General features: G+C 36.3%; 2 protein-coding genes, 1 long non-coding RNA gene and 1 pseudogene across 20 annotated transcripts; 2 read left to right on the top strand and 2 right to left on the bottom strand.

The window, feature by feature from the left end:
• Positions 1 to 88,665: 88,665 nt before the first annotated feature.
• CCDC59 (coiled-coil domain containing 59) lies at positions 88,666 to 97,547 on the bottom strand. 3 transcript variants are annotated; one of them, XM_077845662.1, is made up of 4 exons: positions 97,250 to 97,547; positions 94,818 to 95,114; positions 91,393 to 91,492; positions 88,666 to 89,141 (listed from the first exon to the last, which is right to left on the bottom strand). In XM_077845662.1, the coding sequence occupies exons 1-4, from the start codon at positions 97,401 to 97,403 to the stop codon at positions 89,060 to 89,062; spliced, it is 633 nt and encodes a 210-aa protein (XP_077701788.1). In that variant the 5' UTR covers positions 97,404 to 97,547; the 3' UTR covers positions 88,666 to 89,059. The 3 variants fall into 3 exon arrangements, with proteins under 3 accessions (XP_077701788.1, XP_077701789.1, XP_077701787.1); XM_077845663.1 differs by having other exon boundaries at positions 91,393 to 91,473; positions 94,802 to 95,114; XM_077845661.1 differs by having other exon boundaries at positions 94,802 to 95,114.
• On the top strand, positions 97,507 to 227,657 carry METTL25 (methyltransferase like 25). Of its 16 annotated transcripts, XR_013350597.1 has the most exons (18): positions 98,475 to 98,664; positions 104,643 to 104,888; positions 105,252 to 105,350; positions 110,652 to 110,798; positions 120,858 to 121,022; positions 121,702 to 121,808; positions 130,220 to 130,816; positions 131,654 to 131,801; positions 161,923 to 162,017; positions 164,660 to 164,689; positions 168,647 to 168,720; positions 190,156 to 190,249; positions 202,988 to 203,062; positions 203,618 to 203,689; positions 205,331 to 205,439; positions 220,667 to 220,773; positions 221,901 to 221,979; positions 224,046 to 227,657. XR_013350597.1 is itself a non-coding variant. In XM_077845660.1 (13 exons), exons 1-12 carry the CDS (start codon positions 97,587 to 97,589, stop codon positions 205,421 to 205,423), a joined length of 1,815 nt encoding a protein of 604 aa, XP_077701786.1. In that variant the 5' UTR covers positions 97,507 to 97,586; the 3' UTR covers positions 205,424 to 205,439; positions 209,560 to 211,917. The 16 variants fall into 16 exon arrangements, 2 of the variants coding, with proteins under 2 accessions (XP_077701786.1, XP_077701784.1); XR_013350595.1 differs by lacking the exons at positions 98,475 to 98,664; positions 110,652 to 110,798 and adding an exon at positions 97,717 to 97,851; XR_013350594.1 differs by lacking the exon at positions 110,652 to 110,798 and having other exon boundaries at positions 98,473 to 98,664.
• LOC144282699 (large ribosomal subunit protein eL6 pseudogene) lies at positions 194,711 to 195,532 on the bottom strand (annotated as a pseudogene).
• Positions 227,658 to 241,708: 14,051 nt separating the features above from the next.
• Positions 241,709 to 243,478, top strand: LOC144281605 (uncharacterized). The gene is made up of 2 exons (XR_013350043.1): positions 241,709 to 242,038; positions 242,663 to 243,478. It is a non-coding gene; the product is annotated as an uncharacterized LOC144281605 (long non-coding RNA).
• Positions 243,479 to 243,793: the final 315 nt, after the last annotated feature.

Below are 243,793 nucleotides of genomic sequence, written 5' to 3' on the forward strand. Positions count from 1 at the left end.
AGGTTTCCATGATTTCACATTGTACTCTCTGATCACTTTTTTTTTTACAACTCTCTCGCTCGTGTCCCTGCAGTTTTCCTGGCCTTCTCATTGTTCCTCAAATGCACCCAGCAAGCTCCTGCCTTAGGCATTTACACTTGCTCTTGCCTCAGCCTAGAACCTTCTTCCTTGGAATGCTACAGAACTTGCTCTGTCACATTCTTAAGTTCTCATCTCAAATGTTACTTACCATGTTGGCTCTCTCTGGCTATACTATAAAAATGGTTCTTCATGCTTTTATTCTCTATATACTAAACATGTTTTATTTTTATTCATAACATTAATCACTGCTGGATGTATTATACAATTATCTGTCTACTTGATTATTATCTTTCTTCCTCCCTGAGAACATGGCTCCCCATAAGCAAGGATTTTGTTTTTTAGTTACTTCGTATCCTCTGTATCTAGAACTGTGCTTGGCACAGAAAAGGTAAATGATAAATATGAGTAGATGAACGATGCCTTTTGGCCATATTTTTCATGATAATTTTCATTTCTGTTAGATATCTTTATGAACAATATATCTGACAACTCATTTCAAAAGTATCAGGGTAGAAAGAAATTTGTTACTATTACAATAATTGCCCCCTTTTATTTCATACTAGTTCCCATTACTTTTTCCATAAACACTCCAATCTATAAAAAATACATTATAAGAGTATATTTATTAAACTTGAATAAATAGGAATTTTTCATCTGACTGAATATTATTACTCACAAAAATGGCAAAGGTGAGAGTAATGGCATTTGAGCCAGTTCTCTGAGCCCCGAGTTCCCAAAGGGAAATGTGAACAGGGCCACATAATGCCTACCCATCTAGTGGGTTACACTACAGAAGAGAAACCCTGACCTTAGGGACCTCTCGTCTCCTATGATGGACAATAAGTCAGACTGGCTTGTCCAGAGGGAAACATTATACCAGACAATAAACACAGCTCCAGAAGATACCATCTCCCATCTTTTTTTTTTTTTTTTAATCTCCCATCTTGTAAAGCTGTTCACTATATACACATCCCCAAAAAGCTAGTGTAGAAAAATAGCAGTAATACATTTGCTCACGAGATACACAGAAATGGGAGACACCTAAGGAGAATTGTGTCTCCACAGGCACAATTTAACATTTCCAAACACATGTAGCAACAAAATTTCTGAGGCACCTTGAGAGTTCTTTACTGAAGCTTTTTTTCCCAACATTCCTCCACAATACCGGTTGCCTTTCTCCTATATAGTAATTAGACTATAAATTGCCTACTCTGGGAAACTCCCATGATGCCCTGAGGTTGAAACAGGTGGCCCTGGCTTCCACAGAATTCTGAACACCCCCTAACTACCACATCACATGTCGCTCTGTATTTTAATGGTCCTATTAATTGTCTTTTACCCTCTAAGCCATAGCTCTCTTGAGGGCAGAAGCTGTGATTTATTAATGTGCTCCTAGAAACTTAAGACAGGATTTGACCCATTGTTAATTCTCACTAAATATTTTATCTTAAGAATGTGGGATAGTTAAGAGATATTTATATCACAATTCTTAACTCCTTATTAAAGTTAGAAATTAGGCAAAATATTTCCTGACATGCATCTTCATGAAGGAGTGACATTTCAGTTAACTCAGAAAAAAGCAGGTAAAAATTCCAATTGAAAAGAATTAAAGGAACTTGATAAAAAGTTGATGTAACTAAAATTAAGCCATCAGGTTAGCATAAGGAAATATATTTTAATATATTTTAATATATTTTAATAGTCTGTCGCAATGTTCCATTAGTTATCCAGGAACCCTAGATAAGCAGATCCTAGTACAAGGAAACTACACCTTTTAACACTAGACAAAATCTGACTATTATCAAATTAAAGAAAGCTCTGTTCTAGAACATTCTTACATTTTCTGGGACAGTCTTACATTTTCTGAGAAATAGAAGGTGAAAAAAAAATTTTTGTCTTATATGTTCTGATATATTTAGTTAAATCTAGGCAAATAGTTCTTCTTTTTTTCTGGTTCCTTTCCTGAAATAGGAATCTCATGAGAGTTTCTTCTAGAAATACTATGTAATTAATTGTGTTATATTAAAGACAAGTACACTGCATCCTGAACTATTGAAAATAAAACTTCTACAGTAAAAGTAAACTCAAAACTTACATTAAAATTTTAATTTACCATTGAAACAAAGTAACCTGATGAATCTAATAGCTCATTATTTCAATTAAGGGTTTTTTTCCCAAAAAAGTAGAAAATTTTGTTTTCCTTTAAGGATTTATATTGTACTGGGAAATATCTACTATTAAATCAGTTAAAATGAAAATCTCCAATTAAAACAATGCATCTAAAAAAATAAAATTAAAACAATGCATCTTTTAGAAATCATAGCTGCCAGAAATTTCAGAATCCTACTGGGTCTTGAAATTATTCATTCCTCTCCTTACTCTCTAGGCATCTTGAATTTCTATACTTTTAAATAATTTCTCTGACAATACCATACAGCACTAAGGGTGAAATGGCAACAAAATAGCTGTGAAGTGGTATTTTGAATGACAATGCAAAAGCTCAACATTAGTTGGGATTCAGCCAAATGATCATAGGATAGAAAAGTGACATTCTTTCCTTATTAATTAGGGAGTTCTAATATTGCACAGTATTTTAGGAATTTGAATAATTATTTTTATGAAAAATGTCAATGCAGATGCTAGTTTCCAAAGTTTTCCCACCAGTATTGTTTCAATGGTGAGATCATTCTAAAATCCCACAGTGCGAAATAAATTACGTTAAAATAGTCAACAATATATTTTAGCCCACTTATTTGTATTCTGAACAACAAAAGGAAATGTGAAGGTTATTTAATTATGACAATTAAAAGTGAATAGTGGCTCAGTGGTTGAGTGTCTGCCTTTGGCTCAGGTTGTGATCCCAGGGTCCCCAGATGGAATCTTGCATCAGGCTCCCCATGGGGAGAAGCTGCCTATAAATCTGCCTCTCTGTGTATGTGTCTCATGAATAAATAAATAAAATCTTATTTTAAAAAGTGAATATTGGGCAGCCCCAGTGGCTCAGCAGTTTAGCACCACCTTCAGCCCAGGGTCTGATCCTGGAGACGTAGGATCGAGTCCCACGTCAGGCTCCCTGCATGGAGCCTGCTTCTCCCCCTGCCTGTGTCCCTGCCTCTCTCTCTCTCTCTCTCTGTGTGTCTCTCATGAATAAATAAATAAAATCTTTTTTTTAAGTGAATATTGAGAAAAATATTTTAGACATTTGTGCAACTCTCATTTATCTGGTTAAATACACTTGCTACTACATAATTTTAGTTTAATAAACTTCATCTGTACCTAAAATCTTTGTAATTGGTTCCTTTCATAATCTTCTGAGATTATAGATATCATATGTAATTAAAATCATCAACAATAATAACTAGTAGAAACAACTAAATTGAACCCAGTATACTACCTTTCCATATAATTAGCATCACTTAGACACACTAAGAGTTTCTTACCAAGGTAATAGCTATCAGTCTAATAAAGAAGCCATTAGTATATGAATAAAGGATACAGTTAATTCTACTAATTTGTTAAATTTCATTTGTTCTTAAATATAAATGAGATTTTACTTTTTTTTAAAGATTTTATTTATTTATTCATGAAAGACACACATGAAGAGAGAGGCAGAGACATAGGCAGTGGGAGAAGCAGGCTCCTCGTGAGGAGCCAGATGTGGGACTGGATCCCACGACCCCGGGATCATGCCCTGAGCCAAAGGCAGACTCTACCGCTGAGCCACCCAGGCATCCCATAAATGAGATTTTAAATAGATATTCACAGTGCTTTGATATGAAAAAAAATTATTAATACTTAAATCAGTAACTATTGCATATAGATGTGATTTAAAATCTGATGGCTGAGCAAAATACACAATGTACCAGGGCACCTGGGTCGCTCAGTGGTTGATCATCTGCATTTGGCTCACTCAGGTCATGATCCCAGGCTCCTGGGATGGAGTCCTTCATCGGGCTCCCTGCATGGAGCCTGCTTCTCTCTCTGCCTGTGTCTCTGCCTCTCTCTCTGTGTCTCTCATGAATAAATAAATAAAATCTTAAAAAAAATACACAATATACAAGCAGCACTAAAGCTAACCTTTTTACATTTTGAGCAGAATACATTATTCTAGGTTTCTGCTTCACAATAGCTTATGTAAAATTATTAATGAAAATAGTCATTGGGTAACAGTCAATGACACTCTGTGCCAGACTCCGTCCCAAGCATTTTATGAACATAACCATATTTGAGCTTCACAAAAAATACTACAGGTAATTATTATCATTCCCACTTCACATGGTGATGAAACTGGATCTCTCAGAAAGAGCCATGACTAGGAATACACAGGAAGTGGGATTCTGAGCAGTGATTCTGATCCAGGTCTGACTGGGCACTGAGCCACATACTACAAGCCATTGGCTAGTCTCCTCTCCAATTTTTCTTCGGTTGGCATTTTAACTGTATGCCAATCAAGTCCTAATGTGGCCACTATGTTCATAGCTTGCCATTCATAGCAGCTTTGGGTGACCTTGGGTACATCAGTTATATGGCATAACTGCTGAGACAGCCCTGCAAGAGTAACATGAAGAGGCAGGATGTTGACACTCCCTCCCATTTAGAGTCATCAGATTTAGCACATAAGAATACAGGATTTCAGATAGAATTTGAACTTCAAATATCACTTGGAACATACTTCTACTAAAAATTATCTGTTGTTTATCTCAAATTCAAATTTAGCGAGATATCTTGCATTATACCCAGCTACCTACCTACTCCCATTCACCCTACAAATAGTACTCAATAGTAATGGTAGCTCAGATTCCAAATGAAGCTTTTGAAAATACATTCGCATTAATTTTTTAAAACCATAACTGAAGATACCATGGTTGGGGAACCCAAAGCCTATGGAGAAAAATAGTGTTAAAAGACAAAAGACCATGTGTAAATTTATAAGACAAATTCATTTTACTTGTACTGAAACAAAAAAGAAATACTAAACAATGTTTAGAATATATCAATGGGATGTTAAATATCTTCCCAATGTAATAATGAATACCGAGAAGTTGCTTTCATTCATTTATTTTGAGACTTAATGGGAGAAGAAGAATGCTATTATAGTAGTATTTATAAAAGACTTGTATAGTGACGCCTGGATGGCTCGGCAGTTGAGCGTCTGCCTTTGGCTCAGGGCCTGATCCCGGGGTTCTGGGATCGAGTCCCACATCGGGCTTCCTGCATGGAGCCTGCTTCTCCCTCTGCCTAGGTCTCTCTCTCTCTCTCTCTCTGTTTCTCCCATGAATTAAAAAAAAAAAAAGACTTGTATAGATTCCAAAAGTCTATTTTTGTGTTTGTGGCTTTAGCAGTCTTCGAAATATTAACGTTCTTAAAATCAATATATAATGGTTCAAGTTATTCAGAAAACATGTCCCTGTATTCTACTTTTCCATCCATACTGCTTTATTTTTGAGAATCATGAAATTTGAGCTAAGTACCTTTTCTGAAATTCTCTTTATCTTCTTTATAAAGTTGCAACAAAATAGTCGATCTCTTCTGTAGGTTTGTCCTTAGAATGTGACTACACATATGCTCAAGGTACAAACTTTTTGTACTAAGTCTTTTTTCAATTACTTCAAAGAAAGGCCTAGCTTCACTTCATCACAGTCTCCAAAACCACATCTGGCTTCTTTTGTAAAGCTGCAACACACTGACAGTTTAATCCAAAATACTCTGTGCCTATATTTTTTCTGGAAGCTGAATTTCCCCCTCCATTACCAGCATTCTACACACTACAAAAATGAAAAGGAGATTAAAATCAAATTCTATACATACCTCCTTACACAATTTTAGCTTAATTACCATCCTCCTCCTCCTTGAAATTCTTCTCTCTTTGGTCCTATATTTAGTCGACTTTGGCTAGAGTATGATTTATAAAAACAAAAACAAAAAAAGCCCTGCAAAACTGTATTTACTTCAGAAAATAATATCTATAACTGATTCTAGAAATATGTCTCTTTCTGCACTTTGCCTATCATAACTCTGTTCCAATGTATACTTTTAATTAATACATGCCACACGTGTTTTCTCATTTGGGGACCCAGGTCAAAGGAGCAGCTGCTTCTTTTTTTTTAAAGATTTTATTTTTATTTATTCATGAGAGACACAGAGGGAGGCAGAGACACAGGCAGAGGGAGAAGCAGGCTCCCTGTGGGGAGGCTGATGCTGAACTCCATCCCAGGACCTGGGATCACGACCTGGGTCGAAGGCAGATGCTCAACCATGAGACAGACAGGTGCCTCTCTGAGGCCTAGCCTTCTCTTGGAAGAGGGCTCAAGAACATGACTGGCCTGGCGGAAACTTGCTATGCTTCTCATCTGCTGTCTGGACAGGGCATGCATGTCTGCTCACATTCCATTTGCCAGTGTAAATCATACGACTGAGCCCAAAATCAATAGAGTGTGCAAGAATCCTTCACTAAGAGTTTATGTGGCAACAGGCAGGGGTAAATAGTTCTCTTGCAAGACAGAGTGGATAGTGAGGCACAATGATCCAATCCACTACAATTTCTGAGACACCATATTCTTCTGATTTTGCTCCAATTTCCTTGGTTCTTCCTTCTTAGTCTCCTTTTTTGTCAATTCCTCATACTCTTCCTTTTTAAAATTGAGGAATTCCGAAGATTATCTGAGCAAACTTTTCTTTTTCTCTCTTCCTACTTTATCTCTACAATACAATGGCATTGAAATATTAACTGTAATGAAATGATACCCAAATGTGCATTTCTTCCCTGATCAACTGCTCTCTTAACAGCTACAAAACAGAATTCTTGATTCCCGTACATCATAGCTCTTATGTTTCCACATCTCACTAAATAGTTCCAGTTGTCCGAGACAAACACGTAGGATTTATCTTGATGATATATTTCTCTCATTTGTTACATCTAATCCATCAGCAATTTCTAACAGTTTTAATATACGTTTGAAATTGTTTACTTCTCTTCATTTCTACCACTGCTACTTCATTTCATTCCCAAGGAACCAGAATCATGGTAGGGTTGGGAACTACTTTAAAAAAATAGACACAGAGGGATCCCTGGGTGGCTCAGCAGTTTAGCACCTGCCTTCAGCCCAGGGCGTGATCCTGGAGTCCTGGGATCGAGTCCCACGTCGGGCTCCCTGCATGGAGCCTGCTTCTCCCTCTGCCTGTGTCTCTGCCTCTCTCTCTCTCTCTGTGTCTCTCATGAATAAATAAATAAAATCTTTTTAAAAAATAGACACAACCCCATTTCTCAAAGAGCTATCAATTTAACAACAGGGACTAACACATGCATTTTTAAAACTGTAAGATCACATCATACATGCTAAATTTAAGAGAGCATTTTAGAGCCAAGGGTCACACATAAGAAATAAATTAGTTCTGGTTTTGGTAGTAAGAGAAATTAACGATGAGAAAAATACCTCTTACTTTTTCTTACAAAATTAGTAGAATTTTATCACACACTTAGATTATGGGTGTGGATGTGTTGGTGGAGAAGATTTAGGGGAGAGTGATGTCAATATAAAGAATGGGAGAGAAAAGAAAAAAAAAAGCTGGATGACCAAGTACAAAGCTGATGAGCAATGCTGATAACATGAACTTAAATATTGAATGCAGAGATCAAGAAAAAGATATTCTATAAGTAGGAGTTCACGTTTTTTGCATAACTCAGTTTTAATGGTGGGAGGAGAGAGATGACTTTACACCAAGAGACAGACCCTTGAAGATATTTATAAATCTTGCTGGCTTCCTCTGCAACTAAATTCCATAGTGCGTTTCAGTGCCTTGTCTTTATTATTAGTAAATCTACACCACCAAAAAAGATGGGAAAATGAGAGCCAGAATAGAATAATCCAAAAGAAATGGACCTATTGCTATTCTAGAATTATTTGTTTCCTATGCTCATTTTTAGAAATGAACAAAAATTTCAGAAAATGAAAGCATATCACTTAAATATAAATATTTACAGATGTAAACATTCCCTTAGTCTCTTAAACTCTTAGTTTCATATCATGTTGAAGATGAATGAAAGCATTATTGATCTAGGATCTGAATATAAAAGCTATAAATTCAGAATTCAGATTGTAACCACCCATCAGCCTAAAGCAAAAGGCTGTTGGAGGAATCTGAAAATAAAATTTAAGGTAGAGAGGCATCCAAGACTTGACTTATTCATGCTTTTATATTTTTAGTGTCAGTACTAAAACTAAAATTGTCACTATTTTATGCTGGATTTATCTTGAATGTATTTTACACATCAAGAATGAAGTGACAGATCTGATAAGCTATTTCAAGACTTTAATCTATAAAATGCCCTGTAGTTTCCACATATGTCCATAGAAAGACAATAGTATGTTCCGATAACCATATATAACACATTATTCCCCATTGTCTTCCACCAACCCACTAAACAGATGCACTCTTGGCCTCAAGGGGCAAATGTGAGGTGACATGCTCATGTCTTCCTCGAAATCCCTGTTTGCTGATGCATCCTGTGCACTTGGAAGTAGGAGGACAAGTGGGCCAACTGGAAGAAAGAAAACTGTGCCGAGATAAAAGTAAATACAAATAAATCCCATAGCAGTTCCCCTGATCAAATCCCATTTTCTTTCCTAGATCTCCATTGCATTTCCGAAACTTTGCTTCAATGCTACCCATTCTGATGTCAGAGGCTGTATGTTTTTATTTGGGCTTTTGAATAAATGTGTGTAGAGTCCTTACCATAAGTCAAGCACTGTGCTAAGTGACTTACGTGCATTACCTCATTTAATTCAATTCTGCCAAACACCTCGTGAGGTTGGTACTATTATTATCCCCATTTTGCTGATAAAGAAGTTGACATTTAAAGAGCTGAGTGATCTGCAGAAGACGATAAAGCCAGACTACAGGTGCTCTAGTCAAGACTGTTTCTTCCAGAATGATTTCTAAAGCAAAAGGGTCATTGAAGCATATACGGACACATTTCTTTTCTTCCAAAAGCTAAACATCTTCCCCCATTAAAGTTCAAGTTTTGGGTTTGTTTTTTTGTTGTTGTTTTGTTTTGTTTTGTTTTTTGAGGAAACAGAAAAGGGTAAAAAGGAAGCATGAGAATTATATTGCTTCTTAATTGAAGCATAAGGCAATTAATTGACGCATTATCTTGTTATGGAAATAAGTCACAATCCTCTAAAATAAATGAGTTATCTTTGTATTTTAGAAAGACAATTGATTCACAATGCAATTTTACAAATATCATCTAGTCATTCCATACTTTATTCTTTTGTTTACATATTTAGGCCCTACCCCATCCCCTAAAGGAATTGAGTTACCCATACTGTTAATTATGAAATCAAACTAGGCCCTACCTCATATAACCAAGGATTATAAGGCTGAAAAACACCTGGAATGCTACCTACCACACATAAATTATTTCAACCCTCCTTTGTAATTATCCTACGTAAGTTGAAGCATCAGAAATGAGTAGAAACTCACCATGTACAGAGGCAGACCATTCCATCAGCTAGGAATTCATTTACATAGCTTTATCTCATATATTGAACCAAAATCTGTCTTGCTTTACCTTCTATTTGTTGATCCTAATTTTATCTCTTGGGGCTATTTTTTTTAACAGCTATATTTTAGAATACTTTAATTGTCACAGAAAGAAATCTTATACCCGGGGATCTCTGGGTGGCTCAGCGGTTTGGTGCCTGCCTTCCGTCCAGGGCACGATCTTGGAGACCGGGATCGAGTCCCACATCCCTGAAATGGAGCCTGCTTCTCTGTCTGCCTCTCTCTCTCTCTCCTCTATGTCTTTCATAAATAAATAAATAAAATCTTTAAAATTAAAAGATAAAAAAGGGAAAAAAATAAATCCTATACCCTTCAGCAATTACTCGTCATCTCCCTAAAGTGATCTCTTGAGCCCAGGCAACAAATAATCTACTTTCTGTCTCTACAGATTACCTATTCTGGACATTTCATAAGTATGGAATTGTATAATCTGTGGAGCTTTTTGACTGGCTTCTTTTCCTTAGCATAATGTTTTCAAGATTCATCCATATAACAGCATGCATCAATACATCATTCCTTTTTATAACTGAGTAATATTCCATTGTATGAATATTATTGCATTTCTGAAACATTTTATATACCCATTAATGAGTTAATTAATAGTTGTCATTTCTACCTTTTAGCCATTTTAATAATATTCCTATAAACATTTGTATTCACAATTTTTTGTGGGCATATGCTTTTATTTCTCTTGGGTATACAGTTGACCCTTGAACAATGCAGGGGTTTAGGGCACTGACCCCTGATGTAGTAAAAAATCTGCATATAATTTTCGATCCCTCTAAAACTCAACTACAATGTAACCTATTATTAACCAGAAGCCTTACAGATAACACAAAGTCAATTAACACGTTTTGTATGTTACATGTATTATATACTATATTATTACAATAAAGTAAGTTAGAGAGAAGAAAAATATTTACAACACTTATTGTATTTAGCCAAAACAATCCATATATAAGTAGACCCACATGGTTCAGATACATATTGTTCAAGGATCAGTTGTATTCCTAGGAGTGAAATTTCTGTGTCATATAATAACCTACATTCAACATTTTGGCAAACTGTCATACTGTTTTCCAAAAGGTTGTACCATTTTACATTCCCACCAGTAGTCGGTATAAAGGTTCCAAATTCTCTACATCTTCATCAACACTTATTATTATCCATCTTTCTTATGGTAGTCATTCTTGTGGTGTAAAGTAGCATCTCGTGGTTTTGTTTTGCATTTCCTTGATGGCTGATGATGTTGCCTTCTTTTCACGTGCTTTTGGACATTTGTATGTATTCTTCAGAGAAATGTCTATTCAAGTCTTTGCCTGTTTTTTTTTTTTGTTACTTATCTTTTAATTATTAAGTTACAAGAGTTCTATATATATTCTACAAAGAAGTCTTTTATCACATACATGATTTGCACATATTTTCTCCAGTTCTGTGAGTTCTTTTTACTTTCTTGCTGGTACCATTTGCAGCACAATAGTTTTCAATTTGCTTAAGTCCAATTTATCTATTTCCCATAATGGCCCTTCTAATATTTGAAAACAGTTCTACTGTCTACATTAAATCTACTTTGCACTAGGTCCAGTTTTCTTTATCAAATAGTCTAAAGTCTAGTCTTTTCAATACACTTATCACTTTACATAATGAACATAGCCATCTTTAAGTATGAACTGAGTAATTCAGTTATGATCTAAAAAGTTCAGGGAACTTAAGAATTTTATTTCCTTGGTATTAATTTTTATACTTTAAACACTAGTTCTTATTAGATCACATTGAATTTAAAGATTAGTGAAATTTTTAAGGTTTTTTCTGCTTTCTATATTTGTGTACAAAGGTAAGGTCCCATGACCAACACTAGTTTGAATATAAGGCATAATTGTATATTTTGTGTGTATGCACGTAAAAATTCACCATAATATTTTTATAAATTATGAAATGATTCATCATTTAAATTATCTTTAAAGGAATGAAATAGGGTGCCTGAGTGGCTTAGTCAGTTAAGCAGCAGACTTGATTGCAGCTCAGGTCCTGATCTCAGGGCCGTGAGATTGAGCCCTGCAATGGGCGTGGAGCCTGCTTAGGATTGTCTCTCTCTCCCTCTCCCTCTGCCTCTGCCCCACCCCATCCCTGCTTTCTCTCATGCTCCCTAAAAAATAATAAAACTAAATAAAATAAAAACTCAAGGAATGAAATACATTGTTCATTGAAACATTTAGAATAAAAATGTATCTATATATATCACTTAACCAATTTTATTCATACATCACACATACATACTCAGCTACACACACTCATACACACAACTGGTACAATATATGCTGATAAATAAAATAAGATAAAATAAAATAAAATCATGTTAAATCTTACTTTTAGTTTGTTTCTAAACACAGTTCTTTGAGATACATCATACATTAAAAATTACATAAAATATATACTTTAAGGTATTTTCATAAAACAGACACCTAATGTAATCAGGTGAAGAACTAGGACACTGACAACATCATGGAAAGCCCAGAATTATGCCTTCTTCTATCAGACCATTCTCCCTGCTGCTTGGAGATACCCAATTCTATGACTTTTATAAAAATTAACCCTTACTTTTAACAATGCGGTTAGTTTTTCTTATTTTTGAACTCTAACCAATTGAAATATTGTACTATTAAATGACTTACTACTCTTGCTTACCTTGTTTGTCAGATTTATTCGTTTATTTTTACACCTAACTTTACATTTGATTAAATTGTCATAATACTTCCCATTGTATGAGGTACCACAATTTTTTTTCCATTTTCCTATTGTGTTAGTCTCAAGTGGGAGTTATTTTTTTAAGGCCTGATGCTATAAAAATTCTTATAACTATCTCCTGGTACACACATACAGGAGATTCTCTAGGGAATATATTAGAAGAGGAAAAACTATTTTGCATATCTTCAACTTTACTAGATATTATCATACCATTCCTCAAAAATATTTATTAGGAAAACTTACACTTCTTATTCTTGCTACACCCCTTCTTTAAATTTCCCATCCTTCTCTGTTGAGTAAGTAATGATATATCTAGCTATGACTTTAACATGTAAATAAGATAGACCAGCGTTCTATTTGTCCATTGACCACTTGGATGTCCTGTTGTGTGAAAGTCTATACAAGTCATTTGTCTGTTTTTTTTTTTTCTATTGAAACATCTGTTTTTTTTCCTCATTAATCTGTAAGAATCTCTAAATATTTATTATGGATAGGATATTTTATTGCTTACATATGCTGCAACTTTACTCTGTGATTCTTTATTCTTATAATTTTAAAAGAAATTCTCAGTTTTAATGTAGTCAAATTAACCAGTCTTCCTTTATGGCTATAAGTTTTCATGTCTTATTTCCTGTCTTAATGAGGAACTCTTTCTATATATAAATATATAAATATATAAATATATTCTTTTATTGCATATTCTAAAATCTTAACTTTGAACCACCTACGTGTGACTTTTGTGCCTAGGATGGGAGAAGCCAGATGGAACTTCTGTTCATTATTTGACAAATATTCAATTACCCTCCTATCATAAATTGAGAAGTCCATTACTTTCTTACCTAACAGTGCCACCTCAGTTTTATCCCTGGATCTGTTCCTGGACTACATTTAATTCCATTGTTCTACTTGTCTAAACCTGCTCCAATACAGTGCACTAATTATTTTATAGCTTTATATATTGGAAATTAATATCTGTTGCAGCAAGTTTTCCAATAATCATGTATTTTTTTCTTAAAGGATACCTTGGCTGTTCATTTTTCATTAAAATTTCAAAATCAGCTCCTCAAATTCAACAAGAAAAACAGCCACTACAACAAATCTATAGTGGCCTTAATGGCAATTGCATCAAATCTACAGATCAATTTGGAGACAATTGACATCTTTACAATACTAAGTATCCTAATTCATTATTGCAATATATCTGTGTACATATTTAATGACCTTTCAAAAAAGTCATAATTTTATCCATATAGATCCTGCACACTTGTGTTAATTTGTTCCTAAATATTTGACATTTTCTGTTGCTATTGTGAATGTTATAGTCTAAAATTACATTTTCTGTTTGTAGTTGATATGGCATTATATATCAATTTATTGTTGGATATTGATATTATATCAAGATTCTTTGATGAATTTTTGGTAATTTGTATAATTTATGTGTACAATGTTAAAATAAATAGTATTCAGGTTCCAGATGCAAGAAAAAGCTTTCAATATCTTGTGAAAAACTAGTATACTGTTGAAAAAAATTCAATGGGCCTTATAAAATGAACTGTCCTCTGGAAGAGTTTGCAGAAGATAAGAATTACTTGTTTGATTACCTGATAAAAGTCACTAGTAAAGCCATCTGGGTCTGAGGTTTTCTTTGTGAAAATTCTTGGATACTCCATTAATTTCATGTTTATAGAACTACTCGTATTGTCTATTTTACTTTGACTCACTTTGGGAAAGTTTTATTTTCCTAGGACTTTGGACATTCTTTTCCATGTTTTCAAATTTATTGGCATAAACTAATTATAATACCATCTATCTGTTTATTGTCTGCAGCACCTATAGTTATGTCCTTTTGCATTCTTTGTATGGATTATTTAGGTCTCCTCTCCCTTGTTCATGATCACCTTTGCCAGGTTTGTCAATTTTATTGATCTTTTGCCTCCAAAACAGCTGACTTTTGGCTTGGTTGATATTTTCTCTCATATATTTGTTTTTAAATCATTAATCTCTGCTCTTATATTCTTTCTTATATACTTTTGTGGTTTATTTTGCTGTTTTCTAACTTTTAGAGACACGTGGTTGACATTAATTTTCAGCCTTATTTTCTAAGTACTTAAGGCTCTAAATTTCTAATTATTGTGTTAGCCTATATCCTCGTCAATTTCCTAGTTAGTATTATCATTATTAAAAATAGTATTTCCTATTTAGTATTATCATTATTAAAAAAATACCCTGTTGAAAAGAAACAGTTTCAAAATGGAGTCACTTATGTTAAACCTCACCAAGATTTAATAACTAATCTAATTGCAGTTTCAGCCTCTCCCAGGAATGGAATTTTAAGCCAAGAAGTCTAGAATTTCTTGATTAGCCCTAGTAAAGTACTCTGCATAATAAGACACCTGCCTTCACCTAAGGAAAGGTAACCTGGCCTGAAGTAATCCTTTCTTTTCTTTTGCTAATAACCTTGTTCTGCCCCATTTCTGCCTATAAAATCCTTCCATTCTGTACAGCCCTTTGGAGCTCCTTTCTGCTTGCTGGATGGGATGCTACTTGATTCATGAATAGTTGAATAAAGCCAATTAGATCTTTACATTTACTCAGCTGAATTTTATTTCTTAAATACCTCTAATTTCTGTTATGATTTCTTCTTTGAACCATGAATTATATAAAACTGGGTTTCCTAATTCCCCATTTTATGGAGATTTTCATGGAAACTTTTCTTCTTATTACTTCTTAAACTTAAATGTATTTCAATGGGAGAATACGTCGCATATCATCTCAGTCCTTTTACATTTTTTGAAAGTGTATTTATGGAACACAGTCAATATTTTTAACTTTTCCCTATATAATTTGAAAAGTATATAAATTCTTCAGTTGAGGAGGCTACTAGGTCAAGTATGCTAATTATATTGTGCACATACTAATTTTTTGGTCTGTTTGTTCTATCAATTATTGAGAGATGCCTGCTTAAATCTACCACCACCATGTACAGAGATCGATGTATTTATTTTGGTAGTTCTAAAAATTCATCCTTTATGTCTTTTGAGGCTATGTAACTATGTACCCCTATGTTTAAATTTTCCATCTTCCTTGACAATTGATTTTTTTATCTCTGTGAAGTATCTGCTCTATCTCTAACAATTCTTTTAGATACTAAAGTTAATTTTATCTGATGGTAATGAAGCTGCACATGTTTCCTCTCTGTTAGTATTTGTATGGCAAACTATTCATGCTTGGAGGATTATTTTGTTCTTGCTATTGTTGTTCTTAGTCCCCAAGTGATGAGAATTTTTACTACAACTGAATTCAAAATCTCACATATGGCAACAATTTCTAAAGTTGGTTTTGTTTCTTTTTTTCTCCTGTTCTGCCAAGTTGCAGAGAAACTTTTCTTTTGAGATCTTGGGGATGAAAGTGGGCAGGGACAGGTTTAGCTTCTAGTTCATACTTATCCTGAGGTTATAGTCCTTTGGGGTCTCAGAATTCCTACCCGTCCCCCGCTTTTTATGGTATCTCATGCTCTGACTCCACACAGTTTCTCAGAAGGTCATCAGATCTGAAACTCAAAATAGCCTAGTTCTAACAAAACACCCCCAGGTCAAAAGCAGCTATCATACTTAACCTATTTTTCAAAGTTCTTAGAATTTAAATTTTCCCTTCAACATATTTGCTATCCCCCTCAAAGCTTTATTATCATTCTTTTTTTAACTTAACTGTTAAGATTGTGTATTATAAGAGCCAAGCATGCAAATCCTTAAGCATGATACCTGACAACATATCTCAACTTTGCTGTTTACTAGCAGTGAGATTTGGGCAAATCACTTCCCCTCTTGGAGCCTCAATTTACTGCTCTGTAAAATGTAGATACATAGTGCTACTGAGATGATTAAATGGGATTGTGGGTTTAAGACATGTAGCACAGCACCTGACACTCAAGATTCAGGAGTTCAAATGTTTAAGTTACATGGTACGGAAAAACCTGCCTCAGCTGTCAAAGTAGGGAAGTTTGCACACATGTTGCAAAGTAAATTTATTTAGTGGTTCAAGAACATTCTCAGTGATTGGGGTCTTTCTATCGTCTTTCCCTGCTCTTCTGAGGCATGTTGGCTTTCTTCCCTCCATGGTCTCCAGATGGCATTAGCATCTTCAACAATTTTGCCTTCATGGTAAGATCCAGAAGGCCTTAAGAAACAAATCTCTATCTTCTGTCTCCCAGGAACTTTCCTGGCCAACTTTCCTTCTAAGTCAAAATGCCCATTTCCAAATCAATCACTGGCAAATGGTATAGGGCATAATGGTTGTCTTACTTAAACCAGTCATGATTCTGGGGTTGGGACTGATGTTTTTCCACTTGGGCACATGGCTGCTATAAAAAGAGTTAATGGCTGAAGAAAATTGGAGTTTTGTTAGAAGGGAAAGGAGGAAATTGGCTGTGAATAGAGATAAAATCTTCTAAAGTTTCTATTACTATTCTTCATCATCATCATTATTATTCAATATATTAATTTATAAAATGTATACCACAGGGGACAGCCAAAACTAGACCCTGAAATAGACTGTTAGAAATTTTCTTATATGTCTACACTAATTCATTAATCTGGACCCTTTGGGTAGAGTTACAAGATTGATTACTTTTCTAATTAATAAGTCCAGCATCTTGAATCTAATGAACAACAAAATCCCTATCCTGTTCACAAGATGAAAGAGCTTATTTAGTGACTTACTAAAAGCCTGGAAACACTGTCCCTAATGATATTTAGGAAGTGAAGTGTTTTACCAGTCTAATATCTCTGTCAAAAGGAATTTACTTAGACTGACATGATTCATTCAAATTCCATTTTGGCTCCTGATAACCACCTCTTCCTTTTCTCCTATTCACAAACCACTATTTAAATAATTCACTCTGGTTTTTCTTTTTTGGTCAGAAGTTGACATCTAGCACAAACGTCTCAAGGTTACAATTATAGGTCCTGTTTTCTTCATCTCTTTGAATATTGCTATCACTTTCTTCGGCCTCCTATATCTTCTTCATGATTCCTCACAGATTAAAAATATTATCAATTATAGAGATAAGCATCAATATTGGTGGCAGTAATTAGAGTGCAGATAACATTTTGGAGTAATTTGCTATGTGCTAGGCTTGTGCTAGGATCTTTAAATATATTAAGTCCCCTAAGCTCCACAGAAACTCTGTAGATTTGATACCAAGGCATACAGAAGACAAGTTACTTGCTCCAGGTAAAAGCATCCTGAATCTGAAGTCCATACTCCAGGCTACTGTGCAATAATGTAATATAGCAGGTAGTCCCTCCAGTTACACCCAAGCCTCAGAGAGAATAATTCAAAATACGGTCATTTTAATCTGAATTTTCATGACTATCATACCAGGTTTCTACCATATTAAGTTTCATTACTTTTATTGCCTTTTTTACCTGCCTACCACCTCAATCTTACTTGGATTGGTAACCATTCATTTAATACCTTATTAGAAGAATTGCTTCTATTGATGCTACAATTTCATGTTTGAGATTCCCTTAGAGCTCTAAATTATACCACTGTTTCCTGAACCTACACTAGTATATTAGACCTTACTTCTGGAAAAACAATTCAGGGGCACCAGTCGGTTGAACATCTGACTCTTGATTTCAGCTTAGGTCACAATCATGGGGTCCTGGGATTGAGTCCCAAGTCAGGTTCTCCACTGAATGGGAAGTCTGCTTCAGATTCTCTCTCTCCCTCTGCTCCTCCCCACACTCACTCACTCAGTCTCTCTCTCTAAAATAAATAAATGAGTCTTTGAAAAGAAATTCATAAAACCTCCACATCAAGAAATAAATGACAAATGTCCACAAAAGATATCTGAAGACTTGTAAAACTATATTATTAGTAATCAAAATGTTGTAGTAAATAAAGTGAACATTTTCAACCTTAGTTTTAGAACATGTCTATATGCAAAACAGGACATATTTAATTACTTCTCCCTACATTTGCTGGCTGTAAGGGGAAAAATGTTTAATAAAGACAAGTAAAATTTTCTGTTAAATTCACACACATTTAGTAGAGTTAGAATAATTTTATAGGGTTACAAATTTTGCTCTAGACAATTAATTGAAACTATCTCATCACTTTTTAATTTTTTTTTTCTAAAATATAAAGCATCTTCCATATATAATGCATTGCATCCCTGTAGTCATTTCTCAGTACAGCTGTGGTTTTCATCGTAAATTGGGGGCAGTGAGCTATAACGTATGTCCAAATCACCATTTGCATGGCTATAACTCTGTCTGTAGCTTTTTCTAAATCCAGGACATTTTTATATTCCTACCTGGATGTCAGTACACAGTTGTACTTCCTCCAGACTTTCTCATTTTACATAACTGCTTCTTGGTTCATCATAATAAAATGTACTATATCAATATCCAAATATAGGAATGTTAGCAAATCCAGAGTGAGTCTCAGTTTCAGAGGCAGTAATATAAGATACATTTAAGAGGGGATGAATAACATACTACACAGAACTCTCAAGTTTTCTATCTTTCCAATTATTCTTTACCTTCCCCCTCTTTCATTGAATGTCCTTAGTTTTCTGACCCTGACTGTTTAGATGAGATTGTCTGGTTCTTAAAATTGGGTTGGCTATATAGACATCTTTGAAAAATGAGTTAGCTATGCACCATCTCACTTAAAAAAAAAAGTCCGTATGTACACACACACCCACACATACACCCTAAAAGGAACAAATCACCTACATATGTTTATATCACTCATTCACAGTACAAGTACTACTTTCTCACCTGCTAATGAGGAATTTTGATTAGATGACTCCTAGTTTGGCAAGCTATGAAAAGAAAAAAGAAACAACTTCTCATTACATAAAGTTCCTACACTAGGATTGTATGAAGCATTGTAATCACTTTACTTTTATCAAGAACATTGAGAAAATTGATGAAGAAAGTATTTACATCTGTAGAAATAATAAGTGATGTCGCTGATAATTAAGTCATAAGATTTTGTTTTCCTTTCCTCACTTTCCCCCCAATAGAAAGCACAATGGGGACGCCTGGGTGGCTCAGAGGTTGAGTATCTGCCTTCAGCTCAGGCTGTGATCCTGGAATTCAAGGATCCAGTCCCACATCGGGCTCCCTGCAAAGACCTGCTTCTCCCTCTGCCTATGTCTCTGCCTCCTTATGTCTCTCATGAATAAATAAATAAACTTTAAAAAAAAAAAAAAAGAAAAACCATAATGACCCCATCACGGGGGAGTCATTTTGGTCTGAGATGATGGCTTTATTTCTAAGCCAATTTGAAAAAGGAATGAATATTAATTATGGAGAAAATGTTTTTCTCTTTCATGCATCAATCTTAACACTTACTCTATTTGCATTTATTTTGAAATAGACAACTACCACAAATTCAGCATGGAAGTCAATGTCGCATAAACAATCCAAGATGTGGCTTACAAGTTTAACCACTCTGATTTCCTTGGTTTGAAGTAGAATCTTTTCCTACAATTTACCTTTTTATTCTATAATGACCTGAATTAAGACAGTTTATGAACAGCTACAGTCTTTTACATACATAGCTACCAATTTTTTTTTCAAATGCCACCTCACTTTTCTTGATAGTAGAATATCTTGCAGGGTTTGATGCATATCCCCATCTCTTGATGGTATATTTGTAGGTAAAAGAGAAGGAACTGGAGTGACTAGAGCCCGACAGTACCATGGGAATCTCAAAAATGAGCATTCAAAAACAAGTTGGATGTAGGAAAAGGAGTTAGAGAGGGAATGGTATCGCAGACAAACTCCTAGAGCTGTGAGTACAATAGTGACCAAAATCTAAATCAGTCCTTGATTTCATGGAGCTTACAGTCAACTTGGGTAAAATACATTAGTCAAATAGTCATACAGCAAACATGATTCCTTAAATTTTTGTAACTGGGGAGCTTGCCTGGCCTGAGTCCACTTCCCTGAAGAAGTGATACTTGAGATTTGAGGGATGAATGTTGAGTTCAGTCGGCAAGGGAACCGGAATCTTCCCTATTTTGAAGCAGCAGAAAGAGCTTGTAGCTGTAGGAAACACAGCTCATTTGAGCAAATGAAGAAAGTCCATTGTTACTAGAATAGATGAGAGAGAGAGAGAGAGAGAGAGAGAGAGAGTGATGGAGGTAGAGTTTGAGGACAAAAAAGATAGGGTGAGATCACAAAGAGTCTTACAGATGAGGATAAAGATTTTGATCCTGAACCTGAAAGCAATTATGAAGAGATAAAAGGCTTTATTCAAAGCGATGACATTAACAGATTTATATTTTCATCTTCATTTAGAAGATTGTTCTGGCTGCAGTTTGGAGCTCTATTCTGTTACTTCTTGTCTCTATGCCCTTTTTGGAGCCCAGAATTGTTGCAGAGTATAAAAGCAAATTATTCTTTCATAGCACTGAATACATCAGAGTACATGGTGACTTGTTTCACATCTATATCGAATTTCATTTCCCAATCTCATATCCAAAGCTGTTTAAATTACCATGGGGGTAATGTTGGCCAGGAAAAGGCAAAACTGAAAACCAGAAAATAAATGTAAGCATTTATTTGGGGTTTTAGGGATTAAAATCCAGGAGACAAAGTATAGACCAAAATCAAAAGTGTGCTCCAAATCACAGGCAATAGGCAAGAGTTTTTGAAGACAAAAACTACATGCTTATACAAATGTTTTGAATTAATTATGACTGGAGCTATTGAGTTTAGGTTGACTAATATATGACTGGTTGTTTAGCTAACAGGATTTTGTTATTTCTACTTCAGTCCAAGGTACAAGGATGTTTTCTAGGATGTGGTGGGTTGAGGTTGGCAAAAGTCAAAAGTTCAAATTGCATTTGGATGCATGAGCTACATTTCTTTGATGGCCTCCTGACTTCATTCTAAAATTACTCTGCTAGCCATGCTTATAATCCTTTTTGAATCTTTTTTCACAAGACGTTTTGTCTGCATCACATACATCTCAACTGGCAAGGTTCTCTTGTGGTGTTTGCCTCTGAAATTTACCAAATGAAATCTGCATTTTTTTCTAAAAATTAATAATAATAATAATGTAAACCCATGTCTTAAAAGTTGGAGTGCTTGATGTGAAGTTTGAATACTTTGCTCCACAGGAAGAAGCCTTGGTTTTGAATTCTCTCGGCTGTGGGTCTCAGCACTGGGGTGAGGGGGGCCTTAGGGCAAGATTATGTCCCAGCCTCTCCCACTTGCTTTTCTTCTCATTTCCCTAGTGTGAAGTCATCACTCAGCCAGGCTCTAAGCTTTTTTTAAGAAGAACTGTTCCATATGTAACTGTAGACTCAGTGTGTCTGTGGGAGGATGTAAGTCCAGGTTATCCCCGTGTGACATCTTGAACCAGATTCTGTTGAGCTATTAGAAACTTGTTCCTTCACCTAGCTGATCCATTTCTTTTCTGCCCGTTCCTGGTCCTGGCTAATGCCAAGCCAATCCTTCTGCCATTTTGGTTCTGTTGGCTTGGAATGTCTCATTCTTAAAATTTTCACGTGGAATAATTCTGGTGTTTTTCTAACACAATTTCAAGATTCTCTGTAATATTCTGCAAGTTTCACATGTGTTTAGCATAGTCAGAAAGTCCGGCCTTTAATTTCTGTATTTGTTCATTTCTTCTCAAAAGCTAGGATAAAAGATCTTCTCTGGAGCTGCTTCCATTGAAAGCAGTCACCTCCTGAGTCAGCTTCCATTGAGGGAACTGATGCCTTGCTCACCAACTGTGGGATCTAAGTAGCAATCCCGGGCCTGAGGATGAAAGCAGTCTCTTCTACAATTTTCTTCTTTCGTTTTATAAATATTTTTGCCATGTGGCTATCCTGATGACCAGCTCTTGAATGAACCAAGGTTACCTTGGACTGTGATATCCTCTACAAACAGGGTTGACATCAGCCTGCCTCTCCCCTGCTTGCCCTCCTTTCTGCCAGGTGTAAGACATGTGGAGAGGGGGGTTTTTTGTGGTTGTAAGTGATCATATTTTACGCCCCTTTCCCTGTCATACAGCCTTCCATGTTTTATTATAAGAAATACTGGCTGTGAAAAAAATTATATGCAGAAGTTCCAGTCAATAATCAGATATGTATAATTTAAAATAGTATTGCTATGACATTTGCACATATCTCTGAGATGTGTCTTAAGGCATGAGAATAAGAAATAACTAAATATTATCCCATGTGCGGTAACACACTTAAGATTTTCTTCTGAGATAAACATGATTGTCTGCTTAAGGCACCAATTCAAAGCCATATATTATACTTTTAATATGAGCATTATCCAGTTTTCAACTCCTCCGAGCTATCTTATTTCATTAATCCATTATCATTTTTTCAGAAATCTTGATAAAGGAAAAGCTAAAATTGTATAATTTATGTGACTAGGAAATTAATCAATAAGCTAAGGAAATATGTCACCAAAACACAGTTAATTCTAGAGAACCTTTTTTTTTTTTTTTTTTTTTTTTTTTTTTTACTAGTTTTCTTATAAACAGAAGACATTTAAGGTAAATGAAAGTACCAATCCCTGCCTGGATGAGTGTTGCCAGTCTGTCATATATCTACAACCCCTGATGCCATTTATTATTTCTCCTCTCAATTTTTAGAAGTTCTAAAAATGAAAAAATACTTTCTAAGATTAGTAGGATTAATATGTTGAAGGAGCAACGCCATTTTTAAGTGTTGTTTTCTACTGCTCTCATTTGGTAAAACTAGCTCCGTGCTTCCACCCAGTGGGATTATTTCACAAAAAGGATTAAAGAAAGAAGAGGAGAAAGAGAAGGAAGGGGAAAGAAAAGAATAACAGGAGGAGGAAGAAGGAGAAGAAAAGCAAAAGCATTTTTTCCTTTCAAATTTCATGGCTGGAAAACATGGGTGTATGACTTTACTCTTGAATCCCATACCATTTTTCCAAGGATGTCCACTGTTGAGTTACACTCAAAAGTGTCTCATCTCTGTTTAACAAAATGTGATCTTGCTACGGCATGAAGCACCATAATAAAAATATATAATTAACAATAATAGTCCAATAATGTGTTTGATAATATTTCATTCTAATTCAGTAATCTAGAAAAACATACATTTGGAGCTCCAACTTAATACTGCTTAGAAATATGTCTACAATGAAGCCCATTTATTTCCTTCATATTTTAAAGTTCCTTTCAGAAGCCTTACTTTAAATGAGTACAGAAGTATTTTACGTAGGAAGATACATAAAGAAAACTAATTTGTATCATTTTTCCCATTAGAATCAATTTAAATGAATTTACAGAATTGGTAAATTTTTAAATACCACTAATTCATTCATTCAACAAATAGTCATAGAGCTTCTACCAGGTATTGGGAACCGGGGATGTGAAGACGATGAAAAAGAATGTCCTGCCCTCACAGTTTCCTTTCTTGTAAGGAGACAGTATGCACACAAACAAACATAGAATATAATCTCAGAGAGTGATAAACAGTTGAAGAAAATCACAGCATGGGAAGGAAATAGAAGTTAGCCATGAAAGCTCTGAGAAAGTGGTATCTGAACAAAGAAAAAAATGATATAGAGGAATAGAACGATATTGAAGAACATCCAGAATGAGAGAATATAAAGGGAAGGGATTAAAAGGGGGGAAAAGATTCAAACAACATTACAATAGTAAGTTTGCTTTTGTCAAATAATCATATAAGACCCCAAAGTTATAAAACATTTTGAAGGCAGCCAGCCACTGGCATATTATAAAACGTAGTTGACCCAGTTCAACCAAAGACTTTGAGAACTATCTATATTCCCCTGATAAAAGCAAATAGCAAAAGTTTTATTTCAATTACTTTGAGGTAGTCATGAATTTTCAAAGCCATGTTCCTGCATATGCAAATTAAATTTTTTGTTTCTCTATAACCCATCTTCTTCTCCATTTGGAATCAACATTTTACCAAAGGAAAAATAATAATAATTCCGTTTCAAGTGAGTGAAGACACTTCAGATCTTCTTCAGTGACAAATTCAAGAAGGCTTACACAACACACAGTAGGAGAGTGGACCTTAGGTGGGAAATCAGGACCTGATTTATTTTCTCATCTATTAAAGTCCAAAATCCTGGTGGGTGTACTGATACGTTCTTTTCACTATCCTGGCAACTGCTGAGGGAGTCAGCCTTCCCAGTGAGTCAACAACCACATAAGCCACAGCTGTTCTCTGCTCTGGACTGCTATTATTACCTCAAGATGCTCTAGGTCTTCATCTTCCTGAGCCACAAAAGAAAACAATGGCTGCTTCCCATATGGCAGGAGGGCCTGTGTAGACGAAAGATGCATCTCCAAATCTCCTTCTAGAGACGGGTTTGGGGCCCAGCTGTGGGGAGTGTGGTTAGCAGACCACCTCCCACTGCCAGCCACCTCTTGGTCTGCTTCACCAGCAGCGAGCTGTCTTGCCTGAGCTCATGCACATTGCTGAGTGGCTCATGCCAATGACAGAACAAGGTCAGGGCCTATAGGTCAGCCATGTCAGCCAAGCCAGGAAACTGGCGATTCTTGTTCCAAAGTTTCCCTCAAGGCTGGCCAAGGCTGTATCACAGCTAGACTCTCTTGTCCTGTCCTATCTCTTTCCCCTTTCTCTTCCAAGGTATTAAACCCCTAAAAAAAATCTTGTACCCCAAATTCTGCCTCAGCATTTGCTTCTGGATAACCTCACTTATAAAAGGCTTATCTTAATTTAATGAGCCTACTGCACCCCCTTCTGCCTAGGCATCTGATACGGTGGTGCCCGTTCTGTTTTCCCACATGGTGGATATCAGAGGGATGTGCCATTCTGTCCCACCCAGGTAACCAGGTAGGAGATGAATCACAAGTCCCTTCTAAGCTCCCATCTCCAAACCCAAGGGGGTGGGGGTGGGAGGGCTCAAGTTTTTATCTCCCAACTTGGAACTAACCCCAGAATGAAATGTAAAGGGTCCTTCTCAGTAGTCCAAGCCATTGTCCTACATTGCTGTCTTCTCCACCTCTTTTCTCACCTCTGCATTGCAGCTATAAAAACTGATACAGCAAATGTTCCCCCACACATAAAGTCTGATATTTGAATCATGACTTTTTGTCTAACTTTACAAGTAAAAATTCATGTTTTTCTGGGTTCCAGGGAAAACTTACACTCCTTCCCCCCAAAGATGATGGAAGTATAATGTTTAGCAGCCCGGGCTAAAGAGAAGGGGGAAGGTCACAGAGTAAAAGTAAATTAAATACATAGGTGCATACAAACATACATACATACAGAAAACTCATACGTTTCAAATGAGATCTGATCCCCATCTCTTTGGGATAAGCACATGACCTAGACATGATCAATCTAAGCCCTTCCTTGGGTTTTTAATAACTGGAGCAGAAGATGGGATAATGAGTTTTTACTACCTACTGGCTAAGTTGCAAGATACCCTGGAAATTGCAAGGTACATCCTGTACAAAGAAAGCTCATCTGCATGCCAAAATATAGAGAAGACCAAGATGATAGATTTAGGAGATCAAACAAAACCATCCTGATGGCTTTCAGGCCCCTGACTCAGTACCTCTGGATCCTGGAACTGTCCTCATTCTTGCTTTCCTGAAGCTGATGTTTTGCTCTGCCTTGGACTCTGAAAACTCTACCAGAATCCTTCCAATATTGTTTTTCCATAAGCTGGTATAACTTGGGGTTCATTATATGCAAATAATATGCTTTACAAAACTACACTGGAACACTTAACTGCCTATTGAGGACCTCTGGCCTATGAATTGTAACCACAATTACCCAAGGGTGGTTGTTCCTACTCTATCAACATACATGTGTGAGCACAAACCACACACACCAAGGCTTCTGGGCCAAGGAATTATCTGAACAGCAACTTCATCAACTTAATATACACATGTATTCCCAATTCAGAACACCATTTTAGCATGTTTATCCTGGGCCATTTGTAACAGTATCATTTGTATATAAGACCTGAGCAAGATCTGATTGTCCAAGTGTTTGAGTATTATATCTACTTCCTTAAGGGAGTCCAAATTTTCCTGAAAAAAAATAATTAGTATTATAGCAATGAAAACCTTCAGTTATTCCAAAGATCTTTGGTTCTTACTGGCTCTAATGTCCAATCCTTGACATTGCCCATCCCTTTGCATATATCTCCTGAAAAAGATTGCATAATTTTAGTGATTCCTGATGGTATAATATATTCTCCAGAGTCTGCATTTCAAATTTCTTTTTTTTTTTTTCAAATTTCACTTTAAAAATGTTCTCAGCTGCTTCTGATGGAGATTGATGGACCTAAATGGTCATGGCTGTCTTGGAGGCCCAGGGGAACCCTAACTATTGTCTCATGAAATTCTTAAAGGAGCTCAGCCCAACAGAATGCAACTATTCGCTCCATGTGGGTAATGAAACCTCAAGAACCACATTTAATGTGGGATGCCTTTACTAGGAGGGTGGGGATATATTACAAAATAACAAATGCAATCAATTGCCACAGCTTAAAATAACTCTATAAAATTACATAGTTAAGTGGTGATAAAAATAGTAAATGGTGTACTTTGTGTATCTCAACTCCAAGATCATAAATAAGCCTAGAAATCTAACCTAAAACCTAAATATCTAAGTCAGATAGCTAGCCTCAAAGAAAAAATATCTGGCTGTGCTAGAACTGTTAATCAGTAAAAATAGCCTTAGCCCTATTTTTGAATAAGAAATTCATCATCACTCAACCTACGTTGAACTTCATCTTCCTCACCTGGTAGCAGCACAAACTGGTCTGGTTGACCATCTGATTTACTAATATTCACATTCACTCCTATTTGTATCCCTAAACATATTGCATTATTGGTTTCCTTCTATATGTGCATTTTTGCGTATATCTTTCTTACACAAGGGTCCATGGACCTCTAGTTGGGCCACAGCCTTACCTGGAACCATACTCTCCACAATGTCTCTCTTTACCCTTATTTGCCATCTGGTAATTCAACAGGCTCTAAGTGTGATCTATGCCCGGAGAAAAGACTACTCTCAAAAACTCCAAGCATTTCCCACTCTTCATGCCAACATACATGGCACAACCACAGGGGAATGATCAGTGACCCTAATCATCTTTGTGCCAGTCTTGTCATCATAGACTCTCAACAAACTGGATTGTTTAATATGTGGCTTGAAAGTCATCATCATATTCAAAACATTCTCCATTTTCTCTGATAGATCTGAATACAAAGGCTCACTAAGTAGATAATTAAGATTACAGGACATGGTCATTTTCTATTTCTGAAAGGCTCTCATAAATAACCCCAAATTAAGGTTTGCTTATAACATCACAATGCTCATAATTTCTGCCCAGTACTAGGCACATAAATGATGGCTATTAAAAATGGTAATTATAACCATAGCAATTTTAATTTGAAATGCTCTGTAAATATTTACTAACTGCTTACAATATGACGTCATGCTAGGATATAGACAATCAATAGTGAGGAAATAATTTGGGTGCCTACTATCATGGAATTTAGACACTGGCAAGAATGATCAATAAATTACTAAGAATAAATAAACATGATTTTTCTGACATAATAAAGAGAATAGAAAGTACAGGATGCTATAGGAGTGTGTAATGGGAATGCATGTTGGAGTAGGCGGGGTGGGAAAGTACCCTGCAAAAAGTGGTGCTTAAACTGAATCCTAAAAATTGGACAATCATCAAAGGAGTTGGCGTAAAGGGGAGAGATGAGAAAAAATTTGAGCTCCAAGCAGAGGAATCAGAATAATAAAAAGGCTGGAGGGGAAAAACAAAATGACAAACATGAAGAAATTAAAGAAGTTCATTCTAGTTGCACAAAAAGCCACATGAGAAAAAGAGAACTGGATTCGGGTGTCTGGGTGGCTCAGTTGGTTAGCATCTGCCTTTGGCTCAGGTAATGACCTCGGGGTCCTGGGATTGAGTCCCACATTGGGTTCCCTGCTAAGCAGGGAGCCTACTTCTCTCCTGTCCCTCCACTTGTTTGTTCTCTCTCCCTCTCTCAAATAAATAAATAATATCTTTAAAAAAAGAGACGGAGAGAACTGGATGGACAGGTAAGGGGCGGACAATAAGAATTTGTGAAAGACCTGCTCAGAGAATTAGAATTTATCCCAAGAGCAATGGAAAATTACTAACGGGTTTTTATGCAAAAGTACAATAAGATTTGTGATTTAGAAGGAAAATAAGAACACAGGAGATTCCTCATCACTGCCGTAACAAACTCTACTGCTTTTTTTTTTTTAATTTTTTATTTATTAATGATAGTCACAGAGAGAGAGAGAGGCAGAGACACAGGCAGAGGGAGAAGCAGGCTCCTTGCAGGGAGCCCGACGGGGGATTCAATCCTGGGCCTCCAGGATCGCGCCCTGGGCCAAAGGCAGGCGCCAAACCGCTGCGCCACCCAGGGATCCCTCTACTGCTTTTCAAATTCACATTCTATTGCCCATGAATGTAGATCCATTTCTTGCAATATGGTGAACTAGAAATTCTAAAAGCCTTCAAACTACAAAACTCCTAAGTACACATTAGGTAAATATAAGAATTTTTTTTTTAATACAGCATGGGTTTAGAAGTAACAACATTCCAAGGAAATTTGGGGGGGAAAAAAGTGAAGACTAATTCAAAAGAGATGAGCGAACCAAACTCCAGAACTGGAAACACCAAGTCGCTGGTATACATGGGTGGAGTGTAATAATGCTGCTTTTACCAAGAGCCTTATGGATTTCCTGCTTTGAGCCCTAGACCCTCCTCCATTAAAGGAGAATCCTAAAAGGGGGCATCCCCACATGAAATGATAAGCAATAAAAATGCACCCAGCTCCTACCAGAGAAAAATGTAAAGATAGGATATTGTTGTGCTCTGGCTCTACAACAGAGAGGAAAACAAATCTTTGCCAATAATTTATAACCACAGGCCTGACCTCAGTCAAAATTGGTGTTTTGATTGCCACTGGTTCCTGGGTCTAAATCTCCAAAGCTTAAAAATTAATATAAAATGTTGCCTGGAGGCTGGATAATCTTTAAGATTCTTGGTAGAACTAAATATAAAATCATTCCTAAAGGATACACCTTAAATTCCATTAACAGAAGATTGCCTACTGAGGATAAACAATCCAAAATTAGAAAGCACAGAAGGAAATCACCACTGAAGGCAAGAATCAGCAGATACTATAAACAGCAGGTAAGACATCTACGACTTCAGACAACATAACAATCTCATATAAAATACTAAATATATTTAAATGCTTAAATATGCAAATAAGGGATTAGAAGCCCTGAACTAAAAAAAAAAATCAGAAAAATCCAGGCAAATTTGGAAAATAATTAAATAGAATTCCTAGAAACTATTAATGTAACAGAGAGTAAAAATAGAAAATTAAATGAAGCTAAAAACATGATTAGTAAATTGCTAGTGCTGAGAAAATTACCAAGAAAGCAATAATCATAAACAAGAACAATGATTAATAGAGGGAACATAAAAATCAAGGTGAAACAAAAAATATTTGATCATAATGACATGGAAACATGCTGGGAATTATTAAAGAGAAAAACATTCTAGGTAAGTTATATTGTTTGGGAAGAAAGCAGAAATTCTGATTTGTTTAAACTTTGTTAAATATATATGCTAAAATTTTAAGGTTAACACTTACAGGAAAATATACAATCTTCCTTAAGTGAGAACACGTAATTTCCAAATGAATAGAGGGATTAAAAACAAAATAAATTTTAGCAACCTAATAGAATACATAAGAAGGAAAATGTGAGCATAGAAAAATACAGCACAGGGCAGCCCCGGGTGGCTCAGTGGTTTAGTGCCACTTTCAGCCCAGGGCCTGATCCTAGAGACCCCGGATCGAGTCCACGTCGGGCTCCCTGCATGGAGCCTGCTTCTCCCTCTGCCTATGTCTCTGCCTTTCTCTGTCTCTGTCATGAATAAATAAATAAAATCTTTAAAAAAAAAAAAAGAAAAAGAAAAATATAGCACAAAATCAAATGAGAGAAATAAAAATTAACAATAATTACAATAAACATAAATGTAATCTTTAAATACCTAAAACATATGGACCCCAAACAATTGCAGGCAAATGGATAGAAAAAAGACTGCAAATACTATCAAATGCTAATACCAAATGTTGATCAAAAGAAAGCTGGCATTAGACAAAGTAGGATTTATGGACCAAAATATATATATAAGTACTGTTACGCAAAATGAGTGAACGAATGATAAAAGGTAAGATTCATCAGGAAGACCTTAGAATTATGAACTAAACATGTATGTACCTAACGACATAACTAGATCATTCTGTCACAACAAATTTAAAAACTAGGTGCTATTATTATGCACATTCTACAAACGGAGAAACTTGGACACAAAGAAGTAAGTAATTTGCCCAGAATCACACAGGATAAAGCTGAGATACACTCATTTATACCATAGTCACTCAAGATTTAAAAGGTCATAAAAGTATAATTGAAATAAAGAGCTGAAAACAGCTGCTCGTTGTTTTGTTCATTGCATCCAGGGCACCTCAGAGTATATACTGTATAGAATACGTGTATAAATCTTTCATCCAGTATCTGAAAAATAGTAGATAATCAATAAATGCTAGTTCCTTCCATTTCAGAATGGGGTGGTAGGAATGAATATAGGAGTCAGGCAAGCAGGTTTGAATACCTGCTTCTGCTACTTCTTGGTTATGTGACCAAAGTCAATTTTCTTAATTCTTCTGAGACGTGATCATCCTATCAGTTACCAGTCCTACGGTAATACTCACCTTATTGCTGTGTGCATTGAGAACGGTGCATGAATACTGACACATAGTAGGTGCTCAACGTCATTTATGCTTTCCTTCCATTAGACGACTGCTTGTATATGGTCTTGATCCTGGTGTTTTATATTTGACAGGGTTCTCCAGAGAAACAGAACCAGTAGCGGCTGAGAAGGGCCACCATCTGCCCTATGTATGCTGGAGATGCAAGAAGGCCAGCGTCGCGGTGTAAAGGCTGAGATCCAGAGAGCAGATGATGGATCCCAGTTCTGAGGCTGAGAATTAGGAGCATCAAGGACAGAAGACTGGTGTTCCAGCTCAGCAGTCAGACAGAGAAAGACTGAATTCATCCTTCCTCTGTCTTCTTACTCAATTCAGGCCTTCAGTAGGTTGGATGATACTCACTCACCTTGGGAAGGGTCATCTGCTCTGTTCAGTTCACCAGTTCAAACACTAATCTCTCCTCGAAACACCCTCATAGGAATCCTCAGAAATAACATTTAAACAGCTGTCTGGCTATTCTGTGGCCCAGTCACGTTGACACATAAAATTAACTATCATGAGTTTATTACAGACATCAGATCCAGATAAACAAAAGTATTGTTCTTAATTTTTTTTAAAGTACAAATTGTAGGGATGCCTGGGTGGCTCAGCGGTTGAATGCCTGCCTTCAGCCCAGGGCGTGATCCTGGAGTCCCGGGATCGAGTCCCACGTCGGGCTCCCTGCATGGAGCCTGCTTCTCCCTCTGCCTGTGTCTCTGCCTCTCTGTCTCTCTCTGTGTCTCTCATGAATAAATAAATAAAATATATATTTTTAAGAAGTACAGTATCAAAAATACTCCCTTGTGTGCTGCAGTCAGAACTAGGGAGTTGTTTCTGTGTGTATATATTTTAATTAGGTATCTTAGGCAGACAGTGAATGTAAAAGTCGGGCTATCCACACTACACAGTCTACAAAAGCTAGCTTCTTGAACAAGAAGGAAAAAATTGTGCATTTGTTTTTCAATCTGGATTCCTCCAGTTTGGACCTTCCATAGTAAAACCACAAATTTTATTCTGAAAGAATAGACTGCCCTTGTAATGAAAGAGTAGAGGTCCTCAGGCACTGAGCCTTTTGACTTCTGTACCTTTAGTCATATACCCAAAGCCTAAACCCAAATCCAGGACAGATTATAAACACCCAGGAAAAACATAATTTAATCTATTTTATAAAATTTCTGTGCACTAGTGTTCATTACCTTCAGCACCCTGCCATCGTATGTAGTAGGATCATTGCTTCAATATATTAGTGAATGAATCTAAAACAGAGGCTAAAAATAGACCTCTACGCTCACACCATTTGAAATTCAAATCACTAATATAACATTATATATTAACTATACTTTAAATAAATGAGTGAATGAATAAAATGTAAATGAATAAAAACTCATGTTTCAATATGAAACAAAAATCTTCGAACCCCTCATGTCAGTTGATTAAGCAACCTGTGTTAACATTTCTCTTGGATGTAGATAATTCTATTTTTCCTGGACTGATCACAGATTCCAATTTTCCCTCTTTAAATATACTTCCACCAACGTATAAGAGAATGTAATTTACTTATGGAACACCTAGCTCAACGGTACTTGAAAAACTCTCTCCTAGCACCCAATAACAAGTCATTTTGCTGTTCACAACTTGCATAGGTTGCTATGCAACCATAATGAGAGAAAGGGAAAATTCAAGGCACAGAATATAGGCACATGAATTAAGGTGTTAGAACAAAATTAGTTGAATGTGTATATGTATGTGTAGGCAAATACTGTATAAATTATCAGACAATAATGAGCTGAAAGAATAAAGCAGTTTTTCTGTGAGAGGGGGGAAAAAAGGAGCCAGAAGAAGCAGATTTTCTAGTTAGAAGCTTGCAAAGTTCTTTCAGTTAATTAGGCCTATCATTTAATTTGATCACTCAAACTGCAGCATAGGCATAAGGCGCAAAGAAGAGAACAGTGGGTGGACAGTTAGCAACTAAATTGGGCAGGCAGCACAAACCAGCATAACTCTCTTTTTTTCTTCTTCTATTCTGGGTAGGAAGACGATAAGAATATATAGAAGGAGAGCTCTGTACTAAATCATGTGTGACAGTCATTGTAACAAGATGGAATACATGGTATTCAGAAACTCACACTTTTGTAGGAATGCAAGCAAAAAATAAAAGGAACACTAGAAATACATGTAAACACAGCCTATGTGATCTATAAAGGCAAAAGCACAAACCAGAGGTGTTCAAATAGAACCTTTTCTCTCCTACTGATATCGTCTCAACTCCCAGTGGCGTTTCACCTGAAAAACCCCAAAGCTTTATGCGCTTAAAAAGATGTTTTTAAGGCTTTCACTCTTGGGAAATAGTAGCATGAATGAGATTGTTTCTCTAAAATCTGCTTGGGTAGTTGCACTGCCTTATATTAATACCCTTCAGCTAAAGACCACCAGAGACAGGCCTGTGGTTGAGTCAGTTAGGTTCATTACTCACGGAAGCCAAAGAAAGAGAGGATGTGTGGGAACTGGGGGGGCCATCTTAGTAACAGGGTGCTACGAAGAATCTCCTAAGGGATTTGGGCTTTGGTTGGGTGCTCTTGAGGACAGTCTAAGAAAGCAAGGGTTTACTCTAGATGCTATAAGAAAGCAGGGACAATTCTGGGGTTGGGTATCTCAGGAAGTCTTGTCAATGTAAATGCTAGGCCTGCGTGAGGCTAAAGCTGTGAAGTGATGGTGAAGTAGCAGTTTCTCAGGCCAGCCAGGAGAGGGAGACGTGTTCTATTTTTGGATGGCACAGTGACCTTGTTTCCCCCTGTGCTTAAAATGTTAGGATATGGCCCTGTTTTGTCTCACTCTGTCTTGGTCTCATCACGGCCTTGTCTTGTGTTGGTGTTTGATGAGATTGTTTATGCCCAACAGGACAACCACTAGGGGTAAGTACCAGGCCAGTTTCAAATAACCGTGAAGCTTAGGGCTCTATCAGACAGTTCCCCATGGTCAGAAGCTGCTTTTTTCTTCCTCATGTCTGCTTATTTGGAGAATAATAAACCTTTCTTTCAGGGCGTGATCCTGGGGACCCAGGATCAAGTCCCACATTGGGCTCCCCGCATGGAGCCTGCTTCTTCCTCTGCCTGTGTCTCTGCCTCTGTCACTGTGTCTCTCATGAATAAATAAATAAAATCTTTAAAAAAAATGTACACAACAAACGAGGCTTGAGATCCTCCATACCATGCTGAATTTACTACTGGAGTCCAAAGGTTTACTGCCACATACTGTATGATCTTTCGTTCCCATTGTCATGGACCTGTTTTCTCTGGAAATCAACAGTCTTATGTCAGTTCAGTAGCTAGGCTGCCCACAAATATAAATGACAAATACACCTGTACTGATGAAATTACTACAACCGTTGACATTTATGGAGTCCTTCTTATTTACCAAAGAGCTTTATATCATCTTGTCAGTTATTCCGCACATACAGGAGATTGTAGACGATCTAAAGAGATCAGATGGCTTTCTGAAAAGCATAGACTAGTAGAGCCAAAACATGAAGTCATCTTCTGAACTGAGGATCGAGTATTAAATTGTTCACCCTTAAATTGGTACAAACTAACGTTTAACAGCGCAGTGTCTGAGAGAGCAGCTCTGAGACCGGGTCACCTCCATTTATGCCCTACTCCGCCATTTACTGCCTTTGTGACTTTGAGAAAGTCATTTTACCTCTCTGTAACGTGGTTTTCACATCTAGAAAGTAGTATGTTTCATAGTAGCTAGCTCACAGGTTTGTTGCACAAACAACTCAGTAAATAAAAAGGGGTTAGAACACTGCAGATCCCTCATTACCACTTATTAATGGGCTGAATTGGGCATCTCTCTCAAATTCCGATGCTGAAGCCTTTAACTCCCAATCCCTCAGAATATGACTGTACTAAAGATAGGACCACTAAAGAGTTAGGTACATTAAGTTAAAATGGAGCTCTTTATTTCTCTCTTAGCTGATACTCTGAAGTGAACAGCCTAGGTCAAAAGGTTGCCCTGCTCCATGTAGTCATTCAAAAATCTGGTCCAGTCTGAATGGGGTCCTTATACGAGGGGGAAATCTGGACACACAGAGAAACACCAGGAATGCATATGCTCAGAGAAAAGATCATGTGAGGACACAGCAAGAAGGTGGCCATCTACAAGCCAATGAGAGAGTCCTCAGGAGAAACCAGACCGGCTGACACCCTAAAATTGGACTTCCATCCACTAGGATTTGAGAAAATAGTTTTCTGTTGTTTAAACCACTCACTCTGTGATATTTTGTTATGTCAGCCCTAGCAAACTAATGCCGATACACTTATAGATGTTAGCCATTGCTAAGGGGCTGAACAATCCCAAAGATTGCAGCTGCCATTTCTTAAAATCTGTACATAAAGATATTGATGAGAACATGAAATAAGTCTTTCATTTTTTAAAATAGTTGACATCTCTTAGAGTTTTTAACTGTTGTTTTTTTTTAAAGCTTCTCATACAGATCTTTCTTTCTGTCCTCACTGTACCATCTTATATACCACTGTATATAAAAGTATACATTACTTCATACCTTCTAATTAGTATGTGATAAAATCCACATAGACAGAATATAGGGAGATCAGTCAAAAAGGACCAGGAAGATGATAAGGCCATAAATAAATCTGTAACTAAGCTGGAAATGAGAGACAAGCCATGACCAGTCACCAGGAAAAGATTCCTTGTGTTTTGCTTTCTTTTGGAAATGAGCAAGACCTAGCAAAGAGATTCTCGTTAGTGTCAAGAGAGCCTGTGCTAGAACACAAGCTCTGACTACACACAGCCACATACCTTAAGACTCCCAGGAAAGACCAAGACTCTTATGTCCACTCTGGACACAGAAGTTTACTCCATACAGATTACTGGGAATGCACAACCAGTTCTGACAACAAAAGTGTTCTTTTAATATTGGGATGTCTGAGAACAGGTACTTCCAAGGAAGCCTCTCAACCATGCAATGTCAATGCTAGGTCACCTAAACCAAGGCCAGCTTCCCCACATGCCTGCAAATCTCTCTTTATCCCTTACTTTTCTTTCCTATTCTATGTCCCTTCTTCCCTGAAGCTGTGGACACTGCTTCTATTCCCACTGTACATCCTGGCATCTCACTCCAATATTATTTAGAAAACAAAAATGAACTTGGGGCCAGAGTGGCCAACTTTGAGAACTGAGTCCTCTATCTAGCAACTGTGTGTAATGGCCTAAGCTAGTTATCCCTCTATCTCTCAGCTTATCCCTCTGTAAAATGAGGAAGTGTTGGCCAGGAAACAAATTAAAAAGAGAAATATATTGTAATGGAAAAATATAAGAATAATAAATACTGTATAGAAAACATACATTAGATATATTGTAAATAAAATATATGATATATAGTATAAAATATAGATTTAGAATGAAACTAGACCACTCTCTTTCACCACACACAAAGATAAACTCAAAATGGATGAAAGATCTAAATGTGAGACAAGATTCCATCAAAATCCTAGAGGAGAACACAGGCAACACCCTTTTTGAACTCGGCCACAGTAACTTCTTGCAAGATACATCCATGAAGGCAAGAGAAACAAAAGCAAAAATGAGCTATTGGGACTTCATCAAGATAAGAAGCTTTTGCACAGCAAAGGATACAGTCAACAAAACTTAAAGACAACCTACAGAATGGGAGAAGATATTTGCAAATGACCTATCAGATAAAGGGCTAGTTTCCAAGATCTATAAAGAACTTATTAAACTCAACACCAAAGAAACAAACAATCCAATCATGAAATGGGCAAAAGACATGAAGAGAAATCTCACAGAGGAAGACATAGACATGGCCAACATGCACATGAGAAAATGCTCCGCATCACTTGCCATCAGGGAAATACAAATCAAAACCACAATGAGATACCACCTCACACCAGTGAGAATGGGGAACATTAACAAGGCAGGAAACCACAAATGTTGGAGAGGATGCGGAGAAAAGAGAACCCTCTTACACTGTTGGTGGGAATGTGAACTGGTGCAGCCACTCTGGAAAACTGTGTGGAGGTTCCTCAAAGAGTTAAAAATAGACCTGCCCTACGACCCAGCAATTGCACTGTTGGGGATTTACCCCAAGGATACAGATGCAATGAAACGCCAGGACACCTGCACCCTGATGTTTCTAGCAGCAATGTCCACAATAGCCAAACTGTGGAAGGAGCCTCAGTGTCCATCGAAAGATGAGTGGATAAAGAAGATGTGGTCTATGTATACGATGGAATATTCCTCAGCCATTAGAAATGACAAATACCCACCATTTGCTTCAACGTGGATGGAACTGGAGGGTATTACGCTGAGTGAAATAAGTCAATCAGAAAAGGACAAACATTGTATGGTCTCATTCATTTGGGGAATATAAATAATAGTGAAAGGGAATAGAAGGGAAGGGAGAAGAAATGGGTAGGAAATATCAGAAAGACAGAACATGAAGACTCCTAACTCTGGGGAACGAACTAGGGGTGGTGGAAGGGGAGGGGTGAATGGGTGACGGGCACTGAGGGGGGCACTTGATGGGATGAGCACTGGGTGTTATTCTGTATGTTGGCAAATTGAACACCAATAAAAAATAAATTATTAAAAAAAGAAAACTATACATTGTATATGTTGCATTTAAAAAGGCAAGAGAAAAAAATAAATAAAAAAGCATCAAGCCAATAATTTTATTTTATATTTTCATCAGAATCTATTTAAATCATCAGAGATAGAAAAAATAGGGGTGCCTGGATGGCTCAGTTGGTTAAGCATCTGCCTTCAGCTCAAGTCATGATCCCAGGGTCTTGGGATCAAGTCCCACCTTGGACTCCTTGCTCAGCGGGGAACCCCCTTCTCCCTCTACCCATCCCCCCCTCCTCATGCTTGCTCTCTCTCTCTCTCAAATGAATAAATGAAATATTACCAAAGAAAAAAAAAGAAAAAGAAAACAGAGCACACAGACCATGGAATGCTTTGGATTCTTTAAATCACAAAAGTAAGGGTAACAAAGAACTAGATTGGTAAGGAAACCCATCAAGTTGAGTCAAATATCTCTTACAAAATTGCAATGTACATATGGCTGGCAAGACACCAACCCACCCTACTTATGGTAATAGCAGTAGAATAAGAGAAAGCACAAGTAAATAGAGCAAGCATTAGTTAGAGGTAAAGCTACCTACTAATGTATGAAAGAACTGGGGCGGAGTGTGAGATTGTCGCACGAGACTGATGGTATTATGGGGAAGAATGTGTGTAAATGAGCTAACTTGAACTCATGAGTTTCTGAAAACATCTGGATTTATTCCTTCTTTCACTGAATCCAGTCAAATTACTATGTATTATTTAGCCCACGCTGCTGTAATAAAGAGAATCAACAATAATTGAGTAGCCTACAGAAGACAAAAAAAAATGTATCTCTTATCTGATACCCTGAAGTGAGCAGTCTAGGTCAAAAGCTTGCTCCCCGCAGTCACTCAAAAATCCAGGTTCCTTCCTTCCTGTTCCTCCACTGTCCCACAGGGCCTTATGTTTAAGGCAGGTCAAAGTCAGGTCACTGCCATTTGAATCAAAGTCAGGTCAGTGCCATGTGAAGGCTGCCTTTGGCTAACAAGCAGAAGACGGTCCGGTGGCACACACCCAGACCAACTGCGGGGGTGCCATCCAGCACTGCTAGTCATAGTATCTTCAGAGAAAGTTTAGTCACATGACCACCCCTAATTTGGAAGCAGACTTAGCTGAGGGATGGGGGGATAGGGGTTATGGGATGAGGGGGGCATCTTAGAGATGGAGAACGGAGTTGGCCTCAATACCAAGATGACAAAATGATGCAAAAATAACTAAAAGGAAACAAAAATTGGAATTAAAGATGTGATCTCTGTAACTGTGATTTTTAACAAATTCCATCAGTACTTGCTTTCTCACTGAGTAAAAGAGGGTATAATATAAAAATGTCCACTAATAGCTACCTCATACAAAAATCCCCAGAATTCCCTAAGAATGATAGAGAGCAATTTCATTTCTTTAGGGGAAAATGTATAATAAAGTGTAAATCGTCACCACATGTTGTCTGGGATATGTAATTGAAACAAATTTTGTGATTATCTTTTCTAACCATGTAAAATGTGATTTAAAAATCTGTTTTTACACAGTTCCAAAGCACTTAAATCATGTTATCATTTTACATATGGCAATAGCAGGAATTCAAAACAAAACTTCTCATTTGATAAATTCAGCTCAAGATTATATATTTTTGTGGTTACCTAGGTAATAGTTACCATAGCTCTGGAATGCATAATCAGTTTAACATTATATTCATAATTGGTACTACATAATAGAGTCACTATTTTACAGTCATAAGTCATAATATCTTTGTATTATTTATCTATCAATACAAACACACTTTTTTATTCCTTCCCTGACAATATTTCAAGTGCCAATTTAAAATCTATTCTTCCTTGGGACGCCTGGGTGGCTCAGCAATTGGGCATCTGCCTTCAGCTCAGGTCATGATCCCAGGGTCCTGGGATCCAGTCCCGTCTTGGGCTCCCTGCATGGAGCCTGCTCCTCCCTCTGCCTGTGTCTCTGCCCGCCCTCCCCCCCTCATGAATAAATAAATAAAATTTTTAATAAAATAAAATAAAATCTATTCTTCCTTGCATATTCCCCTCAAGATTAAGAATTTTATAAAATTTCATAATTATGTATATGCATTTATATTGGTCTTAAAGATTCAGTATATGACTGAATTTCTATAAAAAAGAAATGTCACAGGACACCTAGGTGGCTCAGTCATTTGAATGTCTGCCTTTGGCTCATGTCATGATCTCAGGGTCCTGGGATTGAGCCCCACATGGGCTGCTTCTCCCTCTCACTCTCCCTTTATGATCTCTCTCTCTCTCTCTCTCTCAAATAAATAAAATCTTAAAAAAAAAAGAAAGAAATGTCAAGACATTTATATATATAAATGACATTTATATATAATACATTTATATATATAAATTTTATATATTCTTGAAGAATATATAAAATATTCTTCAGAATATATACAGAATATATACAGAACATATAAGTCCCCCAAAAAGATTTTTAATATGACATTCATTTCTACTAATTAGGTCAACTATCATAATTATTCAATCACTCTCTATGTAGGAAAACCAAAAAAATTGACCTTAATTTAAATGCATAATTCTAGGTCTCTAATTATTGAGTTGTAATTCATCCTGAAGTACTTAAAAGTTTTGGTTGGGGTGGGCATAAATGATTGCCTCTTTTAAACCATTTGATCATTTTAAATCGAGAAGTAGCATAAGAGCCTAATGTCAGACTTGCAAATTCCATGTCTGAAACTAGCTATATGATTTTGAGCAAATTACCTGAAGCTCAGAGCCTCCATTTTCTCATCTATAAAGGACTTTTAGAGGATCCTCCTCAGTATTAAAGGAGGTATGTGGAAACAATCTAATAATAATAGTATGTATGAGCCCACAGCAATTACTGTAACTTAACTACCAATTAATGTTTCCTCTACTGGTTTAATTACAGATGCAGAAATGTAAATTGGGTGCTGCTCCAAACAAAAAAAAATTCGTATCATTTATATCGATATATTTAGCCCCTGGCGTTGTGAAAATTAATAAAGTGAAACTTCATTAAAATGGAGTTGAGAAGTTGGACAGGGGGAGCTCTCACACCCTAGCACTCTTCCTCAACTGCAAATTCAACAGGAAGAGACAGCCCTGGCATGTGGGTACTATTTGACCATCCCAAGGGGAGGTAGAAAGGCTAACCCCCACCCCTACCAGGAAATAGCCCAGCCACTAAGAGACAGTCACAACTCAGCCAGTGAGAGGCCACTGTACTCTCAGCTCCCAGTTTACTCCAGTGGACTTTTGTCTAGGACAGTCTTTCCAACTTGCACTTCCTTCTATGAAAGAGTGTTCCTCTCCTTTGTTCAGTAGACCTGCCTATGCTCTTTGCCATATCTTGCTTGTCCCTAGTTGCAATTCTGTGCCATTCAAATAAACCCATTTTTTGGCTGGTAAAATAACTGGCAATTCTATCGTTCAGGTCAACAGAATCCAAGGTAGAAACTTTTGCATTAGCAAAATTCATCCAACTCTTTATTTTACCAAAGCATAGTGTTTTGAAAGGGTTTATTAACTATCCATATTCTAAAACTATAACAATAGAACTTGACTGGCTTGGTGAACATACTCAACTATATTCCAGATCTCTCACCTGTAAGAGAAGAGAGAAAAAATGCAGTCCAAGGAATATGATGTATTGTGCCTTTTAGAAAATCACTTCTTCTATGGATAAAATGTAAACACACACACACACACACACACACACACACCTTTGCATGGCTTCTTTTTTCTCAAGCTTCAAAGCCCTTTCCTTAACCTTGCTTTCAAACAAGTCTTTTCACTATTTCACTGTGAAACTGCTTCTATCAGAGTCAACACTGATTTCCCCTTACCATTTCCAAAAGTCAGCATCCAGTCCTCCTCTTACTTGGCTCCTCAGCCACATTTGACATAGTTGATCATCACCACCCTCTCTCCCTCATTTTCCCCAAATACGTCTTTCCAAGATACTGCATCTCCTGCTGTTCTTCATACTAGTCTGTTCCTTCTCTGTCTCCTTTCCTACCTAATTGTCTTCATCTCTCTTTTTGAATTGTGGAGTGCCTTGGGGCTTAATCAAGGGTGCACATCTCTATGTACACTCGCTGCAGCAGGTGATCTCTTCCAAACTCACTGGTGCAAATTTCACCCAAAGTCTAATGCCCAAATTTTATCTCCACTCTACGTCTCCTCTGAGCTTCATGTTGCTCTTCTTAAACTAACTGTTTACATATCAACTAGGAATCGAATACGTAGTTTAATTTATCCCAAACAACTATCTCCCCACTAGGATCACGAACCTGTTCTTCCCCTGTCCTTCCCTGCCATTCACACATTTCCTCAAGCCTACAAATCATCCTTGACTTCTCTGTTTCTCATCTCCCACATTCAACTCACTACAAAGCCATAGTTTGAACATATACCTGAATCCTACCTCTTCTCACCATACCACCACTAATACCCTAGAGCTAATCACAATTTTCCAATGTGACTTTTATAAAAATGTAAATCAGGTCATGGTACTCTCCTCTTCAAAGCCTTCCATGACACTCAGAATATCTGTTAACCATGGTCTTATGTTCCTATTATGCTCACAATCTACCCTCCCAATCTCATCCCCTACCTCTTTCTGTGAACTCTCTTCACTTCAGCCACACTGGCTTGTCTGTCAGGACTTTGTCACTTGGTATCCCACCTCCTGAAATATTCTTATTCTAGATCATCTAATAGATTGAGGCTAACTTCCAAGTCTCCACTCAACTATAATCTTATCAATGGCCTTCCTCACTGTCCTACGTAAAATAAACTTCCCACATCACTTTCTATTCGCACCTATTTGTATCTATAAAAATTGTGGATGAAGAGATACTCTTTTCAGAAATCCCTTCTATTTCCCAAAAGTGAGGACTGGGGTTAACTAACGGCCCCCCAGATATTAACTCTATCAGGACCTGCCTCATCTTCAAGTACAGGTACATTCTACTCCAGAGGACTTCAGCCAATGGCTGAGCAATGGTCAATACAAGGGCAAGGACATTTCTAATGAGAATTCCTTGCTCTGGATTGCCTCACTGGACTGTTAGAGACATTGTCAGGTGTAGCATTATAGTTGACCTCTGTCCAGTCCCTCTTCTTCCTTTTTCCCTTCACTGGTCTTAGTCCTCAGCAAACATTTTCACTCCTACACCTATATCACTGCCTACTTTCTGAAGGACCTAAGAGACACAGCAAAATACATCACATATTCGTTTGTTGTATCTCTCCCTCATTAGAATGTAAATTCTATTAAGGCAGTGAGTTTGTCTTTCCTACTGTTGTACTCCCAGTACCCAAAAAAGAATCTAGGATAAAGTAGGTACTTGACAACTATTTATGACCCAAGAATAAATGAATTACCTGATGCATAAAAAACTTTATAGCACCATTAATAAAATATAACTAAAAGAGGAAAATACCAACCCACAATTTTGCCATCCTAATAAATCAAGGCTTTAAATTGTGTTTCTTTTTCTTTAGCTATACCCTTACAAAATTATTTAGCTATAGTTTCAGTCACAGCCTCACAAATATAATTTTTGTTTCATTGGTCAATTTTAATTTAACATAAATTGTTTCTAGGTTACCATAGAGTGTTCAGATTGTGCATTTCTATTGGTGTTTTTGCTTTATTAGATATATAAAAAATTTACTAAATTGTTAAGATTTTTTTTAATCAAATTTTTCAGTTTTAGAAGTAACAGCACAGCAAATTTCCCTTAAATGTCTGATTTGGTTTTAGCAGGGAACAGAGCTAGATTAGGTGCCATTTCAGGAATATTAGGTTGGGAATAGGGAATATATATGTATATTTTATTCTATGAGCCCAGTTTGTTGCACTTTGCCAAAAACAATGAGAAAGATAATAGAAAATACTTTTTTTTATTTGAAATAGGTTTGGTAGAAAGGATACGAATTAAAGGGAGAGTGAATTAAGATTTTTGCATGACCTCTAAAATTGTCTTTGATCTTTGCATGACCTCTAGATTTATTTTATTTTATTTTATTTAGATTTATTTTCTAAATGGACATGCAGACTTAGAATTCTGTCCTCAAGCTCTGTGCATACATGATACAAATACTAATAAAACATAAATAGATGATGTAAGTTTCATATGGATGCAATCCAACATGCCTGGTCACTGGAGTACATGTTACTTAATTTTAATAGCAAGAAATTTTCTCTTAGTTTAATAATCTAATAATGATCTCAGAAAATTGACAAGATAAAAAATTTATATTTTATCACATTTTGTTAATACACTGAGTGAAATATGACTTCAAAAAGTATAATCTGGGGATGCCTGGGTGGTTCAGTGGTTGAGCCTTTGCCTTTGGCTCAGGGCATGATCCCAAATTCCTGGGATTGAGTCCCGCATCAGGTTCCCTGCGTGGAGACTGCTTCTCCTCCCTCTGCCTGTGTCTCTGCCTCTCTTTCTGTGTCTCTCATAAATAAATAAATAAAATCTTTTTTTTTAAAAAAAAAGGTATAATCTGATGATACTTCCTAGTCCATACTATATACAAGTATAAGTTTCTTGACATATAAAGTGATAGGGTAAGAGGACTGAGAGGATCCTTGAATCTGCCATAAACTATAAGATCAGATCAGTCACTGGAATTATTAAACATTGTTTCACAAAACTTCACTTGGCCTTGTGTTCTAATTAATTCCTTGCCCTATTTGTAGCAAAGTTTCATAAGGACTTTAGGCTTAACCTGAAGTACAATTGAAATTATTACATTAAAAACAATCCCATTATGAAAGCAATACATGTACTTCATTGTATTTAGCTGGGTTTGATTAAGCCTTGGTAGCAAATTCTAAAATTTGGGGGGCTTAACCCACTCGAGTTTTTCTTGCTCTTATATTAGTGTGGTTCTCTCCCATAAAATTTATTCAGAACTCAGTGCCCTTCCATTTTATGGCTTTATCATTCTCATCAGTCTCTGCAGGCAGCTAAAACAAGGGAAAGGAAATCATGGAAGAGGCCAACCTATACTATAAAAGCCTCAGATGAGAATGCTACATATTATTTCCATTCACTTTAACCACACTTTAACCACAAGGGAGAGATATATAGTCTAAACATGTTCATGACCACATCTTATTATATAGAAAGAATGAAGAAGTTTCGGACAAAAGTTAGAGTCTTTTAAATATTTATATAAAATTAAAACATTATAAAAATGCGCTTTCAAAAGTAAAAATTCCCCTTAAAACATTCTTCAGAGATAACTATTGTAAAGAGCTTGTTACATATTCGCATTTAATGTATTCATATACTTAGATATATTTAAATAAGTCCATAGCGTGCCTAACATTTTTCAATTTTAGAATAAAATTTAAAAATTCTTAATACGGCTAACAAGATGCTAAATAGACTACTTGACTTCCTCTCCCCACCTCTCACTGCATGCCAGCCACATAATCCTTTTCTTCCGTTGTTAAAACATCCCCATTTACATTTTCAGTTTTTTCTGTTTGGAAACTTCTTATTTTTTTTTCAGGACTAGTGGCTAGTTTCACTCATGCAGCTGCAGTCAGGTGGGAGCTTGTCTAAGATGGCTTTCTCCATGTGGTCTCTCCATGTGGCCTCTAATCATTCACTCTCTAGCCTGGACTTCATCACACACCATGTTTGCTGAGATCCATGAAAAAGGAGTAGAAGCTGCAATATCTCTTAAGGTTTAGTGTAAAAATCTCAGAATGTCACTTTCACTGCATTCTATTGGTCTAGCCAAGCCATAGTTCAGGGCATATTCAAGAAGACAAAAAACAGACCCCATTACTTGGAGTCTACCCATGTATGGTGAAGGAAGGAATTACTGACCACCACGTCTGGAAACCATATACCCCAGTCAGTGTATGGAAATGCTGGCATAAAAAGTATGAAACAATTTTAGTAAAACACTGTAAAATTCTTTAGAAATAGATTCTAACAATACTGTTTTGGAGTCTGCCATAATTTGGTCAGCCTCCCTCTTTGTAGTCTGATCATCTAAAATTATATATGTTGATTTTAAGGAATTTAAGTGGTTAAATATGGATTATTCTATTTTACAATGACATTCAGAAAAAAATGGTAAAAAATTAATTGAAAGTTTTTCCCTTAGTCAGAAATGCATTCATTATATCTGGGACTTTTGACATAAATACATTTTAGAGATATTTTAAGTCCTTTAAGTTTGGATTTTATGATTGAAAAAGAAAGATCACATCGTGCAGCCATCAATTCTTTATAGTGCTGATGTGATTATCACTTTCTTGTGATCCAATTATGCTAATAAACTCCCAAAACAGAGTTTAACATATGTGAACTGTTACCTTAATTAAAGAATAAAAATTTATAGAAAATAAATACACATAATAATTATATCACTCCTTTAACTCTTCAGATTGAGTGATGCAGCACATCTTCTTCTTGTGATAAAGCAATGTCACTTTGTGACCTTAGCAAAGTCACTTACATTTTCTAGATCTTAATTTATTTTTAACATAAAGTTAATAATACCGATTTCAAAGTTACAAGCATGTATGAAATAATACCTGAAAAGTGCTTAGTAAAATGCCATATATAAATCCAACACCCACTAAATAGTTTCTCATTCTATTACTGTTGTTACCACATATATTATGAGACACATGTTATCTTTGACAGTTCTTTTCATAGGTACCCACCTTAGTCAGGTTTCCTCCCCACCACTCCATTGCTACTGTTTATGTCAAGGTCACCAATGACTTCTGTGAAACCAAAGCCCATGCACACCTTTCTGATCTTACATTCCCTATTTTCTGTCCTCTCACCACACTTAGAACACTCTCTGTCTCCTTTATGATCCTTTCTCCTCTACTGAACCTCTACATTGTTAAGGTGCTTCAAGGCTCAGTTTCAAGTCACCTTGTCAATATTCTCACAAAGTAACATTTCTAGCTAATTTTGTGCACTCCATGGCTTTAAGCACCAAGTAAATACTAATGGCTCCAAAATCCTTGTCTTTAACCCTACACATCATCTTCTACCTCCTATCTCTGCATGCGAATTAAACAAATATTTCAAAGTTAACAGAGAAAAATCAGAACTGCTGGCCTACCTTCCTAATCCCATCTCAACTATATCCTGTGCAAATCTTCTCTGTTTCATATCCTAGTACTACGACTTCTTAAAATGTAAAGCAGATCTTGTTTCATCCTTCCTTAACCTACCAATGGATTCCCAGTATACTTTTTTTTAAAAATTCAAATTCTTTTCCCTGGTTTACAAAGGATACTCCATGGTCTTTTTTTCTCTACTTTGACATTACAAAAATGTCAAATCTCTCCTTATCCAGGAGAGATATATTCCATGATATATCCCAAAGGATGCCTGAAACTACAGATAGCACTGAACCCAATACATATTTTTCTTTTATATCCATTCCTATGATAAAGTTTAATTTATAAATTAGGTACAGTAGGAGATTAACAGCAATAACTAATAATGAAGTAAGATAATTATAACAACATACTATAATAAAAGTTTCATGAATGTGGTCTCTCTACCCATATATTATTGTACTGTACTCACCCTTCTTGTGATGACGTGAGGTGATAAAATGCCCACGTGATGAGATGAAGTGCGTTCAATGATGTAGATATTGCAATGTAACATTAGGCTATTACTGACTTCTGATGATATGTCAGAGGGAGGATCATTCGCTTCCAGGCTGCAGCTGACCATGGGTAACTGAAACTACAAAAAGTGAAACCGAGAATAAGGGGAGACTACTGTATAATCCCCAAACATCTCAAAGAACAGACGCTAGTATTCAAAAGAATATGCTAAATGCATCAACAAACATATGAGTCCTCTCTACAACTGAAAAATAAAACTTGAAGAGCTAGTGCAAAACATTTCATGGAGGGTGGGGGGGAGGAATGATGAGTCATCACTTTCCTTAAAACTTTCCAAACCTTTTTAAATTGCTTCTAAATAAATTTTTCAGTTAAGTAATATTTATGAAGCTACTACTTAAATGCCACCCGGAAACAAAGAACAAAACATAAGCATGATCTCTAATATCCAGTAGTTTCCAATTTCAGTGAGGAGACAACCATACACATGAAAAGTTACATACCAGGCAGCAAATACTAAATGCTAGAAGAATGATACAATTATGAATAAAGAGAAATAGTGTAAGATTCGAATGCATTTACTTCACTGGATAACTACCATGAATAGTGATTTTTTTTTCTTTTTTTGCTTCACTGTTGAAGTGCAGCCAGTGAAGATTTTTTGAAGATTTTGATGCCCAACTGAATATATAATCTGGTAAAAAAAAAAAATCTGAGAAACTCTAAAAAACTATTTCAGACCATTCAAGAAAAATAAAGACAAAAATGTAAATGTTGCTCACTAAGAAAAAAATAATTAAACTGAAGTCATTTTCAGAAGGATTAGTGGTTGGGACAGAGGGGGAAAAAGCCTGTGCTGTTTTGGACAGAAATTGGCACACTTGGTGGATCTGCCTAGTATACATATTTTGGGAATTATATGAAAGCTAAGTGTATATTTTATAGTTGTAATTTTAAAATAAAGATTTCATTGCATATTTCTAAATGCAGAGATTTCTGCCACATGTATGTTTCCAAGAAAATTTATTTTTCTCTACAAGAGTTCTCTCTACAATCATGACTTTTGTGGCAAACCTAAATAATGCAACTCAAAGATGGTGAGGATTTAAAACCATGGATAACTTTGCCAGATTAATTTATTCCTTGTTAGGAAGGTCTCAGATAATATATGGTCATCACATACCTAGAGAATTAAAAGGATGCTATTACTGGGGAAGAGCTCACCAAAAAATGAAAAGTGTGAAGATAAATGTTACCTACTTTACTTTTTTTTGCAAATAGCCAGCCTGGACATCACCAACAGCAAAGTTCTTTAATTATTCTTAAAAGAAGGCAGAGAGGGTCAATTTAAGCAGAGCCTATCAGCAAAAGACAACAGTCCTCAATCCTCCCTGAAAACAACTCAGCCTGATGTAGTCTTGAAGTCATCCTGTGTGGCCATATCACCATGGTAACCTCCAGCTCAGGCTAGATGATGTCTGCAGAGCAGTAAGAGCATTCCTTTAAAGAGAGGAATGCATCTAGGTCACACACACACACACACACACACACACAATGCAATGGAATAAGACAGTCATTTATGGGGAAGTGCAAGCTGCATGCTCTGGGCATGCAACATATGGACAATGAAACCTTTCTGAGTCTTTTTATTGCAGGAGACCTGCAAACATTTCACTCTAGCTACTGAAACTGGGAGCATCTCTGAAATGAAAGAAGGAAATAACCAGAAAATAAAATGTGAATAACAGGGGGAAACTTCTCCTGATTCCATAATCCAGAAAAAGTATATTCCCCACCTAAAACTGAGGTGGAAGAAATTTCATTCCTCCATCTCTGGAGGTACAAAACACCTTTTTCAGAAGCCATACATATCTATGTAAGACATTAGTGAAACACATTTGCATAGAAGGAAAACTATACTATAACCCATGCCTCCTCTCTATGGGACAAAAAAGCACTGACAAAAGTAGTTAGAAGTAATTATAACAGCAAATGCTTTCATAATGCTTATTATTTGATAGACACCTGGTATATATTCACGTGTGTAATTCTTTCATCAATCTTGTAGTATAAGTGCTATTGTTTTCTTTTTTTTATATATATATAGATGAAGAGCTAAAACACAACTAAGTAATTTTTCCAAGGCCACACAACTAATCAATGATGATCCAGAATGCAAATGGGGTCTGTGGCTGCAGAGTCCTGTCCTTAACCACTATGATAAGAGTGTATTACCAGCACAGAATTCCTTTATCTTTAGGTACAATTGATAAAATGCCTGGAGTCTGCTTGTGTTATTTATCTATTGCAGCATAACAAATGGCTGAAAACAATAAACATTTATTATCTCAAAGTTCCTGTGAGTCAGGAATTCGGGAGTAGCTGGGCTGGAATGGTTCTGGCTCAGGGTTTCTTATGAGATTGCAATTAAAATGTTGGCGAGGCTAGAGCCCCTGAAAGGCTTGACTGGGGCTAAAAAATCTGCTTCCAGAATGGCTCCTTCTCAGAGCTGTTGGCAGGAGGCCTCTGGTCCTTAAAGCTTAAAGGCTGGACTTCTGTGTGGAGCAGTCTGTGTAGCTAACAAAATGGCAGCTGGCTTCGGAGAGCTTCTTCCAGAAGAGAGCAAAGCCCTACCAGGATGTCACATCCCATCACTCCGCTCATTTTCTCCCTGTCATAAGGACCCTGTATCTCTATGAATGCCATCAGGATGAGCAGGGGATCGTGGAGAGCCATCTGGGAGGCTGGTGATCACATAGCTGTAATTTGAATTTCTTTGATTAATGCAAAGCTGGGCTGGGACTACAGGCAAGGAAAGGGAGGCCTCCAGGGAGCAGGACTCAAGGAGGCGCCCGTTCCAGGTGCTGACCCAGCAAGCGCATGATGCAGAGAGGATCTCTTTATATTTTGCTCCCCAGGCATCTTGCTTGCTTCACCCTAGAGGGTCAGCCGTGGAGCAAAGAACAAATGCTTTTCCAAGCTTGAATTTACAACTTTTCTTATTATTTATTTTACTGTTGGTTCGCACCCTTGAGAAGGCCTCCCAGGTGAAATGGAAACTGGCCCTCAAACTGGGAGGACAGGGAGAGACTGGAGAGAGAGAGGCCGAGCACTGGGGATTGGCAGGTGGCAGTTCCAAGCCAGGGAACTTACCTACACCCCTGGTCTCTGTCGGCTGCAGGGCGAGGGGTCTCCACACCCCACAGCCAGAATCTGAAATGTTTCCATAAAGGCATTAACTGGGTGTAGCCACAGATTCGGTCCAGGTGGTCTCCACAGCTGCTCTGTCCAGGCTGTGTCCTAGGATATAGCTCCACCTATGGGGATGGCAGCCGGAACCCACTTTTCAAGGTGTTGGAGGAGCCTCAGGTTGCCCAGGTCCCACCCCCGGGGTCAACTGGAGGTCACGCCCTCTCCATGACCTCCTCCAACAATTACAAGATCAAAGTCAACACACGTTGACCGAGTGGAGTGCTTATTTTATAATATCCCTTGTCTTTAAAGTTTAAAAATACTAAGCCTACATTCTTGTCATCATTTTTAGGGGTGCTTTTGGCCTCTAACAAGGAATTTCTAATATCATGGTTCTGAATCTTGTCTTAGAAGACTAGAATGGAAATGCTTTTTTAAAAGTGCTCTTAACCTGGAGTCCCACGAGTCTGCTCCATGAATACTCTACTATCATAAGATTTGAGTCATATATATGCCAACGTTTCCTGGGTAGGAGTTCATAATCTTAACCTAAAAAGGTCAAAACTACTTCTTCCTCATGAATTAAAGCAACATTTTTTTCAGACTTTGAGATTTGCTCTCATTTGTCCTATACAACTCAGATTTTTTTTTTTTTTTTAAGATTTTGTTTATTTGATAGACTGTGAGAGAGCAAGCACAAGCAAGGGGAGCTGCAGAGAAAGAGGGAGAAGCAGACTCCTGGCTGAGCAGGGAGCTCAATGTGGGGCTTGACCCCAGGACCCTGGGATCATGACCTGAGGGGAAGGCGGACCCTTAACTGAGTCACCCAGGTGCACCTCAGTTATCATTTTTAAATGCAAGAATAAGATTTTTATCACTAACTGATGTTTGAAAATAAGAATGAGAACTGAATTTCATTTCTTGAATTCAATTTTGTTTCATCGGACTTTATGAAAAGAGATTTACAGAACACACGGTTGAAGTACACTTAAAATTCATATTTTTGTGTAAACAATAGTATCAAATAAGCCCCAAAGGAATTAGTTTCTCTACTCTAACATATCAACTTCTTTTTTAACTTATTTTCTCCTACTCCTAGTCTAGCTGCACACAATAGATCATAGTAGAGATGCATTTGCTTTGTTATTCACTAAACAAGAAGGGTATGTGCATTTCTTCTGTGCATTATGCACTAAATACCTTTCTATGCACTATGTACTTCACCTTGCCTTGCAATTTGTGTATCATTTCACATTTTGTTTTTCAAAGCTTTTTACTTCAGAAAATTCCAATCATACGCAAATATGGAGAGACTTGTAGATTAAATCCCGTGTACCATTACCTAGTTTTGACAATTATCAATCACTTAATTCCTAGAGAGAAATTATTTTGCAGATGTGTTTCATCTCTTCATACCTCACTAAATTATGAGATTAGATCTTTAATTTACAATCTCCATTTTTAAAGCACTACACAACTGCATGAAAGATGTTCACTGTGTTCTGATCCTTGGGAAGGATACTTTCCATGCAGTATAGCTGACACAGATACAAGAAGGAACCAAACATCTTTGAGTTACCCAAGAGGCTAGCCTGTATTAAAAGTTCCAGACTGAAAAAAAAAATTAAAAAAAAAATAAAAATAAAAAAATAAAAGTTCCAGACTGTTATATATTTTTAATTGGATGCAAAATCATATAAGAGGTTGAAAATCATCCTAAATTGATTTAAAAATAGCAAAGCCTCAAGAGTAATCAATTAATGGTTACTTGTTTATCTCTTTCACCTGTTTCAATCATTGCAAGAATGTATTTCTTAAAAAAGTTACAAGTTTGAAAAATGATAAATGTGAAGAAAAAAAAAAGAAAAAAACCGAAATGTGTTTTGTTATCTGAGACCCGGTGAGGAGCTATTGACCGCTGAGTTCAATTAAGTTTCAGAGAAGAAAGTCAGAATTAGCAAATCCTTAACAAGCCACTCTGGCAGGAAGTTAATTTTTGATTAAATGACATGATTATAGAGTGAGGTAGTTTAATTCAGAGGGAGATCCTAAAGGCATCCAAATATATTACTTATTTCTAAAAGTTGAAGAATTTAAAATAGCACAATATGACATTTAAATTTAAACAGCATGTAAATAACAACTCAAAATTGGTAGCAACTAATGATCTCTGGTTAAATATTCAATATTAGTGTGGATTTGGCAAATAATCCATACTAATGTAGCTTATAAACTTTTGTTTCACTTAGGACAAAAGTTTTCCATTGCTGATTTGACTATATACCTACATAAAAGAGGTAACAATGAAGTTCACACTCCAGAGATAATTTTTTTTTAAGATTTTATTTATTTATTCATGAGAGACAGAGACAGAGACACAGGCAGAGGGAGAAGCAGGCTCCATGCAGGGAGCCCGATGTGGGACTCGATCCCGGGACCCCAGGATCACGCCCTGGGCCGAAGGCAGACGCCCAACCTCTGAGCCACCCAGGCGCCCCTCCAGAGAAAATTAATAGCAGTAATGAAAAGGAAACTGGACTTAGATATCAAAGGATTTAGATTCAACCTTCAACTCTTTCTCTAAATGCTTATGTCTTTGGGCCTCAACACCTTTTTTGTAAAGGGTATTGGGCTAAACTAAGTTAAACGGATGACCAAAATTTAAGATCGATATATGTAGTATGAAAGGATGATTAATCTTAAATGATAGTTCTCTTTAAGCTTCTATATTCAAAACAGAATTCATAGAAAAACCTCTCATGACAAAGGTGCTACCCGTCTGCACAGAACTGATATTGAGACAGAGGGGGAAAGAAGTATGTTACCATATGATAATGTTACTGTGTGACTTCACTCAGTCTTTAAACCAAAGAATAAAAGTAAAAATAAATGCTCAGCATAACATAAGCTGATCTAACACACCTGACAAATCATTAAATCTGTATTAACATACAGATTAATGTGCAATATACATTTTTAATATATACTTTTTTTGTGAATTCAGTTAATATTCTCCATTTGGGAGATAACACTTAATGAGTCCAGTTATTCAACTTTTGAGAAACAATTGTGATTGGCCTGGATTATTTGACACATTCAGAGACAATACTTATTTTATTATAGATTCTGGGTAGGAAATAGAAAATACTTTAGATCTATGGTTCTTAGATTGTAATCTCTAGTTCAGCAATCTGAGAACTTCTTCTACATCAATATTCTTGGATCCTGCCTCCATGCCTAATAAATCAGAAATTCCAAGAATGGAGCCAGGTAATCAGTGTTCTTACAAGTCCATCAGGGCATTCTGAGGCACCCTAAAGTTTGAGAACCACTGGTCTAGATATTATATGTAACAATAAATACAGATTGGGAGTTTACAGAATCATTAAGAAGGCTGCAGGAGGGGATGCCTGGGTGGCTCTTGGGTTGGGCATCTGCCTTTGGCTCAGGTCGTGATCCTGGAGTCCCAGGATGGAGTCCCGCATCAGGCTCCCTGCATGGAGCCTGCTTCTCCCTCTGCCTGTGCCTCTGCCTCTCTCTCTCTCTCTCTCTCTCTCTCTCTCTCTCTGTGTGTGTGTCTCTCATGAATAAATAAAATCTTTAAAAATAAAAAGAAGGCTGCAGGAGCAAGTTCTGCACTGGGCCTCCAGAAATAAAGAACAGGATAGAACTGACCCACTGGGGAATTACCACTGCTGCATCCACTACTGGAGCAACTGATTTAGGAGCATAGACTAACTGCAGGGGGCATCTGGATGCTAAAATTAAGAAGCCATCATTACTGCCTCCGCATGTGTGCCTGAATACCAGAAGCTGGAGGGTGGAGCCTGAGAAGCCGCAATAGAATGATCTCACGTCTCCAGGAATTTATTTCTTACAGAAAAACAGTCAAAGGGGACACAAGGATGGCTTCTGCCTCTCAAATCTTACACCAGTGCATATGATCAATAGATTCCACGATACAAGCAGAAACAAAGCTACATGGGTATAGACTTAGTGCTACCATTGGCGTGAAAGAGGCAATAGAGTTAAATCACTGTTTGGACATGGTGCATCCTGTCTTAAAGTATGTAACTGGAATTATGTAACTATCATTATCTGGCTTTATCACTATACTGAAGCATAATTTAAGAAATACTAAGAAATCAAGGCTTAGAAGCAATTCAGACATTTAAAAGGAATGGCTACTAATTTGTTACGTGTCATTATCCACAGATATGAACTTATACACTTGCATAAATTCATTGGCTAAATTGAGCAAGTGAAATCATACACAGCCATACCCTGGGAAATACACCTACACAATTTATATAGAGTTGATAGATACAAAGACACAGAGCAATAGCTTATATATATATATATATATAATATTGTACTTTACTTTTTACATATTATAATTGAGGTATTGAGGTAGGTAATGTATAATATATTCATTTTCATATGAAGAAACTGAATATCAAAATCGTAAAATTCTGCATGGCCATGTAGCTGAATAATAAGTAAAAGAATGTATGGGGGAATCCCTGGGTGGCTCAGTGGTTTGGCACCTGCCTTTGGCCCAGGGCATTATCCTGGAGACCTGGGATCTAGTCCCACGTCGGGCTCCCTGCATGGAGCCTGCTTCTCCTTTTGCCTGTGTCTCTGCCTCTCTCTCTCTCTCTCATGAATAAATAAATAAAATCTTTAAATATAAATAAATAAATAAATAAATAAATAAATAAATAAATAAATAAAAGACCAAATCTGAAAATATTGAAAATCTAATACAATTCCAAGTATATTTATGTATTAGTCAAGACAGTTTGGGCTATGCTGAGATAACAAAGAAACTCAATATCTCAGTGACTTAAAACAATAAATGTTTATTTCTTGCTTCGTTGAGGGACACTCACAACCCTAATCTGGAGAGTCTTCATTCAGGAACTTAAGCTGAGAAAGTATCCATTAACTATAACGTTGCTGATCACCAAGGCAGAGGGAAAGCACACCCTAGAGAGTCTTTTACTGGTGTTTAAAGGACACACTTCACTACTGCTCACATCTCATTGACCAGAATAAATCACATGGTATTGCCCAACTACAACAGAGCTAGGAAGTACAATCCTATGTCATGCTTGCAAAGTAGGTTGATAGAAATATGTGGTGAGCAACATAATGACCGCAATGTCAAAGCCAAATGAATAAATAAAGCTTTTACCAAAAACTTGGAACGGAAGGTCAGAGACAGCCAATTAAGACAGATGGAACAATGTTGATATATAAACTTGGTATCAGTGAGTAACCATTTTTCCATCCCGGTCATGGAGAAGCAGAAGTCAGTCTCAAAAAAAAAAAAAAAAAAAAAAAAAAAAGCAAGCCTGATGTTCATAGTAATACAGAGAAAAGTGGCAGATTATAGCTGGGAGAGCTGGGAGTCCCTTTGGCTTTTTTTGATCTTGCCTCTAGTCATTAGAGAACCCTAGTTGCCCTTTCCCATTAGATTAAGTCAATATCTATCATTAAATTTCTGGCTTTTCCTAAATTCACTCATGTTAATTTCTATTATTTGGCTTAATATTTCTCTATCAAATGAAATACAATATAGGGTCTAACACAACATATAGAAGTAGTTTCTCACATTAGTGGGCCTTACTTTTTTTTTTCCCCTGCATGTAACATGCTGATTACAGAAAAAATTATTTTAAACTTGGAATTACTATCACAGTATTAGAAAAAGTTAGATAATGTTATTAGAGACTTTGGATCCTTCTCTCAAAGTTAAAAAAAATGGAATTTCATTAATTTACACTGGCATCAATAAAAATAAATGGTCAGTTTTTAAAAGATTTCTGTCAAAACAGAAACAAAAACCTATCAGATCCTTTTTCAAGAGCTGAGAAAATGCCAAATAAGCAACTTTTGTCTAAAATTTAAATTATTAAAATAAAATTTATATCAGCTAGAGAACAAATTATTAGAATGTATAGTCATATTGAGACAGAGAAATAGAAGATAAAACTTAAAAGAGAGAGACAAACCAAGAAACAGACTCTTAACTATAGAGAATAAACTGACGGTTACCAGAAGAGAGGGGGTGGGGGGAATGGGTTGGATAGGTGATGGGGATTAAGGAGGGCACTTGTGATGAGCACCAGGTGTTGTGTGGATGTATTGAACCACTGTATCGTACACCTGAAACTAATATCACACTGTATGTTAACTGGAATTTAAATCAAAACTTAAAAAAGAAAAGGTTTCTAAAGTCCATAGCATGATACATCCAGTAATACTTCATACCAACTATCGGTGTCCTTAATTGTAACTATAATGTTTCCATACATTCTCCAGTTGCAGAGTAACAATTCTGGGAGACAAGTTTTATTATTATTATTATTAATTTTATAAGCAAGGAAATCATTTGGTTCACATTGTGAAAAAAAAATTAGACAATCATGGATAGAAGCTGTCAGATAGTCCAAACTGTCAGTTTGGCTTAAAACATTTCTGAAAAGATGAAGTAATTTGACCAGAACTGCCAAAAATATGCCAACTGCTTTAGTGCATGCTTGAATAAACACGAAACAATATTTGGATATACTGATTAAAGATAAGATTTTGTTATATATTTATTAGATTCCATTCAAAATGTTTTCTCTTAGTAGGAGAGCCAATAATGCTTTTAAATATCAAACAAATACTGAAGTCTGTTTCTTAGAAAACAAAATATAAATAAGAGTATGATATTAATTACATAAAGGTTAAGTTTAATTATGGGAAGTAAAACACATACTGCCTACCATAAGATGGTGACTTAATAATTATACCTTTTGGGACACCTGGGTGGCTCAGCGGTTGAGTGTCTGCCTTCGGCTCAGCTCATGATCCCTGAGTCCTGGGATCGAGTCCCGTGTCGGGCTTCCTGCATGGAGCCTGCTTATCCCTCTGCCTGTGTCTCTGTCTCTCTCTGTGTCTGTCATGTATAAATAAATAAAATCTTTAAAAAAAATAATTATACTTTCTTGCATAATTCCCCAATTTTCAGCAGCAAAATACTTGTGTACACACAGGATTTTAAAATATTTTTCTTTTCTATTTACATAAGATACTAAAATTGTGATTTTTTAATCACTTGAAATCTCTAGTTTCAAGTAGATTCAAAAATACTAACTAACCATAAACATTAGGAGACAGTGATCCAGTGATGAGTGGTTCTCTGCAGCGTGATGGTATTGATTTGTTTAAAAAATAATTGAATGTCTACTGAGTGCCAGACTTTATTTTAAGTGCTTGGGGTTCAGCTGGGAACATAACAGAAAAGGTCTCTACTTCAGTAAATGTTACTAACTAGTTAGAAAAATATTCTAAAACAAAAGAAAAATATGTGAGATAAGTGCCATGGAGAACATTTAAATTGGGTAAAATGACAAATGTAATACCTCTACATCCATTTTCAGGACTTAGATTCAGTATTCCAACCACCTCTTAACTTCCCCTCATAACTTCGGCTTTGCAGGATCTGTAAATACTTTCAGCATGTGTACACAGCAATAACTGTTTTTCTACAAAAAAAAATCATAGCTTCAAAATCCATTTATTAATATTCACCTGTTTTTTCCTCAAACTGAAGGAATAAGAAGCAAATTTAAAAATCTGTTTTACAAATTAGAAAAAAACAAGTCTCAGGGACCTTAAAAAGCTGGCCCAGGTCTATGTGCTACAGCTGGGACTTGAACCTGGGTGTGATGAAGAATTTTATTAAAATTCTTTGATATGTCAAGTACATGATGGATATTATAAATGAATGTGGCATGGCTCTGACTTAAAAATGTTTCTTCCAGGATATTCTCAATTGCTGGATAGAAGCAACCATGCATCATCGAAAATTAACCACACACTCGCAAAAAAAATCTAACCCTTGGAAAACATGAGCCTGGAAATAAGTCAAAGGCTTGGTCTCAGTCGTTCTTCTTCTAGTAGATGATTATTTACCTCTAGATCATCAGAGACTGCATGCAACAAAATTTACGTTATCCATTTTAAATGTTAACCTTCCCTTTCATAATTTTCAAATATTATCAAGGGTGAACAGAAGAACCAGAGAGTGAGCTCAAGACAGAACATTAGCAGAGGTTTTCTTGTTTTCCCCACGCATGACTACATACATTGGAAGGCTGAGGCATGGGATCCCCACGGCCCCAGGTGATCATAAGGTTGTACTTGGCATCCTATGCAGTACAAAGGAAGTGGCTCTTTTTACCAGTTGAAATGTGATTTGACACAGGTAGCTTCTGGGGATCGTTGCCGTGCTAGATGGCTTTTGGAGAATCAGACTTAGAAAGCTAATTGAGAGGCAATCCAGTAGATTTCCCCAGGGGGACCTTAGATATATTTTCTTTTTTTTTTTTAATAATAAATTTATTTTTTATTGGTGTTCAATTTGCCAACATATAGAATAACACCCAGTGCTCATCCCGTCAAGTGCCCCCCTCAGTCCCCGTCACCCAGTCACCCCCACCCTCTGCCCTCCTCCCCTTCCACCATCCCTAGTTGGTTTCCCAGAGTTAGGAGTCTTTACATTCTGTCTCCCTTTCTGATATTTCCCACACATTACTTCTCCCTTCCCTTATATCCCCTTTCACTATTATTTATATTCCCCAAATGAATGAGAACATATAATGTTTGTCCTTCTCCGATTGACTCATTTCACTCAGCATAATACCCTCCAGTTCCATCCACGTTGAAGCAAATGGTGGGTATTTGTCATTTCAGAAAGAGTTGCTAAATACCTGGAGGGATCATCTTTTAAAGGAGATTCAAAATGGAAGTGTTCGTGTTGGTGCTAAAAGGCCTATTCCTGCCTAGTGCCCACAGCGGGACAGAACAATTAGTAAATGTAGGAATTGCTTTCACTTGTGCCTCCAATAATACAGGCAAGGTTTGCAAATCAAGTTCTTCCTTGCTTCAACGGATTCATGCTTGTTAATAATACTAAAGTACGTTTAAGTATATTTTATTGTTTTGCGCTCTACACCTCAGGGAAATCTTACGAGTGTATCACTAGTCAAACATTACCAATTGCATAAAATAACATTTAACCATTAGAATGAAAATATCACAAAGGGAATCATTCACTAATTTTTGAATTCTTTATCTTTACTCTCCTCCCAAAATTATCTAATGGACATGGCCAAACACGTTGGAGAATATGCTTCTTACACAGAATTTTTTTTTGACCCGAGTTGTTAGAGGAGGTCATCTAGAGAATGTGACCACCAGTTGACTTCAAGCTGGACCTAGACAATCAGGTGCTCCTCACCTCCTCCCCTGTCTTTGGAATGTACATGCTACTCAACCGTCCCCATAGCCCAAGCCATTCAAGGATGCAACTTTGAGAGAGCAATGCATTATTGAGGCCATCCTTTTTTTTTTTTTTAAGATTTTATTTATTTATTCATGAGAGACACAGAGAGAGACAGAGAGAGAAGCAGGCTCCATGCAGGGAGCCAGACGTGGGACTCGATCCCAGGACTCCAGGATCACACCCTGGGCCAAAGACAACACTAAACCGCTGACCCACGGGGCTGCCCCCATTGAGGCCATCTTGACCTGATTAAGCCTAGTTAAGGCCTCTATATACACTTTTAAGGTTTTGGGGGTCTTGTGCAGAGACCTACCTGTCTTGAGGCCACCCAAGACAAGCTTCGTAGGTCAGTTCCCTTGCTTATTAAGACTGTCATTTGCCACTCTGGAGTGGCCTTCTCCTCTCTCTGCTCTTTCCTTGCCTTTCCTGTAAGGGGGCTAGTTTCAGATTTCACCTGGGACATTCTTGACATTTTGAACCAAAACCCGTCAAGCAAAGTGCAAGTAAATTACAAGGACAAGACCTCAAGAATTCCTGGGACAGTCACATTTGCAACATTTCCCTCCCAGGCTCCCATCCAATCCTGGCACAGGCTCTTGTGGAGTCCATTGTGCCCAGAGGATGTGGCCATGTCTGTGCCATGAAGCTGGAATGCAGATAGCCCAAGCCCAAGCCCCCTGTTTAAGCACCTGCTCCCAAACTCAGGTTTGATATTTGCCCAAATTCCAACATTGGTTACAGTGCTTGGGACAAAAGGAGCACTCAATGAATACTTGTCTAATTAATTAATTAGTTAATGACAAAGATAAGTGGCAGAACCAAAAAAGTAAGCATAATAGTGAAAAATTTTAAAAGCAAGCAAAACAAAAAGCATCAAGAAAAAAAAAATGAGAACTTTCTATTTAATCTATATGCCTTTGATAAATCATATAATATGCAATATGTTAAAACTGACAAAATCTTAAAACGACCAGAGAATCTACGAGTTCATTAATTCCACTCCCTTGTTCTCAGAAAGGTACATTTCTAAGCTTTCCAACGAAATTGTTCTCTCATCTTCTCTAGAAAGTCTCTAGGGACAAATGACTACACATCTTCCTGAGCAGATTAACATAAAAATTTTATGAGGATAAACCTAATGGTGTTAGATATAAAAGAGATGATTAATCACTGTGTCATTTTTGAAACTGAATTTTTCTTACTTTTGCAATAAATCATTCATAAGGGCTGTTTCTATTTAATTTTTGTTTTTCTCTCAATAAGAGAATTATAAATATAAAAATTAAAATCTATTTTCTTTGTAGGAATTTTGAAAAACTGGAAATCTTGAGGAGAATAAAAACCACTTGTGTTTCTGTCAACCAGCATGCCAGAATTAAACTTTCTTTCATGTTTTGATATATTTTCTCCTGAACTTTTTCAATTCACGAATTTAAGTAAAATTAGATTTATTTACTCAGTGTATGTATGTAGCTATATATCTATACACAAACAAAAATAAATAGGTTGCCATCATTCTTTCTTTCTTTTATTTATTTATTTATTTATTTATTTATTTATTTATTTATTTATTCATGAGAGACAGAGAGAGAGAGAGGCAGAGACACAGGCAGGGGGAGAAGCAGGCTCCATGCAGGGAGCCTGATGTGGGACTCGAACCCAGGTCTTCAGGGTCACACCCTTTAGTGCTGAAGGCAGCACTAAACCGCTGAGCCACCCGGGCTGCCCCATCCTTTCTTAATTAAACATTACATCGTGAACATTTTTCAAGATTTTAAACAGTAACTAAACTATGATTTTTAATAGCACTGTAACAATGTAGTGTACTGTAGTTGGGTGAATGGTGATTCCCCTACTCAAAAGATAGGTCCTCCTGGAACTTGTGAATAGGACCTTAAAAGATGAAAGTCTTTTTGAAGATGCAATTAAGAATTTTGAAATTAGGGATGCTTGGGTGGCTCAGCGGCTGAACATCTGCGTTTGGCTCAGGTTGTGATCCCAGAGACACAGAAGTCCTCCCTGTGAGGAGCCTGTCTCTTCCTCTTCTGTGTCTCTGCCTCTCTCTGTGTGTGTTTCATGAATAAATAAATAAAATCTTTAAAAATTTTTTGAGATGAGATCATCCTGAATTGGGGTGGGCCCTAAGTCCGATGACAAGGATATTTTTAAGAGAATAGAAGGAAAGAAGACAGAGAGGTAATGTGAAGATTGTGGCATAGTGATGCACCAGTGATTGCCAGCAGCCACTACAAGTTAGGAAGTATGGACGGGATTCTCCCTCAGAATCTCAAGAACGCTGCCAAAACCTTGATTTCAGGCTCTTGGTCTCCAGAACTGTGAGAGAATAAATTTCTATTGTTTTGAACCACCCAGTTGGTGGTGATTTGTTAGGACCACTGCAGGAAACTAGCACACTTGTGTACAGACCATGATTTATGTCACCATTCTTAGACACAGAGGAATTTTTCCCATTTTTTTCTTTTGCTTTCGTGAATAATACTAGAATTCTTGACATTCATTCATTCATTCATTCAATGAATATTTATTAAACACCTACTATATGCCAGATACTCTTGCAGATAATTGGAGGTGCAAGACATCAGGGCACAAGACCAAGATTTCAGTCTTGTTGAGTTTCCAGTGAACAATACCCATGACAAATATGTAAATTATAGGGTATGTTGGAAGATGTTATGTATGATGAAATAAAGAAAAAAGAATAAAATAAGGGAGTTTAGGATGAAGGGTGGGATTTGCAATTTAAAGAGGTTGGTTAGGTAAGGTCTTAACTGAGTAGTTGGCTGCTGAAGATGGATGAGAAGGGCAGTGAGGGAGCTATCCACGTGGTTATCCTGGAAAGAGCTTCCAGGCAAAGGAAAGAGTCAATGTAAAGTGCCAATTTCTAACTATAATTTTAGGATATTTTTCTAGAATGGAATTATCAAGTCAAAGTGCATATATATTTTTAAACCTCTTGATAAATATCAGCTACCCGAAAGATTGCATCAGATTAGACACTCACTGGAAATATGTATCAGTAATGACTTCCCCAAATTAAAACATTATATGTTATCGTTTTTAACTGTCATATTATAAAGAAAAAAAAAACTGTTGTTGAAATTTGCATTTTGTGATGAGAACATATATTTTTGTATATCTAGTAATCATTTGTATTTTTAAGAAATTCCTATGTTTTGAAATGTATGCTCTTTTTAATATTGAGCTGTGATCTATAATCTTTAACATATGGTACACTTTTTCCCATTTGGAGCTTGCCTTTTAAGTTTGATTGTGTTTATTTTGACATGCATAAATATTTTTAAGTTAATGTAGTAAAATATACCCATTTTTTTCTTTATGATTCACTTTGAGGTAATGCTCAATTATTTACTATCTCCAAGAAAAGATGGATAATCAAGTATATTTTTTCTACTTGTTTTATAAGCCTATTTTCAACTGAGTATATTTTGCCAAGGTAGTTATATAACTTTTCATGAATGATGACTAGAAACTTAACAGTAGCTAAATTTGTGTTTCTTGAAAAATTGAAAATTCAAATGCTTATCTTGGGTAAAATATTTTGAAAATAGAAGTGTAGAAAATTCAGCAATGATAATAGTTAAAATATATCATTCTAGATATTTATTTCAAAATTTAACTCTGTGCTACGAAGTGTGTATGTCTGAGATATATTAGCTTTATTTTTAAAATATTTTATTTATTTATTCATGAGAGACACAGAGAGAGGCAGAGACAGAGGGAGAAGCAGGCTTCATGCAGGGAGCCTGATGCAGGACTTAATACCAGGACCCCAGGATCACGACCTGAGCCAAAGGCAGATGCTCAACCACTGAGCCACCCAGGCGTCCTGATACATTAGCTTTAAAATAAAACTATTCTAACACAGTATTGTACTTTTAAATATTTAATTTCATTTATACTCTATCGTCTTATGTAAATATATACACACACACACACAGCTCATAATATATATCGACAACAAACAGAACAAAATGTAGAACAAAATGAAATGGATACATCAAACTCAGGATAATAGAGTTACCCTGATAGAGCATTAAATTTAACACTAAGTAAGGTTCCTGGCTTAAAAAAATATTTGATACAACAAAATGAGGTCTACCTCTGCTATCACATAACAAGTGGCCCACAGGGCTTTTGTAACCTTTGCTTGATTGAATTACTGCTACTGAGAGGTTCAGTGAAGCATTTTCTGCTTCATGGCAGTCTCCATCATTCTGATATTTATAAATATCAAAGAGCAGCAGGCTAGAGACAAAAACTTCCACTGGAATAACCCAGTGTTTTCCAAATATCCAATATAAATTAGCCTATTTATAAGTTCCTACTAAAATGTCAACCCCTTTTCAGGGTATCATGTTTGCGGTATTTTGTAATTTCTTACTTAGACTTTAAAAAAAAAAAAAGTACTGCCAGAATGTTTAGAAGTGTTATTTATGCAAGACTTCAATCTGTTTTATGCATATTCAAGCATTAGAAAACTGTGTTCATATGATCAAAAATAAGTGACAAAATAATAAGCATTTATTAACTAATCTTTAGTCATTTTCTCTGGATTTTTTCTGTTTGATTTTCAAAAGTTAAGTCGAGATCCCATTTATTATATTCCATATATTATTTTAATTTTATGTTACCTTCATTGTATACATGAACTTGTGTCAAATATTCATCTCACTCAAAAGGAAATTTAGGTTCTCTAAATTATGTGACTTATGGAGAGGCTATAAATATTTAAGCAAGTTTTGATTATGTAGGTGTAAATTTTGATCAATAAAGATATTTGATGGAATAAATATTTTGAATTCTTAAATGTATTCCAGAAATCAGTGAAAGGACGTATTTCTAAATGATTTTTAATTCCTCACGAGTAAAACAGTGCCTTGTACTCCCTCTGCTGGCTTTCGAGGGCAGTTTAACTTAAAAAGACATTCCTGTATTTGCATAATAATCTAGCATAAAACAGAAGCACTTAGAAACACTTTAAATGTTACATAACGACCTCAACTATGATAAAAATTCGAGTAAAAATAAGCATATCTATCTTCTTTCAGACTTAAAAAGTATACTTCAATGTCAAGAACATTGAAGGAGTGATAATATAAAATCGCAGTAATCAAAACAGTTTGAGGCAAACACAAGACAAAAAGAGCAGAACAGCCAAAAAACAGGTACATTAGGAGTTTACTAGATGTAAAGTAAAATGACATAAGCAGTGGTGACAATATATGTTGATATAATTGGTCGTACTTTTTTAAAAATAACTTTTAAGCCCACATGAACGTTGGAATAGTAAATTAGGAAATTTCATATCTCCAGATGAGGATGATCTTCCTAAAAGATGAGGTTTAAGAGTCACAAGAAAGGGATACCTGGATGGCTCAGTGGATTAGGCATTCAACTCTTAATTTTAGCTCAGTTCACAATTTCAGGATCATGAGATCAAACCCCATGTTGGGCTCCACACTAGTCATGGAGCTTGCTTAAGGTTCTCTTTCTCTCCCTCTCTCTTTCTATCCCTCTCTTTCTCTCTCTCTGAAAACAACAACAACAAAATACCATAAACAAAGTTAAAGGCAAGTGACTGGGGGCAAATATCTGCAACAAATGTGATAGGTAAAGGTATAAATTTCCTATTATTAAGAGGCTTTTATAAGGTGGTAAGAAAAAAGAAAAGGAACCTAAGAAAAATAAACAAAGTCTTACTAAGGAAATTAGAAGACATCCACGTACTCAACACGCATAGGAAAAGCTGCTCATCCTCCCTGGTAGTCAAGGAAAAGGAAAAAGAAATATGCAATGAGAGTTACAAACCATTAGAGGATAGTTATCTTAAGCCCTGTTCAAACTGGCAAAAAATTAAAAATACAGTTCAAGTTGGGGCATCTATATGGTATGGTCGACTGAGCGCCAGCTCTTGATTTTGGCTCAGGTCATGATCTCAGGATTGTGGGATGAGCCCCATGTGGAGTTCCAAGCTAGGAGGCATGGAGCCTGCTTGGGATTCTCTCTCCTTCTCCCTCTCTAAACAAAGCAGAACAAAAAACAGTGCAAGCTGCTGCAGTCTTTTAAAAAATGATTTGGCAGTATCTTTAAATTAAATATACACACACATGCACACACGAACACACTTTTGACACAATAATCCCACCTGCGGGAATTTATCCAATACAAATAAAAGTGCCAACATCCAAGGCCATGTATCTAGTGACATTCAATGTAACAAATTTCTAATGACAAAAACTAGGGAACATCCAAATATCAATGAAAGATAAAATATATGGATAACTTTTGCTACGGTCATTCTAACATACAATTATTTAAAGGAAAGCTTATATATAGAGAGACATAATTATATATAGAGAGAGAGATCAAAAATACATATTGAGGGGCGCCTGGGTGGCTCAGTGGTTAAGCATCTGACTTCAGCTCAGGGTGTGATCCTGGGATCCTGGGAAGGAGTCCCCCATCAGGCTCCCTGCAGGGGGCCTGCTTCTCCCTCTGCCTATGTCTCTGCCTCTCTTGGTGTCTCTCATGAATAAATAAAAAATCTTTAAAAAAAAAATACGTATTGATCATATTTAAGGTGAATCATGATGAATCATTACAAAAAACAATAACAGTATGTCATTTATTTATGAATATTCATGTATGTATGAGCATAATAGGCATTGCAGAAGGAAAAGAACTAGGCCTTTTATAGTAGTTACCAAGGGATAAGAATGAAGGGGGGTGGAGGTAAATTTTACCTTTCTACATCTGAATTTCATACTAGTTAAAACAAGTATCAATATGTCTCTAATTTGCTGTTTTAATTAAGAAAATAAATTTTCAAGTGTTAATATGAAGTAGTCACATTTATCTCTCAGGACTAAGGTACATACACCCTGTACAGATTGAAGTCATAGGGTCAAAAAGGTCTTCCTTTTTTTATTTTCCCCTAAAAGATAAAAGAAACTTTAACCACCCAGCAGTGTATGGCCATGAAATCTGGATGGAAGGAGGTGAGAAGTAGCAAAGGAATTTCCAGTATAGAGTAGGGGAACAACACCGCAAGCACACATATTTGGGAAAACTTCCCAAAGAACCCCTAACCTGTGCTGAGAACTACAGCTTTACTGATAAGGTAGGGAACACCTTCTCTTTGCTTGCTTTTTAGAGTTTCACCAGGGGCTGGATGGGATCACAGGCATCAGCATCACTGATTCCCAAAATTATTCTGGAAAAGTAGTGCAGTATTTTCTTCCTCAACTTTGGCTGCACAATAGAATCAAAACTGGGAACAAACAAAAGGATATCGTATTCAAGCTGATTGGATCAAAAATCTTGGAATTGGGGATTGCTTGTACTGTGCTAGTATTTTTTTAAAAAAAGCTCTCCAGGTGATTCTGAAGCAGAGTGAGAGCTGAGGACCGTTAGAGTACAGACCTTAACACTGTGCTAATGTAGTACCTGGAATCTGCGGCTTGCCTCAGGCAGGCAACCTAAAGGAGAGGAGAAGATGTATATGGTGTCAGACAGAAGAAAATTAAAAACCTGGAAGTCTAGACACCCTGCTGTATGTTTTCTGTGCTTTTTTTTCTCTTTAAAAACAGCTTTGTTGAGTTATAATCTGAGGCCATTATGAATGATGCTCACAGGTTCATAGTCTTTGTATGAATCTGGGTTTGTTTGTTTTTTTAAAGTGAATCGCTTGGAATAGATTCACCAAATTGTACAGTAGGTGTATGTTTAACTTTTTTTTAAACTGCCAAATTAAAAAACAAAAAACCTGAAAAATTTCTCCAAAATATACCATTTTACATTTTCAACAGTAATGTATGAGGGTGCTGGGAAACAGTTGTTATGTGTCTTTCATGTTTCTGCACATTTGTCAGTAGAATTAACTGCTCTTTTGTTTCAGACTATTTTTTAAAAGCTTTTGGGTTTTTTTTTTTTTTGGTTTGGTTTTTGTTTTGTTTTGTTTTGTTTTGTTTGTTTGTTTGTTTTTGTATAGAGAACTGCTTTGGAAAAGCCAAGAGAATGTTAACTCACTAGCACAATAAAAATAATATCTCCCTCTGGGGCAAAGGTCAGCAGATTTTCTTGCGGCCTTATATAAAAGATGTATATTTCCTGAGCTTAGGGCTCTTCAGGTGTGATTAAAAAAACAAAACAAAACAAAACAAAGAGCACCTGGGTAGTTCAGGTAGTTCAGCGTTTGACTCTTGGTTTTGGCTCAGGTCATGATCTCACAGGGCTCTGTGCTCAATGGGGAGGCTGCCTGAAGATTCCCTCTGCCCCTCCCGTCCCCCGCGAGTTCTCTCTAAAATAAATAAATTAATCTAAAAAAAAATCAACAACAACAATGAAAACCATGGCACGCATAGCATCACCTGACTCCCATTGCATCACTCCATGGGAGTTAGGACTCAGGGAACTGGTGCAGGAAAATAATACTGTGGCTACTGCTATTGCAATAAACTGTCCTTTGTCTCAGAGTCAGGAGTCTTGTATCTTCTACTAGGATCCCCAAAATGTGGAGGCCTAGCTTGTTAGCTTGCAAGTGGGGCAAAATCTCAGAACTTTCAGTTTTTGACAGGAGGTTCCAGTTTCTCCACATCCTCATCAATCTCGGCATTGTACATATGGGATATTAGCCATTCTAGTAGGTATGATTGAATTTGAGTTCCCTAATGACCAGATACTGAGCATCTTTTTCTGTGCCTGTTGCCATCCATATATCTTCTTTGGTGGTGTGTCTATTTCAATCCTTGGCCCCATTCTTAATTGTTTTTTTTTATTATTATTATTTTATGATGGATTTGTGACATAGCCTTTTCCCTTCTTATTAATTATATCTAGCCTTTGAGAGAGTAGATTGAGTTGTCAGAGTTCTTTGTGTATTCTAGATACAAGCTCCTTATCAGACATATAATCCCCAAATACTTTCTCCTGTCTATGGCTTGTGTTTTCATTTTCTTAATGATGCCTTTGCAAGAGCAAATTTTTTATCTTGATGAAGTTGAATTTATCAATGTTTTCTTTTATGGATCATAAACTTGGCCTGAACCAAGGTCACAAAAATCCCCCTATGTTTTGCTCCAGAAATATTATAGTTTTAGTTTTTACAATTAGATCTGTGAGTTATTTCAAGTTTTATATGGATCAAGGTCCTTCTTTCTTTGCATGTAGACATCTTATCGGTCCAGCACAATTTATTGAAAAAAAAAACAGTACTTTCTCCATTGAATTATCTTGTCACCTATGGCAGGGGAAGATCATTTATGCATGGGTCACTCTAGACTTTATGCTGTTCCATTCCTCTTTATGTCTATTCTTATGCTAAGAGCAGTGTTTTGATTACTGTGACTTTGTAGCAAGCTTTGAAATTAGGTAGTTAACTTTTCCATTTTTTTCTTCTTTTTCAATATTTTGCCTATTCTAGGTCCTTTACAGACTATTCTGTTTTAACAGTAGTGCAATAGGCCAATTTAGGGTGGCAAGTTGGAGTTGGGTTAGGAGTGATGTTCAAAGGGGTTAAATAAAAAGAGATGTTATAGGGACACCTGGGTGGCTCAGCGGTTGGGCATCTGCCTTTGGCTCAGGAACTGATCCTACAATCCCAGGATCAAGTCCCACATCAGGCTCCCCACAGGGAGGCTGCTTCTCCCTCTGCCTGGGTCTCTGCCTCTCTCTCTCATGAATAAATCTTAAAAACAAAAAAAGATGTTATAGAATGTGTTGGACATTAAGACAGAGAACATGTATACATGCATCTGGTTTACACGGGGGTAGGTTATTTTCTACTTGCTGCATCAATGAATGAGAGTCTAGTTTTATAGTCTGACCATTTGGTGATGTCTCCTCATTCTGATATTTTTGGTTGCTCTAATAAATTAACTACTTCCATTCATCAGTCATCATCAACTTTCTTCTTTCCATTCATGCTTTCGTGAAGGCTTTGCTACACACTGCATGCAAAAAAATGAGTCAGTCTCGGAGACTCATTGAAAGGATTGCACTAAGTAATATTTCTAGAAATAAACTCATCATAGTTACAGACTTTGGAGTTTAAGTGAACATTGCTCAGACAATTTCCAGGCTGCCCAGAGGACTGAATTATGATTTTCAAGAATCATTTAGTCCAAAAACAGAGATTTTAAGAAAACATATTCAGAAGAACAGGAATTGATTACATAAATTCAAATACATTGAGGCATATTTAATTGTGGCTATCTCTCTTGCCATGCTGTTAGTATTATTTCTAGAGGTCTATTTTCTGATGGATTTGTGAGAAAGCCTTTCCCTTTCTTATTAATTTATAGCTAACCTTCAAGCTAGTAGATTATGCTTTTGTAAATTGAAGTCAAACATTTAAAATATATCTGATTCTCACTGACCTCTCAGAGCTCAGAAATTCATGGTAATGCATTTATTTCATAGGTTCAATAAGATTCCACCATTCTTTTTACCAAGACATATCTGACAAATTGATGGTGGAATCAAGGTCATAAAGAGGTACTACACTTCATAATAAGCCTCAGAAGCTCACCATTAAAGCATAAGTATGGAACCAATATTCAGAACACTCTCATATCAAACTGGACTGGTGCTTATCATATGAATTACAAGGTTCCAGTCCCACACTAGTAAGAAAAATCATTTCCTAGTCAGAAATCTTAGATTATGTGGGTAACTTCAAAGAGGAAACAATTGACCAAAATGTATAGACATTGTAAGAAATCTTATATAAAGAGACTTTTAAGAGTTTTTATTTAAATTCCAGTTAGTTAACCTACAGTATAATACTGGTTTCAAGTGTACAACATAGTGATTCAACACTTCCATGCATTATCACAGCAAGTGCACTCCTTAATCCCTACCACCTATTTCACCCATTCTCCCATCCATCTCCTCTTTGGTAACCATCAGTTTGTCTCTATAATTAAGAGCCTATTTCTTGGTTTACCACAGTCTCTTTTTTTTTCCCCTTTTCCTTATTTGTTTTGTTTCTTAAATTCCACATATGAGTGGAATCATATGGTATTTGTCTTTCCCCGACTGATTTATTTTGCTTAACAAAATACTCTATAGCTCCATCCATATCATTGTAAATGGAAAGATTTCATTTTTATGGCTGAGTAATATTCTATTATATATATACACATATATTATATATGTATGTATATATATATATACACATATATTATATATGTATGTATATATATATATATATATATATACACACAGACTTTGGAGTTTAAGTGAACATTGCTCAATTATATATATAATTGTCTTCCATAAAAAGATATGGAAAAAAAAGATATGTCACATCTTTTTTTTCCATATATTTTTTAGAATTGAAATGCAAGAGCAAATAAATAGGATTTTATCTTTTTTATCTTTTTTTCCATATATTTTTTAGAGTTTTTTAGAATTGAAATACAAGAGCAAATAAATAGGATTTTAAAGTTCAATCCTATATATTCCTTATGAAATTTCCAAACAAAGTTAATTTTCTGGCATTAATTTGCCTAACTCTGTATGCTCTATGAGGTTTGTTTTAAGTAACACTTCTCAGTGAATCTATGTAATAATCAGGTCAAAGAACAATGAAACCAGCCATTTTAGGATTAGGAATAATCTTTGAAGATTATTTGTGATTATAAAAGAAGGACTCTTAAGAAAAATTATCCAAGGTTTGGAATAACAGATATAACAAGTCAATCTAAGGAACATTTCATTATCTAGGGGAATCAGTAATGCTATTGTTTGTTTAAATCATTATCTACTACCATAGTGCCTCAGTGGCTCAGTCAGTTAAATGTCCAACTCTTGATTTTGGCTTAGATCATGATCTCAGGGTCCTAGGTTCGAGCTCTGAGTCAGGCTCCACACTCAGTGGGGAATCTGCTTGAAATTCTCTCCCTCTCTCTCTCTCTCCCCCTCCCCATGCGAGTGCTCTCTTTCTCTCTCTCAAAATAAATAAAATCTTTTAAAAAAATCATTATCTACTATTGATAGAAGTCCCAGACTATGTGATTTTTTTCTGTTAACATATGTATTATGTATCTGGCATTTTCTTTCAGTAAAAATATAATCTCCCAAATTATGGTTTTATGTTCTATAGAATATTAACTAGTTTTATATCTAAGTGGCAAACTTATTCAGTATTGTGTTTCCAATAACAATACTACTACTATTCCTTCTAACCAACTTAGACTTCCTGCTACTTATCCCATTAATGAGTTGAATACATTTTAATGAGTGTTCATTCAATATTTTATGACAATCATATTCTTAACCTTTAGAAAAACACTCTAACAAGTCCATGGCACAAAATTGTTAAGGGTCCTTGCTCTAGCCAATTAATGAAGTCAGAGAAGTCTCTCTCTGAAATTGATAACAGAAATTCATTCATTCATACTTTAAACATGTCAGCCAAAAATATTTTTTAAACATATACATGTGCAAGCCTCTTTTCTAGGCATGATAATATAATGGTAATTATGGGAGGCTATTTCCCTGCCATGTAAGGGTATTTAAATTCACTCAAAGAGACACACAATAAACAAAATCATATCCATATAAATTAATAAGTTTTTAAAAATAAACCAAAGGATGAGGACAGAAGATACATATTTGGAGAGAATGATTATAATTTTATGAAAATCAGAGTAGGTGATCTTTAATAAAGATTAAGAAAAATTGAAAGCAAACTATATGACTGGTAAAGGAAGATCTAAAGCATTGGTTCTCAAACTTTTTAATCTCAGAATCCCCTTATTTTGAGTTCTTAAGACCTATTTAGGGAAGAGCTGTTTTATATACTTATACACATATATCTCACTATTTACTGTATTATGTAAAACCACACAATTTCAAAATATGTATTTACCTTAAAATTAATAAATAAGATAGTAGGTTTATATGTTAATATAAGTAATGTTATTTGTGAAAAATAACTATATTTTCTAAAATAAAAGCTTGCAGTGAGAAAAAAGGCATTGCTTCATATTTTTTGCAAAACTCTTTAATATTAGGTTTAATAGAAGACAGTTGGAATCCCATATATGCTTCTGCATTCAATTCCTTACAGTATGTTGTGTGATTAAAGCTTATGAAGAAGTTTCTGCTTCACACAGATACACAGATGGGGAAAGAGGGATTGATTATTTCAATAGCCTTTCAGGTAATTTATTTAATTTTTAATCATAGTTGTGTTTTGCAACCCATTCACAAAATTACACACCTATCAGGCTGGCAGCTTCCTCAATAATATATTTTACAGTGTTTTGTTGAGAGAAATATTCTCAAATATTTCTCTTTGTGGTATGGTAAAACAAGGACTGAGCAGATTCTGATATTTCTATCTTTGGGCCTGTAGACTTCTACCTTTACAGTACGCCAGCAAAGTTCAGGCATTTCCAGTTTATAAAGTAGGTACTATTAATGACTCCAGGCTTCAATTAGCCCGTTTATCAGGTTATTGATTCCTTTTCCCCATACTTAAGCCATTTTATTAAATTCTATATTCTAGGTGAATGCATCCATGACAAGAAGTTCAATCCAATTGCACCTTATAGTTTTATCCTCCTTAAAATCCATTTCCATACATATTCTCTAGTTTTTTTTCAATACAACTTAGGGAGGTCCTGAAATCCTTTGGGTGTGTGGGCTGTCTCCTTTTAAAGCAATTCTTGTACTTTTCATCCATGCTAGGTCTGGAAGTAATGACAATTGTGTTATGAAGAGAATCCATATGTGATATAAGTGGAACCACTGAAAAGCTTTCATAATAAATAGATTTGTTCTTAATTTTCTAGATGTCTTCATATTTGAGGTAATTGATGGTGGAAGTGAGGAGAACATCAAAGTTCTCAGCTTCATCCATGCTGTTTAAATATCCCTTTCTTGTGATTTAAGACTCTATCCCTTCCCCATCAACACTTTCCTATCTCTATAAGAGACCCTGAAGTCTCTTTTGAATTAGAGTTAATGCTCCAAAATCCTCACAATTGGATCTTGAACTTGGTTCTCACCCATTTCTTCATTCTGGCCACAGAAAATGAGGGATTCCTTCAAGACTTCTCTTTGAACTTTCTGGCCATCCATGCCAGATATTTTTAATTCTCAACTGCTGGTTTTTCACATCTACATTCTCCAGGGCCATCAGGAAAAGCCAAGTTTTTTCCATAGCAACTGAGTTTTATGATCGCTTGATATGCCAATGTTATAGCCTGTCCATATAGCTCATTCCATGGCAGTATCAGTGTCCATTTGAGTAATCATAATTTCACTGCATGTCATGGATTAGCTGTGTCCCATCTCTCTCCAGCACTCTTCAAATATGTGAGCAATCCATCTCCCAAATGTGAAATTCTGCTTCTTGGTGCCACTTTGGAACCAACTATTGTATCAGTGAAAGTCCTGGCAGGAATGAAATGACACAAACTTAAGAAGAGGTTCATGAAGAAACTAATTTACATGGGCAAAGTATAGGGAACCATAAGGGATCATGTAGGGCAAAGTATAGGGAAACCATAAGGGATCATGTAGGACTGTGTATGGTAACGTTTCCAAGTTCTGAGCTCCTCTCCCCTTAAGACTTAATTCACTACATGACCCAAAATAACAAATTTGGGAGTCATCCAAGATTATCCCTTGTCTACTACAACCCACTTTTAATTAATTAAATACCAAGTCTTACTAAATATATATCCAAATTCTTTTTTCTTTTTTTTTAAGATTTTATTTATTTATTCATGAGAGACAGAGAGAGAGGCAAAGACACAGGCAGAGGAAGAAGCAGGCTCCATGCAGGAGCCCGATGCGGGACTCAATTCCAGGACCCCAGGATCACACCCTGAGCCAAAGGCAGGTGCTAAACTGCTGAGCCACCCAGGGATCCCCAAATTCTTTTTTCTTTACTACGTTCCCCCTACCCAGTGTGGCATCATGGTTTAATTCTTACTGAATCAAGAAATTTGAGTATAGCATAGATTATGTATATATAGGAGTAGTAGGAGAGGGACCTAGAGAAATAAGGAGGAACTAGGTTATGGAAGATCTTCCATAGCATAATGAGTTCATTTTCCTTTAATTTATAGCAAAAGAAAAAAATAGGGATAGCAGAGCCCTTTATATTTCCATACTATTTGCACTGTTGCAATTGAATGCTCAACTTGAGACAATACATTAATACAACATCAGCACAAAGATGTGAATTTTAATAGGTTAGCACATCCAATTACAGCACCACAAGAAGAATTAGGAAAAAAGCAGCTATAAACATCCAGCTGCAGAGTTTAAGCGGTCTCATGCTGTGACTTTAGAAAATGCAAATTACATGTTCTCATCTTAGAAACTAAAATGTTAAGTTATATTAAAGGCTAATTTATATTAATGACCTAGAAATTATTAACTTTGACACAATTCAGGAAATGTATAGACTTTATTTTGATCAATATTACTGAGTAAATGTTAAACTACATTACACAAGGTGGACAGGCCAATATAGGTAAAGGTCTCCCTATTTCAGCTACCGTACCATTTATTAACTATAAAGTGTCAGGGTGTAACATAACCATAGTTCTTCCACCTATGCTATATTGCCTATAAGCTTTGTATTAACTATAATGTAATACAAACTTTACATCAACCATAAAATGTGAGGGTAAAGCATAGCCATTGGTCTCCTATCTGTGTTGTAGTGATATTTATTAACATAATATGTGGCTTGCTATATTACTTGCAAGTTAACGTAAGTGAAACTAATCAATCTTAGTTTTTAATCACTTGACAATGTAACTTTATAATAATTTATTTTTAAGATATATGATAAAGAACAGCCTTTTATGAGACAAAGTGATATCCTAATAAAATATGCATACAATGTCCCATTCTTGAATTCCTTCATCCTATTTTTCTTCTCTCAGTAGCAGTTCTCTGGCTCATTACTTTAACCCCAAAATGTAAGACCTACTCTTTGAAGAAGAATCTGCTGCATGTATATAGACTCAACTCTCATGATACTTTAGTTGTTAGGGGAAATAAGCCCACCTTGGGATCTGGAGCCTCTATGAAGCATTATAGAATAGGACCTTTGTGAAACAAGAGCAAGCTAGGTGAGAAAAAACCCAAACAAACACAAACAACACTTGCCTTTCCTTTCTAAACTCCATAAGGGATTCTTTAGGCCAGACAGCCTTTGACAGTTGTGTAGCTTTGGTTCAAAGAGGAGGTACCTATTAAAAAGAAAGAATAAATGTCTTGTGTTCCAAGAAAAAGATCTATTAAATGTCAGGAGGCTGGCTGTACTTTTCTGTTATTCTGAAATTAATTAGTGCATCGTAAATGGTTCTTCATGGGTACAATGGAAAAAAATCAGACTTCAGAAATACATAGTCTAGGTCACTGCTTTCCCTATGACCACTCCCATCAAAATCACACTATAAATTAACTTAAATTCCCTGATTTAGGTTTCCATTCTTTCCCACTCCCAATCTCTCTCTCTCTCTCTCTCTCTGCTTCTCTCTCTCTCTCTCTCTCTGCTTCTCTCTTTCTCTATCTCTGTCTCTATCGCTTTTTTGTTGTTGTTAAGGTTTAAGGAACTTAAAATTCTAAAAGATTGTTTTAAAATTTAAGTTAATTATTTAAACAAAAAATATAATGTATTTTCTAAAAACATATTTTCTTTCAGGAAGTCTGGATAAAATAGAATCTCCTAGAAAACTGAAAGTCTCTAGAAGCATACTGAAATATATCAGAATATTAATGGAAAGGAATGTGGTTCTTACTTTGCTTCATGTTTTTTTGGAGTCTAAAGCCAATTCTATGATGTGATTTTTTCCCCTATCTCCCATTTGTGTGAACTACCATTTCAAATTAATTGGGAAATTGAAATTTTCTTTCCGTTAAAAATGGTGGGAATTATTATAGCTTTATGGTAATAAGATTAAGAATACTCATCGTTCAATAAAGCTATGTAAGAAGGGGTTGGAGAAAATAATCATATTTTCTTTCTTTTTCAGAACTGAAGGATGTACAATATTTTTCTACATTTTCTTTCCACTATACCTGATTATTTATTGTGATCCAAGGGAATTTTTTTAAAAGCTCAAAAAGAAATACTTTATATTATCCACTTAATATGTATTTACAATTATAGTTAATATGTCAAAATTTCCCAAGTAACTTAGTTAACATGAAATGTATAAATTTCTATATGGATATTTTGTATAAAACAGAAATCTTTAAAGAAAATTTATCCAAAAAGTGTTTAGGGATGCCTCGGTGACTCAGTGGTTGAGCGTCTCCCCTTGGTTCAGGTTGTGATCCCAGGGTCAAGTCCCACATCGAGCTCCCTGCAGGGATACTGCTTCTCCCTCTGCCTATTTCTCTGCCTCTTTCTCTGTGTCTCTCATGAATAAATAAAGTCTTTAAAAAAAAGTGTTTAAAAATTTAAATACACAGTGGTACCTGGATGGCTCAGTCAGTTAAGTGTCCAACTCTTGGTTTCCACTCAGGTCCTGACTTCAGGGTGAGATCAAGCCCTGCCTTGGGCTCTGGGTCCAGCATGGAGTTTGCTTAAATTTCTCTCTCTCTGCCTTTCCCACTGGTGCTCATCCACAAACTCTCTCTCTCTCTTGCTCTCTCTCTCAAATAAATAAATAAATAAATCTTTAAAAAATATTTAAGTACACAAATTTCATTACATTATTTTTATTTTAGGATAGGCATAATCTAAAGTCTAACTCAATAAATAGATTATGAAGGTTCAATATTATAATAAAACATATTCAGCTATAAACCCTTAGAATGCTGATTTATCAGACCATTTAATGATGTAAAATATGTTTGTAATATAGTAAGGGAAATATAAAACACTATATTAGGAAGATGTATACCAATGCATTAATAGTCCGTAATAGTCCATAATTTTTCTTTGTTAAAAATCTGCATTTTCATCTGAACTAATATTTATAAAAATAAAATATTCATTTCTCTATATATTTTTTAATGTACTGCTATTTGGCTTATTCCTTAGCAGAATACTAAATACTGTAGAGATAGCTGAGGAAACACTTCTGTGTGTACATTTGACTGGAAGATAAGAAAAGACAAAAAATACAGCTATTCTTTAAGTAGAATTTCTTTGGAAACACAACTAGTTGATTATTTTTAATGTATTTTATTCTTCATTTTTGTAATTATAAAATGAGTCACTGGTTTAAAGAAACTTTTGTTAAGTAAGTAATGAATATTCTTATTTGGAAGCAAGATGCTTGAACTAACTAGGGTACTAATTTTGAAAATTTGCTACACAAAGAACAAATTTTGAGGAATTTAATTTGGGTAAATACTATTCTATGTATGAGCTGTATGAAGCCTGCTTGTACCTCAATTAATTTACCAGTTATGATTAAGAAGTTATATCACAAAAATGATAATTTTCTTAATTGAAAATGGCAACGATAATATTATTTATCAGGGGGACGTTAAGGGGATTACAGGAAATAATGTGTAAAGAAGTCTTAGTATAATTTTGGCCAATATTAATATTAGTATTTTTATCATCATCATATTATATTTAGCCACTCATAGGGTTGGATGGAATCAGAGTTCATTGGGATTAAATGAGATAAGATTAGTAAGTTTCTTAGCATGGTACCAGGTAATTCTAATAATAAGGATCTTAATCTACTTATTTTTTTAAAGATTTTATTTATTTATTCATGAGAGATACAGAGAGAGAGGCAGAGACACAGGCAGAGGCAGAAGCAGGCTCCATGCAGGGAGCCCGATCCCTGAACTCCAAGATCACTCCCTGAGCTGAAAGCAGAGCTTAACTGCTAAGCCACGCAGGTGTCCCAGGATCTTAATTTACTTCTTACATATGTGTCCGATGAATAGTATCTTAATATCTCTATTTCTCTAACATTCATACCTTTCATGACCTCAAATTATTAGTTTGCTATTAATTGGCCTCAAAATACCAACCTATATTTCACATGAAAATATCTAATAATTATAAGAAGGAAAATAGTATGTTTAACATTTAGCAAAGTAGTGCTAAAAATCTAAAATATCTGAGTTCTCAGCTTATATGAATATAAAAATATGTTTAGAGATCTACATTTGAATATGGACTTAAGGTGCAATTACATTTTTACCTTGTAAGTGGCATTAGCATTAGCCTGCTTAAGTCTCTGCTATTAGGTTATTTTTATTCATTCATTTATTTTTTAAAGACTTCATTTATTTATTCATGAGAGACACAGAGAGAGGCAGAGACATAGGCAGAGGGAGAAGCAGGCTCCATGCAGGGAGCCCGGTGTGAGATTCGATCCCGAGACTCTGCTCTGGGCTGAAGGCAGTCTCTCAACCACTGAGCCACTCAGGCATCTCTGCAATTAGGTTTAGAAGAAGATAAAGTTTAATTCATATCCTATGCTTACAATCTCATTTTTTAAGTAACAAAAGTGTAAAAAGTCTTCATGGATAAAGAAATAAGGGTGGATAATTCAAATTGGCAGGTTTTATCTGTAAGGGACCCAGCACTCAAGTGTCACTTCAGGATTTTTTATGGTTTCTTTTTTTTTTTTTTTAAGATTTTATTTATTTATCATGAGAGACATGGAGAGAGAGGCAGAGACACAGGCAGAGGGAGACGCAGGCTCCATGCAGGAAGCCTGATGAGGGACTCGATCACAGGGCCCCAGGATCCTAAGCAGAAGGCAGATGCTCACCACTGAACCACCTAGGTACCCCTTTTTTATGGTCTCTTAATGGCTGTAATTGCCATTATTAATCGAATGGGTTAATACCTGTGTTACAAAAACAATCATGCATGACATTCAATTTGACAAGCTAAAAATTATTATTAAATATTACCAAGACAGAAATTAATGTGATTCATATCTAAAATATTACAGTCAGATAATTGCAATTATGGGTAATTGCAAGTGCTTTATATTGACAACATACGTACTTTTTTCCTAATGCCATTTTGATCTTTAAGAAGTGAAATGTTTATTTATTCACTAAAGTTATCCTATTATGTGTCTATTATTTCAGGTCACTGATCTTTTTACCTACAGTTTTAAAAGGCAAGTCTCGGAGAGCTTTGGTTTTTTTTGTTTGTTTGTTTGTTTTATCATACAGGCAAAAATGTGACCTGAATTGATATGAGGCTATTTATATTCTTGAATCATCTCTTAGTTTGAATATTCAAATTTACTGCAGCAATTTTAATATTTTAATATGCTGCTTGAGACCCTGCTGTGACTGTTATGTAAATATATGTTGTTTGTGCTGAATTACATATTTAAAATTCAAAACATTCTGAATCTGAAACTTTTGGACTCTTGGAAAATAAATTATGAACCTATATTATCGTGCTCATTTTACAGATAGATAAACTGGAGCACAGAGATGGTAAGCCATTTTGCAGTCACACAGCTCATAAATAAGAGAAATATGACTAATCTCCATATAAACATTAAATTGGTCTTAAATGCTTTCCCCATCCCTCCATTCTTTTCCACTGGTTCCCAAATATCAGAAATGGAATGTTTGATGGACACTTGTGCATAGGAGTGTCATTTTTAAAAACATCATTTTGTATCCTATGGAGATCATATTGGTCAACCCAGATGAGTCCTTTAAGACCCGGCTGTTAATTTATTTCAAAGTGTGTGTGTGTGTCATGGTTACTGCAAGGGTTGCCAAATGCTGTGCCAGCATGTACTGTCAAAAAAAAAAAAAAAAAAAAGAAGACCACTGTGAATGACTATATAATAATCAGTCTGAAATGTGGAATTACATAGAAAGCAAAGTTTTCAAAGGGCTTAAATACATCTGTCTTGATGAAATTTCACAGATGGAATTTCTAGAGTTATCCGCATAGCAGCTTGGGGTGAATGTTAGGAAATTCAGTTTTTGTTTAAGCTCAGAAATCAAATTGTCATGTGACCTTGAATAAATAATTTAGTATTCTATTTCATAGGTTCTCATTTCTAAATTATATTTGGAGTTCTGTTTTGATGAAACGTAGATGAAATAAATGTACCTGACTGAGCCATTTTTAGAAAGCCCTAAAAGTAGTATTTATTACTATCCCAGTGTCTAATCCTGAAGCAATATGTGAAGCCAAGCTCCGAATTTGTCATCTGCTGTGTGTCCCAAGGTAGAACCTTTAAACTACTTCTTATATTCTTTAATAATTTTTTTGAAAGTGGCAAAACAGTAATAGTTTATGATCACAATTCTAAACATAGACTCCATTCTTAGTCAACTTATAAATGTGTAAGTTAATAATTCAAGCCTATTTGTCCCTTTCACACTCTACATTAATGTTTCCCAGTTTTAGTTATTCCTGGGACAGCAAAATACTGCAAGCTCTTAAACTATTTCAATTAATAGCAAAGAATAATTCTTTCCTTTCACACCAGATTAGTTGTTTCTAATTTCTAGAATAGTGCGTATTCCATTATTGCCAAAACCCCTATATAGACCAAAGAGTTGTCATCATGACTCATGTGGATGGCTCATTTATTAGGCCGCTAATGCAAAAAACATTCCTATAAAATCAAAGAATGTGGGTAAGCTTTTAGAGTTGATGACAAATATATATACCCTGTGAAGAATATATAAATGTGGAAAATTATAAATTGTAGTAATTCATGATGCAGAATACATCTCAAAAAATTTTTAAAGGGCTAAACATGGGTTGTTGTAAATTGTAACCTTTCTTAACTAATTAAAAATTAGATTTTTAGGGGGCACCTGGCTGTCCCAGTTGGTAGAGCATTCAACTCTTGATCTCAGGGTTGTAGGTTCAAGCCCCAGGTGGGCTATAGAGCTTACTTTAAAAACTAAGATTTTTAAAATAATTTGTCAATAAAGCATACAAAAAAAGTAAATTTGCTTGGAAATGGGGGTAAGAACGTAATGGATGAATTTAGCGGTTTTTCAGTTTTTACTAAGGGAAACCGCTATTGTGAATATTTACAATTTAAGATGATACATTCGATACTATGCCAAATTATATATAGATCGGAAGAAAAGAAATCCAAATTACTCCTTTCAATATGCAAGCACGAAATGCAAGTCACACAAATATGCTAATGTTTTTTAAATGAATTCAGATTTTAATCTACATTTAAAACACAAAAAGTAACCTTCCAAACCTCCTGCCATGGTAATTAACTCAAGAAGAATTTCCAAAAGACTTTTTCCTAAGGATGTCAAGAGGAAGAGAATGGTATTAAGGATCCACTTGACTTTATCCACTGTGGTGAACAGATACATTGAGGTCTACTCAGATGTAAATTGAACAAACACTTATTAACCCAAGCCAGTTCCTTCTACCAGTTTCTCTATTTCTGTTGTAGATTTTCTATGTAGTATATATAGCATATTATAAAATATACTATATATAAAATATATTATAAATATATATATTTATATATAAATAATAGCCGACCAAGTACAGGGGGCTCTCATAAAAAAATCTGGGGAAGGAGAAATGGACTAGGTCTTTTATAACCATGAGACAGTGAACTGTCTCTGTTGCATCTTAGAAAAACAAGATCTCTCAGTGATGTCCATCGGATGGCTATATCTGGGTTAAGTAAGCACTAGGATACTTGGAGTGTTTGTATGACGCCCATTTTAGGATTATACCATCTAAGCACCTCTGCTTTGTATGTGATTTCACCAGTTTAGGATTATGGTGTTTGGCTCTCTCTGCTTTGTATGTTGTGTGCCCAAGACACCAAAGTTCATCAGTCTCTTCTTATGGTTATTCTTCCGTTCCAGGAGAGAAGGTTCAACCATAAAGAATTTGGCTCACTCTGCACAGACTCATCCTTTGAGTGTGTCTGTGCATCAGAGGTTCAGTGACGGAAGTGGCCTATTGAGATAACAATATTCTGAACCCTGTATGACTGCACTGCATTAATATTAAACACAACTGATGAAGTTTTGGAACACAGGTGAGGTCTGGAGCCGACGACCAAGAAAGAATTCTCGAGATGTCTTTGGTGCAAAACGGTGATTTTATTAGAGCACAGGGACAAGACCTGTGGGCAGGAAGAGCTGCTGCCTCAGGCCTGTGAGGGGTGGCTAATTACATATCTAGGGGTTGGGGGAGGTAAGTAAAAGGGAAATTGCAAAAGGAATTTTCTATGCTAAGGAGGACCTACAAGATACTGGAGGTCTTGCCATGGTCAAGTTAAAGATTGCTTTTTCCTCTAGCAAGGCGTTAACATTAAGACAGTTGGAAGCTTCCTGAAGAAGTCACACATATCCCCCCCCCCCCCCCCCGTGGGGGTTGTTTGTGGCTTTTCAGCTGTCCTTTGTCCTCAGCTAGCCCTGCTCCCTCATCACAACCACAAGTAGAAGTTGAACCAACCAATGATGACCTTTTTTTGACCAATGGAACACTGCTTTGCCATCTCAAATGGATCTTGTACACTTTGCAAGGTTGACAATAAAATAGGCTAAATTACTCAGCATAATCAGTTAACAGGCAACATCTAATAAGTTCCAGTTTGCACAAATGCAATATGAGGAAGAAGATACTAAAAAAAAAAAACCAACCAAACAAACAAAAAACCCCTTAAGAAACTTGCACTGATGACACTTTGTGTTATTTCTGTCATTTTTACATTATTTTTCATCTCTCGAACATTACTGAAAGTGACACACACTGGAAAGTTAGTCCCCACTCAGACCCCATGACCTGTGTGGATTTTGACCAGGTAAGCTGGCCTCTACAGAGGACCACAGGAATGGTATCACAAACCTCACGTGGTTCTGGCCATCGGGGACCACAGCAATCACCTGTGCCTGTGCATAATAACTGAGAATTACAAGGATGATTCCCTGGTAGCTTGGAGACTTTCTGAGTGTAAAAAGAGACATTCCCATAGACCCAGCCATTTTTGTAATTTAAAGCTTTGGAAATGCACAGGCTAACTGTAACCATGTATTTCGAATATACCAAGAACTGAATATGGTTAAATTCAGCTATGCTGACAGAAAACGATCTGTTCGGGTTATTTGGGTTAAATCACTAAAGAATACCAGAACAAGAAGTACAAAAAGTGAAAGATTAAAAAAAAAATCATTGTGCTATGTCTTATTTTGTCAGGCATGGGCTTGCTTCACATCCGTCGTTACCTTTGGTTCAGACTGTTTTTGAAACTGTCTGTTTCTAGAGACTTTTTTGACTTAGCCTCAGTTTAAGGAATCATGTGAGTGGAAATCCACCGATGTGGGTTGGTCATTTGTGCAGTGACATGTGAATCCATAGAAAGAACAGAGTTGGTGTTCCAGAAATGTTGTATAGCATTTTTATGATGATATGTGTTATGGGTTGAATCGTGTCCCCCATAAAAGATACATTGGATTCTTATTCCCAGGACCTCAGAATGTGGCCTTGAAAGAGGGTCTTTATAGAGCTGATCAAGGTAAAATGAGATAACTGGGAGGAATCCTACTAGAACATAATCAGCATCCTTATAAAAAAGGGAACTTTGGACATAGAGACAGGCACGCAGAGAGAACAGCATGTGAAGACTGGAGTTACGCTGCCATAAGCCAAGGAACCAGTAGAGCTAGAAGATATACCTGGACCAGACCCTTCCCAGAGAGCATGGCCCTTCAACACCCTGATTTCAGACTTCTGGCTTCCATCTCCCTGATGGCCATTTCTGTCTTTCAGGTGGATCTAGCTGCTGGGAGATGACGGCAGCCTGCTTAAACTGAGAAAATGATCTGTCTGGAAGTTTAGTGAGGGGGAGACCTCAACATAGAGGCATCTCCTACAGCTCAGACGGTTAAGAGATGCTCATTTAGCATGTCGCACTGCGAGGGCATTGCCACCAGCTTTTGGTCTGTATGCACTTCTACCTCCTTAACCACCGTTGCCTTGTGAGTGTTGAATAGCTTCCGCTAAGTCATCAATATCTTTCTTACCATTAGTCAACGTATCTGAAGTTATAAATCCTTCAGGTTTCACAGCATTTCTAAATCACAACTGTAAAATCATACCGACTATCATTTTATCTTCCTCTGCCTCGGTCAGAGCTATTGCTTCCGCTACCTGGGAAGATCTAATGTATGTAATGGAGCTGCTTTAATGGCTGTATTTTCAGTAGACACAATAAGAGTGGATGCCTTTGTAATTTTTAAGATAAAATCCATCTTGGGATACCTGGGTGGCTCAGTGGTTGAGCGCCCGCCTTTGGCTCAGGGTATAATTTCGGGGTCCTGGGATCGAGTCCTGTGTCGGGCTCCCTGCATGGAGCCTGCTTCTCCCTCTGCCTGTGTCTCTGCCTCTCTCTCTTGTGTCTCATGAATAAATAAATATAATCTTTAAAAATAGAAAATAAAATAAAATCCACCTATAAACTATATCAAATCAAGTGTCAGGTGGGAGAGGATGAATGGAGTAAAAAGATACAGATATCCAGTTATAAAATAATTCATGAGGATGTAGAAAACTGTATTGCATAGAAGTCCTCTGCCTTGAAGAGCAGCAAACACTGATATAGTCAGTTTAGCATATTTTTTCTATCATTAAATCCTAAATGAGGTTGCTTTCTAGTGTTGCTGCAGCCTCTGAGGAGGTTCCTGAGGCTCACACATAGTTTAAATATAGTTCAAGGTCAAGCTGTAGTGGCCTGCCTGCACCTGCCACCTGCACTTGCCAATTCCTTTAATACCAGCACCGCCAGGGTGACTCACGGAGCCTCATCTTGGCTGGCATCAGCTGAGGCCATGCATGAGGCCAGTTTCTGGGTGAGCGCGCTCCCACATTCTGAGCGTTTGCTGAAGGTTGGGTGTCTACCATTCCCACTCCCCACCCTGCTTCTTTGTTGAGGCCGGTACAACCTCTACTTGAGGCTCAATAGTCCACTCTGCCTCTGTAGAAATATCCGATTTTCTATAGATGAAGCTACCCTGAACTTCAGTTCAAAATCCCATGTGCCGTAAGGCTTAAAGTATCTCGCCCAAAATGGCAGCAATTAAAAGCCTACTGCATATTTTTAAAAATCAGATTAACAGGGCAGCCAGAGTGGCTCAGTGGTTTGGCGCTGACTTTGGCCCAGGGCGTGATCCTGGAGACGCAGGATCGAGTCCCATGTCAGGCTCCCTGCATGGAGCCTACTTCTCCCTCTGCCTCTCTCTCTCTCATGAATAAATAAAATCTTAAAAAAAAAAAAATCAGATTAACGGTCCAGTATAAGCCTCTGCAAACTGCCAAGATCAAAATCCCCTGCGTCTGTATTAAAGTTTGAGGGTTAAAACTACAAGCTCCGGCCACCCAAAGCTGCTGCACTTCTTGTTTTATTTCTTGATGTATGGACCCAGGCAGCACAAATTGGTTTTAGATGTCACATTCCCCCAAACACAGGCCTCTCCTCTGCTCTGCCTCCATGTCCTCTCCCTCCTACCCTTCATCCATACTGCCTGTTCTTTACAATTTCGGTGTAAGAATAGTAATCAAGATTATATGCACTGTGCAGGCAGGCCAGGTGTTCTCCCCAAATTACCATTTAGCTAAGTCACTACTTTGCTGGGCAGAAAAATTAAGAAGAGCAAGGAGACCATGAGTTCTAGGCTGAGGGTGCAGGGAAGAAAACATCAGCAATGGATAGGAAGAGTTAGCTCCCATTCGTAATAAAATACACAGAACTATTTTTAAGACTTTTAAATAAACTTTTACATATACCCCAGGCTTTCTTCCCTTCGTCTTTTCCTCATGCTGTCTTCACTTCTCACCCTTAAAACCTTTTCCCACAAACAGTCTCATTCATGAAATTATCTCTAATTTCAACCACATGAAATCTCTCAGCATTTGTCCGATGCTCCGGAAAATGTTCTGAGGGCCATCCACAACAGAATCATGAGCTGTGAAAACATGTTAATGAGCCCACAGATACGATCCAAACCTTGGAAGTAGGACCCTTGAATGTGCCTTGTAAGAAGTTCTGGTGAAGTCTGAACCTCTTTTTTTGTACCTAATCATCACAGATTACTTTTGTCCTATGATGTTATTTATTTGGTATTTACCATTAAGTTGGAGGAAGGAATTCTTTCTTTAAGACTAATTCCTTGGGCAGCCCTGATGGCGCAGCGGTTCGGCACCGCCTGCAGCCCAGGGCGTGATCCTGGGGACCCTGGATCGAGTCCCACGTCAGGCTCTCTGTATGATGCCTGCTTCTCCCTCTGCCTGTGTCTGTGCCTCTCTCTCTCATGAATAAATAAAATTAAAAAAAAAAAAAGACTAATTCCTTAAGTGGACCTTGGACTGCTCATAGCAGCTGCTCAACAGCATTTTGAAAATGAACTCTATTTTTTGCTCATCTCTCAAAAGTACTAGATGTCTTCCCTGGTACTATCCTGGTAAAGTGTCTCCCTTGTCTTACCTTGATAGCGTCTAGAGGTAAAACACTAGTGAAATCATCATACAGCAGTTGAAAAATTTTAGTTGCACAATGTATTCTCTCTACTGATATAGCCATATTTAGGCTCTTGGGGTTGGCTTGTTTTAAAGGCAAATTTCTAAGCACTGTTTTTCTACATAATAAAGAATTCCTCTTCTTTAGTAAGTGGTTTCCTCAGCATCTCCTAATGCATTTTTTTAAAGATTTTATTTATTTACTCATGAGAGACACAGAGAGAGGAAGAGACATAGACAGAGGAGAAGCAGCCTCCATGCAGAGAGCCGGATGCGGAACTTGATTCCCGGACTCCAGGTTCATGTCCTGGGCTGAAGGCAGGCGCTCAACCGCTAAGCCACCCAGGGATCCCCTTCCTAAACGCACTTTTAAATGCCAATGATAGAGCACCAGCGCTCCCTAAAACCTTAATGCAGTACCAGGCTGCATGTTTCCATTTATAAAATCTTATTACACAATTTTTTACAAATACTATCATAGGGTCCTTTTGTTTCTAGGGATGATACACAAGCCCTCCTCATTTTGCAGTGATTGTAAGGGGGTCAGAGAAGCAGTACACCAGTCTTTTTCCTCAGCTCACAGAAAGTATCAATGGAGACAACACTGTTGTCCAGTCACAGCATCCTTCCTTAATAGGGTACCACAGAATCTGAAAAGCTTAATTATTGCTGTGACACTGCTCAGTTTCCATCATTACTCAAGATTTGACACTAACAAGCTATCTGCTTCCATTTAAGAAAAAGTTTATAAATATACCAGATGGAATTCTTACACCAAACTCTATAAAGACCATGTGATGGGACGTCTGGGTGGCTCAGCAGTTGAGCCTCTGCCTTTGGCTCAGGGTGTGATCCTGGTCCTGGGATCAAGTCCCACATCAGGCTACCTGTGAGGCGCCTGCTTCTCCCTCTGCCTGTGTCTCTCATGAATGGATAAATAAAATCTTAAAAAAAAAAGAAAAGAAAAGAAAAGAAAATATAAAGACCATATGGTAATATGCTAATGGTAGAAGATGGCTTCAGCACCCATGTAGCCTGCTCTTAGGGATTAATAAATTTAAACATTTCACTGAAATGATTCATTGAAAGTTGTGCTCCCTTATTTTCAAAACATTTTATTTCATCTGAATTTCACTTGATACAAAAATATTACATGCTTAAATATGTTCAAATAGAAAGTTCTTTGGACCACTGTCCTTCAAAGGCAAATCAATAAGAAACAAATTATACTATGTAGGGCACACATAGAAAATTTTCTTTCACAAGAATAAAAGTATTTGAACATTTTATACTTAGTATAGCTTTACAATCCATTTTATGTTAACAAATTTAGTTAACTGTTAGGAGGTACAGTACCTATACAAAAGAGCTCAATAGAGAGCAGATATTTTAACCCTTAAGAACATGTCTGATTTAATTATTCTCTTGTATTTTTTTAAGAAGATACTCCATTTGTAAATTCAGGTTTGGTTGGCCCTTTTTAGTCTTTTTGCTCAATATTTTGAATACTTCCATTTTCTTCTTTTTATAGAGCCTTTGAGCTTCTTCTCTCTCTCGTTTTCTCTTCTCGAATTCCTAAAATTATTAACATATGTAATTTCCATTAGTAACAGACAGCAGATATGTTTCAATAATTGTGTTGAAATAATTATCACACAAATGCTTTAGGATTGTCTTATATTTTGCAAAATGGGAGGAGTTGTCACTGAAGTAGTGTACCCTCTTTGTCTTTATACTATAATGCATCCTATAACCTAAAATAATGTAAAGTTATTAAATTTTTAATTCTTTGGATAAAACTAAAATTAGAGCAGAGAAAAGGAAGCATATTTAAGATTTCATCGTTTAATTAGATCTGCTAGAACTAGAAGAGACTTTAGAGATTACCTACTCCATATAATACAAAAACCTTCACTTCCAGAATAACTGGTATTCTTTTTAATTTGCTGTCTAACTGCTTTAATTCGGCAAACATTTACTGACTATACACTGGCCAAACACTGCTAGGCATTATGACTTTGATTAAGAATTATCATGTTCATTTGATTTGCTAAGATAAAGACTCAAATTCATTTAAGCATAAGAAAAATAATTCAAATTTATACATAAACCTGAAAAGTACTACTTGAAATGCAGAACATTCCTACAAAATTAAATATAAAAGTTAAATGAAAGTTCATAAATAATGCAATACATATACGGTTTCTCAATCTCCCTGGTAACATATACAGCTCCCAAATGACACAGCGTGTTTTGCATGGTAGCATAATCATCAAAGGGCTTTCACATCAGAGCATATTCCATTCTTATAAAACTTTCATGCTAGGCTATTATCATCATCTTACAGATGAGGAGCTGATGCTCAATGATACTGAAAGTGACTTGTCCCAAAACCCAAATACCTGGCAGAGCCAAGTCTTGTATCTAGATCTAGATCTTATGAATTCAGTCTGTATTAGCACTCGAACTTACGTTCTCCAATGGTATAATACTTCATTTATTTTAATAAGTATAAAAGAGCTGGAACTATTTGTGAATTTAGGTAGATATAGTCTAGTTTACCTCTACGGAGTTTCTCTAAACAAAGTAAAAAAAATTTAAATGGTCTTACCATTTACTATGGGTGCTTATGTGATTTCTTGTGGATTGGGTATTAGCTTTTATACTGACATTTGATATCTGTAAGTCCTAAAAAACTGTCAATTATAAAGAAAATTTTAAAGCATACTATATATGCTTTACTGTATGATGGCGCTTGCCTTATCTGACATACTATTTACAAGGGTGGCTAGAAAAGAGTATAATGTAACAAAACCTATGAAACAAATATCCAGTATTTCCATAGAGATTGTTTCTGCTTATGCTAATCCACCAGTCTCAGAATAATCATGAGAATTTAGTTGTTAAACTTCCAGATTTTTTAATTATATAAATTCTAAAGCTAAGATATAAAATAAATTATGTCAGTGCCATCTTTAAAGTAGTTTTTGATTGATGTGTTCTCTTTTAAGGTAATAAATATAGCTTCAATACAAAAAATAAAAACAAGTTAAATTTTATCGAAGCTGTAGATACTTTTATTATACTCACTTGAATAGGACTTATATTTTGGATTTCTGAATGATAATAAAAAGTGGTAATTTTTTGCTAAGTTAATCTAGGAAGCTGGGGATCCCTGGGTGGCTCAGTGGTTTAGCGCCTGCCTTCGGCCCAGGGCCTGATCTTGGAGTCCCAGGATCGAGTCCCACGTCGGGCTCCCTGCATGGAGCCTGCTTCTCCCTCTGCCTGTGTCTCTGCCTCTCTCTCTCTCTCTGTGTGTCTATCATGAATAAATAAATAAAATCTTTAAAGAAAAAAAAAAATCTAGGAAGCTTTTTAATAGGCATGATCAACTCTTTTTGAGAAAAGTATTTTTTAATGCCTCCTGGTTTTTACTTGCTTCGATGTAAAATTATGATAATCATCTATTCTTTTCCCAGATCAGTAGGTCTCAAATTTTATTATACATAAAAATTTCTTGAGGCACTTTTAAAAAGTGCAAGTCCTCAGACCATATACATACTCTTGAAAAACGCTGTTCCAGATGCTCATAACCTATGAGCAATGTCTTTAAAATCCTATTCTTGATCTGCTAGTATCTCTTCTCAAGGGTAATATAAATGATCAAGGAATTTGTTGGAATTCTCTAGCTCTGCTAAAACTACTCATTTATTCAGCAAGTACTTGTAGAGAACATATTATATGCACATACTAAGAAGCACAACTTTACATAATCTTCATTTAGAATAAATTAAAAAAAGAATCTACATATTTTGAAAGGTCTTACCTGTCTCTTAGCAGCACGCTCAGCTTGTACTTGCTCATATGCTTCCCGTGCTTTTTGATTTGACGTTTTCTTTTTATTTTTCTTTGAAACGGTAAAGGAACTTTTTAAGATAAAGATATGTAAGTCAAACAATTAAGTGACGTAACCGAAGTTATGATGCACTCACATCAAATATAATACTTCCACAGTAAAATCTCACTGATGCAAATTGATAGAGCAGGGGAGAGAGGCTGGCAGAAAGAGGTCATCAACCTTATTAGTAAAATGTCCATATAACACATCAAAGTGGAAAATGGGGACTCTTGAAGAAATATTTGAACCAAGGACAATACAGAAAGCTCTGAAAGATCCTTTTAAGATCCTGAAATGTTAACAGGAAACTAGCACAAGAATGACACAAATGATAGACTGAAAAGGCATTAAATTTAAGGACACTATAAAAGTTATGGGTGACACGAACTTTAATCCCAAAGTGCCCTGACCATCTCTACTTTATCTATTCAGTCACAAATGACCACACCTTGAAGGCAGCCCGCAGTTAGGACTGTTCCATCCTGTTGAAGTACTCACCTCTCTGGTGTCCCTCTCTAACCTAATTCAACTACTCAGGCTCAGATTCCATCCATTTCCTCAAACTATCTGATTCAGCAATTAATCTTCCTTTATCAGCTTCAACTTTTTACTACATCAACTGAGAACCACAATAAAACATATTTCAGCAGCTCCTTTCTTTTCTTTTCTTTTTAAGATTTTATTTATTTACTCATGAGAGACACAGAGAGAGAGAGAGAGAGAGAGAGAGGCAGAGACACAGGCATTGGGAGGAGCAGGTTCCATGCAGGGAGCCCGATGTGGGACTCGATCCCAGTCTCCAGGATCAGGCCCTGGGCTGAAGGCGGCGCTAAACCGCTGAGCCACCCGGGCTGCCCAGCAGCTCCTTTCTTTTTCTTTTTCTTTTTCTTTTTTTTTAAATTTTTATTTATTTATGATAGTCACACAGAGAGAGAGAGAGAGAGAGAGGCAGAGGGAGAAGCAGGCTCCATGCACCGGGAGCCCGACGTGGGATTCGATCCCGGGTCTCCAGGATCGCGCCCTGGGCCAAAGGCAGGCGCCAAACCGCTGCGCCACCCAGGGATCCCCCAGCAGCTCCTTTCTTAAACAAGTGCTTAAATTACTCATCACCAGACTCTCTGTACTCTTCTAACCAGGGACTAATCTTTTCCTTGTCCTTTCACAGTCAAGTACCTTGAAAGCATAGTGCGTAGGCTACAGTCATCACCTCACACTCTTTATTCACATTCACTCCTTAACTCTTTGCCATCTCACGTTTGCTCTCTCCAATAAAACAGTCCATGCCAAGATAGTGATGACCTTCTCGCCAAATACAATGATTGAATCAATGGATACTATTCAGTCTCACTTAACTGACCATTCACTACCTTTGCAAATATACTCCCTTAGTTCTAGTAACATTTTTCTCTCCTGATCATTTTTTCCTTCCTTGCTCCAGGCCTTTCCCCAAGTGTTTCTCTTCTCGGTCTCCATTCTTTTTTTTTTTTTTTTTTTTTTCGGTCTCCATTCTTCAGTCATATCCATGACCATGGATTCAGACACCAAATGGATGTACACTCAAAAAACTCAGAAAGGCTTATACATTAAAATCTTTCCAAAGTCACCAATGATTACTTAGGCCATAAATCCAAAGACTTGGTCTTAGTCGTGTTTTGTGTGGACTAAGTATTTGATAGATGACCAGCCTCTACTTTGCACAACTTTCCTCTGCTGACTTCACTCTCTGTATTCCCCTTTCTCCAATTACGACAGTCTTATTAACTTTTTCCTGCTTTGACCCCAAAATAAGTAAACTTTAAGAATATGATGGTCATGGGGCAGCCTGGGTAGCTCAGTGGTTTAGCGCCGCCTTCAGCCCAGGGCCTGATCCTGGAGACCTGGGATTGAGTCCCACGTCAGGCTTCCTGCATGGAGCCTGCTTCTCCCTCTGCCTGTGTCTCTGCCTTTCTGTCACTCTCTCTCTGTGTCTCTCGTGAATGAATGAATGAATGAATGAATAAATCCTTTAAGAAAATTAAAAAAAAAAAGAATATCATGGTCACTTATATATCATATCTTATGGTTTAACCCTCCTCACCTCAATTATTGCCAGGAATGACTGAAATCTACATTTCTAGATTTGTCAGAGCTTTACATCCATTATTAAATAATATGATGCACAAGCCGACCAAAAAAATTTGAATTTTTAGTGTCTTTGTCTCTATCTCCACCACACTTTCTCCTAGGGTATTATTTCCTATTACTTTTACCACAAATAGTTAACAACTTTAAAGAATAGTATTTTAGTGAACTAAAAAGTTACAGTCTCAAGTAACACCTGGATTCCCTGCTGGTTTAGGTTTCAACATACATTTTTAACCTGAGATGTGTGTAGAGAAAGCTTTGTAAGGTAGCTCTTAAAAAACCAAAGTGTTAAAAAGAAGACAAAACAAAACAAAACAAAATAAACAAACAAACAAAAAAAAACCCAAAGCGTTATACAGCTATGCCATTTGTTTTTTAATGGTCACCAAGTCTATGTCCTCTGGAAAAAGAATCAAGAATAGTAGTAACAGTTAACATCCATGTAGCACTTCCCAGGTACTATACACCTTTTATGGAAATGAACTCACTCTTCACAACATCATGAAATGGGTCAGAGACACCATAGAGACCATGTGAATAATCCATTCGAGAGTTCTAACAACATGACAGCTCTGGATTATGTACTTTCATTATTTCCATTTCAGAGGGCATCAGGCACCAATATGTTAAGTCCAGCTCCAGAGTCTGGTATTAACCACTACACTTTAATAGCTCTCAGGAGACAGTTGTTTATTTTAAACATGGATTAGTAACAGGAGCCAAACCTGGTCCCCAAAAGCTAAATATACTCAAAACACTAAAATCCAAAACCTAGATCTTTTAATTCCAATTTCATTACTTCTCCCATTAACCTATAAACTAGCTTAATGCATTTCAGCTAAAAAAGAAAGCTTTCCTGAAAATATTTTCACATAATCCACTCTGACTTCTATGATGCCTTAAAATAAGAAAGATTGCAATTCCTTAAACTGTCCTATAATCTCTTTGATAAAATACTACTTACATCTAAAATTAAGGATTTGAGGGGTGCCTACATGGCTCAGTCGGCTAAGCTTCTGACTCTTGGTTTCAGCTCACGTAATGATCGATCTCATGGTCCTGAGACTGAGCCCTACGTTGGGCTCTGCACTCAGCTGGGAGTCTGCCTGAGATTCTCTTCTCCTCCCTTTTGCTCTCACTTTCTCTAAAATCAATTAATCAATCTTTAATTATTTTTAAAAAACAAAGGACTTGAAAGAAAATTAATACATACTTTACTCTTATGCTACCTTGTTCTGCAGACTGAGGCTGCTCAAAACTACAATGTTCTTCTGACGAGGCTTTTTCGATGTCACATTGCTCCTGTGGCAAAGGTTGATCAGTTTGTTCTTCTGACAGAGGCTGTTCAACTTTTCTAACTTGCTTCCGGAGTCTTTCCTCTTCAGCTAAATAAAGGTGTTTCAGATGATCCGGGTATCGATCTGTGAACTGGGATTCCTGAGGGGTTTGACCCTTCTTTTCCCTCCATTGCAATTTCTTATAATGTTGCTGAATCTTCAGTTTTCTTCGGAATGCAAAGCCTTGCCCTGTTAAAGAGTATGAGCCATAAATTACTTTCTCAGAAAGGGAGTTGTATGAAAAATCTAACTGTTAATTTAAAATGGAAAACTTCTCACATTATCACATTCAGAAACTAGAATTACACGGATTTGCCTAAAAGGTCATTCTAAGAAAACGAGTTTCGCGGGGGTGGGGTGGGGGGTGGGGGGTGGTGAACAGTACGTTGGTCCTTTGCAAAAAGACTTGGTTAACATCAGTCATGCATGCTCGGCGGGAATCCCAAAGAACAGAAAACGACTCGCGCCGCAGGACTCCGACTTACCGTACCCAGAATCCAAACAAATTCTTTCTCTCAAACACTCATTCCAGATCTTCAACACTTAAGAAGAAAACCCACATCCGTTATTTGACCTTAGAGAAACACCGGCGGTAAGACTGACTTTCTAAAGTAATTCTGCACAAGAGTGAGAAGACAGTGTGCGATTTCTAGCAGCGATGAGAAAGCTGAACTTAAACTTAAGACTTACACATTTTAAATGGAATTTGAGGAAACTTGTTGACAGCAAGACAAATAAAAGCACAAACGAAAGCGAAATAAAGGAAGGTCAGTGAGAAGGCTGGAAAGCTCTGGGATATTTGTAATCAGCAAAGAACAGGGGCAGTGCGTTTCCAGCCATGCCTCTCTTGCTTTTTTAAAAAAAGATTTTATCTATTCATGAGAGAGAGAGAGAGACAGAGACAGAGAGAGGCACAGACACAGGCAGAGGGAGTAGCAGGCTCCATGCAGGGAGCCCGACGTGGGACTAGATCCCAAGACTCCAGGATCACGCCCTGAAGGTGGCGCTAAACCGCTGAATCACCCGGGGATCCCGCATATAAGCGTTTTTAAGTGTCCACAAGAAGGGTAAAATCGTATGTGTAAGCTGCTTCTCCTCTTTAGATAAATCTTTAGAGCTCCTCACTGTTCCTGACGGTTGGAAGGAACCGGCTTTTTCTAAAGAGGACAATCCCAGAGGACTCTCGGAGGAGGGCAGTTTTGCAACTTTGTTCCCAAAATATAGAGAGGCTTACTTGAAAGAGCGCTGGCCTTTGGTACAGAAAGCCTTGAATGAACATGTATACACATTTTATATACTTCTTTGAGATTTTGCTTTTATACCTTTTTTTTTTTAATTTTTATTTATTTATGATAGTCACACGGAGGGAGAGAGAGAGAGAGAGAGAGAGAGAGAGAGAGAGAGAGAGAGAGGCGCAGAGACACAGGCAGAGGGAGAAGCAGGCTCCATGCCAGGAGCCCGACGTGGGATTCGATCCCGGGTCTCCAGGATCGCGCCCCGGGCCAAAGGCAGGCGCCAAACCGCTGCGCCACCCAGGGATCCCCGCTTTTATACCTTTTTTTAAAAAAATAAGTTTATATGCTGGTGGATTTTTTTTTTAAAGGTAGTAGCGTAACTAGTTAATTTGGTTCCTTTGTTTTTTGTTTTTTTTTAAAGAGAACTCTTTGAGTGTGTGCGCCTACAGGCATGTGTGAGCAGAGGCGGGGGCAGACGGAGAGGGAGTCCCGCGTGGACGCGGCCGAACACAGAGCCCGACGTGACCTCTGCTCTCACGGCCCCTGAAATCACGACTGGGCTGAAATCAAGAGTCGGATGCTTAACTGACCGAGGTGCCCCTGGTTCTTTTTTTAAAAAATATTTTATTTATTTATTCATGACACACACACACACACACACACACACACACACAGAAGCAGAGACACGGGCAGAGGGAGAAGCAGGCTCCAGGCAGGGAGCCCGACGCGGGACTCGATCCGGGACCCCGGGTCACGCCGCCACCCCCCCCCCCCGCCCCCGGCTGCCCAGCCCGTCCTTCCGACCCTCCACCCTAACACTTGCAGGCAGGGACCCGCAGGCGCTGTGGGTGCGGCCGCACAGGGAAACCGCAGAGGAAGACGATTCTGATCGAGGAGGGGGGCAAGTCGGGGACGACGCTTGAAGACCCAGAGTTAGCAGCCCGGGCTCATCCTCCCGTTCGCAGCTCCGGGAGGCCCACGGCTCTAGGGGGTTCGCCATGGCTTCCTCTGCGCCAACCGAGGCCGGCTCTCGTTCCTGAATCCTCGGGTGCGGCGGGGAGCGAGCGGGCCGCGGGCCTGGGGACCTACCCTCGCGAACGCTCCCCTGAAACGCCTGCGGATGGTTCGACCGCCACGTCCTCTGCTTCGCATCCTTACTCCTGAACCCGGCCGAAGACGCTCTTGCGCTACGCGTCCCAAGACCGCCCGGCGGCCAGCCCGCGGCCGGCCCCACCGGCGCCATGGCGCACCACCCGCGTCGCCGGAACACGACGGACGCTGTTGAAATACGTCACGAGACGAAAGCAATCAACCCCCCACCCCGCGTCCAGATCGACGTTCCGCTGATCTGGTCTGTGTCACTTGCGACCGAGGCCTCGCCGTGCGGCCACGTTTGCGCCACCTACAGCCCGGGAGGGTGAGCGTCATGGCGGCTTCTTTCTCGCTCCCGGTGACCCAAGACTTGTTCGCGCTGCGTGCCAAGTTGCAGGAGCTGCTGCAGTTCCTGCGGGAAGCCTTGTCCATTTCCAACGCACACACGGTGGACTTTTATACGGAGTCCGTGTGGGAGCAGCTGATCGATTTACCCCCTGAGGCCGTGCTGGGGGTCCTGAGGAAGTCAGCGGCGGAGGCCGAGGCCGAGGCCCGGGTCTCAGAAGCGCGCCTCCTGTCGGAAGCCGAGAGTCCCTCAGGTAAGCGGCAGGTGGGCGGGGCGGGCAGGGAGCGGAGACTCGGGGCGGCCCACAGAAGCGTCTCCCTAGCGGAAGAAGAGCGGAAACAGGTGTGCGGCGGGGCGGGCGGAGGCGGCCGGACGCGGGCGGGGACGGCGGAAGTGCGGCGGAAGTGCGGTTGGGGGCACGGCGGGGTGGGCGCGGGACCTTCTTCCGGGTTCTCTCTCCGGTCCGTGGGTCCCCAGGTTCCGTAAAGAGAACCGGAAGTCGCGCGGAGATCCGAGCCGACCGACAGGGATTCCCTTACCGGAGGAAAACACGCGAAGCCGCGCTTCTGGGTTCCGCGCGGAAAGCGCGGGAGACGGGTGCGCGCGGAAGGCACTGCAGGATGGATTTCTACATGACGATAACGTCTATCTTGGATAAATAAAATTATTTTTAAAAATAAACAAATAAGGATAACGGCCAAGGGACAAAAAAGCAGGAACCGTTAGGCGTGATCGTGGGGGAGGCTGCGTCCTTTCCGGGGGGTCAGGAGCCAGGGGTCCGGGCGCCGCCGCGGCCGGGGGCACGCGGGCGGGCGGGGCGGGGCGGGCTGGGGGCGCCGCCAGCCGTCGGGAGCGCAGCGGGGGTTGGGGTGCGGCCCCTGAGGCCGCGGAGGGGCTTCATGTCACTTAGCTCCGAGGAGGTCGTCCACCGGGCGTTGGAGAGCGGCTGGGCGAGGAGGACTGCGGGGGCCGCGTCGTGCGGCTGCGGGGAACGGCGCGGGGGTCGCCGCGGGGCCTGGCGTCCGCGCCCCGGGGCTGTGGCCTCGAGCAGCTCAGGGCCCCGGAGGTGAGTTCGTTCTGAGGGAGCGGGCAGGGGGCACGTGCTGGCCTCTGGGCCCGGGCCGCAGGACGCAGGACGCAGGCCGCAGGAGGCGGGCCGGGGGTTCCCCGGGGCGCTGCGGGGCCCGGCACTGAGCGCTCCGCGGGACGCCGGGCAGCCCTCGCGTGCCCCGCTGCGTCCGTGGAGTGACCTCCTGACCGAGTCGCGGCGGCTCCCCCGAAGAGCAGAGCGAGGGGAGGGGAACCTGAAGCCCGGGGCTGCCCCGCGCCGGTGGCCGCCCGCGCTCCCGTCGTGGCCCCGCGGCTCGGAGCCTGCGCTTGGGGGGGCCCGGCCACCGAGAGGCGCCCCGGGGCCGCCGCGGCGAGTCCGCCAGGAGGCCTTGGGGAGCCGGTTACCGAGACCGGACGCCGTTCGCGCAGAGCCGCCGTCCACGCGGCCCGCACGCGTGCCTCGTTTTGTTTTTTTGTTTTTAATCGTTTCCCCTTTAAACACGTGAGGACCGCCGTGTTCGCCGCCGCCGACCCTCCGCGGGCGCCCCGACGCGGCCTCGGCGGCAGGACTGGCGAGCGGTGAGCGCGCGGGAGAGGGGCTGCTACTGCCTTTTGGGAAAACCTTACAACCGACTTTTTTTTTTCATTTATTTAACAGTGGAATCCTGACTGCACTGTTGTTCGCTTTTGAAAAGTTTCTGGCCCTGCAAACTTTCATACACACTATTCAGCCGCACAAATGCTCAGCTGTCTTTGGTATTAAAAAGAATGAATTTTCATAAGTCGTGCTTGTAAGGAATGTTAATTCTTGTTCACGAGAAGATTAAAGATCAACATTTTCTCTATCACTGTATGAGATCTGTTAGTGTCAAAGAAGAGCAGTTTTTGTTCTTTGACTACTCGCACCTCACTAAAGCTTACATCACGTGGTTGCTGTCTACAGTATAATTTAGCGGTTAAATTTTTAGACTTGTTCAGATGTGGTTCAAATTCCATTTTTTTATCACTTATTAGCTCTGTAACCGTGGGGAAATTTTGTTCATTCAGCAAACATTAACTAAGTGTCTGCTGTGCGGTGGCACTTTTCTAGGAGCTAGGGAAACAGCAGCAAATCAAACAGTAACCCCTGCCTTCATCTTGCATTCTAGAAGGAAGAGAGAGTTTTTTTGATACCGCAGAGAAAGACGAAGTGTAGAAAGGGAGGAATAGATACGGGAAGTGCAGGAGGAAAGTATGCTTGCAGCTTTAAATAGGCTGTTCCAGCAAAAAATTATGTAGGTAACTCTAGAAAAGAAACCTGGATAAGAAGAAAACTGAGTCCTGAAGCTCTCCGGAAGGGAAGCATCACAGGCAGTGCGAGAAGTACAAAGGGCCTGGGGTGGAAACATGCATGGTAATGTTTGGGGAGGATTGAGGAGACTTGAATGGATTTCCACCAGGGACTCACAATAAGTATTTTCTGCTGATTATGTATGAGGAGACAAAAAGAAACAATTCCCAGAGCTGCAGTGAGTTAATGGGCAGTGTGTGAAAGTACACTAGCAGATGTTTGACCTAATCATTTGGTGTTTTATGAGACCAAGTTGTTTCTGAAGATCTTCCTGTAGCTATTTTAGTAGATTTCATTCGCCAGGTAATGTTATGGCCTGGTCAGCCTCCCACAAATTTCTTCTCCACCATCCATCTAAAAAGAACTAGGAAAGAAAAAAAAAAAAAACAAACCTTAATTCTCTAAAATAAAAAGGAAAGATGTGGAAAATAATTATGTTTTATGGGTATAAATGACAGGTGTTATGGATTGCATTGGATTCCCCCCAAAAATTCGAGTGCCAGAATCCTAACCCTCCACTGCGACTGTATTTGGATGTAGGGCCTTTAAGGAGGCAATTAGGATTAAATGACATCAGTAGGGGTGGCACCCTAATCCAGCAGGAAAGGAAGAAACCTCGGGAGGGCGCACACAGGGAGAAACTATATGAGAACACGCTGAGAAGGCAGCCATCTGCAAGCCAAGGATAGAAGTTTCATCAGGAACCTCCATCCTCCAACTTCCAGAACTGTGAAAAAAGAAACTTCTGTGGTTTAAGCCACTCAGTCTGATACTTGGTTATAATAGCCAGAGCAGAGTACTGCAGTGGGCTTTGCACACAGGACTGCGGGGTTCAGATCCTGGCTCAACTTCTGGTTAGTTTTGTTAACTTGGACTTCAACTCTCTGTGCTTTGATTCCTTATCTGTAATAGGGATAATTATGATCCCATTTGATGGGGTACAAGGAAAGTAACATGAGTTGACACAATAATGCCTAACGGATAGCAGCACTTTAACCCATTCGTCTGTTTGGCTCATGTTTATTGACTACCTTCTGCCTACCAGGCTCTGTTCTAGGACCTACAGTTATGATACTGGATGCAACAAAATTCCGGCCACATAGAGTTTAAGTGAGAGTAGATCCGTAGTGACCGTATGTCTATGTGATACATATGTACATGTACATATATATTTATATACACATATCTATGTAAATAAGTGAGATCAAGTGGCAGTAAATACAGTGAGGAAAAAGCAAAGCAAGGAAGGGGATGTGAAGATGATGGACAGTGTAGTAGAGAGAAATGCTCTTTTAGATTGGGTAATCAGGGAAGTCTTCTCTCGCAAGACAAAATTAGAAACTTGGAGAAAGTGAGGGGAGCCAGTCGTGCAGCTAAGTGAGGGAAGAGTGTTTTAGGCCAAGTGAAGACCAGATATCCAAGCTGGAGTGTGCAATGTGTTGTTGGAAGCACAGGAGAATGGTCTAGGTGAGACTGGTAAGAGCTAAGGTTTGAGAGGTGGTTTGGGGCAACTTTATATAGGACTTTGCAGGCCATATGATGGCTTGGCCTTTACTCTGAGTGAAACGGAATGCTTTTCAAGGATTTGATGGCAGATGTGATACGTGATTTATGTTTTAAAGGGATGACTCTGGCTTCTGTGTGGAAAAGAGACTATCAGAAAGAGAGGGTGGAAGCAGGAAGGCAGGACATGAGGCCAATAAAACAACTTCAGGTAATGGCCACCTGAAGAGGTCAGATAGTTTCTCTAGCAGATAACAATGATAAACAGTGGCCAGATTATCAAAAAACAAAACAAAACCTACTGGAAGGTTCTGGAAGATGACCACAGGTAGGTGAGAAGAGTTTACTATAGAAGGTTTCTTCTGATTGGATAAGAACTGGGAGTTAAGAGCTTTCTTGCTTTCTTTTGTGCTCCAAGACCCCCTAGATCTGGTGGCGGAGAGCTGCATCCTTACTAGATCCAGGTGGTAATGACAAAGGTCAGAGATAAAGCCGATGGACATTTAAGGGGTATATTTTGGAAGCAGAACAGCCACAGAAAGGGCTGAGATCTAAAATAGAAGCTCTAAAAATAAATGAATGAAATGAAGTAAAATAAAATAAATCTCTACCCTGGATGACTTCTAAGTTTAGAGGTCACATGCATGGTCACATGCAGAGTCCAGCAAAATTGCTGGCAAAACCAGGGGATAGTGAACCTCTGAGAGAGAATTTCTGGGGAGATTTACAAATTTACTGCACCTTTGACAGAGCATGTTCCCCAGGGTGCACACAGCTTGGGTGGCAAACATCAAGAGCCTGACTGAATTCATGTATTTAGGGAAAGAATTCAGGGCTAGTATAGCAAATGGAAATTTAGGCTGGGGAATCCTGGAAACAAAGATAACCACAGAGTGGGTGAGCCCTGCAATCTGACTATAAAATGTACCCAAATTTGTGGGACTGCTGAACTGCACAGGTTCACGGATGCCCTCAGGGGCAGGCTAGTAAATTAGTAATTGAGCAGAGACATCAGTGCTTCACCCTGATGGGGGACAGATGTCACAGTTGAGTCCAGACTAATTAATTTCAACTACAACAAAACCCTTAGGTGTAAACAAAATGGAATCCTCTACAACAAATTATCCGCAATTCTGCTTTTTTAACTGAAAACTACTAGATGTGCAAAAAAAAAAAAAACAAAAAACAAAAAAACCAGGAAAGTGTGAGTCATACTTAGGAAACTGATTCCAAGTGAGCCCTGATGTTGGATTTAAGTAACTGTGTTCACAGAATTAAAGAATTGTGTGACCTACGGTGGGGAGAATGAGTTAATAGGAGCCGATCCTATTGGGCTCAGATGTTGGATTTCAGCAGCTGTTATAAATATATTCAAAGAACTAGATGAAAATATACTCAATAATCTCCAAGAATTAAAGGAAAAGATAGCATTAATGAATAATTAATTATATGACTTATCTCATAATTCTCTTAACTGGAAAAGTACATGCATATTGACACAATTATATCAAGGTTTTATATTATCTGTTGCTGCCTAACAATCTCACACAGTTCCTATGGGCCAGGAATTCCAGGAGCAGATTAACTGAGTGGGTCTCGTTTGGGGTTTCATGTGACCACAGTCAAGATGTTGGCTGGGCTGCAATTGCTAAAGGCTTGTTTGAAGCTGGTGGATTTGCCTTCATGATGTCTCACTCACGGGTGGCTAGTTACCCGTTGGCACGAGGCCTCAGTTCTTGCCACGTGCGTGGAAACTTTTGTGTTTGCACAATGGCCTTGTTTTTGTCTGTACTCAGACATGATTATGAAGTAGTTGTGGTCACGGACCTTGTCTGATATTGGTGTACTGTGCCACTTTTATATTCCGTAGGAAGACTGACCTGCATGTCCGTGCCAGGACAGTTATGAGCGGACATCTGTCTGTCACAACTGACTTTTTTTTTCTTTTCTAGAAGTAAAATTTTACCTATTTCGCAGAGTTGTAGTCAAGATTAAAGATGATGTACTATCTCACTAATGGTAGCACTGAGTGTAATAAACTGGCTAGTAAATGTCGTGGTGATGATATCTGTAGTGATGATGCGGTAATTAGTCTTTCCTTGAAAGAAATAAATTGTCAGGAACTTCTGAAAATGTGTATGCCCTCTGTAACAACCTGTGTTCTCTACCAAATTAACAAATGTCATACTGTTGTCATTGTCCAATGGCTTGTCTGTAGTTGCAACTACATCATTAACCATATACAAACCAAAGTACAGTATTTGCTTTTTTCATTGTATTCTCAGAACCTTGTACATTTTCTGGCATACGGAGGAGTAAAGTAAATGATTCTTAGAGAACAAATGAAGTGAAGCATAATGAGTGTCGCTGAAGGTACCCCTTAAAATGTGCTACTGAACTAGACAGCTAGTATTTCTGGTGTGGTTTCTGTCTATACTGTGTTTATTATTTTTATGTATATGTGATTTGGTCCAATTATTTTAATTTGAGGAGGCAGAAACCAGTAATTATTTTTTTCCCCTATGTGAAAAGGGTGTACTTCTTTTAGTACATTGCAAATTACAATAAGATACCCTGAGAATTTGAAGATAAAATCGAGACAGGCATCACTTCAGGTTAAAATTCCTGAGAGTCATTACATATGTGAGATTAACCATCTACAGGAAAACACTACCAGAAATAGTTTCTAAATGCTTTGCTGATATAGGACAAAAGGTCTCCTGTATCTCATCTCAGAGGTAAGATTTTGTTATACCCCCTTCAAGGGAACAAGGCTGTGTCCTTAGGAAGTAATAATTATGTATATAAATCTGTAACATTCTCAAATGAATCATCTCTTGGTCTTCAGAAATTTATTCGTTTTCATAAAGTCTAGAAAATTCTTCCAAAAAAACAAGCGGGAAATGATATTCCGAGTTAGGGTAGCCAAAATGTTTTATGAAGTAGAAATAGATCTAGACTACAGAGACAACCAGTTATCCAGTTTGATTAAAATTTTAAGAATATCTGTCTTAAAAAAAAAAAAAGAATATCTGTTTTTAAATGTAATTTTAAAATTAGGAGACTGTCCTAGCAAATGAATAGTATGGGTTATTATTATAAGTATATTTCTCAATGCATATTAATAAATTTGTATTTCAATTTCTTATAACTTCGTTTAGAACCTGTTGTGGAAAACCTCCTCAGCTCTCAGAAAATCCAGTTTCTATACCTGCAAAGCTGTCCTTGGTGACTGCCAAAGCCCAGGGCTGCTCTAAGACCCTGCGTGAGCCTCCAGGGCCTCTCTTGACTCTCTTCTTCCAGCTTCTTGAGGCCATATGCTACTTCTCCTGTTTCTTATTAATGTCACTCAGATGATCCTTACCAGGATTGGCTGCTGAGTAAATGTTTAGAATTGATTCCTTTTGGTGAGCATCTGTGTAATTAATTTACTATCACTTTAATTGAACAATGCAGAAAATGTATGCCTGTGATAGATTATTGTTTTGTTGAGCTTTCTCTTAAATTATTTTTATTGCATCTTAATAGATTACATTTCTTCTTGGCCATCCTAAGTAATTTCTATTGGTGGTGGTGATGGTGGTGATTGTGGTGTATTGACATTATGCTAACATTTAATTCAAAACACATGAAACCAGAAAATGTGTTTGAAATATAAAATGAAAACAACAGAGAAATAATTAGCGTCGTCTGTTTTACTCTGTTGTATTCAACTTTTATTCATTCACTTTCCTTGTGTATTTTCCTGAACTCTATTTTCCCTTTTTCAGTTTTTCTGGATCTTTTTAGGAGACTTCAAGTGTGGAAATGATATGACACCATAAGATAGTGGCAAATGTCAGCTCTGTTCCCGGGTTGCTACTGTAATTGTAAGTAAGGGAGAGTAACAAAGCAGCAAATCTGGGAGCCCAGAATAATTTGTTATCATACTTTGTTTATTTGATGTATGGAAAGTCCTTTCAGATTGTTCCTTTTAGGTGAGACCATTTAGAACTTGAATTTATGTTCTGGTTTTTAATGTATTCTCCCCAAGTTTTGATTCCCCACTCCTCTATCTTTCCATTATTAAGATGCTCAGTAAAACAAAGTTCATGAAGATCCCGCTCATCTCTGGCATTTTCCCCCCTCATTCTACTTAAATTATGCTTATCTTTAGCCAGTCAGAATAAATTTGAGTGCCATCTGTGTGTTTAGATATTCATTTTATGTTGTTGTTTATTTAAATTTTGTCAAATCATTAACTTTTCACCGGAAGCTTGCAGTTACGGTGACCTATCTTTATGGCTTACCATGATTTGGATTCTTTTCCCGGTTTACAAAACCACCCTGCTTGCCTGCATGGCTTCATAACCGCCAGTCTGCATTTGTTTTTGTTTTTTGACCTCATCACCTCAGTGGTTACTCTTCTTCCTGTTACTCAGGCTCATAATCTGCCGACTCTTCTTCCTCAATTTTTCTTGCATCTGCTCATTCCCATTCCCATAGCAAATAGTTCAGTTCCCTCCTTTTTAAATCTTGCAGCAGAATTTTAGCAATAACTTTGAGCTGTTTTTCTTGCCTTCAGACTCTGTATTTCAGTTACTTTGCCATTCAGTTATCTTCCTGGTCCTGTCATTCCTCTGCTCAAAAGCCATCAATAGGTCTGCATTTCCTACAAAATAAAGTCCATCACCTTCTGGCCTTATCCATTCTTTCCTCTCCACCTGGATCCTCAGCTGTTGATGTAAGCAAATAGGAGGCAGCACATTAGGAAAATTATGGGTCTTGTAGTCATTACAGTTAGTTTTGAATCCTGGCTCTGATACTTTACTGCTGTATTATCTTGTGCAAGTTGCTGCAGGTTTTGAGCCTTAATTTTCTCATTTGAGAAATGGGAATCATAATTCCTGCCCTGTAAGGGCTGTGTAAAAGTAAATGAGATAAGTGTTAAAACCTACCATGTGAGTAGGCATGTAATGAATACTAGTAATCTCTATATTCTACTCCCCTCAGATAGGGGCAAGCTGGGCCCAGAGTCAGGAGACCTGGATAGTCATTTGCCAAGTCTGATGAGCCATATATCTTGCACAGACATTTAACTGTAGGCCTTAGTTTCCTCATCTAAGAAGTAACCACCTAGAGAGTTTCTCAGTGTCAGAGGTAGAAAATAGCTGCCCCCAGGTTCATGTGGCTTGTCAACATGTGTTACACGACCAATAAGTTAACTTTTTTTTCTAGGCAGCATTTCAAAATGGACAGATTTAATATATGCACATGCACATAAACACACACCCACAAATCTGGAATTGTAGTTTCTCTTGTAAAAAAAAAATCAGAAGATCTGGCTGTTTTGTTGCATACCACTGTGTGGCAAATAGCTCCGTGTATTCCCTCAAGTGTATCCTCACTAGCCAGCATTGCCATCTGAATTTCCCTGGCCCTCCGAAGTACCAGCGATGATGGCTCTTGGTCTGTGGCCTCCAGTCAGTTTCCTTTTACCCCCTGAAAATGAATTCAGGAGTTTGTTTCACATTCTCAAAGGAGAGCAGCAGCCAAAGATAGTTATGGGTCACGTGGCTAAACATTACCTAAGGTTGCTTCTAGTTCTCAAATCCTATAGAATGAAATGATTTAAAATTTTTATCTCCAGACCTTATCAGTCCGTGCTTTTAAACCCATGATCATGTGAAGGGCCTGGGCCAACCTGAATCTTGAGATGAAAGAGTGTATGACTGGTCATAATTGAGTCAGCCAGGTTAATAAATTTTTGAACTTCCCACATGATCTGATTCCAGATCAACTTTAATTTTGAAAACGGCTGAAATTGGGATGTCTGGGTGGCTCAGTGGTTGAGCATCTGCTTTTGGCTCAGGTCATGACCACAGGGTTCTGGGATCGAGTCCCACATCAGGCTCCCCTCAGGGAGCCAGCGTCTCCCTCTACCTGTGTCTCTGCCTCTCTCTCTCTGTGTCTCTTGTGAATAAATAAATTTTAAAAATCTTAAAAAAAAGAAGAAAGAAAATATCTGAAATAATTTGATGTGCATTCTCACTTTTAAGATAGGTCTTCAACCAAAGTTGAAGGGAGGGAGTAGAAGATAGTGGTATAGTATTATCAAGCACTTCTCTTGGCGTTCCTCTCTACCCAAATACCTCGTACTTCTGCTACCTTATTCCCTTAATGTGCCATGTATTTTTCCCCTCCCTCATTTTGTTCGTGCAATCCTCTTTGCCCTACCCCAAATATTTAGTAACTGTCTACTTATTTTGTATCTTCTCCCAAAGCCCAAATCAAATAATATTAAATTAATAAAACTAGCTATTTGTATATTATTTTATTTCTACCTTTATTAGAGTACTTAGCACACTGTATTAGAATGATTTGACATTCCTAGTATGTGAGTTCTGGTCTCTAGCATATGGTGAGCACCACGTAGTAGGTTCTCATTGTATGTTTTTTAAATTTCATATAGCTGAGTAAGGGTACATATGGCTCATCATGGGCATTCCAGTAGGCAGAGCAGTAGAAGCAAAAGGCTAAAGATGAAAACTATAAAACATATTTGGAGGCAGGAACAGAAAGCTGAGCATTCATACATTTTTAAGTAGCTGAAAGCAAAGTCAGAAAAACATATTGCAGCCAGTTGCTGGAAACTAGTCTTAAACCATTTGGAATCATTCTTCCATGGGACACTGCCTCCTTTCTGATAGTCTAGAGTTGAAGTATGAACCTGGGGCCAGATGATGGCAATGGAAATGCAAAAGTAGTGATAGTTTTAAAAGAGTTTGTATGGAGAAAATTGGTAGTTCTTGGTGACTGATATTTACATAGGGTTTAGGAAAATGGAAGAATCAAAGATAATTCCAAGATTTTGATTTTGGAAATGACTTGAAGAATAATGATGAATGTACCATTGACAAAATTAGGAAAATTGGGAGAGGGAGCTCTTTGGGAAAATGATGCATTTAGTTTTAGATATATTGTATTTAAGGTCTCCCAAATAGAGACATTTAAGATTTCACATTCCTTGTTCCTCATTTCCCTACCACCTTACATGTTTAGAATTAGTTTACATATTTTGAGTAGTATAAATGATCACTTCTCTAGGCTATAAGGACCAGATGTTGATTGAAATGAAATTAACCCTACTGATAGTGGAGAGGTGAGAGGAAGAGGTAGCAATCCTTGAGCATCACTTCTATCACCTCTACAAGTTCAGTATTCTTCAAAATTTGTGTGGTTATTAGAGTTAAGAATAGGTCAGTAGTCTGTCTCTAAGCCTTACAACTTTTGAGAGCATGATTATTTTTATATCCTAATTTATTTTTGCAAAGATTACTTAACATTTTCTTAGCATAAGACAGTGCTAGGTGTTATGGTTGAATACAAAAGTGAACTGGGCATAATCTCTGTCTTTAAAAAAGTCACATTCCAATAAGAGAGAAAAGACACCAGTAATTGTACAAAACAAAATGGGAAGATGAAGGTTTTCCTTTCTAAACAGAATTTTAATCTAGTTTCTTACCATCTGATAGAGTCTGAGAATTATTATACTTTCTAGACTAAATGATCTATGAAAATCCTATGTCCTAAGTATTGCCCAAGAAAATGGCTTATCTGTGTGTTATAATAATAATACATAGTTATTATATGTGAAAATTTGCAATTAATATATATGTATTTTTTATTATTTAATTTCCAGGTATGTGACAGTGTTTTTATCCAAAACTAGTTGATTTCATTTTTCAAATAAGTTTTTCATTATTCTTTATATTTGAAATGTAAAATATCCAGCTGTGTATGTTTCAGTTGTATTGCTTTCATGGGTTTTTATAGTTCTCCATAATAAAATTCTAGTGTTCCCTCCTGGCAAGTTAAGCTGTTCCTCATTTACTGTTCTATTCTTCTGTATGCATTTCTTAAGAATGTTTATGCCATTTTAGTGGGGTAATGTGCCATGACAACTGTTTTTTTATTTAAAAAGTGACAATATTTTCAGTTTATTCAGAATTTTACTACAGCTGGCTCTTTGTCAACTGTTATTTCCCAAAGATTATTATTCTTAATTGACTGCTCTTTGCATCTGTGGAATGTGAAGGCATTATCTAAACACAGTGAATCTGTCGTTTTGTCAAAAACCCCTACATTTATAAATCTTTAATACTACTTAATATTTTTAGTATTTTCTACCAAAGACAGATATAGAAGTATAATTCCATTATTAAATTATCGGGAAATAATTCTTTTTTGTAGGAGGAGGGTCATCTTTAATCAAACTTAAACTATATAAATTAATACTTTTTTTTTTTTTTTTTTTTTTTTTTAGGAAAGGGTGAGAGAAGGGGGAGGGGCAGAAGGAGAGAGAGAGAGAGAATTTTAAACAGGCTCCATGCCCAGCACAGAGCCCGATGTAGAGCTTGATCTTAAAACTCTGAGATCATGACCTGAGTGGAGATAAGATTCGGACATTTAGCCAACTGAGCCACCCAGGTGCCCCAGATTACTTCTACTTTTGTTTGTTGTTTTCAATCTTCTTTGCCATCCCCCCCACTCCCCCCCATCCTGTTCACTTAGTATGTGAATGTGGCTTAAGTTCACTTATCTTTTTGTCAAAAAATAAAATGTGTGGTTCATTCTTTTCCTGGATCAGATGGTTGTATCGTCACTTGAGATGTTTTTGGGGTTGTGCAAACAAGCAACGATTTTACCTTTTTCATTAGAGATTTAAATTTAGATTATGCAAATTTATTTAAAACCATTTAATATTATTAACATTTACTTTGTCACATGGAACAGAGTGACCTATATGTTTTGGTACTTAAATTATTTGTTTTGCTTAGATGGGCATTATTTAGAAAAGCCAGCCCAGTAACTTTGACCATCAACACTGTGGATCTGCTTAATAATAAAAATACTGAAGAGCAAAGGGATGTTATCTTTTCAAAGTTAGATTAACTTCAAAAATATAAAATTTATATTAAGGATTAGTAGCTTTCTGCTGATGGGATAGAAACAATAATCCTACGTTGTTTTGGTAGCCAGTACTTAGTTTTCATGTTTTGAACATTTAAAATCTCTAGATTCCTCTAGCCAGAAGAAAAATACTTGGTTGAATTGCATGTTATAATATTAATACTGGGCAATATAAAGGGTGAAAATATAGTAAAATACAGTGACTTTTAATCTTTCAGGTCACAAATCCCATTAAAAGGCTGTATTAAATGAGTACTATAGAACTCTTTCCTCAAAAAAAATATGGTATCTTTGTTCATAAATAGATACAAAACTGCATACATCTTTTGATGATTCATAGGCTTCTTGAACTCGTAGACCTCAAGGTAAGAATCACTGGTTGAAAGTTTTATTAGTATTACAAAGCTCTTTGAATTCTTGATCTAGACCACCACTTGTGCTCATTCTTCATTTTTTTCTTGTGACTTTTTGTTACTTATTATGAACTATTTATATATTTGCAAACATTCACTTAACTAATCTTTTTTAGTTTGTAGAGTCTGTCTTTATTTCTTTTTTAAAAAGTTTGTTTTTGGGACACCTGGGTGGCTTAATGGTTAAGTGTCGGCCTTTGGCTCAGGTCATGATCCCAGAGTCCTGGGATCAAGTTCTGCATCAGGCTCCCTGCAGGGAGCCTAGTTCTCCCTCTGCCTGTCCTGCCTCTCTCTCTCTCTGTGTCTCTCATGAATAAATAAATAAAAGATTTTTAGAATTTTTTAAAGATTTTAAAAAATATTTTATTTAAATTCCAGTTAACATGCAGTGTAACATTTTTTTCAGGTATACAATATAGTGATTCAACACTTCCATATATCACCTGATGCTCATCACAACCTTAATCTCCATCATCTATTTCCCCGTCCCCCCCACTTCCCTTCTCCTCTGGTAACCATCAGTTTGTTTTCTATAGTCTGTTTTTTGGTTTGCCTCTCTCTCTTCTTCCCTTTTGCTCATTTGTTTTATTTCTTAAATTCTACATGTGAATGAAATCATAATGTAATTGTCTTTTTCTGACTGACTTATTCTGCTTAGTATGATATTCCGTAGCTTTGTCTATGTTACTCCAGTGGCAAGATTTCATTTTTTGATGGCTGAATAATATTCCATTGTATGGGGGCACCTGAGTGGCTCAGTGGTTGAGTGTCTGCCTTTGGCTCAGGTGGTGATCTCAGGGTCCTGGGATCAAGTTGTGCATCAGGCTCCCTGCAGGGAACCTACTTCTCCCTCTGTCTATGTCTCTGCCTCTGTCTCTGTTGTCTCTCATGAGTAAATAAATAAAATATTACAAAAAGTACTCCATTGTCTGTATATACCACATCTTTGTGCGTTTGTTGGTGGATAGACACTTGGGCTATTTCCATGATTTGGCTATTATAGATAATATCAAGTGCTGAAAACAGTCCCTCCTCTTATTAGGGGAAACTCCATTTCAGGTGCAGCAGTAGATTATCCGACCAGTATCTCTAGGCAACACCAAAGATCGTTACAGAATCTCTGTTCTTCCCTCTTGATTTCTGAAACCAAAATGGCAAATTTAAAGGTTAGGTTGGCATTTTATTTACTTCTACTATTTGCAGCCACCTTGAATAATGACTCATAAAGAATAAAAATGATTTGGTTTTATTAATTATATACACTGTTACAAAAATTAAGAACAAGAGTAGGAAGTACTGTTGGAAGTATGGTAGGAACTATATAGACAAAAGTGTATATTAAATACAAATTCATTTCTTTTGCATGTTCCTTCTACCTGGCAAATGATTATAACTAGATTTCAGTTAAGAGTAGAATAGACATGGTACCCTGAGTGGCTCAGTGGTTGAGCATCTGTCTTTAGCTCAGGGTGTCATCCTGGGTCCTGGGATCAAGTCCCACATTGGGCTCCGTGCGAGGAACCTGCTTCTCCTTCTGCCTGTGTCTCTGCCTCTCTCTCTCTGTGTTCTCTCATGAATAAATAAGTAAAATCTTAAAAAGAAAAAAAGAGTAGAATAGACACATCTATTTTGTATTAATGTTGAAATGTAAGTAATGGATTTTAACAATAGCATATGAAATTAAGTTGAAATTAATGAAATGCATAATGGAAAAACAATACAATTTTAAGAGAGAGGTGTGACTTAATTTTACTCTTTCAAAATGCCCTGTTAGAAATTAATTATGCTTACAATTACAGTTTACCTGGGACAAAAATTCTTTGTGTGTCCTACCTCAAATAATAAGTAAACTGAAAAGTCTCCTTTATTTTTGAAATCTTGGAGATCTAGGTCCAAGTCAATGTATAGAAAAAGATAATATTTGTCTTCCCAGTAGTGTTAGTTACTAAGATACTGGCTGGCATTGTTGAGGCACCATGGGATGATAGAGCCAATAGTAGTGTTTAGAAATGACAGTCAGAATAGGAAAGGAGAGCTCTGTGGTAGGAACAAGAGAAGAACAGATGGACTTCAAAGTGCTTACTGGTTGATTTTTAAGGTATCCTTTACAATTATAACATCAATTTTTTAAGTTTTGCAATCTGGAATTAATTTTGTATTTTGGTAATACCACATTTAATTTATTAAATTTTAAATGTATTCTTCAGAAAATATTTACAAATATTTAATTTACTCTTTTTTATTATTTATTTATTTATTTATTTATTTATTTATTTATTTATTTATTTATGATAAGAGAGAGGCAGAGACACAGGCAGAGGGAGAAGCAGGCCCCATGCCGAGAGCCTGACGCGGGACTCGATCCTGGGACTCCAGGATGGCGCCCTGGGCCAAAGGCAGGCACCAAACTGCTGAGCCACCTAGGGATCCCCTTAATTTACTCTTTCTTTAATGCCTTTTTTTTTTTTTTTTTAATGGAGTTTGAAGTTGGATTTCTAGTAATCTATATCTTGGTTTTGGTTATTTTCTGAAGACAGAGGCTTTTGATAATAGAAAATTAAAACATAGTAAAACTTGAAACTCGACGTCAGGTCTTTGAGGCATAGTCAAGTTTCTAACATATCTATTACATTTCACATTAAATGTAAATTAAATACTGTGAGAAATTACTGTGGTATTAGAATTCTCTCCTATACTTTAAAGCTGATGGTACAATAGTGGTTGCTACTGCTAACCACTGAGCTCCCAACACTGAGTAATTCTTGCTGTTATCCTGCCTAGAATGTCAAACCGAGGATTGGCTTTTCGACTCCTATGTCATGTCTCAAGTTATAGCTTACCTGTCCCTAGTTGTGCCTTCATTCTAATATTGGAGGTCTTACACCCAAGTCTTATACTAGGCCCCGAACTTCCTTTCACCCAGCAGGTTCTCCGTTTAGGAACTGGGTATATGTATTGATCTTTCTCTTGGATTCTTCCATAGTAGCCTATATAGTCTTCTGGGCCTAAATATTTGAGTGTTTTCAACCTTCTTATTCCAACAAAGACCTGAGTATACACAGTTACTAGTTTGGACTCATGGTTTGGGGGTTGTCTACTATGTTCTAGGCTCTGTGTTAAGATGATATGTATGTATGTGTGTATGCATGTACTTGTGCACATCTGTGTGTACTTACATTAAATACTTGTGTACATATTCACGTATATATGTTTGTATTTTTAACGACATTATAAAATATATATTTTCCTCCCATTTTATAGATAAATCAAGCCTTAAAGCAGATAAATAAATTACTTATGGTCATAAAGGGATAGACAGTCTGAGAACCAGAATTCAAACCTAGTTCTTGCTCATTCATTTACTCATTTTCTCATCGAGTACCTTCTAAGTACCAGGCATTATTCTAGGTTCTGAGAAGTCAGTAATGAATAAAAATCTTTGTAATTTTGGATCTTATTTGCTATGTTAGATGGTGATAAGAGTTGTGAAAAAAATTAGTAAAAGATCAGAGAAGGGGCAGCCTGGGTGGCTCAGCGGTTTAGCACCGCCTTCGGCCCAGGATGTGATCCTGGGAACCCAGGATCAAGTCCCACGTCGGGCTCCCCTGCATGGAGCCTGCTTCTCCCACTGCCTGTGTCTCTCTGCTTCTCTCTCTCTCTGTCTTCCATGAATAAATAAATAAAATCTTTAAAAAAAAATTAAAAATATTTTACAAAAAGGTCAGGGAGGGTAAAGGTTGAATGGGGTTGCAATTTTAAGCAGTATTGTCAGAGAAACTTTCATCAAAATGGTGACATTGAGCCACAAACCTAGAAGCTTGAGTGAGCCATGAAAACACCTGAGAGAAGATGGTCTTGGACAGTTAAAAACAAGCCCAGAGACCTGAGTAAGCACATCCCATGTGGGCTGTCAGCAGAATTCTAAGTGGGAATTTCTGTGCTCCCTAGAATCCACATGGAACATTTGTTGTCTGTATGCTTTGTAAATGTTGACACATGTCCCATAAATTAATCTCAAATTAGCTTTATTCAGGTTCAGTTATTACCTTGCTACAATGTAGTAATAAGCACCTTGGAAATGTTTATTTTTTTATTTTATTTTTTTATTTTTAAAGATTTTATTTACTTACTCATGAAAGACACAGTGAGGCAGAGACGTAGACAGAGGGAGAAGCAGACAGGGAGCCCGATGCAGGCTTTGATGCCGGGACTCCGGGATCACGCCTTGAGCCAAGGGCAGATGCTCAACCACTGAGCCACCTGGGCATCCCGGAATTGTTTATTTTTTAATCAGTCTTACTTTTTATTTACCAAATCAGTTTCTAAATTGCTGTTTCTTTGTATGATAGTTTTATTTTCCTTCAACTTTTCGTAGTTTATGAAAATGGTCTGTTATAGTTAAAGTATGTATAGTTCAATTTTCCTATTTTTATATTTATTTTTATTTTTGTAAGTAACTAAATGTAAAAAGTGCTTTTGAGATGGCTACATGCACTTGATATATATAATATGAAGTTAATATTGGTACAGTAAGAACATGCATGTCAATTCTTTGTTAATTTTACCTTATTCTTTCTAAGAGCATGGTTTACATGTTGAAATGGCATATTTCATTTCATATGCAACCTGAAATTACTCTGAGGTAGCATAGGCAAAAAGTTTCCTAGCATGTAATTGAATGATAGAAGTTTTTTTTTAAAGCAGCAGTATATATATTATTTTCTTCACTTACTTACATAATTGATAGGATTATGGAGATATATAAACATTCATAAAATTTAATGCATCCCATCTATAATTTTCATAATTCAGGAAGACAGACTTCAACTTTTGATTGGAGTCTGCTAAACAAATATAAAAGATTAAAGCCTAAGTCAATCGTTGTGGAAGTCACAGCCTTAAAATGTTTAATTAAATTTTCATTGAAAATAAGTAAGTTTCTGTTTTAGAAAACATGTTCTTTTTTTCAAGGTTTTATTTATTCATGAGAGACACACAGAGAGAGAGAGGGAGAGAGGTAGAGACACAGGCAGAAGGAGAAGCAGGCTACATGCTGGGAACACGACATGGGACTCAATCCTGGGTCTCTAGGATCACACCCTGGGCTGAAGGCAGTGCTAAACCGCTGAGCCACTAAGGCTGCCCTGTGGAAAACACATTCAACTCAGCCAACATTTATGAGCACTTACTGTGCCTATAGGAGTTTTATCGATTAGAAAAAAAAAAAATCACCTGTGAAGCTATTGCAGTAGCACTGGTGAGAGTTAATAGAGTTTGAACTCTGGCAGTGATAGTAGGGGATTGTGGTTAGTTCCACAGTGAAAGACATTTTTACGTTAAGATTGACGGATAGCTGGATATGTGGATTGAGGGCACAGGGAGCATTTAAGATAATATAAAGACTTAACTTCAGCACTGAGTGAGCAAGGACGTTATTAAACAAGATAGGAAATAGGAGAGAAAGGAGAGATTTGCAGAGCATAAGAATGTGCATTTCAATTTTGAACCTTTTGAATTAGAGGCACCTGTAGGAGATTCATGTAGAAATGAATATAAAACATTTCCATGTCCTTTAAAGATTATATTATTAAGAGGGCACTGTTGATTTTTCTTGAAATTCTAGGGCATGGGATAGTTGTAGGCTATGTGATAGCAATAGCGACCTTTGTCCTAACACCTGTAACACGGTTAAGCCTCATTATTTAGCACGTGATTATATTTTATCTAGTATCGTATTGTAAATCTTCTAAGTTGCTCTTGTCTCACCTTATGATTGTAGACATTAGGACTGAGATGAGATTTTATTCTAACAGGCTCAGCAGTGCTATCAGAGTCCTCTAGCTGGCATCAGTGATCACTACCACCACAGAATCTTAGAATTTGTTTCTCCTAGTAGAGCAGGTGATGCTGCATGCAGTAGTAAGTGCATTAAAGAATTCCTTTTCATCTACTCATCCCCTACTGAGTGCCTACCAGGTATTCAAAGGTATTGTTGCTTTACAACTGGGCATGAAGCAGTTGGGTTGTTTTATTTCTAGAAATAGATAGCACAACAAAATCTTATTATAAAATCTTTTTATTTCCTTTTCAGAGACATCAGTTCTGTGTGTAAAAATTACTTTTAAAATTTCTTGAAACTTTATAATCACTTCTGGTAGACCAGGAGGTGTCGAGAGAAGTAAAGTGAAAGTATTAGGAACATGAAGAAAGTGAATATGAAGCACCTTAAGATACTACCATTGTATGGATCTCTGCCAGAGGGAATTCTTGCTAGACCCGATTCTGACAGTCAAATAGTTGCCTAGCAATTTTAACTGCTGTCTTTCCTGTTTGTATTTGTTGCCCTCTGAACTTACTGCTGTGGCATGCTAATTATCAAATTTGGGAATTACCTGCAAGGGCTGAACACTGCCTTGGGTCACATCCCTTGCCATTTGGTGTCTGTGCAAATGTGACTAACATGTAGCCTCTTAATTTCTTCCTCTCTAAATAAGAGCACTATGTAATCACTTCCTAAGACTGTTCTGTTAAATGTAAACTATTGAGCAGGGTGCCTGACATGTAGTGTATATACAATAAATATTAGTTATAATACTGATGAATTATGAATCCTAACATAGTATTCTTCCTTAAAGTGCTAGGTAACATTCAAATAACTATTTTTAAAACTTAAAAAAATGTAAATATGTAAACTGTGTAAAATGTAAGTATATTATTTCTATTTTATTTAGTTTTGAAGTGTTATTATTCATTTCTTTACCATGAGATTTTCATAATCCAATGTATACATAATTTTTCTATCTCCTTGTACATTGATCTCTGCTGGTTTTTTAAAGAAAAGATAGAGATATCTCGATCTCATTTTTACACAAAATAGCTTCTCTGCCTCTTCACTCCCCTTGCTGTCATGCCCAATTAACCTATATTACAAGAAATCTCTGTGCAATAGTGATGTAAGCTGTACAAAAAAATAAGAGTAAAGACAGCATGCAATCAAGCGGAACAGGTTCTTCCAGTAGGGGGAGATATTTACAAAATAATCAAGCCACATAAAATGCTGGTGCAGTGACAACACATTTAAAAACAAAACTTTCTCTGTGTAAAAAAATCCAGCTAATTAATAAATAATTAAATATTGGATGAGTAACACTGTGGTTTCTGTTTTGCCAGTTGCCGAACCCAAACTCCTTCTGCAGGTACCTAGAGAAGCGTGGTGAGGACTACATAGACCGCTACCATTGCCACATAACTTGTATTACATATTATATCAGAGGTGGAAGTGAAGACAAGAACATGATAACCACCCCCCCGCCCCGAATCTTTAAAAATTGCTGGTGGAAGTTACAGGCTGGGTTACTTGAAAACAGTACAGAAGCTGTATTTCTGTAATTCAGAAAGATTTTTTTCACAGGTTCTAGACTATCTGAATAAACTGGTGTAGCCGTAAAGGATGTAAACTAATGGATGGAATCAGAACACTATACTATATATATATTTTTTTTTTAAAGCATCATTAAAAAGATAATAGCTTTGTAATTTAGATCTCCAGATTTCTGAAATTACTGCAAGGCCTATAATTAAAATCAAATTAACAACATTTAGATCTGGTTAGACTTGGGTTTTTTCAAGTATTTTCAATGGATAGTTAAGTTGGTATGAACCTTTATTTTTCCAACAGAAACATCACATTTCTTTCTGTTGGCAGCATTGTCCAATAACTGACTACTATAATAGTCCCTCTGCACCTTGAGATTTAGTACTCTTATTCTATCACATTCTAAGAAATTGCTGCCCTGGAACTTGGGGATGTTGAGACTGCCTTTAAACCTGAGAGTCTCACTTACTAGTTGACTGAGTTTTCCCCCTTTGTATCATGCCTAAATATTTTGATGTGGATTTTATTACTTTTGGCCGTGTTACTAAATTCAGTTTGTAAAATACCCAAAGAACTATATAATACACAAAATATATCTTAAATAAATTCACTATAGTAGTTTTGTAGCTTGAATTTCTATTTAGTTGAATCAGAAATGGAAGTTATAGGTCTCTGCCCATTTTATTCTTATTAATTAATGCAGTGTTACCAGCAACAACTTAATAGATATTAGCTTTAAAAAGATACTATCTTAACCATGTAATTTTTAGTTAGAATTTTGCAAACTTCATCAATTTTCCTCTTTTAATTTTTGCTAGAGTCGTCATTATTCTGTGTGTTTAAATGAATTTTTATAATTTTTAAAGTATCTGTGGAGGGTCAGCTATGCTAGAATAGACTTCATAGTGTATAGTTTGGGTTCTCTGGTAGAACCAAAGTTGTTTTCTGGATTTACCATTCTTTCATAAGATGAACATTTTAAATCCTTGATTTAAACACTGGATGCATGGGGCTTTTTAATTATTAAAAGTAATTTTCAGTGAATGAACTTTATTAGACTGAACTATCCAAAGAGTTTATTTGAACCACTACAGACACATTGAAGTGATCTTTTTATGAGCTTCCTAAATAGATTAAGTATATTAAAAATGGCCATAAAAATGAAATTGAGCAAATAAAAAGCAGATCTGTCAGGGTACATATATGTTTCCACCTATTCTATTAGAATAGGTGAGATTATGCTATAGTAATAAACCTAAAAACTTAATGACTAAAAAGAATGAGGTTTACTTTTTTTCTCTGTGTTGCAGACCATGGTAGTTTGACAGCAGTAATATCCACGTCATAGTCACTCAGGGACTCAGGTTCCATCTTGACGGATGCTTCAGTGATTACAGTTCTGAGAAAAGAAAGCATAGTGAATCCTCCAATTTTCTTAAAACTTCTGTCTGCAAATGACATAGTTCACTTTGGTGAGATGTGTCCACACCAGAGTTCAACAGGATACATGATCCTTACACAGAGAGAGGCGCTGGATGTTTGTATGATGGTTGACCATACTCTTCTTACTGAGTGAGCATTTGGAAATCAATAGTTCCTACAGTAAATGTATAGAATGTCTGGCTTAAAACTGACCAGGGAAAGAATGTTAACTCTTTTTTCCTGATTTTACCATGACTAGCTTTAAAAAAAAATTTTTTTTTTAAAAAGAGTTTACATCTTTATTCATGAAAGACGCACAGAGAGAGGCAGAGACATAGGCAGAGGGAGAAGCAGGCTCCCCATAGGGCACCTGATGCAAGACTTGGATCCTGGGATTCCGGGATCACACCCTGACCCGAAGGCTCAACCACTGAGCCACCCAGGCGTCCCACCATGCCTAGTTTTAAAACTCATATTGACAGTGCATTGAATGCACACACATATGCACATAAGATTTCTGCATGGTCTTTTACAGTAACATTTATACCAATGGGGATATTGCCATTGTTCCACATGTAGTGTGCACAGGGAATAACAGTGTAGTGCAGGCTGATTGCCTTTTTTTTTTTTTTTTTTTAAGATTTTATTTATTTATTTGACAGAGAGAACAACCACAAGCAGGGGGAGCAGCAGAGGAAGAGGGAGAAACAGGCTCCCCACCAAGCAGGGAGCCGGGCCATGGGGCTCCATCCAGGATCCTGGGATCATGACCTGAGCCAAAGGCAGGCGCTTAACCAACTGAGCCACCTAAGATCCTCAGGCTGGCTGCCTTTAATTTCACAGTTGTAGGTCAGCCAGGACCGTTCATAAATTTAATGACCGCATTACAGTGTAGCAGAATTTTAAACTTTTATTTTTCTTCTTTTTTTCTTTTTTAATTTTGGCTTTTGGAAGAAAAAGGTCAAATTTTGATTTAGAATTTAAATATATAATTTTGTACACTATTAAGAGAAACCTGAGTGCTACAAATAACTAATTGATTAAATATAAATATAGTGGAACCATTAGAGATATTGTTAAAATTCACACCAAAATGAAAATATTATAATTTGATGTAAAGATCCAGTGTTTTTCATTTATTTTTTAAAAATCTCATACAAATTAGCATTAAGTAAATATTGCTAACATTTCTCTTTTTATCCTGGTTGTTTTAGGTATTACCAATTTTCCCAAAATATTTTGTGAAACTTCCCAGAAGCTGATGAGTGTGGAAGCCTTTGCTCTGGCTGTGAGATATTATTCTGTACAAAACTTAGGAATATGTACTCCTTTTGAACAGTTGCTTACAGCCCTTCGAGGAAGTCAAAAACAGAGAACTGGTGAGTGTGTATGTATGTTTTTTTAGTGCTAGAAGCGATATACTGTTCATATATGTTCCTACATTCTTTCCAATGTGTTATTTTTCTATCTGCGCTCTTCTAACATAAGCACTGATAGATTGGCTTATACTTAGATGAGTAGGTTTTCTTAAGCATCATGTCATACAGAACAACTCCACATTTTTTCTCTACATTTTAGTCCAGCTATCAGTCTTTTCCACAAATTGTTTTTTGTGTAAAGGAACATTTTTGTTCTATTTTATGTTTAAGATTTTATTTATTTATTTGAGAGAGAGGTGTCAAGAGAGAGCACTAACAGGGATGGAGGCAGAGGGAGAAGCAAGCTGTCTGCTGAGTACGGAGCCTGACACAGGGCTGGATCCCAGGACTCTGGGATCAGGACCCCGGCCAAAGGCAGATACTTCACTGACTGATCCACCCAGATGCCCCTTAGGGAACATTTAAAAAAATAATAATGTTCTATGGGTCTTCCTATTTATGTTCTTAATTCAAATTTTGATTTATAGCAGCTAAACTAATAGAAATCTAACATGCAGACAAAATGGAATCTCTTTAATATTTTCACATATATAACTACAGAAAACACGAACATTAACTGATGATTTTTTTGTTACATTTTGTCATAGCAATATTTTAATTTTGTTTTATTTTTGTTCAGGTGAAAATGTGAAACTAGATGAATTTATGAATTTGAAAAAATCTCATGAAGTTCAGGCTATGTCAGAGCTGATCAGCGGTATTGCTGATTACTGTGGAATAAAGCAAGTAAGAGAATTTCCTTGTATTTTCAGGTATTAAAATTAGTGCCCTCTTTTTGTATCATATACATCTTATCTACAATTACTATCTAGCCTTTAAATGTTATTAAATAATATAGCTGATGTTAGTTATGTCAGACACTTTAAATATATGCTCTCATTGCCCAATATGGTGTGATGATAACAAATTTAAACTAAAAATAGATATGACTATTCATGTTTTGCCACAACTTTCACTCTTTTAAATTATCTTTGATAAGTTTCCAACTTGAGGCAGCATTATATAATGACATTCTGCAAAATTGTTTGCTGCTAGGTGTTCTCAGAACCTGGGCTACTGATGTGGTGTGGGGTACCTGCCTCATTATAGTAACACAAAGAAGCTATGTTTTAGAACTTGGATTCTTTCACAGTGTCAGAATCACAGTGATTCCTGTTGTGAAAAGTAGCTTTTATGAAGCATAGTAGTGTCTGATAGCAGATGTTAAAATAAAATTTAAAAATTGCCTATGTTGACCTATAAAAATAGTAAGTTATTTTTCTTATCTCTATAAGAACATCTATAGGGGGTAGTGAAGATTCTTCCCTCCTTCAATTTCGGTTAGGCGTTAGAATCTTTTCAATGGATTCTTCCAGACTTGTGGAGAGTTTGAGGATGATTAGAAAACTATCACAACTTGGGTGAGGCATGCGGAGCCACTTGTGATAACATAGCTCTCTAGGGTAGAGGCTAGAGGCAAGAGCTAAGGAAATAACTTTCCACCTTTTCTTTCATGTATCATACTTAGCGGTACCTATCTGGATCAGTAACTGGCTTACTATTGGCATTGTTACTCAGCTGGAGTACAATTTAAACTACTGCCATACATATTTACATGGATGGATATTAGAAACATAAAATTGAGTGGAAAACTTAAACACTTTACAGAAGACTACATATTTTATTTTATTTTGTGTTTAAGATTTTATTTATTTATTCATGAGAGACACAGAGAGAGGCAGAGACATAGGCAGAGGGAGAAGCAGCTCCTTGCAGGAAACCTAATGTGGGAGCCTGATGGGGGACTTTAGCTCCGGGATCACGCCCAGAGCTGAAGGCAGATGCTCAACCACTGAGCCACCCAGGCATCCCAACTACATTTTATAATGCCATTTTTTAAAGCTTTAACGTAAAATAATGGCATATTCTTAATACAAAAAATGCATGCAAAACAACTATTACAGAAGCAAGGGAATTATGAACAGCAATTTGAGAATAGTTGTTATTTCTGGTCAAGGAAGCAGTGAGATGAGATATGGATGGAAAACATCGCTGTGTGCAGTGGAGTTAACTCACATTCTCATTCGTATGATGGCTGGTGGGTTCACTGTTATAGCAGATATTGTTGGATGTCTAACCCAGATATTCTTGGACATTTCATGGTGTGCCAGCCTGCCTTCTATCTGGCAATATTTGCATTTTCCCCTATGGATTTTGTCTGGCTGCCAAAGCAAAGCACTACTTATATACAAGTCCTGGGAATTAGTTTTTCCCTTTGAACATCCTTGAATTAATGTTTGATGAAAGTTCAATACAGATACATCAGCTCCTTGACATTTCAGGTAGGATGATTCTGAGGTTTGTGTTCTACACTAGCTCCTAAAATGTTATCTTTCTTAATAGCGTACCTTTTATTGGGCTTCCTTCTTCTTTCTGCTTTTTTAGTTCTCTACTTCTCTCCCAAATAATTCACTTATACTTAAATCTTTGTTGTAGAATCTGCTCCGTGATAACCCAAACTAAGATAAGTGTGATTTTTTTTTGTTGTACTTCATAATTTTACATTTAGACTGCGTTCATTCTTTATTTGTATGGAATATTGCATAATAAATAACTTTAAATTCATACAGCAGATTATATCTAAAGTACAGAGAAAAAAATTTGTAATACTTTAATGTATCATGTTAGACCTGCTTTCAGGGAACTTTATTATAGCACTGAGGCTTGTTCCTTAGGGAATGAAATAATCTAAATTAAAGACTTACAAAGTTTTTCTCTCAAGACCACTTTATAGCAGTATTTGATTCTCACATTAGTAAGTTTAAAGTCTATTATATATGTACAACTTTTATGTTTAAAATGCAGATTTAGGGATCCCTGGGTGGCGCAGCGGTTTGGTGCCTGCCTTTGGCCCAGGGCGCGATCCTGGAGACCCGGGATCGAATCCCACGTCGGGCTCCCAGTGCATGGAGCCTGCTTCTCCCTCTGCCTATGTCTCTGCCTCTCTCTCTCTCTCTGTGACTATCATAAATAAATAAAAATTTAAAAAAAAGATAAATATTAAAAAAAATGCAGATTTAATAAATATAGATTTCATGAGGATAGATAGAAAACCAGATTCTGAAATACCTAATTTACTAGTGATCATAGACTCCAAAGAAGAAAACAAAACAATTCTTTTTTTTTTTTTTTTTGCCTCAGCCACATAGCTCTCTATATGCCAAAAACCTTTGCTTCTCTCACTCACATTACCAAGGCTTCTTAATTTTTATTTCTAAAATATGTTTGTTCATTCATTTAATAGGTATTTCATTAATTCCTACCATGTGTCAGCACTATTATAGATACTGAGGATGCAGTAGTGAACAAAACTAATGATATCTTTGCCCTTACGGCATTTATATTCTAATAGGGAGAGATTAATAATAAAATGATTATAAGTATTTTTTGTATATGTTGATATACTTTAAAGAAAAAAAAATTAAAGTAAAGGAAGTAGCTAATTCAGAGATGGGAGATTAAAGTTTTTGATTAGGAAGGGAGGAATAAGTAAGAGGTAGATTCATTTGAGTTAAAGACCTCCTTCAGGAGGTAAGAAAGTTTCCCATTAGAATATCTGGACTAACAGCTTTTCAGATAGAAAGGTTAACATGCTCACTGGCCCTAGTAGGAGTATGCCTGGTGTGTTCTTGAAACAGCCTGAAAGCCAGATCAACGGCAGTGGAGAGAGCAAGGGCAAAGTAGTAGGAGCTGAGGTTGGAGCGGTAGAAGGCAGGTCATAAAGTTGTAGAGTCTTAGAAGCCATTGTGATATTTTGGGCTTTTATCCTGAATGAGATGAGAAGCCACTGAACACACCGGATCGCTCTGGTTGCTGTGCTGAGGACTGGTACGAAGCAGATATTTTCACTATCTTTGCACTTTTTAATCATAGTCTTTGTAGACATTCAAGCTGTTTTTTTCCAGAAATTGGCTCCTCCCTGAGCATGTGAAGAGGTTTCAGAGTTAAGGCAAAAATCCCAGTAACAAAGGAAGTTATTAGTAAGCAAGAGGTAAGATTAAAGAGCTGATGAGAGATTTTGCTAAGAGGAGTGGTATGATCAGACTTTGTTTTGCTCTCCTGAGAGTAGATTTGAGGGAAAGGAGCAGGGGGACTATTGAGGAGGTTGCTGCAGTAAATCAGGCTTAGAGCAGGTTGTGAACATTATGGATTTGCTCGCATTTCACATGGAGGGTATGAGAGAAAGAAAGGAGTCATAATATCCACCTGGAAAGAAGTATGGAGATATTACTGACTATGATGGAGAATCTTATGGGAAGGGCAGGTTTTACAGGGAATATCAAGAACTTAGTTTTGAACACCTTAAATTTGAGATTCTTACTAGATACTCATGTGGAAATGTTTAGTAGACTGTTGCATATAGGAGTATGAAGTTCATGGGAGAATTTTGTACTGGAATTTTATAAATTTGAAAGTCATTAGCTTAGAATGGTGATTAGATCTCTAGGTTAGACAATAAAACATAACTCTTCTAGACTCTGAACTCTAGGAAACAAACAGGGTTGCTGGGGGAGAGGGGGAGGGATAATTGGGAGATGGGCACTAAGGAGGGCACTTAATGTGATGGGCACTAGATGTTATATGCAACCAATGAATCACTAAAGTCTACCTCTGAAACTGATTTTTAAAAAGATATTTTGAACTCCTTATTTAAAAACAAAACAAGGGACACTTCGGTGGCTCTGTGGTTGAGCGTCTGCCTTCAACCCAGGGCATGATCCTGGAGTCCCAGGGTCGAGTCCCACATCAGGATCCCTGCATGGAGCCTGCTTCTTCCTCTGCCTGTGTCTCTGCCTCTCTCTCTGTCTCTCATGAATAAATAAAATCTTAAAAAAAAAAAAACCCTCATGTTGTAAACCTTAAATACAGTTTTTATTAAAAAAGGCAAACAAATATAAAAAAAATATAACTCTTCTATATGAAGTTCATTACTGTACTAGTAGTGTTAATAAATGTCAGCACTCTGTATAACAAGGTTTCTGTGGGAAGTCTCTTAAACAGAATTAGGAGACTAGGAAGATACCTCCCACCAGGCTTTGGACTGGAGAATCCTTTATTTTCAAATCCATAAGATGATCAGGAAGGAAAAGACTGTTGTGAGTAAGGGGTAGGAGACCAGAATGGTAGAGATTTTGCTATTCAGACTAGATAGTTTGAAGGCAAAAAGTTGTATGGCTTCTGTTACTTGATTGCATAGAGGTTTTCGTTGTCTTGCTGCTACATACTCTACTAAAAGACCAATTTGAAGAGGGGTAAAAATCAACATGGATTAATAAAATAGAAGGATAAGTCAGCCCACAGATTTCCTAGGAAAAGTTGCCTACTAACAAAGATTTATTTTTTTTAACTTTTAATTTTTTTAAAGATTTTATTTATTTATTCATGAGAGACACAGAGAAAGAGGCAGAGACACAGGCAGAGGGAGAAGCAGGCTCCCTGCAGGGGATCCCCAGACCCCAGAATCATGGCCTGAGCCGAAGGCAGATGCTCAACCACTGAGCTACCCCAGGTGCCCCTGAAAAAGGTTATTAAATATAATATTGTGAAAACATGATTCTTAGAGTCTCTACAGCCATCTTAACAACTAGAGGTATTACAAATAAGATGTCCCCTGGGCTCTGTGTGGTTTGGCCTCTGAATGGTTCAGCCATTCTACTGCCAGATTTCATAAGTAAGGTGAATTTTCTTCCTTGTTCAAAACTTGATGTTCTATTACTTGCAGCCAGAATATTTTTGATTCACAAGTAGAATCACCATAAACAGTTAAATGAACAAGCTCAGTTACCTCTTGATAAGAAAACATTGGTAGGAACAAATGTGCTGCTGCTTATAAGCAACCCACTGGTTGCTAACTTTAAGGTTGTCATCAGCATCAGTAAGTGTGTTTCCTAGAAGGAAAGGAATAGAGAGCTTTGCTTTCCCTGGAGATTCAGATAGGGAGGAACTGATTAATAGTTTCTACTGTATAGCCCTTGTATTCATGAGTCTGGGAATGGTATCTTCAGTTAGACTGTAATTCCTTAAAATTAAGGTATATATAATGCTTCTATATTTCCTATAACACCTAGCCCAGAGATGAACATAAAAAAGGGTAGAGGGAGTTCTTTGTAAGCTTATTTATGGGGATTATAAGGGAGTCTTACCTATGAGCTCCTTGAATTACAAGACTCTAAAATTTTTAAGGATTTAATTAATGGCATTACTTCAAATATAAAAATGTCTCCTTAATGGGCTCATACTTATATCAGAGTTCAACTGATTTTAGGATAGACATAGATTAGATACTGTTTTCTTGGAATAGTCTTGCTGTAATTTTTCATTTATTTCTTACGGAATGACATGGCAATAAAATAGCAATCTTGGTAATATTTTATTTCTCGTTTTTAGTTCTGTTGAGGTATAATTTACATAGTCACCAATTCTAGGTGTACATTTTGATGAATTTGGTGTGTGCAGTTGTGTGACCACCACCATATTCAAAAAATATTTGTCACCATAAAAAGTTTCCTTTTGCCCTTCTGTAAGATATTTCTTTTTCCACTCTCAGGTAACAACTGATCTGCTGGTAGTAGTTTTTTAATTTTGTTTTGTTTCGAAGTAAACTCTGCCCCCAACATAGGGCTCAAACTCATTACCCTGAGATCAAGAGTCATATATGCTACCGACTGAGCCAGCCTGGCACCCTTGACCTACTTGTAATTTTGAATTTCTGGAACATCATATAGATGGAATCAAATATATTGAGAACTTCTGTGTTCGAATTGTTTCCTTTAGCACATAACTCTTGAAAGTCATCAATGTTTTTGTATTTATTCTTTGTTTTTCTTTATGCAATGGTATGGCTATTACAATTTGTTTTGCCATTCACAGGTTGATGGACATCTGTGATGTTACCTTTTTTTTTTTTTAAGCTCCTATGAATATTCACATACAAGACTTTGTGTGGACATGTTTTCATTTATCTTCAGCAAATAGCCTACAATGGGATTTGTAGGTCATATAAAAGGTGTATGTTTTAATTTTATGATGAGCCACACCATTGTTTTTCAAAGTGCCTGTACCACTTTACATTTGTGAATATATTATTATGATTTTAGTTTGCGTTTCCCTGATAGCTAGTGATGATGGGCATCTTTTCATGTTGGCCATTTGTATATCTTCTTTTATGAAGTGTGCATTCAAATATTTTGACAAGTTTTAAGTTGTTTGTCTTATTATTGAGTTGTAAGAGTTCTTAAATATTTCAGATACAAATCATTGGTCAGATGTATGTTTTGCAAATACTTTTTTTTAACTATGTGTTTTAAATATCAAAAATTTGAATTTTAATAAAGTTCATTTTTTCAATTAGTTCTTTTGTAGTAGATACTTCTTTAAGTCCTACATAAGAAATCTTTGCCCCTCTCAATGTCACAAAGATGTTCTCATACTTTCTTCCAGATTTTAGTAGTTTTTATTATCACATTTAGATTTGGGATACACTTCTAATTAAGTTTTGTGTTTGCTGTGTGACAGGAAAAGTGCATTTTTTCCCCCCAGGGAGACATCCATTATACCAGCACCATTTGTTGAAAAGGTTATCTTCTCTATTGGATTACCTTAGCCATTTTGTTAAATATCAGTTGATTATATAAATGTTGGTCTATTTCTATATGCTGTTCTTTTCCATTGATTTATTTATGTATTTTTATACCAGCACTATGCTATCTTTGATTACTGTAGTTTTATTTATTTATTTTTTTGATTACTGTAGTTTTATATTAATTCCTGAATTAGGTTACATCTTCCAACCATTTTTTGCAAATATTTTATTTATTCATGAGAGAGAGAGAGACAGGCAGAGGGAGAAGCAGGCTCCCTGCAGGGGGCCCAATGCAGGACTCGACCCCGGGATCACACCTGGGCTGAAGGCAGGCGCCAAACTGCTGAGCCACCTGGGTGTCCCTTCCAACCTTATTCTTTTTCAAAAGTATTTTGATTATTCTAGGTATTCTGCCTTTTTGTATAAACTATAATATCTACTTCTAAATTTTTTAAAGAGACCTTGTTGGCATTTTGATTAGGATTGTGTTGAATCTGTAAGTCATTTCGGGGAAAATTGACATCTTCATTTTGAGTCTGCCATTTTGTGAACATGATGTATCTTTATTTAGATCTTTTAAATATTTTCTCTGCTTTTATAGTTTTCAGTGAATAGGCCATGCAGAACCTTCACTGAATTTATTCCTAGATATTCTATTTTTTTTTGCTATTTTAATTCAGTTGGTTTTAAATTTGTTTTCTAATTGTCGCCCTTTGCCGCTATATTGTGTACGTTCTGATGCTTCATTATTAATCTCTAATGATCCTGTATCCTGACACATTGCTAAATTCACTTGCTAGTTCTTTTAGTTTTGTATATTCCTTTAAATTTTCTGCATAGTCATGTCATCTATGAAGAAAGACAGTTTTATTTCCCATGTTTATATCTTTTACATCTTTTCCTTGACTTTTTATACTGTCTAGAACTTCTTTTAAAATGTTGAATGTAAATGATGAAAATGGTTGTTTTTTAATAGGAATCAAAAATTAAAACAAAAAAACAAACATAACAGGTTGTATAAATTATACAACCATTTCTTTACTTGCTTAAAATTTTTTTTAAGATTTTATTTTTATTTATTCATGAAAGACACGGAGAGAGAGGCAGAGACACAGGCAGAGGGAGAAGCAGGCCTCCTGCAGGGAGCCCAGTGTGGGACTCAATCCCAGGAAGCTGGGATCACGACCTGAACCAAAGGCAGATGCTTAATTACTGAGCCACCCAAGTGCCCCTTAAATTTTTTTTAAAAAGATTTTATTTATTTGAGAGAGAGAGGAGGGAGCGTGTGCACAAGCTGGAGGGAGGAGCAGAGGAAGAAGCAGACTCCCCAGTGAGCAGGGAGCCTGAAGTGGGGCTTGATCCCGGGACTCTCAGATCATGACCTGAGCTGAAGGCAAGATGCTTAACCAACTGAGCCACCTAGGTGCCCCTACTTGGTTTTTAAAAAGGTACTAAAGATGCTTTCTGTTCTCATCTGACTAAAATCCTTTAATTCATTCTGTTTTTCTTACTTTAGGTAATTGACCTGGGTTCTGGGAAAGGCTACCTAAGCTCTTTTTTGTCCTTGAAGTATGGCTTAAAAGTTTATGGAATTGATTCATCAAATACCAATACTCATGGAGCTGAGGAGAGAAACAGGAAATTGAAGAAACATTGGAAAGCCTACCATACTCGGTCAAAATTAGATGCTAATGGACTGGCATTAAAAATGGCAAAAGAAAGGAAAGTACAAGATGAAATTAAATATAAAGTAGATATTGAGGGACAATGTAACAGCAGTCCTGCGAATCAAGAAAAGATGTCTACTTCAGATTTTTTGCCGGATTTTTCGGATTCTGTAATTTCTAACATTAGAGCACAAATGGAAAACCTACACGTGTATTCACATCGAGAAGAAAACTTGTGTTTTGAAAATGCCTTTTCTCTTATAGACCTTTTGCCTATTAATGCTGTAGAACCTACTTCATTTCAAACACCTAAGAGAAAAATGTCTGAAGCAAATAAAGAGAGAAGAAAAATGACATCAAAGTCAAATGAATCAAATATATATTCACCTTTAACATCTTTTATCACTGCTGATTCGGAACTGCATGATATTATTAAAGATCTGGAGGTTATTTCACTTTTGAATTCCTTAATTTCATTTTTAAAAACGCTCTAAGACATAGAATTAAATCTTAATAGTAAGCTTACTTGACTTAATCTTATTTGGTTACATTAATCTAAAGGACCAAGAAATATGATCAGAGGCTATATGCAAACTATTACAAGAATCTGTCTAATATAAGATTAGTTGGAAGAATGTTCTCTGAGTCCTTGAAATCATTCTGAGTCCTTGAAATATTAAGATCTTTGACTGCATGTATGTGCCCACACATTCTGTACACACATTCTTTATATGTGTACATTTGAAACAAAAAATTTTTCCTGAATTTCATATTGCCATATTTGATATAGTGAATAAACTATACTCTTGGTGTTGGAGTAGAAATGCCAAGTTAGCACCACCTATTCTCTATGACAACATTTTATAAGTTTTGGTAGGCAGTTTGTGAAGAACTTAATAAAAATATTGAAGAAGCTGTAAATGTGTCTCAGTTCACAAATTTGTCCTAATGTAAGCTTCATTTGATTGTCCAGTCTTTAATATGAGCTAGTTGTTAAGCAGATATTAGTTGCAAAAGATATCAGAGAAAATTCAAATGGATAAGTAACTAAAAACATTAGAAAATAAACTCAAGAGTGTGTTAGTTATGATAAAAGATCACAGTCATTTTGCCTATAAAGGAAATAATTATTCATTTAAAAACATACACTACTTTCTAGGTAGACTGTGATCATTTTTAAAAGCCCCATACATTCTAATGAACATTTAAAATCTTCACCTGAAATTTTTTTTAGCCTTCCTCTTACTAATTCCAAAATTTATTTTTTCTTTTCATTTTTAAAGGATTGTTTGATGGTAGGTTTGCATACTTGCGGTGATCTTGCTCCAAATACTCTGCGAATATTTGCTTCCAAATCTGAAATCAAGGGAGTTTGCAGTGTGGGTTGTTGCTACCACCTCTTATCTGAAGAGTTTGAAAACCCGCATAAAGGTACAGAGTTTTCTATACCTCCTAATTATATTTATTTGAGCATAATGACTGCTTTCTGTCTCTCCTTTTTTTTTTATTGTTTGCAATAACATTTTGAATTCACATTTACGCATTTTATTATATCATCTTACGCATTTTATTATAGTTTTTTGTTCATGAAAAGGTCTTAATGAATGCTAAACACTGCAAATATTTAAAATTTTTATAGGTACATTTGAGAACTTCTGTTTAAAAACACTTGTATGATATACATTTACTTAAATAGTGAAGCATAGTTATTTTGAGATGAATATAGAGTTGCAAAGTTTGCTTTATATTTAAAGCCTCTGTTTTGTAAGCTGTATTGATATTTGTCATAAAAAAAAGTTCCTTACTGTATTTTGAAGAGTCAACGTACTCTGATTTTAACAATCTGCATAACAGCAGTTGCATCAAGATAATATTCAGGGATCCTTGGGTAGCTCAGTGGTTTAGCGCTGCCTTCTTTGCCTTGGGGCGTGATCCTGGAGTCTCAGGATCAGGTCCCACATCAGGCTTCCTGCATGGATCCTGCTTCTCCCTCTGCTGTGTCTCTGCCTGTGTCTCTCTCTCTGTCTCTCATGAATAAATAACCAAAACCTTAAAAAAAATAATATTCAAACCGTTCCCTGGACTGAGAAGGTACCTGAAGGGTACAGTACAAAGTACTTAGGTAGGACTTGAAGCATCTCGTAGCCCTTCTTCAGAGCCGCTCCCGAAACACCTATGTCTAATCCATTTTATATGCTCTTTCTGTAAGATGTAGTTTCAAAAGCACTGGTTCAGATTAGCTGGTTATTTAGTCTATTAACATTAGCAGTTCTCTTTTCTATTAGTATAATGGATTCTTTATCAACATGCACCATCTTGTTAAGAATTTTACATCAGGGACATGTGTGGATATGGATGGTATTGTATGCTCTTCTCAGTTTTAAAACCCGGGTGAAGATGAAATTGTAATTATTTTTCATTCAGTCATGTCCAAGAGGTAAAAATTGTGATTGTATAATTCTACTGAAATTTGACTGGATGAAACAGAGGTCATCCTTAAAACTGACAAAGATTTTTGTGAAATAAAAGTCCATTGAATTTGAATTCTTTTGTGTGTCTTAAAAAGTATCTTTTAGGAAAAGGTGCACAAAAGTAAAGTTGTGAATAAATAGAGATACACACAGAGAAGGCAAATTGGCAAAAAGTTAACAACAGTTTGGTTTACATGGAGAATATATATATTTGTTATGCCATTATTTCCAACCTGTCTCTGAGTACAAAAATTTTCTAGTAGAAATTTGGGGAAAAAAGTAAGCCCAAAAATAGAAAAAAAAAAAAGTAACCAAAATATATACAGAAGTATTTTACATTATCTTACAGTCTTGTACATCTTTCCTAAAAGATGAAGAATAACCTTCTATACAATCACAGTTGTACCATTTTAAAAATATTAGGTGAGTAGTGTTTTCCTGCATCAGCAAGAGATTTTATGTAGGGGAGGTTTGGTTTGTAATTCAGCAGCTTCCTATTCTGTGGGTACAGTGAAATGGGTTTTTTAAAATATAATTGGCTTATTTAGAGTAGGTGTAGATGCTTGGTGTATTCTTCAGTTCAGAAGTATTGTCCTCTACAGTGTAAGATCTTTAATTTCAGCTGTCTTTTTCTCTCATTCATTTTATCATCATCATACTCCCGGGAGATGCCTTCCCCTTCCAAAGGACTTCCCTTGCCTCTGCAGGCAGTACTGTTTTAGGACTGCCATCTCTGGTCCTACTGGACCTTTGCAACCATTGCTGTGTATCATCAGGTCTCAGACCTAGTCTCAGTATTTCTCACCAGCCATGGGATCCTCTTTTTTGACTTTGTACTCTATTCTAATACCCATTTTTCCACACCTGATTTTCCCTCTGGAATGATCCTCTCAGCTGGTTCTGCTAGTTTAGGATGTTTATTTACTAACTTACATTTAAATCAAAATTTGTAGTGTAGTTGTGGCTTATGAATAGTTTTCTTTATTCTATGTCTGGTTTTTGTCAAACATGTAATGAAATTCAGATTTAAGGGACTCATTATTTTATGGCAACCAGGAAGTACCATTGGTACATCTTTTATCATGTCTAGTTCTCTAAATCTATTCCTAAAGGGTTTGGTAAAAGCCATTTGCCAGGGTAGAAAAAAAAAATTAAGAGAATGCATACTCGTTTGTCTATCCATTTTATTTTATTTATTTATTTTATTTATTTATGAGAGAGAGGGAGAGAGGCAGAGACATAGGAGGAGGGAGAAGCAGGCTCCATGCCGGGAGCCCGACGTGGGACTCGATCCCGGGACTCCAGGATCGCGCCCTGGGCCGAAGGCGGGCGCTAAGCCACTGAGCCACCCAGGGATCGCCAAATCTATCCATTTTGTATTAGCCTTTAGGTACTTTTCTTTTTTAAGATTTATTTATTTTAGAGCACGTATGAACAAAGGGAGGGGCAGGCAGAGGGAAAGGGGGAGCGAGAATCCTCAAGCAGACTCCTTCCTGAGTGTGGAGCCCCACACTGGCTCCGTCCCAGGCTCCAAGATCATGACCTGAGCCAAAATCAAGAGTCAGCCGCCCAACGAACTGAGCTACCCAGGTACCCCTAGGTACCTTTTCTAAGAGATTATTGCATTAAACTATTGACAAGTGTTTATTGACCATGTATTTGAACAAAAATGAAAAATATACTTGATTAGGGCATGTTCAGTGGAGAAGTCTTTGAAGAATCTGAAAGGAGAGGGAAGAGAGTAGCATCTGCATCTTCAGTCATTCCTGCTTCTTTCCTGCCATGGAAAGAGCTGATATGTTTATGAGTCTTTAGAGTGTAGGTACTGGTTCTTGGTCACTTTTGTATCTTTAGATACTAAGCACATTGCCTCAAACATGATGCCTAGAGATCAGTGTTTGTATAATGTGTGTATAATGTGTGTTGAATAGATAATTTAGAACAAGTGACTAGCAGTAGAAAAAAAAATCACTATCACTGTAATGGCAGCTGCATTTCTTTCTTTCTCTCTCTCTTTCTTTTCTTTCTTTCTTTTTTTTGAGATTTTTAAAATTTATTCATAAGAGACACAGAGAGAGAGGCAGTGACAGAGGAAGAGGAAAAGGCAGGCTCCCCATGGGGAGACTGATGTGGGACTCGATCCCAGGACCCCGGGATCACGGCCTGAGCCAAAGGCAGATGCTCAACCACTGAGCCATCTAGGTGTCCTGGCAGCTGCATTTCATACTGGTAGGAGACAATGTGATTGAATAAACATTTCTTGACTAGCTACTATTTTCAAGGCTTGGTACTTGGTACTTCATGTATAGTAGAGATGAGGAGAGGCTCATAAAAAGTCAGTACTTTGGAAAAAAGTAAAAAACTCAAATAGATGCCAAGCAGAGTTCAGTTCAGTTCAACATTCATTGAATGCCAGCTGTGTTCCATACTGTGCTAAGCAGTGATGATATTAGAATGTATGAGATACCATGTTCACCCTCAAGAGATTAAAAAAATAGCCCTTAATCCTAGGAACCAGAGAGTCCCTGTTAGTAACTTAATTTGCAAAAAATCAACATAGAAAATTCAAATAATACAGAAAGATATTAAAAATAAAAATAAAGTCTCCCGACCCATATTTTTGCTTTCTTGTTTGATTTTCCAGAAAAGATCATGTGTACACATATGTACACACTTCATGTTCTTCTATTTTAGGGAACCAGAAGATAAACAATTCATTTTTTCACTTAATATATTGTAATCTTTTCATATCTGTACATACAGTGTTGCCTTGTTCTTTTAAGTGACTCCAAGGGATTTCATATGCTATTTTTTATAAAATATGGGAAGAGTGTTTCCCTGAATTTCCTAATCCTCCAACATTAGTTTCAAAAGAGTGTAGTAAGTGCTTATAAGACAGAAATTTATACCTGTGGATCTTATACCAGAATAACACGTAGCTCAGTCTGTGATGGGGGAGTGAGAGTTGAGGTTATGCTCCCAGCGTGGTGATACCCTCTGTGACTTAAAAGATCAGTAGGAGTTAATCAGACAAAGTGAGAAGGATATTACAAACAGTAAACAAAGGCATAGGGTGATGAGTGTTCACAATCAGGTTTCCTTCTCTTTGCTTTCCACAGTCACTGTTTCTCTTTTCTCCCATCCTTTTTTTCCTTATGTCTTTCTCAGAAGCAGTGATAATAATCCTCATGGTCATTTCAGTGAGTAAAAAAGCAGCTTTAAGAGAGAATGACGCCTCCATTTTCGGATTTCAGTTTACCTAAAAGTCATTTCGCCAGAATCTCTCTTTGGTTCTTTTAGTTTATTTATTTAGTACCTAATTATTCATAAAATAATCCTTGAGTCTTCTGGGAAAATTAGGTAAACCAGACAACTACATATCTTCACACTCTGGAAATGGAAGTCTCTCAGTTAACAGATCTCAAGCTTTTGGTCTTGGATCCTCTCCTTCTCTAGTGTGGAAGTTAACCACTGTTCAGTGAGTGAATAGGACATTTTTGGCTCCAGGATTTAGACAAGAAAAAGTGTTGGGAAGCTTTATAACAACACTGACTGGCAGCTACAGACTCATTTTCCCTCCTTTTAGGCAGGATTAATTCAAGGAAAGACTTTCCTATCAAAAGATATCTTGAGAATCACTGAGGTTATCAGGTAAACAATACTAGGCTTAACTGACAAAAGCTAATAGTGGTACCTTAGTACTGCTTGCTTTCCTTATGCATATCTGAAACAAACAGAAGATTGTGAGTTTTCCTTGTCAGGAAAGCAAAGAATAAGCAGAAAGTGACAGGACTGGGTGTTATGATGAAGTAGGTAGAAATGTATACAATAGGAGTACCTTCAAATACTTTGGAGGTCGAGAAGAGAGGTGGAAAGCCAAGAGATAGGAGAAAAATATAGAAAAATAAGTGATAGGAGCAACAAAAACAGCCTTTATTTGTGTTACAGTTTTGCCTAGCTTTGGACTGTCACATTTTCTCATCTCAAAAGCCAGATGGCAAAGGTAACTTACCCCCTTCTCTTTTTCCCAGGTCTTATCTCCATTTTCTTGCCTTATCTTGGCTATAGCAAAAGGAAAAGATGAGAGCTATCTCCTGCAATTTTTATAACAGTATCTCTAGATTCTGGCTGCCCAGCTAGATCAAATATGGCACTTTCAGTATATAGATGCCAGGGACCTGCTTCTGAACTTCTGAATTACAATCTCTATGAATAGCACTTAAATATAAATATTTTTAAGAAGCTCTATAAGTAATTCTGATGAACAGCATGCTTGAAAACAGGATATTTATTATGATTCCATAAGGGGACATAACAGAGTTCTAAAAGATGACTTGTAGAAATATATTCAAGATTTATTTATAGTCATTTCAGTCTTTCCCATGTGTAGACTTAGAGAGTCTACTGACATGCCAGTTTGCAGATCCAATTCAGAGACTGGACCCAAAAGCACCCAAGAGGGTGTATCAAAGTACAGAATGCAGAGTGCTGGAGTAATTAGCCAAAAAAATGTCCTTGAGGTGTGGAGCTCATAATAAAACCTGGGGAAAACCAAACATAGAGGGCAGGATACCATGTCATGAATGCATAATAAACTTGCTAGAATAGACAAAATCAAGGGGAAAAAGATAGGAAAGCAGAAGAATGTCCAAGATAATTATGAATATTACTAGAATTTTGATAGTTTAACTTTGTTGAAGAACTGTGTGTGTGTGTGTGTGTGTGTGTGTGTGTGAGTGAAGGCAGACAACAACAGTTTGTTATGGACTATATAGCTGTAACTATTTGGATAGATAAAATATGAATATAGTCTCGTTTTGTATATACAGTGTATACTATGTAGTTCTCATTTCCCTTACCAAAGTAAAAATCCATCACTATACAGTTTGATCATTATATTAAACTAACTTATAGGGCAAGAGGTTTGCATGCATAAGGTTAGCCTATTTCCTGTCATATATCTAGCACTTGGGTTCCATGGAATTATATCTCTGAATGGTCAAGTGTGTCATGTGTCTCTCTCTTCATATCTTATACACCTGCCCCTCACCCTCACTTTGTTTGCACAGCTGTTTTTAAGTTTAAATTGGGGCATGGTAGCCCTTTGGGATGTAAATTTGAGTTATTAATAGTCCAACGTAGTATAGTAGGAAAGTCTGGTATGTACACTGCAACTTTTTATGATGATATGTACTATGTAAACAATATGTGTTTTACATGATATGTTTACCCAGTATGCTGTGGTAGACCATGGAGGTGGTCCGCCATGAATGTCAATTTTCAAAAATACCTCAAAGCTCTCTGAGTCATCATGAATACTGAAGTTATACCATATGTTTTAAGAACTGCTTTTAAATATTTATACATTATGAGCCAGTAGTTCCTAGGAGAACAAGAAATACCAGGAACAATTTTATTTTAGTGCTTTGTAGAACACGTATATTTTCCCAAGCTTGAATTGTTGCAGCCTTTTGTTTTAATACTGATTATTATTGTCATAATTAATTTGAAATGCTGGGATCCCTGGGTGGCGCAGCGGTTTGGCGCCTGCCTTTGGCCCAGGGCGCGATCCTGGAGACCCGGGATCGAATCCCACGTCGGGCTCCCGGTGCATGGAGCCTGCTTCTCCCTCTGCCTGTGTCTCTGCCTCTCTCTCTCTCTCTCTGTGTGACTATCATAAATAAATAAAATTTAAAAAAAAAATTTGAAATGCTTTATTACTTTTCCCCCTCAAAGTTGGAGAGAGAAATTCTTTTGGTTGTTTTCCTGTAAATGTAGAAAAGTGCTATAAGGAAATACTACCTAATATTTACCTATTACCTGTCTAGATCCATATATCTCTTCCTCCTTGCTAACTAAACTATCATTTTGTTAAGGTATCAGTCTTTAGGAAGATTGTGTCCTTTTATAGCCTTAGAAATAAATTACTTTCTTTTTTATTTTTTAAAGTAATCTCTACACCCACAACCCTGAGATCAAGAGTCAAATGCTCATCCCACTGAACCAGCCAGGCGCCCAAGAAATAGATGACTTTCAATCTCAGTTAATTATGGTAGTTTTATTTATTTAGGAATGGATATGAGACACAGTTCTTACCAATGAAGCAGGAGGAGCGTATCTCCTAGGGGGTTTCCTAGGAAAATTTTAATTTTTTCCTTAAAACTGAGCTCAAGGCAGGAAATCTCTTTTTTTTTTTTTTTTTTTGGTCTCTGAACTTGGTCATTTGTGTGTATTTGTTCAGCTTAACAGATGTATCTCTCTATATCTGCCTGTTATATATACTGTCAGAAATTGGTGTTAATGCTCTGAGTCCTTCAGGCCCAGTCTGAGGGACAAAAGATAATTTTATATTTCCTCTAAGTTTATACAATCATTATAGATGCTTAGGAATACAGAAAGAGTAGAGAAAGATCTAGGACCCTGAAAAGTCACATCAGGCTGTTTTATACAACTTCTTCTGTGGCGTTGGTAGAAAGCCCCTACTGGGAGTACCTCTTGCCAGGGGCCTAGATTTGTGCTTGGTCTTTCCTCACCCCATCCCCAGCTCAGTGCCCAGCAGTCTTCTAGTATGGATAGTGCATTCCAACAACTGTAGATTTGCAGATCACATGAACGGTGTAACCTTTGAAAGCCTGCAGTATACCTTCATGTTTACTCCATGCCTTACCGTGTTACAGGGTATTAAGGTGATTCTCCCATAGGTTCCTCCATTTATTTTTGTTTTGTTTTTAACCAGAGGAGGGCTGTAGATAGTCTTTTAGTGGCATATTTCAATCTGGTTCTGCCATTTCTATATCCAATGGTAATATTTCAAGGGCACATGATTCCTCTCGTATTGTAGATTCTCTGTTTATGTCACCAGTAGGAACTTAAAGGAAGCTAGATACTTATATAGTCGTCTTCACCGTCTTGAGATGAACTATTGATGTGACTGCTTTAAATTTAGAGGTACTTTACTGGGAAAGTTATCTGGAGGGTTTTATTTTTCCTGTTTTTTTTTTGTTTTAATTTTTTTTAGATATCTGGAGGTTAAAAAAAAACGTTGAGCATATCATTTGAAAATGTAGCATACTGCTTAAAAATAAGTTTATCTTTTTCTAGAGATCTTTCAGATACACGGTATATGGTATTAACTACTCTTAAGATGGGCAGCACCCGTGGCGCAGCAGTTTAGCGCTGCCTGTGGCCCCGGGGCGTGATCCTGGAGACCCTGGATCAAGTCCCACATCAGGCTGTCTGTATGATGCCTGCTTCTCCCTCTGCCTGTGTCTCTGCCTCTCTCTCTCTCTCTCTCTGTCTCTATGAATAAATAAATAAAATCTTTAAAAAAAATACTCTTAAGACAATATTAGCTGGTTAATAACAGCATTAAACCATACATTGTATCATACAGAAAGGTATGACTAGTTTCTTTGTCATGGTAATAGAAGTGAATTATTCCCCTCATTGCAGCAGTACATAGAATTGCTGTCTTTTCAGTAAAGACTCGACAATATATATTTTCTGACACATATAATATGTATTTTACTAAACAAATCTTTTTGCCTAGTATAGTCTTTTAATACTGGAAGTTTGAGGGATGTAGAGGAATAAGGCATGGTTTCTCTTTTCAAAACAACATGTATTTGACTTTTATTTCTAGCAGTGTGGGAGATGTGATTTTTCCGAGAAACGATCCTACTGTAGTTCAGCTAGCTTTTGGCTAAACTAGAACATGCAAATTTTTTAAAGCATTGCTGAATCCACAAAAAGTAAGGGAAATCTCTATGATTCAAGAAAAATCAAAACCTAAAAGTTAGGGATGCTTGGGTAGCTCAGTGGTTGAGCCTCTGCCTTTGGCTCGAGGTGTGATCCTGGGATTGAGTCTCACATCAGATCAGGCTCCCTGCAGAGAGCCTGCTTCTCCCTCTGCCTGTCTCTGCCTCTCTCTGTGTGTGTCTCATGAATAAATGAATAAAATCTTAAAAAACAACAATTTAAGGTTAAAAGGAGAGATGAGGAAGAGGAGTTGAAACCAGAGCCTGGAACTGAAGCCATAAGGTAGCAGACAGTGTTGTCCTGAGGCAGATGCTTCCCACAGTGGGATCTAGAGAGTAATATTAGGCCTCCTGCATGGTCAGGGGCCTAACCTGAAAAGTCCATACTAAGCCATGACCTTGAATGAGACAAGAATTTTCGGTCAGATCTATACAGAAACAAAAATCAAATCCCTACGAGGGAATACTTTTCCAAATTCAGGTCCTTGGAATTTCTGTAGGTTAAAATCTACGAAATATTAGCTCAAAACTTAACAAACTAAATCACAAAACATGTCTGGCTGGACATAACCTGAATGCTCCCTGCCCCTATTCAACTAAAAATACTGAATACAGTTCAATTTTGTTTCTTTTTAAAAGCATTGAAATACTAGAAAGATACATAGTATTTATCAGGTCAACATGTAGGAGAATGCAGGAGTCCACAAAGATGATGGAAGCACTGAAGCCACTAAGGGTATTTGTGTCATAGACCTTCAAGGGGTAGGCACACAAAGGAGTCTTACAGGACATACTCTCACAAGTTGAGACCACAAAGGTGAGGACTAAAGTCAGGGCAGCAGTGGTAGAGATAGTTAATTAGGAGAATTTAAGAAACATTTAAGATTGTTTAGAGTGGGAGATAATGAAGCAGGAATTGTCAAGGATTATTACCAGGTGTCAATTTTCAGCCACTGTGTAGGTGGTGGCACAACTTACATGATAGGAAACACTAAGGATGGACCAAGTTTCAGGCAAAGTTTTGAACATGTTTAATATTTTGAAATTGCTTTACGTATGAGTGATGCTATTTTGGGAAAGTTTTATAAAAACAGACAATTAAATACATGGAAGTGGAGCTCTTGTAGCGTAATTGTAGGATTTATTTTTCTCTTATTTTCCGGAAAATCTGTAGTAGCTGACAGTGGCTCATACATAGTTCAAGGATGTGGAGGCCAAGGTCTTTACAGTTTTATTGGCTTTTCAATTATGGCTATATAATGGTTGCTACTGTCCAGCCATTATAGTTCAAATGAAAAGAAATATGAAGATGAAAGAGTTTCTCCCATCAGAGACAGTGCCCTAGATAGAACTTCCTTTCCTTATAGACTACTTCTAAAAGGCTAGGAAATGGAATCTTCTAGATGGGTACATTGCACCTCCAAATGAAATCAAGATTCTGTGAGTGAGAAAGAAGGAGAAACTGGGTATTAGGTGGGCAATTAGCATCGTCTATCACTGTATGGGTGTGTGTATGTATCACATATGTGCCTTTGTGTAGTATTAATACATGAATAAGACACAAGAAAGAGGAAACTATAAAGGAGAGTGAGAATGTAACGCATGTAATCACATCCATTGTCCTCTTCTTCCTTTCTTCCTTTTAATAATTATAACTCCTCTTAGTTTTAGCAGAGAAAACATCGCCCAAGCATCCAGAGTACCCATCTCCCATGAGAAGAATTCAAGGCAGTAGAATGTGAGTCAGAAAAATGTATGCAGCTTATTTAAAAGTGCTGCTCAGACCCCATTTTTTTCACCCTTCTTGCCAGCCAATTAACGACAGTAATCCCGATACCAGTGCCAGTAGCCAGCTCTTGAGGATGCCAGAGCAGCCCCTGTCATCTGGGTCTCTGGATAGCACATTGTACACTGCCTGGCTTCTTTTGGACTATCACAAGAGAGAAGTAGACTTCTGTTTAATTTAGGGACCTATGTTCTGAGATCCTTTGTGACACCCTGTCTAGTGTAGGTTAATCTAAGGCCTTGTTCTGAGTGCTTCTCCTTTGTGTGAAACTTGTATCTTGAGACTATAACTGTATTTATGTGCTATGAATCTACACAAGCCGATAGTAGTAGCAACAATAAACAATAACGTGATTTATGAATTAATTATGTAGGTATATGATTTATAAGTGATTTCTTAGAGATAAGGAAAAAGAATATGATAAGTGTTAAAAGAACCATTCTAGCTAAAATGTAAAGATTACTTCCTGTCAAGAGGTTAGGAAAAGCTTTATGAGGTAGTAACTTTGGAATTGAGCTTTACAGTGTAAGATTTAGATAAGCAAAAATGAGAGGGGCATTCCAGACATATGAATGAGGTAGGTTAAGTCAAAGCGCAGTAGGTCACTCATTGGGAATGGCTGAATTCTCTAGCTAGGTGGTAACCTAATTCATATGAACTATTGAAATGTTGAAGAGTATTGCAATGAACTCCTCTGGAAAGTCCATTTTGGTAATAAAACTTTTGAACAGAACAGTAATGTGACCAAGAGCAGAAGTTGTCAGACCTGTGATTCTCAACCATGAGATTTGTTGAGACCCTAAAGTGGGGAAAGGAAAATAAACCAGAATCTGTGGGACCAAGGCTAGGGGAACTAATTCAGTGGAAGTATTTACCCCAAATCAGGTAGCTGGTTCCCTAATAGTATTCAGAAGGCAAACTCTAGGGGCACCTGGGTGGTTCACTTGGTTAAGCGTCTGTCTTCTGCTCAGGTCCTGGTCCCAAGGTCCTGGAATTGAGCCCTGTGTGGTGCTTCCTGCTCAGTGGGGAGCCTGCTTCTCCATCTCCCTGTGCCCTCCCCCTGCTCACTTGTGCTCTCTCATGTGTGCCCTCTCTCTCTCAAATAAATTAAAGAAAGACCAGTTCCCATCACGTGTGAGTTGACATCTATCATCTATATAGTATCATTACTATATGTGAAGCATTATTCTAGGTACGTTACTAGTATTGACTCTTTTTGTCTTCATCTCTCCTATGAGGTAATAATGTTACCATTCCCATTTTCATTATTCTTCATAACACCACTATCAGGTAACACTATTATTATACTGGCCATTTCAGGTGAGAATACTGAATGGCATGGCGGTTAAGTAACCTGCTTAAGATCATACAGTTAATAAGTAAAGGAGTTAGAATTTTAGCCCAACCAGTCTGGTTCTAGAGTCACACTCTTAAAGCATCTGTCAGAAATTGAGACAGAGAGATAGGATTTGGCCTTCTGGAGAGATTCTGTTAATTTTAAAAACATCAGGGCTAAAACCCAGTATATTAGTTTTGGATTAATTTCTGGCTTTTATTGGAGTCCGAGAATCTAAACCAGAACCTGAGGCAAAGGCTTAGGTAGATCTTCTGTGTAAAAAGTGAGACAAATAGGGGAAGCTCAGGGGATACACAAATGCTAGTTCTTCCTAAATATAGAGGAGAGTCCAAGTACAGAACTGAAGACAAATTCTGGTCCTCACCTCTTTTTAAGAATATCAATCCTTAAAAATGGAAAAGCTTGGTTAGTTTGAGTTTGGAAACTAGGGAGGGATATTGACACTGGTGGCGATCAAGACAGTTTGGAGATTGGTAAATCTTTCCTCACTCATACAGGGTTAGGACAGTTTCCTAATTTCTGCTTCTCTCTCTTCAGTTGTGTACCCTATAACTTGTTCGCAGTCAAATAGAGTGACATGGTGCTATTTTCCTTCTCTGGAATATGAAAAGGGTGAGGGGTCTCTGAGTGGCCAAGCTTATATAGAAATACCTTTTGTTTTTAGGAGCAGCATTATCCTTAAACATCTCTATTTTGTGTTAAGGTTCAATGAATATAGGTATTTAATATGAGATAAATGTGTCATCTCCCACATTCTATAAGCTTTCTTTTTATGTTAAATATCATGCTTTATTTGCTAGAATTACTATTTTATTAAATTGGCATGATTTTAATAGCTATATCCTGCTTTGATTTTGCCTTTCTTTTTTGGTTTTATGGTCTATACCACGTAATTAGCTTTTTCTATTTTTCTATTCATTTTCTATTTGCGTGGGCCACATGGGCCTTGAGAGAAGGGAGACTGAGACAATTTCAGGATGAGTTTTGCCATAATGTAGGAGGCATGTGGCTTCTGAAGAGACTCATCTTGGAAAGAAAGAAAACAGTGGTTAACCATACCTAGAATCTCAGCCAGAACCTGAGTTTTAAAATACTTTTGGCTGTAAATAATAGCAAGTTCACCCAACAGTGGCAAAAACAACAAAGTCCTTAATTTCCTCACATAAACAGAAGTCAGGAGTAGCAGTTCTAGGGTTGATTCACTGATTCTGTGACATCAGGGCCCTGGATTCTCAGGGCTGTAGTTATAGACATTATGTCTTCATCAAAAGTGAGTTAGAGGGCAGCCCAGGTGGCTCAGCCTAGGGCCTGATCCTGGAGACCGGGGATCAAGTCCCACATCGGGCTCCCTGCCTGACGCCTCCTCCTCCCTCTGCCTGTGTCTCTGCCTGTGTCTCTCATGAATAAATAAATAAAATCTTAAAAAAAAAAAAAAGTGAGTTAGAGACTTTCTCCTCAAGCATTCGCCCCTCTGTCCAGGCTCTGTCCAAGAGGGTGAAAAATATCTGTCCAGAAATTTCTCAGAATTGTTTCATGTCTTCTTGCCCACACATATTTCACAAAGTAACTTCTGGCTGTAAAGGAGTCTGTAAAAGTGACTATTTGACTTTTCAGCCTCCTTGGTGAGGCCAGCAAAGGGTACAGGTGTTAAGCTATGTCTGCAAAATACTTTTTCTTATCCTCCCCCACCTCTCCTCCTTTCTTTCTGCTTTCTTTACTGTTTCCTCTAGGTTGTGTACTGATTTTGAGGACTGAGTAAAATGAGAGCACTAATTCTCTAAAAAGAGAGGGGCAGTGATCTCTTCGAGTGCTCTTTTGCTTTGGCACCTACCACATAATTTAATCGTTATTAAATTAATGGTTTAGGTTTAATGTCTTCAGAATGCTTTAGTATTAATTTCTTGGTGTAGACTCTGACAACTTTAAAACAGAAAGTTTAGGATCCCTGGGTGGCGCAGCGGTTTGGCGCCTGCCTTTGGCCCAGGGCGTGATCCCGGAGACCCGGGATCGAATCCCACATCGGGCTCCCGGTGCATGGAGCCTGCTTCTCCCTCTGCCTGTCTCTGTCTCTCTCTCTCTCTCTGTGACTATCATAAATAAAAAAATATATAAAAAATTAAAAAAATAAAATTTAAAAAAAAAAAAAAAAAAAAACAGAAAGTTTATCTTTAAAATTTTTCTTTTAATGCCTAACAGTCACCAAAATATGTGATATATAGCAAGTACTCAATAAAGGAAATTTTAAGAAAAAACTGATTCAGTACTGGTTAAAACTTAAAAACAAAAGTGTTTGATGAGACATCTTGAGAAGAGATATTATTAAGTAGTTTGGGAATTCTTAAGGTACTGAGCTGGCTTTGCCCTTCTCAGCAAAGGTAAGAAACAGAAGGTTAAAGAAGGTTTACATTCCAGAGGCCACTGGAGCAAAATGATGAAAGCACACTATCCTGGTGAGACAGAGGTCTTATTTAATTTTAAATATACACAAACTCAGATTCCTTTGTGATCATAAATTATAATTCCTTCTTTGGTTTTCTTTGAGAAGAAAGAAGAAACTTCTAAATACTTACCTATTAACTATGAAGTTTCTATTTCTCTCTAAAGCATGTAATCTTTAACCTCAAATCATATGATGACCACAAAGGTTGTAAAATTTGTGAAAGAAGAATGTATTGGTTCTCTTGATCATAATAGTGGTTTCACATTTTTTTGTATATTTTTTTATTGGAGTTCGATTTGCCAACATCACATAACACCCACTGCTCATCCCATCAAGTGCCCCCCTCAGTGCCCGTCACCCAGTCAGGCTCATTTTTTTTTTACTCAGATCCAAATTAAGAAGTACGTTTTATGTCATTACGGATTAATAGATAAATAAAACTGGTACTGAAATTTCACAAAAAATTACTTATTCTTTCTTCTTTTTGGTTAATTAATATTCATTTTTTGAAAGGTACTGGATCTTATAACACACAATGCATGCTAATGTGATTATTTTATTCCATTCTGTTAACATTTTATAAAATGTTGGCCATAATCCACTAAATTGGTTTTATGACCTATTAATGGGTTGTAGCTAGTATTTTGATGGTAAATTTATAATGGCTGCCTTTTGCACCTGAAGAAAAGCCCCCAGTATGTGTTTTCTGATTTCCATGGTGTAAATACACCCTACTTGGCCAGTTTCAAGCTACTATCCTGATGTCACTGGGTGTTGAAATGGGAAGAAATGACATATTCGGCTTTCTCTGGAGCCATTATGAGCCAGCTTCGCTACACCACTGGCTATTATAATATATAGTTTAAAATGAATATGAATTCATGTTTGTTATAAGTAAGTTCATTTAAACTGCAAATCAGGAAAAAAAAAAAAACAACAACTGCAAATCACCTTATCTGTTAAACATCACAAACGATGTCTGTTACATAGCAGATACCAAATATGTATTTGGTAGAAGAATGAGTTCTTTATTTTGACAGATATGAAAGAGTATTTGTATCTCTCCAAGTTTGTTTCTTTTTCAGTTCAATTATTCACACAAGGACTATAATTTCTTATCTGAATGTCATATAGAGATTTTTTATATTCATAAACTTAAAATTGAAGAGGAAATGTTTTATTGTATTTATATGCTATGATGCCTACTATATCATTTGTTCATCACTGAAATGGTTTTCTAAGAGTTTTAGCCTAAAATTTGATAAAATAAAAACAAATTATTATTAAAAAAGCTATAAGTGATTATATTTCAAAACAATTCTTTGAAGAAAATAAAGCTTCAAAAACAAGTTACATAGAAATGATGGATTACATTTCATATTCTTTTCAATGAACAATCTTTTAGCCTTTCTATAAATCATTAATATTTGATCCAGAATCTGGATATTAGGGGCATAGAATTTTTTTTTTTTTTTTAGCAACTCCTTTTAATTTAAAATTAACCTGAAATTAAAATGAAGACTCTGAAACAGTTATAGAAACATAAGAGCTGATTTAGTAACAGCTTTGGGCATTGAGAATATCAATAAACATTTATTCAGCCCAGAGTATGCAGAGATTTGGAAGACACTCCAGAACTGTGTACCTACTAACTGACCACTTTGCTAGATAAAACACCTGAAAAAAATTTATAACCCGATGGGAAGACAGATAACAAAAGACAGCTGTAATTCAATGTGATAAGTGCTATATTAGAGTTATAAGTTACATTGAAAGTGTAGAGCTGGTGACATTTAAATGCCCAGGGGAGTCCAAGAACACCACTTAGAAGAGGACATGCTTTGACTACCTCGAGTTTTACTTCTGTCTCTGCAGTGCTACACCATTGGATAAATCAGGTAGCCTTTGTGGGTCATCTATAAATTAGTGAGAAGAAAGGGGCTAACTTCAGTGGCCTTGGAGGTTTCTCATAGTTCCAGTAATGATTCTGTGACTTGAACGTAGCTTTCCAAAATATGCCTTTTGTTCCAACTGAACCTCACCTATATTTATTATGACATTTAGATTTAGTTTCATTATCTTCTTTTCTTAATTATATTGGATTTTCATGAACAGATATCTACCTTCCTACCATGATTCTACATTTGGATGATAATATAGAGGTTTTGAAAATAAGTATAATAATGGCCTTAAGTTTATTTTCCCCAAAATTTGGCTCTAAGAAGTAAAATTACCTAATAATAATTTATGGGAAGTGCATATTTACATTTTCATTTACTTAACTATCAATATTAACAGTTTATTAGCTTATTTAGTAATTTTAGTAACTCAGAAACCATGAGGAGCAAACTCAGCTTAAATAAGGTATTGCTCTTGTAATCTTATAGCAGATAAGTAGACTTAACTGTCAGCCCTGTAGATTCAGCTGTTTATAAGCTTTCGTTACAATATCACATTACTTCTCACTATTCAGTTGGGTTTATGTCTCAGAACAATTCTTGCCAATTAATATGGGAAAAATATAGAGGTTTCTAGATGTACTTGGCAGTCTTTATACAATTACTTCACATAGACAGCTGTATCTAATCTTCATTCAGTTCTACATTTTCTGGAGTATTGGCACTGATTTTACTTTTGCCATAGGGCATCTTCTTGCTGTCTAGAGGTAGTTAAATGGAGTTTTAATACATTTTACTACTTTTTTTCTTTAGTTTGCACCTCGTTATTTCTCATGACTAATATAAGTGGTTTCTGAAACTCATGCAGATTGTATTTATTCAGCATAAAAAAAGTTCTCCCTGTGCTCATGGTAAATAAAAGAAGTCAAGAATGTGATTAAATCTAAAATAGAAAATTAATATCTACTTAAAAGAAATAGTAAAGAGAAATAAGTTATGTTTCAAATATAGAGTAATATGAAATCAAAGCTAATAGAAATTCTTATCAGAAGGTTAACTATCAAAGTAATACAAAACAGGGCTTTTGAAAAAACTAAATTACATTTTGCTAGGTTTATTTTTTTAAGATTTTGTTTATTAGAACATGCGTGGGGGAAGGGCAGAGATAGAGGGGAGAGGGAGAAGCAGACTCTCTGCTGAGTGGGGGAGCCTGACATGTGGTTTGATTCCAGGACCCTGGGATCACGACCCATGTGGAAGGCAGATGCTTACCCGAATGAGCCACCATTTTACCAGGCACCATTTTACTAGGTTTATATACAAATTTGGGTTTGTATATTGTAAAGCATATGATCTTGAAAAATATTTTGCGATAAATATAGTATTCTCACATTTCTTTTTCCCATGGTAAATAAAGTATGAGCAAGTGGTCTAAATTTGTTTCATCATCAATCTGGCACAGTGAGTAAAATTTTCATTGGAATGAAGTCACACCATGATCCATAATATTAGTCTGAAGACTGTCTCATTGACTTAATGTTTCAGATGTTCAGCATATGTCTCAGTGTAAACTCTTATCAAGACTGTTAAAGGACTCTGAAAAGAGCTCATTAAGAATGGTAGGAGAAACTTTTTGGGCTCAGTGAGAGCAATTGGGGAGCTACTATCACAGTGGTGGCCAGGCCAACACCGTTTTCTCTCAGCATCGAGACTTTACCATTCCTACAGTCATGCACAAAAACAGCCAGACAGTAATGTCTAGATGGATTTACTAAGAAATGATGCTTCAGGCGATGTCTGGGTGGCTCAGTCGATTGGGCAGCCGACTCTTGATTTTGGCTCTGGTCATAATTTCAGTGTACTAGGATTGATTGAGCCCTGAGCTTATTGGGAAGTTTGCTCAAGGATTCTCTCCCTTTCCCTCTGCCCCTCCCCCCACTCACACACATGCACACATGCTCTCTTTCTTTAAAATAAGTAAATAAATCTTAAAGAAACTGTTTTATCATAGATATGATTCTATAAAAGTAATAGATTACATTTTTAACTAGCTGTTTATTTTCTGTTGTACATATACTATAATTTACATATTCTCTCCCTTGAGATTATATTCCTAGCTGCACTTTTAACCAAAAGATAAGTGAGATACTAATGCATTGATTATATTGTGGAACTAGAAGTGGAAATGAGATGCAGAAAGAAAAATGTTGTAAATGGGATTGACTCCTTAGTTTCTCTTTCTTCAGTCTCGTTGTTAGTGTATAGAAATGCCACTGATTTCTGGGCATTGATTTTGTATCCTGCCACGCTACCGAATTGCTGTATGAGTTCTAGCAATCTTGGGGTGGAGACTTTTGGGTTTTCTATGTAGAGTATCATGTCATCGGCAAAGAGGGAGAGTTTGACTTCTTCTTTGCCAATTTGAATGCCTTTAATGTCTTTTTGTTGTCTGATTGCCAAAAGCATAAGACACCTAGGAATAAACCTAACCAAAGATGTAAAGGATCTATACCCTAAAAACTATAGAACACCTCTGAAAGAAATTGAGGAAGACACAAAGAGATGGAAAAATATTCCATGCTCATGGATTGGCAGAATTAATAATGTGAAAATGTCAATGTTACCCAGGGCAATATACACGTTTAATGCAATCCCTATCAAAATACCATGGACTTTCTTCAGAGAGAACAAATTATTTTAAGATTTGTGTGGAATCAGAAAAGACCCCAAATAGCCAGGGGAATTTTAAAAAAGAAAACCATATCTGGGGGCATCACAGTGCCAGATTTCAGGTTGTACTACAAAGCTGTGGTCATCAAGACAGTGTGGTACTGGCACAAAAACAGACACATAGATCAATGGAACAGAATAGAGAACCCAGAAGTGGACCCTGAACTTTATGGTCAACTAATATTCGATAAAGGAGGAAAGACTATCCACTGGAAGAAAGACAGTCTCTTCAATAAATGGTGCTGGGAAAATTGGACATCCACATGCAGAAGAATGAAACTAGACCACTCTCTTGCACCACACACAAAGATAAACTCAAAATGGATGAAAGATCTAAATGTGAGACAAGACTCCCATCAAAATCCTAGAGAAGAACACAGGCAACACCCTTTTTGAACTCGGCCACAGTAACTTCTTGCAAGATACATCCACGAAGGCAAAAGAAACAAAAGCAAAAATGAACTATTGGGACTTCATCAAGATAAAAAGCTTTTGCACAGCAAAGGATACAGTCAACATAACTAAAAGATAGCCTACAGAATGGGAGAAGATATTTGCAAATGACATATCAGATAAAGGGCTAGTTTCCAAGATCTATAAAGAACTTATTAAACTCAACACCAAAGAAACAAACAATCCAATCATGAAATGGGCAAAAGACATGAAGAGAAATCTCACAGAGGAAGACACAGACATGGCCAACATGCACATGAGAAAATGCTCCGCATCACTTGCCATCAGGGAAATACAAATCAAAACCACAATGAGATACCACCTCACACCAGTGAGAATGGGGAACATTAACAAGGCAGGAAACAACAAATGTTGGAGAGGATGCAGAGAAAAGGGAACCCTCTTACACTGTTGGTGGGAATGTGAACTGGTGCAGCCACTCTGGAAACTGTGTGGAGGTTCCTCAAAGAGTTAAAAATAGACCTGCCCTACGACCCAGCAATTGCATTGTTGGGGATTTACCCCAAAGATACAGATGCAATGAAACGCAGGGACACCTACACCCTGATGTTTATAGCAGCAATGGCCACAATAGCCAAACTGTGGAAGGAGCCTCGGTGTCCGTCGAAAGATGAGTGGATAAAGAAGACGTGGTCTATGTATACAATGGAATATTACTCAGCTATTAGAAATGACAAATACCCACCATTTGCTTCAACGTGGATGGAACTGGAGGGTATTATACTGAGTGAAGTAAGTCAGTCGGAGAAGGACAAACATTATATGTTCTCATTCATGTGGGGAATATAAAAAATAGTGAAAGGGAATATAAGGGAAGGGAGAAGAAATGTGTGGGAAATATCAGAAAGGGAGACAGAACGTAAAGACTGCTAACTCTGGGAAACAAACTAGGGGAGGTAGAAGGGGAGGAGGGCGGGGGGTGGAAGTGAATGGGTGATGAGCACTGGGGGTTATTCTGTATGTTGGTAAATTGAACACCAATAAAAAATAAATGAAAAAAAAAGAAAAATGTTATAAATAGGGCTATATGTGTCATGGTCTAGAGAGAAACAAATGAGAAATAATAAATAGCTCTTTTACCATTGACTAACCAGCTCTACTGCTTTAGAATAGTCTGCATAGAAAAAGTCCATAGGTGGAATATATATCTTAGTGACTTAAATCAAAGGTAGTTTCTTGTGAAGGCAGAAGAAGAGGACCAGTAGGGACTCAACCCGTATTTACATAATGTGTCAATTAATTAACATGAACATATGATCATAGTGCTATGATTTTCCTTAAATGTCTTGAATTCTAGGATCTTTCTCCAGGACTTCCTTTACAACTTAAATCATTGTTGATAGCTATGTATAAATTTTATCTTTTTAAGTTATTACATTTTTATACCCATATTTATTCTAATCATTTCGAGAGAATAGAGCAATTTTTAGATACCTAGGATACCTATCAACCTATATTTTACCTATATTGTCATAAAGCGTTATAGAAATGATACCAACATGTGTTATGCAAAAAAATACGAAGCTTTAATTAATTAAACTGAGTGAACTGAAAACAGTAAACATTCTGACAGCATACAAATGTACAGTAAAAAGTAAAAGTCTTTGTTCAGCTTCACTACCCACAATGACACTCCCTTCTCATATTTCTGTCCAAATGTGTATATGTACAGATATCTTGGGTTTTTGATAAAAGGAATCAAACTGAATGTAATCATCTATTCATTTATCCATTCTTTCAAAAAATATTTATTATTATGTTTATAGTGTGCCAGGTACTCTTCTGGGAGCTGAAGAGATGGAAGGAAAAAGAAAAGTTCCTGCTTGTATGTCATTTAATATAGATATAGTATATCATATGGTGATAAGTGCTGTGGAGAAAAATAAAAGTGAGTGAAAGTGAGGTAGGAGGGATAAGAGTGAGGAGGGATGCTATTTTATATATAGTAGCCAGGGAAGGCCTTTTTAAGACGACATTTACATAGACAGTTGAAAGATGAGGGAAGAAACCATGCAGTTATGTTGGAGGAAGAGTAACTTTCAGCGGGTAACTGAGGGAATAGCAGGAAAAAGCCCCAAAGCAGGAGCTTACTTGCTTTTTTTTCAAGGAACACCAAAGAGACCATATGACTGAAACACAGTCAACAACAAAAGCACAGAAATCCTTTGGGGAGCTATAACCAGGTGAGGGATGATGGTGGTTTAGGTCAGAGGGGAAAATAAAAAGAAATGTTTAAGTTTTGGATATATTTTTAAAGTATTATCAGCAGAAATTATTGACAGCAGAGGTATGAAAAAAGCATAACTCAAAAGTTTTTGACCTAAAATAGTAGAAAGATAGAGCTATCATTTAGTGAATTGATTATAACTACAGAAAGAGTAAAATTAAAAGGGAAGTTGTTCAGTTTTGAGTAGGTTGGGTTTGACATGCCTCTTAGAAATTAAAATGCAGAAGTTGCATTATGAATTAGATAATTCTGGATTCCTGAGGACAAATCTGGGTTAAAGATAAGAAATTTATAAGTTATTAACATATAGATACTAAGTCTGAGGGAGATCACATAAGGAACAGAAATGATGAAGAAGTACAGAGAGATTGAACCCAAGGACATTCCAAAGGAGGTTGGGAAGATAAGAAAGACCAGCAAGAGGTTGTGATTTTAAAAAAAAAAAAAGAACAAAATAGTTTTGCCCCATTACTTAGCAATATATCTTGGGGCTCTTTTCATAAATTTGTTTTACACAGTACAAAGTATTCCTTGGAATGGATGTATCATATTCGATTTAGCTTCTCCTGTATTGATTAACATTAGTTTTATAATCTTCTCCTCTAACTTTTATAGTTTTTCTCTAATCCAATTACATAATTTATCTGGATTTATTTTGTGTGTATCATTCAAGAAATGGCTCTAATCTTAAATTTTTAAATGCTTTTATTGAATAATCCATGCTTTGGCATACTGATAAAATGAAACTTTTATCATGTAATGTATTTATGAATTCTCTTCTATTCCTTTCATCTGTTAATTCCTCTGATGATACTATTCTGCCTAAATTAGTATAGTTTATTGGAACCTTTGAAATCTGGTAGAGGAAGTCCCCAAAAGTTCTTAGTTTTTCAGTTTTCCTAGCTAACCTTATGTACTTTCTCTTTCAAAGGGGTTTTACTTATTTATGTATTCTTAAAAGAGTGATACTTTCATTGCTCTATCAACTATAAGACGTACAGATACAATTTTACTCTTTTTAGAGACCAGGTTCAGGATTACTGAATGAGTTTCACAAAAGAAGAGGTTTAAGCAGAGCTTAATGATAGTAGCACAACCATTGTCTGGGATTGGCAATTCTAGATGGCATGACATTTCACTGCATACTTGGTGAATAACTCCAGATAGGAAAGTTAAACAATAAGGCATCTTTATTTCATATTTGTAGTATGGATGCAAAAAGCATAGACCATCTTTCAAGGAAGAAGATATTAATACTAAAAATGCTTATTAAATATTAGCAATTTGGAACAATTTTAATGTTTGGAGAAGAAATCTTTTATTTATCCAGACAGTTTGCTCAGAGAGAATTGAAATGTTCATCACATCAAACATTTAATAAGGCTTAAATAGAAAAATTTACTTGAGTCTTTCATTTAGAATTAAAGTATATGTAGTTTATAATGCAAATTTGTATGAAAAGTTACATAATGTTTTGTGCTTAGAAAAAAATAATTTTAAAATTATCTCATTTTCTTTATTATGTACGCATCATAATAAACACTGCTGACCAAATTAAAAGTAAAAGCTGATTTCGGTGATGCATATATCAAATCGTTTTTAAATTAGATTGTTAAGATCCATAAAACAGTCTGTTGGGATTTTAATTGGCATACATTGAATTTAGAGATCATTATGGAGAGAATCTATATCTTTAGGATGTCAGTTTCTCCTCTCTGAAATATAAATTATATCTTCATTTATTTGCTGTGGTTTCAAATATTCATATTAATCTTGCTCAGTGTTAGTTTGGTTTACTTGTCACAATTCTGTAATTTTTTTCATTCTTAATAGGAAATGTTTGTTGGGTACCTGTCACATGCTAGTCATGTTACTCTTCTAGGTACTAGGGATACAGGATTGAACAAAACAAAGCCCCTGCCTTTATCAAGCTTATATTCTAATAAGAAGGCTTCAGGCAATCGAAAAATAAATAAGTACGTAATGTCAGTTATAAACAGTAAAAGAAACTAATAAGCAGGAGAATGGAGGGTAAGGTATGTGGTGATTAAAGCAAAGATTTTCAAAACTCACTTATCTTTGTTTTTTCCTATTCCCCCCACCCCATATTTTAATCATGGTTATTGTGGTTATATTTAAGATATTCTAAAGCTCTCTATTTAGGAAGGCATAATGTAAATTGAGATTATCAACTTAGATGACAAAAATTTATATCTCTAAAGGCATAATACCTGTTTGTTTTTCCCATATGAAATCATTTCAGTCAGATTTCATTTAGGTTTAAAGAAATTTAAAAAGAAAATATTTTCCCCAAAATATAATGAGAACATGTATATGATCTTGGTTCATCTGTCTGATTTCTTTTTATTCAATTCAACAAAGTTTTGTTGGAGGCACTAGAGGATATAAGTAAGACACTGTCTGTCCCCTTAGGAAGTCTCAGGACCTGGTGAGAATTCAGAAGCAATTACAGAGAACTTTGATGCATATCCGAGAATAATATATTCCTAGCTCATAGACCTTAATCAATTAAGACTGAATTTTTGAAAAAAAAAAAAGAATGAAAGAAGTGATAAATGATGGATGTATAAACCAAATACTGTTAAGACTAGCAGAGAGAATAAGTTTTCATAACTAAGGGATAAAGAAAAGCTTGCTAAAAGAGGTGATGTTTGGTCTTGATTGAGAAAGTTGAATGAGTAGGGAAGGACGTTTTGAGAACTTTGTGGAGAAGAGGCATAAAGACAGAAACTGTGTGGCTTGTTCTGAATAAAGCAAGTCCATGTGGCTATATAACTGAGAGTGAGTTGAGGGTGAGAGTGTTGGAAACAGAAAATATGGCTGAAAAAGCAAATTAGGGCCAGATTATGAGAGCCACACATGCTATGCTGGAGTGTCAGATTATTATTCAGTGGGAGACACGATATGCTTTGTTTCATAAAAACATTTCTTGTGTATTGGTTCAATGCAAAGGAATTGCATACACTCATCTGCATTTCTGAAAGGTAGTAATTTTTGGCATTATAGTGAATAGATTGACATGGAGCTAGATCAGGGACAGAGAGACTAGTTAGAAAATAGTTACGAAAGTTCAGATCAAGAATACATTGGAAAAGAACACGAGGAGGAGAATAAACAATAAATAACCTATGTAGTAAATTAAATAGAGAATCAGGAGAAACCCCATTAAAAGGTGAGATTTTAGCAAAGATTTGGCAAAGGTAGTTGAGTTACCAAGTGAATAACTGGGGAAAAATCATTCCACACAAGGGAACAAACTGGCGTATTTGAGGAATAGCAAGAAGCCAGAGTGAAGGTAAGAAAGAATAGAAGGAGAGGAACTCAGAGAGGCAATAGCTCTGGCTAGACAATACTGAGCGTGTAGAACTGCATAGGATATTACAGGTCTAATTCTAAGTGAAATGAGAATCAGTTAGGAAGTTAACAGTAAGATGCCTTGGTATGCATCAAATAGAATAATTTGAAATGAATTTATTTACAAAGGGGCTATTTACAAAGAAATGCATTTAGGAGAATTGTGGGGTGTAGTATAGAAATCTAGGGCTTACAACAGAAAATTCCAAAGCTTTGAGGTAGGTATTTTACCAGTTGAGGGAACTAAAAATTTTACAAAAGGCTGAAACAGAGAATAACATATGAAATGAAGACAGGTAGACATGAGCAGATCACATTAAGGAACAGAGTCTTAATTTTTTTAAGTTTTTGTTTAAATTCCAGTTAACATTACAATGTATACAGTAATTACATTACATTGTAATACATTACAGTGTATACAGGTATACAGTCTAGTGATTGAACACATAAGCCCTGTGCTCATCACAAGTGCCCTCCCTAATCCTCATCACCTATTTAACCCATCGCCCGCAATCCACCTCCATTCTGGTAACCATCAGTTTGTTCTCTATAGTTAAGAGTCTGTTTCTTGGTTTTCTATCTGAAAGCATAAGAAGGATGTGTTAAACCAGGAAATGAACGGATGAGGTTTATATTCTAAAAGATCACCTTGCAATATTGAAACTGAGGTAAAAAGGAACAAGAGTGTGTGTTGTTAGCCAATCAAGAGGCCTTCATAGCAATTTCATCATATGGTAGTTTGGGATAGTGGAAATAGAGAATATGAATGGATTTGAGGAATATTCAGGAGAAAAATAAACTGGAATTTCTAAAACAGGCTATGTATGAGGAAGTATCTGAGAAGATTCCTGAATTTTTTGATTCATGTAAATGAATAAATGTCTATGCCAGTCATGGAAATAGGAAACTTTAGGATATCTGGTTTTGTATCATTCAGTTATTTAGATTTTGGACATGTTGATTATCAAATGCCAGTGAAATACCTATTTGGAGATACTAGTTAAGCTATTGGTGATGTAGAATTAGATCTTAGAGAAGAGGTTGGAAACATAATTTAGGAATTGGATCAGGTTGAATAGTGTCTTTCATAAAGTCATGTCGACCCGGAACCTCAGAATGTGACCTCATTTAGAAATAGGGTATTTATAGATGTAATTAGTTGAGGTGAGGTCATACTAGAATAGGGTGGACCTTAATTCCAATGGTGAGTGACCTTATAAGAAGAGGGAGGATACACAGAGACACAGAGGAAAGACAGCCATGTGAAAACAGAGGCAGAAACTGGAGTGGAACAGCTACAAGCCAAGGTTGCCGGCAACCGCCAGAAGCTAAGAAGGGGCAAGGAAAGGATTCTTCCCCTGGAGCCTTCCTAGAGAGCGTGGCCTTGATTTCAGACTTCTAGCTTCCAGAACTGCAAGAGAATACCTTCCTGTTTTAAGCTACCAAATATGTGGTAATTTGTTACAGTAGCCCAAAGAAATTAATACATGGGTCGTTAGTATATATTGAGGTATAGGTAAGATATAGGTATACTAGGGAAAGTATAGAGAAGGGGTTACACACTGACTCTCACTCATAGTCCCCTCAGACTCATTTTGGGCAATTTTGACAGTTATATTATGGCCAGATTGTGTTATAGCATTAAGCCTGAGCAAATGAGATACTTGGTTACCAAACAAGTTGAAATTATTACCTATTTTATTCTATCTAGCTGCTTCATACATTTATTTACCAACTGTAAGTATTAGAGTTCGTGAATCCTTCAAAAAAGTTTAAAGGGAGATAGGATTAATTCTTATGAACATCCAGTAGACAGAAAATAACAAACTATCAGGGGATAGGAAGAGCGTTAGGCCACAAATAAGAGAGCATGGTATCATGGAACCAGAGGGAGAGAGTATTATAAGGAAGGAGTATCGGACCCTCCTGAAAATCCACAATAAGAAAAATACCCATTAGGTTTGGTCTCATAGATGCTAGTGAGATAAACAAGAGCTATTGGAGTGACATGGTTAGATGTATCTATTTTAGAAAGATAATGTTACTCTTAATACAAAGGGTGAACATTTACCCAGTCAAGAGCTAATGAAGATTGAAAATGAAAAGGAGGTATAATTAAGAGGTTGTATATATAAGAGCTTGAGGCTTAAAGGAAAAAAATAATAGAAGATAGTTCTCAAGTTCAAACTTGCTTAATTCAGGGGATAATAATATTATTAACACAGGAAGGAAGACTAGTAGAATCTCTCCTTTTATGAGATTAATGGATTTCTAAAGCCAATAAAGAAGAAATGGGATAGAAGAAAAAAACAAAAACAAGAGACTTCATCTATTCCAAAATTATCATTTAAAGATAGCATGGAAGTGAGCCTAGAGAAAAGCAGCTGATAAGGGCGGTTAGAGTTCAGTTTGACTAGATTTGAATGTATGAACACAGTTAAATAGGAGATTGATACATAACTATAGAAACAGCTAACTCTGGGACTTTGATTCAGGACATAGAAGTGAGCCTCCTGCTTCACTGCAGTCAGACTGAAGCTGGTGAAATAGATTCCAAAGATAATATTGAACCTATACGTGAAAGGCTCTGTTTGAGTTTGAGGATGTCCTGCCTCCGTATCAGTTGTTTGCACTTACTCAAAAAATGAGCAGAGCTGTGAGGCCACCATCACCTCAATCACAGAGGAAACTGATGTAGCTTCAGAAAACTTGAAGGAGATTCCACAACCACCAGATGTCCAAAGGAGGCAGGCTTTGATGGATTATTTTACATAACCCTGAACCAAGGCTGGCAATTCCTATTATCTATAAGGCCTAGAATCTTAGATGCTTTGGCTAGAGATTCAGGGAGCCATATATATCAAGTAAGACTGCCCTTCTGCCTTCATAGTTCCGTAAGGTTAGAGAGGGAGCTCCTTTATGTACAAAAAGTACTCTTCTGTAAGCTGTTTTTGTGGTGGGAAAAAGTAGCTTTGTGAGCCATTAGGAACACCATAGCTCTTCTCTACACTCATCATCTTCATCAGCACAAGTTAGTGAACATGCAATAAGACCATCTTTTTTGTTGTGTTTTGTTTGCAGTAAGACCACCCTTTACTAGCCTCCATTTTTCTAACTACAGCCCCATGTGCTCAACAGCCTTACTGTTGGCTTCCATGTTTTATCATCTGAAATCAAGAAGTACCCCAGGGTCTTATGTGTAGGACCTGCCTTCATCTTCCCTTTATTACTAGAAACCAATACGAATTCCAGAACTCTGTATTCCTCTGAGTAATTACCATCCATCTTCCCCCTACCACATACTCACAGCTTCACCACTGTCTTTCTAGGGACTTCAGTACTATCCCATCATGCCTTTGATCTCTATTCCTGTCTACAAGGAACAAGAAGAGAATGGATGAGGGAAGATCCAAATATTTTATTAGTTAGCACCTTTTTATTCTGAATAACATAGTATAAACCTATCTCTCTAGCCCCTTACCCTTTACAATAAGATCTAGGTATTTCTCTTTTTGGTTATAGGAAGAAAAAAAACTGACTTAATTCTTTCATTTAGTAGTAATCATGTCTCAGTAAAATTGTAAAGCCTTAAAAAAAACTCAAACTGCTATTTCAAGTCATCTTGGAAATAGAAGTAGTCCAAGGGTCCACGGGACCTGGATTGGCTTCAAGGACTCCACAAGTCCTGTGCATTTGTAATTGAAATTGTTTATATAGCTTGGTGGTTAAGAGCATGGCCTCTGGAGACAAATTGCCTACCTTTAAATCCTACCCCACTATGTGGTAGATTTTGCAATTTAGGCAATTTACTTAACCTGCCTGTGCTTAGTTTCCCTAGCTAAACCATGAGAATAGCAGTGTACCTACTTCATAGAGTTGCTGTAGAGACTAAAGCTTAAATACACTTAACGGCATTTACAATAGTGCCTCATAATATACAGTGCTATATAAACACTAGTAGTAGTATTATTTATATTCCTAAGGGAAGGTCTTTATCTTCCAATTAGTTATCAGTAAGGTCTATTACAAATCTTAATTTATGTACTGAGAGAAACCACTTTCACAGGCTTATGATCTGCATGAAATTTAAACTTTAACTATTTTAATCAAAAGTCATCTGATCCTTCATAACAGAGAAATTTACTTAGTGGAATTTACTTCAAAAATATTTTCTTTTAAAGCATTTTTTTTTGTTTTGTTTTAAAGGTTCTAATGCTATCTTTACTTTTAACCTAATAAAAATTTTGTATTTTTTTAATTGTCATAGCCTTGATAAAATTTAAGCTCTTATTTTTCAAGCTTCAATTTAAAAAAGAAATGTGTTTTCCTTTTCAAAATACCTGTGTAATTCATACTTCTGCAGTAAGGGTTTTAGCATCAGCAAATTGCATATGCAACTCTGTAAGTGAGTTGGGCAAAAGATATGTGTGATTAAGCAGTGAATGTTGATTTTGTTGTTGTTACTTAAACCATATATGCAACTGAGCCAAATTGGATCACAATCGAAAATATTGCAGCTTTTTCATGTAATGAAGAAGGAAGAGCTTATACAGCTGTTCTTTTTCTGGAAAGTGAATATAGTGGCTGAAAAAAAATTGAGGCTTCATCATTATTAGGGATGAATTAATATTGTTCCACAGTAAATTACCAAATGTCATTTAACAATTTTTTTTTTTTTAAGAAAGTCAAGTCAGCAGTAAATATCCAGTATCTCATTACTTATTTCCTAAGTTGTACTGAACATGAAGAATACTTCCATTTTAAATTGCTTTTGCTAAATCTTAGAAAGATAGTTTTGGCAAATTGGTTAATATCAAACCTAAAAGCTTAAACACAAAACAGCTATTGTTGAAAATACCACTTTCATAACATTAATATGCTTTCAATTAACAGATTGGAATGAAGTGTTAAACATTACTACCTCTATGTTTAACTACTATATGACTCTCAATGACTGCTTTTCTTTCTCAATAGATTGTTTACTTTAACTGAAAAAGGAAGAATCTTAAATAATCCATATTTTTTCCCTCTCTGCAGAAAGTACCCAAGAAAAGTGGGGATTTCCAATGTGCCAGTATTTAAAGGAAGAGAGATGGTGCTGTGGTCGTAATGCCAGAATGTCAGCATGTTTGGTATGATTATATTTCTTTCTGGACTAAGGGCTTTATCCAGATGTTGCAAAATTTATTATTGTTGGCTAATATCATGAATTAAATGCCAAGTTTTACAGAGCATCATTATTAATGCTTTTGTGCATTGCAAATTTTGAGAAAAAAATGACTTGCCCTTCCAACATTATCTACTACTTTACACACATTGTGGTAACAATTTATAGTTGTACTTTTTATATATAATTTTTATATATAATTACTTTAATTTTCATATAAAATGTATCAACTACCAAGTATTAAATACAGAATCAGTTCATTGCTTTTATTCATAGTTCCGTGGTGTGTTTATGTGTGTTTGTAGTAGATCATTTGGTCTCTTAATTTCTTACAAAATGGGAAAAAAATTAATAAGCCACCTACGATATGAAGTAGCTGTCTAATTAAATAAAACCTTTAATGTGCCTGATTTGGCTAGTGTCCTTAAACCTAGATAACTTTAGCCTGTGATATTCTCTGTTCATGGTGCTATGTTAGTTTACAAAGGATAGATGCAAGTTAAAAAGTGTAAGTTATTTTTTTGTTAGAAATTTATAAATATATTGATTAAATAATGTGTTTAATGTTCAAGCCCAAGATAAATTAATTATCCTATGGCCGTTATTTCTATGCCAGTTACACAGCAATATAAAAAATAGTATACCAGTGTTCTAGGTCATGTATCCTAGAATTATTTTAGAAATCAGTTTATGCTCAAATAATTTTTGTAAATCTTCTTAAATTGCTTTTCTTGGAAATTGTCTTGTTCTTTCATTATATCCGTTAGTGATATATGTTCAGGGTCATGTTCGAATGGACAGGTAATTCTTGGAATGACTTGGTCCTAAGAATGCTGGCAGCCAGGGTTATACCATCCAGACTAGAAATTAAAGAATCTGACTAGCCTGAGAAAAAAGACCTAATGATGATTTGACATCAGAGATTCTAAAATAAAGCAGGACCAAAAAAATAAAAAAATAAAATAAAATAAAATAAAATAAAATAAAATAAAGCAGGACCTTTATAATGAAGCCCACAATTAACAGTCCTCACTCATAAGCACATTATTTCTAATCAGTTTTATGATATTCTCATTTTAATTAACAGCAAACAGCCAAGAATCACTAGATGTCTCTTAAAGAAGGTCTCATGTGAAAGAACAAAGGTCAGATAAACAGAAGGAAAGAAACTTGGAGAAATGGAGACTGTACAAAATAAACTAAAGTAAAATAACTATTAATATCTTAGATAAAAGGATATACTGCATTCACAAAACAAAAATATTTGCTATAAAAATAAACATTCAAAGAAGCAAAAAAGCATTTTTGAAAAATAAATTTCAGAATATAGAATGTATAGACGACACACTGCACTTAACAACTTTTCCTGACCAACGTCACCTTCCTATGGAATACCCCTCTCCTTGGCTCCATCCCAGTCCCTGGCTACTTTGGCTTTTTTATTGGATGCCGAGGAACATTTTTTTGGTACATATTTTTATTGTCTTTTGCTCCATAACTGACCTTTTCCACCAATAAGGCCTCAGGGGTTAAAAAGAGAAAAAGAGACCTTTCTGGTGACACTTTTGAGATAAATTGTTAATGGTACTAACCAGAGCTAAGATTTTAATTAGATTAGCACAATCTTGTCAACATACTTTAACTCTGATAAAACTGCAAAATATTTCAGATTAGTATGAAAGGAACACTTGGTTTATTTTCTTCATTATCTTTATTTATTGGCCAAGAAAAATACTGATGTTTATAAGAAACTTTTTATCACCTACCTGGTTATCTTTTATTATGTCATCATAATTTATCATTTGTATTTCTCAAATCCCTTATCAGTAACACATACTAAAAGTAGTCTCGTGTTGACTACTTTTAACGAGTTATACTTATCTAAAAGCAGATACTTTTATTAACACCAATTTGTTAAAAATTCTTGTTTCTTTGTTCAATTCAGCCTTTTAGCAAAAGCCATAACACAAAAATCTAATCTGAAATGAGCACAAACAGTACCATAAATGAAAATCAATGTTTTCTTCAATAATAAACTTATTCTGGGCTTGTTGCTGTTTAATTTAATATGAAAATTATGTAATAACTTTCTCTTATATTCATACATCTGTGGTTCTAGATGATCAGTGAAAGTATGCCTCAAGTCAATGGAAAAATTGGAATTTTTTTCTTCAAACAATTTCTGTGAAGCAACTTTCTATACAGTGAACTCATTTTTCCACTAAATCTTCATGGTGTGAGGGCAGGAAAAGCTAATTAGGGTTCAAAGAACAAGTTTCTACTTCCTGCCCACTTGCTAACTAGCTATACAACTTGCGGCAAGTTACTTTACCTTGTCATTGAGCTTGTGCAGCTGCAAAAATTGTACTTACATAGGATAATCTGTAAATTGTCTTTAGTTTTAGGAGTATATGATTTCAGCTATATCTAACAAGTAAACCAGTTAACATTCCTTAATGATAGTAATACTTTTAAATGTTTAAACTTAGATGTTATCACTTAATTAATACTTTACATGTCTCTTTTATAAGCTCTTATACAGTGTGTTTATAAGTCTTATAAGGTAAGACTAAATACATGAGTAGTCTCTTATTTTTTTCTCCAAAGGCTTTGGAACGGGTTGCAGTTGGCCAAGGGGTAAGTAGGAATGTTTACTCTAATGTAGCAGATGGACAGGATAGTTTAAGTATTCTTCATACTTGACCTGCTGATGAACTTAAAATCTGATGGCTTTTAATAAATAACATCTCTTCTTTCACCTCTTCATATTCAAATTAATACATTTTCTATAAGTTTACTTTAAAAGTGAAGTGAACTTTCAGAAAGAGTAAATTGAATCTTTAAGCAAACTTCTACATTGTATTCTTGTACTAATGTCTCATTTCTTTATAATATACGAAACAGTCTGTAAATATTTCTAAAAACTGCTATTCCTGTTAGGTTCTTATGATGGGCTTAGTTCAAGCAAAGATAAACGAGGTATAACATTCAGTTTATTTATTTTTTTACCTATAGTCCAAAACATATATTTTGTTATTGTTGTTGTACTTAACTTTTTTCCTTATTTACTTGATTAGTCATTAGTTGAAATAGCCATATGGGGTTGAACATATAAACAAGTTAAATATACCCCCCAAATATCCATATAATTGTCTTATTCTCTACCTTATGATTCATGACACATATTAGGAATTTGTAAAAAAAAAATTTGAATTCTTTTCAAGCTTTTCATAAGATTTTTCTCATTAGATCGAAATTTTAGAAATCTCTTTTTTGCCTTTTTTCAAGGAATATTAGTATGTCAATTTGAATTTTTAAAAATAATAATAATTTGAAAATGATAATAACAAATATCGTTTACTGAGTTTTTACTCTGGGCCAGGCATAATGCTTAGAACTTTTTTTTAAAAATGTACTCATTGTACCTATCTAAAAGTTGATAAAAACTGATCTTTTAAAGATATTAGAGCATATTTACTCTCAAACTCCTAGTTTGCAGTTAACAGCTATATTGCATATCAACCTAATGGTTTCCTAGAGATATGGAAGAGGAAAGAGCCTTTATCATAATAATGTTCCTGTGCATTTTTGTGGTGTTTTTCAATTTCCCAAGTGCTTACTAATGTTTATAGTCAATCTTATAAGTTGGGTATTATCCCAAACTTACATGAGAACGTGATACACAGCAGAAGTTTAATAGTACATTCTAGCTCCCTTAATTGCAGAGTACTGATGTCCAGCTTAGTGCCCTCTCTGCTGGACCTATAAAATGCATGCCTGAGGTAATATTCTTTAAGGGTGTGCTCTTTTTGCTCCCTCCCATTTAAAATGCATTAAAATGTTAAGCTGATTTATCACTTGTATAAGAAAGAAAGTAACTCTGAGCCACATCCAGTTTATTCTTGGAATAGTCAGACACATAGTACCGGGGAGATGTTGATTCCCTTCCCACTTGCCCCCAGTCTGTATTTACTAGGATGGATAGTTCTAGTTATTCTAGGAATGCACATTTGAAGGCACTTCATAACTCTTTTCCATTTCTCTTAGGAAACAGCTGTAAAGTTCTCATTTACTCAAGATAACTTGGGAATGATGATTTATTCTATCCTGTTATTTCTGTATGCATTTCTGTATGATCTCTTGTTTAAATGCATTTCTTGGGGGTTTTTTGTCATCTTCAACAGTTTTTAATAATAATATAAATATACATTTATTTCTAAATTATCCTGATACCATTTATATAATTTTTCTCAAAGGCAAAAACTCTTATTTTTAAGAGTTTTTTGGTTTTTGTTTTTAGAAAGAGAGAAAAAAAAAGAGAGTGGAGGGAAGGAGAGAGGGAGAGAAAGAATCCTTAAGCAGATTCCCCACTGAGCATGGAGCCCGAACTGACAACGGGGTTCAATCTCAGGACTCTGAGATCATGACTTGAGCTAAAGTTAAGAGTCAGCCCTTTATCTGACTGAGCCACACAGGCACCACATATTTTTAAGAGTTTTTTTTTTCCCTAAATGGAAGTACATAATAAAAACTAATGATACCTCATCCCTGCCCACGTATCCTAGAGGCAAAATAGCATCATGGCTTGGTACAGAGACATCAGAGCTAGGCTTCTTCAGTGCAAATACTGGCTCAACTATTTTTAGGATTTCATATAAAATTAAACTTCCTACTTATTTTATAGCTAACCAAATAAAAAGTTAAAAACTTTGTTAGCCATTTATAAAAATAATACTAATATTTTACTTCATATAATAATATATTTCCCAGAATGCCTTGAATTTCAGTAGGACAATAAGTGTTAATATGTGAAAGGAGATTTCAGAATTTTTGTGAGAGAACGGAAGGGATTTGGGGAGAAGTGAGGGACAGATGATAGAGATTTTTGATACTGCAAAAAAGAATTACTCAAGATGAGAAAATGCTAAATGAAAAATATATCCAGATATGGGAAATTTGGAATGAAATGTTTTTGAGCAGTCTTCTAGAAAGAAAATTTAGAAATCAGAGTTTGTCTTAAGTCAAGGAGTTGTATTTAGAAAGAGATTTTATATAAAAGTGTTTCTTTTGAAGGTTATAAATTTACTGTGAGTACTCAAGTATGTACGTATGTCTGTTTCTAGTGCATTATTTTAGGAGCCAGATTGGGGTCTTTGGTATTCCTAAGATCATTTCCAACTCGAATCACCCTTCTTGGTATTTCTTCCATCTAGAAAGGATATCACATGTGTTCTTTCCAAGTGTTCTGTCAAGATCCTGCAAGTCAGATGTTGTCCAGTGACTTAAGACAATGCCATTAGGTGAAGACCCAAGAAATAATGGTTGGCCCTCAAGTCCCAACATGTGTTTTTGTGTAGTTTCAGCATCAGGGACCCCCATAGTGTAGGAACTTGAGGTCAGATGAGGAGAGGAGCAGTAGTTAAGTTTTCTGTCTGAGCACACAGGCAAGATTTTGTTTTGTGCTAAACTCCATCTGAATCCAAATATATTTCAGTTAAAAACAGATGAAAATAACAATTCTGTGCTCTGAAGGAGAATAGAAGTTACAAAAGGATAGCTCAATATATCCAGTCTACTGAACTCTGTCTTTAAAACTTTACCAGTCATTGCGGTTTTGAGTTTTCACCTTATTAGACTTCTCAGAACTACTCAGTGTTGTTGGCCTCCCTCCACTCTGGCTCTTTTTTTTTTTTTTTTCTTCTTCTTCTTCTTCTTCTTCTTCTTCTTCTTCTTCTTCTTTTTTTCATAATAACTTTGGAGCAGGGATGTTGCTGATAATATTTTGTATTTCATGTTGGATTTATTTATACTCTCAATATTAAGAGGTCTTTGAGGATATGGGTAGAGTCTGGGTGATTTTTATAGTTTCTTAGTTTGAGTACCACTTCCATTTTTTTAGTGAAGTGTTTTCTTTTATGTATAGTACCTTTTTTTACCTTCTACTTCTTTGAAATTATCATTTTTTCACTGGAGCCTCTCTCCAGCCATACCTTCTTTCCTTTGGAAAACCATCATGGACACCTGATCCTATGTTCTTTCCAAAGGACAAAAAACATGCCCTTTTCAACTCTACAGTAGCCAACGCCATGATCCTTCAGACTAAAGACATATTTTTAGAATGTCCTGGTTAGAATAGAACCTTCTCTTTCCAGGTTTGAATCTTAAGTGATATTATTTCTGTTCACTGTCAGAAACAAATCCATGTTCTCTTCTCTTTCGCATGTATTACACCTGACTGCTCTCTTATAGGCTCCAAAGCTGATTTGGCTGGTCATGAAAGTTTATTTCTACATTTTTAACTGAACAGCACTCTTTTTGGGACATTAGCTCATTTTTCTTTGATTTTGCATTTTTGTCCTCATTCATTACCATTTCTTTTATAGTTTCTTCTATTTTGATGCAGAATTACTTTCTGAGTATTGGCCTCAGGGTAACAATTGAACTTAGTATGGAAAAATTTTTAAAGTGCCCTCTATGTTTTGTAACAAAGTCAGGTTTCTAATATTCACTGATGGGCCTGACTCTCTAGTATTGATTCAATTTGTGTTTTTTATTTTTATTTTTTGTGCTCATATATATATACATTTTTTTCAGCTGTCTACTCAATCACTCTTCTATCGAGCCGTCCTTCAGGATATTATTAAAGAATGTTATGGCATCACCAAATGGTATGAGAATTTTATTTTAATAAAATTAAAGTGAAGTGAAGTGACTTTTAGCCCAGGTGAATTTATTCAGGATCATTGTTACTGGTAGAAAAAGCTTTGAAATTGAGCATAATATCAGTAGTAACAAAGAAGTATGCAGCAACTGTATCTTAGATTAATCATTATTAAACTGAGGGCTCTAATGATCCTTTTTGTCCTGAAGAGTTAATGTAACTAACTCTGGTCTGTGTCGATTGTAATTCAGAATTTGAGAAGTACTAAAAGGTTACATATAAGTAATTCAGTAAATATAATACTATCATATGAGCAAGAGTTGTATTTGAAATGTTTCACAACCAGTACAGTCTAAACACTTAACTAATGAGCACAGAAATCGATCATAAACAATTGTGACCATTGTGATGCTGGTAAAATAGTAGCCCTGCCTGTTTTCTTTGTTTTCGTTTTCTTCCAAATAATTAATTGTTCAGACAGGCAGGGATAGGAGAATTTGTTCATAATATTGGTTCAGTAACTGCTGTAATCAAGCATACATTTGCAATTCTGGCAAGTTTTATGAATACCCTTTTGCTAATTATAATTTTAGGATTCTGATAACCATTTGGTTGTAATAGGATTATTCTTCAAGTTAAAATAGGACAATTTTAAAGTTCTCAAAAATGAATCCACACTTATTAACTGAGATAGAAACTATTTTTAGAGTAGTTGTTATTTCTCTGTAAGAGAGAAAATAACCTTTTTTTTTTTTTTTACTGATAGAAATTATGACATATAAATACCACATATACCATTGGTTTAAACTATCATTTCTGTTTCAATAACTCCCAAATCAATTGCAGACTCCATGCTCTTCTCCATATGTTTACCAATCTTCAAAATTGTCTATAAGTGAATTTCTCATGCTTTTCTGAAAACTAGCTCCCTCTCTTAAGTTCACCACAAGCTACTAACCTTGTTGAAAAAAGTCACATAATTTTGCAAATTTATGTTCATTCAAATATTGACTGCCTGCCCCTTTTGAGACTTCATCTCTTTATAAAGTTTTTAATTCTCCTAATGACAGCTTAAAATCATCTCCATTCTTTTCTGAATCTTTCTTCTTGCTTAAATTAAACACTCTCCAGCCCTCCATGTTCCTGCCTTCTTTTACTACTCAGAAGGTAGATATATTATAAGACTTCTTTCATTCCACAGCCTGATTGACCTTTCAGCCACATTTGACCATGTAGGTAATTATTTTCACTCCAAACTCTCTTCCTCCTTATATTCCATTAAGTTGCATTCTGAGTTCCTTTTTCCTACTATGCACAGTCATGTACTTACTGAAAGGTTCTTCTTCTTACTTATCTCCTGCATATGGGTAGATATTCTCTAACATTTTTATACTCAGCTCCTGTCTCTTAATATTTCCTCTTTCTCTTATGAATTGCTCTCACAACTAATATCTTGAATCAGGTGTCCATTCCCTCTACTTTCACTTAAGTAACTTACATCAAATTTAGTATATGCAAAAACTAAAATTAACTTCCCATTAATTGTAGTCTTCTTTCTTTCTTCTCTTGACTTCTTTTTTAATATGTAGAAATGCCAGGGCCATTATCAAGCTTTAGAAATCTTAGTCATATTTAATCTTATTCTTCTCCATTGTCAGGCCACATATTCTTATTAGTTGCCAAGACTTACACATTGTTATTTTTTTCAGTCCAGCAATTAATTTATTGTATGACAGGCAGCTTGTTAGGTTCTGGATGCATAGGATATACTGTCCACACAGAAATATTTTGTATTCTAGTCGGGATACCATGTGCAAAAGAAAAAGACAGTGATAGAAACCCAATTCCAGTAACAGCAGACTAGATAATTAGAACCAACTCTCCTTCTGAGAAAAGTGAAAAACATGAAAGGGGTGGGTGTAGGTGTGTGGACACGTGTGTGTATTTGTTTTTAGTTGGTTTAAGAACATCAGACACCTATCAAGAAAGTTAAGAATTACAGGGCAGGGAGTGATTTCACCAAGATGACAACATAGGTTGTTCCTGACTTTGCTCACAAAAACAACTAACAGCTGTTCAAAAACAATACACGACTAAAAGAATCCTAGAAAATGGGGATAAAGCTGAAGCACCTACCTGTACCTCAGAGGCCAAACAGACTACATCAGAAGGGCAAGAAAAACAGCTACATGTTGACCACATTGCTTCTCCTTCAGGCCAGTTCAGCAGCACGGGAAGTGGTCACCCCTGAGCCTCTGGTTCCTCCAGTGGGCAAAGAACCTAGGGGGTACAGCCAGCCCCCAACCAGCATTGGGGATTACTTTATGAAAGTCCATACTCTAATCTTGCCCCACAGGTGTTGCAGGGAAGTCTGTGGGGCTCAACCACTGAGGATCTGACTGATAAGGAGAAGGGGGAAGGGGCTTGCAGTAATCAGCACATCGATATTGGCAGACTAAGTTCATACCTGTAGTGCCCAAGTAATAATCCCAACTGGTGGATTTGCTCGTCTGCTGCATAGCCCATTCAACAGCCCTACTTATTTATAGTGGGACTTGAACAGAAAGCACTACCTATATCATCCTTTATCTGCAGAACAAAACCAGTGACATCACCTGACCATGTGCAGTTCAGTGCACACTCTGACCTTATTTGGGTCCCCAAACAATGAGCTATACAGGCCTTGGGTATCCTGCTTCCCTGCCAGAGCAAAGAAGTTAGTTCATAGCCCCATATACTACTGAATATAGGACCCAGTACTAAACATCTGGTAAGCATGACTAGAGAATTCAGGCAGTCATGGAACTAGTTCTATAGCTGCCCTCAAGTAAAGAACCAAGCCAACATTCCTATCCAACTATTCTCAAACAGAGGCACACTCCCCATCCCCATCTTTAGAGCTTAAACAGTTGTCTCACCCCAAAATAGACCATAATGGCAGTCCTTGCTACCTGTGGATGTTACCAGTAGACAGATCCAGAAACCCAAATTGAGCTAACTGGTAAAGAACTGTCTCTATCAAAGAAAACCTGTGAAGTTTGGTAGAGGAGCCCAGTTACTTCAGTGCTCAGATACCAACATAAGAAATCAAGGATCATGAAAAATCAGATAAATATACCACCAAAGGAAACTAATAAAGTTCTAATAACTGACTTTAAAGAAATGGAAATCTAGGATCAACAAATAATTCAGAGTAATCCTCTTAAGGAAATTTAGTCTACTACAAGAAAACACAAACAAGTAAAACTTGGAAAACAGTATATGAGAAAAATGAGAATTTTGACAAGGAAAAAGCAGCCATCAAAAAAAAAAAAAATCCTACAGTTGTAAAGTATAGTTGACCTTTGAACAGCATTGGTTTGAACTGTACAAATTCACTTATACACAGATTTTTTTTATAAATACAGAACAGTACTGTAAATGTGTTTTCCTTATGATTTTCTTAATATTTTTTCTCTAGCTTACTTTATTGTAAAAATAGAGGATAAAATACACTTAAATATAAAATATACTTTAATCAACTGTTTTTGAGTAAGGCTTCAGTCAACAGTAGGCTACTAGTAGTTAAGTTTTGGGAGAATCAAAAGTTATACACGGATTTTCAACTCTGTGGGATGTTAATGCTCTTTAACCTCATGGAGTTCAAGGGTCTATTGTACAGTAATTGAACTGAATAATTCCGTAGAGAGTTTCAAAAGTAGACTCATCCATACAGTAGGAAGAATCTGTGACCTAGAGGATAAGACGTTAGAAATTACCCAATCAGAGAAGGACAAAGTGAGAGGAATGAAGAAAGCCTATGGCAAAATGGAACACAATGAAAAGAAACAATGTTAATATTATAAGAATTCCAGAACAAAAAGTGTATTTAAGGCAACAGTGGCTGAAAACTTCTCAAACCTGGTCAAAGAAAAGGACATGCTCCTCCGTGAAATCCAAAAGAGCTCATATAGGTTGAACACAGATAGCACTACAGCAAAACATGTGATTAAGTTGTCAAAAGTCAAGGACAAAGAATTTTAAGAGCAACAAAAGTAGAGAGGAGTTACATAGAAGTTATAGCCTCCCATAAGATTTCTCAGCAGAAACTTCAGGCCTGAAGAGAATGGAATGACATATTGCAAATATTGAAAGACAATAACTGTCAAACAAAAGTTCTATACCTGGCAGAGCTGTTCATTAGAAACAAAGAAGGCATAAAGTCTTTTCTAAACAAAAGCTGAAGGAGTTCTTTGCTACTAGACCTGCCTCCTAAGAAATGCTAAATAAGAGTTCTTTGAATGGAAGTATAGAAAAGCTAAATCATAAAAATATAGCAGAACTCTCACTGATAATGATAAACATATAGTCATAGTTATACTCTGCAATATAGTAATAGAGGTGCATAATTCACTTAGAACTCCAAGTTAAAAGTTAAAAAAAAGTAAAAATAACCACAACTATATGGTAATGTTACTAGTTATATAATATAAAAAAACTTTAATTGTAACAAAAATAATAAAATCTAAGGAGGAGGAGAAATAAAAATGATAAGTTTTATTATTTCTATTGAAATTAATCAATTTTAAATAGGGGTTATAAGTTGAAGATGGGTGTCATGGTAATCATAAGGGAAAATACTGTAACAATTGCATGAAAGAACATAATTAAGAAGTCAAAGCATGCAGATACCAAAAGAAAACAAAAGATAGCAGAAGAAAAAACAAGGAACAAAACAAACATAAAATGTCTGCAAAACAACAATAAAATGTTAATAAATGACAATAGTAATTACCTGTTAATAATTACTTTAAATATAAATAAATTCTTCAATTGAAAAACAGAGTGGTTGAATGTTTAAAAAAGACAAAATCCAACAAATTGCTGCTCATAAGAGATCACTTTCACCTTAAAGATACATATACTAAGAGTGAAGGGGTGGAAAAAGATATTTCAAGCAAGTGGTAATCCAAAAGAAGCAGAGGTAGCTATACTTAGAGCAGATAAAATAGTCTTTAAAATAAAAATAGTAAAAGGAGACAGAGAAGGTCATTGATAAGGTGGGCCAATCCACCAAAAAGATTTAACAGTTGTAAATATTTATGTGCCAGCATTGGAGCACCAAAACTAACAGAGCTATAAAGGAAAAATAAATAGTAATACAAGAATAACTAGCTGGATCTCAACACTAGCTAGATCAGATCGAGAATCAATAAGAAAACAGCAGATTTGAACATTCTAGACCAAATGGGTTTAACAGACATGTACAGAACATTGTATTGAATAATAGCAGAATACACATACTTCTCAAATGTATATGAAACACTTTCTAGGGTAGATCATCTGCTAGGAGACTAGCAAATTCCTAGTCTCACTGCTAGGAAGGAGTGAGACTTAGCAAATTCAAGAAGATTGAAATCCTACCAAGTGGCATGACCCCAGTGGCATGAAATTAGAAATCAACTTGAGACCTGGAAAATTCACAAACCTACGAAAATTAATATCAAAGAAGATATTAAAAAGTTTCTTGAAACAAATAAAAATTGAAATACAACATATACCAGAACCTATGGGATGCAGTGAAAATAGTTCTAAGAGGAAAGTTCTTAGCGGTAAATGCCTGCATTAAGAAATAAGACAGGGCAGCCTGGGTGGTTTAGCGGTTTAGCGCTGCCTCCGGCCCAGTGCGGGATGGGCTGAGACACACTCTACCTGTGTCTCTGCCTCTCTCTCTCTCTCTGTCTCTCATGAATGAATAAATCTTTAAAAAAAAAGAAAGAAAGAAAGAAAGAAAGAAAGAAAGAAAGAAAGAAAGAAAGAAAGAAAGAAGACCCCACATGCCCTAATTCTGATTTAAGGTACTATAAACTCAGGAGCCAACTGAGCCCATATTAGAAGAAAAGAAGTAATAAAGATTATAGCAGAAATAAATGAAATAGAGAACGGAAAAAGAGTAAAAACAGACTATCCAAACTAAGAGTTGGTTCTTTGAAACTTAAACAAAATTGACAAACCATTTTTCTTTTTTTTTTTTTGAGGGAGAGATTGAGAGCATGAGGATAGGGGGTGGGAGAGGGAGAGGGAGAGAGAAAATCTTAAGCAGGCTCTGTGCCTAGTGCAGAGCCTGACTTGAAACTTGATATTATAACCCTGAAGTCATGACCTGAGCCAAAATCAAGAGTCAGACGCTTAACTGACTGAGCCACCCAAGCACCCCCAAAATTGACAAATTTAAGCTAGAATAACCAAGGGAAAAAGAGAAAGGACCCAAATCAATAAAATTATAAATGAAAAAGGAAGCATTACAACTGATACCACAAAAATTCAAGGTTCAAAAGAGGCAACTGTAAACAACTATATGTCAACCTAGAAAATGGAAAAATTCTTATAAACATACAATTTATGAAGACTGAATCAGAAAAAAAACCAGAAAGTCTGGATAGACTAATTACTAGTAAGGAGACTGTATCAGTAATCAAAACCTCTCAATGAAGAAAGCTCCAGGACCAACTATCTTTACTGGTGATGTTTAAGAAACATTTATTTTTAAAGATTTATTTATTTTAGAAAGAGAGCACATGAGCATAAGTACAAGTTAGGGGGCAGGGCAAAGGGAGAAGGAAAGAGAGAATCTTAAGTAGACTCCATACTGAGCGTGGAGCCAGACTGCAAGTTCATGACCTGAGCCAAAACAAAGAGTTGGACACTTAACTGACTGAGTCCTCCAAGCACTCCTTTATGAAACATTTAAAGAGGAATTAGCATCAATTCTTCTCAAACTTTTCCAAAAAATCAAAAGGAGAGAACATTCTCAAACTTATTTTATGAGGCCAGCATTATCCTGATACCAAAACCAGAAAAAAGACACTACTAGAAAAGTAAACTACCTGCCCATATTCCTGATGAGTATAGATATAAAAATTCTCAGTAAAATACTACCAAACCAAATTCAGTAGCACATTAAAGGAGCCATTCACCATAATCAAGTGGGATTTATCCTAGGGATATAACTATAGCTCAGCATATGCAAATCAATCAATGTGATACACTAATAGAATGGAATAATCATGATCATTTAAATAGACACAGATAAAGCATTGGACAAAATTCAACATCTATTTATGATAAAACTCTTAGCAAGTTCAGCATTGAAGGCATTTATCTCAGCATAATAAATGGCAATCCTACAACTAATATCATACTTAGTGGTAAATGGTAGAAAGCTTTTCTGGTAACATCAGGATTGAAAGAAGGATGCCCACTCTTCACCACTTCTTTTTAAATTAGTACTGGAGGTCCTAGCTAGAACAGTTAGGCAAGAAAAATAAAAGGAATCAAAATTGGAAAGGAAAAAGTAAAATTGCCTCTACTTGGAGATGATGTGATTTTATATATAAAAAATCCTAAAGATTCAATGAAAGAAACTGAATTCAATAAAGTTGCAGGATACAAAATTAACGTAAAAATATCAGTATTCTATTCTCTAACAAATTAAGAACTACACTGATCCTACGTACAAGAGTATCAAAAACAATAAAATAGGAATAAATTTAACCAAGAAGATGTAAGATCTCTACTCTGAAAACTACAAGACATTAATGAAAGAAATCAAGGAAGATGTAAATAAATGGAAAGTTATCCTGTGTTCATGGATTAGAATTAATAGCGTTAAAATGTAAATACTACGGAAAGCCATCTAGATTCAGTGTAATTCCTATCAAGATTCCAATGATATTGAAAAGAAAAATAGAAAAAACACTCCTAAAAATTATATGGAACCACAAAAGACCCTGAGTAGCCAAAAAATTCCTGAGAATGAAGAACAAAGCAAGAGAGATCACACTTCCTTATTTCAAACTGTAGTCATCAAAACAGGATGATACTGGCATAAAATAGACCAGTAGACCAATGGAACAAACCTGAGAGCCCAGAAATAAATTGAAGCATAGAATCAACAAATATTTCACACAGGAGCCAAGAATACCCAGTGGAGGAAAGAGTCTCTTCATTAAATCTTACTGGGATAATTGACTATTCACATGTAAAGGAATGAACCTGGAACCATGTCTTACACCACTCATGAAAATTAACTCAAAATGGGTTAAAGACTTAAGTGTGAAACCTGAAACCAAGGAACACCTGAAACAAAACATAGGAATAAAGCTCCTTGACATGGGTGTTGGTAATGATTTTTTTGTTGTGACATTTAAAATACAAGCAACAAAATAGAAAATAAGCAAATGAGACAACATCAAACTAAAAAGTTTCTGCTGGGGCGGGGGGGGGGGAATCTACAAAGTGAAAAATACCCTACAGGATGGGAAAATATATTTGCAGACCATTATCTGATAAAGAATTCCTACAACTGGATAACAACAAAATTTTTTTTTAATGGGCAAAGGACCTGAATAGACATTTCAAAGATAGACAAAGGCCAACAAGTACATGAAAAAATGCTCAACATCACTAGGTATTAGGGAAATGAAAATTAAAACCACAATCAGATTGGGCTGCCTGAGTGGTTCTGTCAGTTAAGCATCTGACTTTGTTTTGGCTCAGGTGATAATCTCAGGATTGTGAGATCAAGACCTGCATCAGCTCCATGCTCAGTGCAGAGTCTGGTTGAATTTCTCTCTCTCCCTCTCCCTCTGTCCTTCCCTCTGCTCGTGCATGCACACACACTGTCTCTCTCAAATAAATAAATAAAAACTTTTTACAAAAAGAAAACCACAATGAGATCACCTCACACCTGTTAGAATGGCCATCATCAAAAAGATAAGAGCTAGCATGTTGCATGGATATGGAGACAAGGGAACCCTTGTGCACTGTAGGTAGAATTATAAATTCAACTACTGTTGGAAACAGTATTGAGAATCCTCAGAAAATAAAAAATGGAACTACCAGATGATTCAGCAGTTTCACCTTTGGTAATACATCTGAAGCAAATGAATATTCTAACTCAGAAAGATATCTGCACCTCCATCCATGTTCATAGCATCCTTATTTACCATGGCCAAGATATGGAAACAACCTAAGTGTCCATCAGTGGATGAAGGATAATGGAATAATATTCAGCCATTAAAAAATGAAAGAATCATACTATTTGCAACAAAATGGGTGAAACTTGAAAGCATTAGGCTAAGTGAAATAAGACAGAAAAAGAGAAATACTGTATGATCTCACTTATATGTGGAATCTCAAAACAAAAGCAAATATAAACAAAAATATCAAATTCATAGAAAAAGATCAGGCCTGTGGTTACGAGGAGCAGAGGGTGGGGGCATGAGGAATTGGAGGGAGGTGACTAAAAGGTACAAACTTGCAGTTATTAGATAAATTCTAGGGGTGTAATCTACAACACAATGACTGTAGCTAACACTGCTATATGACATATATAGAAAAATTAAAAGAAAATCCTGAGTTCTCATCCTAAGAGAATTTTTTTTCCTTTTTCTTTTTTAAGATGTTTCTATATGAGATGATGGGTGTTAGCTGAGCCTATGTGATAATCCTTTCATAATATATGGAAATCAAACCATCATGCCATATACCTTAAACTTGTATTCTAGTTATTTTCTAATAAAACTAGGGGGGAAAAAAGATAAATTCTGTGTTTATGTGGGTACTTGAATGTTACCATTTATCTTACGAAATTAGCTTATTCAGATTTGAAGTGAATCCTGTTCTAAGACACTTAGAAAAAACAGGCCACTGTATGTTGTTGAGGTCAAAATTAAATATTAAAGTACTTGTTAATGCAAAAAAAAGAAAACAAAAACAAATAATCTCACAACAAAGTTTACACGACAAATACCTAGGAAAAGAGAATCAGGCAAACTAGCACAAGATCTCAGGACCTAAGGAACAAATTAGTGGGAGTTCCCTGGGTTTTCTTTTTGCCTTAAAAACTTTGTATTGGAGCTGAATTAAACTGCAATCCAGAAATGCTATTTGGTACATTAAAAAAAAAAAAAAAGACCCAATAAAATACCTTCTTTCTCTAGCCAAAGGACCAAGAAAGAGGGAGGCACAGGAAAACCTTTTGACAAACCTACCATATTGCAGCCAAAACCCAAATCCTCACCCCCCACCATGCCAGCAAAGGATAAGTGGAGAGCCTAGACTTCCATCCTTGCCAGCCTATAAGAAATTTCCTAAACAGCACTTGTGGAGGGGTGTCAAAGAAAGCCAAGTAGGAAACTTAGGATTTTCTCCCACCAAGTGGTAACAAGCACCCCACCACTACTGCCACACTGTCAGAGACTATGTGGGAATTTGGACTTCCTGTCCACCCAGCAGTAAAAACGTTACACTCTCTCCCCACCAGTGTGGCATCAGAGAAGACCTGGTAGAAAGTCAGAATTTTCATCATTGCCCAGGAGTTACAAGTCCACCCCTACCACAGCATCAGTAGAGACAATGTGAGAAGCTGGAAGTCCTAGCACTAACAAGGTGTCAACAGAGGCTGCTTTTCTTCATACAAAGCTTGTGTATGAATGTTTATGACAGCTTTACTTGTAGCCTCTCAACTTAAAACAACCCAGATGCCCTCCAACAGGTAGTTAAACAGTGCTAATCCATTTCATGGAATACTACCCAGCAATAAAAAGGAATAAGCTATTGATACAATAACCTGGATAAAACTACAAAAATTATGCTGAGTGAAAAAAAAAGTCTCAAGAGGTATATACTGTACAATTCTATTTACATGACTTTTTTAAAGATTTTATTTATTTATTCATGAGAGGCACAGAGAGAGAGGCAGAGACACAGGGAGAGGGAGAAGCAGGCCCCATGCAGGGAGTCCGATGAAGGACTCGATCCCAGGTCTCTGGGATCACGCCCCGGGCTGAAGGCGGCACTAAACTGCTGAGCCACTCAGGGTGCCCTTACATGACATTCTTGAAGTAACAAAATTATAGAAATGGAGAAGAGGTTAGTTGTTTCTGGGGGAGAAAGTGAGATGGAAGAGAATTAGGTGTGCCTATATAGAACACCAACATGAGTGATCCTTGTAGTGATAGAAATATTCTCTAACTTCACTGCATCAATATCAGTACCCTGGTTGTGATACTGTATTATTATTTTCTAAGATGTTACATTATGAAACATTTTAGGAAACTAGATAAAGGGAATAACAGTCTCTGAATTCTTTCCTACAATTGCATGTGAATCTACAATTATCATAAAATAAAAATTTTTGTTAAAAAATGTATTTAAAATGTATGTTGGACAAAATATTTTGTCAAAGAACCAAAATATAAACAAATAATCCAAGTGAAAATCCTCCAACTGAAAAATGAAATAATTGAAATGAAGAAATCAGTAGGTAATATTAATAGCGGTGTAGACACAGCTGAAGAAAGAATTAGTAAACTGGAAGACAGGTCAGAAGAAAACCCACAATGAAGCATGAAGAAACAGAAAGATGGAGAATACAAAAGAAAGACTAAGAGCTATGAAAAATACAGTGAATAGGCTTCACATACTTGTTAGTTGCAATTTGAAAAAAAAGAGAGCAATTAGAGCAGTAGCAATATTAAGAATTTTCCAATATTGAAAAAAAAAAAAAAAGACATGAGTCCAAGAAATAAGAAGTACACAAACCCCACAGAGAAGTGAAGAGAGAAATTACAGAGAAATGCAGTTAAACAATGAGATACCACTATGCACCTATTAGAATACCAAAATCCGGAACACTGACAACACTAAATGCTAGCAGGGATATGGAACAATAAGAACTTGCATTCAGGGCAGCCCTGGTGGCGCAGCGGTTTAGTGCCGCCTGCAGCCTGGGGTGTGATCCTGGAGCCCCTGAATCGAGTCCCAAGTCAGGCATCCTGTATGGAGCCTGCTTCTCCCTCTGCCTGTGTCTCCGCCTCTCTCTGTCTCTATGAATAAATAAAATCTTAAAAAAAAAAAAAAAAAAGAACTTGCATTCTCTGCTGGTGGGAATGCAAAATGAGACAGCCAATTTGGAAGAGTTTGGTAGTTTATTATAAAACTAAACCTACTCTTACTATATGATCCAGCAATCATGCTTGATGGTATTTACCCAAATGTATTGAAGAGTTCTGTCTATACAAAACCTACACACTGATGTTAATAGCAGTTTTATTCATAATTTCCCAAATTTGGATGTAACCAAGATATCTTTCAGTAGGAAAATGGATAAATTAACTGTGGTACATTTATTCAGTGTAACATTATTCAAAGTTTAAAAAAAAAAAGCTATGAAGTCATGAAAAGACATGGAAGAAACTTAAATATATATTGCTAAGTGAAAGAAGCCAATCTTAAAATCCTTTATAATTCCAATCATATGACATTCTGGAAAAGGCAAAACTACGGGGAGAATAAAAATATCAGGGCTTGGGGTGGGGTGAAGGATGAACAAGTGAAGCATAGAGGATTTTTAAGGCAGGAAACTACTCTGGGTGATTCCATGATGGTGTATATGTGTCATTACACATTTGTCAAAACCTGTAGAATGTACAACACCAAGAGTACACTCTTAACTGTGGACTTTGGGTGATAATGATGTGTCAGTGTAGGTTCATCAATTGCTACAAATCTACCAATCTGGTGTAAGATGATAGTGGGGGAGGCTATGTATGTGTAGGAGAGGGGGCATACAGGAAATCTCTCAATCTTCTTTTCAGTTTTGCTGTGAGCCTAAAACTGCTCTAAAAAAAATAATAAAGTCCTAAAGTAATAGGAAGAGTAAATATGAGCTAATCTAAAAATAGTGTAAAACTATGAAAGCAAAATTTTGTGTAATTTAAAATACAGAGAGAATTAAACAGTAAAATGTATAAAATGTTCTAATTCCTTTGAGTTGTTCTTGAAAAAGTTATCATTTTCTTTGGACTTTGTATAAGTTAGTGGTGTATGTTAAAAACTTTATGGTTTGTGGACACAAAAATAATGGTAAGAGAATGTAGAACTAGCAAAATAATTCTAATAGGGAGAAAACAATATATTCACTTGGTCTAGAAGAAGAATAAGAAGGCACCTAAAAAGACAGAGACATATGCTTTTATCATTGATAGATCAGTGACTAGTGTTAAGAAATGTACAGGAGATTAGGCACTTATTCTTGGACAAGGTACATGGTGCATGTTTCCATAAAAATTCTGGCTGTCATCAACCTAGAAATGGTGTCATTCTGAATATACCCAGAACTCAAAACTAAATGGCCTCATACCCAATTGGACTGAAAGAAGCTGTTTGACTGAATAGTAATAACAGAGGCATTTAGTGCAGTCTCAAAATCTGTGAGATGCGCTGAAAAATATAGTTGAAGACTATACACTAGAGAGGAGGACTATGATAACATTGATTTGGGATCTCTGAACTTTCTTACATTTATTATTGCTACTTGATGTATATATCCAAAAGGTAGTATTTTATATTAAACTGTCTTATGCTACAGTAATCTAGTCCATTCTTAAATGCCAGTTGACTGGATAAGCATATTGATGAATGTACTTAATAAGAAGAGGGAAAAAATAAACCTTTAAATGTTAGGACAAAAGTCCTCAAAAACAGCAAGAAAAGTAACTAAGAGACTCGGTCTCTGCTAACTTGAGATGGTGAGAAATCAGGAGGAAAAAAACCTGGTGGAGCAATCTAGAAAGGTATTATGGGGGTACCTGACCAGGTACCAGAGTTAAGGGTTAACCAACATGATAATTTAGTATTGGGACAGCTAAGTTCTTGTACCACTGAGGCCATTCTTAAAAACTGATACGCTTTTGGAACACAGGAGCCTTTTTTTGAATGTTACTAGTTGAGAAGGAACTCTTAAATAAATGGACAAATATGATATGTTCATGGATAAAAAGATTTAATATTGTAAAAAATGCCAGCTCTTCACAAAGTGATTGCTGGATTGTTGCATTTCAGTACATTTAATGAATATCTCTAAAGTGTATTAGTGTTTGTATTATGGAATTTGTAAGTTGTTTCAAAATATACATGAGAAAGCTACATTATTAGCAAGTAAAGCCAAGACATTACTGAAGAAGAAAAACAAAGTTGAGAGACTTGTCTCACCAAATAACAGCATTTTTTTTAAACTATAATGATTCAGATGATTGTCATATTGGCTAGTGGAACTAATAGTGCAGAACAAACCTTTTGTCATACGGGTTTTGATCATTAGAGAAAAGAGGGAGTAGTCATTAAATAGTGCTAGAACAATACTTATACAGCTATACAATGTATTGGTTTCCATTGATGCTGTAACATATTACTACAAATTTAGTGGATTAAAACCACATAAATTTACTATCTAGCCCGCTGGAGGTCAGAAGCCCAAAATGGGTTTCACTATGCGATAATCAGATATCTTCAGGACTTCATTTCTTGTGGGGACTCCAAGGGATAATCCATTTCCTTACCTTTGACAACTTTTAGAGGCACCCTATATATTCTGGCTCTAGCTCATAGTTCATTCCTCAGTCTTCAAATCCTGCAGCATAGGATCTTTAAATCTTTCTGTAATTCTGATATCCTTTCTATTTCCCTCTTCCACTTTAAAGGATCCTTGAAATTATCTTGGTTCACTTGGATAATCCAGGATTCTCAATTTTAAAGTCAGCAGATTATAAAATTTAATTAATTTGCAATATTCATTTCTCTTTCCATGTAATATAATATATGCAGAGATTCTGAGATTAGAATGTGGACATCTTCGGTGGACCATTATTCTGTTCACTACACACAAAAAAATTAAATGAATCTGAACCCCTACTTTACAACACAAAAGTCAATTCATAATGGATTAAAAACTTAACTATGTAAGGCAATAGTACAGTACTTTCAGAAGATAGTGTTGAAGAATAGTTTTATGACCTAGAGATAGGGGAATGATTTCTCAAACCAAATATAAACCTGAAAATCTTAAAAGATTGAAAATTCAATCACATTATTGTTTTTTTAAAGATTTTATTTATTTGAGAGAGAGCGCACAAAGTAAGGAAGGAGGAAAGGCAATGGGAGAGGGATAAGTGGACTCCTCTCCTCAGTTCCTCAGACTCCCCTCTCCCGGGCTCAATTCCAGGACCCTGGAATTATGACCTGAGCTGAAAGCAGACGCCTAACTGACTGAGCCTCCCAGGCACCTCTCAATCACATTAATATTAAGATCTTCTGTTTTCAGAAGATGCCTTAGAATAAGTGACCGGTATAGAAACTAATTGCAAGTCCTAGAACTGGAAGAAGATTAATAGCCAAAATACACAAGAAATTTCTACAACTTTGTGGAAAAATTAACCTCTGTTAAAGAAAAATAGTGAAAAGACTGGACAGGTAGGTTCACAAAGTGACACTCAATGCACATAGGATCAGGTGCTCAATCTTAATTAGTCATCAGGATAATGTAAAATGAAACCACAATAGATATAAACCATAATAGATATAATAGATAATAGATCTATCCAGTAAGGGTACTAACGTCAACCACATTAACAAAATGAAATGTAAAATTCATATGATTGTCTCAATAGATGCAGAAAAAACATTTGACAAAATTAAACATCGATTTTTGATAAAAACTTTCAACAAAGTAGATATAGAGGAAATGGACCTCAATGTAATAAAGGCCATATATGACAAGCTCACATCTAATATTCATACTCAATAGTGAAAAGCATAAAGCTTTTCTTCTAAGAGCAGGAATAAGACAAGAATGCCTGCTCTCACACTTTTATTCAATATAGTATTAGAATTCCTAGCCAGAGAAGTAAGGCAAGAAAAAATAAATAAAAGGCACCTAAATTTGAAAGGAAGAAGTAAGTAAAACTCACTATTTACAGATGACATGATTTTATAGAGAAACCCTAAAGACTCCACCAAAAAACTGTTAGAACTAATAAATGAATTCAGGAAAGTTGCAGAATATAAAATCAATGTACAAAAGATTGTTAAGGTTTTATACACTAATGACAAACTGTCAGAGAAAATAAGAAAATGATCCCATTTGCAGCTGCATCAAGATGTATAACTAAGAATAAATTTAACCACGAAGGTAAAAGACCTGTACACTGAAGACTATAAAATAATGATGAAAGAAATTGAAGAATATACAAATAAATGGGAAGATATTCCATACCCATAGATTGGAACAGTTAATACTGTAAAAATGACATACTACCAAAAGCAATCTCTATAAAAATTCCAGTGGAAATTTTCACAGAAATAAAAAATAATCCTAAAATTTGTATGAAATGGTAGTTAAAGCCATCTTGAGAAAGAAGAAGAAAGCTGGAGGCATCATGCTCCCTGATTTCAACTGTATTATGAAGCTATAACAATCAAAATAAAGCTATAATAAAACAGCATGATGTTGTTGGCTTAAAAACAGGCACGTAAAAACAATTGACCTGAATAAAGAGCCCATGAATAGACCTATGCATATATGGCCAATTAATTTATGACAAAGGCAACAGGAATATATAACAAGGAAGAGATGGTCTCTTTAATAAACCTGGACAGCTACATGCAAAAGAATGAAACTAGACTACTATCTTAAACCATACACAAAAATTAACTCAAAAATGGAATAAAGTCTTAAATGTAAACCTGAAACCACAAAACTCTTAGAAGAAGATACAGGCAATTAAACTCCTTGACATTGATTTTGGCAGTGAATTTTTGGATCTGATTCCAAAAGCAAAATAAACAAGTGAGACTATATGAAACTAAAAAGCTTCTGCACAGCAAAAGAAATGATCAACATGGGACACCTGGATGGCTCAGTGGTTGAGCGTCTGCTTTTGCCTCAGGGCATGATCCTGAGGTCCTGGGATTGATCGAGTGCTGCATTGGGCTCCCCATGGGGAGGCTGCTTCTCCCTCTGTCTATGTCTCTGTGTCTCTCTCTGTGTCTCTCCTGAATAAATAAATAAAATCTCTAAAAAAAAAAAAAAAAAAAGATAGAAAGAAAGAAATCAACAAAATGAAAGGGCAACCTACTGAATGTTTGCAAATCGTATGTCCAGTAAGGGGTTAATATCCAAAATATGTAAAAACTCCTACAGCTCAACAGCAAAAATACAAACAATCCAATTAAAACATGGGGTAGAAGACCTCAGTGGACATTTTTCCAATATTCAAAGAAGACGTACAGATGGCCAACAGGCATATGAAAGGATGTGGAACATCACTAGTCATTAGGGAAATGTAAATCAAAGCCACTGTGAGATATCACCTCGCACCTGTTACAGTGAGTGCTACCAAAAAGACAGGAGTTAGTAAGTGTTGATGAGGATGTGGGAAAGCGGGAACTCTCTGCACTGTTGGTGGAAATGTAAGTTGGTGCAACCACTGTGGAAAACGGTATGGAGATTCCTCAGAAAATTAAAACTAGAACTACCATATGATCCAACAATTTTATCTCTGGGCGTTTATCTGAAGAAAATGAAATCATTAATTTGAAAAGACACCTGCAACCTTGTATTCATTGTGGCATGATTTACAATAGCCAATACATGGAAACAACCTAAGTGACCACTGATAGATGAATGAAAGAAACACAGATACAATAGAATACTACTCAGCCATATCAAAGAACATGTATGGACCTTGAGGGCATCATTATAGTAAATGAAGTAAGTCACATAGAGAAAACAAATATCATGATTTTACTTATATGTGGAATATTAAAAAAGCAAAACAACACAAAGCAAAATGAAAAACCAAGTTTGCAGATACACAGAACACATTGGTGGTTGCAGAGAAGAGGAGGGTAGGGAGTGGCCAAAATGAGTAAAGAGGGTCAAAAGATACAAGCTTTCAGTTATAAAATAAGTAAATCATGGGGATTTAATATACAGCATGATGACTTTTGTCAATACTATACTGAATATTTGAAAGTTGTTAAGAGAGTACATCTTAAAAGTTATCATCACCAGAAAAAAAAAATGTTTTTGTGACTACATATGGTGCATTTTAACTAGACTTGATCATTTCACAGTGTATACAAAAATCAAGTCGTTGTGTTGTATACCTGAAAGTAATATAATGTTATATGTCAATTATACCTCAACTTTTTTGGGAAAAAAAGGATTAATACTTAAGATGGAAAATAAGATTATCTACTTATTTCTTTCTCATTTTTATTATTTTCTTGTTAACTAAAATAATGTACAAGTGATACACACTTTTAGAATATCTGAAACATTATTTTAAAATTTAAGTGTAATTGTTTATAGCCTAAAATTAGAAGTAAACTTTTTCATGGACTTAATTGTAGCATTTTACTCTATTAATTTTAATTATGATTGAACATTTAACATTTATATTCGAACTCAGTAATTTATAGAAAATTTTTCCTTTTATAATTAGTACTTATCTGGAAAGTTTCCAAGGAGAATAAAATGTCAAAGAAAATTTTATGATATAAAAATTTATTCAAACACTTAGGGAACAGGGGAAACAGATACACTTTACTCACAGTTATTCTCTCTCATAATGAGTATGGTATACAGCAGTACAATAAATAATTTTTGGTATCTATAATTATGTATTACCTAGTTTTTTATTGTGATTTTGCCATAATGAAATAGAAAAGTTATAAACCAGATCACAAAAACTGGCTCAAAAAATGAAAACTAATTACTTAATCCATAATATGTGGCCATCGAAGTTAGGAAGCCTGTGTCTTTTAAATTTAAGAGTAGTTGGAAGATTTTTGGAGTTCCCTTAACCAGTCACTATTTTCAGCGAAATTTTATGTTGTGGATCTCAAGTCTTTCAATATGTATTAGCATAAAAAAAGCATAAAAGAATTAATTTTATAAGTATTTTGTAGTGATGGAGAAACTGGATTTTGTCACTTTCTGTCCTGCATATGTTTGTTTTCATTTATTTGGTGTACATCTACTTCACATTTTCCTAAAATTTACTGCACTAATCTTAACTCTTTGGAGAATGCTACATGTAAATCATGTTCTTGGAATTGTATTTTCAGAAAAGCATGTGGGTGGTGTTGGATTCACTTGAGTAGAATTTTAATTAGATCTACTGCATTCACTTTTATTAAAAGAAAGAATACCAATTCCTTTTTTAGCATGCTGACCATGCTTTATTCTGACAGAGGGCCCCCTTTTAATTTGTTCTTGAAGTTCCATCATTTATCTTTTAGAAATAGTCATGTCCCTTTTCTAACTTCAAAATGTTTGATAATTCCTCTTTATACTCAAAAGATAAAATATCCTTATACCATTCAAGGCCATTTCTGATCTGTCATTAAGATCCTTTGCAACCTAATCAATTACCCTGTTTTTCACCCTCTGCACCTCAGGTAGCTTGCACACTGTCTTGGCACACTGGATTATTTATTGTTTCCCGTGCGATTAATTTTATATCTGGTATGCTTCCTTGGAGCTCCTCCTTCTACGTGGAATATCCTCTCCGTTTCTGCCACCCTTTCCTTCCACAGCTTCTGGCAATTAAAATCTAGGCACTTTTTAAAATCCAGTTTAGAAAACATCTCTGTGATCTTTTTCTTTTCTCCTTCTCACCCTCTTCTCTACTCTTGTCTCATAGGACTTAATCTTTGTGATTTACTGCTCTAATCAAACCTGATAGTACAATTAGTTGTTTGTGTCTTCTCCTCTCCCACCTAGTAGAGTTCCTCGATGGCCAGTGTTCAGTGTTATTTAATGAAACGATGTACCATAGTGCTTAAGAGCATAGTTTCTGAAAATCCTTTTGGGACCCCGTATTCCCCTTCAACTATCTTTTTATCTGTTCTGTTTTTTACTAGAAAACTCCTTGAAAATGCTGCCAATTTCTTTCCCTTTTTCTCTTGAATTCCATTACTCCATCAAACCACCCTTTCAGGGGCACTAATGACCCATGTTTCTAAATCCCATGGTATATTCTCAACTATCTTACTTGGCCTGCCTTCAGTATTTCACACAATTTGCCTCTCAAGTGAAAGTCCTTTTTCTCTCATATTGTAAGCAAAGTCTTTCACAAAATACTTTTTTCCCTTTCTCGTCTCTTTTGGCTTATTTTGCTGATTCTGTTTCTTTCAAAACTAATTGTTGGAGTGCTTTTTAAAAAAAATCTATACTTACTACCTGGGTGATCTCATGACTTTAAATACCATCTGTATGCTGATAGATCCCAAACTGTAGCCCAGTTAGTAACAATCTTATTCTTCCTGTTGCTTGGGCTAGAAATCTTGGAGACAACATTGACGTCTCTCTTTCTCACACTGCCTAGATACAGTCCAACGATTTTGTAGTCTCTACCATCAGAACATATCTCAAATTCTATCACTTCTCACCATCCTCACGGTTATTACCCTGGTCTAAACCTCTCCTCTAGATTATTGTAATAACTGTCTAATTGGTCTTACTGCTTCTATTTTCACCACCTATAGTAGATAAGATGTATATATCTATTATGTCTGTTATGCAGAAGATACATATGTGTAGGATCTGAGAATTATGTAAAAACTTAGATATAATTTCTGTTTCCTGGAACCTATTCCTATTCAAACAACTATTATTTCAAAGCAGTGATGAAATAAATGGGTGGAAGAAGGATATAGGCTATAGAAATTCATAATTAGAAAGGAATGTTGCTAGTCATGGTGCCAAAAAATATATAATTTGAGCTTGTTCATATAGGATGGCTCTAGTTTGAGCTAGAGAGTGGAGAACTTTATAATCCATTTGGAAGTGATTGAATGAGCAAAGGCACCAAGAAGTCAATGTGGAGAATAGTCTGAAACAATGAATAGAGGAAACTGAATTCTGGATTATAGTGGGAAAGTAGTGCTTAACCATTAAGTGAGCACTTAATTGTTTTTGATAACTTGAAATTGGTGAAGTTTTTTTCCTCTTTTTATATTTTACCTCAGTTGCAATCAAAATTGTATGATGTGATAGTCTAGCATTTCATTATTTAAATTCAAAACCACCTCATGATATTTTGTTTAAACTGTGCTGAAAATCTGCAGGGCATAAATGAGATCAAGTCAGACCCAACTCAGCATATGGTGCTTTAATGGCTGGCACTGAAGGAGTTCTCTTTGCATAGCTGTTGAATTATCGCCACCATTAGCAGGTGTTGCAGTGAAATATGCACTGTAATGTTGCCAGTAAAATTAAATGTGATTTGCAGCATAATGGAAACTTTACAAAGACCTATAGATCCCTTTAAAAAAAATTTTTTAATATTGTTAATTTACAAGTTCTTTCTCATAGTATTATCTTCATAATATTGTTTTCTACTGCTGTATGTTGAAGGAATACTCAGAAGCAGATCTTAAACACTTCAAATGTATAACTTAAAAGTGTTTACAAAAATATTACTACATTTTTGTCAAATCTGAAGCGTGTGCCATATACACAGAAGGTATTTAAAAGTATTTCATGATTGAATTTAATGCCATCTATAATTTAAATCGGAAAAATTAAAAAGTGATTCGCTTTTTTTTGCAGTGATCGGCACGTTGGTAAAATTTATTCCAAATCCTCTTCCTTTCTGGACTATGTCCGAAAGTCTCTTAAGAAGCTTGGATTAGATGAGTCCAAGGTCAGTGTATATTTGTTATTTTTATGGAAGAAAAACAAATTCTATGGTGTAATGAATTGAGATGATACAAAATAATTTACCTTCTATTTTTCAAATGTGAAAACATGTAATATATAGTAGAAAAATATCTAATTCTATTGAGACCATACCTCCATTATCTTTATTCCAAGTTCACCTTTCCTGTCAATGTGAGTGGTTTGCTAGCATACATCTCTAGAGAGTTTCCTCTTTTAAGTTTATTCAGGTATCATGTACCAGTTCTGAAATCAAAACAGTTAAAAAGCAAGATAATAGAACAAATGGGGATTATAAGTAAAGCAAGAGCAGTGAGACAATAAACTCCATTTAAAGACTGTATAACTTAAGTTATACAGTCAAATTAAAAACTTAAATTCAAAAAGTTCTAACACTGAGAAAAAAATTATCAATTCAGAGATACTAGAATATTAAATTGAACTTGGATCACTCTGGTATTTGGGTGTTTTTTTGTTTGTTGGTTTGGAGGTGGCGTTTTTTTTGTTTTGTTTTGTTTTTGTTTTTGGGGAAGGGGAGGCAGGAGGAGAGGGATAGAGAGAATCTTAACAGGCTCCATGCCCAGAGTAGACCCCCACATGACGCTCCATCTCATAACACTGGGATTATGACCTGAACCAAAATCAAGAGTCAGACACTTATCTGACTGAGCCACCCAGGTGCCCCACTCTGGTATTTTGAATTGATTATAAATTGAAATAAAGAATAAAATAGTTGGTTTTAGAGGAATGAAATGGATTTCTTGAAAAAGTAACACAGGTATAATTATTGTATCAAAGCTAGAGGGTATTATTTATGGTACCAGTTGTTCATTTATTCCCCAGGTGCTTTATTATTTAAAGCTATTAGACTGTTATTAATCAGGTTTATTCTGTATAAAATGGCTATTCAAAAGTATTTCTAACTCTCATGATTTGAGATTAAATGAAGTAATGTACATAAAATACCTAGCACTTTTTTACATAGTAAGTAGAAAGAAAATAATATTAGTTCCTGTAGTTTTCATATATAGTTTTTATTGTTTATTATAGATATTATATATTATATTATATTAATGTTATGGCTAATAATATTATATTTTATGTGTGGTTTTTATTATTCTGATTTTTATATATGTGCTATCAGTAATAACGACTGATATGACTCTTGTCAGTATTTTTATTTAGTCACCAAATGAAGATCCTTCTAGTCTTCATAAATGAATGAGAATAGACAACTTTTATCCTAGTTATTTTATTTCTAGGTTTTTAAAAAAACATTTTAACTAAATCAGACTGGCTTTCCTTGCAATCAGTCTCATTTAGTGGATATCTTTATTCCATATCTCAATTTCATGTCTTGCAGTAATGTCAAGACTGTCTGGCATTATTTTACAGATAAAGAGCTAGGTATTTACTTAAACTAAAAATATATTATCCTTTGCCAAAATCTAAACAGCAGAAACCCAGAAAAACAATGTTACTTACCCTTCCTGTTAGCTTTCTCTTCCCAGGTTTGTTTTTAATAGTAACCGTAGTAAATGTCCTTTATTATGTTATTATATTATTGATAGGAATTTTTTTTTTTTTTTGAGAGAGAGAGAGAGAGAGAGCACAAGCATCTGCTACTGAGGAGAAGGCCAGACAGAGAGAGGAGAGAGAGAATTTGGAGCAGAGTCCACACTGAATGTGGAACCTGATGCAGGGCTTGATCTCTATTACCTTCTATTTTACCTTACCTTGACCCTGAGATTATGACCCAAGCCAAAATCAAGAGTCAGATGCTTAACCAACTGAACCACCCAGCCACCCCAATAGGAATATTAATAATAGCTAATAGTTACTAAGCACTTGCTGTGTGGTAGTTATTATGCTAAGAATATCACATCTTCTCATTTACTTTTCATAAAAACTCTTATGGTAAATACTATCCTTATTCCAGTGTAATGATCTAGGAAGAGAGGTGTTGAAAAAGACAAGTCATTTTCCCAGGGTCAGAGAGAGCTACCAAGTAGAAGTGGAACATGAGCACAGATTCAGCTAACATCAAAACCTCAACTGTTAACCACCATTATACTGAGAAGTGAAATGAAATAGAAAAGAAAAACAGACTAATGTAGATATGTATCACCATGTAAAATCAGTCTTAAATTATTCCTTGTACTAGTTAATACAGGCAATAATAGTGTCCTACTGATTTTCTCATAATAATATTTAAGCTCATTAAGAACAAGTATGTCAGACAAAATGAATAAAAAGACAAAAAGGAACAGAAACCCAAACTGGAAGACTTTTGGGGTGAAACGTACAGAACAACATAACATAAATATTTAAAAGGATGTACTGATGAAAGGAAGGAAATAGATGTGTACCTGTTTTGGGAGTAGAGGGTTTATTTTAATTTTAAACAAGAGGAATTGAAGAATTTTTTTCTGCCAGATCAGAGTGGTTAGAGCATAAACCAATGTTATGTTTTCAATCCAATACAAATTCCTATTATTTTTCTCCCACATCATGAAATATCACTGCTCAAATTAAAGTTTTAAGAAGCTCAATAAAAGGAGATTTGTGTATGGTTTCACTTAATTTCATTTTATTTTATTTTTTAAAGATTTTATTTATTTATGAGAGACACAGAGAGAGGCAGCGACATAGGCAGAGGGGGGAAGCAGGCTCCCTGTGGGAACTCTGATGTGGGACTCGATCCCAGGACCCTGGGATCAATCACTGAGCCACCTAGGCACCCCTGTATGGTTTCATTTTAAAAATGGAATTAATTTTCACACGAGATTCTAGGCACTGAAAAGTATCAAAACCATCTAAGTTTAAAATGTTAAATATACCACAATACTTAAAAGATCTTTGACTAAATTTGTGATCATTTATTGTTAAGCTTATATAATTGGAAGTGTGGTTAATGTGTTGATGGGTTTCTAATCTTTTAAAGCACATCTTCATATTCAAAACTATGTTAAGTAAAGTGTCTAGAAAATCTCTTAATGTGCTCTGGATGTATTTTTAGTTACAAGGAATCATGTTAAATATATGGGAGTAAACAGAAAAATATTCCCAAATTATCATTCCAAAAGGGGACCAGAGCTCCATGTACTAGATATATAAGTGGCTTATACACAGCTTAAAAGCTTAGTCCATAATTCCTATTGTCAGTTGTAAAAGACAGCATTGGACATTTTCTCTTAGAGCAGGATTTGGCAGCACTGTTGACATTTGGGTAAGTCTTTGTTGTCGGGGGCTGCCCTGTTCATTGAAGGATGTTTAGCAACATCCCTGATCTCTATCCTCTAAATGTCAGCAGTAACACCCTAGGAGTATAAAAAAATTATTAATTAAAAAAGAAGTCTCCAGACATTGCCAAAAATTCCCTGTGGTGCAGTGTCCCCACTCTCCACCCCCCAGTGAGGTCACTGTCTTCAAACATTTGTCATCTTAGTGATTCAATTTGCAATCATCTAACATTTCCATTATAAACTCCATATATTTTTTTAAATGCCACTTTATATATTACACCAAGAAACATGGAGAAAGGAAGTGGGGAAGAAGCAATGATTCCGTTCTTCTGTTTTGAAGACTTTTTATCAAAACAATCCCCTCCTTAATCTTTCATGTTTGCGTAGCTCTAACTACTTATAGACAATATTGTTTCAGTCCAATATAAAGTATGTCTATTTAAGCAGTGTTTAGATTCTGAAACAATAAATTGTGGCAGTACATCAACCACCTTGTATCAGGAGCTATCATGTTTATAATGAATGAATTTCTTAGAATGAAACATTTCAGTAAAATTCTTGTAATGTTCAGCTACTTTTTTGTAAAACGTTTAATAGCACCTGAAAAATGTCTAAAATATTAACATCCTAATGATTAGCTTTACCTAAATGTTAAAAAAAAAAAAAAAAGATTAGGTATTTTCAAACTATATCTTCTGTCCCAAACTTTGATATCTCACCAATTTCAGAAAACCTCAAAATTGTCTTTAAGTTTTCAGGATTTCTTCATGGTCCATAGCATTTTGCCTTCTTTTGTCAGTTGATAATTACTTTTCTGCTTTTCTGTCTCTTTCTACTAGCTTATAATGCATGCACACAAATGCACAATTGCAAACATGCTCATATCCTTCAGATTTTAAAAGCATCAGACCTGGTCTTATTTGCTAGACAAAGAATGAGCTGGAGTATTTGTTTTTAAGAAGAGGGAAAGAAAAGCTTATTTTCTAGAACTTGTGTATTATACACATAGAATGAATACTCAAATAATTGAAGTTAATTTCAGATATTAAGTAAAATAAGACCATAAAACTGGTGATTTGTTGGGGATTCTGTAGTGTTGAATAGAGTTGAAAACTACTAAGCTAAAAACCTTAATGGAAGTAAGGGATAATATATTTATTTTTTAATGGATCAGTTATTTAGTAAAGTTCTTTGTAAGAAATTTAGAACATCATTTTGTGAGGATAAACTCCATTTTGTGAGAGAAAACCGAGTGGAGATCACCCTGAAGCTGAGGAACAGCTTTGATTTTTGGCAGAATTGGCGAGTCTACAGCTTTCTGATCAACCTTGCACTGCTGTGTGGTCTCATGTTTCTCCTTCTCGTTGCCTTCCTCATGTCTGGGTTTACACAGCTTCTTCTTGAAGTAAGCATCAGTGAGATCTTTTGGGATTTTCATCCTGCTGATCTCAATTTTGGTGGAGGTGGCAGTGACAAATTTCTGTGTGTTCTACACAGAGGAACTCAGTTAAGACCAGAGATCTCGTCACAAGTAGCAAGCCACTGCTCAGTTGCTACAGGAAAACCACCCTCTTGCGTCTGTGTTGCCCAGTGAGGATGATCAAAATGGTCCCAGGAATGATGCTAGCTCACAATTTTCTCAATGCTTCCTGATAGGTTTTTTGCTATGGCTCATTAGTTTTCACAGCACATCTTCAGTTGGATAATACCTAGGCGTTTTGCAAAGTTTAACCACTCCGGTACTACCATTCTTATTACCACCAGCTGGTTTTGTGACAGTACCAAGAGCCTTCTCCTTCTTTTTCTTCTCAACCCAGGAGTTAGTTTTGAATACTTCCTCTTGTTTATGGCCTTCTGGGAATCAGGAATATCTGCCAGTTCCTCTAGCTATGACAGGATTTCAGCTGTAATGGGACTTTGCCTTTAGTGCTTTAGCCTTGAGGTTACCATTCTTATTTCTTAATCTTGCCACTAGGATCAGCCTTCTTGGTTTCAGGTTTCTTCTTAGTTTTTTTACCCACCATCTTGCAAAATAGGAAAGAGCAGTAAAGGATAATTTAGAAAAATACTCTTAGATGTTTCCAAAAGGGAACAGTGAAAGGAAAACTTTTGAGAGCAAAACCATTTGGTTATTCATCAACAAACACCTATTTTGAAAAATCTCCCATGTGTCAAGAACAGTATAAACTCTGGGGCTACAGAGATAATTAAGAGATAACCCATTTAAATAGAAAACAAGTAATTATACCATGAATCTACAATAATAGACACATATATAAAGTAGGATGAAAGCATAGAGAAAGGAGTGACTCACTCTGCCTGTGAAGATTTCACAAAGGATATGTGAAGGATATATAGGGGTTCACTAAGCAGACAAGGTGACAAGGTAGGGTGTACAACATAGCAATTCAGCTTCTTTATATGTTATGCTGTGCTCCCCACAAGTATAGCTACCGTCTGTGACTGTACAACACTATCATGATACCACAGAGTACATCCCTCATGTTGTGCCTTTTATTCCACTGACTTCATGCCATAACTGGAAGCTTATATCTCCCACTTCCCTTTACGCATTTTGCCCATCTCTTATCCCCTTCCCCTCTGGAAACCTTCAGTTTGTTCTCTGTATTTTATAGGTCTGATTCTGCTTTTTGTTTATTCATCTTTTTTTAGATTCCACATATGAGTAAAATCACCATGGTATTTTTCTTAGTCTGACTTATTTCATTTAGTATAATACCCTCAGGATCTACCTATGTTGTCATAAATCTTTATATCAAATCACATCATTAAAGAACTATATTGTCCTATTTACAACCCTTTGCCTACAGTAGTTCACCCCTCTAGTGATGTATTATCAGAATTATGATTAAATTGTTTGCTGTGGTATGGTTTAAGAAGGAAGATACATGGTCATTTGATTTCAAGAAATAATGACTTACTCAGGTTTTCTAAATAATTCATGAGAGGCTATTCCAGGAATACATATACTTATAAGAAAAACTGAGATCTCTTGACTTCACAAAAACCAAGAAAGAGATGTACGGCCTAGTCTCCTCAGAATGTATTTTGTTAATGAGAGCTCTGAACTCACAGCTATCTCACTCTTCATTCTAGATAATATTTCTCTCCAGATTTTTGCTTATTGATAAATTGTTTATTCATGACTCAGCTCCCCACCTGCAACAAACATTGTACATCACTTCCCTTCACTGAACAGCACCTCTGACCCAGAAAAAGAGGACCTAATTAATTCATTTGATTTCTTTCACAGCTGTTTGGATAGAATTTTTATAAACAAACACCCTAAATCCAATAAGGTGAGAGAGAAAAGGGGAAACTGTAACTGCAGGAAGATTTTTACATAAGTGGCAACCCAAGACTGTTTCCCTAAATAGGGATTGGGCAGAAACACACTAAAATGGGGCTTAGGTTTTAGAGGCATTCAGAATGTTAATGTATTTGGTATGAGGATATTTTTGGACATTCAATAAAGACAGTATTTCAAAACTTTTTCATATCATCTAGGTTCTGTTATATAAAAATCTACATAATAATTTGATTTTTCATGATAGGACGATTTCCTTCAAAGAACACTCAGCTTATTTCTTTTTTCCTTAGCTATCCGGAGGGTCAAATATTTATTTATGCTTGATTCCAGCAACTGTCCTTAGCTAGGTGATTTTGGCATCATATTTTTCTCCTTTGAAAGTATACTTTTGAGACTTCATCCTTTCTTTAATGGCCCTACTGTTGATAGGTTTTTATGCTTCATATTATAAACCACCTCACATTACCCTTAAAAATGAGCATACTGTTAATAATAAAGTTTCCTGTAATTTGTGATTGTATGGATTTGTAGCAATTACATTTGGGAAAAGAACAAAACAAGAGTTAACAATTACACTTCTTTAAATTGAGATCAAAAACGTTATGTCAAAACATTATATGGTCTCATTCATTTGGGGAATATAAAAAATAGTGAAAGAGAATGAAAGGGAAAGGAGAAAAAATGAGTGGGAAATATCAGAAAGAGAGAACATGAGAGACTCCTAACTCTGGGAAACGAACTAGGGGTGGTGGAAGGGGAGGTGGGCCGGGGGTGGAGGTGACTGGGTGACGGGCACTGAGGTGGGCACTGAATGGGATGAGCACTGGGTGTTATTCTATATGTTAGTAAATTGAACACCAATAAAAAATAAATTTATAAAAAAAAACGTTATGTCAATATTATATGCAAAACCATTTGGCATGGCAAAAAACCATGCCAAATAACATTTTAATAACAAGTGTAAAAAAGTAAAGGGACATTTCCATTATAGAGAACATTCTTACATGATATAAGACTAACTTTATTTAAGAATAGTGACATTGCCTATAAAAATTATCTTTTTTCACCCAGCTAACCACAGAGAAGCCTTAGGTACAGAAATGTCTCCCTGACAATGAATAGCTCTAGGAAGTAGCGGAAGATGTGATATAATCACTGAAAGAATAGGAAAATGTATTATGCCATTTGTTTGTTTATTTATGGAAGAAAAAGAGCTACTTAATTATCTTAGTTCTTAATGATGCTTTTAATATAGAAGGAAACATTGGTTTTAATGTTAGGTTATTTTAGATTATTAGAATTATTGACATGTATAAAATGTACAAATGACTTAATTCAAATGAAAGAATATATAATAATTACATAATGTATCAATAATTTTTAGAATAACTATGAGCTGAACTTAATTCATATGTAAAATCTCTTCATATAGTAGAAAATTCAAATTTTATTTCTATTAGCTAGTTATTGAACATGTATATATTAGACAATATGGAAAGAACTTTATGTACTACATTTTGCCTTATTTTTATGAAAATTTATTTTATTGTCCATAAATTTTAAGCTTGTGAATATTAGTTACTTACATAATTATATCATTTATAAAAGTAAGAATCAAACTAAGTCACCTTTGTATTATATACTCCAGAAGATTCAGTGACAATAATCTTTTGAGTAATAGTATGGATGACTTTCTTTGTTAATCTAAGACTATTAGACTATAAGCCACATTGCCACGGGCTTTGTCTTCCCAGCTCCCTGTGTAGATCAACTAATAGGCCTCATCTCTACATCCTCCTACCTTAGCTCTTAAGCCAATTATGACCAGTCAAGGGTATGTCAGCAGCCTCAGGCTCATCATTTAATGATGAGAACTGAGTCAATTACCAACGCATCTTTGATCGTGTATGATGTGGGAGGATCTCTAAACAACTATGTATCTCTCATCCAGCTTACTTTCTATGAAATTGCAGTACCGTTCAAGTTTGTTACCTGGGGCCCCTTATATAGATCTTTAAAAAGACAACTTTAACAAAGGAAGGGAGGGAGAAATCTCCCATGGAGAGGAATTTCAGATTATTTAGATACTCCACCCTCAAGGAGATGAAGTATTACTCCTCACTCCCTAAATGTAGGCTATATGTAGTGACTTCTTCACAAACTGTACAGTATGAAAAGTGGATAAAAGAACTTTAGAGGGAAAAACTTGACAAACACCATCTTAGCCAGCTAGTCAATGTCAACATCAATGATAAGTTATATTAACAGATACCCCTGATAGGTCAAGAACATGGCACTCTATTTCTGTGGTCTTCCTCTCAAAAACCCTTTGCCTCAGAGTATTTATGAGGAAAACATCTGCAAATCCAAGTGAAGGAATATTCTACAAAATGTCTGACAAGTATTGCTTAAAACTCTCAAGGTCATTAAAAACAGGACAGTAGAAACTGTCACAACCAGTAGGACTAAATGATGTGATATCCTGGATAGAATTGTGGAACTAAAAAGACATTAGGTAAAAACTAATGAATTCTGAATAAAATACGGACTTTAACTAACAATAGTGTATCAATATTGACGTCATTAATTATAACAAATAACCACATTGTAAGGTGTTAATAATAGGAGAAATTTGGTATAGGGTATATGGGAACTCTCAATGTTATCTTAAAATTTCCATAAATTTAAAACTTTTAAAATATGTTTATTTCAAAAAAAAAAGAACCAATATAAGAAATGATACTGTTGATAGAACCAATGCTTTGTGGCCGACTTTGCCAAAAGCTTGTTTATATCATCTTAATACTAAGGATAATCTTATGAAATGAGTACTGTTAAACTCATTTTATGGGCAAGGAAATTGAAACATAGGTTAAGTGGATTTCTTAGGGCCAAAATCTAGGAAATTGTGGAGGAAGAACTCCAATCCAGACTAACTCTAGACTACATGCTTCTTTTTGTCATATTTATATAACCTATTAGCAGACATTGAGCACAAGAAGAATGCTTATTTAGCATTTTTCCAAAACTAGCAGTCATCAGGCAAATAAGGAAGAATAAGGAGAAAATCCATGCTTGCCAAGAAACAAAATAAATGTACTTCTAAAGGAAACTGAAGAATTGAGGTTTGAAATAAAGGCAGAAGAAATTCAAGGAACGATGAATCTTACTGAAGCATTAACAATGAGATGCTTGTATTCAGAACTTTGACTCTTGAAACTTTTGCAGACAGGATGAAGTTGGTCAAGCATATGAAATGTGTTGCATAGTAAGACATACATTGTCTAACACACAAGTTGTATTGGAGTTAAAATATCTGTCAAAAAATTACAAAAAAGTGGAGAAAAAAATCTGAAGCACCTGAACATGAACATGACTGCTTGTTTACTGCCTCTCACCCCAGATTCCATTTAGGATTGGATATCTCCATGAGCCCAAAACACAGCCCTCTGAGCTAGGGCTCTGTTACACAACTTAACTCATATTAGTCTCTTTTTCTGGAGCAGGGAGAAATGGAGTTCATTATCAGTACTCTCAACTGCCATTCAATGTGCAATTCAATTTATAATTTTCTATGCACGTTCTTGCCTGAGTATGATCTACACCAGGCAGTGACTCAATTCTGATGCCTTCCCTTATCTATAGAATATTGGTTCTGCCTATGTGCTCCCTGACTTTAACGTTCAATAGTGTCATCTATAAAATGAGACTGTGAATATATGTATGTTACAGATTGCTGTTAGGATTAAATGAGATAATGTCTTTTTAAATTCTCCACATAATCTCTGTGATCTAATGCAGTGAAGCTAGTAGTTGAGTGTTTCATTGCAAAAACTGAGTAAGAGGCACCTGGGTGGTTCAGTTGGTTAAATATCCTGCTTCAGCTTAGTTCATGATCTCAGGGTCCTAGGATCGAGCCCCACATTGGGCTCTCTGCTCAGCGGCTTCTTCTTCTCCCTATTTGATCTCTTTCACTCTCACTGTCTCTCAAATAAATATGTAAATCATATTTAAAAATTGATCAAAATGTAATCATATCTTAAACATTGAATTTTTCACTTAAAAACATATTAATATACTTGTACTCACCAGACTTTTGGTGTAAATACAAGGCCATTTGTTGTGGTGGTCTTTTGCACACAGCCTTGCATCGTAGTATCACTCTTTGGAGTTCTCTTAATTTTTTGCATCAGGCATACTTCTAACGCAGTCTATAGTATCCAGCTTTGATTCACTTAAACAACAGACTTCCATTATTTTTTAAATGGAAGAGTTAAGATGATGTTCTTACCTTTTTTCTATAGGATCACAGAAAAGCAACAAATAGAAACCAAAACACTGGGGAATCCCTGGGTGGCTCAGCGGTTTGGCACTTGCCTTTGACCCAGGGCGCGATCCTGGAGTCCGGGATCGAGTCCTGCGTCAGGCTCCCGGCATGGAGCCTGCTTCTCCCTCCTCCTGTGTCTCTGCCCCTCTCTCTCTCTCTCTCTCATTCATAAATAAATAAATAAATAAATAAATAAATAAATAAATAATAAATAACCAAAACACAAACTCCTTCTTTGACTAAATTGGAAAATGTGTTAAATCCCAAACCATATACATTATGAAGCAGAATGAAGGTAAAGATGGATGCAGAAAGATACCGAGAGAAAATTCCCAGGGTTACAGATCACCAACAAAACCAACAGAACACAGTTCTCTAAGTTGGAATATCATGAGGAGCCAAATCTACCATTCCTAGTTTGGAACAAATGCAACTGATGACCAGGGTAATGCTTCTCAGATTGGCATAAAAGAAACAAAATATTGGAGAACCCCTGGAATCAAACTGAAAAACCATGTTTATAGGAAGCAGTGTAGTGGTAAAGTAGGATTGAAAAAAGATTATGAATTCTGACTTGTATTCTTCTCAGATGGCAGGAGAAGAAGTAAAGACTAAATAAAGGCTATGATTCAAACACACACACAATTTTGTAAGATGAGAATTTTTGCTGGCTTGAGGTTCAGGCCTGGATCCAATCCAGTATACGCTACTGCAAAAAATTGTGTCAGGAGGTACTCATTTGATTCAAAGATGGGCAGAATTTTAAAAAGGATTGAGAAAGGAGGTATAGTCGGCTTGTGTTCTGTACCAAGGGGGAAATCTTTTCAGGAAGGTTGAATGAGACAAAAACCTTACTTTTTCACTGTTACCTCTTTGTACTTTTTAAATTCAAAAGAAATTTTGTGCAGTATAAAAAAGAATAAGGGCTTTGAAAAAATAATAAATTCATTTAGACATTTGCAAAAAAAATCTGAATATAAATCCTTTCAGCTTTTTTTTTTTTTTTTTTTTTACTCTTTTTATCCAGTCTTCCATTGGTTTTGACCACATGTAATTTGATAGCAATTTCTTCTGATGGCTTTCCTTTATCAGGCCTTTCACAAAGGCATCCATTTTACAGAAACAACTTCTACTTTTGCATTAGTACTTCATTAGTTGTGTAATATTTATTTATATCATTACAATGATGTAACTGCCATAGCAAGCTGAGAAACAAATACAGTTGACTCAGCAAACATAAAGTTAGCTGGTGTGAACAGAAGCATATGTGTTCTAAAAAGTGGCCTGCAAAGCACACGGGTTCAGTGTACTATATAGGCAGCCCATGTTTTTGAGAAAAATCAGAAAGTAGTGCTTGCTGATGGATTTGTTCAGTGGATGTTAGAGGAAACTATGTTAAGTATGAACATGTGTCCTTATTGTGTTCTTGTTGCTTTTGAAAATTGTTCTCCAGAATATATAGTTTAGATATATGATTATAAGTCTTAATTTTACTCAAAAAATATTAATTGAATTCCTACTATATACCTCAAGCATAGAAACAAGTGAAAGTAGGTATTTCATTTACTTGCTGAAGTCAAACAATATTAATAAGATGCTACTGCTGGTTTTATTGATGATATGCTAAATAAACTAGGTGCAGAAGATACTAACAAAAGAACTTAGTTGCATTGACTTGCTTCATGCATATCTTTAGAGTTCTTCAGACATTGAAGTTGTTTTAACTTGTTATATTGATTTTACTTTAGGGTATGTTTGATAAGGAAAAGCTTTTTTTTTAACTGTTGTTAAACTTTTTGTTTTTGTTATTTTATCTTGAAGCTGCCAGAAAAAGTTATAATGGACTACTACGAGAAGTATAAGCCTAGAATGAACGAGCTGGAAGCTTTTAATATGGTAAATCTCAGAATTAAACATATTAAATTGGGTATGTTGCTAGGGTTCTGTTAAATTTTATTGTGGGACCAACCAATCTATGTTGTTTTTCTCTTACTGCAGAAAAATCCTTTTGGATCATTTCCTATTTCAAAACTATATTAGGTGTCAGTAATGTAATAAAGAGAACACATGGTAGATTTCTCTTAAAGTGTATCATAAACGTACAGAAAGAAATTTCAGAGTTCTTTGAACACATATTGGTCTCAATGCAGTTATTTCACAAGCATTCCTTTTAATGAATTTCACTCTTAGTACCTTTGAAAGGTCTCTATCACATATGTGTGACTGCCTTTGGATTCTAACTCAAAGTCATTCAAAGGACATTCTTTTCCTATTATCATTAAAGAAAAACTTTTGATCTCTGCAGTATTCATTTTCTGAAGATGTACAATTGGTACTGGAGATTTGGCCTTATATAAATTTCTGTAGATACATTTTCTTAAACATAAGTGTTAACCTAGTCTTTTTTTTTTTTTTTTAAGTTCTATCATTCTATTTTATTCTTTCTTTTAGTTGAAAGTTGTTCTGGCTCCTTGTATAGAGACATTGATTCTTCTAGATCGACTTTGCTACCTGAAGGAGCAGGTAAATTATGTTATTTAAAATATATATAACAAGTATCTTCATTATCCAGTAAATGGATCTGCTTATATCTAGGATAAGTTTCTTATTACATTTACCAAGTTTAAATATTCATTCTATCTTCTTTTAAATGTAAACATATGTACAACAGATGTTTTTAGCAAAGCTGCTATAATAAAAGTTTATATTCTTTTAATTGTATGGTAATTACTATACAGTAGGCAGTAAACACAGCCGTCGTATATGATATATTGTATAGCTAAAATTAATAAAGGCCAGACATTAAAGTATATGTGTGTTTCATTTTATAAGAATTTACCTTTTATGTCACTGTTGGATTTTGGACATATGCATTCTGCAGTATAAAAATTACTTACTGATCAGTGAAAATTCCTTTTGTTTTTTTTTCACAGTCTTGTTTTATCTATGTTGATTGCCCCCCAAAATTGTTTTCTTGGTTATCTTTAGGGAAAATGTTTTTTTTGCAGATTTTACTCTGAGCTGTGGTCAAAAGAGTTATGTGAAGTGTTTAAATTAAACCCATATATGGGTTAGACCTTATGTTTCTACCATGATGCCTTTATTTTAACAATTTTGTTTTATCAGAGGGGGTAATTTTACTTCTCTTTTCAACAGACTATTTGGAACAGGTGGATTTTAATAAAAGTTTGCTTTTGTACTAATTTGTATTTTTAAGGAAAATGGGAATTTTTAAATATTTGAATACTTGTGTACTTTCTTAAGCTATCAGTCATCTCAGAATCACTGGAAATCTTAGGTTTCCAAGTTTATAGGTGACAGAATCAGGCATGTTTTACTAGGTACTCGCTGTTTCCCTTTTCAAAACAATTTCCATTGACCTAAATAAAATAAGTAAATGATATAAATAAATAAATTGACCTACATTCCTGAGTTAGTATATCTATAGGACACTATAATCTGACCCTTGTTTCCTGATCAGTATTTAAGACCCTTGATATTTACGTAATAGATTGGTAATGAAGTGACAGAAATCTTACAAATATTAATTTGTTAATACTTTAGTTTGTTAATACTTTAAATATTGTTTAAATAGTATCATTTTAAATAATATTTTTATAAGGGTAACATTTAGAGAATTTTAAATGAAGAATATAAAAAATTTTAAATAACAATAATTCCATCTTTCAGCATTATTTTAAATGTTTGGTATATTTTCTAGTGCCTTTCTCTAATATATGTATGCTGCACATATATGTATGAGTACATTATGTCTACTTTAATTAAAATTGGAATCAAATGAGAAGTACAGTTTTTCATCTAATTTCATTTATTTTATTCAGAATTTTCTCATCTCATTAGATATATTACAAAAGCTGAATAATCTTCCATCATGTAATAATTTAAGTAATATCCAGTTGTTTTTGACCACTTTTCACAGTTACAACAAAGAGTAACCTTATAGTTCATTATGTATGTGTGTCTTTATTTCTGAACCGTAATTTCCTGTAGGTGAAATTGTAAGTGTTCATTTCATTCAACAAAGAATAATTTTCTTTTATGTTGTTTATTTTTTGTGTTGTTATTTTACAATATATAGTCTGACTCATCTCATTCTTCTCTTCAACAAGTTGCTATATATTTAAATCACTTATCAATTTGCAGGAAGATACTGCATGGGCTGCACTTGTGAAGTTGTTTGATCCTGTGAAATCTCCCAGATGTTATGCTATTATTGCCCTGAAGAAGCAGCAATGATTTCAGTTGAAGCAAGGTATTAGATGTATCTGTTTGTGGAACCTATTGCTAATTTTGCTCATCTAAACATTTGTATTTGTTATGTAAATATTTGAAAAACGTTGCTCTATATTTTAAATAAACAATAAAATTATAGCTAACAACAGAATACCACAATCAATTTTTCCATTGTTGAAGCATACATTAATAAAATAAGAACTCATGAAAATATTTTAAAAGGATTGACCTACATTCCTGAGTTAGTATATCAATAGGACACTGTAATCTGACCCTTGTTTCCCGTTCAGTATTTGAGACCCTTGATATTTGCTACATATCACTTTTTGACATTTACTGACTTAAAAACTTCTATTGACAGAGGAATGGTATAGGTGTGTATATATAGTAAAATTAGTTGGTACAGGAGATCATTTGCATTTTCTTCCAGATTTTGAAAGGATTTTCCATGTTTTCCAGAGGGGAAAATCCACATTTAAAGGAAAGAAACACCCAGGAACCAGGCAGACATAAAAAGTGCTTAATATGTGTTTTAATGTCAGTTACATGAGGAAATAGTCTGTGCCCTTAAAAAAATACACACCTTGTGAGATATGGACTTTAAGGATAGAAGAATAATTTTTTGCTTTGGGTTGTGATATTAAGTTTGCAGCCAGTGAACGATCGGGTATTTTGTATAGCTAGTGTAATGTTGGGGAAATTAGCATTTTTTAAGCTTTTTATTTGGAAAATTTCAAATGTGTTCAGAAGTGAAGAGTAGAGTCTAATGAATCCCCATGTAGTCACTACAGACTTCAGTAATTGTCAACATTTTACCAATCTTGTTTAATCTGTACACTTAGGAGCATGCACACACTCACATTTGCTACCCCACCCCTCATTCCTAGTTATGTAAAATTTTGAACTTCTTCCCTGAGGTCTAAATACTTATATAACACTATTTTCTCCTTATAATAAAGAAAAAAAATTTCATATGTGTAGATCTCTGTTTAGTATAGAGAAGTGAATTCCAACTCTTTCAGTACCAAAGAAATTATAGTTTTTATTTGAAATTTGTGTGATTAAAGCTAACCCACATGATATAACCTGTGAGGTTACACCAAGATGATAATATCTCAACAAAAGCAAAGAAATATAACATTGTGGTAGGACTATTGCTTTATCAGTATAAATCCCCATTACAATGTTTGTAGACTGTCATCTCATAAAAACTGCCTTTTTTTTTTTTTAAGATTTTATTTATTTATTCATGAGAGACAGAGAGAGGCAGAGGGAGAAACAGGCTCCATGCAGGGGAGCCCAATGTGGGACTCGATCCCAAGACTCCAGAATCATGCCCTGAGCCAAAGACAGACACTCAACTGCTGAGCCACCCACGTGTCCCATAAAAACTGCTCTTGGAGAGCTCATTTACAGTCGAGCTAAAGAATGTGGGATATTGGCAGGAGCATAAGTTATGACAGTTACATTCTAACTAGGCTAAATTCTTAATAGCTCAGCGCCTCATTGGTAAAGTGGGGTTTCATTTAATTTTCATTTTAGAAACATTTATTGAATGATTATCAAATGTGTCAGAGGTTATGCTAGCCACTGGCAGCATGGAGACAGAGGATATGTTCCTCCTTTTAAAGAGCACACAGTCTAGTGAAGAAGACAACAAAATTACTAATTATAATAATCAGTACTATAATTATTGTATAGGGCTAAGAAGGCCAGGACATAGGATCCTTTATGATATCTTCAGATAGATAGACTTCAAGGGAAGAAGTAATATTAGTAGCATAGTTGAGATTCATGTGAGTTAAATTGTTGTGTGTCCTTGTGTAATCACTTTAGTATTCAGTATGCCTCGATTTCTCATCTATAAAAAGAACATAAGAATAGAATTAACTTATAAGCTTATTACGCGGATTAAAGGAATAAATATCTTACTGAACCCTCCCAAAATATCTCCTGGCAATCTGTTAATAAAGCAAAACGAAGTTTATTAGAACTCTCTATAGTAATAGAGGATTCCGCCTTGACAGTCTCTGAAGGTAAAGTCAGGAGAGGATTTATAGGATTGTGAAGTCTGGGCTCAAGTGGTTTAAAAAAGTGGCTCTTTTCAGGTGGGCACCAGATTGCAGTTTGGAAAAGTTTATGACAATAGTTTTGTGATTAGTATCTATTGCAAGGGAAGGGTCTTGGCGCTAGTCTTGATAAGTAAACTGTTGCTTGATAAGTAAGCTCTTTGCCATGATGACCAGATTGTCTGAGATAAATTAATATGTGAGTATTAATTGTACCTGAAACAATGAAATTATTTATTGGTCTCAGTTCTTAGATCCCATACTCCTGTCATATTAATGCAGATGGTTGAAGTTCTCAATGTAAAGCAATTAATTCCTGGCAAATAATACATATATAAAGCAAATAGTATAGCATGGTAGCTATACATTCAGATATATCAGCAATTCCATTAAATATAACTTAAATGCTTCAATTCTAAAACAAAGATAGACTTATTTTTTCAAGGAAAGATAGAGCCCAATAACATGTTAGAAGAAATACATCTGAAACAAGCATATAAAAAGTTCAAAATTAATAGAAAAAAGGCATATTTGCAAATATTCATCAAGAGGAAAGTGTAATACAAAGGAGCTCCTAGTTAATGTCAGGCAAAAAATGTTCTTGATAAAGAAAAGCCCTTCATAATGAAAACCTTTCAATTTACCAGGAAAATACAATAATTACGTTTGTATTTAGTAATAACATAATCTCAATATATAAAACAAAAACAACTATAAAAGAAATAAATCTACAGTCATGCTGGAAATATTTTCATGCTCTCCCCATCTATCTTAATGGAAAAAGCAAGTCTTAAAGATACAAGATTTGAACAATAACAGAAGTAAAATTGACCTAATGGACAAATACAATAAACTGTTCCCAACCACTATATAATTTTTTCAAGTAACTGTGGAATTTTTACAAAAAATAACCATGTCCTGGGCTTTGAAGTAAATTTTAATAAATTTTCAAAAAATTGAAATTATAGTTTCTGATCACAATGAATTTAAGCTAAAAAAATTGTTTTAAATCTAAGTAGAAAATTTCCATATATTTTAAACTGGTAGATTATACATCTAAACAACTTTTGAGTCAAAGAAGAAATCACAGTGGAAATCAAAGTATTTTGAATAATAATGAAAATAATTGAATTATAATTGATAACACTGCACATCAAAACTTGTGGGATGAGCTAAACCATGATATAAGAAAACATGAGCTTTGAACACATTAGAAAAGGGAGAGACTAAAAATCAAAAGATTAATAGTTAGTGAAAAAAAAAAACAGAAAGATGATTAACACCTCCAAAAATTGGTTATTAGATAACTAATAAAATTCACACAATTCTGGCAATAATTAAAAAACTAAAACATTCAAATAATCAGTATCAGGAATATAAAAGAGAACATGCTAATAAATTTACCAGTACATTTATGACTATAAATTTACAAAATGGAAAAATGTTTCAAGGAAACAATATGCCAAAACAGCCTCAAGAAGGAAAATATGAATATTTTACAACTATTAAACTAAATCTGCAATTAATCTTTTATTAATTTCCTACATCTCAGTAAAAGTACTTTGTAGATGTGGCACAGAATTCAATCAACCACTGTGTGTCTGCAATAGTATAAGACTATTCTAGACACTATAGGTTGGGGAGAAACATTCATAGAAGTAGACTCTGGCAGTTCCTAATCTTTAGGAGTATATAATCTATTCACTGAAACACATATGAGAGGCATATGAAAGAGTTACGATTTAAAAAAAAAAATTTTTTTTAAGATTTGTTTGAGAGAAAGAGAACAAGAGGGGTTGAAGGGTGGGCAGAAGGGGAGAGGGAGAAGAAGCAGGCTCCCCGCTGAGCAGGGAGCCTGATGTGGGGCTTGATCCCACGACCCTGGGATCATGACCTGGGCCAAAGGCAGACATTTAACCGACTGAGCTACCCAGGTGTCCCAAGTTAAGATTTAGATAATGACACTTGGGAAGAAAAAAAAAGTGTCTACGTAAACACACAGTTCTTTGCTATGAACGAACTTTGTCCTAGACTATTCACTTCTGTTTCCATTCTCCTCTTTAATTATAGGTTACTTTAGGTTGTTTTTAAATGTGGTCAGTAGAATGGCTTATTCTCAGGAAGGAAGACTGTTTAAGAAATAATCTGCTATGTGAAATATGTGCTCTGGTAACCTGTGACCAAAGGAACTGAAGTCTCCAAACCTCCCCAGATGGTTTGTACTTGGCCAGTGATGCTACTGGCTGCATGTATGGGGATTTATTAGTGGATGTATTTATCTCAATGGATTGCCTCATTAAGTTTGCAGATGTTCTGTCAATGGAAGACCTTTAAAAAAAATTATACTGTTTTTATTAGAGTTTTCCAATGCACAATCCAGAATAAGAGAGTTAACACATTTCAGCACAGAACAAAGTAGCATGTATTTAAATCTCGTGGGAGGAAAAGCCTTTAACTTGTACTCAGACAGTTATGATTGAACATGTTGAATTTAAGGGAAAAAAAGGGAAAGTATACAAATTCCAACTTAAAATCACCATTTGGTCAACAGGGGAATCGGTGTGCATCAGCTAATCATGTTGAACTAAGTGTGCATATATTCTGAGTTAGCTCCCCTCTCAGGAAAGAATCCAGCCTTCTAATACTGCTACGGCTCTTTAAGAAAAAGATTCAATGATGGTTTCCCATCAAGCAAAGTATACCCAAATAATGTGTTTCAAGGGAAAGATAAAACAATTCCAGATACCATTTGATTATAACAACAGACATTTCTGGTGTTCTGGTGACTTCAGAATATTTCTAATTTTAATAGACAGTATAGCTGCAGGTAAACCTCTATGAATAAAGGCATAAGGAAGAGACTTTAAACCATAAAGAAAAAATTAAGTGCTCCGTTTCTATTTAAGCTAACTTAAAAGGACAGAACTAAAAATAAAATTGAAGGCAAAGGAGGTTTATTTTTAACGTATAGAATTCTGAATATCTTACTGTGTATACAACAGTGCCCAGAGTCCAAAACTATATTCACGTTACCAGTTTATACTAGGTTCGAGAAGCCATCCCTAAAGGGCAGGTTATACTGTACTTAAAGAATGATATTTAGAAGTTTTGAGGATCAACATTTAGAGTATAAATACCGAAAGCTATTGCAAGATAAATTATTTTCTTGGTTAACTTTTCTCTCATTAATAGCAAATACTGTTGTTTATCTTGAAAATAAATGAATTTGGAATTCTTTAAAAATATGCTTCATATTTTAGGTCTTTTAGCACAGTTTTAATATCAACTTTTGTTAATGGGATTACTGGTAATATGTTTTCATTCTAATAAATTGGTTACAGATGCTTGGAGAAGAAAGGATTTCATTAAAATTATTGCCATTAATAGCATAGTTCCTACCTTTAAGATTAATGAAACCGTAGTAAATTCAACCAAGATCTTCTTACCATTCTTTTATTATGAAAATTAAAACTAAATCTCATGGAGTTTTGTTTAGTTAAGTAAATAAAGCAATGTTACTAAGACCTCTGAAGGTCTTAGATCATAGTAGCCTGGTGGCGATACATCATATACCCATTTATGTCCTAATTTTTAGATTCCAGCCTCTCTACAAGATGCAAATATGTAAGAAGGATAGGATAGCTGTTTGTTGGCCAGATCAGAATTCTATCTTTGAAAGAAACAGAAGACCAAATATCTGTAACTTTCCAAAGAACAGAGTATACATGTTTTTCAGCAAGTAAGATATTAGAAAATCCAACAGAACTTCAGTGAACATCTGTGAACTGACTGCTGGGTGCTTTCACATTTCAATCGAAAATCAATTACAACAAAATAATTTAGTAACACACATTAGGGTTATATATCCTTAATAATCATAACAGTAATATACACCCAAGGAGCAAGCAGTAATATTTGAGCATGTTTTGCTTATTCCTCATTGACTCTAGGAATTTTTTTTTAATATTTTTTTATTTTATTTATTTATGATAGGCACACAGTGAGAGAGAGAGGCAGAGACATAGGCAGAGGGAGAAACAGGCTCCATGCACTGGGAGCCTGACGTGGGATTTGATCCCGGGTCTCCAGGATCACGCCCTGGGCCAAAGGCAGGCGCTAAACCGCTGCGCCACCCAGGGATCCCTAGGAATTTAATTATTTTCCCGAAAGCATAGTGATTTGAATGCCCTGTATCTACTTAAAGACTACCCTTTTGTTCTTTTCTTTGGTCTACCTCTGTGATCAAATTCAGTGGGCCAAAGAATTAAGGTCTAGGACTATATTCAAAACTATACAAATAAAGAAAAAAGAAACCAAAAAAACCCATGTAGATGTGTTTTCCATAGAAATGTATTCTCATAGGAAATACATTTTAAGAGGTATTTCAGCTCACTGTTTTCAGGTTTAAAAAAAATGATTGACTAATAAGAATCCCATTGTGGGGGTTATTCTGTATGTTAGTAAATTGAACACCAATAAAAAATAAATTAAAAAAAAAAAAAGAATCCCATTGACATTCCAAATAATATATTCATTTTAACTACTTTAGGTAGTATATTTCATACTTAGTTTTTATTGTCTCATAAGTATATGATAAGGTATAATCAGAACTTTATAATTTAAAATTGAAAGTTTCATCCTGAGGCCACATTTGAAAGAATTGAACACTAATAATAGTGGTTAATTATATTGGGAAGACCAATGAAAACCACAAAGTTTCCTGCCTTAAGACATTAACTTTAGTTTTAATTTTAAAACAAATCTTAATTACTAAAAATAAACCTAAAAACAACTGCTAATTATTAAATATCAAATACTTTGGCATTTTACATGTCATATATAAAAGGGTCATGAAAATAATCAAGGAATTTTATAAAGAGATCCATTTATAAATTTGAAAATTCCCAAAAAGATTTTGAAGGTAGCCATCCAAGCAGATGTCCACACATCATAATGTTAAGGCAATAACATTCCCCAAAGCTGGTGAGCACAGAGCAGTGCATAAGACTTCAACATAAGAGTTACAGGGTATATTTTTTAGTTACCAGTACTGATCTTTCTGGACACTAAAGTGATAAATAAAAATTGGACTCCACTCCAATGACATACTTCCTTGTCCAAAGATTAGTTTCCAGTTATGAATAATATATGGGAAGCAAAGATTAGGCTTATTTTTCTACATCACATTTTTCTTAAGTAAGCTGAGCATCACTTATTTTTCTCAGCTAAACTGAGCTTATTACTCAAAAATGCAGTCTATGAACCAACAGCATCAGCCTCACCTGGGAGCTTGTTAAAATGCAGGGCCTCAGTCCCTACCCCAAATCTACTCAATTAAAATGGGTATTTTAAGGGGATCCCCAAGTGTTTAACATTTGAGAAGTCAGTCTTAAAATGGTTCCTCTGAGATAGTTTTATGCCCAAGAACACAGAATACCCTGCCAGGCTCTGTAGTGTCTACTGCATTCCATTCCAGGGTTGAGGAGCATGCAAATCCTAAGGGTACTCACAGCCTTACCCTAAATGGACCTACATATTGGCTCATGCTCAAGAGGTCTGTATCTAAGAAGGTTAGATCCCCCTTTCCTTCAGTCACTGCCAAAGAATAAATACAAAGGAAACCAGAATTTCACAAACCCCTTCTACCTTCAGCCTACATTCTTTAAACAGGCATTACTCCAAGAGGACTTGTTAATAGAAGTTTTGGGTTTGAATTGTGGGCTTTTTGTAACATTTCTCACAACTGACTATGGCAGTGTCTTTTAATTACAATGTAAAAGATTTAATGTGGAAGTAAATGTTAAGAATGTGAAAATATTCTGTATTATCTATATCTTTCAAGACTCTTAACTTCTAAAAAATATATAGCAATTATGAACAACTTTTCAAAAGGCCTTCATATCTTTCAATGGACTTTCCACCCCATAAACTGTGCTTTGCCTGTTTATCTCTGATTATGGTATCTTTTCACCCACCAGGTCTTTTCATATTAATAAAGATAGCAAACACTTGACATGAGAATTTGCATAGAATTTATTAAGAAAGTCAAGATACAGTGAATCTATTGAGGCAAACAAGTCAGGTTCTTGGGCTAAAGTTCAAGTTGGTTTAACAACACATAGGCTGTCATTTTTACAAATCCATGAAAAATGAGCAAGAAATTTGGCTCTTGACAAATTTGGTCATGCCACTTAAAGGGCTTACTTTTTCTCTTTTTGTTAAAAAGAAGTGAAGAAAATATATTTAAATTACTCATATTCCCACTATCAAGTAGTTCTTTTCAGTTGGTCCAAACACATGCAGTTTGTATTTGCCTTAACAGTCAACATACCCTTTCATATTTTGCCTCTTTTACCTAGTATTATATAAGAAACATTGTCCCATGATTCTATACTGCCTTCATAATGATCTTTTCTAATGACTTCATGAAAGTCCATCCTAATGAGATATATCCTGTTTACCCATTATTTTATTGTTAGAACTTTAAGTAGTTTCTAACCTCTTTAGTCTCCAGCCTAGATATCTGTACATAAAATACAAGGAAACATAGGCAAGCAATCTACTAATGACTTGACAAAAATCAGTTAACATAGCAAGTCTTCTACATAAACGTGCCAGTAAACTTAATTCAAACACACCCTCCAAAAATGCACGAGTGGCCAGTCACAAAATAAAAAAATAAATACAAAGAACTTTTCTGAGTGCTCCATCTGAGTATAAAAAATAACCTATAATTTAATCTTTGTTGCAAACTTTCTCTGGACCAAAGAAACCGCCTACAATCTAGTAAATGCTAACAGCATATAGTTTAACTGAAAGTTTGAACAGACACAGAATGCCAGTTTAAACAGATGTCATAATCAAAAAAATATTTACCCCACTTACATGTATTAGTTAATAGATGTCAAAATGGCCAGTTTGACAGGAAGAGAAGAATGGGACCACTTCAGTTATAGATTTCATTGAATCTCCCCAGAAGTCCCATTTTTATTGGCCTTATATTCAGTCCAAAGGTGTTGCATAAGCCCCTTCCTGGCAAGCAGGAATACATCATCAATTTCTTTGACAGTTTTGAAAGTCTACTATTCAAATTGCTCTTTCACCATCCCAGTCTCCATGGAAGGTTCCAATATGTTAACATAATTCCAGATTCAGTATCCTCAAATGTGCTGGCATCTGAGCAGCCCTCTCTGAAGGAGTCTTCTTGAGTGGCCAGATCTGTTTAAAAAATTTTAGAGGTGACTCCAACTTTATATTTCTCTTAAACACATACATACCATTCATACAGAGTGTCCTTGGCAACTACTCAATTTTTAAAAGGTTTTTTAAACTCCAAATGACATGAAGGTTATAATAATAATGCCAAGTAAATATTTATTGAGTGCCTATGCCGTGTTAGGTGCTGTTCTAAGCACTTTATTAACTTATTCAATCCTCACAATAATCCTGAAAGGGACTATACTTTCTTCTGCTTTACTACAGAGAAAATTCAGATACAGAGAGGTCAAGCAACTGGCTCCAAGTAGGAGGCAGGAAGAAAGCTATGGAACAGTAAATTCAAGATTCAATTTAGGCATCTGACTTGAGAGTCTAACCACCTAACCACTACAGTGACTGTCTTACCACTGGATTATTTGGGTATTCTGTGTTGGTCTTCTTCCATTTTTTCAGTTTCCTTTTGAGAAAAGTAAGATATTGCTGGATGCATAACTCTGTAGACCTCAAGCAATTGATGATTTCTTGGTTGCCCTGCCTCTAAATGGGTAGGTATCATAGTCTGCCAGTCAGATGAAAAATTTTTTTTTTTTTTTTTTTTTTTTTTGCAAATAGCTAGAATAATATTTGGGGTTTTTTTCCTAGAAAACCTGAAAAATGTTTCAGTACTAAGTGAAGGAAAATATATGTGCAACTAAAATCATATGTAAAGTAATTTTGAATTTTCTATTTGACATAATAATAGATAATTCCTTTTTTTGTTTATACTGGAAAATTAAAGCTGAGACTTCAAGTCACATTTCCCAAAATTGCCTAGATAAAACGTGGAGATGCTAAAATATAAAATAAATGACAGTTATGGATTATATTCATTCAGGTGGCACATCTGGAACAAGAGACAAGGTCAGTCTCAACATCATTCTTCTAACATGTAACTAACTCCTGCTTCTTTAGCAGTGACCATCTTCAGCTCACTTTAATGATCCTATTTTTTTAAAGATTTATTTTTATTTATTTATGATAGACATAGAGAGAGAGAGAGAGAGGCAGAGACACAGGCAGAGGGAGAAGCAGGCTCCATGCCAGGAGCCCGACGCGGGACTCCATCCCGGGACTCCATGATCACGCCCTGGGCCAAAGGCAGGCGCGAAACTGCTGAGCCACCCAGGGATCCCCTAATGATCCTATTTTATATTAAAAAAAAAAAAAAAAAAAAAGGCAAAGGGGCACTTAAGGTAATACACTCAGTTCAGCAACTGACTGTTAGTTTTGGCTCAGGTCATGATCTTAGGGTTGTGAGATCCAGCCTCATGTCAGCTTCTGTAGATAGCATGGAGTCTGCTTGAGATTTTTGCTCTCCCTCCCCCTTAATGTTTCCCCCTGCTCTTGCATATACATAAACATTCTCTCTCTCTCTCTCTCTCTCTCTCTCTCTCTGAAATTAAATAAATCTTTTAAAAAGTAAAGCAAAACCAGTCATTGAATTTCCCTAGCTTTTTGACAATCTCTGATCCAAAACTGGACCCCATGGTTTTAAATCCTCTCCATAACCATACAATACCCCTTAAATCCTATAAGAAGCTCCTAAAACTTTCCTTTACTAAGACAACCTATAGTTCCTCTGGAGTGCATTCTCTGAGCTGTAGTATTAAGTGAAATAAATCTAACTTGGACTAGAGGGTTTTTTTTCCTAGTGCTCTTTGGTCAATGGGACCAGTTGTTTAGATCATTTGACTAGCTGAAAGGTGGTGCTAAGGTACATTGAAGAGCAATATATGGAAGAAAACTGACCATTCCATTTTGAATATATTGAGTGTAGGGTACTTTTGAGAAATTCAAGCAATGTTAAAGAAGCACTGTGCGTTAAGGGTCTTTATAGAACAAAGGGAATACAAGTTTAGAAGTTAACATATCCATGGAAATCGAACCTGTGACATGGATGAGATACTCAGTGCAAAGAGCATAGGGAGAGAAGAATGGGGAAACTAGGACTGAATCTTTAAGGACTCAAGTATGAAGATTCTGTAGAGGAGAAAGCACATTCAGAGATAAATCAGAAAGACCAATTATGTATCATCATATGAACAGAAGAAGATATTTCAGGGCCTATAGAGTGACCAATGGTTGAAAACATTTGAGAGATCAAGTTAAGAAGTTAAGAAGAGAATGGAAAATTTTCCTTTGGAGTTCACTGATATTTTTTGTGAGAGATTTTTCAGAATTTTGATGGAAGGAGAAGCCAGATTAAGTGGATGAAGAGTAAGTATGAGGTAAGCAAAGTGAAAAAAGAGGTCTTCTAGAAGAAGGGACAGTGTGGTAATGCTATATATAGTGTTAAAAGAATAGATTCTAGAGAGAGACTGATAGAGTTCAAATTCTAGTTGTGTCCCTCCTAGCTGTGTCACCTTGGTTAGGTTACCTAAATGATTTATGCCTCATTTTTTTCCTCTGTCAACTGGGAGAAAATAATAACAGATCACTTGGGTTGTGAGAAGGGAGATCTTTGTAAATAGTAACTTCTCAATAAGAATTAGCAACAATTATTTCAAAAACACGAAACAGCATGCCTCCATAGGGGCCTGAAAGTAGATTGATGTGAACAGTGAGTATGGAGAAGAGACCACAAAGAGGCTTGACAGGATCCTAGATCTAGAAGACCATGAATGCCCTGCCTAAAGAGGTACATTTCCTCTCAAGGCAGAAGGATCCATTGAGGAGTTGAAGAAGAGAGTATGCATTTATGTTCCTATTTTAGAAAAATCACTGTGACTATAAGGGTAGAGGATGGACTATAAGGCTAGGTAGTAGAACCAAGCTGAAGGCCAGGACAGCAGTTAAGAGCCTGTTTCAGAAACCTAAATGCAAAGTGATAAACTGGCTTATGGCAGAGGAAATAGAAATGGAAAGAAAAAATAATTAATTCAAGGGCTCAAATGACCATGACTTGGGTTACTGATTGTGTATCACAGGTAAGGGAGAAAATGAGGTTTAGGATACTCACCCTTTATATCCCCCCAAGGTTCTAGTTTGGGAGGCTAGCTGTGTAGTAGGCCATTTCCTGAGAAAGAAAGTCTAGGGTTGCTTGAGAATTAGGAGGATTATTGTTCAATTTTGAATATGCTGTATCTATGCAACACCCAAATGATAAATATATCTAATATGCAACCTAAAACCCATAGGAAAGTTAGAGCTCAAGATCCATAAATGGTTGTCTAAGTTATGGGTATTCAAATGGTATATCTAGAGAGAAAAGAATACTTGAAAAAAATTATTCAGAAAATTTATATAGGAAAATAACATCAATTGACAGTAAACACATATTAAGCTTCAGGAAAAGTGGTGAAAAAGATGATGGCATAGGGTAGTTGGTTTTCTCTAAAGAAGGATTTCTAGAAGGCCTCAGTGGAAAAGGATAGCAGCAGTAGAATGAGTAAGAAGGAGGAAGAATATAGCAGTATAGACTTAAAAGCATGATGGGGCTAACTGATTGGAGATGCATATGTTTTGTTCAGCGACAGAGCAAAGGCATGTAGTTCCAGGTCTTTTGGCAATTCCCAGGTCGTAAGAGGCCTCTGGTAGTCACTTTCTGTGAATGATACTGTACACTTAGCTCAAGTCAAACCCCTTTCCTTACCTTCTAGCCTGGTGACCTCTCCTCATATTTCATGACCCACCTCAAATGTTACTTTCTCTGGAACTCTTCACTCTTCCCCAAGTGACCTTAGCAGGCTTGATTATTTCTTCTTCTAAGTTTCCACCGTATATTGGTATTCCTGTGTCATTGTAAGTAAAATATTCCCACTCTACAGTGGAATTCAAAGACATGGACATGATTTTCCCAAGGGGACCCAGGTTTTCTGACTCCCAAGATCAGTACTATTTCATTATATCACTGCTCCTCTTCTCCTCCAGGAACAGAGAAGAACCTCATGACTACAAACTTCTAGCCACTATAGGAATTTGTTTGTTCATTTGGTTAAGAAAGTGTGTAAAGGCCTGTGTTAGGTAAGGTTTGGAGTGAAGGGAGAGAGACTTTGCAAAGTAGAATTCAGTCCCCTTTGTCAACATCTTACTTTTCCAACAGATCACCCACCTTGCTTTTCTCCTGCCCTCCTTCCCACAGGCTTATTTAAAGAGATCCTTTCTTGTTCTAATGGTAGTTCTGTTATCTGTGCTCCAAAGTCCTGACCCACAGTTCTACTCAACAAGGGCAAATACCTAAAAAAATAAAATATATGTTTGAGAAGGAAAAAAAGGACAACTACCACTACCCTCTGTGTCCTGTATCAATATCATCCCCTCCTTCCTTGCCTTTATATTATAAAGATTGAGGTTAAGATTGTGGTTGAGGGGAAGCTACAACTCTATGTCTCTACTTTGTGCCTTCATTTATTGCGAGCTCACAGCAACCAGATGCCTCTTTGCCATCCCAGCAACTGGCCAGTGCCTTAGCTGGCATCCATATCATTAGACCCAGAGGACTCTTTGTTGACATGCCATGGTATCTGCCATTGTTAAGGATTCCCATCTTTAAACTTACATAAACTATAGATGTCATTCTTGACCACTTTTTGTTTTTTCTTTTTGCCCATATCTCCTGCCAAAGGATGAACCTGGGCAGCCATATTTTATACCTAAGATCACAGGTGATAGGAGTGGGAGTAGACACCTGGTCATAGTAGCCTAGATCCCTGATGTGACCTGACTCAAAAAGAAGCATCAGACCTATCAGATTCTCTTTCTTAGGAATTAGAAATAGAAAACACTGGCATGGGAGCTAAAAGGTCATGATGTACAAAGAGATTCTGGAAGCAACATTTGACCTTGTGAAACCAAAATTGTGAGGGTCAGAAACTACAAATGAGCAGAGGAAGAGATCCTGAAACAGAAGAAAGAGAGAATACAGAAAGAAACAGGCCATAAGATTCAGGGAGGTGGAGAGGACACGTGACCCCCAAGAACCTCCTTCCCAGAAGCCAAAAGAGCCACTTCTCTAGAGTTTTCTCCTTCCACTATTTGTTCCCTCCAGCCTTCTTTGCAGACTGTTCTCTATTTGTCATTTAAATATATTTGTTTTTCCTTTGAATGCTCTGTGTTGGGCTTTTTTCAATCCACACACTTTTCAAGAAACGTCGTCATGGCCTCCACAACTGCCTGTGTCTCAAGAGGCCCACTCAGATTTAATTTTTAGGCTAACTCTCGCTCCTGAATCTCTCTCCTGAGCTTTTAGTCATGTTTACCCAACTGCCTGATGGACATTGCCATTCCCCATGGCTGTTCCCCTAGCATCTCAAGATCAACATGTCCAAAATTAAACTTTCCTGTCAAACCAACTAAAATCACCCTAGACTCCTCCCTCCATCCAAATCATTTAAATATGAAGTCATTGTCATTCAACCACTTACATTTCTCCTCACCATCTCTCCTCTCCTCACTCCTGCTACTCTCTCGCTCGGTTCAGGGCCTCATAAGTACCCTCCTGGTTTCCCTGGCATCAGCCTCCTACCCCTGCCTGTAACTCTTCTATGGCCTTCCCATTTTCTTACAGGAAAATCCAAGCTCTTTAACATGGCATCCTAGTCTTCCATGATGCTTTTCCTGGTTACTTCATCAACACAATCTTTGGCTGCACTCCATCTACCACAGTTCCAAAGCATCTAGACTTTCTGTGATTCCCACAATATCTCCAATGTTGCCTCCGTCTGGACTTTGCCTTCACTGATCCCTCTTCCAGGAGAGCTAACATCCCTTTCTCTTCTAGTCAACACTTTCCTACATCATCCTTCAATATTTATGATCTTGCCTCCACATATAAATCACTATCTTTTTTTATTATGTCCCGACTTCACTGTGTACAGAGAAACATGACACTATTGCACGTACTTTTAAATGGTTTGTATTTCTCTGTCCATTCCTGGAGGGGCAGAAAACATACCATTTTTACTGTTTGTCCTATGCCTAGCAGTGAATACGTTCAGAACATGCTGTGGAGAAAAGGAAGGAAATGAATACACTGATCCTCCATGGGGAAAATACTGCCTTTCCTCTGAGAGAAAAGAATAATGCCAGGTAAGTGAAGCCATGAAATTTTATGGTCATGATTAAAATGCCTACCAAGAGCAACAACAAAATTCTTCTCCTACCCAAGAGCAAGAAAAGGCACCATCCTCTTTCTCAGAAAGTGTAATGTCACCTCAGTAATTGGAAGTGGAAACCTCTAAAAGGTAGGCAGTCTGTTTCCCAACTGAGCAAGATGAAACAATTTCCCAGACTAAACAGAGCCCTGGACTAAACAGAAGCCATTAAAAATATAAAGATTTTACATCTACAGTCCTATATTTATGAGAATATCAGGGATATGAGGCTGGAATTCACTCCATTTAGGTCCTGATAAACAAAGTGAAAATGGAGCCCATCACAGAGAAAAGTCCCAGTATCCTGGCGGACACAGGCAGGAAAGACTGTCACAGCTGATAAGAGTGCTAAAGAGTCAATTAGTCCCTAATTACCTGAGCAGCCCCTGCTGCTGCCTGGCTTGAGGACAGTTTAAATAGGAATGTCTCTTAGGAACAACAATCTCTGTTTAGGATGTAATGAATGACTTATTCAATCCAGGATGGGAGAGGACCTCGCTGCTCTAGACTGGGTCCCCGCGGCTGAAGTGCTAAAGAGATCCAGGCTATGAGCCTGCATCTGAATATCAGATACGGTATCCTTACTGTTGGCCCATGGTGTCTAAGTGCGTGATCATGCACCACCCACCAGTCTAGTAGTGAAGGAGACTGGCTACAGCCTTGGAGACACATGATGGAGGAGACAGCCTGTGGAGGGCGCCCTGAAGAAGGCACAGGAAATAGGGAGGGGCCCTTTCAAAAAGGGCTCCACTGGCCAAGGGCTCAGCACTGAACAGCTTCTGGGGAGAGAAGAAGGACCTCAGAGAAAATGCCTGTTAGACTGGTAAATGCAAGCTGAATATTCTAATCAAGAGTGGGAAGCTGTTTGGGCTTCTGCACTGTTGAGAATGATGGTCTTCCTTGACACATCCCAGGGGAGTTGGGGGTAGGCAATGCATTGTTCCTCCCTGGGCCATTCTTCTGCCCCAGGGCTCCAGGCAGAGTTGAGTTGGATGCTTGCTCATGTTTCCTCTGTGTGAAATAGTCTCTTCCCATTCTAGTTACTGCTTTCTTATTCTCCAGGTATCCTCATATGCGTCAATTCCTGTGGGAAGCATTTGCTGATACTCGGCCCACACCTCCACCACCATCCAAATGAAGGGTAAGAACATCATCTTACTCCCATGTATGCTCATTAGGGCACATAGACTGTAAATTGCCATGCCTACTTCCTTATCTGCCTAGTGGAACCTAAATTCCCCAAAGGTGGGAACCATGTGACATACCTTTGAATCTCCAGATTCTGACCTGCAGCATTTTCTAATCTCACATGTTTAATAAAGGCTTTTTGAACCTTTCTTAATAAGATGCAATAATATACGATATATTATAATTATATATAGTATAAGATGAAATAAGCAGAGCTGGTAATATTGCAGTAGTCTAAACTGAAGCCATAAAGACACTTTTAATGGGAGACAACCTAAGCAGTAGGTCTGTGAAATGGGAGTACAGAGGACAAAACCAATTTCTGTGTCACAGACCCTTTTGGCCATCTGGAATTATCTTTGGGCCCCTCTAAAACATTTTCTTTTTTCTTTTTTTAAAAATATTTTCTTTTAAATACAAACTGAAATACATAATAGGACAAAGCAAACCAATCATACTGAGATCATTACTAAAAGAATTTTTTAAAGTTATGATTTAGTAGTATGTGTATGTTTCTTTATTAACTCACAGAATAAAAAGATCAAGTAGCAGTTCTAAAAACTATGATTTTTAAGTAACAATAAATGTCAGCAAACAGTATTTGAAGATACTGGCCACAACTGTAATGTGACATGAAAATATCTGACCTTCTGTTGGCAAGAGTTGCAGGTATTGCCAATACTACTGAGGTTTGTTGTCCACATTTCTAATGGAAGGAAACCCTAAATTAGAATTAGCAATTAGTGAAAATAAAAAAGTACATTTTCTCCAAGATCCAGGAACATGGGTGCCCTGAATTCTATCTGTGGGTCCCCTAGGGTCAATAAACCCCCTGTCTGTGGAACACAGAAAAACAAAACACCTAAAATAACTACCAAGAATAGCAGTTCTTTCATCTTGGAGAAATGGTATCTTCTTAAATCAGTGCAGGTCTTTATCTACATTCTATAGTAAACAACTGTTTCAGAGGGACTTAGGTTTCTGAAGATAGCAGTATTCACTTTATTTATGTAAAATATAACAGTTTACAAGACTTACTAGAAAACCACAATAATAATAGCAGGGTAGTAATTTGTTTAAGGATAGTTATATAGGTGAATGGCACAGACTAGTGAACTCAGAAATCGACCCACACTTGTTCGGTCAGTTGACTTTAGACTAAGGTGCCAAAGCAGTTCAGAGGGTTTAAATATTTTTTTCAACAAGTGTTGCAAACAACTGCCTCTCAGAATGAAAAACCAAAAAAGCTTAATTAACCCTTACCACATACAAGTGGTAAGCATACAAGTTACTCAAAATGGATCTTTGTCCTGAATGTAAAAAACTACTAGAAGAAAACATAGAAAAAATATTTGTGACCTTGGGTTAAGGAAAGGTTTCTAGGCACCAAAAAACATGAACCATAAGTGAATATTTCACAAATTAGACTTCACCAGATTTAAAATGTATGCCCTTTTAAAAGACACTGTTAAGAAAATGAAAAGACAAAAAATAAAATAAAATAAAAAAAGAAAATGAAAAAAATAGGCCACAGATTGGTTTAAAAAAAATTTTTTTTTTTGCAAAGCTCCTATAGGATAGAGTTTGTATTCAGAATACATAAACATTTAGACAAAAAACTCAGTTAAAAGAGAGGCAAAAGATGTGAACAAATATTTCACCAAGGAAGATACACAAGTAGCAATGAACACATATAAGGATATTTATCATTATTCATTAGGAAAATATGAATTAAAAGCACAAGGAGACAGGGAGATACCACTATACAACCTTTCAAATGATTAAGAATTAAAAGGATTGATAATATTGTTAGAAACCACATAAAACAACAAGAGTTCTGAAGATTGCTCATGCAAATGCAAATGATACAGTTATTTTGGAGAACAATTTGGCATATTTTTATAAAGTTAAACATATACTTACCATATGACCCAATAATCCCACTCATAGACATTTGCCCAAGAGAAATGAAAACATATGTTCACACAGCAAATGTTAATAGTTGCTTTATTCCTACAGCTGAAAGTCTATCACCAGCAGAATGGATAAAATTATTGTGATATATTCATACGATGGAATACTTCTTAGCAACAACAAGCAATGAACTACACATACATGCAACAACATGGATGGATTTCAAAAGCATTACCCTAAGTGGCTAAGTGAAAAAAGACAGACACAACAGATTACATTCTGTATGGTTCCATTTACGTAACATTCTAGAAACGTCGAAACTGTAGAAACAGAAAACAGATTGATCACTGGTTGCCAGGGGGCTGTGGATAAAGGAAGGGATTGTCTACAGAGGGGCATAAGGAACTTCCTGGGGTGATGAAAATGGCCCATATGTTTGTCAAATTTATTAAACAGTACACTTAAAAATAGGGTGAATATTATTGCATATAAATAATTGTACCTCAGTAAAACTTGACTTTTAAAAAAATTTTAAAGTTTTATCAGAGAGACATTATGAATGATATTTTGTTACTAGACCTAAATTGTCCTTTCAGAGAATACAGCCTTAGAATTTTCCCTCAAAATGAAAGACATTTGTGCATATTCTATAGAGGGGAACAAATATGCATTGGCTCAGTGTCTTGTTGAGTTTGTATGCTATTTGGAAATTGGATTGCTTTGACAAATTACTTGCTAGCCAGGAAAAGCATTAAAGGATTATTTGTCCACCACGATTTCAAATTTTCCCCTAATGATAAAATCATTTGAAATAAAAGGTGGCAGCCAAAGTAGTTTTACTCAGGGAGATATTATTTCATATATAGACATGTAAGAAACAGTATAAGCAAGAAGAGGAAATATAGTCTAATTTTTAAATTGTTACACTTACTTTAAGTATTATAAATAACAGCAGCAAACGATTTCAGTCCTAAATAGCACATATTTCAGATTTCTTTATAAGTGCTTCTCAACTTAAAGACTTGAAATCACATGTGAATGTGGGTGTTTAAACTTCACTTTGCAATTTGAATCTTTACTTTTCAGGCCACTTTAATGCCTATTTTAATGCTTAACTGTTTGAGGATACTGTTGGATTATATCGCTGTTTTTACCTGTTTGTGTGCTCTAATGTTTTCCTACTGTGCTATAGAATATTTTGCTTTAATAGCATTCCATGTATTTCAAGAATTTCTTTGTAAATAAGTGATGTGTCTTTCAATAAAACAACTTGGGGAAGCCTCAAAATCTTCATAAAAGCAGTGTCCTTCATTTACTTGTTAATAGAACATTAGCATTGTCTGTCTTATCCAAAATAATTTTTTTCATTCATAGTTCATAGATTGAAGAACCAAATACCACTTACATTTTAAATGAGTTCCTGTGTAACTGCCAAATTAAATGAATTAATTTTTACCTTTGGGCCTTGTATTGTCATATTAGTTATTGTTTTAATGAACTGGTGATAATTTATTTTATTTTTTTATTCAATTTTTTACCAGAAAGTCCAAACTAACTTCAAATATGTTTCATTTTTTCCAAAGATATGTTTGATCTCCAAGTAAGTGATTACTGTGTTTACATGATGTCTATTCTTTTGTATATCTAGATCTGCTGCTATAATGCACTAGCTACTAGCCATATGGGCTTATTTACATTAGTTAAAATGAAATAAAAGTTCCATTTCTCAGTCACTAGACAAATTTCATGTGGTCAATAGCCATATGTGGTTTGTGGTTATCCTATTAGAGGGCACAGATATGTAATACTTCGTCATTGCCATAGTTCTTTTGGAAAAGGGGGACTAAATCAGGGTCAGGAAACTTTTTTCATAAAGGGCTAAGTAGTAATATTTTAGAATTTATGGGCCAACAAACAAAACTGAGGTTGCTATTTAGGTACTTAAATTACCATTTGAAAAATATATCCACTTAAAGATAGAAGAAAAAAAATCAACATTCTTAACTTGATGGCTGTAAAAAGCAGGCAACAGGCTGGATTTGAGCCATAGTTTGCCTACCCCTGATGTAGATCTTTCAGTCCTTGATTCATTAAGCATATCTTTATTGAGTACACCTATGTTTTAGCCACTGTGCTAAATATTAAGCAAAGTGTAGTGAACAAGAAAACATAGTTCCAGACCTTATGGAATTCAGAATATAATAGGAAAAGCTAACAAAAATTGCACAGTTAATCAATTATATATATAACAAAAATTGCACAGTTAATCAATTATATATATATATATATATATATATATATATATTAAAGATTTTATTTATTTATTTGACAGAGAGGGAGAGAGAGAGAGCACAGGCAGGGGAGGAGCAGAGGGAGAGGGAGAAGCAGGCTCCCCACCGAGCAGTGAGCCCTTTGTGGGGCTCCATCCCAAGACCCCAGGATCATAACCTGAGCTGAAGGCAGAAGTTTAACTGACTGAGCCACCCAGGTGCCCCGAATCAATTATTACAATTTAACAAATAAAATGAAAGAGATAAATAGGATGTTATAAAAGGAACAGAGGAACATAAACTTGTGTGAAAGACTGACTTGCTAAAATTATAAATTATCTGCAACTAATGTTAATTTGTAATATATGGCAACTACTCTTTATTACAGACTTTCTAGTTTGACCTATGTGAGAAAGATGTTATAAAAACTGACAGATCTAGATAATATTTCTAAATAGATTTATGTTTAAATACATGACATTCCTGTATACCATCTGTCTGTTTTATATATGTGAGGTAATAGTACATCTAAAAAATGTATTTGCTAAAATAATATTTATTGATGTTTGGTGGTTTATTTTCCTCTACTAGAATCTTTTATAAGAATTAAAGTGTATAAATTAAATGCTCCCTTGTACCCAGGAAAACTTTGTGGCAAATTAACTTATAAAGTGGCCCCAGTTTCCTTTCAATTGTTTATAATCAAAATTTGAATTGAGCCCTCCGTTAAACAAAACAATATGATGCTACTTTAACAATTTTTTTAGAACCTACCTTTTTTTTTTCATTATGAGAACTCAGTATATAAATCAGCAAAATAAAATAAAAATATATGCTGTACTATCTTCCCATGTATTGACAATGTTCCTCAAGATCTTACTTGGTTTTCTGAGACTTATTTGCACTTTGCAGTTCATAGAAAGGTGGCCTCTTTTATTGTGATGTCAAGAACTTTAGATAAATCTGTTTAACCACTGAGCATGTGAGAGAGACCTGAGTGAGCAGAAGCCATTCTCAATGGAGCTCACGCCTCGATTGACAAATAGGCCAAGCTGAAGTGGTTCAGAGATTACGTCATGGGCCACATACCTGCTTTGTTTCAATAAATAAACCCCAGGCTGTGAAATATGGCTGATTATACATCGAGATGAGGATGAACTAAAGGGAATGAAAGATTTTCTGAGGTCATGACATAGAGTTTTAATTCTTCAATTTCACTGTAGTTAACAGGCCCAGGAACTCATGCTTCTGCCGATCTAGGTTTAAGTTGTTCTTTTAGGGTGACAAATGAGGTACACCAAGAAGCTAGAATTTCACATTCCCTTCATGGCTTCTTAGAACAGTGCATGTTGGGATAAAGCCAAGAATAGTGGCGTTTAAAAACAAGTTTAAAAAAAAAAAAAAAAAAAAAACAGTGACCGAATCCATCAAGAAATGATTTCCACTTTTGAGTCACTCGCTGCTGCTCAGCTCTTCTATCACATTCACAGTTTTCAGCACAGAGCTGCTACTATTATTCTTTAATTCAACTGTGTATATAAATTAAAGATTCTGGCTCCTTCAAGGCAGATATTCTGAATTCATCCTTACTGAGAGAGACAAAAATGTTACACCTACTTAATCCAGATTGAAGGCCCCAAGCATGAATCAGTTCTTAATGTCATCTGGGGTGGAGTCATACTGACAACTGGAATACATTTACTGCATGGAGCATGGGACTTCTTCAGAGCGCCCAGTGGCCAGTCTGTAGATGGGCTCATCCTGGGCTTCCTCCATCTGAGATTCCTTTGGTCTCTAGGACAGAGCCTGGCCCTCTTCACTCACACAGTACCATCACCGCGGAAACTGAGATTGCTCCTGTGATGGTTTCCATTTGCTGGAATCTTAGACACAGGACAGGTGCTTATACAGAAGTGGAAGAGGGACACAGTCGGCTGCTGCAATCGTATGAGGTGGTGAGGTAGGAGCAAATAATTGGCTGCCTTGAACTCCCCCACCCTTTGTTTCTGTAATAGCACCTGTGTCAGTTGGATCAGTGTGTCCTAATCATTATGCTTGAGACTCCACTGTACCAAGACGTCACTTGGCACAGGTTCAGACTACTTGCATTTTACCCACATGTTCCACTATTATCATCGATCACCGAGACCCTTCACATTTCCTTTTGAGTCCTTTAGCCCAGAAGAAATCTGAAAGATTTGCTGGGGTCTCTTTTCCCCAGCGGAAGCTCCCTGCCTCAGCCAAGATGAATTCTCAAACTGTAAGCAAAATGATGGCCAACAATTGCCAGCTTATTTCAGAAAGTGGTTCTCCTTTCTCTGGAGTTTTTCTTTATCCTATTTCCTTACTCTCTGATATCATTTAAAATATGTGTTTTATAGTTTTTATCCTTTCTTTTTTTGGTTTTGCAGTGAATGTGTTGGCTTGTCATGACCTGTTCTATCCTGCCTGAAAGCAGATGTATTCAATTTAACATGTTGACATTTGTTTAATCCACCTAATTAATGCTCTGTTCTGTATAGCAAAACAGAAACCTATCACAGTGTAGTCTCTTTGGTGAAGGGACATAAATGAGTATAAAGTTGTGCTTTGTAGAATTTGAAAACAAAGTATAATCATATTCCTTGGTATATATTTGAAGATACCACAAAAAGACACAAAACTGTTTTAAAAAATCAAAAGTGTGCAAAAAAACAAAAGTTGAAAGTTGTCCAGTTATGATGACCTATCTTTTTTAATACGGTGACAAATATAAAGTTTAAATATATTTGTTATTATTTACTAATATGTTTTATTAAGATATTTACTTTATGAATAAAATGTTTAGGAACTCACTTTCCACCTTCATTTATATTCTTTTAAACTTTGAGCAGCAGGGCTCAAAGGAAAAGATTGAAGCTTGTTAACTGTTTTCACACATCTCCTTCCTGTCCACTTCACGTACACACACCGCCACCCACACATACAGACACAAATGTCATTTAACCGCATGTGAATTTTGCCAGCCTACCCTATTCTGTTGGATGCTGTAAAGGCACAGATTAATATTCTTACCTATCCTGTGATTTTTTTTTAATATGACCTTTTTATTTTGGAATAATTTTAGATTTACAAAAAAGTTCCAAAAATAGAATTCCCGTATGCCGTATCACCCAGTTTCCTCTAGTGTTAACATCGTAAAGTCCCACAGTGCATTTGTCAAAGCTAAGAAGCCAACATCAGTACATTACTATTAACTCCAGGCTTTATTCCTACTTCCAATAGTTTTCCACTAGTATCCTTTTTTCTGTTGTATGATATAATCCAGGATACCACATTATATTTAGTGTTTTGTGATTTTGTGTCAATTGATGTCTTATAAAGCTCCACATTTAAGAATTCAGTGTCTGTTTGTCCTTATATATATAAGTATTTAATTTCGTTTGAGCATTGTTTTCGAGTGCCAAAATGCCGTTTTTCACACTCCAAACTCCTAAGCAGGCCTCTGAAGACAACTTGTCCTTTATTTATGACACTATATATTAAACTAACTGAAAATATTCAAAATAATGCTTACTTTGTGCAGAGTCCATGAACTTCAACCAGAACACATAAAAGTCAAATTTGAGCAATAAATTTTGATTGATTTTGAAATTCCATTTAAGGCGCTATTTTCTGAATAGATCCTCATGGAAAATATTTTAAAATATTGTTTTATAAAAAGTTTCCTATGGGATCTAAAAGTTCTTTAGGTAGATTTTTTGTAAAATATCTGAACAGTTTAAATACTATTTCAGATTGTCAGAATGACGAATGTTTTTTAATTACTTTATTACAATGATTTCGCATTCAAGTCTCAGTACTCTGAACATAATTTTTTTTTTCATTTCAACTAAACAACTGGAATTTTCCTGTTTTGTTCTTTTCCTCATTGTGTACTCTGAACCACTTTCAAATTTAAAAAGGGCTTATTATTTAGGGGCTATTAGTGAATGTGCATAAGCCATTATATTCAGTGAAATAAGCATTGTGTGATTGAAGATTAAATAAGGGAACGGATTATGGTTCCATTAAAGGAATCAAGATATTCCTGGAAAAGCTATGAAAATATGTTTTTCCATTAAGGAAGAACACTTATCAATGGTGCTGGTCTGGGTAGAGATTGCCTACTATAATATAAAGCAGACATTTCTTATAAGGCGCATGAGGAGGGCATTAGGCTTAAACATAGTGTAACTATCTGCTAGGTAGGAATTCAACATCTAAAAGTTAACTTTGTAACTGGCTTCAACTACAGATGACTGCAGAGCTTGACACCAGTTCAAGGGTGCAGCCATGATTCTCATTAAAGGTCTGGACCTAAAGATCCACTTGGAAAAGTTTGGAATTAAGATGATTTAGCCTTGAGAAAAAATTGCTTGAGTATGGGTCACACCCTTGTGATTTGAAGTCTTAGTTTGTTTGACCCAGATGACAAGTTTTATTTGTTTATTTGTTTTTAGTATTTGAGTTAATTGTTGAACTTTTAAATATTGGGAAATTACACTACAAAAATGTGAATTGCTCTCATTTCTACATGTCAGTAATAAGCTAGAGATGAGGAGCAGGCCCGTTTTTCAAGGGGGCACGCCCTCTCCCGCTGAACACAGTCCCCACCACACATGATAGTTTCTTTACCCTGCAACCATCAGATACCATCACAGCTTACCATGTTTTCCTATGAGAAAAAGGCTCTGTTTCCACGGTGTTATTCAAAGTAGAAAAAAAGAACTTGAGTTTGAGAAGACAGTATTCTCCTTTCAGTGATGTTTCTAATTGGCCCCATGGATATTAGACCTCATGACCCCGAGAAGGCAGAAAATTCATCTGAGGATAGTTTCCACTCCTCTGACTTTCGAAGTGGAATTAAGAACAGAGTCCAAACACAGTGATTTTTACCTTTAAATATCTTTCACCTTATCTCTTGCAGTAATGGCTTAGTGTTTTGAAGCCCAGATTTTACAGCAAGACTGCATCAGTTCAAATCCCCTCTCTGCTACTTCTAATTATGTGTCCTCAGTCAAGTTACTTAACTCCTTATGCCTCAGTCTCCTCGACTGTAAAAGGAAAATACAGGTAGGTCCTGCCTATTGACTTGTGACGATTCCGTGAGTCGATGAATGGGAAACACTGAAAACAGGGCCTGATACATGTAATGTGCCACAAGAGTGTTAGCTAGTGTAGTTGGTTTTTGTTTTCTGATTGTGCTGATCCATAATTTATTTTATGTTGGTCATATAACCTCCTGATTTCTAAGTGACTGATAAAAAGAAACTCATCCTGGTGTGTGGGCTTCACCTACACCTTGTGCCTCTACATGTTCCCACCAGCTCCATGTTATTTGCATATTAAAGGAGCTAAATAACTATAGAGAATAGAATACATTCAGATATGGCAGGGACCTTAGAGATCATCTAGTTTAGTAGGAGTTGGCACAACTTTTTCTGTAAGGGGACAGATTGTAAATATTTTGGCTTTATTGCCATATGTTTTGTGACAACTACGCTATTGGGCTGTTGCAGCACAAAAACAGCCGTAGATGATACGGAATGAATGGGTGTGGCTATATTCCAATAACACTTCTTTTTTATAGACACCGAAATTTGAATTGTGGAGAATTTTTTAATATCATGCAATAATATACTTCCTTTGATTTTTTTTTCAACCATTTAAAAATGTGAAAACCATTCTTAGCTCACAGGCTATAAAAAACAGGTGGACAGCTGAACTTGGCTTACCCCTGGTCTAGTCCAAAGCTTGCAAAACCCTGTATTTTCACCTAGGAATTCCACTTGGGGATTTTTTTTGTTGTTGTTGAAAAGTAAAGCTACCCTGGGATACCTTGGTGGCTCAGTCGTTGAGTGTCTGCCTTCAGCTCAGGTCATGATCCCGGGGTCCTCGGATCAAGTCCTCGGATCAAGTCCTCGGATCAAGGCAAGGCTTCTCCCTCTGCCTGTGTCTCCGCCTCTCTCTGTCTCTCTCATGAATAAATAAATAAAATCTTTAAATAAATAAATACATACATACATACATACAAAAGTAAAGCTACTTGAGCCCCACTCGAAACCCTCTAAATAAAAATCTGTAGGTGGTGGGCATTGGAACCTTTGCTGTAACCACATTTTGACAATACCCAAGGCCTTCATATGAGTATGGAAACTTCATGGCTTTCTTCGGAGATCTAGGAATGATTTAGAAAAGTTGATATTACACGTACTACATCACAAAAGTTAATGGGATCATTTGTGCCCTAAATTATTTAAATTTATTCTTTACATTCTTTTATCTTCATTATCAATGTTTTCTGTCAACAAAGATTATTATTTTCTTACTATGTTTGTAAGCACCTTGAAATTACTCTGAAATAACTGCACATTAGAGAAATCTCATGTTTTGTCAACATAAGAACATGTACATATTTTTTGACATATTCTTTGTGGTGACAAAAAAATAAAATCTGAAAACAAATGGTCTGGTGAATACATTCTGGTGCACACTTGCCTGAATATTATGCCTGTACTGTCCTGGAGGAGAGAGGTCCATCACATACCAATAACAAACAAAAAAAGTGTAGAGTGATATGTACAATATGATTCAACTTTCATAAAAAAGGAAATACATTGATGACATTGGCTACCTCAGGCAGATAAGACTCGAGGGGGATGTATGTGTAGGATGAAAGACTATTTCACTTCTTTAAACATATCTTTACTATTTCACTTTTTATAGGAATAGTTTTAAAATAGAAAAATTTTAAGGTGTAAATTAGAAACAAAATCTCTAATAACCTTCATAGTCTATTTGGGACAAGACTCCATTTCCCTGGTAAGACAAAGAGGTCTGCTTCTGAGACCAACTCTGACAAAATAGAGAAAATTTAATTTATGATGTGAATCTGCCTGGAAAATCACACAATTAACATCTTTTTCTTTTTTCCTAACTCAAGTCAGCAGTTCAAGAGAATCTTTGAAGTGGAATTCCACTATAAGTCTCATTTAAAGTCAGATAGAACCCTGACTTTGAATAAGCTTTACAAAACAAGTCAGAAAGAAGCAATCCATTCTGCTTTTCTGGTCTTTATTTTCAGTATAGAGAGTATAATTTTAATAGTCTAATGGTTTGCTTCATTACAGAAAGTTTCTTAGAAAAGTAATCCAACTAAATAGTTGCTAATTACATAGCTCCCATTAGACTTCGCTTTACACCAGTGTTTTCTCAGTGCCAGCTTTTGTAGGAATTGTGGAGAGCACCATTATCAAATGCTCATCTAAATGATTCTGATTCATTTGGGCCCAACTGTCATTTCTGTGTAATTATGTTTGAGCATTAGGTAACTGATGCTTTCTTAAGTAAAGAGAGAAAAATAGATGAATCTAATAGATCTATGAAGTGGCTCAAAATTAAATATGCTCAAGTTCAAAGTGAAAATTTCAAGACTAAAAAGGGAAACTTCTTTCTCTAATTGCAATTTATCCATTTGTTCACACATCTGTTAAGTGTTTACTGTGTCAGGACCTGTGCTAGTAAGTGTATTTTGTGCTATTACCCAAAGAAGGCAGTTCATCTTTTTCCTCCTTAGAAGAAGGAAGCTCCGAAAAGTTGGATAATGTGCAGTCACCCACTGGTTAAGTGCACAAGCAGAGATTTAATGCAGGTCTATGCGTGTATTTAGCAAATGTAGCAGCCACTCTTCTAAGTATTCTATGAATATCCATATATCGCATCTTCATAATAACTCTAGGAGTGGGGACTTTTGTCCATGCCATTTACAGATGAGTACATTTAGGCAGAGGAAGTTTACAAAACGACAGCACTGGAATTGGAACCCATGCAGTCGGACTCCAGAGGCCTTCTTTTGAACCATCACACTAGATGGCCTTTTCTGTCCTAAAGGCATTGTTGCCCACTGCACTGGTCTGCTTTTAAGTCAGACCAACACCGAAGGATAGAACTAGATAGGGCTGGGTGCTGAAGTCAACAGCAAGGACTGTAGCATTTGGAATTCTGTTCTATTAAGTGACTGAAAACCCTACCCATTGCCTCTGGGGGAAAAAGGGAGAATTTCTTGAGTCATGCTATGGACTGTGTCATTCATATGTTAAACCCTAACCTCCAATGGAACTATATGTGGAGATAGGGCATATAAGGAGATAATGAAGGTTCAATAAGCTCATAAAGGTGGGGCCCTGACACAATTGGATCAGTGTCTTATAATAACAACCTGATCCCCTGCCTCACACCCATCTTTCTCTTCCTGGGGACGCACAAAACGGAGGTTCTGTGAGCAGGATGACAGCTGTGTGCAAGCCAAGAGAAGAGACCTCAGGATGAAACTGGCCTCACTGGAATCTGGATCTTGGACTTCCAGTCACCATTAGCAGGAGAAATAAATTCCTATTGCTTAAGTCCCCTCCCTCCCCACCCCCCACCCAGTGTACAGTATTTGTGATGGCAGGCTGAGCAGACTAAAATACATTACGGTTCTGACAAGTCCCGGGGTTAATCTAATTAGGCACAGTTGGATTCTGGGACTCAAATAATAATATTAGGCTCTCAATCCCTCCCTTCCTCTCCTGCTCTCCTTTTTACCTATTCTTATTTTTGTTTTGCTCTAAATTGACCATATTCTCAGTCAGAGTCCTCTCAGTGCCCCAGCCCCACAGACTGACTAGTGATTCTCAGTCACTAGCCCGTGCTAGTCAACGCTAGTGCAGGACCCTAGTAGAACCCCCGGGGGAAGAATGCTTCTCTTCCCCAACAGTTCTGACAAAAGGGAACAATTGAGCCTTACTGGACTAGCTTGGATCAGATCCCTGAACCAATCAGCATGGATTGGCCAGGCCCAAGTTACTGCTTTCCTCCTTGGAGCAGGCAGCCTGGGGCCAGCCTCCTTTGAGCTATTGGCTGGAAGTGGAGCAGGGTGTCTTCCTGGAAGAAAATCAAGATAGCTGCACCAGGAGAGAGAAGGGACCCAGGCCAGTCACACTAGTAGGTCCACTACAGTGTTATCAACCTTCTACTAGGCCACTAATGCTCAACGAGACTGTGTGCTGAAAGGATTTGGGAGCTTATTAAAAAACTGCAGATGCCAGAGGCTTACCTTCAGAGATTTTGATTTCACACTTTTCCAAGAAGCCTTCCCAGGTTGCAGAGACCAGGAGTTCTACTCGGAGGTACTTTTCTTTTTTATTTGGTAGCTTAATGAAATATGGTCTTTTCGAGTGTAAGTTATTAGAAACCAATGAGAGTGTGATATTGTGATTAAATATATATTTGGTCTTCATCCCTGTTTCTAACACAGAGCTTCTAAACCTTTGGAATTTCCCAAGTGATGAGTGATAATGGTGTCTTGGTATTTGCTAACAAACCGCTTTCAGCCTCACCTGAGTTTATGTTAATGATGTAATTTATGGAAAGCAGATAAGCTTAAGGCGGTGGGCTGGTGACTAGTTAGGGTAACCAGCCAAGAGGTTAGAAGATTAAAACTTTTGGTCCTACCCCCTGACCTTCTGAGAGGAGAAAGAGACTGGAGTTTGGATCAGTCATCAATGGCCAGTGATTTAATCAACCATGCCTATGTAAAGAAGCCTCCATAAAAACCCAGGAGTAGGTTTGGAGGGCTTGGGCGTTGGTGAACACGTGGAAATTTGGAAGAGTGGCACCTGCATTGAGCATGGAAGCTCCACACCCTTCACCCATTCCATGCCCTATGCATCTCTTTCATCTAGCTGTTCCTGAATTAAGTATTTTTATAATAAACTGGTAATGTAATAAGTAAAATGTTCCTCTGAGTTCTGTGACTCAGCTTAAGCAAATTAATCCAGCCTAAGGAGGGGGTTGTTGGAACCTCTAATTTATAGCTAGTGGGTCAGAAGCACAGGTGACAACCTAGGCTTGCAGCTGGCATCTAACTGGGGCAGGTCAACATGTGAGAGCCTTTACCTGTGGGATCTGATACTATTTCAGATGGATAGGGTCAGAATTGAGTTTTAAAACACCGTGCTGGTGTTGGAGAATGGCTTGTTGGTTGGTGGTTTGGACCCCACATACACATATTGAAATTGTTGACCAGAACTTTTAGAGACTCCTAATTCAACCATTTCTTAAAGTCTATGTAAAATATGCCTACTAAAATGCAGCTGTGTACCAAAAATGGAATTCCTTTCCCTGAGAACTAGTAAGTAAAAGAAATAAAATTGTGCTTTGAGAAAAATGATAAGATATGCAATCAATGGATTAGTGTATAAATATGCAAAGCAAACTACAGGAATCAGATTGGAGCTTAATGCCAGCAGGACGACATGACATGCATTCTTACTATTTTATTTTTTTGACTTCTCATGTATACATGGTGCTGATAATGTTAACTTCCAACAGGAAAAAAAAAAAAAAAACTAGTGTATTTTTGATCCATATGCAGCTCTCTCCTTCAAGTATTGATCATTTGCTAATTTTAGGACTGCTGCTGATATATTTATTTCTGGGGTTTATTTTGGTTTTGGGTTTTTGTTTTTGTTTTGCCTGTGTGAGAAATAAACACAGAAACAACCTAAATGATAGCACAGAGTAAAACAGAAAAGAAAAAAATATAGAGCATGGAAAGGCTGTGAAAGCACATTCTTCAGAACTGATGAATTTCCTAGATGAAGAAGCAGCATGGACATTCAAAGAAAAAGGAACAAAGTGAATCTCATTTCGGATAGCAGTTGCTCAGTCTGCAGGAGAGCCTAAACTTCTATGAATATGCATATTAACAAAAGTGAGAAATCTAGCTCTGAAACTGTTGGAGGAAGAAATGGAAACTATCATTTAGGTAGCAGTTGGAAAATATATTCTCTTCACTGTATGCAACAGAAAATAATTCTGGCCTTCTACACTTAAGCAGAAATGGAGTTTGTTGAAAGAAAAAGTTTAGCTCATAAAAGCACCAGAAAACTAGGCTTAGAGTGTATGCAAAAACAAGGTTAGACCAGAACCCAAATCATGCTACAAGCCAATATGATGAGACACCATGAGAATCTGGACCTTGCAGTTGCTTGCTCAGCCCTAGGCACTGGGTGTCCTTGCCATATGCATTCTGTGGCTGGTTTCACACATACTCAGTGTAAATAGTGATTTCCCAATCAGCAACACCTTCATATAAGGAAATCTAACTGTAACCAAATTGTTTGTATTTAACTTCTCAGAAGAATGTGCAATTTATCGATACTGAATAAAAATGAAGATGCTTGTATCACCCTAATTCCAGTAATTCGGTGAAACTCAGTGTGCACAAGGATCTGCATATCCAAGGATATATACTGAAAAATAATTGTCCTCTTCAAATCTTTATCAGTGACTTATGTGGAGATTTGAAAGAACGCTTACAAAATGTCAAATAGCCAGAGCTGGGACAGAGAAAAAAATAATTTCTAAAAAAATCTATCTGAATGACAAGGATTCTAAATATTTGTGAAAGCCTGAAACACTATGGTAAAACTGACAAAATGAAGTATAACAAAGGTACTTTTTTTTCTTCACTTTTTAATAACCAACTGTATACATACAGGATGAGGAAGACCTGACTTGTGGAGGAATTTCCTGTGAAAATAACTTGATGGGTTGGAGTTGACCACAGACCTACTATGCGTGTCATGTGGCTGCCAAATTAGCTCGGCTCTCATGTTACATCTGGGCCTCATGTTCAGTTCGGGAGGAGAGACATCAACAAACCAGAAAACCTGCAGGGGAGGACGATCAAAATGATCAGTATGCTATGTTATATGAAAAAAGAGTTGGAGGAAATGGTAACATTTAGATTGAAAACAGAGAATAAAGGAAAACATAACTATTTTCTAGTATTCTGTAGAAGAGAGAAGAAATCCCACAGAATTTCAGCTAAACGTGATCTATATTCCTCTAGCAAATAAAACATGAACACATGGATAGAAATCATATGAATATGCATTTTGTTCTGGAATAAGAATGAAATTTCTAACATCTGTAGGTTTCCAGTAGGCAGTTTAATGAGCTACTGAGTTCCTTCTTCCGGGAAGTAATCAAGCAGAAACTTGATGGCTTATTATTCTATTGGGTGGAAGATTTTAAATATTTTAAATTTTCTTAATATTTTTATGCATTCAAAATTTCTATTTCAGATAAGAAAATAGGTCTGCAAAGCAAAAAGAATACTAATCACTTGAGGAACATATTATATTCAAAATTCTTTACCTAACTGATTTTAGTCAGAGGCCATGGATGTAATTACAAAATAATTTTATTTTTGTCTCTCTCCATCCTTTTAATCCTGCTCAGTGGGGCTATTCCTTTCCCTCTTTGGATGACGTCCTGGGCCAGCCTATGACTTCACAAGTTATATTTAGGTAACAGTCCTATAGTCACTTCAAATCACAAACATGATCTGATTTACAATTCAAAACATCCATTATTGTGTTACGATCAAAAGTTAGAACTTGATTTGAAGTGGAAACACTCCTGTTTTCATGTCCTCATGGGCCTCAGACTGCTTTTTGGTTGGCTGCTCGCAGGACAAGAAGGCTGAGCCAAGGCAAGAGAGGGAGCAGAGAAAAATTTTCCCCAAAAGGCGTGTTTGTTAAGATGATTGCATGTCCTCAGGGGGCTGTTGGGGTGGGAGTTGATGTCAACTTCTTCTTATACAAGAATCTTTTGATTTCTGGGGGACTCCTCCTGGAACCCTCTAAGTACAACTCCGTTGTCATGGGCTGGGCCTCAGCTTTGGCTGGACTCCATTGTCCTCTCTCAGTTGCTGTCTCAGCTGGAATAGTCATAGGTGTGCCTACCACCTCCTCTCCTTGGTGTAGACCATGTTTCTGAGGGAAATCCCTTAAAAAAAAAAAACATAAAAACCCTGGGTTGGCATCACATTCATAGTGTCCACATTTCACTGTGGGCTCAATAACACCTTTCACTTGCTATAGAACGAGGCAGGTGCAATTACTTCCTAGGGGCCTCTGTTTGCTCTGTTGTCATCAGATGTTTTCACTTCCTCAGGCATGAGGTAGTCCACAGTCCATGGGGCGCGGAAACACCTATCATGTTCTCTTAGTGGTTCTGCTGAAACCTCTCTCACCTGACCTAGCACTGGGACGCAGCATCACATACCCCTCCCCACCTGGCAGGTGAGAGTGCAGCTCTCACCTTAAAAAAAAAAAAAAAAAAAAAAAAAAAATGTCTCCCGACAAATCTGTCCTAAATCTCAGCTTGTCTGGTCCTTTTGCATCTATATGCACTCTCAATGAAGTGGGTAAAGGACTCCTAATCTATATGGACTTGAGTGTTTCCTTTGTAATTTTGCATTTTGAGCATCTGTTATACCTGACATCTATCATGGTGCCTTGGCCAAAAATTCCAATTAAACATCCCAATTATATTAATTAATCCCTTCAACAGGCCTATTTGACAGGGGTCAATATCCACATTCTATAGATAGGAAAAACTGAGCACAGAGAGAGGAAATAGTTTGTCCAAACCGTAATCAAACGGCTTGTAGAATGTGAGGCAGGATATGAGTCTAGAATCTGTTATTCACATGCGCACCATATTACGTTTAGATTAACTGATTTCACTGTATGGATGAATCAACCTATGTGTGTAGTTTTCCTTGTGGATGCAGGGGGAGCAGAGTTGTTACTGCTGAAGAGCTGGAACCAAACATAAATTTCCAATCATTATATTTTAGTTAATGGCTACTCAAAAGCTCTGCTTGGGGGTGCCTGGCTGGCTCAGTAGGTGGAACATGTGACTCCTGATCTCAGAGTTGTGAGTTTGAGCCCCTTGTTTGGGTATAGCGATTACTTAAAATCTTAAAAAAAAAAAAAAATGAGTTCTTTGTAGACCAGCACAGCCTGATGCATGTGCGTGTTAGCTCATTTATCTGTTATATGACAAGTAAAGGGTAACAATAAACATTTGTTGAGCACTTACTAGGAGCCTAAGTGTTTTACCCAAATTCTTTTTAAATTTTTTTTCCCTTCAAAACACCACAAAGTTAGCATCTTTTCCATTGTACAGATAAAGAAAGAAACCCATGAAAAACATGGGAGAAAACACTGAAGACAAAAGACCAGACTTTTTGTTCTGTTCTTCCCCTGATTCGAGCTTGCTGGTCTAGTTCTGTAACTTCTTACGGCCACATTTCTCCTCATCTATCACCTGTGAAGAGTAACATCTGTCCTGTTTGCTGTGTAGGCTCCTCGTGGGATCAGATGAGACTGAGTGGGGAAGAACTTTTCAGACTCATGAAGTAGTGTCCTGAGTCGGGGAATCATTTCTGCCTGTGTTATTCCTGGTCAGGGAAGGCAGCCGCACTAAATAGCCTGCAAGTGCATCCTTAACCAAACGCCCCATGATAAGGACCACAGAGAAGTTGTTGGATAGAGAGGAGCTAGTTTGCATCGCAGAAGAGAGACTGCGTCCTGAAAATCATTTGAGAAAGAAAAGAAACAGAAAAAAAAAATCTCAAAATTGTATTGCTGAGACAGGGCCAAGCTGGGAAACCTTTGGGATACATTTGTTGCTCTTGAGAACTCTTAGAAGGCTTGAAAATGAGAGCCAGGTGGAGGAAAAGAGAGAAAAGCCACGAACGATGAGCAGAGAGAAAGAAGAGGCACAAAATCACAAATTCAGGGAAAGCAAACACAGAGATACAGAAAAGTATTTTTAAATCCATTCAAAAACTGACCAGAGATTCTAAGATAGGACTGGATGTTTGCAAAACACAACAGCTGCTGCATTCCACAGTCTACAAGAGAAAGAGTGGAAACTTTCTTTTCTCTTTTCCAACAAGACATAACAAAGGCAGAGCTGATGTAATTAATGAAAAAAAGATGGCTATTTGAAACAGTGAAGGCACTGAACAACAGAATGGAATGGAAATGAGGTTCACATTTAGGGACAATTCATTATTTACCCACTGTACTTTTTTTTATGCACACTGCGTTCTGCTAATATTCCTCTCTCCAGGGATAATACCAGACCAGGTTGGTGAGCTGTGCAAGCATGAGTAGTTAGAGACTGTGATGGAAGGAGTGGGTGCATGGAGTTGGTCCTTGAATATCAATTAGCATAGTCCATCCAGCCTGAAGACTCTTACAATTGAATATTTCAACTTAATGGATCTGTTTTCAAATTCCCTTTAATGGCCCTTCTGTGACCATAATATCTACTTTTCCAGACATCCTAAGTAGAAACCATTATGGACAATGTATGTAGAATCCCCCAAGGATGGCATATGGAGGAGAGAATGCGGATTGCCAAATTTAGCAGCTCTGGAGAGAGTGTTTTTGAATTGAACTTGAGTCTACAGGGATTACCGTTCATTTATGACTGGCAAAACATATCTTCCTAATTCTGAAAGATAAATCCCACTGATATACATGTGGATTTCACAAGTGTTTCTCAAAAACTGAAAGACGAAAGAAAGAAAGAAAGAAAGAAAGAAAGAAAGAAAGAAAGAGAGAAAGAGAGAAAAAGAAAGAAAGAAAATCCTTTTTACGAAATGCAGAAGTTCCGTAACTTTTAGAATTATGATGTCACATGTTCTTTTGGCAGTGTTTTTACTGCTAAATAGGGGATCTTGTGAGTACTGTACCACCTGAGGAAACGTGGTTCAGAAGTTTCATCCCTGAGACATAGGGTTTGATGATTTTTTTGAAAAATGTAAACTGGCGGACTGGCAGGGCAATAACTACACTCTGGTATTTTAAAGAAACATTTGGTATTTTTAAGTAACATTTCAAATGTAGTGGAAGGAGGAAACCAAAGCATTGTCATTTTTTTCTCTTTTGCCGGGTAAGATTAGTTTTTATTTTATTTTTCTTAATTTTAGTTGTATTATTGGCAGCACAAACACAGACAGCTTAAAGCACAGATCTTCAATGCACTTAGTTTCATGAAAACTCATCCTGGTTTATTTTAGTGTTCTAATTTCATTGTGGACCAGTGAAAATATTGTGGCAAACCCAAGCTGGTCTGCAAACCCGCAATTGAAAACCTCTAGCCTGATTCACTTCATTAGCATGAGCTGGTTCTCTACCCTAAGTCGTCATTAAAATCTTGTTCAAAAATGTATAACATCTAACTAGAAAGGAAACTCTTGGAATTTAGGACAAATGATTAAATCTTCTAGTGAATGTTTACATTTGTTGGAGAATGATATTTTATTCTGTGTCTATACTATAAAATTCCTTAGAATAGAATTTTTTAATCCCCATTTCCAAGGACCTGATATAACTAGGATTTTACCCATCTTTGAACAGTTTCAATCGAAACTATTACCATATCTTGAGACATTTGAAAACTTCTAATTTGCATGCAGAGAACATTCTTCATTCTAGAAAGGAACACTCTTCTCTCTCTCCCTTTTTTTTTTTATCCTGAATAAGAAAGCTCTTTGATACTCATTCTTTTTCACAGGTTAAATCAAACCATGAACTCCAAGAAACCTTGAAGATCGTTTTTGGGTTTTGTTTTGTTTTTTTGACATTGTCTTGTGTTGATATCTAGTAATGAAGAGTCTGCAAAAGGAGAATTAAGAATGCTTATTATTCAGCGATTTTTGGTGCCTTGATTCCAGCTTTGACATTCACAAGATATGTCCCCTCTGTGAATTAATGTTCCTTCCCAACTATGATCAGAGCAAATTTGAAGAACATGTTGAAAGTCACTGGAAGGTGTGCCCAATGTGCAGCGAGCAGTTCCCTCCTGACTATGACCAACAGGGCTTTGAAAGGCATGTGCAAGCCCATTTTGACCAGAATGTTTTAAATTTTGACTAGTTACTTTTTCTTACGAGTTAATATTACAATTTAGCAATTAAAAAAAAAATTACCTCCAATAGACCACTATGAAGACCACAAGGTATCACTTATGTGCACCCTCTACCACACTTTTCTGACCAAGTGCTACTTTTGAGCTTTGTGTTCCTAGGGTCAGAGTCAGTTTTCAACTTATCAATAAAATATAATTGTAACCCTTGTTAATCTTACCAGCTTAATAACAACAAAAAAAATCTTACCAGCTTAAGAAAAGTTTTTCTGTTTGTATCTTTATTTATTCCCCAGTTTGCAAAACTATATCAGTAAAGGAAATGGATTACTTTAATGTTGCCACACTGAAAATATATGTATGTAGAGTGTGTCATTTAGCATATTTACAAGTTTCTGTTGACCTTGTTGATTAAGCATGACTACTAAATATTATGTAATAAAAGTAATTTATCATTTAAAAAAATAGTTTTATATGAGATTTGGCCAAATATGAAAAGTAACTTAATTTTATTAATGCTGGTAGAGTCGCTTTCCACTGAAAGTGACGACAAGACTAAGGATCAAGTCCTACCTTGTACTAAATTTTGAAAACCTACATGTGGGATATCTATATTCAAGCACATTTTTTTTTTCTTTTCCCTATTTCCTTGGAAATTCTTATTAGCAGTCTGACACTTACAGAAGAAAGAACTGGTTAAGTTCTCCCTCTAGCAAGACCAGCAGGCAATCTTCTTGAGCATTAAGTTCTTTAAGGGCATGGAAAGAATGTCTTTTTTTT

Source organism: Canis aureus, chromosome 13 (genome assembly GCF_053574225.1).
Source record: "Canis aureus isolate CA01 chromosome 13, VMU_Caureus_v.1.0, whole genome shotgun sequence".
Taxonomy (NCBI): Eukaryota; Metazoa; Chordata; class Mammalia; order Carnivora; family Canidae; genus Canis; species Canis aureus.

Excerpts from the sequence above, each read along its gene's own strand:
- CCDC59 (XM_077845661.1), bottom strand. The coding sequence starts at position 97,403 with ATGGCGCCGGTGGGGCCGGCCGCGGGCTGGCCGCCGGGCGGTCTTGGG. Across the intron at positions 91,493-94,801 it reads CAAGGTAGCATAAGAGTAAA|TTCCTTTACCGTTTCAAAGA; the intron begins GTATGTATTAAT and ends TATCTTAAAAAG. Across the intron at positions 89,142-91,392 it reads AGCGTGCTGCTAAGAGACAG|GAATTCGAGAAGAGAAAACG; the intron begins GTAAGACCTTTC and ends TAATAATTTTAG.
- METTL25 (XM_077845660.1), top strand. The coding sequence starts at position 97,587 with ATGGCGGCTTCTTTCTCGCTCCCGGTGACCCAAGACTTGTTCGCGCTG. Across the intron at positions 97,852-120,857 it reads GGAAGCCGAGAGTCCCTCAG|GTATTACCAATTTTCCCAAA; the intron begins GTAAGCGGCAGG and ends TGGTTGTTTTAG. Across the intron at positions 130,817-131,653 it reads ATATTATTAAAGATCTGGAG|GATTGTTTGATGGTAGGTTT; the intron begins GTTATTTCACTT and ends TCATTTTTAAAG.